Raw genomic sequence first — 288,358 nt, 5'->3', positions numbered from 1 at the left:
ATAAAGAAGCAAAAGTAGTTTTCATATTCAGTCCAATAAAGATTAAGATTAGATTAAGTCAAATAATTTTATTTCCTTTCTGGGAGGAAATTATTTTTGCCTCATCAAAATTGGTTTCATATTGAAGAATACTCTAAAAAAAATTATTCACAATGAAAGTGGGTGGGGCGGGGGAGGGTGGGGGAATACCAAGCTTGAACGACTACTGTTAGAACACCTTCAAGGGAGGACTTGCAATTTATCTGATCAGGTCCTGAACCACTTCTCTGCTCTCAAAGCCTTGGGACCTTCCTGGCACTGGTCTAGTCTCCTTTGCCTACCAATTGCCAACAGTCCCAAGGGGCCATTCCAACAGCCAGGAATTGCCAGGATTTAAACGGTCCCTGGCCGCTCTCCCTCTCCTTGCAGATGCCCTTGTATTAGGTGCCAGGAGGAGAGTGCTGGAGGAGCCAGCATATATGTGTATGCCTAGGTAATGTGAATTCCTCCTTTGTAGACATACGCATTGAGATTGTAGCATCTAGCAATGTTGCTCTTATATTAAAGTGAATGTGATGCCTGTATGCTAAAAGCCTACAGAAAGAGACAGATTGCCAGCCCAATCAATGCAGAGGAAGATGGGGGTTTGTGTGAGTGCGTGCACATGTGCACTCTTCAAAGGGTCATGATTTTCAGCATATTTCTGTAAATACTAATGTTGAACAACAGCAGTGAGTGTAGATGATCCAGATCTTGTTGTATTGGTTAAACAAGACTAGCTGGCTCACAGATTTATTTGATAGGGTGGGCTTTGTTTCCTTTCAAATGTGCATAATTGGTTTAACATAGAACATAAACATTTCAAAAATATTTACATAAAACAAGTTACAAATGTCAGTAATTTTGAGTCAACACTTAAGAAAGGAATTAATCACTTCTGTTTAATAAAACTAAAAGATCAGCAAAAAAATCACAGATTTTATTTTAGCCTCCCAGTAATTCTGCATTTGTATGACAACACCCTGCTCTCCTTACATGACCCAGAGCTCTATATTTTACTCTTTTGAGCAGCTGTACTACTCCTGTGAATCATCTGTCATCTACAGTTCAGTCACTGCATACTGTACAAACACAATTTGTGAGCAAATAGCGGCATAAATCGGTGCTCAGATATATGGGGATGGTCGCTGTCTGAAAAGCAGCATAGGATGGAATGCAGCGTATGTAAGAGAGATTTTATTTTGTATAAAAAGACAGCAAATTTCCAGGTGCTCACAGGATTTTTTCTATGGCTATGTAGGGAGCAAGCATGCCTCCCTATTCACAGAATGTATTACTGTTTATAACTATATATTGCCATCAGGGTTCATGGCATATTATTAACAAGGGAGAGACCATGCATTGCGCGCTGTGGTAATATGAGTTTAGAGTGCTCATTACTTGCTGAATCAGGTCCTTTATTAGCTCATAGAATAGAAACCTCCATGGAACATGAAAGGCTGCCAGGCAGTTTTCTTAGCATCCACATCCATGATTAAGAGACTCCTTTACAATAGATCATTCAGTTCTTCCAGATTCTGCTGAATTCCTACCGTTATCTAACTCAAGTATTACCTTTCCATATCCAGCTGTTCCTGCCAGATCCATAGATGGCTTCATCTCCAGCGATCCTGCCATGCCCTTCCAGTATCTGAGATTAATTATGTTTGCCATTTTCAGACTCATGGCAATCTATATGTCCTTCTCCTAGGGAACATGTTTTACAGTTAAATAATCTACTGGTTTACACATAGTTGGCATATTATTGCTCCTTTTTTAATATTAAGTGTAACATATTATTCCAGAATTTTTTTATATTCAAATATTCCCAAAAATGTATTATTATAATTTCCTACAGTATTTGCTTTTGAACATCTTCAGCACAGCATCATATCTCAGCACCAATTTGTGTAGAGGTAAGAGAGTACAATATAGTTAATCATATAATTTAATATACATTATTTATAGGCTGTCTTTGCCATTTTTCATAGCAGTTTAACTGTTATCCTACCATCTAATTTATACTTCATCTGTCTTATTATTAGTATTGATGGTTTCCGTGCATAGCTGAGTTCTTTAACAAGTTCCTTAAAAAGAACATAAGAATGGCCCTACTGGGTCAGAGCAAAGGTCCATCTAGCCCAGTATTCTGACAGTGGCCAGTGCCAGGTGCCCCAGAGGGAATGAACAGAACAAGTAATCATCAAGTGATCCATCCCCTGTCGCTCATTCCCAGCTTCTGGCAAACAGAGGCTAGGGACACCATTCCTGCCCATCCTGTCTAATAGCCATTGATGGACCTATCCTCCTTGAATTCATCTAGTTCTTTTTTAAACCCTGTTATGGTCTTGGCCTACACAACATCCTCTGGCAAGGAGTTCCACAGGTTGACTGTGCGTTGTGTGAAGAAATACTTCCTTTTCTTTATTTTAAACCTGCTGCCTATTAATTTCATTTGGTGACCCCTAGTTCCTGTATTATGAGAAGTAGTAAACAACACTTCCTTATCTACTTTCTCTACACCAGTCATGATTTTATAGACCTCTATCATATCCCTCCTTAGCTGTCTCTTTTCCAAGCCAAAAATTCCCAATTTTATTAATCTCTCCTCATATGGAAGCCTTTCTACACCCCTAATCATTTTTGTTGCCCTTTTCTGAACCTTTTCCAATTCCAATTTATCTTTTTTGAGATGGGGCGACCACATCTGCACACATATTCAAGATATGAGCGTACCATGGATTTATATAGAGGCAACATGATATTTTCTGTCCTATTATCTATCCCTTTCTTAATTATTCCCAGCATTCTGTTTGCTTTTTTGACTGCCGCTGCACAGTGGATGTTTTCAGAGAACTATCCACAATGACTCCAAGATCTCTTTCTTGAGTGGTAACAGCTAATTTAGACCCCTTCATTTTATATGTATAGTTGGGATTATGCTTTCCAACGTGCATTACTTTGCATTTATCAACATTAAATTTCATCTGACAAGAAAGTATCAAAAGATTTTTAACATGTGGAATAATTCTTAGAACAGATCTTTTAGAAAAAGCATCCAGTCTTGATTTTTATTTTGATCTTGATTGTCAGTGATGGAGAATCCAACATAACCCTTAGTAAATTGCTCCAATTACTCACTGTTAAAAATATTATATCCAATCTGAATTTGTCTAGCTTCAGCTTCCATCATCAGGTCATGATATACCTTTCTCTGAAAGATTGAAGAGCCCATTATTAAATATTTTTCCCCAGGTAGGTACTTATGGACTGTAATCAAGTCAACCCTTAACCTTCTCTTTGTTAAATTAAATAGATTGAGATTCTTGAGTCTATCTATAAGGCTTGTTTTCTAATCCTTTAATCATTCTCGTGGCTCTTCTCTGAACTCTCTCCAATTTATCAACATTCTTCTTGGATTATGAATGCCAGAACGGGACACAGTATTCCAGCTGTGGTCTATTCCTCTCTATTCCCTCTTGAGATTCCCCTTTTTAAGCATCCTAGGATTGCATTAGCACTTTTGGCCACAGCGTCATACTGGGAGCTCATGGTCAGCTGAGTATCCTCCATGACCCCCAGATCTTTTCAGAGTCACTGCTTCCCATGATAGAGTCTCTATCCCATAACTATGGCCTACATTCTTTGTTCCTAGATGTATACATTTACATTTAGACATATTGAAACACACATAGTTTGCTTGCATCCAGGTTACCAAGCGATCTAGATTGCTCTGTTTCTGTGACCTGGCCTCTTCATTCTTTACCATTCCCCATATATATCACTGATCTGGACTTTATTTTGTTTGCACATGATAAATGTGATCATGTTATGATCATATGTTCCTAAATTACCATTAATTTTTAGTGCTATGACCAGTTCCTCATTATCTGTCAAGATGAGATCTAATATAGAATCTTCCCATGTTGGAGGTAACACTTTTTGAGTTAGGAAATTGTCATCCATAATATTTAGAAATTCCAAGTACAAGTTTTAGTACTGTGTAACCTTTGATTTATATTCCCAATTAGTAGGTCAAAAATAAAGGAATAAAACCAAACTGAATTCTTTAAGGTTCAAACCTCCAGGGTGATGACAGCTTGTTTAATTTACTGGGCGATAGCTCAGTGGTTTGAGCATTGACCTGCTAAGCCCAGGGTTGTGAGTTCAATCCTTGAGGGAGCCATTTAAGGATCTGGGATAAAAATTGGGGATTGGTCCTGCTTTGAGCAGGGGGTTGGACTAGATTATCTCCTGAGGTCCCTTCCAACCCTGATATTCTATTATGATTCTTTGAGTGACTCAAGTGATAAAATTAAAGACTTTATTTAATATAAAATAATTAGTTAAGCACACAGGCATTACAATATAACCATACATTGCATTTATGCTCACACTCTAAAATGAAATGATGTATTCAGGAGTGATCACTCCTTCAATGAGAACAATGGGTCTAATCCTTTGTCTAATGGTACCTTGATGGTGGACGGGCTCGCCTAACTAAAATCAGCATACTACTCTTTTTATAATCAATTATATCAAAGCTCCTTAATTAATTAGCATTAAGTCCACCTTTTTACCATAATCACATCATTTCTAATTTCTCATTGGCTGTTTAACATTAAGCATCATTGTAATTAGCATTTGCATAAGTGCCATATCAATAATTATCAATATAGATAGCATTTTCCAAAGTGTTAATATTTATCTTAAACACTTGTAAAAATCAGTTAGGACCAAAACATGTTTACAGCGTGACCTCGGGTCATGTCCTAATTTATCTCTAGCTGCCTCTGAGCTGTCTCACTTTACTTCGTTCATATTATACCAGGCCTCGCTTGGCTATTGTCAAGCCTCTTTTTAGGAAATAGATTTTTGGGTCCATTTAAATTTCAACACATTTCTACATAACATAAGCAAGCATCATCTCTATCAGTGACAACTGGCAGCAGGAGACCTCCAACATAGGTCACTCAAATTGAAGTGCCCCATGATTATGCAGCTTTTTCCCTACACATTATAAACAGGAGTGTAAGGAAGTGATCATCCTGTTCCCTAGTGTGATTTGTTGGTCTGTACCAGACACCAATTAATTCCCTGTCTTGTGCTTTATCTGTTAGAACATTGATCCATAAGCATTCGGGATCATTTGCTTCTTAACTGTGCCTCGAAACCATTTTTGACATGAAGTGCCACTCCTGTTCCAGTTTTGCCCCCTTGATCCTTTCTAAATAGATTATAACCATTGATTTTAACATCCAGTCATGGGAATCATCCCACCAGGTTTCAGAAATACTAAGAGATCAAATTTATGCTCATAAATGAGCAATGCTAATTCTTGTTTGTTACCCAGGTTGCTAACGTTGGTGTTTAGGCAATTAAAGAAGTTTTTTGATTTACTTTTAAGTGCAATAGTTGTTATAATCAAATTAAATGAAATGTAAATAAATGTAAATGTAAATGAAATAAATGAAAGTTTGCAAAGAGAAACTGACATCCTTAATACTCTTCATACACCAAAAACTTGGTTGTGACGCAGTTACACTTGCCCCACACACAACTTATTTGACACAAACCACAAAAGCAAGGAAAGGAAAGGTTCAGCCATCTTACAGCAGGTATCATCTGCTTCCCCAGCCACAAATAGGATTTGAAGATAACCTTGAAAATATGAACAAAGTATGACCAATGCAGTGTTGCTTTCTTGGGTCTACAGATAGCCTGAAACAATAGCTCAGAGATGTGAACTGCCATATTCATTCAAATGGAGTCGGTAATTCTGAACCCAAAGAAGCCAACTTACATGTCAATATGAACCATATCACTATTCGTAAAAAGAAAAAAGAAAAGGAGTACTTGTGGCACCTTAGAGACTAACCAGTTTATTTGAGCATGAGCTTTCGTGAGCTACAGCTCACTTCATCGGATGCATAGCATATCATGGAAACTGCAGAAGACATTATATACACACAGAGACCATGAAACAAAACTTCCTCCCACCCCACTGTCCTGCTGCTAACAGCTTATCTAAAGTGATCATCAAGGAAGGCCATTTCCAGCACAAATCCAGGTTTTCTCACCCTTCCCCCCCCCCCACACAGACACACACACAAACTCACTCTCCTGCTGGTAATAGCCCATCCCTCTTTGAAACCTCTCTTTATAATGCGCATGATAATCAAGGTGGGTCATTTCCAGCACTAATCCAGGTTTTCTCACCACCACCACCCCCCCCCCCACACACACCCCCCTCCAAAAACCACACACACAAACTCACTCTCCTGCTGGCAATAGCTCATCTTACAATGTGCACAGCAATAATCCAAGTTTAACCAGAACGTCTTGGGGGGGGGGTTTGTAGGAAAAAAACAAGGGGAGATAGGCTACCTTGCATAATGACTTAGCCACTCCCAGTCTCTATTCAAGCCCAAATTAATAGTATCCAATTTGCAAATGAATTCCAATTCAGCAGTTTCTCGCTGGAGTCTGGATTTGAAGTTTTTTTGCTTTAAGATAGCGACCCTCATGTCTGTGATTGCGTGACCAGAGAGATTGAAGTGTTCTCCGACTGGTTTATGAATGTTATAATTCTTAACATCTGATTTGTGTCCATTTATTCTTTTACGTAGAGACTGTCCAGTTTGACCAATGTACATGGCAGAGGGGCATTGCTGGCACATGATGGCATATATCACATTGGTGGATGTGCAGGTGAACGAGCCTCTGATAGTGTGGCTGATGTTGTTAGGCCCTGTGATGGTGTTCCCTGAATAGATATGTGGGCACAGTTGGCAACGGGCTTTGTTGCAAGGATAGGTTCCTGGGTTAGTGGTTCTGTTGTGTGGTATGTGGTTGTTGGTGAGTATTCGCTTCAGGTTGGGGGGCTGTCTGTAGGCAAGGACTGGCCTTTCTCCCAAGATTTGTGAGAGTGTTGGGTCATCCTTCAGGATAGGTTGTAGATCCTTAATAATGCGTTGGAGGGGTTTTAGTTGGGGGCTGAAGGTGACGGCTAGTGGCGTTCTGTTATTTTCTTTGTTAGGCCTGTCCTGTAGTAGGTGACTTCTGGGAACTCTTCTGGCTCTATCAATCTGTTTCTTCACTTCCGCAGGTGGGTATTGTAGTTGTAAGAATGCTTGATAGAGATCTTGTAGGTGTTTGTCTCTGTCTGAGGGGTTGGAGCAAATGCGGTTGTATCGCAGAGCTTGGCTGTAGACGATGGATCGTGTGGTGTGGTCAGGGTGAAAGCTGGAGGCATGTAGGTAGGAATAGCGGTCAGTAGGTTTCCGGTATAGGGTGGTGTTGATGTGACCATCGTTTATTAGCACTGTAGTGTCCAGGAAGTGGATCTCATGTGTGGACTGGACCAGGCTGAGGTTGATGGTGGGATGGAAATTGTTGAAATCATGGTGGAATTCCTCAAGGGCTTCTTTTCCATGGGTCCAGATGATGAAGATGTCATCAATATAGCGCAAGTAAAGTAGGGGCGTTAGGGGACGAGAGCTGAGGAAGCGTTGTTCTAAATCAGCCATAAAAATGTTGGCATACTGTGGGGCCATGCGGGTACCCATAGCAGTGCCGCTGATCTGAAGGTATACATTGTCCCCAAATGTAAAATAGTTATGGGTAAGGACAAAGTCACAAAGTTCAGCCACCAGGTTAGCCGTGACATTATCGGGGATAGTGTTCTTGATGGCTTGTAGTCCATCTTTGTGTGGAATGTTGGTGTAGAGGGCTTCTACATCCATAGTGGCCAGGATGGTGTTATCAGGAAGATCACCAATGGATTGTAGTTTCCTCAGGAAGTCAGTGGTGTCTCGAAGGTAGCTGGGAGTGCTGGTAGCGTAGGGCCTGAGGAGTGAGTCTACATAGCCGGACAATCCTGCTGTCAGGGTGCCAATGCCTGAGATGATGGGGCGTCCAGGATTTCCAGGTTTATGGATCTTGGGTAGTAGATAGAATATCCCAGGTCGGGGTTCCAGGGGTGTGTCTGTGCGGATTTGATCTTGCGCTTTTTCAGGAAGTTTCTTGAGCAAATGCTGTAGATGCTTTTGGTAACTCTCAGTGGGATCAGAGGGTAATGGCTTGTAGAAAGTGATGTTGGAGAGCTGCCGAGCAGCCTCTTGTTCATATTCCGACCTATTCATGATGACAACAGCACCTCCTTTGTCAGCCTTTTTGATTATGATGTCAGAGTTGTTTCTGAGGCTGTGGATGGCATTGTGTTCTGCACGGCTGAGGTTATGGGGCAAGTGATGCTGCTTTTCCACAATTTCAGCCCGTGCACGTCGGCGGAAGCACTCTATGTAGAAGTCCAGTCTGCTGTTTCGACCTTCAGGAGGAGTCCACCTAGAATCCTTCTTTTTGTAATGTTGGTAGGCAGGCCTCTGTGGATCATTATGTTGTTCAGAGGTATCTTGGAAATATTCCTTGAGTCGGAGACGTCGAAAATAGGATTCTAGGTCACCACAGAACTGTATCATGTTCGAGGGGGTGGAGGGGCAGAAGGAGAGACCCCGAGATAGGACAGCTGCTTCTGCTGGGCTGAGAGTATAGTTGGATAGGTTAACAATATTGCTGGGTGGGTTGAGGGGACCATTGCTGTGGCCCCTTGTAGCCTGTAGTAGTTTAGAAAGTTTAGTGTCCTTTTTCTTTTGTAGAGAAGTAAAGTGTGCGTTGTAAATGGCTTGTCTAGTTTTAGTAAAATCCAGCCACGAGGAAGTTTGTGTGGAAGGTTGGTTTTTTATGAGAGTATCCATTTTTGAGAGCTCATTCTTAATCTTTCCCTGTTTGCTGTAGAGGATGTTGATCAGGTGATTCCGCAGTTTCTTTGAGAGCGTGTGGCACAAGCTGTCAGCATAGTCTGTGTGGTATGTAGATTGTAATGGATTTTTTACCTTCAGTCCTTTTGGTACGATGTCCATCTGTTTGCATTTGGAAAGGAAGATGATGTCTGTCTGTATCTGTACAAGTTTTTTCATGCAGTTGATAGATTTCCACTCCATGCGGCTAAATGCAGTGCCTTGCATAATGACAGGTTTCAGAGTAACAGCCGTGTTAGTCTGTATTCGTAAAAAGAAAAAAGAAAAAAGCATTCTTACAACTACAATACCCACCTGCGGAAGTGAAGAAACAGATTGATAGAGCCAGAAGAGTTCCCAGAAGTCACCTACTACAGGACAGGCCTAACAAAGAAAATAACAGAATGCCACTAGCCGTCACCTTCAGCCCCCAACTAAAACCCCTCCAACGCATTATTAAGGATCTACAACCTATCCTGAAGGATGACCCAACACTCTCACAAATCTTGGGAGAAAGGCCAGTCCTTGCCTACAGACAGCCCCCCAACCTGAAGCGAATACTCACCAACAACCACATACCACACAACAGAACCACTAACCCAGGAACCTATCCTTGCAACAAAGCCCGTTGCCAACTGTGCCCACATATCTATTCAGGGAACACCATCACAGGGCCTAACAACATCAGCCACACTATCAGAGGCTCGTTCACCTGCACATCCACCAATGTGATATATGCCATCATGTGCCAGCAATGCCCCTCTGCCATGTACATTGGTCAAACTGGACAGTCTCTACGTAAAAGAATAAATGGACACAAATCAGATGTTAAGAATTATAACATTCATAAACCAGTCGGAGAACACTTCAATCTCTCTGGTCACGCAATCACAGACATGAGGGTCGCTATCTTAAAGCAAAAAAACTTCAAATCCAGACTCCAGCGAGAAACTGCTGAATTGGAATTCATTTGCAAATTGGATACTATTAATTTGGGCTTGAATAGAGACTGGGAGTGGCTAAGTCATTATGCAAGGTAGCCTATCTCCCCTTGTTTTTTTCCTACAACCCCCCCCACAAGACGTTCTGGTTAAACTTGGATTATTGCTGTGCACATTGTAAGATGAGCTATTGCCAGCAGGAGAGTGAGTTTGTGTGTGTGGTTTTTGGAGGGGGGTGTGTGTGTGGGGGGGGGGGTGGTGAGAAAACCTGGATTAGTGCTGGAAATGACCCACCTTGATTATCATGCGCATTATAAAGAGAGGTTTCAAAGAGGGATGGGCTATTACCAGCAGGAGAGTGAGTTTGTATGTGTGTCTCTGTGTGTGTGGGGGGGGGAAGGGTGAGAAAACCTGGATTTGTGCTGGAAATGGCCTTCCTTGATGATCACTTTAGATAAGCTGTTAGCAGCAGGACAGTGGGGTGGGAGGAAGTTTTGTTTCATGGTCTCTGTGTGTATATAATGTCTTCTGCAGTTTCCACGATATGCTATGCATCCGATGAAGTGAGCTGTAGGTCACGAAAGCTCATGCTCAAATAAACTGGTTAGTCTCTAAGGTGCCACAAGTACTCCTTTTCTTTTTTCTTTTTACGAATACAGACTAACACGGCTGTTACTCTGAAACATATCACTATTGCTCGTTTGATCAGAACCATTCAAACAGGGCATGGCTGTAGTGGAGAGAGGGACATACCAGCGAGCCAGCGATTCTCAGACACTTGGCCAGAGTGTAAAATTAAAGCTGCAGAGGGACAGCTTCAGTCAGTAAGTATATGCAGCTGGCATAAGAGCTCATCTGCCACAATAGAGCCTCACTCTGCCATGTTCCTTATCCTCCCCTCCCTGACATACTCTCTGCCCTACCTTCCCCATCCTCAGTGTGCTCTACCGTACCCTGAACAAGACTGAATTCCCCTATGCTGGGTAGCAGAGGCAACAAAGCCACCTCTACTAGCTTTGCATCAGCAGAGATTTCAGCTCTGTGGGGAAATTCTCCAATGCAAATCTCCAGCTATCTCTGAAGTTTATTTTGTGTTGTGAAATAGGCAAACTGGAGAATCCAACCTGGTGAAAAGCTGCCTTTTGTGAATACAAAGGATTTTTATCTGTTTTCCCACTCACCATGTTTTGCAGGATGGCTAGATTGACATGATTAATACAATACTAGTGTTCAACTTTGTGAGTTGAGCCGAACTGGAAGAAATGAGAACATCCGCTCAAAGGGCCGCTCTGTGAAATCTTGACTGACAAAACTGTAAACTAATGGTGTCATTTTGTCATTGAGATTAAATGACCTCTCACCGGACATATAATAAATCATCTGTATTATAGCATTTTTATGATAACTTTCCTAGGGGTGAGAAAGTTAGATATAATAATAGAGCGCTTTCCTTTTCTTTTTCTACTGAATTATTCACAAATACATTAAAGCTGTATTATGTAGACATTCTTATAGTATTTAATAGAGAATGATATCTCTACTGCTGAATTCTGTAGGCTAGTTTAAAAAACTGTAGAAAAGAGATTTCTCTATTAAATTCTATAGGTTTTTAGAGTAATTTCTATAGAAACTATTTAAAATTTCTATAGACTCTAATTGTCTTCATCTTTGCTTAAATTCTACACAAAGTTTTAATAAAGAATGCTAGTCTAGACATAATTTTCAGGGTATGACATGCTCTGTCTTTCAGGATCATGAAACCAATAGAGTTTCTATAGGTTTCGGAGTAACAGCCGTGTTAGTCTGTATTCGCAAAAAGAAAAGGAGGACTTGTGGCACGTTAGAGACTAACCAATTTATTTGAGCATGAGCTTTCGTGAGCTACAGCTCACTTCATCGGATGCATACTGTGGAAATTGCAGAAGACATTATATACACAGACACCATGAAACAATACCTCCTCCCACCCCACTCTCCTGCTGGTAATAGCTTATCTAAAGTGATCATCAAGTTGGGCCATTTCCAGCACAAATCCAGGTTTTCTCACCCTCCGCCCCCCCACAGACAAACTCACTCTCTTGCTGGTAATAGCCCATCCAAAGTGACCACTGTCTTCACAAGGAATTAAAAAAAAAGATGCTGTTTACATTTTAAAAAGGCATGGGTGTATGTGTGTCCCTGAGATACTGTAGTGATGGTGGCCATATAAATACATAACTAATATCTGCTATCTGTATACATATCTGCATAAATGTGGGGTGACTGAATTACTCATGAGTGGTGAAGCCAGGAGTTAGTTATGCAGGTTATGTAAAGGTTTTGTTGGAATTCACTTGAGATAACTATATTCTGTATATGCTACACCTTACAGAAAACCCATTTGGGAATCCTTTAAGAGTTTAAAAACCCCAAAACTAATTCTCATATTTGTCAGTTGTCTTAAGTACCAGGCTTCAAACTGAATTGCACTCAGGAAGTGGTTAAAAAACACTAAAAATTGCCTTAAATGCCACTTCTGTAGTTAAAAATGTCATGAATTCAAAGTCTGTTCTATCATGACCTTCCAGAATTAGTAGCAAGAGCTGTAATTTCTACCATCCAATGCTATAAAGTTCCTATTTCTAACCCTACAGGGCCCAAGATAAGAGATTTCACAATCATGATTGATAGATATAATTGTACAAGCTGTCACTGATGTAGGACTGATTTTTTGCCTATCTTGGATTTCAGGCCAAGGTAATTTTAGGAGCAATTTTCTCAATTGAGAAGGGAAGGAGATAAAATTTCTGTGGCGGGCTGATTTAAAAGAAATGTCATCTAATCAACATAGTTTAATCAAGAAGCATCCAACATGATATATTTTGACAAAAGTTTATTATTCAGAGAAACTCACATTTTCTTTGAGAATTACAGTCATTTTCAGAATTGCATTAGCATTGAGCCTAAGAAGAGCTCATTAGAGGAAAAATTTTTACCAAAGGGCTCTATTCAGCACAGAGTACTGTACATTATGTCTGGGCTCAAGCATCTGGAGGATTGTTATTTATTAGTTTAGTTCAGTTTAATTTTTGTGACCTCTCCAATCTTTTTAATGATCTTTAATGACACCTATGTATGCACCAGGACAACATCATAGCTAATTAGGTCACAAAGGGAATAGAATCATGATCTTCTTGTTTAGAAACACTTGAAGTCTCCCCCATAGGTTAAAGCAGTGGTTCTGAACCAGGGGTACACAGAGGTCTTCCAGGGGGTACATCAGCTCATCTAGATATTTGCCTAGTTTTACAACAGGCTACATAAAAAAGCACTAGTGAAGTCAGTACAAACTAAAATTTGACAGAGACAATGACTTGTTTATTCTGTTCTATATGCTATACACTGACATGTAAGTACAATATTTATATTCCAATTGATTTATTTCATAATTATATGGTAAAAATGAGAAAGCAAGCAATTTTTCAGTAATGGTGTGCTGTGACACATTTGTATTTTTATGTCTGATTTTGTAAGCAAATAGTTTGCGAAGTGAAACTTGGGGGTACACAAGACAAATCAGACTCCTGAAAGGGGTACAGTTGTCTGGAAAGGTTGAGAACCACTGGGTTAAAGGATAGTATCTTCTATCCATAAAAAATGTCTTCCTCACGAAAGTGAGATGTAATAACTCTTTATATTATCAGTTTGCTGACAAATTCTACAGAACCAAAGTAAATGAAATAATACAACTCTTGTTTTAATTGTTCTTGTTGTAACCAGTATTTCTAAAATTCCTTCTATTTAACATCCCTTTGACTTTTCTTTCATTATTATTATTATTACTAATAACAAGAACAACAATCTGTATTACAGAAATGCACAAAAACCCCAAACAGGAGTAGGACCCCATTGTGTTGAATACTGTACAAACACAGAGGAATCAATATATCTGGGTCCTTATATGATCCACAGCATCATAATTGCTTTGTGCCTAGGAGAAAGAGTTCCTGACCTGGAGAGCTTACTGTCTAAAAGTAGTGTGGTATCAAATAATTGTGTTTGGAAGTATTTTTAAATTGTATTACATATTTTGGTTAATGTTTCCATAGTTTGCTTTATGTACATGACTTATTGTATTTGCCTTCTATATTTTGTGTACCTTTTAAAGGTTTTTTCTTTCTGCATGTCAGATTTAATAAGATATTAAACTTAGTGTCTGTTTTTAGATGTTTATTAAAGATTAAGGGCCCAAACCTGTGGTATTGCGGATGATACTAAACTGGGAGGAGTGGTAGATACACTGGAGGGGAGGGATAGGATACAGAAGGACCTAGACAAATTGGAGGATTGGGCCAAAAGAAATCTGATGAGGTTCAATAAGGATAAGTGCAGGGTCCTACACTTAGGATGGAAGAATCCAATGCACCGCTACAGACTAGGGACCGAATGGCTAGGCAGCAGTTCTGCGGAAAAGGACCTAGGGGTGACAGTGGACGAGAAGCTGGATATGAGTCAGCAGTGTGCCCTTGTTGCCAAGAAGGCCAATGGCATTTTGGGATGTATAAGTAGGGGCATAGCGAGCAGATCGAGGGACGTGATCGTTCCCCTCTATTCGACACTGGTGAGGCCTCATCTGGAGTACTGTGTCCAGTTTTGGGCCCCACACTACAAGAAGGATGTGGATAAATTGGAGAGAGTCCAGCGAAGGGCAACAAAAATGATTAGGGGTCTAGAGCACATGACTTATGAGGAGAGGCTGAGGGAGCTGGGATTGTTTAGTCTGCAGAAGAGAAGAATGAGGGGGGATTTGATAGCTGCTTTCAACTACCTGAAAGGGGGTTCCAAAGAGGATGGCTCTAGACTGTTCTCAATGGTAGCAGATGACAGAACGAGGAGTAATGGTCTCAAGTTGCAATGGGGGAGGTTTAGATTGGATATTAGGAAAAACTTTTTCACTAAGAGGGTGGTGAAACACTGGAATGCGTTACCTAGGGAGGTGGTAGAATCTCCTTCCTTAGAGGTTTTTAAGGTCAGGCTTGACAAAGCCCTGGCTGGGATGATTTAACTGGGAATTGGTCCTGCTTCGAGCAGGGGGTTGGACTAGATGACCTTCTGGGGTCCCTTCCAACCCTGATATTCTATGATTCTATGATTCTATTCTGGGTACCCTCATTTCTCACAGGGCCAGTGAGAGTTCTACAGAGGACAGACATTTAGACAGGGTCATATCATATTTTATGCGTCCTATGATGGTAATCCTGTAAACTGTTCTTCATGAACAAACCCAATGTTGAGCCAGATTCTGCCATCCTTATTCATGTGGAGTAGTACTGTTGGACCTGACCATGAAGCTTTTTGAACGTGTGGATGCCTGTGTATGTGTGGAGCCACACTGACTTCAGTAGAGCTCCGTACTGGTGCGAGGGGAGAGGGGGGGTTTCACCCATGCAGTCAGCCACAGGTGCAGAGCCCTACTCCACATGTAGTTCAGGTGATTTCAGTGAGATTACTTGTGCACTGAAATGCTACTCAACAACTGTAAGAGTATCAGATACTGGCTCTTTGTATCTTCCCTAGGCCAGATTTTGTCACCTTTGCTCATGTTGAATAGCATCTGACCCTTCAAGAGTTCCCATTGAAATGAGTGGGAGTAAGGTACTACACTGAGTAATAACAAGCTTCATTATATTTTTGTTCTTATTTGTAATTTTTCCTTTTTTAAAAAATATCTGTTTTTTCTTAACAAATCTTTATCAGTTTAAGTATGTTCTTCTTTCCTTTGTTTGTGTTATATATTTGTTTCTGATTTTTCCCGTTCATATTTTTTTTAAAAGACTTCCCTGATCACTATTAATTCTCTGTTTAGACATTTGTGTTTTCTTTTTAGTGTGTTATGGTTTATGGTTTTAAAGTGCTGATTCTTGATCCTTCTCTCGGTTTTCGTTATGATTTCTTACTTCACAGTGTGGTTTTGGTGTCTTTGTTTAGGTATCTTCTCCATCTTCTGATCTTAGGCAGGTTTTTCATATTTGCCTTTTGTCTCTTACTTTTTCACTTCTTAACATTTTACAAGTGCTATACCAAAGTAGATATTTGGTTTATTTAGGCTCAGAAGTGCTGTGCACTCTAACACCCCATCTCTATATCTCAGGAGGAGCCCAAGTTTAGGGTTTCAGGTCACTAAATTTAATCCATTCTTAGGTTCTGCAGGTTTACCATCCCACTACTGCACTGTATTCTACAAATCGCTTATTGATGAGGCTGTGAGAAATTTGTTGGTTTTGCGCTGCAGAAGGTTAGAGGAGCTATCTTAGTTTTGGTTCATGATGGCTCCAACCCATTGAGTTTCACTTTGATTTTCCACCTGAAAAGTCCAAGTGAAAGTCACCTGAAATAATCAGCTATTGCTTGGGTTGTCATCAAACCATAAATCAATCCAGGTTGGATTCAGACTTGGCTCAAGGTGACTGAAACTCAGCCTGTGGTTGCTTGAAACTTGGCTCAGAGTCTCCAAAAGTGCACAGTCTGGACAAACTAGCCTGAGCTTTGGGTTTGTTACAAACCCAAATGTGGGATTTTCTGGTGAAACATTCACAGCTATTCTTTCTTTCTTTCTTTCTTTCTTTCTTTCTTTCTTTCTTTCTTTCTTTCTTTCTTTCTTTCTTTCTTTCTTTCTTTCGCAATAACAAGAATCAATGAGCTTGATTTATTACTGTGCTACTTGACCAGTGAGGGCCTGTTTTTCACCAGGCAGCATCCACTTGTGTGGACATACTCTTTATTGCATCAATACCGAAAAGCACAGGTGATGCAGTAGATTCTATCACTTGAACATTCAGGTGTTAGAGTCAGTCTAACATGCACAAGTACGCATGCACATATGCCTGCGTGCAAATTTTCACATGCATAAGTAAAACTGGTTTTCATTCCTCAATCCTTGATTTTCAGATGTGCTGAGCACTCATGTCCTCGACTGAAGTCATTGGGAACAATGAGTGCTCAATACCTCGAAAACTAACACTGTTGTGTTTAACTTCAGATCTGATCCTGCTGAGATGTAGAATTCATTAATTCTGAAGCCTCAATATAAGAAAAGAAGGCAAATCCCATTTTGAATTGTTCCTTTGTTTTTCTAACTTCCATCACACTTTCCAGTCACTCATTTCAATGGAATTCACCAAATTACTAAAACACAGTTTGAAATGTAACAGGGGACGCAACTACAATCATCGCCATTTATTCAAAAATAACTCATGTTTTAATATGAACTTTAATGCATACCCTTGGGCAGTATCTATTCCATATAATATCTCTTTGGACCATAAACACCTTCTTTAGCCATGCCCTAACAAATATATGCACAAGAATAATGTTTTACCAACCAAAATTTTGGTTTTATAATCTTCTCATTCATCTGCAGAAATTCCTTGTTTCATGGTATGATGATTTTATGTCATGTGTGTTCATTACTGGTCTCTACAATTCTTAAAAAGAGATCTGTTTTGTGAGCTCTGTGCTCCTTGGCTCTGCAAAGTAGTATAATACCACGCAGTGTAAATGAAACTTCTTTAAGGACCATACTAAAGGAATCTATATCGGTCCCTGTGTATAAGCATCTGAGGGTATGTCCACAGTATAATTGAACACCTGCTCATGGGGCTAGGGCTAAGGGGCTGTTTAATTCTGGTGTCAATTTTTGGGCTCGATCCCAGAGCCCAGGCTCCAATTCGAGCCCGAATGTCTACACTGTAATTAAACACCCACTTAGATTGAACCTCATGAGCCTAAGTCAGCTGTCACAGGACAGCTGAGGGTGTTTAGTTGCAGTGTAGACATACCCTTATAAATGTAATATTGTCTCTCTTGCCTATTAGATGCTCAGAGTTGTCCAGTTAATCGTAGAAGTCAAACATGCACTCACAGAACTCACACTTTGGAGCCTGAGGTATGTGTAGAGAATCCTGGCCCTTCTGAGCTGTCAGTACAGTTTTTAGGGAATAAAAAGATTAAACAAACTCCTATCTGGTTTCTTATGAGTTTTGTTGGCGTGACCAGCATGTTCAAACACTAGTCCAGCCCTGCTTTCCTGACAGAAAAGAGAATGGGCGAGAAAGGACAAGACTAGGAGATTACAGATCACATCTTCTCTCCTCTTCCTTTTTGTCAGTTTTTTCTCTCCATTCACTGGCACTTCTTCCATCCACTCCTGAACACCCCTATATACTCATCTTCTTGTTCTTCTTCTATCGTGCTAGCCATGTGGGGGGTGATGTTCACTTTCAGAAGCCCCTTCCAGTAACCTCCATGCTCTGGCTGAAACACTTGGACAGAAAAAACAAACTGGCAAGTTCCTCCCCACTTTAGCCCTCTGAGTCAGGTTGAGATGGAAGCCTTAACAAAGGGATGTAAATGAGCAGTTAGCGGTGTGTTCTTCATCCTTTCTCCTTTTCTGTACCTTCACTTTCCCCTTTAACGTGGTCAGCATATTCCTCTCTCTCTTGCACATATATACATATACATATTGTTTTACATAGAACATGCAGAAAGAACCTGTCTGTAGCTGAGTGGTAGCTGGTGTATTAGTGGTTGTGACATGAGCTAGATTCCTCTTCACTGTTTGTGCTGATCCTTAAGAATGGATGTTTCATGTGTTGGGACCAATAGGGCTGAGGGATGCTTGAGGATCATCACTGGTACATACAGAACCTTGTGTGAAGTACCTGGAACAAAAGATCTTCAGTTCTGTCTGAGACAGCATAATGTGGACTGTTAGGATAGGGAAAGAATAGCTTACAATCTTGTAGAAGGAAAGAAGGGCTTGAGAAAAGGAGAGCAGAAAAAGAGAAGATGCTAGTGTGGGGAAGGCCTGTACACTTGGCTCATTTTTCGAAAGCACATAATGAAGCACATAATGAAGTTTTTAATTTACCAGGAAAACTTTCATTTTAGCTAAAAGTGACTGGCAATGAGCACTTGGTACCTTGGGACATTCTTGTGAAGCACAAAGTCCCTCTGTAAGGTGACAAGTGCCCTCAGTTGCCATTGACTTTAGTGGAACTTGAGGATGCTCATCACCTTCTGGAGGCTCTCAGCACTTCACAGAATTGGACACTACACCTGTCCTGTGATAGCCTTCCATTTGTAACACTCATCTCTAATCAATACACAGTGTAACAGCAACCTGTAAAGGAAATCCCAAGGCAAATATCTTCCTTTAAGGTACTGGTTGCCACAGCTCAACGAGATCTGTAAAACCTGACAAAACAAAACCGAAGCAACCTTGTCAGAGAACAAGAAGCTCTGTGCCTTTAAACATCAGTTTAAAAAAATTATAAAGGAACTCATCTGACTTTGATCCAACCCTTTACAAGCCTTTGAGGACCCCTTAACAAGTCTGATTGTGAGAATAGTAATAAATGACCAACTTTTAAAAGGCATTTTGGGAAGAATTTTTCAGCTTAAAAAGGAAATGTTGAAAATATAAAAAAGAAAATTGTCATTGAATCTAAGGATAATATGGCCAGAGAGAGATCAGAAAGGATTCTGACGAATGCTGGAGCCTGAAGGAAGCCCAGAGGTCAAGGGAAAAGCAGTGGTCTTTCTGACCTAACTTGGAAGCCTGCTGTGTCTTTTAGGTGATGTTTAATAGTCTGCATTTACATTGTCTTGTTCTATGATCTATCAAATCGTGGTGTTTAGATGTTGCTTGTAATTATTAGAATTGGGAGCACTGGCTATTGGGAGTCAGAAAGGACAGGAAACAGGAAGGAGTTGGGAGGAGTTGAAGAGGCTGAGGGAGAGCTATACTGAGAAGCAGAAACAGCTTGGAAAAGAGGTTTCCACTTTAAAAAGTAAAGTCCTGTTGAAGTTTGTTAGTACTTTGCTTGGCTACTAGAACACAAATATTGCCTAGAAATAGGCAAATAAAATACATGGAATTGTTTTACAAATATGTGTGTACACACAGAATATAATATAGGTGGGACTGGTAGTGCTGCCTACTACTAAGGTTGTCTAAATGCCTGACACTTCCCATTATAAGACCCTTCAGTTACTTTTATTATTGCCACATTTTAACCATTTTGGCTGAAATGTTAAATGCCAGGTGTCTGCCTCAGGCTGCATTTTTTTTCCCCTTTGGAAAAAATGATTCAGTTCTTTCTGAGACTCAGGCTATGGAAAAAACATTGCTTTGCTGACTTTTAAAACGTTGTGGTGACCTTTTCTTGGAAAGCTCTAGTACCCCCCATGCTTTGGATCAGGGACTTGAAATGTATCAGGGAATGAGGGGCTTTTTTCCCTCAGGGATGTGCCTTTTGCTATCCCCATGGAAATCTGCCCCAACTTGGCCAAGTTATGAGTCTTTGAAAAATCGCAATTCTCACATGCTCAGGGGAGACTTCTTAGATTTTAACAACTAAAATCTTCCTAGATTTCATCTTCATGGAGCATACTTCAGCCTCTCACACCTGCTGTGTGCCATCCCCAGAGAACAATGGAGCATTGTCCAGCCCAGGGTTACAGGCACTCAGAGGATCTTTCTGTGTAATGTCTTCTTTCAGCTGCTCTGATGGGGGTGGGAGGCAGCACTGGAACTAAGAGCAGGGATCCTGTCTCTTGTGTGTTTTGAATCAACACCCCCCCCCCCCCCGTCTGTTGGCACACAGGCAATGTGGAGGAGGAAATCATCTGACTTGAATGCAAGGGGAGAGAAAAGCCAATCAAGGGGTGGGAAGGAAGGAGATTGGGACAATATGTCTGGTGAGGCTGGAGGGTGTTGGGGGAAGGACTGGTGAGGCTGGAGGGTGTTGGGGGAGGGACTGGGAATGGCAGATGGGAAGCTTGGACTGGGAACTGCTATGTGTGTAGAGGGGGAGGCTGGGACTGATTGGGCAAGGAGATTATGCCTGGGAGGTGGACAGGGGAGAACACTGGGATTGGGAGCCATTAAGGGAAATGGTGTGCTGGGGGATTAGGAGCCAGTTGGCTGCAGGGGAGATGGGGAGGTGGCAGTGAGACTGGACAAAGAGCTGGGGGGAAAGAGGACTGTCTGGACAAGGAAACTCGGACTAGGACCTAGTGGTGGTGGGATCTGGGTGGGCAGACATCTGACAAGGAGCTGGGCTGTGTGGGGAGAACTGGGACTGGTTGGGCAAAGAGACTGGAACAAGGTTTCCGGGAAAGGGTGAGACAGAGAACCAGGAGGATGGTGAAGTAGAGACTGAGATTGGATGAGGAGTTTAGGAGGGAGACTTGTACTGGGAACCAGTAGGGGGAGAGGGGAGCGACAGATCAGATATCAGAGGGGCTGGGAAAGTGCAACTGGGAGTAGCTGAGCAAGGAGACTGAGACCAGGATGAGAAGCCTTAAGGAGTGGAGACTGAGACTGGGAGAAAGAGCTAGGGATGGGAAAGAGACTCCCCCGCCCGTAGGAGGGGACAGGGTACAAGAGGCCAAGCTCGGGGGGAAACAGGCAGAAGAGTCTGTACCCATTAGAGCACATTCACTCCCCACCCCTTGCAATGGAACCCAAGATTCCTGAGTCTCACTATTGCTCTGCTGTCAGAAAATATCGTTGAAACAAAATGTGTATCTTGTCCCTTCTGGTCCTGTTCCTCACAGAGAATGAGTTAGTCCATTAGCTCAAGTGGCAGAGGTCTGTGTGGTGGACCTAAAGGTTCCAAGCCTGCTGGTGTACCATGTGGGTGATGATAATATGATGCCACATGATTAAGGCTGCGTGTCTGTCATGGAGGTCATGGAAGTCATGGATTCCATGACTTTCCATGACTTCTGCAGCGGCCATCAGCAGCAGTTTGCATATGTGGGAGGGAGGGTCAGGGTAGGGGGGCTCCCCGGCTCCCACAGCATGTTCCTGCAGCTCCTAGGCGGAGGGGCCAGAGGGCTCTGTGTGCTGCCCATGCCTGCAGGAAGCCACCCCCCCCTGCAGCTCCCATTGGCTCCAGTTCCTGGCCAGTGGGAGCTGCAGAGCCAGCACTTGTGTCGGGAGCAGCATGCGGCACCCCCCTGGCTGCTCCTGCCCCTAGGAACTGGAGGGAGATGCGGAGCTGGGTAGGGGGCCTGCCAGCCCCGCCAACCCCTCCTCAGCACCAGCGGTGGTCCCAGGCAGTGCGCCACAGCCCAGACCCCCTCCCAGCACCATCAGAGGTCCCAGGCCACCCCCCCCCCACTCCCAGCAACCACGGTGCCCCCGGACCGTCCCCCCAGACCACCCGTGGCCCCCCACCCAAGTTTTAGTTGTGAATATATAGTAAAAGTCATGGACAGGTCACAGGCCATGAATTTTTGTTTACTGCCCATGACCTGTCCATGACTTTTACTAAAAATATCCGTGACTAAACCATAGCCTTACACATGATGAAATATCCATTTTCCTATTCACTTCACTTGCAGCTATGGGTGCTCAGCACGTCTGCAAATCAGGGTGCAAAGCTGGGTACCCAAAAAATGAGGAACACACTGTTGGTGACTGCTTATGAAAAGTTTAAGTGACTTGCCCAGCCTGACATAGGAGCTCCATGGCACAGGGAGGCATAGAATACAGTTCTAAAGGGCAGCATTCAACTGCCTTTGCCTTTAGACCACCCTTTCTCTTCCTGCAATCCCCTGCCTCATTCACTGCACACCTTTCAAGTGCTACAATAAGCGAGGCTGGGTCCTATGAATAGCCCTCTTTCACTACAGAATCCTGACTCAATCCCAGAGCAGTGCACTGAATGAGGCAGTGGTTCCTGTGGAAAAAATAGTATGTGATCATGTAATTAAAGACTGTCACAATGTATACATACAGGCAACTTTAATTCTGGCATTTCCTAACTTCTGAATGCTTGACTTTGCAACCTTGATACTGTTCTTTTACCATCGCTTTTTATATATAAATAAAATGAGAGAGCGAGAGAGCAGCTGGGAATTGTGAGTTCTGAGGCTACTATTCCATTGAGTTTTTCTACAATAGTGAAGCTCGTGTGAATTATGTTGTCACCAGGATGGAATTTTGGAACAGACCCTCAAGTGGTGTAACGAGGTGTAGCCTCACTGACATCAGAGGAACTTCTTTAATCCAGCTGAGGATTTGGCCCTATATAGTTATATTGCATGGATCTGTCTTCTGTGTTCATTCCCTATGTAGGCTTCTCCCCCCTCCTCTCTTTTCTGTTTCTACTATGTAGCATCCTTAACGGGCTTTTCTTGCTGCTTCTCCTTCTTGTATCCTACAGAGGGTTCTTGACTTCTTCTCAGTTCATGTCTGGTGGATCTCTTTAATTTCTACTCATGCCACCATTCCCTTCTGCTCTGGGAAAGACTTTACCACTTCCTTATATCTGGATTTTGCGATGTCTTATAAAATAAAAATGCACAAGGAAGTAGAAAATCAGAGCTTTTCTTGTTGGGTTAACATATACTAATTTAAAGGAAAAAATTATCCCAAAACTAAATATAAGAAAGGAGTCTGAGCCATTAAATTCAGATATTCCCCTAAGTCTATGAGATTTGGAGTCACACTTTTGCTTTGCGCCTATCTCTGCTAAATAGTTAAAGGTTACTGATGTACCATGCCTGAAGTTAGCTATTATGAACTTTCTTCTCCAACTGCTATATGGGTAAAACTCTCTTGTGGGAAGACAAATGGAAAAGGGAAGGGAAAAGGTTGCTGATGTGCCAAGTTGAATGAAGTGCCTTAGAATACCGCTAAAAAGTGGTGCAGGATGGCAGTGCTATCATTAGATCCTGCTGAATTTCCCTTATCTTAATAATAAGATTCTTTTAATGTCACTGCACCTTTGAGCCTTTAATATCTATTGAGGCAGTATGAAGTGGTGGAAGCAGCTACAAGCATGATTGAGAGATCTGTTTGTTTGGAATATCACCACGTTCAATCATCACTGGATTTGCGGTCTGTTCCAGTATAAACCACTATATGGAGGCACATGGCTTTAGAGATTACATCTATGCAATGAAAGAGGCTTTCAGCTAATTGTAGATAATGTTAAAATGTGATAAATAGAAGCCTGAGCACTCATAAAACTTGCAAGTAGGAGAAGAGAAATTGTTTTTCAGTTGGAGGAAGGAAGTTATGAGTCCTGTACGAAGTCAGGACTCCTGGGTTTTATTTGTAGTTCTGAATTGCTACCTGACTTAGCCCATGTGTTAAATGTCAGTTTACTCATCCGCAGAGTGGTTATAATAATACCTAATTAATTTTTGTGCTGTACTTAATATTTGTGAAGTGTGTGAGCTTCTTAGAAGAACAATGCTTTATAAAAACATCATTAATTATGGAAGGACTAATTTATAACAGTGATGTATTTGAAATCTGTTTTAAGTTGCATTTGTTTCTAAGTCCACTGTTTGAAAGAATAACAATACTCTCTACAGTTCAGACAGCAATATGTTTCTTGTCACTTTAAAGGATTTCAAAATGGACAAAATCAAAAATATGTTTATAAATTGCATTTGATTCTCTACAATATTATAATCTCCAGTGGTATTTGAAAAAATGTAAAGGTGATTTACAAAGTGTGTGTGTGGGAGTTTGTGCCCTTTTTAATTGTATATGTTCTGTCAAAGAAGCCTGAAAGCATGTTGAAGGATGTAGGTTTGCTATTTTTCTTTTTTTTTTCTTTCCTTAACCTTAGAAATATCAGGAATATCAAGTGTGATCTACATAGGTGTTGCTGGAGTACTTGGTGGTGGTCTCTCAGCTATCTCAACTATCTTCTGCAAAGATGATGTGTCTTTCAACAATATCTGAATAAAAATCCCATCCTGTAATTAGATTTCACCAATTTAACGACTGTGGTGTCATGATCCTGCAAGTTCTCTAGTAGCCTGTAAAGTCTTTGAAGCTAGACAAAATCTGATTTTCTAAAGGAACACACACACACACACACACACACACAATGCATTTTTTTTTGCCATCTTTATACTTAAGAACATAAGAACGGCCCTACTGGGTCAGACCAAAAGTCCATCAAACCCAGTATCTTGTCCTCTGACTGTGGCAGGTTCCCCAAAGGGAATGAATAGACAGGTTATCATCAAGTGATCCATGCCCTGTCACCCAATCCCAGCTTCTGGCAAACAGAGCCTAGGGGCACCATTACATAACACAGAATCCAAAAGGGGTACAAATGCTCTTTACCTTCTAGATCATCATTCAGGTTTAAAATATACTGAGGCTAAATCAGAGGTGGGGCAATACCAGAGGTATTTATGGTTTTGTAAAATCTCATTGATCTTTTGCAAACTCAAAGCTTCAGATCTGGGCTTCAGTTGCACTAAAGGCACAATGTTCCAGAAGCTTCATGTATGTGGTTCTGGTTTTGGCCCACCCGTGTTTCAGACAAATAGACAAAACTAGGACTGATGGTGATTTTGAAAACTATGGTTGATTTGGGTTTTGTTTTACAAAAACAAGTTCCATTCTATCCCAAATCTTAACCACCCTCTCCCTACTTTGTGTGGTTGGATAACTGTTATTAATTTTGACTACTCTCTAACTGGGGTATTTACAGTCTTAGGGAAGGTTTGGCTGTGTTCCCCATACATAGAAAGAGAGTGAGAGTTTATTCTTGGACTACAACAAGTGACAGTGATGAGTGGAACAGGGAGGGAATCGTGCCTCTGAGAGTGATAAATCCTGTCTATACTAGTAGTAGATTACTTTCCGCAGTACACTGGCTCAGCGGCGCAGTCTGGCAAGTAGGGTCAGGCAGAGACATAGATCTGCACATTCACGGCCTCGCCCACTTCCTGACCATCTAAGCAGGACTGGGAGGAGCTACCCCTGCAGAGACTTCTCTCTTTGCCACACTGTTATTTTTGATATGGGGCTGCACTCTACATCTCACTGCTTCTCTTCATAACTCTGTAAAACGAGAGACAAACTTGCGCTCGGTGAGAAGTCATCAGCACAGTGTTCCTTAACAGCTTTCTCGTGAGATATTCTTGTAATTAAGCTTCTGTATGTTCAAGTGGAAGTAAATCTAATTTTACAAACTTCTTTGTTTTAACACTTATACTTTAAATGAAAATAAATCCACTTTTGGAAGATGCGCCCCCTTAGGTAAATAAAACATACCATCTTTTAAGATTAAACTAAATACGTTTTTTTTTTTGATGTAACACTTTATTTTTTGGATCCAAGTATATTACAAATGGTTCAGAAAGCTTTAATTTGCCACTTTATTGAGGAAAAAAACCCACCAGGTTTTTTTTTTTGAGGTAACACTTTATTTTTTGGATCCAAGTATATTACAAATGGTTCCGAAAGCTTTAATTTGCCACTTTATTGAGGAAAAAAACCCACCAGGAAAGGGAGATCCAAAGATATGTGACTGCTGAAAACTAAATGCTTTAGTGATTTAACTTCGACACAGGCTACTACTCAGGAGTCGAGAGTCAGGTTCACTCTTTTCAGGTTATAATGTGAGTGGGCAATTAAAAGCCCCATGTTGCAGGCTTTTGTTGACAACAATTGGGTCACTCCCTGATACTACCAATCTGTGAAATAATTACTAAAGTTTTGCAACCAGAAATCAAAATGTAGGTTGTAATGGTGAGATATTGTGAGTTATCTCTTCTAATTTTTAAAACTCTTGCACTAAAGGCAAGCATAATTTTTCTTTGTTCAGCATTTAAAGGAAGAGTTTATTCAAATGAATGTATCAAAATATACATACTTAGTGATATTGCAGCTAAAGTGTTCTTTGTTGCCTTACAAACTAAAACACAGAGTAAACTGGACTGGAACATCAAAATCAAGTGATCAACAAAAAACACATTTAATAGAACTCAGGGATGGAAACACAGGAGAGAACACTGAGAACTCTCTGAAAGGGAAAAGCAACGAGGAGTCCTTGTGGCACCGTAGAGACTAACAAATTTATTTGAACATAAGCTTTCAAGGGCTAGAATCCACTTCATCAGATGCATGGAGTGGAAAATACAGGAACAGGTATAAATACATGAAAGGATGGGGGTTGCCTTACCAAGTCTGAGGTCAGTCTGATGAGATAAATCAATTAACAGCAGGATACCAAGAGAGGAAAAATAACTTTTCAAGTGGTAATGAGAGTGACCCGTTACAGACGGTTGACAAGAAGGTGTGAGAAACAGTAGGGGGAAATTAGTATTGGGGAAATTAGGTTTAGGTTTTGTAATAACCCAACCACTCCCAGTTTTTATTCAGGCCCAATCTTGTCTCCAGTTTGCAAATTAATTCCAGTTCTGCAACTTCACATTGGAGTCTGTTTTTGAAGCTTTTTTGTTGAAGAATTGCCACTTTTAGGTCTGTTATTGAGTGACCAGAGAGATTGAAGTGTTCTCCTACTGGTTTTGGAATGTTATGATTCCTGATGTCAGATTTGTGTGCATTTATTCTTTTGCATAGAGACCGTTTGGTTTGGCCAATGTACATGGCAGAGGGGCATTGCTGGCACATGATGGCTTATATCACATTGGCAGATGTGCAGGTGAACGAGGCCCTGATGGTGTGGCTAATGTGTTAGGTCCTATTATGGTGTCCCTTGAATACATATGTGGACAGAGTTGGCAGCAGAGTTTGTTGCAGGGTTTGATTCCTGAGTTGGTGGTTTTGTTGTGTGGTGTGTGGTTGCTGGTGAGTATTTGCTTCAGGTTAGGGGGTTTCTGTAAGCGACCACTGGCCTGTCTCCCAAGGTCTGTGAGAATGACGGATCATCCTGAAAGGGCATACTCAAATTCTATTTTGTTCCTCTTTCAAACATCTCACCTTCCACCTCTCTTTTGAAAATCAGGGCTTGCCTACATTACCCGCAGGATCAACGGGCAGCGATCGATTCAGCAGGGATTGATTTATCATGTCTAGTCTAGACGCGCTAAATCGACTGCGGGGCACTCTCCCGTCAACTTTGCTACTCCACTGGAGTGAGAGGTGCAGGTGGAGTCGACAGGGGAGTGTCAGCTGTCGACTCACCGCAGTGAAGACACCATGGTGAGTAGATCTAAGTATGTCAACTTCAGCTACGTTATTCACGTAGCTGGAGTTGTGTAATTTAGATTGATCCCCCCCCCCAGTGTAGACTAGGCCTCAATCTCTTGTTAGTTCACCCCAGCCCATTCTGTTAAAGGCTGATCTTACCTTCCTTTGTCAGTTTTCTGACTTCTTCTTGCATTCTCTGTTTTCATTCTCACTGCGGGTTTCAATGTGCCTGCTAATGAGCCTCATGACCATCTTTTTACTGACACTCTTAGTCTGTCATCCAGTTGGTCATCTCCCCAAAAAACACTTGCATGATATCATTGGCAACACTTCATCTCTCCTCTCCTCTCCAGTTTCGGATCTTGTCTTCACTTCTTCTCTGTTATGTTTGAGCGCCCTCTCCACCCTCACACTGCTAACAAAATGACCATCTTTTATCACTCTAAAGCACTTTGATCCCACTACACTTCAGCCTCTTTTGCTTATTCTTCCCTCTAAGGTCATGTTCTTGATGTTTACCTTCAGCTTCCCCTTGTCTGAACCTGAATTCTTTCCATATCTTAAATTTTCCTGGTATACTGACCCATTATAAATCATGAAACTTAGCATTTCAAAAAAACAGTGGCTTGTCTCCCAGATCCACTTACCTTCACCATGCACAACCATACCTCTGCTACCAAGATAGCCAAGTGCATGGACAAGAATGCTTCTGGATTTCTTATTGACACTAATCTCTCACATAGCAGAATCTGTGAGTAATGTTTTCTACTGTCTCCAGTTCGCTAGAAGACTACATTCTACCCTGGTGTACAGTGATCTAGACTCAGTTATATATGCCTTCATCACCTCCTAATTGTACCAAAGCAATGTCTGGGGATGTAGCCATCTGGAAGCTGGCAACTCCATCAGCCCATAGGAAATTCCACCTAGTACAGTAGCAGTGCATCTACTCAGCAACATGGAATGCTCCAGGCACTTCAAACCTGTCCTCCATGCTCTGCACTGGTTTCCTAAAGAGTATCTAATGAACTTCAAGGTCTTGGTCTTTATCTTCAAGGTTCTCTAATGGCCTATGCTCAGCATTTCTAAAATACTGCCTAAAGCTCTGGGATGAAGACTGTGGTGACAACTCCTGCCATCAGGCAAAATGGAACTTTCTGCATTAAGGATAAATTCTGTCTGCACAGGAATCAGAGCTTTCTTGGGGACTGGTTTGAAACTGTGGATCAAACTCCCAAAGGAAGTAAAGACCATCCCAAATTCTTCACATTCTGCTCCAGCAACAAGGTGCACTTCTGCAATATTCCCTTGTCTAACATAAATACAGAGCAGTTTGTCCATTACAACAAACAAACAAAATACCCAACAATTCCACTGGACACAATTCTCCCCCTGGGCAGAGGATGAGAGAGAATAAACCACTGAGACAGATGTTAGTCATGTTGCATAATGCACAGCTGGAAGCAGCTTAGATATTTCTGTGCCAAAAGAGTATAAAACCCTATATAGAATAGAATAGCTTTGTGTCTGTTACAAGAGTTGGAAACTTCATCTGCTATGCTGTTGAAGTGCTCTCGCTGTGGCTTAAGAGTTTTAATTTTTACTCCACCCTCATTACCCAAGATTACTTAGGCCTCATTCCCTGTATGTACCACTAATTCTTCATTCCCTGGGGTCTCATTCCCTTCCTTTAAACAAAAACTAGCTCCTCAATCAGCCTGACTGACTCAAAAACACACCCCAAATATTCTCAGTGCATTACAATTCTGAACAAGATTGTGATCCTATTTCACATAATCTAAGCAGTGAAGAAGTAAAATAGAAATGTAAGAATTTTGAAATGGGAAATTGACGGTTTGGTGACTTGTCAAAGCCCACACAAAATAAATGTAATGTTTGATGAAGTACATTCTTTTTTATGTAAAGGTGGAAAAATTAAGGGTTATAGATTTAAAAGCCTCCTGGGAAAGACTTGATCTTGTACTTCATGAGTTCACTCCTCTCAGAGGAGATTCTGACAGATGTTTCAGATGGAAATTGTAAGGTTGTTTGTAGTTATTCCCTAAGGCCTTGTTTAATCTTTACGAATGTTAGGTAAAGAATTAAAAATCATTCAACTGTTGCTGGCTATAATCTCAGTGTAGTTAAATCAGTGTGCTAAGTGGAGTCAAAACCTTCTTTTATCAATAGCTTAGGGCACTCCAAGGTCCTTGTTCTTTCAAGTATCACTTAGATGCTATCATTTAATTGATCCTAGAACACCTATCCTTTTGTGCATTACTCTATCATCTCTAATAATAGACATTTTTGAACAAGATGCCATTGAACAAATCTGAATGTTTTAGATGTCATAACTTTCTATAACTAAAAGAAATCTTATGCACTGATACTGCAGCTGTACTTTGTTGCAATATGGGATTAGTGTTTTACTGAAAAAAAAAAGATTTTTTTTTCTGTAACTAAGTTAGCATATTTTTCATTTACAGTAAAAATTCAATGAACTTTGTATTGCTGGTTTAATAGCATAATGGCTTTGAAGATGAAATAAGGAGCATTCTTTTGTCCATGCTGCATTCATTTCCAGATGTATAGGTATACAAAACTGTAAAAATTATAAAAATATTAAAGAAAATGGTGGGTGGTTATAGTATATGTGAGAATGTTACATAAATCTTGCAAAGTGGCTAATTCTGTTTTATGAAGCACCTAACAACTGTAATCAACACATTTATGCATGAGGGAAAACCCTTAATGATTGATGTTCATTCAATATTTACAAATTTTTATACCTGGGGCATAGAGTAATTATCCAGCGGCTGATTTGAGGTTGGGAAAGAATTTGAATGTGGAATGAATGAGGCAGCCTTGTTGGAAGCTTCTGCATAAGATCATAGAAGTCAGAAATGGAAAGACCTGCTTGGTAGTCCGTTCCCCTGCAAATGCAGGATTGTTCTCATCAGTTCATTTATAGAGCTTTATCAGGTCTAGTTTTCAATGTCTCATGTAATGTGCTTCCACCACTATTCCACAATGAGGAAGTTTGTCCTATGTTTATCTAGGTATTTCCTTGAGCTACCCTCAATATTTCCTTCCCCCTCCGTGGAGTGTACACCCTCAAATACTTGTACACAGCAATAAATTGGTCATCATTTGTTCAAGTTACATGTGTTGAATGAAATTCTGATCTCCTTGAAGTCTCTGAAAAAATTCCCATTGGCTTCAGTGGGATCAAGGTTTATCCAGTTTATAATATTTCTTCATATGTCCAGCCCAGTTCCTTCAGCATTTTGGTGCTCTTCACAGACCTGCCTTCTATTTGTAGCTGGTCCACTTCATGGCAACAAAAAATTGAGGGGACAAGGTTTTGGGCAGTTAAGACATTAGATGCAGACTCAAGTGATCTGGGTTCAGTTCCGTGGTCTGCCACAAGCTTTCTATGTGTATTTGGGTAGGTAACTTAGGGCATGGCTACATTTGCAGATGTAGAGCACTTTGAGTTAAACCAGCCCTTGGAGACCGCAGCAGGGAAAGCGCTGCCCTGTGTACACACTGTCAGCTGCAAGCACAGTGGCATGGCCACATTTGCGGCACTTGAAGCGGCATTGGGAGTGGTGCATTATGGGTAGCTATCCCACAGAGCACCTGTTCCCATTCTGGCACTGTGGCTTCTGGGAAGGGGATGGGGGAGTGCAGGGGCATTCTGGGTCCTATCCCAATGCCCTCTGATGCATCGCTTTGCATCCCAGCAATCCCTATGCTTCCATCCACATTTGGCTCCATCTTTCAAAGTTTTTTGTACTGCGTGCTCTGTCTTCCCTTTCAGTCTGCTGGAATGGATCCTGAACTTGCGAGGAATATGCTGATGGGTCTTGCCAGCACATCACGAATTGCAGTCGAGTTACTCCTTAAGCTACAAACTGACAGTGAGGAGTCCGACGATGATGTTGACTTGCATAACGCATATGACATGAGATTGCTTGTGGCATTCACGGACATGCTCACCATAGTGGAACACTGCTTTTGGGCTCAGGAAACAAGCACTGAGTGGTGGGATTACATTGTCATGAAAGTCTGGGATGACGAGCAGCGGCTGCAGAACTTTCGGATGAGGAAAACCAGTTTCATGGGACTGTGTGCTGAGCTCACCCTCACCCTGCGGTGCAAGGACACAAGATTGAGAGCTGCCCTGCAGGTGGAGAAGTGGGTGGCTATTGCAATCTGGAAGCTGGCAACTCCAGACAGCTACTGATCAGTCGCTAACCAGTTTGGAGTGGGAAAGTCAACTGTTGGAAACGTGTTGATGCAAGTTTGCAAGACCATTAATCACATCCTGCTCAGAAGAACCATGACTCTGGGCAACATGTGTGACATTGTGGCTGGCTTTGCACAAATGGGTTTCCCTAACTGCGGAGGGGCGATAGATGGGATGCATATTCCAATTCTGGCACCAGACCACCTAGCCTCTGAGTACATAAATCGGAAGGGGTATTTCTCTATGGTTGTTCAGGCGCTTGTGGATCACCGTGGGCGTTTCATGGATATTAACGCAGGCTGGTCCAGAGAGGTGCATGACGCATTCATCTTTCAGAACACAGGCCTGTTCAGGAAGCTGCAAGCCGGGACTTTCTTCCCAGACCAGAAGATCACCATAGGAGAAGTCGAAATGCCCATTGTGATCCTTCAATGCCATGGCTCATGAAACCCTACACAGGGAGCCTTGACAGCAGTAAGGAGCAGTTCAACAACAGGCTGAGTCGGTGCAGAATGATTGTTGAGTGTGCTTTTGGCTGTTTAAAGGGCCGCTGGTGCTGTCTATATGGGAAGCTGGACCTGGCGATGACAGCATTCCCACAGTTATAGTCGCGTGCTGTACCCCTCCATAACGTTTGTGAAGGGAAGGGTGAAAGCGTCACTCAGGCATGGACCATGGAGTTTCAACACCTGGAGGCTGAATTTGAACAGCCAGAGACCAGGGCTATTAGAGGGGCCCAGCGTGGGGCTGTAAGGATTAGGATGCCTTGAGGGAGCAATTCGATGCTGAAAGCCACCTTAATGTTTGGTGTCCTGTACGGGAGTGAAGTGCAGTGACTCCAATGCTAGTAGGCATCTGTGTTTGCTATGTATGATGCACTGATTTGCAGTGCCTGTTGCTTTCCTGGGTAAGGTATCTTTTACTTAATGTAATAAAGAATGTTTTCAATGCCAAAAAAAATCATTTATTGAAAAGAAACACAACTGCTGGGGAAACAGAAAGGGTGTGACACATCTGTGCTGTGCTGTGTGGGAGGACGGAAAGGGGCAGAGTGTGGAGTGGGACAATCACAGATTTGCATATGTCCTGTTATCATATTCAGCCTTCCTGCCTGGAGTACCGCACAATGAGTGGTGCACTTCAGGCTGGCTAAAATGCATGGTGATGGGGCTTGAGTACAGTGGGTAAGGATTGTAGTTTGTAGGGCTGGGTGGTGAAGCTACAGGTGTTGGAGGCAGCTTGTGGCGGTAAGAAACCGGATGTTGGGGGAAGTGGGTTGGCGATGACATGGGGGCACAAGGGAAAGAGTTTTGGGACAAGGGCTGTGGGGGGTGGGAGGGGAAGGCGGGCGCGGATCTGCTCTGTCTGCAATGCTATGAGTGCTTGTATCGAGTGCGCTTGGCGCTCCATAATGCATAATGCTTCTGAGCTGCTCCGTGCTTTGGTGCCGGCAATCTGCATTCTGCTGGCGGAGCCTCCTTTCAGTCTCCTGCCACTCCTGTACATTTTGATTTTCAGAAAGGGACTGCTGCATGACTTCATGCAGCATGTCCTCTTTGCTTTTTCGTGGAAGCTTCCTGATTCTTTGGAGTCTTTCGGCCATTGATAACAAGGATGGCTGGGATCTCAAGGTTGCATCTGTAAAACCAAAATGCAACACTTAACAGAGGCAGCATTGTTCACACTAGACAGAGCAATTATTCGGCCTTACTTAAAGGCAAGTACGGTGTACACAATAGCAGAAAGTGCCCGTCCCAAAACGAGTGCATATAACCCACAGGAGCCCCAAAATGGTGAGTAAGCACAGGGGCAAGGGGGACTGATTCTTTCATGGCCATAGTGTCCTTTGGGGTTGGTTCTGTGCTTTGGGGAGAGCCAACAGCTGCAGGGGGCCCCTATACTGAACACTGTTCCCACATTTACCACAGGATGAGTTCGTCCTGGAAGATATCTCGCTGCTGAGGGTGACTTGGGAAGCAGGGGAGGGTCTTCTACTACAATGCAGCTTCTGCCCTGGTCCTTATGCTGCTTGCCTGTGTGCAGCAATGGTCCCCCCGCCCCTCATGGCACAGTGGCGTGGACATGTTAGCCTTACTGGGACAACGAGCACAGTAGCTCTGCCAAGGAACCTGCGCAAGCAGATTGTCCAGCTTCTGCATGAGACCTTTGAAGAGATCACTGAGGCCAATTACTGCGATGTGAGAGAGCACATCAATACCCTATTCTGCATGTTGGCATGCTCGCAGCCCTAACTCTCCTCACCTCAAGAGCCCGCACCAAACAACTTCCTTCCCAGAATAAAAACCACTTACTGGGTACCTCTGCTGCTGTTTGTTCTTCCCCAAGCACCGTCCGCTGCGACTGGCTGCCTTCCTCCTGGTTTGAAAACACCTCTTGGCTGCATGTATCTAGGGATGCTGGGTCGTCCTCTGGCTCTGGGTCCCCCTCCTCCTCACTCCCACTTTCCTCCTCCTGCCTTGTTGAACTCTGTGCTACTACAGCCTGTGAAGTGTCCATGGTGGTCTTCGGAGTGGAGGTGGGGTCGCCCCCAAGTATCGCGTCTGGCTCTTTGTAGAAATGGCAGGTCGTGGGGGCAGCACCGGAGCAGCGGTTTGCCTCCCGCACTTTGTGGTAGGCATTCCGCAGCTCCATCACTTTAACCCTGCACTGCAGTGCATCCCGGTCATGGCCCCTTTCCATCATGGCCCTTGATATCTGCCCGTAGGTATTGTAATTCCTATGGCTGGAGCGCAGCTGGGACTGGAAAGCTTCCTCCCCCCAAACACTGATGAGGTCCAGCACCTCACTATTGCTCGGTATTGGGGATCACCTGGCGCGTGGAGGCATGGTCACCTGGAAAGATGTGCTAAGAGCACTCCATGCCTGGCTGAGCAAACAGGAAGGGGAATTTCAAAATTCTCAGAGAATTTAAAGGGTGGTCTGACGGTTGGTCACCTGAGGGGAGGGCAGTAGAGTTCAAAGTGATGACCAGAGTGGCTAGAACAGGCATTGTGGGACACTTCTGGAGGCCGATCAGAGCACATTAATAGACCAGGGCGTCTGTAACGAGGCTGGTTCTGGCGGCACCCAACTGCCAATTCAGGACAAATTGCTTAAAGCAGGGCAATTACAGCCCAAGGCTGGGGTTTCTATGCACACCAAGGCAAACCAAACCAGCCAAACAGAGAAGACTTTGGTTTTACCCCACTGGCTAACCACAAGTCACACAAGCAATGCCCTTAGACACTCCAGTTTCCCAGTATCATCACTAGTGCCACTCGTTAAGGGGACAAATGGTTATGAAAACCAATACCCCTGTAAAAGAAAAAGGGTTCTCTCGATCCCAAAGGACCTAGCCCCAGACCCAGGTCAATATACAAATCAGATCTTACCCACAAATCACGCTGCTGCCAATCATTTAGAATCTAAAATCTAATAAAGGTTTATTCATAAAAGGAAAAGGATATAGATGAGAGCTAGAATTGGTTAAATGGAATCGATTACATACAGTAATGGCAAAGTTCTTGGTTCAGGCTTGCAGCAGTGATAGAATAAACTGCAGGTTCAAATCAAGTCTCTGGAGTACATCCACAGCTGGGATGGGTCATTCAGTCCTTCATTCAAAGCTTCAGTGTAGCAAAGTTCCTCCAGAGGTAAGAAGCAGGATTGAAGACAAGATGGAGGAGCTGCAGCAGCTTTTTATATTCTCTTGCCATGTGGTCTTTCTTTCTTTGTTCCAAAGACAAGCTGTCCGTCACATGGCCTAGAAAAACCTCAGAATTCTGTCCATAGGCATGTCCCTGCATACCTTGCTGAGTTGCAAGATGTGTCTGCCTTCTCTCAGTGGGTCAGTTGTATAGCTGATGGTCCTTAATGGGCCATCAAGCAGGCTAGGCAGAGCTGACACCAACTTGTCTGGGCTGTCACACAGAAGCATAGCACGAGTTTGAACTACAGACAGTATAGAGCCAATGTTCATAACTTCAACTATAAAAATGATACACACATATAGACAGCTTAATCATAATCAGCAAACCATACCCTTGTCTTAGATACCTCATTTGACCCCCTTTATATAAGATTTGGTGCCACTACAGGACCTTGGTTGCAACGATGATCTATACGGTCCCAGATTATGTCAATAACGTCACAGCGTCCACACTGGCACTGGGGCGCTCCAGCCAGGGCACAGCAAGCTTTATGCTTCTCGTGGAGGTGGATTACCAGGAGTGCTCCAGCCGCGGAGTCCAGGCGCTCTATGCGCCTTTCCAGTGTGGACACCTCAGGAGTTAGGGCGCCCGGGACTGATTTAATGCGCTCTAACTTGCAAGTGTAGACAAGGCCTAAGTATCACAAGTCCTGAGTTCCCCTTCTATAAATGAGGCTAATACTAATATTACCTTTTCTTTTCTTTTCTTTTCTTTTCTTTTCTTTAAGGTCTTCAGGGCAAAGACTGTTTTATTATGTTTATGTACAGTGTATGGTACTGAGGCCTCTATGCTCTATTTTAACCCAAAATAATAATCCGGTGAAGCTTGTATTGGCATCCTATTCTGCAGCTGATTTTAAAAGCTAGTTTTATCACTGAGACCAATTGCAGTATAAGTCCCCTCAGATTGAAGTCCCACTAGTTAGTAGAAAAAGAATTGCTGCCCAAAAAGAAGGAAAGAGAAATAGGAAACTCTCAGTCTGTATCTTTTAAAAATGCCAGGACAATAAATTTTCCCCAGAAGGACCCAAGAGCTGGTTTTATCCTTATGTAAAAAAGGGCTGAACATATAAAATTCACCTTCACCTCACAAACGTCCAATCCACTTGCTCATTAAACTCCCACTTACCTCAAAATCCTGATGGAATGAAACAAAAAATATAAAAACCTTCTGGTCAAATTTTTTCCACCTTGTGTGGCTGAATTTATTTCTGTGGGTGCAGTGAGTGACCAGCCCTTATGAAAATAAGACCGTTTGGTTTAGGAGCCTGACTTAAGGCTCCTATATTTGAAAATTTGGGACACTATTTTGAAAAGAGAGTGTAGAGAGATATTCAGTAAGGAGCAGAGAGAGAAAATGAAAAAAATTATCATGAATTCCAAGAATTATATCATAATGAAAGTCTTCTAATGATTCACATACTGACAAGCTAGCCCAGACGACCAATAGAATCAGGCATTGTCTGCTTCTCACCAATATCAGTGATTCCCTGGTTGTACTGTTGGATTTGTAAACTGGGAATTAACAGTTGTTCATACTTTGAATCAAGCTTCCCCTGGAAATAAAATTTTTATATATGTTACTTAATCGCATATAAAACAGACTAATGGCAATTTTATATTCTAATTCATAAACAAAAAATTTGAGGGAAACATTCTTGTTCAGTTAGCATATCCTTAGCTTGGGTGGGCAAATGGGGTCCAAACTTATTAAAACTGAAATATTATACCTGTGGCGGTACTGGATAGCAATTGAAGTGTAGCAAAGTGTGAAAGAACTATTTGATGAATGTCAGGGACATGAACTAATGTAGTATAATAGCTAATCATAGAGTGAGAATTTACCCCTGTGCAATGGTCACAGCCATGCAAAGCCAATGCTCCACTTCAGTCTGTTTTATGAGCTTCTTTTAGGGTTTAAATGGGGCTGAGCTGGCTTTGTGCTGGTGTAACACTGATAGACTGCAGTCGTTGGTGGGTGGGATCATACCTGGGAGCTCTGGAGCTAAATGCATGAGACTCCACTCTATGAGCTAGAAGCCATATGGCTCTTAGCTAAGGCTGTAGAGCAGACTCATTAATCTCTCTCTCTCTCTCTCTCTCTCTCTCTCTCTCTCTCTCTCTCTAAGTGGTTTCGGTGCCACTAGATGGGACAGAACACCACACCCAGGAGGTATGTGGCTTACACTGGCTCTAATATGGATGAATTTAATCTGTAGTGACCAAAAATCTACACGTGAAGGCTTCAGAGCAAAAATTGGCCTACAGTAATTTGTAATTTTCATTTAATTTCATATTTGGTTCAAATTAAACTGCTGAACTATACAATGTTATGACCAGTGTTTTATAAACTGGCAGCAAATTTCTGTTTCAGTTACATTAGAATAATTCCTTTAAAGTCAATGGAGTTAGAGCAGAAACTGATCATATACCACCACCTGTGAAGGTAGTCTTCTTGGTCTCCCAAAACTGCAGCTCTCCCATCTCAAGCTGTGATCTCATCAACACTAAACAATCAGTCAGTATTGAATGGGAAAGCAACCTCATTCAAAATAAAGGAGATGGGCACGCTGTCTAGAGTGCATTATATTAAGGCTGGTGTCTTATGAACTCCGAGCCAGATTCATGTTTCAGTTACATTGGTATACATCTGGAGAGGAGGAGGAGAAGGAGTCATAAATTGGGGGAGGGGGGCCACCAAGCTTTCTCCAGAGACCATTTGTCACTGTAATGTCAGATAACATAGTCCAAGCACCTCATCTTCAATGGTTGAGGCTATCAGATTTCTCTTTCTTCTGAGAAGATTCTCCACCACATTTGTGGTGAGGGGTGATGAAGATTGGGACTGCCCTCTCCCACTTTCTGTAGAAGGAAATGGAGGAGGGGAAATAGAATTTTCTTAAATCTCAAATAAGTTAGGTTTGGTTGAAGTGATGAATGAAAATGGAGGGAGGGTAACTCAGCACCACTTTCTGGAGCTTCACCAATAAACAAAGGAGACCATCTAATCTGGACTTAACCATTTTTGATGGGGGTAATTTCACAAATAATAAATGACCTGTTAAGCATTTTGGGTCATGGTTATGCTCTTTACTTGAGCTGTGTGGGAACTGGAATTTCTGTCCTGTGGAAAACACTGAATTTCTGAAGCACAAAAACTGCTCCGAATTAGAATGAAAAGTTGCACATGCAAATTTTTCCATGTGAGGGACATAAATTGGAACCAAAATGGAATTTTTCAAAAATGTCTAGTCCAAACTTCCCCATCTCCCAAGCTTCCCATCAGGTGGGTAGCTGAGGAGCTTGAGAGCATCAGAACCTGGGGAGCCCTATTTCTCAAGATCCCCGCCAGGCAGGCTGCCAGGTAGGTGAGCTGGCAGGAAACCAGGCCTGACTGGTTTTGGTTGAAAGTTTCAGTAGATGTCAGCCTGATGCCACATGAATTTATAAGCATGGGAGAATTGGATGGCAAAATCCAATGGACTGTCTCCCCAGATTAAACACGTTTAAGATTGGCGGATATGTATACCTGATTACTTTAACACCTTTATCTTAAGTGCTTGCCCCAATTTCCAAAATACAAAAATTGTGCCTATTTCCATCTCTTTTAAATCAAAGCAACCTGTAAATTGTTTAGATGCTCACAACACTCTCAATCTTCATTCTCTCCCATTTCTTTGATTTAAAATAAACTTGGTTACAAAAATATAGAGTTCCATAACCTGGCAGTTTTAGTTTTTCCATTGAGTGATTTTTTATATCTTTTTGGGAAGTAGAGGTTTAGTGAAATGCTGACCCAACTTTAACTGCACTTATATACTTAAGCTCAAATGCATTTAAGAGTTTTTATTATAGTGCTAGAGAGTTAGTTCTCATTTTGCTGAGTAGTCAGGTATGATTACTGACTTTTGAAAATGTTACTTTCAGGAGAGTACAAGGATAAATTAAGTGGGAAAATATTATATTCTTAATAGCCTGATGTTACATTCCTTCTGCACCCTAAACTCCTGTTTGCACAAAAAAACTGGATCAGGCACTGTGGTGATTTGAAATATTTCTGTACAATTTATGAATTTGGTGTGAGATTATGACCTCTCCATGTCTGTGTCAGGCTGCAAACTCTTCACTATTGCCTCTTTGCTTCCATGTTGGTCTGAAGTCCCAACATGTAGAGATACAGAGCTGACAATAGAAGGTGGTTGACTGTAAGTACCTAGCCACTGGAAACCTATTCACTCTCGACAAAAGACTGGTCCCCTGCCCAGACGAACTGGTTTAGAATGGGGGAGATTGCCTTGGCAATGAAGTCACCTATCAGAAAGTTGTGTTCATGTGGGGAGGTGGGCAAAGGTGCCACCTGGTAGAGGGGGCTAGAAGGTTTTTAAATGGCAGAAGCTGTTCTGCTCTGAGGCCATTTTGTCTCTAACTCAACAGAAGAGAGCATGATCACACAAGCTGTGGAAAGATGCAAATGAATTGGAAAGAGCCCAGAGAAGAGCAATAAAAATGATAAAAGTTTTAGAGAACATTACCTATGAGGAAAGGTTAAAAAACTGGGCAAGTTTAGTCTTGAGAAAAGAAGACTGGGGGGGATGGGGGTGGGGGTGGTGAGGACCTGATAAGTCTTCAAATATGTTAAGGGCTGTTCTAAAGAAGATAGTGATCACTACTACTCCCAGAGCAGTTAAGCTGCTGGATAGCAGTCTTCTGGTCTCAGAAAGGGATGCCAGATGGAAGGTCTGTGCTCTGAGTGTGTGTCTAGGGACCCCCAAGAGTGAGGCAGTGGCAGGATTCCATTCAAGATCTAGGGGCTTAAAACACCTGTGGTATGCAAGGTCCAGAGGTTTGGATTCCCCTGACAGAACTCCTGTGGGTGGCCGAAAGGGGGCACCAAGCTGGATCTGTGATAGGCACTAAATGACCAAACTCAATACAAAAATATGTTGAAATTTAAATCTTTGAGACTGGATTCTCATTTATGCTATGGCCATTTTACATCTCTCTGGCAGTGTAAAGCGACCTTACAATGAGGGCAAATTGTATTTACAAGAGTGGTAGAAAGTGGCCTTAGTGTAAATGAGCATCAGGCCTTTGCTCTAAAATAGTATGACCCTATGAGTCTTGAATAGAAAATATGTCATTATTGCCTGTCAAGCCTTTCACTGTACTTTCCTTTAAAAGGAAAGTTGGCTATACTGATATATTTTTCTAATGAACACCAGAGTAAGAAGTTCAATTGTTGCATCTTTATCCTTATAATTACAGTTTTATGTATATTTTAGATATTTATGAGAGCTCTGTGTGATAGATTGGGTCAAAATTAGCTTCCCTTTCTTTAATCTTTCTAAGAAATGTCATCTACGTTAGAATATTTTGCATGTAAAAGATTACGTTACTTTTGTCTGGTGTCTCCTGTGAAGCTCACCCTCATGAGCATTGTACCCTCAAGAGACCATGGATATGCACCCCTGAGAAGAAAATAATTGACTCGGTTTTATGGCAGCCATGGCTGTGGCTGAAGAGACCCACTCGAGAGAGACAGTCTCTGCTGCATCTGTCGCATTTAAAGGTGGTGTTTCAAACTTCTGGGCTCTGTCTTCTGCGAGCTCTTTTCTCCTCTACTAAGCTGAACTACTTCCTTTCGTAACTCAGGAGACATTTGTTAAACTCTTGTTTCCAAAGGCTGTGGTCCTGAGTGTGATTTTCCCAGCTATCCACATCCATGTCCATTTCTTTGAAGTCTCGCTTGCAGCATCAATTTCTAAACAATTTAAATTTTAATTACAATATTAAGTTTCTAGCCCCAGGGAATGGTGAAGATAATCCTTCAAAGGTTAAAGTGAATGAAAACTGGAGCAATGTGGTTTTTCCTAACTCTGCAGATAGGCAGTGCCTCTGTTGCTGCTCAGAGTTGCCCCAAACATCAGAAAAATGAAATGAACAAGAAACAGGTCAGTTTCAATACAGCTATTCAGAGCTCTACTTAGGAAACTGAAAAATAGCAAAAGCAAGCACTGGAATTGTTTTCTGGGGGAGAAGAATAGGAGAGAATAGGCAAGGGTGCAGTAGAGATAATTAATCTCCTTCCACTCCTGTGCTTGCTACTTCCAGGAACCTCTAGTAGAGCAATGGAAGACTCCCTGCTCCTGTAGCAGTCAGTAAGACAGAAAATTGCTTTTCCCTTCCAGCAGCTAGATGGGGTGGGTTTAAAATTTATCAGACTTCTATTAGCCAGAGGCTGAAATGAAAATGAGAGTCCCTCCAGCAGCAGGCAGGGAGAGCATTGTGGAAGAAATCCTTTCCCTCCCTCTCTCACTCACACCCACAAACTATTCACAGATGGGAAGAGGTCCCCAGGTGGTTGGGTTTCTGACCAAGGCCTGGTTTTTGGACTACACAAGTGGAGCCTCCCTACCCTTGTCTTTCATCTTTATCTCAAAAAAGTAGGTTTACTCATCTGGCCAGTAGGTTTTCCATAAAATTTTAAAAACCCTGACTCTGTACAACTGTGGTGCTATATACATACTAAATAATGTAAAATGGGAATTACAGGTGCGAAACGAGTCATAAACATGAGCTGAAAGTTTAAATTGCTAATTCAAAGCCCCAGATTGTGGATCCAGTTAATAATTTCCACGTGCACTCTGCTGAAAACAACCAGCTTGAGCCTGCATGGATGGATTCAGTAATTCTGCTGTCATAATTATAAAATAAACACAAGGGAGCAGATGAGAGAGTGAGAGAATGAAGTTGTCAGCTGGAAGGCTTAGAAGAATGATGTTCCATGACCTCAGGCACCATTCAACACAATTGAACCTTGTCTATCCTTGGCAATATATTCACAATAAATATAACAGAATGTTTCTCTCTGAATTTTGAGACTATATAGAATTGATCTACTCCATGAAGATAAGACATTCATTACACTGTGGTTAGTGGTTAGGCTACAATGCAGTTTAGAAATAGTTATGTATTTTGCTTGATATCAAGATTTACTTTGAGACGGCCAGAGTGGAAACATATATCCTGTGTCTTCATTGTTCTCTGGAATAGAGACCCACCATTATTCTCCTTTCCATACAGTGTGTTTGAGCCTTATGTGCACACAACTATCAGTGCACTAGTTTCTGTGGTGCTTTCTATTACCCTCAGTCTTCTACATTAGGCTATGTGACATTAAATGTACATATTAGTTATTATTTTCCCAGCAGCCATTACAAAGCACAGCACACTTCCCCAGAGAAAGTTTCCCTTTCAGAGATTTTAAGCCCAGAAGTGACCATCATGATCATCTAGTCTGACCTCGTGCATATCACAGGCCATAGAATCTCACCTACCCCCTCCTGCAATAGCCCTCTGGCTGAGTTACTGAGGTCCTCAAATCACGATGTAAAGACTTCAGGTTTCAGTATGACCCATTGTAGTCTCCTCTTTAATTAGTTGTTTACCCACCTTTGATTTACATATTAATCCCCATCTTCTCCAACATAACTAATAATTTCCCATGTGGAACTGTATCAAATGCTTTACTGAAATTTGGGTAGATTTCCTCTATCTGGAAAATTGGTTGTCTTCTCAAAAAAAGAGACCAGGTTGGTTTGGCACAATCTACTTTTTGTAAGACTAGGTTGTGTTTTATCCCAGTGACTGTTTACATTTGTCTCTAATTACTCTCTCTTTCAAAATTTGTTCCAAGTCCTTGCACACAACTGAGGGCAACAAATCGGCCTGAAGTTTCCCAAATCACTTTTGTTTCCTCTCTTAAACATAAGTAGTATATTTGCAATTCTCCTGTCACAGGGTCTGACCCCTGAGTTTATAGATTCACTAACATTTGACTTGCAATTTCATGTGCCAGTTTCTTTAATATTCTTGGATGGAGATTATCTACAGCCCTGGTTTGGTCCCATTAAGCTTTCTGAGTTTGGCTTCCACCTCAAATGTGGTAATTTCTACTTCCATATCCTCATTCCCATTAGCCACCCTGCCACTCCCTCCAAGCTCCTGATTACCCTTATTAAAAGTTGAGACAAAAAGTATTTTCTTTAGGTGTTGGGACAGACCTAGATTAGTTTTAATCTCCATGCCATCTTCAGTGTTTACCAGTCCCACTTTCTCTTTCCTTGTTTTCTTTTCTTTTTATTTATATGTCTAAAGAACCTTTTAGTTGTTTTAATTTCCTTTGCAAAGTTCAACTCTGCTTAATTTTTGGCAGTTTTCTCTTTTCCCATATGCTTTCTGACTTCCAAGAGGTAGTAGCTTTCCTTGCTGATCCATCCCTTCTTCCATTCCTTATAGACTTTCTGCTTTCTATTAATATCCTGTCTGAGATGCCGATTCATCCAGTTTAGTATACAACCCTTCCCTATGAATTTTTCCTCTTGCTTGGGATGCAAGCTTCAGATAGTTTCTGCAACTTTGACTTAAAGTAATTCCAAGCCTCCTCCACAATCAAATCCTTGAGTTCTTCAGGCAAGTCCACTTCCTGAACTAATTATCTTAAGTTTTAAAGTTTGCCCTTTTCAAATCAAGGACCCCAGTTGCAAACCTAATTTTTGTTTATTCTTCCATTTAGTTTAAACTGAATTAACTCATGATCACTTGAACTAAGATTGTCCTCTACAACCAGTTCTTCTATGAGGTCCTCACTACTTACCAGTACTAAATCTAAAACTACATCTTCGCTTGTTGGTTCAGTGACTATTTGGTGAACAAATCTGTTAGCTATTGCATCCAGGATTGTCTGGGTCCCACCATTATTAGTAGCACTTGTCCTCCAATTTACACATGGGAAATTAAAGTCTCCCATAATCATACAATTCCCAGCAATATTTATTTCATTGTAAATATTAAAGAGGTCTTTATCCATGTCCTAATTGAATCCTGGCGGGTCTGCAGTAGATCCCAAGCACCATCCCAGTGGAGCCTTTGTTACTTTTCTTCCCCAAAGTGCTTTTGAACCACAGATTCCGTTTTATGCATTCCATCACTTCTAATTTCTTTACACTCTACCTCATCGTTAATATACAATGCTACTCCACCACCTGTACCTTTATTTCTGTGTTTCCTGAACAGCACATAATACACTTCAATATCTGTATTTCAGTCATTGCTACTATTCCACCATGTTTCCATTACCCCATAATACCTGGTTTCACTTCCTATATCAATAGTTCTAGTTCCTCTCTTTTGTAACCCAGGCTTCTTGCGCGGGTGTATAGACATCTTAATTGTTTCTTGGCTTCACCCAGATTGCTTGCCTGTTTAGGTACAGTTATTTTATTGCCAGTACCACCTACTTCACTGTTACTGTCAGTGTTCTTGGCACTATCTTTCCTCTTGTTGTCCAGTGTCCTACAGTCTGTTGTTCCTTTGTCCATCGCTATATCCTCGTTTACTTGATTTTCCTCCTGCTCTATGAGAGATGCAACATAGAGATTACATGAGCATCTCCCAACTTTTGCCCCTGAATTGCTAGTTAAAGGTCTTTTAATCAACTGTGCCAACCTCCATCCCAGAAGTTTATTTTCCTTCCTAGTCAGGTAGACGCCTGGTACTTTCATAGTGCCAAACAGGAGAAAGAAATTAGTAAGTAGAAAAAAAGGAGCTTTCAGCATTCAATCTGCTTTTAGCAATTGCAAAATACTGGAAATTTCACACCCAAAGCATAACTGATGAACAAGCCCAAAATGCGTCCATTTTACTTTGGGTGATACAGTTTTCATGTACCTCTAATCATTGTTATTTGCTTGATCTAAATGGAGTCACAGGCACTATGCTCCAACATGGAATACCTAATGCAACACTCTACTGAAAACCAAGGGGGTTGTTTTTTAGAACTGTGATCTCTTGTAAGGTGAAGAAGTACAGGAGGCTCAAAGAGTTGTCATAGCATGACAGTTGTAGAAACTGTTCTTTAAAATTTGATAGGCCCTTTTAAAATGTAGCTTAACTAGATGGGATCCCATATTAAAGGGGAAAAATACTGTTTCCCCTTTTCAACCTGAGCAGCTAACCAAATTTTGGGGTCCTGTGGGTGTTCCAGTTGGAAGTAGAATTTGATGGAGTCTGGTATTTTTTGTTGCAATTTTGTTTGTTTATAAGGAATGTACAGAGTCCTGCTTCTCCGAACACAGGCGGAACCAAGACCAAAAAGGTGTCCAGAGCAATGCATGAACCAGAAGAAAATGGGTATTCCGCCATCTAAGTCACCTGTGGGGCCTGATCTGGTAAGCATGCTCAAAGCTCGCCTACTGGATCGGGTCACTATAGGCGAGCTTATGCAAAACAACCAGGAGGGCAAGGAGAAGGAGTAGCAGGAGGATCTCCCTCATAAGTTTTAGTCCAGTGGTTAGGATACTCACCTGGGATGTGGAAGACCCCCAGTTTAAGTCCCTGCTCTGGCAGAGGATGAGAAGGGATTTGAACAAGGATCGGCCACCTATTTGCAGCATGCTCTAACCCTGGGGCTATGTCAAAGCTGTTCCACTGTATAAATAATAATAATAATTAATAAAAGACTCATTGGCACAGGGGATTGAATCCTGTGCCTCCCATGTAAGTGCTCTGACTACCAGGCTACAGAGTCATTCTCATGCTTGTGTGCTCTTTCTCTCTGGCCCAGTGACTGTTTTCTGTTAAATGTTACCTGCTACCTCACTCCTTAAAAAATGTCAGATGATAGATGTGCATTACTTCCAGTGATCTGTTTGTAACTATGAATACCACAGCTATTGAAACACTCCCTTGAGGCTTGAGAGAGATCCAGTGTTAGGAGTTACTGTAATTGTTGTTACATCCATTGGCAAAATTTTCAGTTTTAGGCAAGGAGACCACAAATTTATTTTTCCTTTTGGACCAGATCTTCATGTTGGGGCAGATGCTACACACCAATGTCTAAATGTCTTTGAAATACCTTAGAGAAATATTCAGTATTAAATGGAGTAAATTTATAACAAATGCCAAGATTCATCAGAGTTCGACAACTTCTAATCTCCAAAGTTGTCCAGAAAAAGAAGTTGGAAATATCTGGGACATGTTAAGAATGAAGCCTGAGTCTACCATGGCAGGTGTGCCACTGGGCAGCTGTAGGAACCTGCAAAAAGGGCAAACCAAAAGAATCCCTCCATGTAACAGTACTCAGAGGGAGAACATTTACGGGACGTAACAACATAGAGGAAAAGCAAAGAACAGCCTCAGATAGACAGTGATGGTGGAGCTCTTTCATGCCCTAAATATTGTCTGACAGTATGGGCTCAGATCCTCAGCTCGTGTAAGTTGTTGTAGCTCCATGTGTACGTTGATGTTGCTCTACTGAACTCAATAGCACTTCACAGATTTATGCTTGATGTTGCATCAGTTTACACTAGATGAGGTTCTGAGTCACGGCTTGTAACTTTCAGGTTCTTTGATTTCTGAGAAATGCTAAGTCCCTCCTTTGCTGGCATACATCTGATTTCGGGATGCCTTTTTTTAAGTTCAGATACTTTTCTGAATCATATCAAGAACTGCAAATTTGGGGTGGAAATCGTGTGAGATTTCAGTTACTGCTTGGATTGGAAAAACCATGACAGCTGTCTTTTTATTGTAATATTTTGTCATTTGTGCCTTCTGGTTCCAATGGAACCAGAAAATGGAGAGGCTGGCAAAAGGGAAACATAATAATTAAAAATTATATGTGAACTTTTTCAACCCTCACAAACCATTCTTGTTTCTCGTTGTGCTTGGTATGAGTTTTTGGTGAATGTATGAATTGGTTCTTTATCCAGTTTATTCAAACCACTTTGTCCATCTGTATTTTAGTGTGCAAAAATTATTTGGCTCATCTACTGTAATTTTAACATCAGAGCTCTACAGAAGAGGGTATTCTCAAGGCACTCCAACTCTCCTAGTTGATGTCAGCCAACAGCCATTTAGGCCAGCCAGAGAGCTGTTTAAAGACGTAAGCAAACAAAAAGGAACAAGGGAAAAAAACAAAACAATAAGAACATCAAGGGCCATGAGCCTTCCAGTGAAAAGGAGAAGATTCCCCAATGAGGAAAAAAAAATCTGAAGTTGTTTTTCAGCATAAAAATTATTATACTGTGATTGCTGAGCCCACTTTCACAGCCACCCACCCTGCCTGAGTTAATGTGGCCTTGGGCTAAAATACCTCTTGCAACCAGAATACTGGTTGCTCAGCCAGTTCAAGCAAATATCCTGGTTCATTCAGTGGATTTGTGGTAAGAAAATAAGTTCATTTAAACCATTTCTCCTCTTCCTAGACTGTTCCACAACTGTGGCTTTAGCAATGAGAGAGATTAAGAGGGAAAAAAAACAAAAAGAGGCCACCTTGTGTACGCTGGCTGTCTTGGCAAATCAGCTGGGCAAGTGCAGAGTCAATTTTGATATTGCTTGTGTCCTTGCACTGTTTCCTACTAGTAGAAGTTAGGTAGTATTTATTGTTGAAGAGGGCACTTGGAGATTATTCTTGAAAAGATCTATTTCTGTGCCACTTTGTTGATTGAAAATCCTATATACCCAGCCTCGAAGAAGGGAGAGGTGTGAATACCCTCCTTCCCATTAAAAATTCAGTGGGGAGAAATAAAGGCAAATTTGAAATCCAGTCTATATTGACTCCTGGTTTCTCCTTCAAAATCTATGACAGTGTATGGCATATACATAGTCTGATTCTGGGGATTGCTAAGTGCCCTCTACTATTGTTGCCATCGCTGCAGGAGTGGAAGTTGTTGAACATCTCAGAGGATTAGATCCGAAGAAGGGGAACAAAATTCTGTGTCATAAAAGGCTGCACTGGCAGCTTAACAGGAGTCTGTGTGTGGTACTTAATTGGCATGTACATTTACCTATAGTAAATCTTGCCCAAGGGCTCTATTCACTGTCCAATGAAGTCAGTAGTGAAGTCCTTTGATTTTTGGATTAGGCCATTAAAAAATAAAGGCAGCCCTCCCATTACGGTAATTTATACTTTAATTTTGTACTTAATTATTGACTTCTGACAATGTATTGAGCATTTTATTAAGCAGAGAGGAAGAGACAGGCTTTATTCTAAGGTCCTGATTCACACAGTGGTCTAATTGACTTCACTGGGATGACTTGCATGAGTAAAATGGTCAAAACTTGGTCCTAAGTATCTGGCTGCCTAGATAATAATAGAAAATGTTTGTTTGCAGGCCTGATTCTAGTACCTTTACTGATTGAAACAGTGGGACTACACAGGGAGTAAGGTTTCAGAGTAACAGCCGTGTTAGTCTGTATTCGCAAAAAGAAAAGGAGTACTTGTGGCACCTTAGAGACTAACCAATTTATTTGAGCATAAGCTTTCGTGAGCTACAGCTCACTTCATCGGATGCATACTGTGGAAAGTGTAGAAGATCTTTTTATACACACAAAGCATGAAAAATACAGGGAGTAAGGTATTATTCAGTGTGAATATGGATAACAGAATCAGGCTTTTCTTGAGTCCATCTAGTTGGTCAGCTTTGTCCTCACTCTGTAGCTACAGGGAAACTCAGGATTACTTTAGATATACTTTTTTGTTTTCTAATTTTACCAGAAAAGAAAATACCTAGAGGGCTAGATCCTCAGCTGATGTATATTGGCCTACCTCATTAGCATAGCTCCAGTTTACACCATCAGGGGATCTGGCGCATTGATCTTTAGTCTGATATTGCTTTTGTAAGCGGGGGAATAGTCCCGCTATTATGGAGAACTTTCCTGGCTTCTGCACTACCCCGGTGAAGTGGGCTAGTGAAAGGTTCTGAGTCCTTGCTCCCACTTCCTTTACCCAGTGGCCTCCCTGCCCTTGAGGACTCCCCTTCCACTCTCCTGTCTGGCAGAGTCCTTGTAACCCCAACAAGGCTGGGCCCAGGATTCCTGGGGGGCTCGACCCCCAACCCTGCTGTGGTCACCTAGGACAGGGCCTAGGGTGTCCCCACTCTGGGGTACTCTCTCTGCACTGGGCACTTCTCTGACCCACTGACCATTATATACAAGTTAAAGCAAATGCAAGTTATTTAATCAACAATTAATTTTAAAAAGAATAAGGAAAAATGGGAAAGGTTAAAGGAAACACATCAACCCACTCTGTGGCAGGGAACATCACAAACAGCATCTCTGGAATGTCAGGGCAGTTCACAGTCTGTTCCTTGTAAGTCCCAGGACTTCTTCTCAGGCTCTGGCTGTGCTGCAGGGATGCTGTGGGCTGGACACTTGCTCTGGTGGTGGCCACACGCTCTCAGGCTCTAAGTGGTAGGACCCTTCTTCCCAGTGTTGCCCCCTCCCTGCTGGGGTTACGATCCAAGCCTGGCCTGCCGAGCCTCTTGGCTGAGGCATCTCCCTGTGCTGGGCCCGCTGCCAAGGGTCCCCCTCGCTCTCCTCAGCTGTTCACCGCACCCAGCTCCGGACTGTTCCAGCCCCAGCTGCACCACTCTGTCTCAGTGCTGCTGCTGCTCTGCCTCTAGCTCCCTGGGCTGCTTCTTTGGCTCCTCTGCCTTTGGTTGCTGCAGCTGTGCTCCCAGGACAGGTCTGCTCTGCAGGCTGCTTCTGTGACTCTGCTCCCAGCACTGACCTGCTTCCTGGGCTGCTTTTCTGGACCCTCTGGCTCTGGTTGCTGCAGGTTTCTTCCCAGGGCAAGTCTGCTCTCTCTGGGCTGTGCCTCTGGCTTTGGGGCTGCAGCTCTGCTCCCAGGACAGAGTCTGCTCTCTCTGGATCTGGCACAGCTCTGCTCCCTTCTCAGCTTGGGCCCCTGCTTTCTCCTTATCTCGGCCCCACTCTGTCTGACCCAGGCAATTCCAGCTCACACAGCGGATGGGACCTCCCTGGCCTCCTGACTCCCTGATTAGCCTGCACGCCCTGTCATTCAGGCTGACCTGGAGCATTGGCCTCTCCCCATTGTTCCTGGGGGCTGTCAGTCTCAGGGTTCTGATTCCCCATCGACCCGTCCCCCTTTTTAGTACTGGGAGCTAGCCAACCAAAACACTCCCACTGAATGTTAGTAAGGGGGCAATAGTCCCCTTACACTTTGACTAACAGTTAAAATGATGTGACTTCCAGAGTTTGGAAAGTCCACTTGCTGAGTGCGGAGTAAAGAAGCTAATTAGTTAGAGAAGAAAAGAACAGCCGTATTGGGTCACACCAATGGTCCATCTAACCCAGTATCCTGTCTCCTGACAGTGGCCAATACCAGGTGCTTTAGAGGAAATGAACATAACAGGGCAATTATCGAGTGATTCATCCCGTCCTCCACTCCCAACTTCTGGAAATCAGAGGCTAGCGACACTCAGAGGATGCGGTTGCATTCCTGACCATCTTGGCTAATAGCCATTGATGGACCTATCATTAACTTATCTAGGTTTTTTTTTAACCCCATTGTAGTTTTGGCCTTAACAACATCCCCTGGTAATGGGTTCCACAGGTTGACTGTGCATTGTGTGAAGAAGTACTTCCTTTTGTTTGTTTGCCTATTAATTTCATTGGGTAACCTGTAACTCCTGTGTTATGTCAAGGGGTAAATAACATTTCCTTCACATCAATTATGATTTTATAGCCCTCTATCATAGCCCATCTTAGTTGTCTCTTTTTCAAGCTGCAAAGTCTCAGTCTTTTAAATCTGTCCTCATACCTTTTCCAATTCTAACATATCTTTTTTGAGATGGGTGACCAGAACTGCACACAGTATTCTAGGTGTGGGTGTATCATAGCTTTATTCAGTGGCATTATGATATTTTCTGTCTTATTATCTATCCCTTTCCTAATGGTTCCTAACATTCTGTTAGCTTTTTTTGACTGCTGCTGCACGTTGAGTGGATTTTTTCAGAGAACTATCCAAAGTCGATTTGTTTGATTGCTTCTAGCACCTTATTTTCTTTCACTCACTCACATGACTATTGCCATATATCTCCAGAGCATACTTTGCTTACAGTCCCCTAATCTGGATGCAAATGCAAGCAATATTGTTTTGGGTTTAAAGGTCTATTCAAGGGTGTTGCTTGAGTCCCACTGATTTTTTATTATGTTATGGCTGATAGTAATAAAGTTAGAGAGACAAGGTGGGGGAGATAACTTCTGTTGGTGAGAGAGCCAACCTTTTGAGTTTACACACTGCTCTTCTTCTGGTCCTATAAAAGATATTACTTCAGCCACCTTGTCTCTCTAATATCATGGGACCAACATGGCAACAGCACTGCATACAGTAATAAAGTTACAATGCTATACAGTTCTGCAATTCTTGCTGATCTATTAACTTTCATTTTTAAAAAAAATACTGCAGGAAATAGTAACTTTATTATTTTGACCCAGATAAAGTTTGTCTGGAGACCTGGAAAACGTTAACATGCAGTTACCAAAATGACGTAGGACACACTGGATAATGAAAATGTCTCTCCATGAATGACAGGAAAGACATTTCAAGATAATAGAGGCAAAACATAAAGTTCCTAGTTTGTCATTTAGCTAAAGATCTTTCAGCTGCTCTATTTGTAAAGAACTATAATGAAAACACATGGCAAAAATTGTGAAAAACAGACATAAACAATACCTAGGTAGGTGACAAATTCAGTAAAACTGATGCAAGGAGGTATGAATGATCTCTCTCTTTCAATTTCTCTACTAACTTTGAACTCCTGGCACTTCAGGAGGAGTTTATTTTTTGGGAGGACGGTTGGTAGTGAGGTTGCTCTTCACGGTTTCCACCTGGGAGAGCTTGACTATGTGCTGGATTAGTTCTATAGCAGTTCTGCTGGTGGAACATGCTGAATCGACACAATCCCCAGGTATTCTGACTAGTCCCATTTCCTGCCAGTGCCACCCATCCTTCCCATTGCAATAGTCCCTTGTGGCCCTGTTGGCATAAACAGGTTGCTTTATGCCCTTAGAATCATAGGACTGGAAGGGACCTCCAGAGGTCATCTAGTTCAGTCCCCTTCACTCATGGCAGGACTAAGTATTATCTTCTAGACCATTCCTGACAGGTGTTTCACTAACCTCCACTTAAAAATCTCCAATGATGGAGATTACACAACCTCTCTAGGCAATTTATTCCAGTGCTTAACCACCCTGACATTTAGGAAGTTTTTCCCTAGTGTCCAGCATAAACTGCCCTTGCTGCAATGTAAGCCAATTGCTTCTTGTACTATCCTCAGGGGTTAAGGAGAACAAATTTTCTCCCTCCTTCTTGTAACAACCGTATATATACTTGAAAACAGTTATCATATCCCCTTTCAGTTTTCTCTTCTCTAGGTCATGTTTTCTACACCTTTAATCATTTTTTGTTGCTCTTTTCTGGACTTTATCCAGTTTGTCCACATCTTTCCTCAAATGTGGTGCCCAGAACTAGACACAATACTCCAGTTAAGGCCTAATCAGTGTAGAGTACAGTGGAAGAATTACTTCTTGTGTCTTGCTTACAACACTCCTGCTAATACATCACAGAATGATGTCTGCTTTTTGGCAACAATGTCGCACTGTTGACTCATATTTAGCTTGTGGTCCACTACGACCACCAGATCCCTTTCTGCAGTATTGTTTCCTAGGCAGTCATTTCCCATTTTGTATGTGTGCAACTGATTGTTCCTTCCTAAGTACTCCTCATACAAATGGAGTACTTTGCATTTGTCCTTATTGAGTTTCATCCTATTTATTTCAGACAATTTTTCCAGTTTGTCCAGATCATTTTGAATCTTAATCCTATCCTCCAAAGCACTTGCAACCCCTCCCAGTTTAGTATTGTCTGCAAACTTTATAAGTATACTCTCTATGCCATTATCCTAATCACTGATGAAGATATTGAACAGAAATGGACCCAGAACTGATTCCTGCAGGACCTCACTTGATATGCCCTTCCAGCTTGACTGTGAACCATTGATAACTACTCTCTGGGAATGTTTTTCCAACCAATTATGCACCCATGTTATAGTAGATCCATCCAGGTTGTTTTTCCTTAATTTGTTTATGAGACAGTCATACGAGACCATATCAAAAGCCTTACTAAAGTCAAAATATACCACTTCTAACACTTCTCTCTTCCCCCCCTCGCCCCATCCACAAGGCTTGTTGTCCTGTAGAAGAAAGCTATTAGGTTGTTTTGACATGATTTAGTCTTGACAAATCCATGCTGCCTGTTACTTATCATCTTATTATCTTCTAGGTATTTGCAAATTGATTGCTTATTTACTCCATTATCTTTCCGGGTACTGAAGTTAAGCCAACTGATCTATAATTCCCCAAGTTGTCCTTATTTCCCTTTTTATAGATTGGCACTATATTTTCTCTTTTCCAGTCCTCTGGAATCTATCCCATCTTCCATGACTTTTCAAAGATAATCACTAATGGCTCAGATACCTGCTCAGTCAGCTCCTTGAGTATTCTAGGATGGATTTCATCAGGCCATTGTGACTTGAAGGCAACTAGCTTGTCTAAATAATTTTTAACTTATTTTTTCATCCTTCTTTCTTCAGTGGTCTTTCTACTAGCAGGGGCTGCCAGTAGAGTTAAAACCACTAAGTGGCTACAGTCCTATGTGTTTAGAATATAATATGAATTATATTCCTCTTGTGTCTAATGATGTCTAACTTATTTGCTTTACAGGTTGCCTTAAATAAAGCAGACCATTTGCTAAGTGTGCTCTATATATTTTAATATAAAACCCAAATATAATTCTTGTCCTACTCCTGCCTTACTTGGATGTACTGTATTATAGGTTATGTGGACTGTAGCTTGCTGTTTTATTGTGAATAGTAGTGAAGTGAAAGAATCCCATTCCTTTGTCCATGTGTGTTCTGCATATCAATTGCTATAGTTTCTATACCAGCCTGAGGATACAGGCAGGTGAATGAGGTGCAGCTGCAATAATAACAATAACCAGCTGTGTCTATTAGTCTTTAACATAACTGTGAACCTGATAACATAACAGATGCAAATAGGTGTGGTGAAAGGCTATTCTATAGCTATTTTAAATGGCCCTATATGGGCTGAACAACTTTCTCTCTGTAATTACAATAGATCTCTGCTGATGAGATGAGGAAGTACAGGATAACACCCATGACTACCTCCATACTTCTGAGCACTGATCCTCTTGCGGATGTTTTCTGCAGTAATAGACACTCAGATAGGTGGCAGTATAAAATTCTGAAATAGACAGATAAGTCAAGAAGGGAGATCTTTTCCACTAGTGCCCAGTAGCTGAATTTAAAATTATTTTTTTTCCAGTAAATGATCATATGTATTTTAATGTAATATCCCTCCTCTGTATCTTTTTCCCTTGAAAGGCTAATGCTGGTGGAACTACAAACTACAGCTTGCCTGCTGGATAAATATGACAGATTATTTAAAATGCCAGTTTCTACATATTTCACTATCAAGAATGAGAAATTGGTCTCCAGGGTAGCTGATGCATGGAGGCAACCAAGCCAAGTGCCATCTAAGTACCAGTTCTCTAGTGAGTTGAAGTTGCCAAATATGCCAACTTTTAATGAACTTTATAAGGCAATTGTGTAACGTGGACACTAAATCTGAAACTCCTCATTTCAGTTCTGGCCACAAAGTGACCTTTCAGTGGAGTGTATGATGTGAAAGGACAATGCTTTACTGAAAAAAACCTTCCACTCCTATTTGTAAGTAATGATATAGCAATCTGGACTTGTTCCTAGAGAAATTCATTTTTCAGCAATACATTATTGGGAAAAACTGTGCAATATGTTTAGACACAGTCTTAGTTTAGTGCCAAATTCTATCCTTAGATAAGAGTGGGATTGTGTGATGGGGGTGCTTGTGATGGTAGGGTTGATAGCCCTTGGGTTCCGTTCTGATTTATGCCTTAGGTTCCTAGAGCTCATGGTTCAGGGGGCATCAGCCAGTCAGCAGAAGGGGTCACGAAGGGATTCCCCTCCCAAATGTAATCTGTGGTTTTGGGGGTTTTTTTGGTCTCCTTCCTCTGAAGCATCAGAGATGGCCATGGCTGGAGGTGGGACACTGGGCATCATGGCTCTGAGATGACACTGAGCATTCCCTTTTTCATGTGCTTAGCTGGCTGGTTTTTGTTCACATGCTCGGGGTCTGAGATATTGCCATATGTGGGCTTGTGAAAGTATTGTCCCCCAAGTCAGATTGGCAGTGACTCCAGGGTTTTTTTTTGCTTTCCTCTGCAACATGGAGCATGGATCACTTGCCAGGATTATCTGGGTATATCTCACCTAATCAGTTCTCTGCTATTGTGGGGCCTTGGGAACTGGTGCATCTCAATTTCTCCTATATTCTGCGTGTGGCACATAATAGTCTAATCTCCTGTGAGCAGTAATACTTTGGTTTCATTTTGGTTTTTGGGTTTAGCATGAGGGTGCTGGGTGGAGCCGGTGGCCTGTGATATAGAGGAGGTCAGCCTAGATGATCTGGTGGTCTTTTCTGTCCTTGAATTCTGACTGTTATTCAGTGGAATTACACAACACTAATATCGGAAATGAAAGCAGACTTTGGCCCATTGATGTCAATCAGATTTGCATGTTGATTTCTGAAGGTAGAATATGGCCTAGAGTTTGCCCCATTGACTTCAGTGGGCTTTTGATCAGATCCTAAAAGACCTTTTGAGTGAAAAGTGGCACTATATATTCAGCCATGACTGTTTAAAGAAGACTGCCTTGGCCACTTTAAAGGGTTTGTTCAAAGTTTCAAAGTTATTAGCAAATAGTTCCACTGAATGTCTTAGCCAAACTCTGACCTCATTATGTAGGGTAAATACAGGGTAACTTCACTTAAGTCAAAGATGTTACTCTGGATTTACACCAGTGTGAGAGCAGAATCCAACCTAATGGGACTAATCATTTGAGTAAAATAAGCAGGAATTGCCTCTTTTAAAGAGATAATCTAGACAAAGGTTTGCTTTAAAGAACTCAAGAACTTTTTATAAGCTTTTATGTGTTATAGAAGTGCATCTGAAACCATTTAAAACCCCCAAACTGTTAACATTAAAACATTTGGTGCAGAAATATTTCTTTCTGCTTTAGGAGCTTAGGGTTTCAAGTTCCAATTAACAAGATTTTTTAAATTCTGCACTTGTGACTAGATATGCACAGACTTGCTTTTCAGTTAATGTGGGGTTGGAGGAACGTTTTCTTTGGTTTTGATCTGCATATGTTCCCCATATCCAGCAGTTCAGAACCTTTGAAAAATCAAACCAGCTATTTAGGCTCCCAAATATGGAATTAGGAGTCTGACTTTCAGTATCCACGCCTTAAAATCATGGCCCATAGGCACAACCTGACAACAGGAGGCAAAGCAGGAGGGAGAAGTTTTGTATTCAGCATAGGAAATGACATAGACTATTTGGCTAGCACAGTAGAGATATTTTGGATTAAAATGAAAGGTACAAAGTGTTAAAGAAAGATCACAGGAAAATATTACAGAGGAACTGGGTCTATGATAAGACAGATCCGGAAATCTGTATTTAGATAAGGGATGCTTTTCAATAGGATGGAACTTCATCATTTTAATCCTCATTAGAAATGGATTTTTAAATCTATGCAACTGGTTTATATAACAAGTGTGAGATTCTTAAGGAACAGCAGGCATTCTGGAACGTACAAGTTGTGCAGATTTGATTTTACACATCATTCACCCGTAAGGCTGCTGTCTTACTTTAATTCCAGAACCCTCCCACATCTTAAACAGAGATCCAGGTAGAAAAGTGAAACACCAATAGGTAAGCCCAGAAGGGACTACTTTGATCTTCTAGTCTGACCTCTGTATAACACAGGCCATAGGACTTACCTGAATTAATTGGTGCTAGAAATAGAACAATCTTTACATTATCTAATATGAGGAAGGACTGTTGTCAGTACAAATAGAGACTGTGCTGGATGAACATATGCCTCAAGAAATTGTGAGCAAGATTTTTAAAGGTATTTAGGTGCCTAAAGATGCAGATAGGCAACTAGTAGGATTTTTAAATGTGCCTAAGCACTTAACTCCCATTGGTAAGTTAGGAGCCAAGGCTTCTATAAAATCCCATGAAGCATTCACCTGCAACTTTAGGCACCTAAATACCTCTTAAGAATCTGGCCTTGTGTGCCCAAGTAACCCACTGGTCAGTGTGTGTTGGGTGTCTCCCTCTGTGCCCAATCTACAGAGGATGTAAGTGTGCCACAGCCCCCACTATGTCATCTGGCTCTTTCGCTCGAACTGTAGCAACTCATGCTTTTAACTCTGGAGGTCTCTGGTTCAGGCCCACATGGGTCAGCCAAGATGACAGCCGTCACAGAAGTGGGGATTAATCTGGGATTCAAATGGCTGTTGTCCTCAGACTTCCAAAGAATATTAGCTTCTTCTTTCCAAAGGATGTAGATAACTGTCAGTGTTCTCTGGTCTGATCCACAGAGAATGTGGGTCTGTTACAGCTCTCAGATGTGTCTACAAACAAGGATGTGGACTGAGTCTCAGGCTGGCTTCTCGAGTGAGGGATATAACGGCTAAACAAAGAATGACTGCCAGGCCTGTATTTTAAGTATGGTCCCTTATTTGGTGTCTAATGGCCTGTGACCCATATCAGGTTAGGAGCCACAAGAAGCATTATGTCATATAAAAAGTGCTACCACAATAATTATGCAAGGAAAAAATCTGTCACCTATCAGGTACCACACAGAAAGACACAAATGTACAGTATGATTTTGTAAGAATGTGGAATTATGTCTATGTGTAGGAGAGCTTTCATTTTTTCATACGTTTGTACTTAATTTCCTTTCAATATAAGTGAATCACCCTAGTCAGGCTCCATAGATAGCCTCTGAGGCTGTGTGTGATCCTGGTTACAGAGCTTAAGTTGTCCTCTTGACTGAGATTACAAATTAATGGTGTCTGGTAGTTTGGTCTCCTATCCCTGCTGTGCTTAGGACCTCGGGGAACGAGGGAGAAATATTCTGAGCCTACTCTTCTGTACCAATGGGTTGGTGGGAACATGGCATGAGATTTGAGGGTTTCTTGGTGCAGTAGTTTGCTAGAGGACTGAAGACCTGTTTTAATCTTAAAATAGGCTGTGCTTAGTTAGACTTTCAGTTTAGGCCTTGTATGATTAGAAATTAGCATCATATGGATATTAAAATGGGGAGGAGGCTAGTGACAAAATACAGGCTGCTGTCACCTGAGTCACTGCTAGGATGTACTCTCCTCACATATTATGTTGTTTAAAGTCACTTCAATAAATTACACATTCTTATTTTTGCTACTGTTTCTTCCCTGCCTCCTATCCCAGCCCACATGTTTGTCTAATTTACCTGTTATCTCTTGTTTTTTAGATTGTAAGTTGTTTGGGGCAGATAATGTCATTTCTATATATTTGTACAGTGCTTAGCATGATAGGACTGTGGTGTGGTTGGTCTGTAGGTGTTACTATAATATAAACATTAAATAATAATAATACATGTATGGTCTTTTGACCATTCTATAAATAAGGATGATGAAAGTCTCAAATAATTTAGTGGCAAAAATATGCGAAAAGAATGCAGTTAATTACAACAATAAACTGGCCCTCAGTAGGGATAGCACTCAGGAAAAATGTATTGTGCACCAAACCAAAACTCATATCCTAATGTATATTATGTAACTTATAACTACAACAGTTATATGTTGAAGGAATGCACCTCTTGCCAGAATAGATTTTCTATTAAAAGTCTGCATTTACCATGTTTGTACTGTCTAAAATAGGTACAGTGTCAGCACAGACTGGTTTCAGAGGGGTAGCCGTGTTAGTTTGTATCAGCAAAAACAACGAGGAGTCCTTATAGTACCTTAGAAACTAACACATTTATTTGGGCATAAGCTTTCATGGGCTAAAAGTAGGCAGGTATAAATATGCAGCACATGAAAAGATGGGAGTTGCCTTACCAGTTGGGGAGTCAGTGCTAACTAAGCCAATTCAATTAGGGTAGATGTGGCCCATTACCAACAGTTGACAAGAAGGTGTGAGTATCAACAGAGGGAAATTATTTTTTGTCGTGATCCAGCCACTCCCAGTCTTTATTCAGGCCTAATTTGATGGTGTCGAGTTTGCAAATTAATTCCAATTCTGTAGTTTCTCACTGAAGTCTGTTTTTGAAGTTTTTTTGTTGAAGAATGGCAACTTTTAAATCTGTTACTGAGTGTCCAGGGGGATTGAAGTGCTCTTCTCCTGGTTTTGAATGTTACAGTTCTTGATGTCTGATTTGTGTCCATTTATTCTTTTGCACAGAGACTGTCTGGTTTGGCCAATGTACAATGCAGAGGTGCATTGCTGGCACATGATGGCATATATCACATTGGTAGATGTGCAGGTGAATGAGCCCCTGATGGTGTGGCTGATGTGATGGTGTCCCTAGAATAGATATGCGGACAGAGTTGGCAACGGGGTTTGTTGCAGGGATTGGTTCCTTGGTTAGTGTTTCTGTTGTGTGGTGTGTGTTTGATGGTGACTGTTTGCTTCAGGTTGGGGGCTGCCTATATGAGGACTGGCCTGTCTCCCAAGGTCTGTGAGAGTGAGGGTTCATCCTTCAGGATAGGTTGTAGATCCTTGATGATGCCCTGGAGAGGTTTTAGTTGGGGGCCGTAGGTGATGGCTAGTGGCGTTCTGTTACTTTCTTTGTTGGGCCTGTCCTGTAGTAGGTTACTTCTGGGTACCCTTCTGGCTCTGCCAGTCTGTGTCTTCACCTTCCCAGATGGGTATTGTAGTTTTACGAATGCTTGATAGATCCAGTAGGTGTTTGTCTCTGTCTGAGGGATTGGAGCATATGCGGTTGTATCTTAGAGCTTGGCTGTAGACAATGGATCGTGTGATGTGGTCTGGATGAAAGCTGGAGGCATGTAGGTAAGTATAGCGGTCAGTAGGTTTCCGGTGTAGGGTGGTGTTTATGTGACCATCACTTATTTGCACTGTAGTGTCCAGGAAGTGGATCTCTTGTGTGGACTGGTCCAGGCTAAGGTTGATGGTGAGGTGGAAATTGTTGAAATCCTGGTGGAATTTCTCAAGGGCCTCCTTCCAATGGGTCCAGATGATGAAGAAGGCAGATTATTATTTTGTATCTGCCATTCCAACTGCAAAAGGTGGGGGGACAAGCCAAGAGTGGAGATGATGTTTCTATGGGTATCAGACAAAAAATTAGAGACCGTGCTATCAACTTTGGCAATGATTATTAAAGAGTTAGGGGATGTGATAGTTGACAAGGCAACAAGCCAAACAATATACGTCCAAGACTGATAAAAGATGTTGGGTAGAAATTGGAGAAGCGTTAGCGATATTTTCACAAGTTTGTTTGGTTCAGACAAGATCCCCAAGGACTGGAACATGGTTAGCATAACCCCGTTATGAAAAAATGGCCATGGGACTGAAATTATACATCAATCCATTTAACCTAATTTGGGAGGAAAGTGTTGCAAGTATTTCAGGAGATCAAACGGAGATAAACTTGGAAAAGCCCACAGCTTGATTGAGACCAGCCACATGTTCTCAGGAAGTGAAGATCATGCTTTAGCTGGTTGGAATTCTTTGACGATATTATTACTGCAGAGGTGCAGAGTGGTTTGCAGGAGTGGCAGACAAAAAACATAAGGTTTGCCTGGTTGTTGTTCAGCATACATATTCAGATCATATAAACACTCCTTAAACTGATATTGGTGAATGTGTAAAGTAAGCCTCTGCCTTAAAGCAGAGCTCATCTGGTGCGCAGAACTTTGTGCACCTCTGAAATTCTTTTGATTATGAGAGATTTCCAGGTTATTATCTGCCTAATCTTGTCAGGCTCTATGAGTCATAGACTTTGTTTGAGGTTTGGATTCTCAGCATCTTGCAGGATTGGGCCTACTGGCAGAGCTAAAGCACATGCCAACATGGCTGTTGGGGGAAAGGGGCGACTGTGGGGATGTTGCCCCCCCTCAAACTGCGCGCCTTGGGCAGGCGTAGAATTTGCCCCTCCCCCGCACAGACCCATTGGCCTGACTGGAACTACCCCACATATAGAAATCAAACTATGCCTATTCATGCAAGTGCTCTCAACCCTCTCTTCACACCTTTCTCCTCTCATCTGACTGCCATCAAAGTATCTTTATACCTTTCTGTCACCTCTCTGGTCAGAATGATTGTCAGTTGATGGGGGAACCAGCCCGCTCTAGGAGATGTCAGAGAGGCACCAAGAAGGCTCTGCTCTTCCCTTGATATCTTTTCCCAAGGCTCCACTGCCCAAAATGGCAGTTGGGGAGCACCAAAATAGCACTGACCCAGAGAAGATGGAAGACAATGCATCTGCCTAAGTTGGAATTTTCTTACTCAGGATATGGAGTAGCCTTTGTGAATGTGGAACCTGGGTACACCTCATTGTCCATGCAGAATCCACAGCATTGAAACTAGGTGCCCAATCCTGGCCCTCCCAGCTTCTAAGTGGTATTTTGATAAGTTTTTGGATGAACTCCTGCACAGAGTAGAAAATGTGACTTCTAATGATTCTCATTTTTTGATTGATTTACTAAATTGTTCCCCAGATTTTTGATTTAGCACCAGACCCATTTTTGGCTTTGGATGTACTAAAACAGTTAAGCTTATTAGATGTAGATATTAGTCCAAATGGAATTGAAACCAGATTTTTGAGGAAGGGAATCTAAAGTAACAAATTATTGACACATTTCATTACTTTCAGTGCAGACTAAAATACTGGACAAATAAGTAGAGTAAACTCACAGTTTAGATGGGTCTTGGAACAAGGGGAGGCCTTGAATTCCTGACAGTCAAACATTAGATCTAATCTCTCAGCTAACACGGCTTTGCTTAAAATTGCAGATGTAATTTTTGGATTAGATTTTAAATCAGGCCTTTTTGATGAGTGAAGTTTTGGATGATTTATTTTGTTATATGAATTAGCCTATGTTATGGTCGGGAGAGAGGGTGCAGGGTGGCTTTAGTTGGCTTTAGTTATTCAGCTTTAATGGTTTAATTGTTATTTAGAACAGAAAATGGCACCGTGTATATATCAAGTCTTCTTCAGAACTGAAACTAATTCCTTGGATACCTGCAGGGATTCATATCTATATTGGATCATATTAGCTACAGTTCTTACAGAGGCCCTTTCTCCTCTTCTCCCCCAACACACCGGCCTCACTCCCTTAGGATAGATTGGCTTGGTATGCAGTCAGTTTACATGGCGTTCTGGGGCTTACACACACTATATTGCCTTATAAACACCTTCTGGATTGGGAGCCTATATTTACGCTCTATATTGTAACAAGTTTAGTGAGGAATCTAGTGTGTGTTGTCTTGACAATACTAAACATTGAAACGTTGTTTATCAGATGAATCCTTTGGTTTCATGGCACAAAGGGGCATTCCTTCAGGAGGCCATAGCGAGATTGTACGCTCCCTGAACAAATCAAATTCCATGCATGTGAGCTTCCTGGCTGGCAGTGCATGGAGGCGGGTGTTTGAAAAGAGGACCAAGACAATAGCAAGAGGGAGGTATCACAAGAAAGTCTGACATTACTTAGCTTAGAGCTGGACAAAAAAAATTGAGAAATAATGTATTCACTGAAAAATGCCAGTTTGGTTGACCTGAAACTGTTCATGAATGTCACAAGAATAGTTTCTGCCATTCACAAAATGGCCAGTGGAAGAGGTGTTGAGGCCTTCATTTAGCCCAATGTTTAGGGCACTCAACTGGGATGTATGGCCTACACCCACGTTTGAATTCCTGATCTGGAACAGGCTTAAAACAGACTCTTTCGATTCACTGAAAATTCAAGAGAATTCCAGATTTGGTTTGACGCAAACCAGTTTTTTTTCCCATTGTCTGAACCTAAAAATCAGTCCTTTGCCCCACTCTAACATAGCCCCTCAGTCTTTCCTACTCCAGCCATTGGCTACAATAGATTTGAAGGATGATACCTCCCCATTTCTCATATATCTCCCAGTAACCAGCCATACCCTGTTATTACAAACCATAGACTGTTACTGAATGAATGTAGGGAAAATATTCATTCTCATAATCTTTTACTTTGTATGTAATAAAAACACACACAATGCAATATTACTGTAGATCTGATATGGACTAGTAATCACACCCCATAATTTTGCACCCCATATAACTGGATGCTTTTTTCTTTGTGATTTTCACAATGTCCTTGTTGTCTTCAGAAAACACTAGGAAAGCCTTGCTGTGCTTAATTCAACACTCCACGTTTACATAATGACAACCAAAATTATGCTGTTGGCCAGTACCCTAATCTTGCAAAGACATTGAGTTCAGAATCCATTGGTTCAAATTCAAGCACTTACTCAACTTTAAGTATGTGAATAGGATTTAAGCGCTAAAGCTGGTTGGAAAAGTATTTTATATTTTACAAACATTTTGAAGGAAAAGAAAATATTTTGTTTGGATTGAAATTTTTGGTGGATTTTTTTTTTTTTTTTTTTGGTGAGGTGAGGGTTTTTTTTTTTTTAAAAAAAAGCAAAATCCCCAAAATAGAAAATGTGTCATAAACTGTGACATTTTGAATTTTGATTGTTGAAAATCGAAACATTTCCTTTTGGGGTTTCTGATTAAAACTCAAAATATTTCAAAATGGAAATTTCCTTGTGGAAAACTTCTGTTGAGTCAAAGACGCATTTTTTACTTAATTTTTTTTCAGTGAACATTTTTCAACCAGCTATAAGAAGTATTTTCCTGAATAGGGACCTTTATAAACAAAATAATGCTGTCTGATGAAAATTATTTTATATAAAAGGCAAGCTAAAAAAACAGGAAGTTGAAACCATATAAGATGTGATAGCATGGACTTGCCCCAAAACAGCATCTTTCTGGATAAAGCTAATCCAAAAAGATTAAAATTCAATGAAAACAAATAAAACTTGGGACAGCTAATTTTAGCTAATGCTGAAATAAAGGATGACCCCCGTCCCCTAAAATACTGGTTAGAATGTTATTTCTAGTTGGGAAATACCTTTGGGACATTGCAGTCATGTTTTATCACGCTTTACAGAGGTTGGTTACCACAAATGTAGCATTTACTAGAATTGAGAAGTCACATATTTTCAAGATAAGCAAAAGTAATCATTGTCTGTTTAGTCCCCCTCTTTGATTACTTTAGTTGTATATGACTATCCTTCAACCAATGAATGACTGAAATTCATGAGGCTGTGGTGTTGCTTTGTCATCTTAAAAATGAGCTGTCCTGCAGCTCATTGGGAGAGTAAGAAAATGTAGTCATACATAACCCCTGCTGAGACAAAATACCAGTGATATTGGCTCAGTCACCTCGGGGTTAGATAAAAGTAATTGTTCTAATGTTATTGTATTTAAAAGTAATAGGTATTTGAAGAATCAAAACAAAACTGTACAGTAGACAGTGGTTATTCATCTAAAAGGGTGAAGGAGTTAAACACAAGCTTCAGATAGAACTGATTTGTTCACCCTTTTCAGAGGTGCCATGTGTCTATTGTCACATATATTTTACACACCTAGAGACATATCTGGACAAGGAGACCGTGAAAATATGTTTTGTATATAGGAGATCATGTCTCTAATATAGTATCATGATTGTAGGCCACCCACAGTAATGGCATATTGAAGTAGCTTGTTGCCACCAGCAATGATTCAGTTAACCTTTGATTAAATGTTGGAATTTAAACTATGAAAAGGTCTGAAATCTGACACAGTCCTTTGACACCATGCTGTCTGTCATTAAATATAATCCTGCAGTAGGTACTGAATTCTGAAAATAGAATTAGACTACTTTGGTTTTCAACCGTAACCTTTCCATATTGTAAACTGACCCCTGCTGTGTTTGGAGATTTCCTGATTTACTGCTTCATCCCCTAACTCTGTGTGTGTGTGTGTGTGTGTGTGTGTGTGAGAGAGAGAGAGAGAGAGAGAGAGAGAGAGCTTCTGTGTGTGTGTGAGAGAGAGAGAGAGAGAGAGCGCTTCCGGGGGTCTACTGAGTACAAACCAGACAACTCAACCCCCAGCCCCGTTAGTATCAGTAACTGGGTCAGGGAGCTTGCCCACAAAGGCCTCGTTGCTTGATCACCCTTAGGATTTTCTCCCTGCTCTAAAATGGTCAGGCCATCAGCCAAACAGTCTCACTGGGTTTTTTTTTTAAATCTTTTCTATTACAGCTTCAATGCTCTGAGGCTCGCCTCACTTTAACCTCCCCTTCACCCACCCTGATGAACCAGAACGCAGTCACCATCATGCTGCTGCATGGGACTCTTTTCACACCATCATTGGCAATCCTTACCAGTTAAATAAGTTGCTTATTAGCTGGTAGCTGCCAAATCCTGCCCCTTATTTTCCATCCCTTCTTATTGAAGGGAGAGTTAGTAAGAAACTCCACAAGGTGAATCTCATGGTGTTGCCTGACCCTTCCATGCCGTATCTCGGAGTTTTGCCATGTTGATTATATTAGACGCTGCTCTGTTTGCAATGGGGAGTACTGAGTCACTGCATCAGTTTGCCGTGTTCCACCTGGGCATATACAAGAAAATGAATTAATTTAAGGAGCACAAGTCAGCAGCAAGTTTCTTTTGGCAAAAAGATTGTGGCTTCCTTGGGAACCAAGATTAAATAATTTGGATCGTTTAATGGTTCAGTGAACTGTGAAATTGCACTGCTACATGATGAGTTGTTTGTCAATTTCAGTTTGGAGCCTCTGGTCCAACTGAGCTGTGCACGGCTCAGGATAAGAGGGGAAAGAGGGAGGGAAAGATAGTTTTATACAATCTTTGTAGCTTCCTGATCTTGGGGCTGGTTGGCCACTGCTGCAATAAGTTGCACCTACTCACCTTTAGCACCAAGGGCTGTAATGAAGCCGATAATGTTCTGACCCTCAACTTCTTAAAATTTAGGCAATGTTTACACTGCACTTTCATCAGTAAAACATTTGTCGGTCAGGGGTGTGAACCCCCCACCCCCCAGACCAACAAAAATTTTACCGACGAAAAGTGCTGCTGTGGACAGTGCTTTGTTGGTGGGAGACGCTCTCCCACCAACAAAGCTACCGCCCCTCATTGTGGGTGGGTTTATTTTGTCAGCAGGAGAACTCTCTTTCCGCAGGCTAACCGTCCATTTATTTTCCATGTGAAGGAATTTTCAGGTCCCATGTGAAGCTAAATTCAGACAGTTTGCAAAATTATTGGGTGAAATTTACCCTGCTATAGGGTTGTGCGTTGGATGCAATATTAATTGCTTTCAAAGGCGGTAGGTTGCTACTTTTAGGATCAGGCCCTAAAAATTTAGTTAAACCGTCCCCGTGCCCAACCCAGCAAAGCTTGAATTTAGTGTAGACAACTATAAACAAGCAAAGACAGTGGTGTTCAAAATGATTCCCTCCAGGATATAGCCTTTTTTAAGGGAGGAGAGTGAAATGTTTAAGTCTTGTCATTGGGGTTCATTTCATAGTACTGTAAAGTGGATGAATTTTGGCAGATTGTTGTTTGAATGAGCATTAGCAACATCTGTTGCATAATCATTGTTTCTGATAACTTGCTGGAGATAAACACTTTGGAATAAATGGCATAACATAATATTTCCTGGTGGGATACTAAGTTTAACCCGTCTGTGACACTAATCTCATAATTCACTGGCTGAGTACTAAAGATCACTTTTACAAATTAGATTTATTTGATAATCCATTCAGTGTTTTGACATATTGGGTATGTTCCAGCTAATATTCCTTCCCATCTGATCTGACAATGCCCGCAAGGGAAGCAGAAGGCTGCAGTCATGAATTTTCTTATTTTCTGTAGTCTGTGCATGATGAGGGAATCAACAGACTGTAAAATCGGCTCTGTAATTAAAGGCGGGGCACGTCGGTGTGATAAATCGCTTTACTTTTGCTATCAGAGGCACTAAAAAGATGCCAAGAAATGAAGTTAACGCCTTCCCCAGGTTCAGGGTGTCCATGTTCGAAACATGGAATTTGATGCTTTGGTTATTTATTATCAGCTTGTATTTTGGTAGTGCTTATTGGCCCCAGCCAAGATCAGGACCCCCATTGTGCTAGGTACTGAACCAACACAGGAGGAGACACTCCATGCCCCAAAGAACTTTGTCCAAATAGACAGAGTATTGAAAGAATGGGAGGAGGTATGTATTATTATCCCTATTTTGACAGAGAACTGAGGCATGGAGCGCTTAGGTGACTGGTCACACAGGAAGTTTGGGGTACAGCTAGGTATTGAATCCAAGCCTCCTGATCCCTGGCTCACTGCTTTAATAAGAAGACGACCCTTCCTCTAAAAGTACTGTCTGTTCTAAAAGCGACATTCTTCCTGGGATACATGGTACATGATTGTCATTTTCTTTACAAATGAGCAATTCAAACTGGGATCTTAGCTGCAGTATACTATGGAGTACCAGGTGCTCACTACTGTATAGATGAAATTGAATAAAGCTGGATGTGCAGCATAGATACCCCAGAGGCAGTGATGAGTAAATTGTGCCCATAGTGCTCACCTGCTGGGTTATAAGACATGAGAATGCGTGATGTGTTTCTGCTTTTGTCTTCATTGCTGTTCATTTTTACTTGTTCAGAGCTTCTAAGTTCATGGCTTTTAAAACTGAAAATGGAAAAAAAAATACTATGAACAACTAGATTTCTTCAGCTCTCTAAATATTGATTCACCACTAGTTCCTTTAAAAAAATAATTGTATGTAGAGTCCCAGTAGAGTCTAAAGGTTATCTATGGTCTTGTGGCCTCTGAATCCTAACCGCTATGCAACTGTGGTTGGTACAGTGGAAAGTGAGAGGTCAAAGAAACTAGATACCTTATGTATAGCAACAGGATTAGCAGCTTTGGCTGTTCTGCAGTTATTAATTTGAACCAGGGCCTTATTGTATAACAAATGTTGCTCAGGTGCCACAAAGAGGAAAAAATGTGTTTTCATTTTGAAAAAAAATTGTATTTTTATATTTCTAATTGATTTATGAATGTTTTCCAGAGTAAATATAGATCTCGGAATAGACAGATCCTTTTTCACTTTGACAGATAGGGATGTATTCTTAGAGTGTTAAACGTTCTCCACAATTCAAAACTGGTATTTCAGTCTGACCTTTGGGCACTGAATGATTCAGGGACCCTGTGGAAGAAACAATTTGGGATTGTGTAATTAAAGACTGTGTCATAATGTATTATACATCAGAGAACTGGACTAAGGGGGAAAGGGCAAGCTGCATTCTTGCATTTTCTGAGTGCTTGACATTGTAATGTGAACATTCCTTTACTGTACTTATTTTTAAAATCTGATTTAATAGTTGTCAAGGTTCCTTCCCCACTCTGAACTCTGGGGTACAGATGTGGGGACCTGCATGAAAGACCCCCTAAGCTTATTCTTACCAGCTTAGGTTAAAACTTCCCCAAGGCACAGATTCCTTTCTTGCCTTGGGATCGCTGCCACCACCAAGTGATTTAACAAACAATCAGGGTCAGGGAAGGGACCACTTGGAGTCCTATTCCCCCAAAATATTACCCCAAGCCTACACCCCCTTTCCTGAGGAAGGCTTGAGCATATATCCTAACCAATTGGTTACAAAATGTTCAAAGACCCAAACCCCTGAGTCTTGGAACAATGGAAAAATCAGTCAGGTTCTTAAAAGAAGGATTTTATTTAAAGAAAAGGTAAAAGAATCACCTCTGTAAAATCAGGATGGTAGATACTTTACAGGGTACTCTGATTCAAAACACAGAGGATTCCCCTCTAGGCAAAACTTTAAGTTACAAAAAGACACAAAAACAGGAATACACATTCCCTCCAGCACAGCAAATTTACAAGCCAAAACAAAGAAAACCTAATGCATTTTCTAGCTAAATTACTTACTAACTTTACAGGAGTTGGAGGGCTTGCATCCTTGATCTGTTCCCGGCAAAGGTATCACACAGTCAGACAAAAGCCTTTCCCCCCCCACTCCAGATTTGAAAGTATCTTGTCCCCTCATTGGTCATTTTGGGTCAGGTGCCAGCGAGGTTACCTTAGCTTCTTAACCCCTTACAGGTGAAAGGATTTTGCCTCTGGCCAGGAGGGATTTTATAGCACCCTTCCCTTTATATTTATGACAATAGTACCTACAAAATATAACATGCCTTTACCATCTTGCCTTTCTCCTTCTGCACCCTACTTAAGCCTCTTCATGTATGTGGCATTTGCTGACTCCAGGTCTGTTCAACGTTTAGTAGATACTACCTGACCTTTTAAAGGTGTTGACTTTCTGCTTTCATGCATATACATGACATTGCTTGTTTGTCTCAAACTCTGAAAGCACAAACTATAGAATAAGGAGATTGCCAGTATCTGCAAAATATTGATTTGTGTGCCTGTCTTTGGCCAGCACCTGTACTTTCTGGAATACACTATACATTTCTCTGTCCTCATCACATCTGTATTCCCGTTTGGGAAAGTCCATACCCTTACAATACCATTTTATTTTTAATACATTTGAAGTAAGATGAAGTCGGTGGGAGCTTAGTATATTTAAAACTGAAAGCACTTATTTAGGTACCTAACTATAGACAACTTTGGGCATTCATGTTTGAAAATCCTGGCCTTATCAGTCCCTTTAGGTTTTTTAGATCAGCATTCCTTCATTCCAGCTCAGCCTCTTTGGTGTTCATGTAAAACCTGAATATTGAACTACAGGTGGCAGCAAATGTCAAAAACATCAAGGATAAGGAATGTAATATATTTCAGAGTGGATTGTGGCTGCTGGGTAACTTAAACTTCTTGTCAACGGAATGCATCCGATGACGTGAGCTGTAGCGCACGAAAGCTTATGCTCAAATAAATTTGTTAGTCTCTAAGGTGCCACAAGTACTCCTTTTTTAAAAACTTCTTGCTTTATCATAAGATGAATTTATATATATATATATATACACACACACACACACACTTCCACCTCCACACCATTATTTAACATGGTTTATTCACTGTGTATTTCAGTTTATTTGAAATGGAAGAAATATCTGTTTCCAAGCATCTCAACTTGTAGAGTGATATGTTGTGGGCTGGCTGAGCTGAACAGTGGTGCAAGTACAACAGTGGTTTAAAATTCATCTTTGTGTTCGCTAGATCTTGGTACTGGCTTTGTGCAGGGTCTGGTCCTCTCTATACTGGGTTACATCAAATGGAATCAGGTTCTGTGGTATAGGTCTTTGGGACAGCTCACAGGTAGCCTGTGATGAGACAGAGGTGTCAGGAGAGATGCCAGTGTAATCTGAGTTTGCCTGTTTCAAACAGTGGGGGAGTAATGGTGCCATACTTCCTGCTACTTATTGATTCTCTTGTAATAAAACTGCAACCATCTGACACACAGAAGTACATTTCTGTCCCTTCATTGTGGCATGATACTTGGCAATACAATGTTCCTTGCTAGCAAACCAAGTTCAACATGATGTCAGCTAATTTTTTTACATATTGTAGGGAATTCATTGTTTTTCCCAAAGCTCCAATGGCAAGAGATCACATTGCCAATTAATAGGCAGATTCTGCAAAAGGCTTGAGGCCAGATGCTCTGTTGGTGTAAATGGTCATGGCTTCCCCTTAGCGTTCAGGAAACTGGCAGTTGCTTTCTATTTTACATATGTACCTATATTTTGATAAAGCAACAAACACAATCCTCCTGTATGGTGTTCTTCAGCTAACAGAGTTGTAACTATTAAATAATTAATAAAATACAGTTGTGCCACCTTAGATCACTGATTCCCAACAGACCTGGCAGACAAAGGGCCAGAGTCGAAGCACCATTAAGGCTGTTTTGAGCTGCTCCAAGGGCACAAAGCCCTAAAGCCAGCTTAGCTGGCAAGTGGACCATTTCCTCCTGTGCAGCAGAATCCACTGCTGGCAAAGGGCCACTCCAGGTGGCTTCTAAACCATATTATTCCCAGACCCTTGTGCCTGGAGCTTTCCCAGGAGCAAGGGGGCATAGCCAGGATGCGTCTATGCTCCTATGGTCCCTAGCCGTTGTAATAGCTTCTGGGGAACACAGGCAGCTAGTACCAAGTAAGTAACCATGAAGCTGATTTGCTTTGGGTGGAGGGTAGCTGGGCCTCAGTTGACCCCAGGGCTGAGGAGCACAAAGATGACTTTAAAACCACATTGAGCTACTCACACCGGAGCTGCTCAAAGTGCAGCTTTGGTATAAAGCAAGTCCTGGAACCGTGTTTGTCTCAGGAGTGAATTTTTATGGCACAATAACCCCCCAGAAGTCAAAATGAAGGGTACAGAAGGGACAATAAGGAATGTGTGGTGGTTTGGTGCTTCCCCCCGCCCCCATGAGAGCTGCAGGCACGAAGGGAGAGCAGCATATTGGAGACAAGAACCACTATATGACTTTGGCTTTGTGTACACTGGACTTTTGTCAGTAAAACTTTTGTCATTCAGGGGTGTGAACCCCCCCCCCCCGAACAACAAAAGTTTTACTGTTGAAAAACACCCGTGTGACATTCTGTCGGTGGGACAGCTCTCAAAAAAGCCAACAAAGCTACTGCCTCTCATGGGCGGGGTGGAATTTTTTTGTTGGCAGGAGAGCTCTCTCCTGCTGACAAAGAGCCGCTACACTGCGTGCTTTTTAGAGGCACGGCTGTAGCGGCACAGCTGTGTTGCTAAATGGTGCGAAGTGTAGACATAGCCCTAGAGGGGAGAATTTTCCCAAAGACTTTACAGCACTAATTGTGTTGGGTGAGGCTCTCAGAAGAGGAATCAAATGATAATCATTGGTGGGTGGAAGGTGAACTCTAAAGCAGAAAATTGTAAATGAAAATAAAGTAAAGAATTTTGCTTCAAAAGCAAAATATTCGCCAGGGAGTTCTGCTCCATTACCCAAAAGAAAATAAACCTGCAGTTCAGTGATGCATCTGAATGGGAACAGATCTGAGATTTGTAGTTTCCTTGAGAGCAGATAGTGATTCTAAATATAAGCATGAGGGGGCTGTGAAGGCGGGGAGATCCTTGTCTTTAGTGGAAGAATAAATATTATCTGAAGCTGATTTATCTGACTGACGGATTCTTGTCTCACGTTAAGAGAATAGACTGTTTCTTATAGACAATATCACCAGTGGTTCCACAAGGCAGGGGCCACTTCTCTGGGCTTTGTTTTATGTTTTGCAAGATGTAAAACACTGTCGGCATCTACTTTGCACTAGAAGTATTAAATAAGAAGAATAAATTAAAAATGCTATTGTGTTGAATTCATACATTGGCTAACTACCCGATAATGATTACAGAAATAAAACAATTGTAATCTAACGGTGCAAAAGGGAAATTATGCAGGCTAAATAGAGGCAGATCCACCAAAACTGCAGGCTCTCCAAACATGCTTATGGGTATGTGAATTTAATTTAATAATATTGGACCAGATCTGCAATCCATATGTAAGCAAGCTGCTTGCATGCCACTATGGGTTTTGGCCCATCATGTGTAACACTATGTTTATTGTATCTTATTGTAATGTTTTGGCACAACACTCTGTATAAAAATAACAGTAATAAAATTGTCTCCCTACTTTTTGTTCCTTGTTCCTTTTCCGTTCCTTTTCTCATTTTCATTGTCTTGAAATATCTTTTCATCCCTCTTCCTTTAATACTATTTTCTCCGTTTTGTCTAGTGTTAAATTTTCAGATTATTTTTTATCCACAACCATTTAATTTAATCTCTTCAAAGACATGCTGATTTTCATCTTCCTACAAATTATTTGCTTTGCTTCCTTCATCTCTCTCTTCATCTTCTTTCCCCTTCTTCTCTTTCTGTTCTTGTGCTCTCACCTGTCTTTCCTATACATTTTTTTTCAGTCTCACTGTCCTTTTCTTTCTTTGCCCATGCCCTCTGAGTCTTCATCTCATCCTTCAATACCCCCAACTACAATATTCTGTCAACTTCTCCTTTTCTTCCCCCCCTCCCCACCCTCTTCCTCTCCTCTCTCTGGAAGAGGTCCACAGGGAGGGGCTCAGTCTGCCTCCCACCTTTCCATCTAACTGAAGGATATCCTTGGAGAGCCTCAGTTTTTTACCCATAGAGCATAGAGGGGTAGCTTCTCTCCAGCTCACTTGCCTGGGCAGCAGTGTGCTTTGGTAGCAGTTTTATTGCTGTTGTGAGGCAGCTCAATGTCCTCAGGTCTTGTAAAAAGAAAAGGAGGACTTGTGGCACCTTAGAGACTAACTAATCTATTTGAGCATAAGCTTTTGTAAGCTACAGCTCACTTCTTCGGACCTTCAGGCCTTGTGGAGCTTGACTCCTGCTGAACGCTGTGAGTAGCTTAGAAGTGAAACAGACCCACCCTTACTGCGATGGCACCCCCATGTCATGATGAGTGGCACAGACTAGGCTCCTGACAAGAGAGAGAAGGAGCATATTTCTGTACATAAAGTTCCCCCTGCCTAGAAATAGAGGCTACGGTTGCCAACTTTCTAATCGCAGAAAACCGAACCCCCTTTCCCCACCCTGTTCACTGCCCCTTCCCCTTTAGCCTGGTCCAGCACTTCACCCAGTTCAGTCTTTGTTCCTCAGGTGTTTCCAGGAGTCTCTTTGGGTGGGAAGTCAGTGAAGGGCCATGATGATGTCACTCCCCTTCCTTAAATAGCCTTTGCATATGGCGGGAATCCTTTGTTTCAAAGCTTGGTTCCCACGCCCCGTCAGTGGAAAAACACTGGTATCCCAAGATGGAGTCCAGCACCAGGTGACCTGGTCACATGTCCTTGTAGTGTCACAGCAACCATGTGTCGGAGGCTGTCTGCAGCATCCTCAGGAAGGCTCCCAAGTGGGAGATAAGCTTCTCGTAAAGCCTATTGTTGTCTCCTAATGGCTCATTAACATGAATGGGCCCTTCCCAGCCAGCCATCTAGACTGAGAGCCTTTTGCCGAGTGAGCATTCCCCAGGTGTAAACACATTTGTAATACAAATATACAGTCAATATTCCTAATTTCAGATACAAAAATGATACATGCATACAAATAGGATAATCATATTCAGTAAATCATAATCTTTCCAATGACACCTCACGTCTTACAATCATAATGTATTTTATGCAAGATGTCATAATCATATCAGAACAATATCGCTGTGAAGAATATGGGGTGCAGTGTCACAAGTGCTATTTTCCACAAAACAGATGCACTGCAGTCAGTGAGAGGATGTTCTGTAGCATGCAAAACTGAAACTTTTAGTTACACATTTTGCATGAAGAATTTTGCTGTTTCCCAACTTCTGTAATTTCATGATAAATAGCATTTTTCATATCCAAACACCATGCATTTTCTCAAGTGGTTGATGTGAAGCCATCTTAGCTTGAAGATAGACAATTATTTGCTCAAAAAAAAAAAAGCAGTCCTTATTGAAATTGTCCATCAGGTTTTTGAGTTAAAAATGCAACTTCCTCCAAAAATAAAACAACTAAAACTGCCTCCATGATATTTGAATTGTTTTTCATTTGGTTTCTGAGCAGGACTGTCATGTCTCCCTCCCAGTTTGCTGCAGTCTTGTCCTAGGAGGCACTCTGTCTGTGACTGATGGTTAGATCAGTCTCCATGACCATTCAGTCCTATGATTTACCAAAAAAGAGCTGGATTAAAAGGGTGTGTTTTGTGACATTCTGTTAGAAACGAGATTGAAACTGCCAACTCATTTCATATAGGCTATTAATTAATACAGACTTGATCAATAGTCATCTGGGCTAGAATCATACTGGTGTCCTAATCGTAAAAGGCTCCATATCTCATTAACAATTTCCTGAACCAGCTACCTCCTCCAGTATCTCCCCAATACCTTGATCTATTATTTGCTTGTTTTTTAAGAAGTAGATGTTCTCCACTATCTGGCTTTTTATGTTGAATCTCTTTTTTAGGAAATGACTGATTTCTCCATATTTTCATCAATTTAAGATATATATTTCTGAATTCTTGAATGCTGGATAATATCAGAAGAAGAGTTGATGTAAGACAACAATCTGGTGATGTGTGAGACAGAATTAGAAATCATTTCAGATTCTACCTGTTGTGAAATACACCTCTCCTAATTTATCTGCTCTCTGTGTATTTGTCACAATAAAAAGGATGAAATCGAGACTAGAAGTGATGTTGCTATTATCACTGATAGGTTTTGAACAAGCAGTCTTCTTACTCATTTTCAAGGTAATTGCTCTTTTGATATAAATCAAAGCCAAATAAAAGCCTTTTCCATTCATTGTGCCTCTTCAGTTGCATACTGCAGCATTTTTAGTTTGAAGGGTAAAATATGGTCTTGTGGATTTATTACATCCTGGGTTTTGTATTGGTTTAGAAAGCTCGGTTGATCTGAATATGTACAATGAACAAGTCTAATTAAGCTGAAGTTCCTGGGAAAATGGGGATAAAATGGACTACAAAGAGAGGTTGAAACTGGTCCCTCAATTGTTGAGAGGCATACAAATGGAACAAGAGGCATTTCTAGGCTAAGAGAATAAAAATCAGTTGAGATTTACCACTGCCAGACATCATAAACCAAAGGGTGATTAAAGAACAAACAGTCAGAAGGGCAAGAGAAACAACCAGTGCACTTTAATTTGTATTTTGGCCAGTGGAATGTGAGAGATTAAACAAAAATTGAAAGCAAGTTGTATTTGTCAGACTAAGAACGTGAAATATAACCTGATTATTTTGACCAAGAAAAATGAGTAAAATAAAACCCAGATACATATATTAAAGGTAAGAAGATATTCATTTATGCACAAAAACTAGTGAGGGTCCCTGCATAAGAGAGGTCTGAACATTTGAACATTATTGAGAGGGAGAGATGTCATTATGTTAAACGACATAGCATTCTGCCACAAAAATGCATGCTCAAAACAAAGCAAAGGACAGAGTCAGCAAATATTTTTAAAATGTTTTATTATAAAGGATAGGAACCCATGTCCCCATTTTTTTTTCAAACCCAGATAAATAAACAGTATATATCATGCTCTGGGGTTTTTTTTTAATGTGTTTTGTCTTTTGCAACAGTATCTACAAAATGGCATTCCTAACTCAGAGACCTGGAAAAAAAAAATCACGTGAGAACACAGAGGAAGGCAGACCACAGTTTTTGCACCCAAATGATGACTGCACACAATGCGAAGACTGCTGGAAACAGAGACAAAGCAGCACTATGGAGAACTGCTGAGCAAAAAATAGTTGGGTAATTTAACCCACAGAACACAACAAATTAATCCCTTGGGCAGGATTATTTTAAAAAACCATACAGATGCATAAAAACAAAGCCCTTCCTACTTGGAAAACTTTGAGCTATCAAAATTACAAAAGAATCCTGTGGTGTTCCTTGTTCTTTCATGTTGCCTTAAAAAAATCTATAAAAAACAAAACTAAACCCCACAACCAATAGATTGTTGTTTTGCCTGATTTCAACAATAGCTTTTTTTTAAAAATAAAACAAAAACAAACAACCCCAGCCACATATGTTGAATGAGTCTGATCTTGTTCCCATTTCAATCAATGGACATTTTACATTTGAGTTCAATTGGAGTAGGATCAGCCTCTTTATTTTTCTCAAAGCAGGAATTGAATGTAGAGACTAATTTCCAAAATTGATTTCCCCATCAGATTATGTCAACGCAGCTTTTTAAATAGAAAGTATAATAGCTTTAAGGTGGGATGCAACCCAACCTCTTTGTTACAAACTTTCTTTTTTCTTATAGGCACCTTAAATATTCCAATATTTGAAATGTGCAGCTCACCCTGCACCCATGCCACATATTTAGTATAAAAGAAATTACTTGATATGACACATTGCTATGGGAAGTAACATGTATAGCACCTTTCTAGAGTTAGTTTAATATTATATCCTGTTGTAGTTTTGCATTCATGTACATTTAATAGGGTCAACACAGCATGTACAAATTAAATGGCCATTATTCTTACTGTAGAGATATACACATGCTATTTACAATTCATAATTATTCCTTTATTTTCTATAATGTTGTGATGAAGAATTTTTATAGTAATAGCTGAAGCAGAGTGTAAAGCTGGCTTGCCTCAGTTATTCACAAAATAGGTGAAATAATATAGTGAAGAAATGAAGATCTAATAACAATTTAAAATAATTAACACTAAAGTGTGCACATGCAAAGATATTTTAAAATGAATCCATCCAGGTAAACTACATGTTTATGCCATTTTTATACACACTAACAGTCTGCTTTCCTGTGTACTCTGAAAGGAAATCGTATATGCAAAAACATATTTCTTCATGATATATTTCACGTTCTTTAAACTTTCCTCCAATTTTTCAGTGTGACATTCACACTGTTTTTAATGCAGGCAAAAGCTGAAGGGGAAAAAACATGGTTACTTTTGTTATCATGCTAAAAATCCTGGCTCAAGGATTATGCCAATTATCTGGATTACCTACACTTACTTTGCCCTAACAGTGCTGAGCAATTGACGATTTTCTGCACATTATCCTTATCATTCTTCATGCACTGTGACTCAGTATGTTTATCAGGAACATGTTTTACATTTGAAAAGGGCTGAATGAAAAATAACTCTAGCATACATTATTTGATTCTGGGTTTAAGAGAAATCCATCCATCTAACTTCAGTTCACTTAAGAAAGACAATGATTGAAGTGGTCATTTTGGATAGTTTAAGATGTGCATTAATAAAAGCTTATCTGTAATACTTTTGCATAGATGTGATGCCATTTCACTGCTGAAAGCTATTCTTCTCAATAGATTATGGTAGATTTGCTTCTGTTCTTCAGTATTATCCAGTATATTTTTGCATTTTTTACACAAAAGAAAAGACATCTGCCAACAGACACTAGATTCAGTCACAGTAACAGGAACACAAAGTTCACTTGTTCTCCTCCACTGGAAAATCATTACAGCCGCTTTCTCATAGGCCAAGCCGTCCCAATGTCATCAGCATATGGGCTGACTTGTGTAGAGTTTTTGCAGGCTATGAAGTGATAGTGTAGCAACTTTGTGTAGCTCCTACTTGTTACTTTCATGAAGCCCCCAGCCTTTTACATCTGAAGGTTACACAAGAAGTTCTTCAGATAAGAGTGATATTGTGTTTTGTTCTTGTGTCCGCTGCTGAGTGCATTTAAAAGTCTAAGGGCCGAATCATCATAGTTGTTGAATGTAAGGAATAGCTGGGGCCTTTGAAGTAGTGCCACTTTATCCCGTTTAGTTTTCCATGGTTTTGTCCAGCAGTATAGAACATTCCGTTCAGATTGGAAGGGCCGCAGGCATCAAACCACCAGCCTGAAACAATTTAAAAAAAGGAATTAAACTGCCAGTTAACAAAGCATTTCCATTTTGTTTTACAGCTTTAACTGATTGGCAATTTGTGGCTCCTGTAAATGTTGTTAGTATGGCAAGCGTTTTGTTTTATCGCTGTGTTGGGTTATTTTGTGTTCAAGAGAATGCACATTGAGTTGTGCACTGAGTATGCATAGTTTGACAGTGGCTGATGTGATGGAACAAAATAACTATGGATAAAATAAATTGGATTACATGTTAATATAGTATTATAATTTCTACCTCCCACAACTGATGTAAGTACAGTAGTCAAATTAATACTTCATAATGTATAATTTCACCTCTTGTGATTTTTTTCTCAGATTTAATCATTTGAAATTATTCAGCAAAACCTTTCATTAATTTGTTAAATCTGTGGTATGCATTTCAAGCTGCGTTGCTTAGTTTTAATTGGTCAAATGAGTCATATGATTCGTTTCTGTTCTCTGATTGGAGAAGTGTAATTCTTTTCAGGTAGATAGTGTGAATGTTTGAATAAACAGAAAGTAAAATTTTACTTTCAAAATGTGGAATGGAAGATTTACAACTAAATGTTCAAAAGAAAGAGGAGTAAGGATTAGTGGATTTTTTTCATTTAAATATCACAAAAATATAACTTCTTGTTCATCAGTTTGTCACAACAAGCAGATTACTGGGTCTGGAAAGACCCAATATAGTGTAATCAACCCAATTTAGGCAATATACTATTACCGTAAAAAATCAAATACTAGAGCCTGCATACATCCTATACAATTGGACTACGGTGTTATTATTTATTTATAGTGTGATAATACACAGAAGCCCATTGTTCTGGGTGATGTAGAAACACAGAGTAAGAGACAGTCTCTCTCCCAAAGAATTTACAGTCTAATTTAAAAGAATATGCAACAGGTAGTGGTTACAAACAGTTGAACGAACAAGCAAGGAATTAGAAGGCTAACACTAGTTGGAAATCCATGGTCACTCATACTAGTTTATATGCACAAGGAGATGGTTCTGAAGTTGTGTTTTTTGTGAATTACAGTATTGCCAGCCTGAGGTTGTTCAAAAATCATGTGTCAGACCCCTCAAAATAATGAGATTGGCTTAAAAATCATGAGAGTTTAAAAAATATAAATTTGGGGTACGTTTTATTTTTCTTCTGTTTTTTTAACCTTAAGGGTGCTCATGTTCCAGCTTTTCACCACAGCCATAGCATTAAAAACTTACTACAACTTTTTTTTAAAAAAATTAAACTGATATTATCATGAGTAGAGGGGCTAGGCCTTAAGAAAAACACCAAATATCACAAGAAATTGGCAACACTGAAAATCCTGGCTCCACTGAAGACAGTGAAAGTTTTGACATTGACTTAGCCAGGATCAGGATTTTGCTTACCAGCCATTTACCTAGGCATTATATAAAGATGCTCAGCTAAGACTGAGGGAGGCGAAGGAATGAATCCTCCCCTTCAGGCTGCAGAGTGCCGAGACCCCCTCTCCATGGCTGTCAAAGCCTAGGTGGCTGGATTCCCTGTTTGTGGAGTGGATGTTGCATACTTAGAACAAAGATCAGCAGCGTTCCTGGGGTGTGAATCCTCCATATAAGTGCACTGACTGCTGCCTTCAGTGCCTTTCATGCCCATGGGGAGTGAGGGTGGGGTGTGGGGCTGAGAGGCAGCATTTGTTCCAAGTCAGATTAGCTCATAAGGTTCCACAGCTAGCCTGATAAAAATAAAACCTGGATCTTTTCCTTTTCAATTGGGTAATCACCTTGTCCCCTTTCTATTTAGACATCATTGATTTCTCAGCTCCTCCACATACACAGAAACGTCTGTGAACCTGTTGCAAGCAGTACCAGCAGTATTCTACCAGGACTAGATAATGATCGAGCAGTGCACATATTTAGCTCAGTGATGTGAGGTTTCTTTGACTCCATGGAACAAGTCCATGTCTTGCAAACAAAGATGGAGCTTTTTAATGTTTAGTGTTCATTGTTCCCAGTCCAATGGGAGTCCCATTCTTGAGCTGGAATTCAAAAACCGAGATTTTTTTTGCAGTGCATTCTTCCTAGATGTTTCCTCCAGTGTCAGCAGATTCTGCTGTTAGAGTTATGTCTGATTATAATAATCCATTGGTTGGTGGGTTTTAAACCACTGGATACAATAGTGACAGTGAGTAGTATACACATCCAATGTTTACTTTGCCCTTTGCATTCAGACCTATGTTATTTATGTTTTTAGTCTTTTTAAATTAATTTCTTAGATTTTGGATACTAAGTGGGTTGTTTTTTTTTCACAAGTAACACTTCATAATCAACTCTTGCGGGGAGGATTTATGCCAGATAAATTCTGGCAAACTTTTATTTTGATATATTTGACCTCTCTTTGATTACAAAGTTATACCTATGGGGCTAATAACCAAAGAAGGAGAAAGCTGTACAACTGATGTTTTACTGTAACTACAGCATAATCTTGTAGAAACTTAAGACAAAGCCGAACAGAGAAAACCTAATGCTCATGTTTCAAAGTTGGAACACAGATGCAGCTGGATTCTGTTTACTGTCTCACAATATAGACATGGCAAGCTGCATTAGTTACCATTTCATTTTACAGGAACAAGAACAGCAGGAAGGTAGGACTTGATCTGGGGTTTTTGCATTCAGTGGTGTCCTACAAATGCTGCCCAAAGAAAATAAAATTCTGAAATGGTACTAATAGAAAAAGCACTCAGAGGCGTCATAGGGGGGAGTTGTGAAACATTCCATCAAAGTTTTCTTAAGACTAATTTCCCCCTTTAATATTTTTAGTAGTACTCTTTATCATGCCACATGCTTCCAAGTATGATTATATATATATGGGCTTTTTTAGAGAGAGGTTTCCCATTAGTACGGTAACGTGTTTTTATTTTCCCTCTTTTCGTTTTTTTAATTTCTTTCCCTCCCTGTTCACAGTTTTTGAGAAGCCTCTTCCCATATCCCTCTACAAGCCCCCGCAAGTGTCCCAAAAGCCTCTAACATCAGAGTTCTCTACTTTGAATTCAGCAGAGGCGATGCTGGGACACCAACCGGTTTTCAGCATGGTTGTGTGTTGGGGTAGAGGGTGGAATGGCGAGAGTGGCTTTTTTGAAGAGTTGTGAGGGAAGAAGGGAAGGAAGAGTGAAGTGCAGACTTCCCATATAGCTGCAAAAGAATATAGGAAGTGCCATGCTGGGTCAGACGAATGGTCCAGCTCATCTAATAGCCTGTCTACACCAATGCCAGACGTTTCAGAGGAAGAAACCCTGCAGGTATGGGATAGACTGACCCAGGTCAATCTTCCTCTTAATCCCCAATAGTTAGAGGTTGGCTTATGCCTGAAGCTTGAAAGATTTTGTTTATTTTTAATACACTACAACAACACTGGATATTCTTGTTATCCATTTAAATATTGAATCTCTCTTTGAATTCCAGGAAACATTTGGCCTCATGGATATCATGTGGCAATGAGTTTCACAGACTACTTGTGTAGGAATTTAATTTCCTTTTATCACTTTTAAATTGGCTACCTTTCAATTTCATTGACTGTTCCCTTGTTCTTGTGTTATGAGATGGGTGAACAATAGTGCCCGATCTACCTTCTTTATACTATTCATTATTCATCTTAGTAATCTCCTCTCATAGGTCAACAGTCCCAATCATTTCTGTCTCTCGCCTTTGAAAGCTTTTCCATGCTCCCATGCATTTTCATCATCCATCTGTGAACTGTCCCTCTCCTGCTATATTCTTTTTGAGATAGGGGGATCCATATTCCTGGTGAGGGCATAGTATTGGTTTATATTATGGCATTATGATATGTTTATGTTATTCATTATCCCATGGATTCTAACATTTTGTTTGATTTTTTTATGGCTACTGCACACTGAGCAGAGATTTTCACTGTACTGTCTACAGTGATATCTGGGTCCTTCAGGTCAGCCATTGGAGTGCGTTGTGAAAAGAAGTAGGCAAAAAGGTAGGAAAAGCAAGCCTCTTGTGCACTAGAAGGGAGGAGGCTCTGAGAAGGTTAAAAAAGGTTGTGTTCAAAATTATAGATAGTTTGTACATGTTTCTGTAAGTATCAAGACTTGTAGTTGCTTATGTCAACTGAAAAGAGCTTCCTAATTTTTTGAGGTTAAACGATCTCTAATAATTACGTTTGTATGGAAATGTCAAGCAACTTTACATCATACAGTATACTGTCTAAACAAAAGATGATTTAGATTCCATATCACTACATTATTTTAAAACCATCTAAAGAAATAAACATTGATCCCCACTGTGGGCATTGATCCCCACTGTGGGCAGCTGCTCTTCTGCAATATGTTTTGTGGCCTGTGTTTTTTAAATGATGCCGTTACTTCTAGTGAAAAGCTGTGAAATTTGACCAACTAATTTTCATTAAAAGAAATTAAATCTATTTGAATACTTCAGACACATTTACCCTTGTATGGGAGATTTCTACTGTTCTACTGCCTTACCTGTGTTCTGAATGTCTGTGGGTGAGTGAAAGATCATCACTAAACATTCTTGTAAAAATATCCTAAAAATATAACAGCTGCCCGTGTGAACACTGGGATGACTGTCTTATTGGTCACATTTCTCTGAACTCACACTCACAAATTTTGTATGTGTAAAATCTGCGGTCGTGAAAGCAAACAAAACAAAACAAGAAAACCCCCCAAAGGGGTGATGGTGGCAGCATTTGCATGTAGTTGCTGGGGAAATGGCCTTCCTAATTATCTGTTTTGTATGCACAAATGCAGGCTTTCCATGCACATGTGCGTAAATGTATAGGAATGTTGAGGCCTGTTTGAAACTGTGGCCCAAACCTCTTGTCCATTCGCTACCGCCCCTCAATTCACCAGATATACTGTAATTCTGTAGTATATTGGGTGTTTATCATGGCCATTAATTTCCAGAATGGGGGCTTCTCTTGGCTGCTTTATTCTTCACAGACTCTGGGAATGGCTTTCTGGAGTGTGGGCACTTGGTGACCAGACACTTTATCCCTCTTCTGCTTCCTGAATCCTGAGAATGCAAGCTCATGTCCATCAAACACAACATGCAGCATTCAAGTCTGATCTGACAGACTCAAAATGTGGCTTATTTGGGGAGAGTATGTGGGTGGCCTTGTTGGATGAAAGGTTCCTTTGAAAATCCAGTGTCTCTTTCTGGTCCCTTGTATGTCGTGTTTGCGCCCATAGAATTTGTGCTCAGCAGCAGAGCACCTACAGGAGAGTGAAACCCTAACCTAAATTATTGAACTGTATTTTATTTATCATTTGAAAGACAGCCACTAAACTTACTCTTATACCAGATTTGGACCTTTCTGTTATATTGGACCTTAGAGGAGCAGGATGGTTTTTATAATTTCAGTAAAGCACAGTATCAGCAAGACTATAACGTAGGATATGGATAAAAGTGTATAAAGTATGAACATTTCTGTGACTGTACAGAAGAAATTTGTTGTAGGAAATGAAATCAAACAGCATGTGCTTCCCATGAGTTTTTCACATTATCTGGATTGCAGGGCCCTTTTGAATAATGTTAATGGGCCACAAGGTGAAATTAACAAGGAGCATGTTCAGGGACAGTCGTGCTCTGACTTTTCTATTAAATGTATTAGAAGATTATTTAAGTCAGTCACCATTTTGTTGTTATTCAAATACGTTATGTGCTATTGTCCATCCTTCTATATGTCATTGTTAAGCATTGTAACATACAACTGACTTTTGTTAATAATATTTTTCATATTCCCCCTTTTTAAAGAAAAATGTCATCATATGCCAATCATTTTGTATCTGAATGATAAATACATTGATAATCGCTTTATACAATACTTCATGAGTGTCCACTTCATATAGATCTATGTGAGAAAGAGAGATGAATTAAACAAATTCACCCAGAAATTTTAAACCTTTTAAACACAGATATTTGGATACAAGGGTTCAAAGGCAGGGTTGCAAGGGTTTAAGGATCATTCTTCTCTAACTGGTAGACACTGCCATTTTGAATGTTGTCATTCCAAACAAAGGGATAGAAAAGACCTGCAGCCTTATTTGACTACTTATGAAACATCAACCTACATACTATGGCAATAACTGCTTTATAAATGTTTTAGAAACAAATAATATTGTTTTAGATATGTGTAACCTTCAATAAGTGTAAAACACTTGCATCTTTTATACCTTCCAAAAGACTCAGGGAGATTTTCAAAGGGACAAAGGGTAGTTAGGCATCCATGGGGTAGAACCACAAAGGGAACTTAGGCTGAGCATTGTGACGCCTGACTTTAGGCACCCTGCCACCTACTAGCATTGACAGCCTTGAGTTAGGTGCACAGGCTTTCTGTATAATGCACAGGAAGAGTGAGGTGCCTACGAATGGGATTCACAAAAGCCAGCATGCTGAGTGGAGAGCTGCCTAAGCTAGCCAGTAGGAAGTGCTGAGGAGACGGGTGTGGCCTAAGCTTAGGTGCCTGTCTCCATTCACAGCCATGAACCCGCTACTGGAGTTAAGCGACAAAGCCAGGTCAGTCCTTTCTCACACATAAAAAAGACATTGAGAGCGCCATGCTCAGAATGCCACACAGCCCAGGGGCTAGGGCATTCACTTGGGAGGTGGGAGACCCTGGGTTCAAGTCCTTGCTCCAGGTAAAATGGGGATTTGAACTGAAGGCGCCCACATCCTGAGTGAGCGCTAACCACTGGGCTATAGAGCATAAGAGGGCAATAGTACCTCTTCCAGCTGTGTTGTGTGAGGGGACCTGACCCAGCATATGTGATCTAAGATAGCTTCTGAATATATGTACTTGCAGGCATGACAGGAAGAGGAGCACCTAGTTTGAGGATCCTGCCAAGGCTTAGGTACAAGCTAGGCGCCAGGGCTTAGGTAGCTGTGTGCATGCACATGGCCAGACATTTAGGTGCCTAGGAGACTTTATCAGTGGAAAATTAGGAGCCTAAGGGCTTTAGGTGCCTACAAGGTTAGGGGGCATCTGAGTGAGGGTATGAGGATCTAAATTTTGGACTTGGGCTCTTAAATAAATCCCTCTATGGAACTGGCCCCACCTGTCTATTTAAATTAATGGGAGTTGGGTACCTAACTCCAATTTGTGCCTCTGAACACTTCCCCCCAAGGTCAACCTGAAGTAGAGTCAACAAACATAACCCAGCCCCTAAGAGCATGTGACATCTAAATTAATTCTTCTGATGAGGCTGCTGCACAGTATTTAATCTTTTTTGGGATAACACTTGATGTGGACCAGATGGGAGGTGGCAGCTAATGAGATCATTGGGAGAGCCACATGGGCATTCTTTAAATCTTTATTTTCAGCCCTGACTATAACCATCTCATAAACTTTGTCTGCAGTTTATTTCAGTCTTTATTCCTGACACAAATATATTGGGTTCATCTCACAGAGGTTACAGGATCTCCAAAGCTCTCAAGATAGTCAGAAACCTGATTGTAGATTTCATATAATGCATAATTAAAGTGCTGTCTGGGGGGCTGCCACAAGCAACAGAGGGCTTGACAATATTTGGTATAGTTCAATACCCAGTTTTTGACAGAGGACTTTTTAACAAACTATCATCACGGTCACTTTTCTTACTCTGCCCTTTTGTTGTGACATAAGATTGGAATCAATCTATTGAACGTTCCTGTTTTGAAAGATTTAATTGATTTCTCAGGGAGTGAGAAAATCAATGTCATTGGGAAAATGCAGTCGAATGTGTGAGGAGAAATTTAACAGGGTGAAATGTTTAGAGATTAAGGGAAAAAACAATTAGCGATTTTGAGGTCTTGACTCTTTTATAAAACAAATTACTCAAACAATCTTACTTGTAAAACTGATTAAATTATCCATGAAGACTAATTGCATTTACTTGCTTTTTTCCTATTTGAACTTTACTCTGAGTTTGGCAGTTCACCTCTTTCCCGCTCCCTCCTTTCATTTGCCTCTCCAGTATATTTAGCCCTGGTCTTCACAACAGAGGTAGATTGATGTAAGGCAGCATACATCGACCTAACTCTGTAAGTGTCCACACTAAAATGTAGCTCCAACCAATAGAACGACTACTGCTGCCTTTCAGAAGCCATCCCACAATATGCCACACTGACAGTTAAGTCGCTCATGGTGAGGACACACTGCTGACACAAGGAGCGTAATGTGGACATTCAAAAGTATCTTTAATTTAAGTACTGCAGTGGCTGTATATTAGCATAACTTAGGTCAACTTAATTTTGTAGTACCCTTAGACGATAGAGAGATTTTTCTGTTAATTTACAGACCTGATGCAGTGGAAAATACCTGTGTCTTTCAGAGCTCTGTGGAATGATAGCTCTACAGCAGACTAAGGCTATGTCTACACACTGGACCTTACAGCGGCACAGCTGTACCGCTGCAGCTGCCCTGCCGTAGGGCCCCCCGTCTAGCCGCTCTATGCCAAGGGGAGAGAGCTTTCTTGTCGGCATAATTAAACCACCCCCAACGAGCGGTGGCACCTATGTCAGTGGGAGAGCATCTCCCGCCAACATAGCACTGTCCATCCTGGCACTTTTGTCAGTGAAACGTATGATGGTCATGGGGTTTGTTTTTTCACATGCTTGAGCAATAAAAGGTTTACTGACAAAAGTGCCAGGGTGGACATAGCCTATGCTTAGCAGGGATGACTGACCTAGGTCCCCAAAGGCAGCTGCTTCAGAAAGGAGAGCATTCCTCCAGCATTGCCCCAAATTCTATATACCAGTATAAATATTCCTGTATGGGAAGGAGAATAAGCTATAGCAGTTTGTCACCTCTATACCACTATGATTGTGTCCCTACTAGGGGTTGTATCAGTATCACCATTTAAGTTAAAAAAATCACACCTCTAAAGTGAAACAGGTATACCAATACAAAAACTGGGGGTAAACCAGGCCTTAATAACTTGATAGGCTTTTCTTCCAGCATTTTTCTTTTCTCCTGTTTCCCTCCATCCCCTCGCTTGCCTGAACTGTTCTGCCTCTCATCTCTAAAAAGCCCTCTCTCCCTCCCATTTCTGATCTCTCTCCTTCCCCACACCCTTAACCTCTTCCTTCTGTTCTTCCTTTCACAAACTCTCACCTCACCTCCTTCACCCTCTCTCTCATTTTCCTTCCTCCTTTCCCCTCTGTCGTTTGCCACCACTTGTTGCAGCTTGTTTCAAATTAGACTGTAAACTTTTGGGGTGCCAGAGCTCTTGTGTTTCTACAGCACCTGACAGGGACCTGGGGGCACAACCACAATGCCCATAATAACCTCACAAGGAGTTTCACACAGCACTGCACATCAACTTTCCCTCTCTCCAAAGTTGCTTCATCATGGTCAGTTTAGAAATACACAGCAGATTAAAATTTATAGAATGCCTTTGTGGGACTGTGCTTACCTCCTGTTAGCATAAGGGCACATTTGCACATGCAGTTGTCATTATCGGCATCTTTAGTACTGAAATCAGCGCCATGTAAGATCAGGCTACTCTGCTTTCCTGCTGTTCCTGTGTGTCCTTTTAGATATAGCCTGAAATAGTCAAAGGAAACAGTCATATCACCAAAGGTAATGGTAAAAGCTCCAGATCTTCATGCTGGGATTGGCTTCTTCTGTGATGTACACACGGAAGATTACAGAAACCTCATAAATGTCTTGAGTTTTGGCTCAATCCATTTGTTGTTTCAGAGGTAAGATGAAGAAATCCAGAGTGTTTCAACATATCTTCACTAAGGTATAAGTTCTGTCGCTGACCAAAACTCATTACAAATGATCTAAACTGGAAAAAAGAGGAGAGTGGAGAGAGAGATGGAGAGGAGAGGGGGAAAGGGACAGAAAGATGAGTGAAGGGAGACAGCAAGGGAAAAAGAAGGTATGGATTCATATGGTGGCATTTTTCATACCGGGCCGAATTTTATCCCTTTCTCTTATTCATGCTGACTGGTACCTTAAGCTGCAAATTTTCCCAGTAATTTCAATAGGACTAATTGCAGAGTGAGGTACAATTCATTGTGACTCAGTGAACTGTAAGAATTGTGATTGTTTGCAGAATAAGGTACTACTCAGTATACCTAGAGTTGGGTGTATATTTTAGCATGACACAGGAATTTTGCTACACACTTAGCTTTATATTAATGTTAATGGATGTGGTGCTGCTAATCCCCAGGCACTGCACTGAACACTTTACCCCTTCATGGTTTGAAATAGTTCAAAATTTTTTAGAAGGGACAGATGATCCAATGGTTAACGAACTAGCCAGACACCGCGCTCTGCCACAGAAAAATGATAAAAGACAAAAACGCTGTATCATCCATCGGCAAACACTTTCACAAAGTGCTCTCACAAGATCTGATCTTTCAATACTTGTCCTAAAAAGAAACCTGCTAAATACCTTCAAAAGGTGAGCCTGGGAACTTAAATTCATTATTCTGCTAGACAGCAAAAACTATGGGCTTAACAGGGACTTTAGCTTTATGGCTCATTACAACAATTTGTAACACACCACACTGCCTGCTATCCTTAATTGCTAACATCAAGCATAACAATCTAACCCCCAATTGCCCACTTCATTTCAAGTGATCACCTCCAACAAGCATTACCCCTTTTGCTCAACAATTTGTCCCAACTTGTATTTAGCTCAGAATCTCTGCTTTCTTTCCCAGGCCTGAAGGAGAGCTCTGTGTAGCTCGAAAGCTTGTATCTTCCATTAACTGAAGTTGGTCCAATAAAAGATATTACCTCACCTACCTTGTCTCTCTCATACCTTGGTACCAACATTGGAAAAAACTGAGGAAAGACTAAAACATCATACAAAATTTAAAATATACCTAATGTCAGAGAAACAGAAACGTCAATGCCTTGTGCCTTGTTCAATCACCGTATCAGTTAGCTGATTTTCCTTTAGCATATTACTTCACCTAGGGATATCTGAGCTTTGGGGCAATTTAGTCTAAGTGCTGGCTTTGCTCACATTCATTTCTTTGTTTCATATCAACAACCAAAAGGCTGGAATTAGTGCTGTCTGCATTCACTAGGCTGGACGCTGATTAGTTGTGCTTAATTGTTTGCAGAACAAAATAAATTTCGCTGAGGTTGTGTTGATAGAAAAATTATTCCAGTGCATGATGTCTATGAGCTTACTTTCAACAGCCACCCACCATCAGTGCAGCAGCAGCACCGAGCTCACAGACGGGTTATGTCAGTTAAAAAAGACAGTGAATGCTGTTTTCCTCAATCAGTAGAGACAGTGCTGGCCAGATCATTTTATTAACAAACCACACCATAAAACCCACTTAGTCCCAATAAAATAATACATATACTACAAATCACTGAGCAACAGGAGCTATCTGTGGTTTGCTTTTCCTTGGAGAAGCAGGATATTAGGGTTATTTACAAGCTTATGCTCCTATGCTGATATTTTATAAGCATCCTACTGAGCAAGATTTAGACCTCAGCATTGTGATCTGACTTTTCCATGGCTCCATTTGTTTAGTAGCAAGAGGAGGGTAAAGCTTAACTATAAAACTGAAGTGAGCAGATGTGACAGGCTGGGGTGTCATATTCAGTACTACAGATTCAGTAGATTCAGTACTACGTTCCACGGTTGTGCGACACCTCAACACCACTTGCCTTAGTGTAAGGAAGTCTTGTGCATGCCTGCTATGGATCAGCTCCCTGGCAACACAAGCTCTGCCTTCTAGGTCTTGGCAGACCTTGCTCTCTCGGTACAGGTTAGCGAAAGGCACACACCAACCCCCAAGTCCTCCGCGTGTCCCTCTGGGGTGCTCAGACCTGTTCCATGGAACACTCTCAGACCTCTTAGATCCACTATCCCCAAAGGAATAGTACACATAGCAGCTTGTAAGAGTCAGCTCAGGATCATCATTTTACTCAGCATACAGCACTTAGATGTAGTTATAGTGCAAACAAGAATAAGTTTATTATCAAAGAACAGAGATTCCAGTGAAAGAGAGTGAGACCATTGGAAACAAATGATTAAAACAAAATTATAACGCGCTTTCTAGAGGCTAAACTTAATTAACAAGGGATTCCCCTATCTCCTATATGATAGCTAAGGCCCTACCAATTCACAGCCATGAAAAATGTATCATGGACCATGAAATCTGGTTTCTCCCTGTGCAATCTGGTCTTTTTACCCAATACTATACAGATTTCACAGGGGAGACCAGTGTTTCTCAAACTGAGGGTCCTGACCCAAAAGGGAGTTGCAGGGGGGTCACAAGGTTATTTTAGGGGGGGGTCTATATATTGCCACCCTTACTTCTGCACTGCCTTCAGAGCTGAGCTACCGGAAAGCAGCAGCTGTTGGCCAGGCGCCCAGCACTGAAGGCAGCGCCCCTCCAGCAGCAGTGCAGAATTGAGGGTGGCAATACCATACCATGCCACCCCTACTTCTGCACTGATGTCTTCAGAGCTGGGCGACTGGAGAGTGGCGGCTGCTGACTGAGGGCCCAGCTCTGCAGGCATCAGCACAGAAGTAAAGGTGGCAATACCATACCAGGCCATCCTGACTTCTGTGCTGATGCTGGTGGCGGCTCTGCCTTGAGAGACGGGCTCCCACCAGCAGCCACCCTTCTCCAGCTTCCCAGCCAGCAGCAGCACAGACGTAAGCGTAGCAGTACTGCAACCCCTCCCTACAATAACCTTGTGACTCCCCCCCCGCCCGCCCAAACTCCTTTTTTGGTCAGGTTCCCTACAATTGCAACACCGAGAAATTTCAGATTTACATAGGTGAAATAATGAAATTTACAATTTTAAAAATCCTACAACCATCAAATTGACCAAAATGGACCGTGAATTTGGTAGGGCCGTAATGATACCCTACCCCCAAGTTCTTTCCCCAGTGTTTTCAGCCACTTTGGTTGTGATCCCTTCTCATAAGATCAAGCCTTCTGACAGCTTGTTCTCACAGACTGAAAGAGTAAATGGGGATTCATCTGCACCCCTTAGAAATAGTCCCCCCACCAGTGTTTTAGTTTTAGTTGCAAACAGGATACCCATCCCACAACATATACAACCTCCATGCCTTGTTTTTTCCTGTGTGCTTTCATGTTGTTTTCACATCCCACTATTAGCATTTGACTCCATCGTAAAGCTTACAATACTTAATTTGCACATAGCCGGAGATGTAAAGGTTGGTACTTTCTCACTGGTGGAACGATTCTAAGGCATGTCACTTTACATACATTAAGAACATAATTTTTGTACAGATACAGAACTCCTTAAATATCACCTGTACATATATCTTACAATGATTAAGAGACCAATATGAAACAAGCTTTTGTTAGAGACCTTACATGACATTCTTTGGTGAACGAAAATGCAAATACCAGACCCAAGGAATCTCTGCAGCACTTATGTCCTCTGCCAGTTAGCACCAAGTGGTCCCTGGGTCACAACACAGGAGCAACAGGAGTAAAATACTATTCAGTATGAACTGGGATATCAGAATCTTCCCCTAAATGGTTAGTTCTCCTATCTCTGGGTTACATTTGGAACCATTTTAAAGTTAGCATTAATTCCCAAAACCATAAAGACACTGATCAGCCAGCTCCATGAATAATACATTTCCTACAGATTACATTTAAAAAGATAGCTAGTTAAATACTAGGGGGGAATTAGCATTTCTTGACAGTACATAACTGAAGTAATACAATATCAAATAACACTGATAACATTACAAGATGGGATTTTCAAAAGCACCCAAGTGATTCAGGTGTACAAGTCCCATTGACTTCTGCTGAAAAATAATGGAGGTGCTTTGGAAAACCCCACCCAGGCTCTCTAGTTCTTATCACTTCTACAACCATTTCCATCTGCTAAAGAACTGTAAACCTCACCAGTGAGACAGTGTGACTTTGGGACAAGACACCTAACCATGCCGTATTTCAATATCCCCAGCTGTAAAACAGGGATGATGAAATGTATACCCACCGTAATAAAGAGTTTCAAAGTCCTTGGACAAAACTGCTAGGAGCTAGATTGAATTTTTAAGCTCCATTCTAAAGTAACAGGCATGACCTGACTGCTTTGCCCCAGGGCAGAATGAACTCAGTGTTAAAGTCCCTGCTCTCTTACTCTGGGGTACAGGGGAACAGGGGAGGAATTAAAAGGGTGCCTCCACACCTGCCCAGCCACAGTGTGGATGGCAGACCCAGGACTACTCCTGCTCCCTGCCCATTTCCTCACATTAGGGGAGTTTCTAGAGAATAAAGGCTGCATACCACACTGGCGTCAGACCCAAGATGTGGGCAGGGTTAGAGTGGGTGAAGCCTTACTCCATGCTTAGCTAAGAGAAGAACACCTCTAGCCTAATGTGAGTGTGCAGTATGAAAATAACAACAAATATACTATTAGGGATGGCAGTGAACCAGCAGGAAGAGAAAACATGCTTGTGTAATATAATAAACCTCTAGGTTAACTGTTTCTATGTGGCTTTCATATTAAATTCTAAGACCATCATGAAGAAGACAGCTGGCTACCAGCATTCACTTAGAGAATCCACTACAAGAATTTAATATCAGTCTTCATTCTCATATACAAAATTCTGCAACTGTTACCTTTTATCTGGAATTACGTAGAAATCGCAGCATTTTTTCCACATGATTTTGTGCATTGGCAGCTTTTGGTCTATATAAACAGACCCGATAGTAAGAAGCAACCTCCTAAGCATGTTTTGCTTTTCATCATTCCTACTGTGTGACACAACTTGATTATCTTCAAGTACTTAAAACCAAAACAAAGAATATTGTGTGGAAAGCACAGATCTGAAGAGTTACTCAAACATCTGCAGAGTAGTCTGAAAAGCCAGTTCAAATTTACACCACAAATGTTGCCTTTTGAAGTGATTAGATCACCTCAAATTCTTCTCCCAAACATACACAAGTTAGCCGCAGCCACAGTGTGTTTGATGAGTTTAACATGCCTCCACCACAGGAGAAAAGCATGGACCATGCTGTGGTGATTTTCTGTACTGGGCTGGCAGCGTCCTGTGACTCTGAACTCCTTTTGCCTTGAGGTGGTGAGCACTGAAGTTGGCAGTCCTGTCCATAGACTGTAGTATTGGATGCACAGGTGACCCACCTTCATCCTGTTTCTGTGTTAGGAGGTGGACTCTGGCCACAAACTAACCAAAATTGCTCTGGGCAAAACACTTCCGCTCAGGCTTTGCGAGGGATGCAGGGATTGTCCTAGTGTAGGTAAACCTAAAACAAAACCCCACAATTTTTTTTCAAAACCAGATGTGGAAGCAGCAAGGGATTTACTGAGAGAGGGGCATTCATTCTGGAAGGGCAACTATGATAGCCATGCACATCACAGAAAGGAGAAAGATATCAGAGTGAAGCAGAAAAGAAACTGGAAGATCAGGTGAAAGTTGTCAAAAGCCATTTCTGATAACACTGCTCTCTGAAAATCTTGAGGCTTTCCTAATTTGTTTACCATCTTTGAATTATGAAAATATCTCAGTACCTCTCCTGCTGTTCTTGCTAGAGTCATTAAACTGAAGATGCCATCCAGCTGAAGGACAGAAGAGAGTCACTGTTGGTTGCCGGTTTGAGAAAACCAGTAATATTACTTAATAACATCAAGTGACACTGAATTCTGCCCATTTCCTATATTGCTCCAACCTCAAGCAACAGTTTTCATGGTAGTTCAGAAGAATGTTTATTTAACTTTAATTTATTCCTGTTGTACTCTAGACCTACAAACAGTAGGCAATCTTAGGTTTGTAAACATTAAAATATCTGAGCAATAACATCTTAGGTACTGACAGGTTGAACAGATTTTTATTTGGGCACTGAACGTTCTTGCTGCAGTATATGGAACTAATTTTTCTTTCTCACAGTTATTTAAAGAAAATTCAAAATGACCACCATGCTTCTCTCTGCTGCTTGGTTCAGTTTGACATAATTCTTTGACATTAGTACAGCTCCATGCACATACCCTTATGCATGTTAATACAAGCAAAATTTACCAGCATCAATAAATATATATCAATCTATAGCCTTTAATATACTGAGTCACAAAATGGATATGTCATCTGTAAAAGCAAAATGATAATATAATGCCTGCAGATGGAAGGCAATGCATGCCTGCAATGTGCAGCAGTGAAATTATATTAATGACTTGAGAAGGTATTTTTGTTTTGTTTTTTAGGGCATGTTGTATATTGGGCATCCAGGAAAAGGATCTGAATGGCCTGTTATGGATACAGAAGTAGCTATATCACCGCTTATACAAAAATGATGTTTATTCTGGCCAGAGAAGAAGCAAGCACATACAGCTTCTACTAATTGTACTAAAGACTACAGTACAGATGTTCCAGAACTGTTCACTGCAATACACAACGTTGGTAGATTCAGAGATGATCTCACTATCACAGGGCTAGAAGAGAAGCATTCTTCAGTGCTGATGTTCCAAGGTTAATTAGAACAGCCCCTATCTAAAGAACTGTAACAATCACATTTGTTTGGAGAACAGAACTATCTGCTCACAGTCTAGCCTCTCAGCCATCACAAAGGCTGGAAGACTTGAGCTAATGCACAGGACTGGACAAAAACAAAATTCTGGTGAAACTGTTTTTTGACAGAAAATTGGATAACAAAATGGATCTACTCTTTTTGTGGAAAATTTCACTTTTTTGTTCAAAGCCCCAAAGGTTTTGATTGAAAATCTGAAATTTTCCATGGAAAGAAAATCCTGTATTTTTCTGACCACCTCTACTCATCAGTGCTGACCGTAGCCAAGGACTTCCTGTTCTGCAGGAACTATAGCTTTTGCACTAATGCATTACTGTGTACTGTGGGCCGAACTAATTTCCAAAGTAAGGGATCTGTCCAAATTCCAGCCTTCAGGAAACTGTAGATGAGCAGTAACCTAAGCAGAGACATAAACACATACATAAACTAAGATGATGCCAATTGTTTTGATAGTACTAGAGATGGATGAACGAGTTAAAAAAAATACCTGACCTGAACATTTGCCCAGAACTCAAACAAAGCCAAGTTGAAGAAGTTTGGTTAATTTAATATAATAATATTTCCCCCCTGCCCCTCTACACTTCTTGGTTTTGGCTGGAGCCAGAAGGAGAAATGCCAAAATATGTTCTCATGGGATTTTCAACACAAAAACACAGGGAACCTCAAAAGAAAACCTACTCTTGAAAAGGTTCCAAGGTTTGGATAAGTAGCCAGACATTCTGATGCTTATCTTTACTGAACTGCTGAACTTTTTGAGGTTTGCTTATTATTCTTATTAATAGCTGAAGTCCACTCACTAAGGGTCCCATCCTACTTCCATTGGTTTCAATGGGCATGGGATTGGGCTCTTATTTTACTTGTATGTGGCCTAATCCTGCTTCATCTGACTTCAGTAAATCAGGATTAGGCTGAGACACAAACAACTGTTCGAAAAAGATTCACAAAGCTAGTTTGCTAACACTTATACAGATATATTGTAACTATGGTGGAGATAATGTGATGTCCACTCCAGTTATAGTTTTGCATACCGTAGCAGCCAATTGTCCCCTGTTGTCAATGTTTGCCAAACATTATCACAGTCACCTACTTTAAGTACAGTGAAACTACTGGCAAGTTCAGATATCACCAGGTGGTAGATGTTAGCAAATGCTAACTTTTACAATGGTGACAACTTCCCAGATACTTACCACAAAAGCCTGTTTATCAACTAGCTCTCTAGTTACCCTGCTGTAACAATGTGCATGAAAAATAATGTCACTGTAGCTACAGGTTTCAGAGTAACAGCCGTGTTAGTCTGTATTCGCAAAAAGAAAAGGAGTACTTGTGGCACCTTAGAGACTAACCAATTTATTTGAGCATAAGCTTTCGTGAACTACAGCTCACTTCATCGGATGCATACTGTGGAAAATACAGAAGATGTTTTTATACACACAGACCATGAAAAAAATGGGTGTTTATCACTACAAAAGGTTTTCTCTCCTCCCACCCCACTCTCCTGTTGGTAATAGCTTATCTAAAGTGATCACTCTCCTTACAATGTGTATGATAATCAAGGTGGGCCATTTCCAGCACAAATCCAGGGTTTAACAAGAACGTCTGAGGAAGAGTGGGGGGGGGGGAAGGAATAAACAAGGGGAAATAGGTTATTTTTTATAATGAATCAACCATTCCCAGTCTCTATTTAAGCCTAAGTTAATTGTATCCAATTTGCAAATTAATTCCAATTCAGCAGTCTCACGTTGAAGTCTGTTTTCGAAGTTTTTTTGTTGAAGGATAGTCACTTTGAGATCAGAAATCGAGTGACCAGAGAGACTGAAGTGTTCTCCGACTGGTTTATGAATGTTATAATTCTTGACATCTGATTTGTGTCCATTTATTCTTTTACGTAGAGACTGTCCAGTTTTCCCAATGTACATGGCAGAGGGGCATTGCTGGCACATGAGGGCATATATCACATTGGTAGATGTGCAGGTGAACGAGCCTCTGATAGTATGGCTGATGTGATTAGGCCCTGTGATGGTGTCCCCTGAATAGATATGTGGGCACAGTTGGCAACGGGCTTTGTTGCAAGGATAGGTTCCTGGGTTAGTGGTTCTGTTGTGTGGTATGTGGTTGCTGGTGAGTATTGTAAGGAGAGTGATCACTTTAGATAAGCTATTACCAGCAGGAGAGTGGGGTAGGGGGAGAGAAAACCTTTTGTAGTGATAAACACCCATTTTTTTCATGGTCTGTGTGTATAAAAACATCTTCTGTATTTTCCACAGTATGCATCCGATGAAGTGAGCTGTAGCTCACGAAAGCTTATGCTCAAATAAATTGGTTAGTTTCTAAGGTGCCACAAGTACTGTAGCTACAGTTACAATAAAAGTACTTATCTCACTATCGCAGGCTTCTAATTTTATTGACATAATTGGGCCAATAATATGCGTTTCTTAATAGTTATCGTGTATTGGTATGTATTTAGTAATTAAATTACATCTTTTTTTCTGTGTATAATCAGTATATGTTATTTCACTGTAACGTGCTACATGAAATTTGCTGAAATGTTAGTGACTAGAAGGAAATTTGCTTACATCATCATATAAAGTAGGACTTCAATCATTTACACTTTGGTATGTGTGAAAACTATGGCATGTGGGATAACAAAGTGGTGGACTGTCCACTTCTCAGAAAAGATTTAATAGCAGAATCCTATAGTGATGTATCATAATAATTATTACTTCTAACAAAACGTACTACAGAACATTTAGTTGTATTGTATAAAGCATTATCATAAATAATTTGACTTAAAAATTCATACATGCTGATCAGATAAATGAAATACAGTGCATTTTGGGATGTGTCATCTTCTATTTTTATTATATTTGTTAACTCGTGCATTTATGGCATTCAGTCATTCAATCATACATAGTGGAAAGTAGTGAGGTTCTCCCGTGTATCAGTACATTACTACCCACGTACAAAGAGAGCTGCAAGAAAAAAATATAGTTTAATATACAACATCTCAGTACATCCTATTTTATGTTGTCTATTAATACTGATTATAATTAATAAATCTCATACTGGAAAATAAACTCTTGAAGACTTAAGCCTTAGTTCTGAGAGAAAAAAGTCACTACAGATACTTTCATCACCTACACATTCTGATTAACATTTACACACTGTTACTAAAGTACTGTGGTCACTATTAACAAACTGAGCAATTTACTCAGTGCCAATAAGAAACATAGCTTTCCATATACTTAGAATAGGGCATGACTGTGGTAATACTATGGTGTCTGATGGGAAATACTGCCTTTTTAGTTGTGACCAGGGTACACGGTAAACCCTACAATTTAAATTTCTGTGGAAAAACTAGTATGTGGTCATGTAATTAAAGATGGTATCATAATGAATAAAACATAAGAAGAACAGTCATACTGAGTCAGGCCAATGGCTCATCTAGCCCAGCATCCTGTCTTCCAATTGTGGCCAGTGCCAAAAGCTTGAGAGGGAGTGAACAGAACAGGGCACTTTATGGAATGATGCATCCCCTGTGATCCAGTCATCACTTCCTTCAGTCAGAGATTTAGGGACATGCAGAGCTTGGGGTTGGGTGCCTGACCATCTTGGCAAGTAGCCGTTGATGGACCTATCCTCCATGACCTTATCTAATTTTTTTTAACACAGTTATACTTTTGGACTTCAGAACATCCCTTGACAATGAGTTCCACAGGTTGACACTGTTGTGTGAAGAGGCCTTTCCTTTTGTGTGTATTAAACCTGCTGCCCATTAACTTCATTGGGTGACTTCATGTGTGTGTTGTATTATGTGAAGGGGTAAATAACACTTTCCACACCATTTATGATTTTATACACCTCTGTCATACCCACACTCAGTCATCTCTTTTCTAAGCTGAATAGTCCCAGTCATTTTAATCTCTCCTCATATGGAAGCTGTCCCATCCCCCTGATCATTTTTTGTTGACCTTCTCCTTACTTTTTCCAATTCTAGTATTTTAGAGGTGGGGCAACCAGAACTCCATGGTGTTCAAGGTGTGGGCATAAACTTAGACAATATGGTATTATCATGTTTTCTGTCTTCTCATCTATTGATTTCCCAATGATTCCTAATATTCTGTTAGTGCTTTTGTCTGCTGCTACATGTTGAGTGGATGTTTTCAGAGAACTATCCACGATGACTCCAGATCTCTTTCTTGATTGGTAATAGCTAATTTAGATTCCATCACTTTGTAAGTATAGCTGGGATAATATTTCCAATGTGCATTACTTTGCACTTATCAACATTGAATTTCAGCTGCCATTTTGTTGCCCAGCACCCAGTTTAGTGAGAGCCCTTTGTAAGTCTTTGAAGTCAGTTTGCGATTTTTGAATAATTTTGAATCGTCTGTAAATCTTGACAATTCACTATTCACCACCTTTTCCAGATCATTTATGAATGTGTTGAACAGCACAGGTTCCAGTACAGTTCCTGGGGGGACCCTGCTATTTACCACTTTCCATTGTGAAAACTGGCCATTTATTCCCACCCTTTGTTTCCTATCTTTTAATCAGTTACTGATTCATCAGAGGCCCTTCCCTCTCAGCCCATGACTCCTTATTTTGCTTGAGAGCCTTTGGTGAGGGGCCTTGTCAAAGGCTTTCTGAATGTCCAAGTACACTATGTCAACTGGCTCACCCTTATCAACATATTTATTGACAATGCGCCACCCCACCCCCAAGAATTCAAATATATTGGCGAGGCATGATTTCCCTTTACAAAACCCCCCACCATAATCATGTTCATCTATGGGTCTGATAGTTCTGTTCTTTACTAGGGTTTCAAACAGTTTGCCTGGTATTGAAGTTAGACTTACTGGCCTGTAATTGCAAGGATTGCCTCTGGAGCCTTTTCAAAAACTCAGCATTACATTAGCTATTTGCCATTTATGTGGTGGAGAGGCTAGTTAGTAGTTATTGAATTTCATATTTGAGTTCCTTCAGAACTCTTGGGTGAATACAGTCTGGTCCTGTTGACTTATTATTGCTTAATTTATCAATTTGTTCCAAAACCTCAAGGTTTTGGTACACATAATGGGAGCAAATTAATTTTGCAGAGGCAACCTTAATTCTGGCATTTCCTAACTTTGGAGTGCTTGACTTTGCAACCTTAATAATGTTCTTTTAATGTAGGTTTTTAGTGTATAATTTCTGAGGGTTTTAAAAAAGCAAACTAGGGGAAAAAAACCCACACCATTCAATCACATGGCATCATATACTGACACCCAGATGGTCATCCCTAGAGCTGGAACCTTTCGAACCACTGCACAGACTTCTACCACTTGAACTAATGGAGTAACTGATAGCAATAGCAGATTGTCATCCTCTATATGGACCAGCACTAGAAGTGACAAGACACACACACACTTTGTCAATGGATTTCACAGATATTTGCTGACAGCAGAGGAATGTGCTGTAGTGTGCACAGACTCTTTGGCCTCTTCCCTCTGAGCTTGATGCCTTCTGCCCTGCTCCCGCCAACCTGTCTCTGTCCCAGTCCTGTCTCTTTCCCACACCTGGATCCTGTCCCAGGCCCATCTCCTTTCGTACCCAGTCCTAGTCTCCACTCCTCAGGCTTCTCTTTCCAGTCTTCTTGACCAGCCAGTTCTAGTTTCTCCCTTTAGAATCATTGTTTGAGTCCCAGTTTTTCCCCTCCTAGTCTCTTCCTCACACTCAGCCGCAGTCTCCTTGCCTATCCAGTCCCAGTTTACCCTTCCCAGCTCCTTGTCTGATATTTCTTCCTTTCCTGCCACAGGCTCCTAGTTCTAGTTTCCCTCCCTTGGGTCTTGAACCAACCTGAGTTTCCCTCCCCACAATCTTCCCACATTCTTTCCCCAGTCTCCCCCTCCCTGGCTCCTTGTTCCAGTCTTCTTGTCCATCCAGTCCCCCCACATTCCAGCTCCTTGTCAGGTCTGCTTCTCTTTTCACCCACCCCAGTCCTCTCAGTGGCATCTAGTCATGGTCTCCTTAGTCATCCAGTCCCACTCTCCTCCTCCCTCTAGCTCCTTATCCAATGTGCATGTTCCCCCCTAAATGACTCCCAGTCATTCCCCCTCCCATTTCCCTTACTGGCTACTAGTTGCAGTCTCCCAGTCTCATCAGAGTCCTTGACCCAATCTACTTCTTTCCCTCCTCCTAGTGGGTTTAGCTTTTGTCCCCTCCGCATAAGATCAGAGTGCTCCTTGTCCTAGGTGCCAGCAGGGGGTCAGAGAGACACAAAGAGAGGCTTTCTGCTCTCAGTTCCAGTGTGTGGCCTGGAAGAGCTGAGAGCAGCCATTACAGGGAAAGTCCTTCTGAGCTTCTGTAGCCCTGGGCTGGAGATTGGTCAGTTGCTCTGTGGGGACGGCCTATGCACATTCTGGTCAGCACGAGGAGCTGTGATAGGCTCGAGCATGCTCAGCAGAGATGGAATCTTGGGAGATTTTTAGCTGCTAAAATCAAAGAAATTGGTACTGAAAATCTACAAAGGTTTATTATTTGGTCAAATTTGGGTGGATTTGCCCAGGGATGAAAAAAGGCACATCCCTGACACAAAGGCTATCCCTCCCTCCCCCGGGCCAAATTTCAAATCCTTGCTGCAGGGCATGGGGGAACTACAACTGTTAAAAAAATGTTGTCTGAGTTTTTGAATTTGGGCAAAACCTTTTTGGAAACAGCTAAATTATAATTTCCCCAAATAATTCAACCTGGGGCAGATGCCCGGCATGGAAAATTTTAGCCTGAATGACTAAAGTTTGGCAAAATTATAAGCAACTGAAAACAGGGTCTTAAGTGTCAGGCAACTTAATAATAGACAGTACTACAAGCCCCACCTCGAATACAGTTGGGTGCAAAAACAGGGAAAGTGTAAAATGAAAAATCACCCTACCTTTTTTTGCCTAACTTTTTAAATTGAAAAGCACTGACCTGCTCTATATTTGGTTGCAAAATGCAGGGGTGTGTGTGTGTGTTTGTGTGTGTGTGTGTGTGTGGCGAGAGACTTTTAGCTATTTCTTTTTTCTGTTTTTTTCCATTTAATTTCAGTGGAAATTGAAAAATGAAAATGTTCATGAAAAGCTTGAAATTTGAAAAATGTTTACCTGCTTTAATTCTAAGCAATGTAACTACAGTAAAGTTAAGTCATGCACATTGCAACAATAATATAAATACAATTTAATTAATGTATCATGTTTTCAAGTAAGTATGTGTGTGCGCGTAAAAACCTAACTACATTATGAGTATTATGAAGCTTTGTGTGTTTGAATTAGAATCTGAATTGGAATCTAACACTGGATGCTGCACAATGGGCCTGATTCAAAGTTTATTAAAAGCAGTGGAAAGACTGCCATTGACTTAACAATGAGTGCCCAACGTGTGCAATAGTTGAATGGGTTCAACAGCTAAAATCTCTTCTCTTAACTCAAGATAAAAATATTCTGTAGCTAGTGTCAGTGTTTTTTCTCACATGTTTAGTGGAACACTAAATCCTATTGCTTGAAAGATTCAATAAAACTTTGAATCAGCACAGCAGAAACCTGCACACTGGCTGCAAATAAATCATTATCCTTGGGCTTTTCCCTATCTTGTGGGGAATTTTACACTATGGAAACTGAAACAAAGTTTTAATTGATTCTGGCCCCCTTAATATTAGATCACTTCTGTGAAGTTACATGATCGTGATAGCATCTCAGCTCACAAATCAGACTGCAGGATGTCTAATCCTCAGACAAGCCTGCCTGCTGAAAATGGTGTTGAGGAGTATAGAGGGGTTCAGAGTTATTTTAGTTTATCATGAGAGCCAGTTGTGAGAAGCAGATGTGAGAGGCTGGACAGAGATACCAATGCAAAAGACCAGGTGGCGGCATGGAATAATACTGTAGATTATATTGCTTTTTAAGATTCCTAAGGCTCTGGATAAAACATGTGGCAATCCCCAATCCTGCAAGATACTGATCATCTCCTGTAAGGTGTTGCGCAACCTCAATTCCATTGAGTTTGATTCTTCATTGGCTTTCATCTTGTGCAGTCATTTATACCTGTTCAACGTAGGTGTAAAGTGCTGTCTTTCTGATCTGGGAGAGATGTTCACCCATTTTACACAGGTGTAAATGACTATATGGGCTGCAAGGCAGTGAAGAATTAGGTCCATTGACTTCAGTGGGAGTTAAGGAGGCACACCAGATCACAGAATCAATCCTTAAATGTGGATTAAATGTTTTTTTTCCTACATGTAGTGGTGAGTGTCATCTGTAGTCATTGTTAGGAAATCATTTCCCCAAATTTCCATTGACTCAATAGCTAATTGAAGCTATGTCTAAGGCAGCTCTAAAACATTTGTGTTTCTTGCCTATAAAAAACATGAATGTAAAGAAATGAACTATTATCAAGCAACTTGAAAATGACCTAAAATTAAATTTTCATTAATCTCTTTTGGATTGTTTATAGTTCAGAATTCTTCTGCTCTAATAGTGTAATTTTGTTTTACAATTATGATCCTTTGGGCATTTGCAGATTCTGTTTTTGAAATTTATCCAGTGTTAATGACCTAATGGCCTTTTCAAATCATACTACAGCATTGCTATAATGTGGCTGGATTGGAATGAGTTTGTGGCTGCCAACAGACTAAGACTTAAAGAAATAGCTTAATGAATAACACATTAAAATAAATATTTTGGGTTCTCCATGAGATTTTCAAGATTTATGGTGGGATCTGTGTCAGGAGATTTGTGCTTTCCACCGGGTACATCTCAAAGGAAAACACAGAGCCATTTTTTCAGACTATTGTTTCCAAAATTATATCTTCATTTGGGATTTTCTTTCAGAAACCAAATCTTAGACTCACAATCTGGATGAGAAAGCCTCTTCAGAGTTTATGACTTTATAGTAGCTTGGCCAGTGGGCTAGTCTTTGATTACTGTATGCTCAGACTAATGACAAAAATAAGCTTTTAATAAAGGGATGTTAAAGAACCACTTCACCGAGCTGGTGGGAAATGACGAAGCTGCTGAAATGTAAGTGTTCAGATCAATATAAGTGTGTCATAATCTCATTCTGGCCAGAGCTGCTGCTCTTGTTGTTATTATTTTGATGTGAAGTTAGCCTGGAGAGAGAGAGAGAGAGATTTAACCCCTCCCCCCCAATCTCTCATATGACAGACAAAAATGTCTATGGCCCTGATTCAGCAAAGTATGTAAAGTACATGCTTAAAATTAAGTGCCTAAGTGTACTTGTTTTCAAGCATCAAATACTGATTATGTGTGTCTTACTTACATGAGTAGGCCTTACTCATATGAGCCATTCAGTTGGCATCAAAATGACTATTTGTGTGACTAAGGCTACAGGATAAAGCCCTATGACACTGTGAGGACAGGAAAGGATAGAGTGAAAAGCCTTAATTAAACACCTTAGCATTTGCCCTCCCGCCAATGAATTTGAGGGATTAAGAGGAAGAGCTGATGCTCAGCTGACTCTTAACTACAGGTTTGAATTCTCTGTGTGCTGAAAACATGTGCCCAAGAGAAAGTAGAAGGGGAAGAAGTGTGGTTTGAGCCCATAGACAGTCATTAGCGCCTCAATCCTGTGAGATGCTGAGTACCTCCACTGGCATCTCCTTTCTGTTGTTCTACAGAGGGCACGCTTTAATTCAAATGCCAGCTATCTAGAATAAGGTAACAATTATTGTAAAATTGACAGAAATATGCAGGGCATTTCTGTGACATGTTTACAGTCATTTGAAAAAATAAATACTGGCTTCAGTGTTTTCTTGGGTTTCTAAATGAAAAATTTAGTTTAAAAAAATGCCAGAATGAGTTATGTGACACTAAGACCTCTGTAGAAAAATACAGACAGACTGTTAAACATATTTCAACTCCCTCAGCGTCATTTGTGGCTGATAAACAGTCACATAGGAGTGAAAGGTTCACTGACTGTCACCCATTTATGGTCCAAGCTCTGCTGGTGCCACTCTGGCAAGGCCAACAGGGTTCAGCTTGAGCTTTTCATGCTATTTTTTCCCGAAAAACTCAGGTCATGACCTTGTAAAAGCTGTGACTCAGAATTCTGACTTATTTCACCAGTTTAAATAGCATCGTGATAGGCACAAAGAGGTTTTATTTTAGTGCTACCACAATATCAATATTAAATAATGATAACTAGTAAAGAAATTGTCTCATTTTGTACAAGCATGGAACTGCAGTATTGTGAACCTTGCCTGTGATGTAATCACAAGCACATCACCTTATGCTATCAGACTAAATAATTGTTTCTGCTAAAGGAGAATGGATGATTTATGGTACAAGACAGTTATTCCTTTCATTTGTGGGTAGCCCTTAAATATTCAATGCCTCTTTATTCTATGAGTCGTTCACTCATCAGGAACCCTAGTTCAGTTATTAGGATTATTTTACTCTAATTAAACAAATTAAAAGATGTTGCATCTTCCACATGCTGTTTCCCCAGTATATTATCTGTTTAGATTGTTTATGTTGATTTGGAGCTCCCTTAGGCAGGTTGTTTGCCTTCTCTTTGTATTGTAAATCATCAGCCACCCTGCTGCTGTGGAAGAAACAATGAATAATATTTGTATCATCGTTATGTCAGAGAGGAAACCACCAAACTCAGCTATGTTCCCCTTTGGTAGCCAACAGCTAATTTTCATGAGTTCTTTCCAAATCATTACAGTTCTAAACAGACCTGAGATAAATCTGTTCCCAAATACTGAACCTGCTAGCTTAGTGACCCACGAAAGAATTGAGCTCACAGAAAATGTCACATCGCAATGCAGGCTTGATCTGGAAAAATGCTGAATTGGCTTCAATGGGAGCTGCAGGTGCTCTCATAGTCAGGCCATATATGCAGAGGCCAATAGAGCTGATGATAGTAATAAAGGAAATGGTTCATGGCTGGTTGGCTCAGGAGTTTGATGATGGAGCCTTTAACTACTGAAGTACTAGATTAAAGAGGGGAGAACCTGACATCACTCTTGCATGTGTCTTCTTTGCTGGAGGTGAGGCTGCTGCAAGATCAAAGTAAAGGAGGGGGGTGGTTAGAAAAGGATGAAAAATGGGAAGATATCAGAAAATCTGCCAAAAAGGGCTGAATTTTTACATGGAGGTTTCATCACTGATGTTAATTAAACTCCCTAGAGACTCCTCAATGCTAAGTGGTTCAGTTTGTTTTCAGTGAAAATTTGCTCAACAAGGGAAAAAGCAAAGGATGTTGTTTTGCTGAGTAGAGACTGGAGCCAAGCCACAATCTTTGTATCTGAATTTCAACCTTCCCGCCTTCAAAATTTGAAGGTGTTGGTATTCTTGGTTTTGATTTAACTCATTATAGAACTGGGCCCGAGTTTGGTTTCCAGAAAGCATTACCCCTGCTTCCTTCCCGCCCCTTCCACCCCCAATGTGCATGTGTGATCCTCTCAAGGGTTTTTCTTTGGTCCATTACACAGCTGTCAAATTTGCATCAAGGCAGCTCCCACCTATATTTGTCTCTTGGAGTGTGAGCTAGGTCCATTTCTAATTCTGCATTTCAGTTTTGAATCAATCCCCCATAGTTAATGGAAGCCCCTTTGAGACCTATTCCTTTACTATGCTCACTATCTTGTCATGCTAAATGATCATTGATATTATGGGAAGTTATTGATTGGTGATTAGAGAACTGGACTGGTAGTCTGGAACTCTGGATTCTAATCTCATCTCTGCCACTGACTTGTAATGTATCCTGGGACAAATTACTTAACCTTTTTGACGCAATTTCCTTGTATTACCTATAATACCTCACAGGAGTGTTGTGAGCATTATTAATGTTTGTAAAGAGTTTCCAGCATTTAAAGCATTATATGATTATTCCACAAAATTAAACTCATTATTTTATTCTCATACAAACTCTCTTTTTGGGACATAGTATTAAATTATTATAAACAAAATTATTTAATTTCTCAAATAGATAAATGAACATTATACTTAAAAGCAATGTGCGTTATAAGCCAAAGACTATTAAGTGCAATATCCCCAACATTGTATGTAGTTGCTGGAATTGTATGATTATATTTCTGAATGAACTATACAAATAAACCAAATCAATTTGTGCTAAACAAATGTTAAAAATTCTACAATGGGAATTCTCAACTGATGACTGAGAAGCCTTTTGGGACAGTTTAAAATGCACTATTTTGCTTTGTTTCTTTGTTTAATATACTTTAAATATCTAAGTAATTTGATTTGTGAACATGTGTTTAAAGTTACTGATTCCATGGAAATGTTAAAAGTCCAGTAAATTGATGAGTACCAGTTTTATTTCTTCCCTTAAATGATTAGTAACTTGAAATACTAAATTTACTTTATTGTAGGTAATCCCTATGGACAAATGACTCAATTAGATTTTTACCCATAAATTTCCTTTTTCAGAACAAATAGAATCCAGGAGCTTGGAAGACGCATAGACTCATAGACTTTAAAGCCAGAAGGGACCATCATGATCATCTAGTCAGACCTCCTGTACATTGCAGACCACAGAACCTCACCCACCCACTCCTGTAATAGACCCCTAACCTATTGGTAAAGACATGCCACTGAGTCCCGTGGATAAAGCTCTGCTGGAAGATTTTGGAATGCAGGTTTCCATGCAGATTTGTGGATTAACTATCCAACAGCCCCAAGGGTAAGTTTCCAAAAATTACAAAAAAAGAACAATACCAATCATAAATTGAACCTTCAGTTATTCCAAGCTCTGTGCCAACTGCATACCAAAAGGAGAAGAGGCCCTAAGGCTAATTTATTCTGCAGTTACAGGAATGCAAATGTTTAGGTAAGAACAGAACCAGTTAATTCTAACACATAAGAATCCATCAGCCCAGAGGAGGAGACGACTGAAAATTAGTCAGCAGCAGAAAAAAAATGGGAAGGACAGAGAAATTAAGGGTCAAAGGCACCTTGAAGGACCTAATTACCAAAGGCAGATGTCTTTATATTCAGCTTATAGTGGTGTGCTGCTTGAAAAATCTTGTAATGAAATGCTCTGGGACAGTTCACTCCAGCCCAGTTGATTTGAACCATTCTGGTATTGCAAAGAAGCTGCACACCCAACTGTGTATGTTTTGCTTCTCTGGAGCAAAACAAAGCAGCCAAAGAGTACAGTGGATTTGGTCCTGTCATAGATCTGGTAGAGTGTACCCTGATACCTGAAGAGAGGGTTCTGCCAGAGACATCTCTGATCATGACTCTGATGTACCTAGACATTGTCACTTTAGATACTATGTGGAATTGCTATGGCCTGAAGAATAGACAAAAAGATAACTTATTTTTCAAAACAGGTTTTGTTTGACCTAATGTTGCGTTTTAGGGCCCATCTTACATCTAGGGAATGTAATTTGTACTTATTGGGGCATGCAGGTTTAGAACTTAAAGATGGAAGGGAGATGTGGAAAGCCAAGATACCCCTGCTACCCAAATTGGGGTGGAATTTCTGGGCTGTGTGGAGTGCTGCTTTATTGGACAGAAAATGGTTCCTTTACTGCCAGGGCATGAAGCCTAGTAGCAAAATTTAATTTTGATGGGAGAATTTAAGATTAACTAACTTTATTGAAGTAAACAGTGCAAATGCTTGATACCACAAGAGGAAATTATTAATCTGCTATGGTCTAAAGTCCTTTTTCCAGAGGGTTAAATGAGTTCATGTAAACCAACAAATTCTTTGATATAATCCTAAACTACAATTTTGGAACTTCTTGTTTTTAAGGAAAATTTGGTTATAAGGCAGAAAAAGTGATCTTCTATGTCTCTTTGTTGTATATTAGCTAATTAAACTAGTACAAAGGAGTTTATCTCAGACCACTTATGAGCCCATGTAGCACAACCTGTGTTGAAAGATCTGTTACTGTACTGCACGCATGCAGAAACAGGATTCTGTGGCACTGAATGCCCACATATTTCATGCCAGGATAAGGTCCATTTCTGCTGTGACAATAACAACTTTCCCTACTCAAACAAGGCAGATAATGAGTCTGTTATACTCATTTTTACCGCACTGCCAATTATAATATCTCAGATTTCATATGCAGGATGACAGGGACAGGTGTTTTACTCTGTAATGGGCCTCCTGGTGAACCCATAGTGCTGAGATGCGCACATTCCCCTGGGTTACTGAGCTCACCTGCCTCTCAAAGAAAGCACAAGTGATCCACACCTTGTTGCCTGCAACATCTGTAAAGTGAGCACGCACCAGGGAGAAGCAGCCCTCTCAATCTGAAACAACCTCCTCCCCATTCCTTCTCCTCCTTCTGTCTTTCTGCCTTATCCTCTTTTGCTCGTCCCTTCTCTTCAGTTAGTCAAGCAGACCTTCACTGTTCCCAGTTAATAAATATTCATGTTCTATACTTTCTAGACTGAGAAAGCTATTGTCTAATCATGGAACATATTTCTACTGCCACAGTCATGGACATTATATGGTGAACTACACATAAGCTTTAGCAAGTAAGAGGTGGAAGAGAAATGTTTATTGAATCATCATGTCTAGTTGTTGACATATTGTGAAAATTGAGATTTGAGTGCATTAAGTTAGGTTTGATTATTCATAAGCCATACAAGTATATTTGCATCAACTTTAAGTGAGTCAAACAAAATGTTATATTTCAAATTCTACTTACACTTGGAGATAGCTCATGCATTTCCAGTGAGGGCTAGTCGTTGAAATGATATTGCATGTTGGCATGGTTCCCAAAAGACCTCTGGTTAACGGGCATCAGGTTGAATTACTACACTTTTAGCATTTAGATTTTATAGAATTTGATTTGACAGTCTTAAATGAATAAAGTTAAGCAAGCCAAACATATCTGCATTCTTTTAATAGAAGTTAAATATTTGTTTTATGTCTCGTTTTATATTTGTTATAATATCTATCTTGTAACATTGGTCAAAATGTACTTCCACAGGATGAACTTTCAAAGCATGGAAATGGTGCAAATCATATTGTTGACAGGATTTTGCACTGATATTTCCTTAGAATGGATTGAAAAATGTACCTCATAAAGTAAAACCGCAAATTGAATTTTAAGCTTCCAAAGAAAAGTAAATTAGTGCGGAGGCACATTTTTTGCACAATATTGTGTTTTTCTTGGGTCACAATATAGGTCTCCCACTTGGCAGGAATCATGTTGTGGGTTGGGTACAGGACTGGGAGCCAGGAGATTTACGTTCAATTCCTGGCTCTGCCACAGACATCCTGTGTGCCCTTACTTAATCCCTCTGTGGCTCAGTTCCCCATCTGTAAATGAATAATAATAATACTTCCTTCCTTCCATGCTTTGTCTGTCTTGTTTGTTTTTCAAATTCTAAGCTTTTCATAGCAGGCACTGCGTCTTGTTACATGAATGTAAAGGACTCAGCAAAATAAGGCCCTAACTGTGGTTGGGACCATTAGGGGCTACTGTAATAAAAGCAGTAATAGTGGAAAGGCTGGATGGAGACCCAGCAACACTGTCAAGTGGGAGTCACTCCCCTGTTACATCAAAACCATGGAGTGGCAAAAAAGCAACGACACTGACTGCAGCAAGTGCGTTACCTCCTAATCTCAATGATAGCAAAGTAACATAACCACTCCTCAAAATACAGTTTCACAATGGTGATGAGCACAGCAATGCCCTTTTGTCCACTATTTCATGAGACCATGTGACAACAACAGTTTAAGGAAAATGTTTGTTAAATCATATACCTTTGAATAATAATAATAGTACTTCCCACTTACTAATCAATAACATTTTCATCTGTAAAAGTCAAAATCCTTTACAAAAGTAAGTATTATCTACATTTTGCAAGGAGGAAAATGGGATGTTTTTGTAACAGAATAATTAAAAAATTAGTTAAAACAATATTAATTTAAAAATCAATAGATTTCACCCTAAAAATCAGAGTTAAACATTACACCAAACCTCCAGCCTATTTCTCTACCTTAGTGGCCTAAGAAAACAGATGGATTTTAAACTGTACCCTGAAGGTAAATATACTCAATCTCTTTTGGCCCAAGCAGATTACAAAACTCAGTTCACTGTACTGAGAATTCCCAGCTGCCAGCTCCCAGACAGTCCAAGGATTGTTAGCTCAAACACAACTGTTGATCTGAACTGCCACTGCATAACATGGGAAGAGAGACAGTTGCTCAGGTAGTTAGGACTTGAATCACGTAGGATTTTATAAACCAGAAGACCATGTGAATCCTCTCTTTGAATCATTGCAATGGCTCCCCTTCTCCATTACATCAAGTTTAAATTTCTTCTCCTTGCCTTTAAGGGTCTATATAACTCCATCCTTCCCTATTTATCTGATGCAATAACTTATTAAAATTGTCCTTGCCCATCTGCCAATGATGTCATCCTACATACCCTATTTGCCCATTTCGCCACAAAAGTCTCCATTCCCTTTTCTCATACCAGCCCCTATACAAGAAATGCCCACTCTACTCTGATCCACCAAACCATCATCGTCACCTTATACGCATTATTCATTCATGAAAACTCAGGATTCTACCTTCCAGCCCCAATGCTAAGATACAGGCCTTGTCTCATGCCACTGACTTCAATGGAGGTAGGCACAAATTTGGTCTGAATATCCACATTGTTTTCCCACAAGAAATATCTCAGTATGAGTCATGAAGGACATTAGCTTGAACAGCTATCTATGAGATCTAGTTTTGATGCTCTTACGCAAAGTAAGCTGCCACAGGATAAAAGGGAAGGTGCTCTCATGGATTGGTAACTAGTTAAAAGATAGGAAACAAAGGGTAGGTATAAATTGTCAGTTTTCAGAATGGAGAGAGGTAAATAGTGGTATCCACCAGGGGTCTGTTCTGGGACCAGGACTATTCAACATATTCATAAATGATCTGGAAAAAGGGGTAAACAGTGAGGTGGCAAAATTTGCAGATGATACAAAATTACTAAAGATAGTTAAGACCCAGGCAGACTACAAAGAGCTACAAAAGGATCTCTCAATACTCAGGACTTGGCAACAAAATGGCAGATGAAATTTAATGTTGATAAATGCAAAGTAATGCACATTGGAAAGCATAATCCCAACTGTACATATAAAATGATGGGGTCTAACGTAGCTGTTACCACTCAAGAAAGAGATCTTGGAGTCATTGTGGATAGTTCTCTGAAAACATCCACTCAATGTGCAGTGGCAGTTAAAAAGCGAACAGAATGCTGGGAATAATTAAGAAAGGGATAGATAGTAGGACAGAAAATATCATATTGCCTCTATATAAATCCATGGTACGCCCACATCGTGAATACTGTGTGCAGATGTGGTCATCCTATCTCAAAAAAGATATTTTGGAATTGGAAAAGGTTCAGAAAAGAGCAACAAAAATGATTAGAGGTATGGAACAGCTTCCGTATGAGGAGAGATTGATAAGACCGGGACTTTTCAGATTGGAAAAAAGATGACTCGGGGCAGGGGGAATATGATAGAAGTCTATAAAATCATGACTGGTGTGGTGAAAGTAAATAAGGAAGTGTTGCCCCTTCTCATAACACAGGAACTAGGGGTCACCAAATAAAATTAATAGGTAGCTGGTTTAAAACAAACAAAAAGGAAGTATTTTTTTCACAGAATCATACAGTCATAGAATATCAGGGTTGGAAGGGACCTCAGGAGGTCATCTAGTCCAACCCCCTGCTCAAAGCAGGACCAATCCCCAATTTTTGCCCCCGATCCCTAAATGGTCCCCTCAAGAATGCACAGTCAACTTGTGGAACTCCTTGCCAGAGGATGTTGTGAAAGCCAAGACTATAACAGGGTTCAAAAAAGAACTAGATAAAATCATGGAGGATAGGTCCATCAATGACTATTAGCTGAGGTGGGCAGGAAAGGTGTCCCTGGCCTCTGTTAGCCAGAAGCTGGGAATGAGCAACAGGAGAGGGATCATTTGATGATTACTTGTTCTGTTCATTCCCTCTGAGGCACCTGGCACTGGCCACCATTGGAAGACAGGATACTGGGATAGAAGGACCTCTGGTCTGACCCAGTAGGGCCATTCTTATATTCTTATGTTCTCTTTAAAGGTAGCTCTGGTTTTAATAATTTTGTATTTAAAAAAATGTAAAGTAGTACCATAGGTACTGCAGATGAAGTGAATGGTTCAATATGCGGGAAGTACCTAAAAATTCAACATTGATTAGCATGTCTTTTTCATAGATTCATAGATATTTAGGTCAGAAGGGACCATTATGATCATCGAGTCTGACCTCCTGCACAACGCAGGCCACAGAATTTCACCCATCACTCCTGCGAAAAACCTCTCACCTATGTCTGAGCTTTTGAAGTCCTCAAATCGTGGTTTAAAGACTTCAAGGAGCAGAGAATCTTCCAGCAAGTGACCCGTGCCCCGTGCTACAGAGGAAGGTGAAAAACCTCCAGGGCCTCTTTCAATCTGCCCTAGAGGAAAATTCCTTCCCGACCCCAAATATGGCGATCAGCTAAACCCTGAGCATATGGGCAAGATTCACCAGCCAGATATTACAGAAAATTCTTTCCTGGGTAACTCAGATCCCACCCCATCTAATATCCCATCACAGGCCATTGGGCCTATTTAACATGAATATTTAATTACCAAAACCATGTTATCCCATCATACCATCTCCTCCATAAACTTATCCAGTTTAATCTTAAAGCCAGATAGATCTTTTGCCCCCACTGCTTCCCTTGGAAGGCTATTCCAAAACTTCACTCCTCTGATGGTTAGGAACCTTCGTCTAATTTCAAGTCTAAACTTCCCAATGACCAGTTTATATCCATTTGTTCTTGTGTCCACATTGGTACTGAGCTTAAATAATTCCTCCCCCTCTCCGGTATTTATCCCTCTGATATATTTATAGAGAGCAATCATATCTCCCCTCAACCTTCTTTTAGTTAAGCTAAACAAGCCAAGCTCCTTGAGTCTTCTTTCATAAGACAAGTTTTCCATTCCTCAGATCATCCTAATAGCCCTTCTCTGTACCTGTTCCAGTTTGAATTCATCCTTCTTAAACACGGGAGACCAGAACTGCACACAATATTCCAGGTGAGGTCTCACCAGTGCCTTGTATAACGATACTAAAACCTCCTTATCCCTACTGGAAATACCTCTCCTGATGCATCCCAAGACCGCATTAGCTTTTTTCACGGCCACATCACATTGGCGGCTCATAGTCATCCTATGATCAACCAATATTCCAAGGTCCTTCTCTTCCTCCGTTACTTCTAATTGATGCGTCCCCAGTTTATAACTAAAATTCTTGTTATTAATCCCTAAATGCATAACCTTACACTTCTCACTATTAAATTTCATCCTCTTACTATTACTCCAGTTTACAAGGTCATCCAGATCCTCCTGTAGGATATCCCTGTCCTTCTCTAAATTGGCAATACCTCCCAGCTTTGTATCATCCGCAAACTTTATTAGCACACTCCCACTTTTTGTGCCAAGGTCAGTAATAAAAAGATTAAATAAGATTGGTCCCCAAACCGATCCTTGAGGAATTCCACTGGTAATCTCTCTCCAGCCTGACAGTTCACCTTTCAGTAGGACCCGTTGTAGTCTCCCCTTTAACCAATTCCTTATCCACCTTTCAATTTTCATATTGATCCCCAAACAATTTAACTAATAATTCCCCATGTGGCACGGTATCAAACGCCTTACTGAAATCTAGGTAAATTAGATCCACTGCGTTTCCTTTGTCTAAAAAATCTGTTACTTTCTCAAAGAAGGAGATCAGGTTGGTTTGACACGATCTACCTTTTGTAAAACCAGGTTGTATTTTGTCCCATTTACCATTGACTTCAATGTCCTTAACTACCTTCTCCTTCAAAATTTTTTCCAAGACCTTGCATGCTACAGATGTCAAACTAACAGGCCTATAGCTACCCGGATCACTTTTTTTCTCTTTCTTAAAAATAGGAACTATGTTAGCAATTCTCCAATCATATGGTACAACCCCTGAGTTTACAGATTCATTAAAAATTCTTGCTAATGGGCTTGCAATTTCATGTGCCAATTCCTTTAATATTCTTGGATGAAGATTATCTGGGCCCCCCAATTTAGTCGCATTAAGCTCTTTGAGTTTCGCTTCTACCTCAGATATGGTAATATCTACCTCCATATACTCATTCCCATTTGTCATGCTACCATTATCCCTAAGATCCTCTTTAGTCTTATTAAAGACTGAGGCAAAGTATTTGTTGAGATATTGGGCCATGCCTAGATTATCCTTGACCTCCACTCCATCCTCAGTGTTTAGCGGTCCCACTTCTTCTTTCTTTGTTTTCTTCTTATTTATATGGCTATAGACCCTTTTACTATTGGTTTTAATTCCCTTTGCAAGGTCCAGCTCTACTTGACTTTTAGCCTGTCTCACTTTATCCCTACATGTTCTGATCTCAATAAGGTAGCTTTCCTTGCTGATCCCTCCCTTCTTCCACTCCCTGTTGCTTTCTGATTTTTCTTAATCACCTCTCTGAGATGCTTGCTCATCCAGCTTGGTCTACAATTCCTGCCTATGAATTTTTCCCCTTTCTTGGGATGCAGGCGTCCTATAGCTTCTGCAGCTTTGATTTAAAATAATCCCAGGCCTCCTCTACCTTTAGATCCATAAGTTCTTCAGTCCAATCCACTTCCCTAACTAATTTCCTTAATTTTTGAAAGTCAGCCCTTTTGAAATCAAAAACCCTAGTTGCAGATTTATTTTTGTTAATCCTTCCGTTCAGTTTGAACTGAATTAGCTCATGATCACTTGAGCCAAGATTATCCCCTACAACCATTTCTTCTATGAGGTCCTCACTACTCACCAAAACAAAATCTAAAATGGCATCCCCTCTAGTCGGTTCAGCAACTACTTGATGAAGGAATCCATCAGCTATCGCATCTAGTAAAATCTGAGCCCTATTATTATTACTAGCACTCGTCCTCCAGTCTATATCTGGGAAGTTAAAGTCTCCCATGATCACGCAGTTTCCATTAGTATTTACTTTATTAAAAACATTATAAAGGGCTCTATCCATATCCAAATTAGATCCCGGCGGTCTATAGCACACCCCAAGCACTATCCCAGGGGAGGCTCTAATAGTTTTCTTCCCCAATGTAATTTTTGCCCAGACAGACTCTGTCTTATCCATTCCATCGCTTCTTATTTCTTTACATTCTACCTCTTCATTGATATACAATGCTACTCCACCACCTTTACCTTTATTTCGGTCTTTCCTAAACAGCACATACCCTTCAATACCTGTAGTCCAGTCATGACTACTATTCCACCATGTTTCTGTTATTCCTATAATATCTGCAAAAAGAAAAGGAGTACTTGTGGCACCTTAGAGACTAACCAATTTATTTGAGCATAAGCTTTCATGAGCTACAGCTCACTTCACTCCTTTTCTTTTTGCGAATACAGACTAACACGGCTGTTACTCTGAAACCTATAATATCTGGTTTCACTTCCTGCACCAGTAGCTCTAGTTCCTCCATTTTGTTACCTAGGCTCCTCGCATTGGTGTACAAACATCTTCACTTTTGCTGTTTGGCCTCACTCACATTCTGTACCCTATTAGGCACAGTCATTCTACAGCCAGTATAACCTATTAGACTGGTATCCACACTGCCCTTCCTCCTTATATACATTCTCCTACCCACGTCTGTATCCTTTCTTACTTCGTTTTCTTCCCTCTCAATGCTAAAATCTGGCGTGGAGATTACCTGGACATCTCCCAACCATCTCCCCGAAATTCCTAGTTTAAAGCTCTCTTAATCAGTTGTGCCAGCCTCCATCCGAGAAGTCTATTTCCTTCCCTACTTAGATGAAGTCCATCCTGAGAGAACTGTCCTCTGTCCATGAATGCCTCCCAGTGGCCATACATCTCAAAGCCCTCCTTATAGCACCACTGCCTAAGCCATCTGTTGATAGTCATAATCTTGTCACACCTTTGTTGCCCTTCTCTAGGAACAGGCAGAATCCCACTAAAGATCACCTGAGCCTCGATTTCCTTAAGCGTCTTCCCCAGCCTAGCATAGTCTCCCTTAATACTTTCCAGCGAGAATCTAGCCGTATCATTTGTTCCCACATGAAGGATAATTAGGGGATTCTTTCCTGCTCCCTTTAGGACCCTTTTCAACCTCAGGTCTACATCCTGTATCTTAGCACCTGGAAGACAGCACACCCTCCTATTCTTTGGATCAGCTCTGGTTACAGGCCTGTCTATTCTTCTCAGTAAAGAGTCCCTGATCACATAGACCTGCCTTTTCCTGGTGACGGTGCTATTGTCCAGTCTATCCCCTGTTCCCCCTGACTGCAAGTTCTTTCCATTCCTATTCTCCTTTGTAATCCTCTTCAACCCATCCTGTATCCTCCTGGGGCTCATATTTGGTGTAGTCTCCATTAACTCTTCCCCTTTTCCTGTAGGACTAGCCGCTCTTCTCTTCTTCCTTGCCCTTCCACCTTCAGTGACTACCTGCTGAGCCCCTTCTTCATTTCCAACTTCATTTTCCAACTCTGCAAACCTGTTCTTGAGCTCTAGTTCTCCTTCATTAGCCCATCTTTTCCTCTGCCTGGTTCTTTTAGTCACATGCTTCCACTGACCACTTTCCTCACCCAGTCTCCCCTCAGAATTCCCCAGTCCTGCTTCCATCTGCAAGTCTGAGCTTTTCCCTTCAGATACCTTATGTCTTTGCTCCATAATCTGCTCAAACCCCTTCCTAAACTCAACCAGACTTTCCACCTGCATCTCCAAACTTCGGATCTTTTCCTCCATCAGCTCTATCAGACGGCATTTCTTGCAGACAAAACTCTTACCAGGTGCCCCCTCCAGGATCATGTACATACCGCAGCTTCCACATCCAGTCATCTTCATTGTGTCTTCCACTACATGGGTCACTCCCACTGCTGCCTCTGTACCTGTCATAGCCTTCCCACCTAAATCCTGTTAATCTGGGAAACACAAACCACACTAAACCACCACCCACAGCAAAAACAAACCCCAAACAAGCACCACAAGACAAACTCCCCTGTTTACAGCTCTGTTTGCTGGCCCCTGTGCCACTGCAGCCGTCTGTGCCACTGCCTGACTGGCTGGCTACCTTTTAGGACCCCTAGTCAGAGAAGCCCCGCCCCCTAATGAGGGCTCAGCTTCTCTCCCAGCACAAAGCCCCTACACATACAAATATTACCAATACAAAACCAAATACAAATACCTTCTCCTCCAGCAGAGCTCCCACTCAAACTCCCCTGTTTACAGCTCTGTTTGCTGGCCCCTGTGCCGCTGCAGCTGTTCTTCTTCTTCCTTGTGTCAATCCCATCAAATTGGATACACCCTGAGTCCTCTCCCTCCAATGTGCTCTGTTCATTACCATATCCGCTGTCACACTATATGCAACATGTCTTCCTTTATGACATCCCACCACTTCTTCTTGGGTTGGCCTCCCTGTCCTTTTCTCCAGTCTTGATCTGCTGGAGTCTTGCACCCACGTGGTTGTCATGACTGCACTTTACATGACCAATTTATCTCAGCCTGCACTCCCTCATTTTTTGGTTTATGGGTGTTACTTTGAGCGTGTTTCTAACATGCACATTCCTCACATGGTTTTTCTTGCTTATACCACTCATCCATCTCAACATTTGCATTTCAGTGGAGCAAATCATTTGCTTATATTTCTTTGTTGCCCAACACTCATTAAAATTAAACAGGCCACTGTTTTATAGACATTCCCTTTTAATTGGAAGTGGTATCTTCCTGTCACATACTACATCTCCACTTGACTGAGGCATTTATTATCCTCTTTTTCTATCTTCCATTTTCCAAGATTCTGGAACCAGATATTTGAATCTTTGCATTTTCGGTATTGTCTACCCATCTAGTTTCAAGATTAATTCTTGAGAGTTAACATTATTGAAATTAGATACCATCTACTCTGTTTTTCCTCTGCTTATTTTGAGCCCATATCTCTCCAACACATCTCTCCATTTATCAAGCTCCACTTCTAGACTATTTTCTTACTATGTAGAATGATATCTTCTGCAAATAGCATGCACCCCTTCTGTATGTTTCTTGGGAGTATACACAGGACAAGGAGAAACAAGAAAAGTCTCAGTGCTGATCCCTGATGCCCTCCCACCTTTACCAATAGTTCTTCTGGTTCACCACTAGAAGATCTGATATTGACATTACACCTACATGCATGGTTCGAGAAGTGGCACAAAAAGTTCTGGTACCATTTTCTCCTCATGCACTGCCAGATAAATTCTCCTGAAAGTCGATCAAAGGCCTTTTTCAAATAAACGAACACCATCTGAATATTTTTCCTTTATTCTCTACATTTTTCCACTCGCTGCCTCAGTGCCAAAACAGTATCTACTGTCGATCTTCCTGGCATGGAGCCACACTGATTGATGCTAATTATCTACTTCACTTCTCAGTCTCTTATCAGTGACTGTCTTCCACAGTTTCATTGTATGACTCATCAACTTGTACCACATGCAGCTGCCAGCGACACCTTTTCCACCTATATATAGGCACCAAAATACTTTTCTTCCACTCATTTGGTATCTTTTCCCATCTCATGATTGAATTGAACAGGGGTATCAGCAGATAGATTCCTTCTATTCCCAGCTTTTTTTCTATGCCTCAATAGGAATTCCATATGGGCATAGGGTCTTATTATTTCTTATTTATTTTACAGCATTTGCTGTTTTATCTGGTATGATAGGCTTCCACTATAACAAAGTTCATAATTTTGAAGTCACATTGCTCTCTTAGGATTTCTTCATTGAAAAGCTGTTCAGAATACCTTTTCCGTTGATCCTTTACGTGTCTTCCACCAGTCAACACCATATCTGTTTCATCTTTGATTAAACTCACTTCCTCTATATCAGGGGTGGGCAAACTTTTTGGCCTGAGGGCCACATCTGGGAATAGAAATTGTATGGTGGGCCATGAATGCTCACAAAATTGGGGTTGGGGTGTCGGAGGGGGTGAGGGCTCTGGCTGGGGGTGTGGGCTCTGGGGTGGGGCTGGGAATGAGGAGTTTGGGGTGTAGGAGGGTGCTCTGCGCTGGGACCAAGGGGTTCGGAGGGTGGGAGGGGGATCAGGGCTGGGGCAGGGGCGCAGGAAGGGGTGCAGATTCCAGCTGGGGATGCGGGCTCTGGGGTGGGGCTGGGGATGAGAGGTTTGGGGTGCAGGAGGGTGCTCCGGGCTGGGACTGAGGGGTTGGAGGGTGGCAGGGGGATCAGGACTGGGGCAGGAGGTTGGGGTATGTGGAGAGGCTCGGGGTGCAGGTTCCGAGCGGTGCCTCAAGTGGCTCCCAGAAGCAGTGGCAGCCCAGCTGGATCACCGGAGCGGGGCCACACCGCGGCTTCCAGGAGCTGCATGGGGCAGCCCCTGACCCTGCGCCCCAGCAGGAGTGCCGGAGTGGGGCCATACCACGTGGTGCTGCCCCCAACCCTGTGCACCAGCTGGAGATCTGGAGCGGGCCAGAACCGCTTGGTGTGGCTCCTGACCCTGCACCCTGGCTGGAGTGCCAGAGTGGGGCCATGCGGCTGCTTCCAGGAGCCGCATGGTGCGGCCCCCAATCCTGCGCCCCGTCTGAAGCGCCAGAGCAGAGCCCTGTCACGGCTTCCAGGAGCTGAGTGGGGTGGCCCCCAACTCTGTGCCCCGGCTGGAGTGCCAGAGTGGGACCGAGCCACGTGGTGCAGCCCTCAACCCTGCGCCATGGCCGGAGCGCCAGAGTGGGGCCATACCGCGTGGTGTGGCCCCTGACCCAGAGCCCTGGCTGGAGCACCAGAGCAGGGCAAGCTCCAGACCCCACTTTCCAGCAGGAGCTCGCGGGCTGGCTTAAAATGGCTCGCAGGCCGGATCCAGCCCACGGGCCGTAGTTTGCCCACCCCTGCTGTATATCTTTGGTACTTCTGTCCCATGCTTTCGCCAGTCTATACACACTTCCCCACCCCTCCATTGTTCCAAGTCCTGTATAAAGTTCCTCAAAGACCTTTGCTTTTGTTTTTGCAACTATATTCCTGGCCAATTTCTTTATACTCATTGTATTCCTCCAGGTCTTGTTTGCTCCTACTCCTTTGCCAGAGTTCAAGCTTTTTTCTCTTATCTTTTATCACCTCTTGTACTTCGTTCTACCGCCAAGTTTCTTTTTGAATAATTGATTACCACATGTAAGTTATTATTTAACATAATATGTTTACAGCTAGATACCTATATTCTAATCTCTTTCTTTTCTTCTTTATAGTCATCATCTGGGATATTTACATATATTCTATTTTGCCTGCCCAGAAACTCTCTTGGAGCTGTATCATTTTGAAATGGAAACAAAGGGAAACAAATATATTTTTCACATACATATGCTGAGCATTATCCTTTTTTCAATCATATATTCTTTGACTAATAAAAAGAAGTAGAAAGAATACAAATAGCTGAGAGAAAAAACAGAGCTCTTCTGAAAACACCAAATGGGAGCAATTCAGGCTGACTCAAACTTTGCCTAATGTTGAAGCTGGATTTTAGAAAAAACACATGAAAAATTATTTTCCATATTTTCTTGGACACAATTCATCACTTCGTGGTATTTGTATTCTTACATAACTTACTACATTCAATTGCTGGACCTGGAACCTTATTATTTTTTGCCCTCCTCCTGCCTGTAAAAGGTATTACTGCAACATTAACAAAAGATGTTCCACCTCTTGAGTTTTTCCCATACTTTCATTATCCTTTTTCTATTTTAGGTTTCCTTGATCTAATGCCCAGACCAACTTGGAAGCTAATTTATTTCTGGTTATTATTTCAGACTGCATGGGTGTTATTTGAAAGTAAGCAAGTTAGAATGTAGCTGGCCTATGTTTGCTTACATTTACAGTGCTGAATAAGCAGAGAGAGTAATGTGGTCATCATCAGGAATTCCTAATGGCTCACAAACAAAACAGCTAATTTGCTTGGCAGAATGACTGCAGATTAATAGTTACTGAAGTTATGGAAAGGTAGACTGCTCCTTGTTTGATGTTTTGAGAGGGAACATGACAAATGTCTCACAACTGTGAAGGAAAGGAATTGTGTGAGAGAGGCTGAGAACTGTGCTTTTCAACTTTATATAGGCATCATTTAACTCAGTAAAGGCAGGTTTCTCAGATTAAGGGACAAAACCATTCTGCAATGGGTGGCCAGCTATTTAGGATTCAATAATGAAGCTTTCACTTGGCTTGGATTCGGGACTGCTTTTATAACCATCAGAGACTGTGATGCTGGCAAAGAAAATAAGAGTGTTTCTATGTTTTTGGAAGCTTTGCAAGTTGAGTTCCTATAATAACCTCTCAAAGAGACCAACACATTGTTTTGTTTTATAAAATGGTTGTAGACATATATTTGTATGGAGTAGGCACTCAAGCAAATTTGTCAAATATGAATAGCCACTGAGATTTGCATATCACTGGCACTTCATTATTTCAATCGCTGTCAGCTTCCCACTAGTTGACTTTTGTTAAGTATTCAGATACATGTGAGGAAAAATGGATGAGCTGGTTTGAAACTTCATGAACCAATGTGGAAGGATATGGCCCTATTTCCTCTCCATGCTTTCTTTCCTCTTTTGGAGCACTGCATGCTCCCTGAGAGTGGGGATAGAACTATCCCTGTGTTCCCCTGAGCATAGGGACTTCAATGTATTGGCTCTTAAACAGGCCACAAATAGGGACTAGTAGGACTTGTGCACCTTCCTGTCTCCTCATGCTCCTGCATGATGGCCACGCACAAACTACTCCTAAATTGGGATGTTGGGTAAACTAGGACGCAGTCCTGCAGCCCTTACTCAAGTCACTGATTTCAATGAGAGTTTAGCTTGAGTTAAGAACTGCAAAATTCAGCCCTGGCTGCCTAGTTCTTTACCTTCTGAGTGAAAAGATGCAGCCCACACTCTATTTTTAATATCACTGCTGCATTTTTGAAACATGGCCCTTTTGTTTTTCATGTGCAGCAAGAGGATTTTTCATGGATCAAATTTAACAATTGTTGTTATGTTGGTGCAACCCGGTTCAGGTTTCCAAAAGAGCTCCTTTTTTTTTTTTAAATGAAAGCAGGGGTACTTTCCTAAAATTTTCCATGTTACTTTAACCCTGGAGACCTAGAATCATTTTGGAAGGTTTTCCTATTCTACTCTCCAGTCCATCAACTGCATATCAAACTTCATATATTAAAAAAAATCTCCAATCTCTCTTTCTCTCCACATCTACAGAATGCGTGTATATATATACACACACACAGAGAGAGTATGTGTATTTCCAGAGTCAAATTAAAAAGTTTGTTAAACCAGAGCTAAGGTTGAAAGTAGTTTGCAGGACTTAGGCAGTTTTGTGCATACCTACTGTCAGCAACTCAGGTGCCTAGGTGACTTTTCCTAGATGCCTGAATTTCTGCTGGTCATTTAGGCACCTCCAGGTTTAGGTGGCTGCTGAGTAGAGGTTTTCAGAATCTCACTGTCACCAAATGTTGTACTTAGGTGCCTAAAGTGGAAGTTAGATGCCTAAGTCCCTTTGTGGATCTAGCCTGTTATGCTGGTGGGCCGTTTCATCAGCTGGGAAGGGAAGCAAATGCCATGCCCACTCCTTTAAAGCCCCTTTCCTCAGGGCACACTTTACTATTTGAAACAAAGGATTTAAACAATTCTAAATAAATAAAACAACTCAACTGAAATGTGCAGGTCCCAATCCCCAAAGGCTTTTTGCTGCCTCAGCCACCCAGGGGTAATGAGGACACACTTTCTCTGCCACATCCTGTACCTACCTTCCTCCTCTTTATATACTTCACTCAGCCATGTGATAGGCAGGGATCTTTCAACCCTTTCCAGGCTGCTGTTTTACCTTGTCACAGACAGAGTCTGGCTCTTTATAACATTCTCTGTGTGGTTCTGTCATCACACAAGATAAGTGAACACAGAGTTATCAAGAGCTGTTGGTCTGTCAGTAGCTCTCTGCAAAATCTCACCCAACACAGATGTAAATGAAATTTAAATGAACATTTGCAGTCTGCCTCTAAGCTCCCAGAAACACACATTGCACCCCTTCAGTTTATATAAAATGCAGCCACACAGCCATCTTTCTTGCCTGTTGATTTGATCATGTTACTCCTCCCTTCGAATCCCTCTGCTCCCCAGCTGCCATCTCATCAAATCTACACTTCTTGACAGTACTTTCAAAGCTCTATAGCCCAGATCCTCAAAGGTATTAGGTATTAGGCACCTGACTCGCTTTGATTTCAAATTTCAAATCTTTGAGGATCTCAGCCTGTGTAACTCTGCCCTTTCCTGCTTATCCTCACCTGGCAAGGATTCATCCCCACCTTTTCCCCCTGTTTGTGAGCATGTCACACAATTCATAGAATCCAAGGCCAGAAGGGACCATTGTGATCATCTAGTCTGATCTCCTGTATAACAACAAGCCATAGAACTTCCCCACAATAATTCCTAGAGCAGATCTTTTAGAGAAATATCCAGTCAAGATTGAAAAATTATCAGTGATGGAGAATCCACCTTGGCCCTTGGTAAATTGTTCCAATGGTTTATTACTCCCCCTGTTAAATATGTATGCCTTCTTTCCAGTCTGAATTTGTCTAGCTTCAACTTCCAGCCATTGGATCATGTTATACCTTTCTCTGCTAGACTGAAGAGCCCATTTTTAAATATTTTCTCCCATGTAGATACTTAACCTTCCCTTTGTTAAGCTAAATAGGTTGAGCTCTTTGCCCAGCCCCTATACAAACCTCTCTTAAAGACTCACTTCTGCTGTGCTCCCCTACAATGAATCCAGACAACTTGTACAAAAATTACCAATCCCTATTTATTGATCCTCTCTTTACTTGTCTGTCTACATCCTGACAGGAAGAGTTCCTCAGAGCGGGAGACTGCCTCTTCTCGAATGTCTGGGAAGTGCTTAGCACATCGTGAGTGTTACCATAAACAATAATAATTAAAGGAATGCGGGAGGGTGTTTCATTTCACAAGTGGCAGAATTCATTGAAAGGTGCAAAGTACTGGGAGCTGAATAGTACAGACATTTTCAGGATAAAAAGGAATGTCTGGGATCACCCCTCCTTTTGAGGCAATAGTTGTACCACAAGTACTTTCCCTTTCCAATTACTTGTCCAACTCTTTTTAAAACTGTTTTTATTGGTTGCTCCCATTGCTGCTCTTTTTAAATGTATTTGATCTGTTATCTCAGTTAAAGAAATTTCACTTGAATTCTTTTGGTGCCCATCCCTCCTCCTAAATTCATACCTTCTAGTTCTTCTGTTTGACAGTAGTTCACCCAGTCTTGAAGCCTCTGTCATTCGTATTCCATTAGACACTATACATTATTATTATTTATTATACCTTAATGAGGTCCACTAACCACTCTTTCTGATAAAATAAAAGAGCAAATTATCTAGATCATGAATAACAGTCTTGATTCCCTGTAGCTGTCCTTTGAGATTTCAGTAGCATCCTTTTCTCCACACAGGGACTAATTTTACATAGGAGAATTGTAAATGAAACGTCCGGTCCTTGATACAATATGTCAACTGACATATTCAAAGGGGCAGGTAAGGCTTCATGTACCACTTAGATGCAGAATTCTATCAGGAGAAAGTGCAAAGTAGATGCAACTTCTCCATCACTGGAAGTTCAAAGAGAATTGTGGTGTCCCAGCACTTCTGAAGCTTAGGCTACTTTCATTTAGGCAACTGAATATGGATTGAGGAGTCTAACTTTAGATACCCAAATGTGAACCCTTTGGACAACAATTTAAGAACATTATGCATCATTTCTCTCAGATCTTTCACTTGCTGGATGTTTTGCCTTTTATAATTCAGGATATATTTCAAACGCATTTCCCTTCTTTTTGGCTTTACTCTCTGCCCAAAGAAAGTAGTCTTTTTATTACTAAATTGTTTTAAACCACGTAAGTCATATATGTTACTATTCTCTCTAAGCGATTCTGAATTTTAGTGTGTTCTTTCTTTTTTACTGATCTCCCCTTCTCAGTGCTATTGGAAGTCCTGATAGAAAAGTGGAGGAGTTGCAACTATGTATAATAAACTCATAGCTTTTTCAAGGTATAATAACTCGTAGTATTACTACATTAATATGTTCAATATTCTTATCAAGGCCTAGCCATTGGTTTATAGAACTATTATTTCATCTGCATTGAAATCCTTTGCAATATAATCTAGCTTCTGTCTATCCTCCTCACTTGCAGCTGCACCTTGGGTTGAAAGTTTGAGAGATTTTAGTAAAATTTATAGTCTTCAATGTTATTTTCTGCGGTAGAACTTTATCAGTTCTTTGAAGGACCTGTATCCTTTTTTGCTTAATCAAGCAGTAAAATCCTCAAAATGTTAAGATAGACCGTGGTTCATGGATGCATACAATTAAAAAAAATACATGTGAGGATAGTGTAAACTGTCTATGGCTCTGTCTATACTACCCTGCAGTTCAGACTACAGGGCATGACTAGCAGTGCACACCAAAGCGCTGCTCTGTAACTTCCCCATGTGGACACTGTGGGAACAAACTAAAAGGTTCCTAGTTTGCATTAATGTAGTTGAGTGTGAAGAGGACTTCGTTAAAGCAAACTAGGAACCTTTCATTTTGTGTGCACCTGGGGGACAGCAGACCACATTGGCGTGCACTGATATTCACATGCCCATAGTCCGAACTTTGGGGCAGTGTAGCCAACCCATATGGAGACCATGGTAGGAATGGGGTTCTTCAAATACCCCAGGGTTTTAGGAGAGGAGCTTATATTAAAGAGGAAGGGAACTGTGTGACAGAGCATGACAAATCACCTGTTGCTGAGCACAGGAACTCCTAAGGTGCCCAGTATCTCATTGAATTTGCTAAGAAACAGTATACTAACTCTTCCATTGGTTGCTGAGGGTTAAGATACCATAACACTTAAGTACCAACATTCCCAGAGAAATAAAGATCTTGGCTTGGTCTGCAGACATTTTAGGCTTAGAAAAGATGTGAGGGATGGATATGAAATCATTGGGACCAGCACGGTCTAGATTAAGTTGTGCAGGCACAGCTGATTTTGGATATGCTAAAAAATGTGGTAAGTTTTAAATGGATCTGTTGGATGGTGAAATCAGGATCTCATCTTAGTTTGGTTCCTCCCTTTCAGGAATACTGAAGCAAAATTGAAGCTTGAAGTCTTAGAAATAAATTACAAGAATGGACAGGGTCCTGGGAGCTATAGTCCTGCTTAGACAGACGGTGGAAAAGTCCACACTGTTAATACGAGTTGGAAAATGAGCCTTACAGACTAAGGGCCACACAAACTGGAACCTGAAAGGTCTGTTCACAGTGGTGGGCAATGAATGGTTGCCAATTTATTTAGAAGTTCAAGTAACAAAACCTCAATGCCTTCCCCTCCCAGGAACCTCCAGAGTCCAGAAACCCCTAACTATATCTTTGCAGACTTCTGGGGTAGAGGCAAGGGCCTAACACCTACCAACAGTAGACCCTCTCCCCAGAGTCCTCAAGGGGTGCTGGCTGGTTGTTCTCCTTAGCAAGATTTTCAGGGTGGGGTAGTAGGCTACCAGATAAGGGCCATTGCTCACCAAATGCTAACAAATTTCAGAGTGTCCTGACCCTTGTGCCATACAGTTTGTTGTCACACGTAATACTTTCTCTCTCAACTTCTATCTCTGGAAAATTGCATTTTTGGTTTATATTTTTACTCTTAATTTAAAAGTTGGATGCAACTTAATACTGCATTATTATCCTTTCACTTATTTCACTTGCAAACAGTGAACAAGATCTAATACCCAATGGCAACAGAACATCAATACGTGCTTACCTGAAATTCTGCTTTTCATTTCCTATATGAAATCTGTCATATTGTGAATATGCCCGATTTCCTTCCCAGTCCATTAACTCAATTCTTAGAGAATACTGCCGCTGACTGGTTATTGCAAAGATAAACTCATTTCCCAGCCAATGTTCACCAGATGGGCTACCAAAACCCTAGAAAAAAGTTGGTAAAATAACTGAATTTAATTATTTTTCTTAATGTTGGTGTAATATTTGTACTGTTATAAAATTATCATTACATTTTTCTTATATACTCTAAGGGCAAGTTAATTAACCTTCCTATGCCTCAGTTTGCCCATCTGTATAATGGATCTATTAATACATACCTTGCAAGGACATTGTGTGGTTTAAAATTAGTTCATGTTTTCAGGTGCAAAATCACTTTAAAGGACAAAGTAGTATGTTATTTCCTTTGTCTACTACTGAAATATTAGACAACTATTATATGCTCTGCATCGGCCTCCACCTTGGGATCATTCAGACACTGAAGACGGCAGATATTTTGCAGCCCATTAAGTGCTGCTGTGGGACTACATGCACCTAAATTTGGCACTGGCTACCAATTAACTTGAGGTTGGAATTCATGCAGTTGCTTTGAATTTAAAAGCCTTCAATGGTTTGAGATCTAGATTGTCTCTTTTGCCATAACATATTGCTTCAACTAAGAACAACAGAGGAGCTCGAGCTGGAGCCTTCCCATATAAATGAAGGACAGGTGCTGGGCAGGATGTTCTCTGAGCTGGTCCTTGGTTTTGGTACTCACCCATATCACCCTTGGCCTACCAGAGTCCAGATTTGTTAACTTCTGAACCTAAATAACAGGCCATCTTTTCTCAGACTACTGAGGTGGGGTTAAGATGTGGGTTCAGGTGGCTATATTCCTCAACAGTCCTTTGGTATTACTTTGTGTTTCAACCTAAAGGTCGATGCTCAGACCACAACATGTGGGGCTATAAATTTATTTTATAAATATGAAGAAATGACTAATAAATAAGAGGTGGTTGCGTGTGCTATTCACCTTCCATATATTCAGATTATCTTATTTCTTTCTAACTAAACTGAATAACCATACAAAATATAGTAAAAGGGAGAATAAAATGAAGAGTATAGCTAATTTCCCCCAATGAATTGTGGTTTAAGTATTATGTGTAGTATTTCTGTGCCACATGTTACTCTGTTCTTTGATATTTGACACCATTCCATGACTTCCAATGTTATTTAAGTTAGGCAACAGTTTGTAATTAATTGTGTACATTTGAGATCTCTCAGTTTCACCATTTTACCCTTAAAACAATAAAAGTGGTGTACAGTACCACAGTTCTGTTCAGCCAGTGAGGAACAAACCTGAGACGGTTTTGTGTTCAGGTTCAGTTCAGATAATCACAGGCTTGTCTCATGCTTGTCCAAACTTCTTGAGTTGGGAAAACAGAAATGGAACCCTAATGGCTCTCTCACAATGATATGCCAGGAAGGGCTTATGAAAGACCCTGGTTAAAATTCCTCCACCAAATAGAATGAAGGACTGGATGATTTTCTTGCCTCTGACAAAGTTCACCCCCTATTGCTGAATTGTCCCTGCCAGAGATTACAACCCTGGGCTCATAACCACACTTCTGAAGCACACCGTTTTGTTTCTGGAATGGACCAGACAGCATCAAATCTCAGGTATTTTCACAGACCGTTTTTCAAAGGAAGTTATTCTCCCCTTAGCCCATAGGCCTTCAACCCCTCTCCCCTCCCCGAGTCTCAGACGATGAATTGAACAATATGCTCTGCTATCAACAGCCTCAGTATACTTCTCCAGAAAGTGCATTTATTGCAAAATGAGGAACCATGAATAGATTTCCCTGATACTGGGGAGTTATAATTGACTAAATGGGGAACAATTTTGTAAGGGATTTTTTTCTGCAAGATTGGCAGCAAATCATTGTGCGCTGAGTGATATTTTAGTTACTCCTGCTTCTGATCCTAGAAAGAAATACTGCGAGAGCAGCCTCTTTCTCTGTACTGCGACAGTCTGGTTCCAGGCCTGGCTGATGTCTCGGGGGGAAATTCCGGCTCCGCTGAGGTCAGTGGCAAAACTCCCATGGACTCCAATGGAGCTAAGATTTCACTCGGGAAGTGCAAAGATGTTCCAAAACCAAACTCCTAAAGAAAAATAAAACCTATCTGAATAGTTCAGCAGCTATTGGGGGGAGGGATCGCTCAGTCGTTTGAGCATTGGCCTGCTAAACCCAGGGTTGTGAGTTCAGTCCTTGAGGGAGCCATTGAGAGATCTGGGGCAAAAAAAACTGGGGATTGATCCCGCTTTGAGCAGGGGGTTGGACTAGATGATCTCCTGAGGTTCCTTCCAACCCTGATATTCTGTGATTCTAAGCTTAAAAGGATTGAGATGGGGTCTAAAAGATATGTCAATGTTCTGGGAATGCAGGGAGGGATTTCTGATTATTCCCAAACTGGATCACCTATCAATAATTACAGCATGTTATAAAACACTTTCAGCAACACTCACTTTCTTTTAAAATCTACCAGTACCCACTTGCTATTTGAGCAGAAGACTGAGCCAACTGGTATTATAGGCTAATTGAGACTGGCTCAGGAGTATCAGGAAGAAATTTGCTCAGGTTGAACTTTGGGATTCTGAACTCTTGCCTCAGTGGAGATCAAGTGAATCATGGGGATGAAGTGCTTAGTCTTTAAGAAACAAAGTCGAGTAGTCTACAGTCAGTCTTACAGATGGAATAAGTGGAATGACATGGTGATCTTAAAGGAGACCGTTCTCTCTCTCTCTCTCCTCTACCACCCCATATATCATCTCTCAGAAAGTCCTCCCCTTTAATCATTCCAAAATCTGTCTCTTTCCCACATTCCTCATTGCTTGCCTTGATTACTGTAATCTTCTACTTACTACTGCCCAACCTTCTGGCCTCTCTCCTCCCAATACTCAAGCCTGACCTTAGTGCCTGTCCTTAACTACTGCTTCAACCACACTATTGGCACGTATATTTTACCAAATAAAATACAAGCTTCTTCCCCTTATTTGCATAATTGCATCCCCACCTATCTCTGTCATGTTCTCCTTTATGTTGCTCTTAATCCTCTCTCCTTATTTCTCTTTCCTACCCTCCTTCTCACAGTCTTGGCTTTTTCCTTTCTAGCTCCTACACCTGGGACAATATCCCAGTTCTAGGAACTCAGGAGTTGCCATACAGAATCAGACTAGTGGTTCTTCTTCATTAGTGTCTTGTCTCAACAGTGGCCAGCACCACCTGCTTCAGAGGGAGGTGCAGTAAACTCTGCAGTGCACAGTTATGGAGCAGCCTTCCCACAAGCAATGTTTCTTTCTAACCCCACTAGTTAGTGATTGATTTATGCCTTGCAACATTAGGGTTTATCCAAAACATTTGTATTTTTGTTTCTTTGTTATCCTTGCTATTGTTCACTGAGCACACACTATCCTCCTTCTGAGCTCTCTTTGGAACAGACCTCTTCAGGAAATCCCTTCTCCCTTTTGCTCATAATTAATAACCACAAGGCATGATCTGTTCTGAACAGTTGCTCTATTTTGTAACTTATGTTTGTGTATCTTGTCTTATCTTATTTAGGTTGTAGCCTTTTCAGGACATGGAACATATCCCTTTTTTATATTCTGGATCTGTGTAAACTCAAGGCACCATAAAGTTGTTTTTTAATAATAATACAGTAGAACCTCAGAGTTATGAACACCAGAGTTATGAACTGACCGGTCAACCATACACCTCATTTGGAACTGGAAGTACCCAATCTTGCAGCAGCGGAGACACACACACACACACAAATATAGTACGGTACTGTGTAAAACCTAAACTACTAAAAGAATAAAGGGGAAGTTTAAAAAAAGTGTTGACAAGCTAAGGGAACTGTTTCTATGCTTGTCTCATTTAAATTAAGATGTTAAATGAAGCATTTTCCTTCTGTTCTGTGTAGTAAAGCTTAAAAGCTGTATTAAGTCAATGTACTTTTGAAAGAACAGCCATAACATTTTGTTCAGAGTTACGAACATTTCAGAGTTAAGAACAACCTCCATTCCCAAGGTGTTCAAATGCTGAGGTTCTACTGTAATTCTTCACATTCACAGTAGGAAAGGATTTACACGTCCTTCTCTCCTCTCACGTTAGACATCATATTGGAATGAAAATCTATTGCTCAGTGGTTTGCTCTCCTGACTGGAGGAAATTAAGTTGCAATAGAAGCTAATGGAAGGGCAAAAGAAGAAAAAAGAGAAGAAAGAGGTGGTCGTATTAGTTTTCAGAAGCTGAATCCTATTAGAAAGACATATAGTAATGTATTACCAAAAGTTAGATTAGAAATCTCAGGATCATTTAAATGATCAATTGTGTTACTGAGCCTGACCTGCTTAATATTTTTGATCTATTAGAGAAGGTCTTCTTGAAGCCATGCTGAATAAGATATGTTCACTTCATACAAGACATTTCTCTCGGTAATTTAAATAATCCATAAATCCTAACTAATTAAACCATCATAATAAATACTGGGTGTGATGGATGGGGTTTTCTTGGGAATTAAACTGTCTGCTGTTTTGCATTTCTTTTGTACAGCAAAGCATTACACAGCTAGGGACACAAATAGAAGACAAAGATTCCCTTCGGAAGCATGACATGCATATGGCTAAAGATGTAGGTTTAGAAATCTTGCATGGCGCATTTGAAAACCTAGGACTTTGGTGCGTGGAGCAAAAATGTGGTATTGCCAAGTCCAAGCATTTAAAAACCACAAGTCAGGCCCCCAAAACCATGGGATTGGCCTAAAAAATCACAAGACTTTAACTAAATAGTAAATGTCAGATTCTTTTTATTTGCCTACTAAGTTCTGAGTTTTCAGAGTGCACTCAGGTCACATTTTCTAGTTATTCTCTGCAATCATGAGAAATTATTACTTATTTTTTTAGATGAAAACTGAGACTCACCTAATAAAATAACTCCAGGGAATGTGGAAACACACCAAAAATCATGTGAGTTGGCAACACTGCAAGTTGCTGTGAAATACAGAGTAACAATAGTACTTGAATTGCTCTTTACCATTTTAAGTGCCGATGAGCCATCTAATTGATTGAAGTATAAACATTACTTATCCATATAAATTAACATAGAGATCTTTAAGTCACAGGTTAGAAATTTGGCAGTGCCCACCTGTCCCACACCGTTGTTTATTATTTCAGCATCAGTGAATCTGTATTTCTGGTGCTGAAATGTCACGTATGGAAGCTTTACATGTGAGAAAAGATTGTATTTTAGGAAAAGTTACTCCCAGTTCAGTGAAAGAAAAGGGCTCATGAGTAAGTGCCAGTGAGTTTATGTTTGTCTCTATAGCATAGAAATGACATGATGTAATACTCCCTGTAATTATTTGCACACCATTGCATACATTTGATTAAAAAAATGTTTGTGACTACTGTCCTATATCAAAGCAAATACTATAGATTCTGATATACTGCACAACTGCTTTGTAAAAAGCAATAATAGTAATAATCGTAATAATAATCATAATAATTCACTGCAGCACTGATCCATAAAGCAATTTTACTAGGAATCAGAGGTGATATTATAATATTTTATAATATTTACACCAGTTAACAAATACCACCCAAGGTCTGCCTTGCTTCACCTCTGATTGCACTGTGATTACCAGAGTCAAAATAACAAAAGCAGTCAGGAGTACAAAGAAACTGAATTCAAGAAAACTTTTAAAAGTGACCTTCAGAATTCACAAAGTTGACGTTTATTCAAAAATAATAAGTATGGTGCAAAAGAGTTTTATTAGCTTTGGCAAAATCTGTAGGCGTATTCTACTTGAATCATGTTACTCCAAGTTCATTAAACAATTATCTCTCTTACTTTATTTATTTTGTCTGATAATGCTCATAGGAAGCTTTGACTTTTTATAGACAAAACAAAAATTGAAACCAGACACAGTCAGTATATCCTGTGGGTTCATCTCCTGTCAGACAACTCACTGAAGAAAACATCTAATAATTCAGTGTTTTACAGCGGGGATGTCTTCCCAGAAGCCATAAAGAATAATCAGCTCCGGGTGCCTTAGCTGAGAATACGGAATGGACTTTGAATGTTTGTGAAAATTATTTTAGGATAAGGTCAGTAGACTTCTCCATTTCGAACACATTGGGTTATGCACAACGTTCTTCTGATTGAAAATTATGTTCTGGTCTGTAGTTGTATCTTTAATGTCCTTCACAGCACCAAAGATAAGATATTTTGATAAAACAGTTTGTTAAAGTAATACTGTGATATATTTTTTTGGGTGTTCAGAGTTAAACGTTGTAATTTACCTTCTAGAATGACTAAAATGAGACTGGAAAGTCAGTTTCATCTCGCAGTGCAGAACTGAATACCGCGAGTTAAGCCCGGGGGTTTGAACCCTGGGGGCCCACACTCTTGGTCACGTGTGCAGCATTTGCTAGGTAGCAACAACTTTTTATTTTAAGTGGATTAATCAAAACTTAAATTCCCCACTTCCCATACAAAGCCTGGGAAAACAAAATTTATGCAGGGGTCATAAGGACAGAAATCCAGATTTGAAGTACAGATCTTCAACAACTGCTACTTCTGCCTAGTTGGAATATTAGCCGCTGACCCTCCGAGATCCCTATGTGACATCTACTGACCCTTCCCCAGGCCTGCATTAAATGCTACCTTCCATACTGCTTAACTGGAATGGACACAGAGCTCACTTCCTACAGAAGGCTACTCTGTTCATACTCTTTCCCAGATACTACTGGATTTCTGTAGAAGGGAGAGCTCTGTATGGGCTCTCTGTAAGTTTGTGTGGCGTGTGAAAAAAAGGCAAACTGGGCTTGTTACTTTGTTGTCAGAAAATAGTTTAGTTGTAAAATAACATTATGATCTGTTGTTTAACCTTTTTTTTTAAACCAACCAAAAAGTAATCCAATCAATATCTGCAGTGCTCCAGTGAAGAGCGGGAGCTACAGTAAGGTGAGGTATGAATCATTATGTCATTAAACAAAATTTATTAGATGCATAACATGTAAGGAATACATAATCGTTTGCTTTATTCAACAGCTAACACTTTTTTTGTATAAATGAACTTTTCCTGTTCTTTCTGATTTGAAAAGACCACCACATGGGTGTTGTTAACATACATTAATAGTGTCATATTGAAATATTGTAGGCAAAGTAGACACATGAATATATAGCCACATATCAACACAATTCCTGAAACAGATGTTATCCAGTAAAATTTGTGCAGGGAGGACAGTGCTAGATAGGATTTTAAAGCATAATTAAAGCATGACTGAATTCAAACAAAAGAATATATTTAACTTTCCATTCAGTAGCAAAAATATACTATAAATTAAGGAAACAAATGTATTTTGCTTCCAGTGTGGCAGAAATCTCCCTTTGTACTTGATTCAAAAGATATGAATCTGTGATATCTGCCAGCTAGGGCGCTTTGGGCCTGATCCAAAGCCTAGTGAAGTCAAATAGGCTTTGAATCTGTCCTTTAGCTCAAGCTATAAAAAGTTATACTTTAATTCCAGCGGTCCCAGGTTCAAATTCTGGTGATAACTAAGTTAACAATCACCATACAAAGCATCATATTAATACATATCCACCATAACTCTCATCCACTTACTTTCATACCATACCTACTATCACTGAGCACTACAAATCCTACTAGATTCTCTCCTCAGGACGAGAAATGAGAACATGCGAACACGCTTTCTCTTTCTATAACACCCACTGAATGCGACAAGTATCTGAGTAATCATTTCAGTTAAAAAGACAAATGTTTATTTAGTAAAGTGGTATGTCACACAATTCTTTATCAAGGAGGGGTTTATTTCCATAAAAGGCTATGCTCAGAGAATATCTGATCCACATTCCAGGAACTAAAACTCATTTCCTAAAACCCAAGTTTTTTAGTAAATACTTGAAAGAAGTGGATCACTTTTACGTCTTATACCCCACTTGCTGAACATAAATAAATTTTCCAACACATAAGCGATTTATAATGCCTCCAGCATGAGAAATTTGAGCACATATATTAATATACTACTTATAAAGTTGCAGCATACTGTTTTCCCCTCATTTATCCTTAGCTCACTACCATCATCTTATTGATTTTAACATAGTTTGCAAAAACCCTGCCTCATTTACTTCAAGTACAGAACCAAGACTGTTCTGCCCTCAAATCCCAGTCTCATCTCTGCAAGAACCTCCCCTTCCCTCAGACTCCAATCTCACCCTCAAACCCCTTACTTTGCAGGCAGGATGCAGGCTAAATCACTCAAGTGCTGCTAGCCTTTCAATGCCCTTCCCACAAATCCTCCACAAATGACAGACAAGTTCTCCCATAATTTATTAGGAAAACAATCCCAGCCGTCTCAGCACATAGACCAATGGGCTAAGCCTCCAGACATATGCAGGTGAGAGCAGAAACGGTGAGGACACAGCAAAGTGGGTATGGCTTTGCCGTGGGAATGCTCGCCCCTGGCTTGGCTAACCTGGGTGCTGAGACCTGGATGCCAGGTTAACTGTGCAATGTAGATTTAGCTTCAGTGTCTCCTCAAGTGGCACTTCCCCAGTCACTTCCCCCTTCTCCAAATCCTTCCATCTTCTTTCCCCTCTTCTCAAATTCCCTTCACAGTGGCCTCCCTGTGCCTGGTGGTTCCCACGTGTCCTGGACAGGCCCCTACTGCTCTGCAGACTTTCAGAGCCTACAGGGCTGGGGTTCAGTCTGGGAAGGACCCAAGCCAGATGTAGGTAGGAGCCACAGCTATATCAGACTGGGCCCCTGCTGGTAGGAAGTGTCAATTTCAACTTCTTTCTTTGTTAGCTAAATAGAATTGGCAATGGCAGCCTCAGACTGTCCTCCCTGCTGGACCATCACACCCAGCCAAAATTTGGCAGGAGGATGGCTGTGTTGTCCTATCCCAGGCTGAAAGTTGTCCCTCTCAGCTATAATAATGCCAATGCTGGCCATATTATAGGAGAAGTGCAATATCACAATTGTAAAATGCAGAGTTTTTGAGTATTGCTTGAGAATACTGCAGTGTATCTTTATAAGGGACACAAGGGCAGGGAGGGCTGTTGTACAGGGGAGATGTGCCCTCCTTGTGACTGTGGCACCAGTCGATATACCCAGATCTGGGGATTATATTTGGGCACACATGCATAAAATTTTGTCAACAATTTGCATCTTTTGGATGTACCTGCTACTTCCTCTAGCTCATTTTTTGGGGAAAGAGAGAAAATATAGTAACTCAAACCAAATCAAATGGAAATATCTCTGATTTTCATAAAATGGTAAGGTTAACGGATGGCTGTAAAGTTCATTCTCCAGCTGTCCTGTAGGTGTGTGTGTGTCTGTGTCCCATACACAAAGTATATTAGGCTCTCTAACTTCAGACTCCTATCAGAATTAAGGGTCTGATCCTGCAAAGTGCTGAGTGCAACTCCCATTGACATCAACAGCATCAGCCTGTGACTCCATAATAACAGTTACTCCTGGTGTAGACAAAGCTTCCTGGACTTCCGTATAGCCTAAGACATCAGTGCTCCAAGATCTACACTGGCTGTCCATTGGTTTCCAGATGGAATTTAAGGTGTTGGCTATGACTAGCCTCTGACTAGCCTACCTGAGGGGCTGCCTCTCTCCTGGCCAAACTGGCACATTTGTAGTCAATACTGGCACTCAAGCTAGATCACCCTCATTATAAAAAAGAGGGGGCTGCTGGTGTGTCTTCTCCATGAGGGCTCAAGAACTCTGGAAATTGCTCTGCCCCCCCGGGTATGAAATAGGCAGAAATGGGTGACTTTCCAGGCATGCTACAAAACACATTTGTTTGACAGGGCTTTGGGAGAAGGCTGAGGATGTGATCTTTGAACCTGGAAGGGGGTGGAAAGAAGCTCTTTGTAGATGGCAGGCCAGCAAATTCCTATTAAAACAGCCATACTGGGTCAGACCAATGGTCCATCTAGCCCAGTGTCTTGCCTTCTGACAGTGGCCAATTCCAGATGCTTCAGAAGGAATGAACACAACCGGGCAATTTTGAATGGTCCATCCCCTGTTGTCCAGTATCAGCTTCTAGCAATTGAAGGTTTTGGGGCACCCAGGGCATGGGGTTGTGTCCCTGACCATTGTGGCTAATAGCCATTGATAGACCTGTCCTCCGTGAACTTATCTAATTCTTTTTTTAACCCAATTTTTTGGCCTTCACAACATCCCATGACAACAAGTTCCACAGGTTGACAGTGCATTGTGTGAAGAAGTACTTCCTTTTGTTTGTTTTAAACCTGCAGCCTATTAATTTCATTCTTAGTTCTTATGTTATGTGAAGGGGTAAACAACACTTCCCTATTCAGTTTTTCCACACCATTTGTAATGTTATGACCTCTATCATATTCCCCCTCAGTTGTCTCTTTTCTAAGCTGAACAGTTCTAGTCTTTTAAATCTCTCCTCATATGGAAGCCGTTTCATACCCCTAATTATTTTTGTTGCTATTTTCTGAACCTTTTCCAATTCCAATATATCTTTTTTGAGATGTGCTGACTAGAACTGCATGCTCGTGTGAGCCTCCTCCAAGCACTTAGGGCAGTGGCAGTGAGAGTCACGATCAGGCATTGCCTTACAACAGAAGTAGCAGAATTTGAAACCCAGAGAGCGTGGCATATCTCCAGTACCGGTACCCTGACTGGGTGCCAGACCCACACAAAAAACAACAGTACACATTTTTACCTCTCTGCATTGTGAAAACTGAACATAAGAACAGCCATACTGGGTCAGATCAAAGGTCCATCTAGCCCAGTATCCTGTCTTCTGACAGTGGCCAGTGCCAGGTGTCTCAGAGGGAATAAACAGAACAAGTAATCACCAAGTGACCCATCCTCTTTTGCCCATTCCCCACTTCTGGCAAACAACTGATTAATTATCCCTACTGTTTGTATCCTATCTTTTAGCTAGGTTTCAGAGTAACAGCCGTGTTAGTCTGTATTCGTAAAAAGAAAAAAGAAAAGGAGTACTTGTGGCACCTTAGAGACTAACCAGTTTATTTGAGCATGAGCTTTCGTGAGCTACAGCTCACTTCATCGGATGCATAGCATATCGTGGAAACTGCAGAAGACATTATATACACACAGAGACCATGAAACAAAACTTCCTCCCACCCCACTCTCCAGCAGGAGAGTGGGGTGGGAGGAAGTTTTGTTTCATGGTCTCTGTGTGTATATAATGTCTTCTGCAGTTTCCACGATATGCTATGCATCCGATGAAGTGAGCTGTAGCTCACGAAAGCTCATGCTCAAATAAACTGGTTAGTCTCTAAGGTGCCACAAGTACTCCTTTTCTTTTTTCTTTTTATCTTTTAGCTAGTTACTGATCCATGAAAGGACCTTCCCTCTTATTCCACAGCTGCTTACTTTTCTTATGAGCTTTTGGTGGGGACATTCTCAAAGGCTTTCTCCAAGTCCAATACACTATACTGACTAGGACACCCTTGTCCATATGCTTGTGGACACCCTTGTCCATATGCTTGTGGATTTTCCTTTACAAAAGCTGTGTTGACTCTTCCCCAACAAATTGTATTCATCTATGTGTGTGATAATTCTGTTCTTTATTACAGTTTCACCCAATTTGCTGTTACTAAAGTTAGGTTTTCCAAAGTGTAATTGCCAGGATTGCCTCTGGAGCCTTTTTCAAAAATTGGCATTACATTGGCTATCCTCCAGTCATCTGGTACAGAGGCTGATTTAAGCAATAGGTTACATACCGCAGTTAGAGCGGAAAAGAGTCCTGTGGCACCTTATAGACTAACAGACGTATTGAAGCATAAGCTTTCATGGGTGAATACACACTTCGTTGGATGCATGTCCGAAGTGGGTCTTCATCCACAAAAGCTTATGCTCCAATACATCTGTTAGTCTATATGGTGCCACAGGACTCTTTGCCCCTTTTACAGATCCAGACTAACACGGCTACCCCTCTGATACTTGATACCACAGTTAGTAGTTCTGCAGTTTCATACATGAGTTCCTTCAGAACTCTTGTGTGAATACCCCCTGGTCCTACTGTCATATTACTGCTTAATTTATCAATTTGTTCCAAAACCTCCTGTATTGACACCTCAATATGGGACAGTTCCTACAATTTGTCACCTAAAAAGAATGGCTTGGGTTTGGGGATCTCCCCTGCAAAGAATGCATTTAGATTCTTCACAAGGTCCCTCACCAAAGACTCTTAAGCAAAGTAAGCTGTCATGGGATAAGAGGGAAGGTCCTCTAATGGATTGGTAACTGGTTAAAAGATAGGAAACAAGTGGTAGGAATAAATGGGCAGTTTTCAGAATGGAGAGAGGTAAATAGTGGTGTCCCGCTGGGGTCTGTACTGGGACCAGTTCTATTCAACATATTCATAAAAGATCTGGGAAAAGGGGTAAACAAAAAGGTGGCAAAATTTGCAGATGATACAAAACTATTCAAGATAGTTAAGTCCCAAGCAGACTGCAAAGAGCTACAAAAGAATCTCACAAAACCGGATGACTAGGCAACAAAATGGCAGATGAAATTCAATGTTGATAAATGCAAAGTAATGCACCCTGGAAAACATAATCCCAACTATACATATAAAATGATGGAGTCTAAATTAGCTGTTACCACTCAAGAAAGAGACCTTGGAGTCATCGTGGCTACTTCTCTGAAAACATCCACTCAATGTGCAGCAGCAGTCAAAAAAGGTAATAAAATATTAGGAATCATTAAGAAAGGGATAGATAATGAGACAGAAAATATCATATTGCCTCTATATAAATCCATGGTATGCCCACATCTTGAATACTTTGTGCAGATGTGGTCATCCCATCTCAAAAAAGATATATTGGAATTGGAAAAGGTTCAGAAAAGGGCAACAAAAATTATTAGGGATATGGAACAGCTGCCATATGAGGAGAGATTAATGAGACCGGGACTTTTCAGATTGGAAAAAAGATGACTCAGGGGGCAGGGGGAATATGATTGTAGTCTATAAAATCATGACTGGTGTGGTGAAAGTAAATAAGGAAGTGTTATTTGCTCCGTCTCATAACACAAAATTAGGGGTCACCAAATTAAATTAATAGGTAGCCGGTTTAAAAAAAAAACAAAAAGGAAGTATTTTTTTCACAGAATACACAGTCAACCTGTGGAACTCCTTGCCAGAGGATGTTGTGAAGGCCAAGACTATAACAGGGTTCCAAAAAGAGCTAAATAACTTCATGGAGGATAGGTCCATCAATGGCTATTAGCCAGAATGGTGTCTCTAGGCTCTGTTTGCGAGAAGCTGGAAATGGGTGACGGGATGGATCGGTTGATAACTATCTGTGCTGTTCTTTTCCTCTGGGGCTCCTGGGATTGGCCACTGTCAAAAGACAGAATACTGGGCTAGATGGACCCAGTATGGCTGTTCTTATGTTCACAATAGTCTTGTTTTCCTTGAGTGCTCTGTCAATACTTTGATCATCCAGTGGCCCCACTTAATTTTTTGCTCTAAGTTTTTGTGTCTTGTGTTGCTCTTTTCTTTCTTGGCCTGCCTTCTTATACTTTTATACTTGGTTTGCTGGAGTTTATGCTCCTTTCTATTTTCTTCACTAGGATTTGACTTCCGATTTTTAAAGGGTGACTTTTTGCCTTTAACTGTCTCTTTTACTCTGCTGTTTAGCCACGGTAGCATTTTTTAATGATCCTCTTACTGTTTTGTTTTTTTTAATTTCGGGTAAACATTTAGTTTGAGCCTCTATTAAGGTGTTTCTAAATAGTCTCCATGCAGTTTTCAGGAATTTCAGCCTTGTGACTGTTCCTTTTAATGACCTTCCTCATTTTAGTATAGTTCCCCTTTTTGAAGTTAAAATACTACTTTGGTAGGTTTCTTTGTCATTTCCCTCTCTCACGGATGTTAAATTTAATTACAATGTGGTTGCTATTATCACGCAGTTCAGCTCACCTCTTGGACCAGATCCTGTGCTCCACTTAGGACTAAATGAAGAATTGCCTCTCCCCTTGAGGGTTCCAGGAGAAGCTGCTCCAAGAAGAAGTCATTTAATGTGTCTAGAAATTTTCTCTCTGCATCCTGTCCTGAGGTTACATTTACCCAGTCAATATACCTGATTACTTAATGCTGCCAGGGTTATACTGTAATTTTAATTGAGTGTTAGTGCACGTAGAGCTTAAAATCTAATGGTTCAAGGGATTACTTTTCTAACTTTACTGTAAATTCTTCACCCTTACCATTTTGTATTCTTTCCAGTTTTTTTGAAAATCCAGACTCCCATCTTCTCGGTGTTGTATAACTGTCCATCCTCCTCCTGTGATCTCCATATTACAAAAGACCTAGGTAATAATGAAAATAATGATACTAGTTTTAAAATTATGTCCACTCAAAAAAAGACAACTTTCCTTAATAGTCTTCCAACATTAGTACTTTTTCAGTTGATCAAGTATTACCTAGTCCCTGTAGCAGTGTTACACAGGATAGGAAGAAATTATCATAAATTCTTGCCGGAAAATGAGATACAGTGAAGCCAAAATGTAGAAAAGATGATACATTATTTATAGGGGCTTGTATTTCTTATTTAAATCCGGGTTGTACCCACAATATACTGGGCAGTATCCCAACACAGATAGGGACATAATCATTGCCCCAAAGAGTTTGCAATCTAAGAAGACAAGCAACATATAAAAGGTATAGATAAAGTGGAGAAACTACGGATGGGGCCATGTGGGACTATCCCTGGAGAGTGTATGACCAGTACTGAAATTGCAGACCAGCATCCTACCATGATTTCACAATAAAGCTCTCATTAAGTTCCATATTTACATATAGATAGCAATGTGGTCCTTAAATATAACAAGACAATGCACATAATAATCACAACAGATATTTTATGTTTTATGTGTATACAGTAGTGCTTATAAATGACACAACTTTCACAAAGAATGCATCCTATTGTGCAGCCTTTCATTTTTCTTGTGATACTGCAAGGAAAGGTTAAAACTGTCATTTATTATGATTTCTTCTTTTCTGTTCCATCATTTTAACACTATTACTTGAAGCAATTTCCCCATTATTTTCATTATCAGATACATTTTCCCTATTGGCACTGTGATTGTTCCAGGCTTTCATTTCTGTGCTTTTTAATAAAGCTACATTTGCCTTTGAAATAAGGTGTGCATTTATACAGAGAGTTGAAGAATTCTGATCAATCAGCCTAGTATTTTGTGATCACATCCATTAGCATGGACAATGTTGGCCAGTAATTTAATGTTTTTCTTTGCTCTATCAATTGATGGTCATTATCCACTTCCTTTAAATAAAAATTCTTATACATCAGTCAACAAAAGAACAATAGTTCATCCTCAGACAAATCAGTTCCATGCTTTTCACTCTAAGATTTATTGTTCATGTTGATGCTCTGTGATTGCTTCATTGTTTGAATTTGCTAGGTCCCCTTGCACATGTAGGAGGAAAGGAGAATGCTGACCACTGCAGACAAGTAAACCAGATTCAGAATAACAATTAAAGAAACATGATTTGTTAGACAAACATTTTGGCTCTAGTCCTCCTTCAGCAAAGACACTGCAAGTCAAACCATTTATCTACAGGATTTAGTTTTCTTAGTCTTAGTCTGATTTTCAGTGAACATTTCTAACTGATGGATGTACCTTATTTAAAATTCAAGTCTAGAACCCAGGAATCCAGTGTTCATTTTTCTAATGCATTAAGCCCTTCTCATGTCTTGAGTGTTAATATTTTAATATGGAAAAGGAACATAATATAAAATTTTCCTGTAATAAAAAGCCTTATAAAACAAGTTTTCATGTTCTTTGAGAGGTGTAGCAAATTACAGCACCTAATTATGCATTAGCCAGCATTGCGTGGTCTGGCACTTTCCATGGGGGTGGATGTGAACACCTGCCATACTAAAAGGAGTATCAAGTTGATTATCAATATTAGCTTCGCATAATTCTAGCCAACAAAAGCCTGGAACTGGCTCCTGTCCCAGATAAGGTCAAGACATTCAGCCATTAAACACCTTTTAACATGTTTTGAGGTTTAATCCTGAATAAAAAAGAGGTGATAATTTTAATAACTATTTTTATGCATCTGTGGGTGCTGGACTTCTTATGATGAGTGGTGGGTGGTGGACTTTATTATTTTTCTGCGGATTCAGATGAAGAGGACTCCAAATGCACTAAGTATTTGCCTCTGCTTAGATGCAGGATGAAAAAACTACTAATTCATAACACAGATCCATTTAATTAGACTCATTTTAGATTTATGGATTAAACAAATTTTTAGCATTAAAACAGCCTTTTGGAGACAAACACAGATTTTTTTTTAAAAAGATGATAATATACTGCTGTCCTTAAATGTGTTTATGAAGAATAAGAACATAAGAATGGCCATACTGGGTCAGACCAATGGTTCATCTAGCCCAGTATCTTGTCTTCCGACAGTGGCCAGTGCCAGGTGCTTCAGAGGGAATGAACAGAACAGGTAATCATCAAGTGATCCATCCTCTGTCGTCCATTCCCAGCTTCTGGCAAACAGGCTAGGAGACCATCCCCGCTCATCTCGGCTAATAGTCATTGATGGACCTATCCTCCATGATTTTATCTAGTTCTTTTTTGAACCCTGTTATAGTCCTGGCCTTCGCAACATTCTCTGGCAAAGAGTTCCACAGGTTGACTGTGTGTTGTGGGAAGAAATACTTCCTTTTGTTTGTTTTCAACCCATTGCCTATTAATTTCATTTGGTAACTCCTCGCTCTTGTGTTATGTTAAGGAGCAAATAACACTTCCTTATTTACTTTCTCCACACCAGTTATGATTTTATGGACCTCTGTAATATCCTTCCTTAGTCATCTCTTTCCAGGCTGAAAAATCCCAGTCTTATTAATCTTATTAATCTGTTCCATACCCTTAATCATTTCATAGCCCATTTCTGTACTTTTTTCAATTCCCATATATCTTTTTTAAGATGGGGTGACCACAGCTGCACACAGTATTCAAGATGTGGGTGTACCATAGATTTATATAGAGGCAGTATGATATTTTCTCTCTTATTATCTATCCCTTTCTTAATGATTCTTAAAATTGTTAGCTTTTTTGGACTGCTGCTGCACATTGTGTGGATGTTTTCAGAGATGCTTTCCGCAATGACTCCAAGATCTTTTTCTTGAGTGGTAACAGCTAATTTAGACCCCATCATTTTATATGTATAGTTGGGATTATGTTTTCCAGTGTGCACTACTTTGCATTTATCAACATTGAATTTCATCTGCCATTTTTGTAGCCCAGTCACCCAGTTTTGTAAGATCCTTTTGTAACTCTTTGCAGTCTGCTTGGGACTTAACTATCTTGAGTAGTTTTATATCATCTGCAATTTTTGCCACATTTTTGTTTACCCCTTTTCCCACATCATTTATGAATATGTTGAATAGGACTGGTCCTAGTACTGACCCCTGTGGGACACCACTATTCACCTCTCTCCATTCTGAAAACTGATCATTTATTTCTACCCTTTGTTTCCCATATAATAACCAGTTACTGGTCCATGAGAGCCATCTATCAAGTAAAACACTTCACGGCTCCAATACAGTGCCCACTAAAATCAGTGACTTCAGTGGCCATTGGATCAGGAACTAAAATAGTATGGTATAAAGACTAACTAAGTAGCCTCAATAATTTAAAAGTAAGCAGTTTTTAAATGTATAATATTATGCACAACTCAGAATAAAGGCTTAGAATACTGTTGCACTTCTAATTATTTCAACACCTTAAATATATCTACACATTTAAGAGGAAAAATTAAAATAATTAAATAAATACAACTTGCAAAATGATGACTATCAAAAGGGTGGGAATGGGGGTTTGAGCAGGACTGATAATCATCTGTAAATATCTGAAGGTTGTAAATGGCAAAGAGGAAGAGAAATTGACAGTAATGTTGGGATGAAACTAAGCAAAGAAAACGACTAGAAAATTATAAAATGTATTAGCCCACTTAGTGCCTGATCCCACGTCCCTTAGGACAATAGGAATTTTCCCACTGTCTTCAGTGGACATTGTATCAGGCCCTTGCTACCAGAGGTAGACAGACACAGGAGCCAGCAGAATATATATATACTTTTCTTGCTGAAACAGAAAGAAAACTAAAATGCAGCCTCTCTGAAAAACCAAATGGAATAGTTTCTGGGCTGACTCTCCTGATTGCATTGGATAGCTCTTCCAATCAGGGATACCAGAGAAATAAAACATGACTTCCACAATGTGACTTTCCCTATTTTACCTATCCCAGTGCTAGTCTCAAACTAAACACACCAAGATCAGTAACCTAGTAAACCTTGTGGATATTCAGATACAATTTAAAAGTTTGTAACAAAGCTTCCATGGACAGCTTGTGAACTTGAACAAAACTAATGCAAGTGCAACTCACTGTCAATTTGCCAGTTATTTTCAAGTCCTTTACAATTCCAGTTTAACAGTTTCAACACCTCTATTCAGGTCTCTCTAATCCTGCTTGATAACATCTAAGAAGATTTTCCATATTTCATTATAGACATCTCAATTATCTTCTGTATTCACCTTTCATATATCACTATATCAATATTTGCTTTAACAGTATTCTTCTAGTGTTGGTTTATCCTTTTCCCCATTTCTCATCCTGAACAATATTTCTTGAATGAAATGGGAACTATTTATCAGTGATTAATTACAAACGGATGATTGTTTTTTGACAGTGGATCATTAATTAATAAAATATGATCTCTTGGGTATCCCTGATTCTCTCCTTAATCTTCAGAGACATGTATTTCTGACAGAACTGCTGGCCAGGTGTCTGACTCAACTGTAGAGACTAGGCATTTGCTGAGGGGTAGAAGACAGATCATGTTTTGGGGGTGTATGCTCAGATTTAGGGAGGATCCTCAGTCAGTGGAGAAAAAGGATGGGTTGGGACTCACTCCAGGCAAGATACTCTATTTACTTCACCTTCCAGTATTTTTCTAAGGGTGAAGATGGACTAAGTGATTTATATTAATACAGCACTTTGCCAATGTAAAGATTCCATAACCATGCAGAATGCTCCCTCACGCCAAGAGCAACATCTACATCAACAAGCAAAAACAAACACAAATACATATATTTGTTACCTTTTTAGGCTCTGATACATTATTAATATAAATAGTGTAGACCCCGCTTTTGTTAAAGCCAGCTTGGTACACATCTGCACAGTCTCTGAATGGCTTGTCCTCCTCTCTTTTTGCATTCTTTAGTAAAACTGCAAAACAGAAAATACGATAATGCAGGTTACAATAGCAACCTTAGGAATTACTATACCAAAGCGGCTTTATTTCTTATTAGCTTTTCCACATCATTCTAGGCACTTAAGTATTATACCTGTTATACCTACATAATACCTCAGTATTAGACATAACACCTAAATATTAGTCCTTACATGTCCACCGCATTTTACAAACCGCAAATACTTAATAATTAACATGTCCCTTTGAGGAAGGTAACAAATTATTATTATCCCTATTTTAACGATAGGAGTACTGAGGTAAAGAGGCAAAGGCCCAAATCCTCAAATGTTTTTAGGCAGAACACCCATTGATTTAAATGGGAGTTAAGTGCCTAAATACCTTTCGGGATCTGAGGCAAAGGGACTTTCTCAAGGCCACGGAGTCAATCATCATTGGCAAAGCCAGGAATAGAACCTATGACCCCTTGATTCTCCAATCTCCTCCCTTTCCCCAGACCATATTGCTTTTTAAATAGCATAAATCACTGCAAACAATAGTGTAAAAACCCAAAATTTCCCACCTACAAATTGTTATTAAAAGCAACTTGTAAAAAATGGATGCTACCTTAATAAATAGTTTTAATGGTGGGTTTTAATTTCTTGGTTTATTTCACTTTGTGAAAACAAAGCAAAAGAATTAATATTCCAGCTACAGCATAGCACTTGATTCTGCACATCACAGGGTACGAAGTATTGTGCATGAGTGTGAGATTAAGAGATGAGGAGAACAGGGTATGCTGGCAATCCCAATCCTGCAGTAATGAGCGCACTGCTAAATTGGCCAGGATGTAACTCCTCCCTAACAGAACGAGTAAGACCTAAGAGGGGAACCTGTAGCTCTCCAAACAACAGGGGCTTGATCCTGCACTATGGACCCAATCCAGGAACACACGCTTTAAGCACTTGAGTAGTCCCATTGAAATCTATGAGACTACTCATATGCGTAAAGTTAAGCATGTGCTTAAGTGCTTTGCAGGATCCAGGCCAGAGTTCTCAGCACCTTGCAGTATTAAGCTCCATAGTGATGAGGACTACATAAATACATATGCAAATTGCATTGAAGCTCTCTATAGACATGCCCATTGTCTGTCTGCAATCCACCTCTTTTTCACTTTGGGCACAGGAAAGTAAAGAGTGGGTGCAAAAGGGGATAGCGACTTACTCCCTCTCAATGAGGAAGATGGCACTGTGTACCTAGGACACAGTGGTGTGCCTCCACGTCCACTAGAGAGTAGCAACCTTGCACAGCTGTTGCACACCCCACAAGGACTTGCAGGTTCAAGGCTGTATGTTAAATAGATAATGACACAAACACTTCACACCTATATATGCCACCTTCCATTTGAGCATTTTCATGAACCTTATGGGCAATAATTCTAGCATCACAAATTCCTGTGAGATAGGCTGTAGCTGTTATTATTCCCATTTCCCAGATGAAGAAACAGATGGCTAGAGTGGTTAAGTGATTTGCCCAACATCACACAGGAAGTCCTGGGGAGAGGCAGAAATAGAACCCAAGATTTCTAACGCCCAATCAGTTGCTTTAACCATAAGACCATCCTTCCTCCCCACATAGAGAATGTATACTGCATTTCACAAAACTACTCTCATAGCACAGCATTTGCATTTTGTCTTGAATAAAACAGATGTAATTTGCTGTGTTTTTTTCTTTTAAAATTTGAATTTTACAACAAAAAGGTGGATTTATTTTTCTTTTGAGTGAATTTATGCATCATCTCTTTTCTCTCTTCTTCCATAGCGTCCATAAAAGTAACTCCTGGCTCACATACTCTAGTTGGAAAAGAAACTTCTTGGAGGCTTAGCCCTATTAGGAATTAGGAAAAGAAAAGTGGTGTTTGTGACTCAGTAGGTGACACACTTCCCTTTGAGTCAGTGCTGAATTAGGCCCTCAGCATGGTATTAAGTAACAATGCACTCTTGCAGGTGCCATTTTTCAGATGAGACATAAAACTCGGCCCTGGCAATTTGTGTTAATTAAAGATTCAGTGGTATTTTTTGTAAGTAGAGGAGTATTAGCTTCAATGGCCAAATTCCAACTTGAGTAATTACTTGGGATCTGAGCCAAAGGCCACTGAAGTCAAAGGAAAGATTCCCATTGACTTCAGTGGACTTCAGATCAAGTCCATCTTGCCTACCCTGAGTTTTTCAAATGAGAGAAGTTAGCTTTCCTTGCTGAGTGAGAATCACTACTGCTTCCATGCTAAAAGTGACAACATTTCAACGTACATCTATGTAATACACACACGGAGATCAGCTTACCTGCCTCTCTTCCCACACACACAATCTGCAAAATATTTTGAAGTCACTGGAATTGCTGTAGATTTACATCGGTGTTACTGAGATCAGAAACTAGTTCCGTTATTTTTTAACTGAATGTTATGCAATTTTTTTCAGGAGGCAGCCCTGGCTCTTTAAGCTATTTTTAGCTGGACTGATACATAAATATCTTTTTTGAACAAGACAGCAGGAGATCATATATGGTTACATGGCCAACATGCTATCATATAAACCATCATATTATAACATAAGCAATCCTGATTTATTTATACACTGTATGTATCTACAGGGTTTGGGTTTAGAGTGAGCAGTAAAACTTAAACAGAAATAGCATTAATATCCTTGGATGTCATAACTAAGGGACATGAAATTTGTATACAGGTATCTCAATAGCCAATAACAAAATAATTGTTTTTACAACAAATGAAATAAAATCAGTCCATTCAGTAAAGCACTTGACATTTCAATCACCAAAGAACCTCACAGGAATATTCAGATTGTATATTTAGTAAAATGCACATATAGTTCATCTGTCTGAGGTGGGTAAAAAACAAACAAAAGGCAATAGCTCTCCTTAGACAAGAACGCTCTAAATCTTTGTGATTCTTTAGGCTTTCTTTAGGGTTTTAATCTCCGATGGGAGCCACTCAGAGTTTCATCTCTGAAAAGAATTGCTTGGTGCATGGGCATGCAGGCACAGTAGCTGCTTTTTGAGATGTAATGGCTGGGCACAACATTATTCCCTGTGTTCAGGGTGTGGAAGAGATTCAAAGGGCTGGTACCACTGTAGTGTTAGCCTCTGGAAGGCTAACAGGAAAGTGGCAGTGCCTTGGCTATGCCCTCTACCTCCCCCATGTCTTCACCAGTCAGCAGATCTACCCAAGCCCAGAGAGGAGCGGATGCTGCATAGCGGTTCCATTCCCTCTGGGAATCACAATAGCTCCTGGAGCTCCCAATCTGTCAGTGAGACTCTACAGCATCCCTAGGCTAAGGTACTGCCTTGAAGGTATAAAGAATCCTCGTATTAATGCCTGATATAAACGTTTAGATTATAAAACTATGAATGCTGGAGAATTAATTATACATTCTGATGATAACCTTCCTTCACTGACACCAGGCGATTCTCCCATTATATTCCAAGGAACTATAAAGAACAAGCCCTAAGTTATCAGAAAATTAATCCCTGTGAACTTTATTGCTGATGTTCTTTTACAGTAAGGTAACAGGGAATTCTTCCCATTTTGTTCATATTTGAAACCCATGATGTTTCTAAACTTTTTCCACATTCCACAGTTCCTGACTGGGTATTTTCTATTGAACATTACACAAACCATGAACTCCTGTACATCAGTTGAAGTTCCTGAATAGACTGGCATACTGTCAGTGTGTAAATAATTTTTAAAAAAACCCCAACCCTAAATAGAACCCAAAGGGAATGATTAGTTCTCATAGACTTATATCACAGGCTACAGAATCCCCCTGTCCACTTCTGTAATAGCTCATAATCTCTGGTTGAGTTACTGACATCCACAGATTTTGAGTTAAAGACTTCACGTTACAAAAAGTCCACCATTTATTCTATTTCAAACCAGCAAGTGACCTGTGTCCCATGTTGCAGAGGAAGACAAAACAACAACAACAACAACCCAGAATCTCAGCCAATCTGACTGCGGGAAATTCCTTCCCCATCCCAAATATGGTGATCAGTTGGATCCTAAGCATGTGGGCAAGATCCACCAGCCAGACACTTGGGAAATAATTCTCTATAGTAACTCAGAGCCCTCCCCATCTAGTGTCCCACCTCCGGCTGTTGGAGAAATTTGCTAATAACAGTCCTGGATGGGCCACAGACATCATGTGTAACTATTACCCTTTCTTTGACTATCTAAATGCCTAAAGTTAGTTCAGATATTTTTAAATACATGATCATACCAATATATTATGTAGCTGAGGTTGCTGACAAAAGTCTGTGTCAAGCAAAATAAATTAATTTTGATGTATTTGGTGCTATGAACAAAAATATATTAGACACATATTTGCCCTTTTCTAATTTGATCCAAATTAACTGATCTCAGCACTATGGAAAATATAATTATCTTAAAATTAATATATTTCAGTGTTTATTGTCATTTCTAATTAGGCTTTGAGAAAATGAAATATGTGTGCCTGTTACTCCAGCAACCTAAAATGGACATTCCTTAATTACACCCTGATGTTCAATAGTGCTTACAGGCAAAGACAATTGATTATGTTGCCTAAATTCATGGAGTCACATTCATACTTCCCGTAGTACCAAACATCTGGACTGATGCATTCATAAGTTCCGCAAAGACTAAATGAGTTAATCCCACAGGTGCTAATTATGTCTTCATATGACAATGCCAATAAATGACAGATGAAAGGAAGCTGTATGTTTTTTGTACAATGGTGATATAAATGAACAGAAATGTAGAGATTTCCGCAATGAATCTTTATATTTTCATACTCTTAATAATGTCCTACATGTTTTGTATTTAATCTACTTTTAATGTCCAACAATTAATCCATAGCAAAAGAAAATTCCTAAATGATCTTCATGAGAGTGGAAGTCCAAAAGGAGAAAACCTTATTCACTATATGTTCAGGAAATATTCATTGGCCAGATTCTGGCTGCCATATATACGCAGGTGCCCATAAAAAACAATGTGGGCAGAAGAAGTCTCAGGTTAGAAATCTCCCTACCTAGTTTTGGTGTTTCCAAGAATTTGAGGGGAGGGTTGTCTGTAGATCCACCGCTACCTGTAACGGAAGTCAGAGGGTCTAGAAGCAGGGTCAGGGTCTAGAGCAGAGGTTCTCAATTTATGGGCCGCACCTGCCTGGGAAGGTGTGGGCATGTGCCAGTTGCCTGTCTTTTGGGCAGGCGTATAGTGCTGCCAGATGATATCCAGAGCACTGCTTAGCCTGGAGGTGGGCAGAAGGAGCCAGGGGACGGGTTGGATGGGGCCAGCCATGTGGGTTTGCACACTAGGGGAAGCAGCTTTCAGGGCCTCCCCTGCTCCACCCCCAGCTCTCCTCCCCAGCTCTGCCCTACCCACTGTAGCACAGGGGTTCTCCTACTTTAGCTTTCCCCAGCATCACAGGGCCTCCTGGGCCCTCCATCTACTCCCTATGTTCTGCTCTCCAGCTCAGCCAGGGCTACTCCATTTCCTGCTGTGCTCTCTTCTTTGGCTGAAGCACCCCTTACAGTATCCCACAGGCTCCCCGCCATCCCCATGCACCTCCACATTGCAACCCTGTCTGCAGTACCCTGGGGCTTCTCTTGGTTCCCATTCACCGATCCCAGCCCTGCACTGCAATATCCCAGAGACTCCCCTCCATTCTCTTCACCTCATCTCAGACCTGCCCTACAGAATTCCAGTGACTCCCCTCCTTCCCCATCCCCCCAGCCCTGCCTTGCCCCCAGGGCTCCCGTATAGCTCCATGCCCCCACCTTGCGCCAGCCTGGCCCTGAGCCCAGGGTTCTCTCCATACCCCCGTCCTGCCCCAGCCCTGACCTTGGGGCTCCCCTCCTTCCCCATCCCCACACCTTGACCCAGCCCTGCCCTGGCCCTGGGGCTCCACTCCATCCTCATTGCCCCACCCCACCCCAGCCGTGCCCCACCCCTGGGGCTCCCATATAGCCCCATCCCTCCACCATGACCCACCCCTGGCCTGTTCCCAGGGCTTCCCTCTATCCGCATCACCCCATCCCAATTTAGCCCTGTCCCGTCCCTGGGGCTCCCTTCATACCCCCACCCTGACCCTGTCCAGCCCTGCCCTCTCCCCAGGGATCCTCTCCATCTCCATCTCCCCACTATATCCCTGCCCTGCTCTATCCCAGGGTTCCCCTCTACCCCATGCATCCCCAGATCTCAACCCTGCCTTGCAATGGTATTGGGGCTCTCCTTTATCTCCATGGCTCCAAGGTTGTGACCACTGATGAGCTTCTGAACCATAGACAGATGCAGTCTGTTATACCAATGGCCTACTCTTGTATATATCAACCTTCATTTGGGACCCAGCATGGTGATGAAGAACTTAACCTCAGTGACCAGTAGCATGCCACTGAAACACACTCTGTTGCTATCTGTTTTTGACAATATTTTTCTTACTGCAAGCAGAAAAGTGGAAAACTGAGCAGCAAAAGTGGAAAACCTGGGAAGTGTGTGGCAAAATGTATAGTACATTGAACTACAATACAAAACATGCTACAGATATCACACACTGAACACAAGCAGGGACACGAAACCGTGAGGTCATTCCAACTGAGCTGAACCCTCAAGATAAAAACATCTTTGGACTATGGAAACAGAGAAAGAAGCAACTCACATACAGCAAAATTATCAGTTAAAGCTCCATCTGTTCTCTCTTGTTTGACATTTATATTGCAAGCGCTTTTGAGCAGGGTCCTGCTTTTTGTTCTGTAATTCTGCAGGACCGTAGCAGAGTGGGAGCCTATCTCATGACTAGGGTTCCTAAGTGCTACACTAATTAATAAATAGTAAGAGTGAAAATAGCTAAACACAACAGAGGACATAGCCAGTGCTACCACTTTAAAGTTGTAAAACTATAAAATACTACTTTTAAGTGAGGAAATAGTTAATCAGTTGCCTACATACTAAAATGATGGGCACTTTAGAAATGTGATAGTCACAGAAGTCACGGATTCTGTGACTTTCCGTGACTTCTGCAGGGGCCCATGTCGCTGGCCCAGGAGCCCCCGAGCAACTTAGGCAGCCCCTGGGCAGTCACACCAGCTGCTGCTGGGGCAGTCTTGGGCCCCCCTACCCTCCCCCCCCCCCCCAGCACCAGCTGGTGTGACTGCCCAGGGGCTGCCTAAGTTGCTCGGGGGCTCCTGGGCCAGCGACATGGGCCCCTGCAGAAGTCACGGAAAGTCACAGAATCCGTGACTTCTGTGACTATCACATTTCTAAAGTGCCCATCATTTTAGTATGTAGGCAACTGATTAACTATTTCCTCACTTAAAAGTAGTATTTTATAGTTTTACAACTTTAAAGTGGTAGCACTGGCTATGTCCTCTGTTGTGTTTAGCTACAAAACCTCTGAAGGGTTTTGTATTTCTGAATGGGAACCTTTCAGATTTGATCATAATTTCCATAGCTGACTTTGCTATGTTAAGACTATTAAATTTACTATTACAATGACATGTTGAGATTTCTCCTACTTATGTAACCCACTTGTCAATGTGTCTTACAAGTCCTCCCCTGTGCTAATCCACAAAAGAGATGAGTTGTTACACCCCACAGCTACGGAACATTGGCTCTTTAGCTCTAACAGCTCCTGCTTTCAGCTCTGGAGGCTCCCCGTTCAATTCACTGTGTGCCAGCTAATATGGTAGCCATCACATAAGTCAGGGCTTGTCTGGGATTCATGGATTGCTGTAGGACAAGCTTTTTGTTGAGCAGCAGAATTATGTAACCCACTGGTGAGCATGCGTTACAAGGTCCCCCCTGTGCTAGTCCATGGAGTTTACGAGGTGATATATCTGGAACCAAAGCTCTTTAGCTGGGGACTGAATTAACTCATGTCTTCTGTGGATCTGAACAAAGGAGGTCCTGTATTGCACACACACCACTAGTGGGTTACTCTTAATTTATACAATTTATACTGGGACTTAAATTTCTGTCCCGGGATGTCAAAGTTTAAAAAAATCATTGTTTATGGTTTTGGTTTATTACTGATCAACGATTACTTAGCTTTTTGTAACATATCTATATATTTTAGGGATTTAAACTGCCACCCATCACCATAGTATCAGAGCATCTTCCACTTGTAATCAATAGCAATAGCAAAGACCCTAACAGGCTACATGGAGTCTTTTGTGTTTGTTAGTGATTCAGAAGTAGGAAGCGGTGTTGGTGTTGTGTCATTCTTACAGTGGAAAGGCTTCATGTGATAATGATTTTCCCTGCGTGGTATTCTACTGCCATATACCCGCAAACAGATCTCCCATTAATATGACAGTAGAATACAATTCACATTAATTAAATTAGGCTAGCAAAAGGTTAATATAAGAGGTATATCAGGAAATGATGATGAAATTAGACCATGCAATTATTTTCCAAAGGAAGCAGATGGGAGCCCCATCACATGAGGAGTTTAAAACTGGACTAGATAAAGTACTACAGCCCAGGGCTCAAGCCCCGTGAATAGGTCTGTGATGCAGGGCCAGAAAGGGTCACACAACTAGCAGGCTAACTGACCCAGATTCAACCTTTAGAGACACATTAGTAGGTAATGATTGTGGGTTTACATATATATTGCTAGACGTTAGACAATGTAACCAAACAGTTCCTGTCTCTCCTCCGGCCGTTTAGCTTGGGTTAGCCCTAGAAGACAGAGAGAGTTTGCACATTACAGCAGTTTCTACTACTTTTTGAAACCTAAAGCTTTCTCTCATTTGTGTGTGTATGTTTACCTGATTTCACCTGGTAAATAACACTCATTTCTTTTTCCTAGTTAATACACCTTTATTGTAGGATTGGTTACAAGCCCTGCCTTTGGTGAAAGACCTAGGATGCACTCGACCTGGGCGGAATGATTGTGACTGGGAGTAACCTGAATATTATTGTGATTTTTGGTACAAAGGAAAGATTGCCTAGGTGGCAAGGTAGATCAGGGCACTCAAGGGGGCTATCTGTGGCTCCATGTTAAGGCTTTTATAGTGCTTGAGGAGTTCACACTTGATACTTGGTTGGTCAAATCTAATTGTAGAACACACAACCAATTTGGGGTTTGTGCCATGTTTCTTAACAGTATGCCCTGAGCTTGGCACTCCTGGGTCATGAGCCATTCCAGCCAGCCTGACAAAGTCAATGGAAGTTTTATCAGAGTACATCTTGAGTTAAAACTGCAGGATTTGGCCTTGAAGTGAGACAGGTATTTAAAATTTGGGGGAAAGTAGAACACAGTGTGAATTTAGGGCCAAATTCTATAATACTTAGTCAGATACAAGCAGCTGCTGAATCAGTGAGAGCTTCGAAAGAATAGGACTGCAAGATTTGGCCCTAAATTTAATCATTCAGAGCACACGAGCAGTTAAGGTATTATATGCTATAAAAAAAAATCCATGGCCTGATTGTGATAGGTGCTGAACACATTGGCCTGATTCTCAGCTGGTGGAAATTGGCCTAGCGCCATTAAAGTCAAAGGAGCTATGCTGATCTCCTCCAGCTAAGTATTCAGTTCAATACTGGTTTCAGTAGGAGTTGAGCATGTTCCTCACATCTCAGAATTTGAGACCCATATTCATTTAAGAGAAAGAAAGAAAGAAAGAAAGAAAGAAAGAAAGAAAGAAAGAAAGAAAGAAAGAAAGAAAGAAAGAAAGAAAGAAAGAAAGAAAGAAAGAAAGAAAGAAAGAAAGAAAGAAAGGTTTCACTGATTACTTTCTTGAAATGAACATTTATAAAAGAGTTTTAGCAGCTGAAGAGAAAACCACATTCATTACCCCTCCCTCCCCCACCACCATTGAAGTGAGAAAAACAAACAAGGTCATAAAAAGAACACTCAGCTGTCCAACCACCTATCAACTATACCATATATAACAATATGCCCCTTCTTTCTTCGCAGAAATTGACTTGGTCTTGTAAAACTATTTTAACACACTCAGCTTTCACCCTCTTTGGACCATAATTATTTGCTACCTAATAAATTGTCAACAGTTATCAAGTTTGTTTTCCAATACATTTAGCCTTGATGACTGCTAAAAACAATAATACTTAAATTCGCAGTGCATTTGAAAGAGATCACTTAGGAATATCATGAAGTGGTCCTCATTAAAGAGTTTAAATAGAATGCCTTATGGTCCAGTTACAAAGATATAAAGACACTTAATTATCCAGCTGCAATATAATTCTGTAAGTTTCTGCCTGAGACAGCAAATTTGTGAGTAACCAGTCGTTCACTGAGAACTGAAAATTGAAGGATACTTTTACAAGCTGCTACAAGAGAGATAAAGGCACAGGCTTTAATATCTTGTGTCCCTATTTCTTTAATTCATTTAAATTTTTTCCACACAGACACCCTCATGTTCATTTAATTTTTCTGACTGAACCATGATATTTACACAAAATAATAAAAAAAAAAAAAAAAGGAGTACTTGTGGCACCTTAGAGACTAACCAGTTTATTTGAGCATGAGCTTTCGTGAGCTACAGCTCACTTCATCGGATGCATAGCATATCGTGGAAACTGCAGAAGACATTATATACACACAGAGACCATGAAACAAAACTTCCTCCCACCCCACTGTCCTGCTGCTAACAGCTTATCTAAAGTGATCATCAAGTGATCATCAAGGAAGGCCATTTCCAGCACAAATCAAGGTTTTCTCACTCTTCCCCCCCCACACACACACAGACACACATACAAACTCACTCTCCTGCTGGTAATAGCCCATCCCTCTTTGAAACCTCTCTTTATAATGCGCATGATAATCAAGGTGGGTCATTTCCAGCACTAATCCAGGTTTTCTCACCCCCCCCCCCACACACACACCCCCTCCAAAAACCACACACACAAACTCACTCTCCTGCTGGCAATAGCTCATCTTACAATGTGCACAGCAATAATCCAAGTTTAACCAGAACGTCTTGGGGGGGGGGTTTGTAGGAAAAAAACAAGGGGAGATAGGCTACCTTGCATAATGACTTAGCCACTCCCAGTCTCTATTCAAGCCCAAATTAATAGTATCCAATTTGCAAATGAATTCCAATTCAGCAGTTTCTCGCTGGAGTCTGGATTTGAAGTTTTTTTGCTTTAAGATAGCGACCCTCATGTCTGTGATTGCGTGACCAGAGAGATTGAAGTGTTCTCCGACTGGTTTATGAATGTTATAATTCTTAACATCTGATTTGTGTCCATTTATTCTTTTACGTAGAGACTGTCCAGTTTGACCAATGTACATGGCAGAGGGGCATTGCTGGCACATGATGGCATATATCACATTGGTGGATGTGCAGGTGAACGAGCCTCTGATAGTGTGGCTGATGTTGTTAGGCCCTGTGATGGTGTTCTCTGAATAGATATGTGGGAACTGTGCCCACATATCTATTCAGAGATATTCAGAGATTAGTGCTGGAAATGACCCACCTTGATTATCATGCGCATTATAAAGAGAGGTTTCAAAGAGGGATGGGCTATTACCAGCAGGAGAGTGAGTTTGTATGTGTGTCTGTGTGTGTGGGGGGGGGGAAGAGTGAGAAAACCTTGATTTGTGCTGGAAATGGCCTTCCTTGATGATCACTTGATGATCACTTTAGATAAGCTGTTAGCAGCAGGACAGTGGGGTGGGAGGAAGTTTTGTTTCATGGTCTCTGTGTGTATATAATGTCTTCTGCAGTTTCCACGATATGCTATGCATCCGATGAAGTGAGCTGTAGCTCACGAAAGCTCATGCTCAAATAAACTGGTTAGTCTCTAAGGTGCCACAAGTACTCCTTTTCTTTTTTCTTTTTACGAATACAGACTAACACGGCTGTTACTCTGAAACCACACAAAATAATGTTTCACTAACAAGGCAATGAGTGACATTGTCAATGTTGTTAGTTATTTCATGTATGTTAATATTCCATGTAATGTCTTCAGCATGAGTGAATAATACTGTTTTCACAAGACAGATCTGAGAGAGATTGGTTGTTATGTTCTCTGAGACTGGGTGGGCAATTGATTTCAGAATTAGCAGTTAACTGAAATGAGGAAAAGATAAAACTATTAAGCCATTTCTGCTCCAACACTAATAAATATTGACCACTAGCTGTCACCATATGCAAGTTAGCACAGGTACAGCAGCTGAATCCTGGCTTGTCAAGTGAGACACTGACAGAAATACTAGATACTGTACATTTTAGCTGCTTTATTTAATTACTGTTTCTTTACTAACCTGCAGTCTGAACAGATCGCGATACTTAACTACTCTGCTTTGTCATATTTGTTATATAGGTCATAATTTGGGAAGAAAATTTGCCCGTGCCTGAGAGGCTGTGAAGTTTTTATTTGTAGCTATTATTAATCATCATTTATATTGGTTTTTTTAACATACAAAACCAGAGGTACTTATCAGAGCCCTCTAGGCAGCTCTTACAAATACCAATACAATAAATCAAAAAAGAAACAGCAGTCCTATATCATCCGATACCAGATAACTAGGAAACACACACACACAAGTGCTGATGGTGCCCATAGTGCTGTACATAGCTAAATTGCACCTATGCAGTCCTGACCCAGACTGTGTGATCATGTAATACACTTCGTGCGGGCTGACCCCTACATCCCCATGGAACTCATCCAAGTCAGTGGGGCTGCACACAGGCAGAGGAGTCTACCTGAATATGAATGGCTCTCATTGTGATATCTAGGCCTACATTTTTGCACAGCTTTCAGACTCGGAATACTCTAAGCTTTGGGAAGTCTATGTGAAAAAATCATTAAAACTTATTCAGAAGGTGATATTTTTATTTCTCTTTTTTTAACCAAAGGCTACTTTTATTTTTGTAAGCATCAGATTCCAATACACACATTTTCTCTTTGGGGAATGTATTTTTTAAAAATGTTAATGCTTCAGGTGTTGCTTCTTTGGCCCCTTTGACATCCATTGACTATTTTTTTTAACAGTATAACCAGTTATCTATAGATTACGAACCCCTAAAAGAGTGGAATCTCCGTCATTAGAGCTTTTTAAGAACGGGTTAGACAATGGCCTTTCGAGGTCCCTTCCAGTCCTACGCTTTTATGACTTTATGAAAGTAGAGCAGAGGGCACCTTTTATGCTCCTTACACACACACACTCGGCATCCAAAAGTAATTTGCTTCTAATTGTGGGGAATCAATGTCAGGTTTAAAGATAAAAGAGCTAATGTGGCAGGCAGAATGGCTTGGACACAGGAAATGAAGTCAGAAGACATGGGTACTGTTCCTAGCTCTGGCACTGTGTGACTTTGGCAAGTCACTTAATTTCTCTGTTCTTTCCCCATCTGTATACAAAAAAAGAATGAGATGGGGAAAAGTAATTAAACTTATCATTTTATAAGGTGTTTTGATATTTATGGATGAAGAGTGCCAAGTTTTATTAATAATTGCAAAGTGTTATTTATTATTAGCAATAACATTTACGTCAATTTGTTTCCAGCACTGCTAATGTACCTCATAGCTGCAATCAAATATAATATAATCTTGTAGATGTCAGTGAAGCAGGAAAGAAATGTATTTGTTTCTTCCAAAAAAGAATGATGTCTCTGGATGAACGCTGTGCTACAGGTCCCTGTCTAGCTGGCAAAGCTCCAGCTGTGCCACAAAACAAAACGAAACAAACAAAAAACTTTTGGCTCAGTGGTATTAAGGTTGGGCTGGGCAGTGGAGTCAACAGTTTAATGAGAGGAAACAAATAAGTAGGAAAATGGTGCGAGCCAGAGAAGAAAGTAATTAAATCTATCGTCATTTTAAAAAGGGGTTTCAGAAGAATACAAATGTTCTTGTCTATGTCATTCAGTCTATTTCCTTTTCCATTCTGACCATATTAACCACAACAACTCTCAGTTAATTCTATTCCAGAGACACTGGCATCAATTTACTATAACAAATTTGCCTTTATAAACATAGCTTTGATACTAGGATTGAAAATAACCTCTTGGGTCACCTAAATCCAACTAACTCTTCTGATTGGGATCTTTCTATACCACTGGCTCATGTTATCTATGTTCTTTTTGAAGTCCCATAGAAAACTGGGCCAACATCTCTGTTGGTGTAACTCTACTGATGTCAACGGAGTTATGCCAGCCAAAACTTTGGCCCTGTGTCTGTGGTAACCTTTAGGTCACTTCCTTGACGTTTCAGTTCATTTCCCACAGTCTTAAGCTTACGCTAAAGTTACATCACAGCTACTGAAGGCAGAGAAAAAAGAATAACTATTTACCGTTTAGGGGTTTGAATACATAAATAATTTGTCTTTTTTAACATGTATCCTGTTAAAACAAAGATTTGCCCCTACTTCATTTTCTTGCGTAATTTGGTAAGATATGAAAACTACTCATAACCCAGGAGACTTGTGATTTTCAGAAACCTAAATATCTCACCCACTCACTGAATGATTTAGTTTGTGAACTCAGTAGGTACTTCTAGGGAGGTAAATTCCTAGCATATGTGTGTATTGTTTTGAGACTTAAGCCAAACTTCTTGTCAGCATTCAAGAGGAAGCTAATGCCTCATTTCTCTCGTTAGGAGGCCACAAAACCAGACATCAGTGAACAAACTTTCTTTCCTATTGCATTAGTCCTCTGAAACACACAGCATTAGACCTAACATTTTAACAACTATGTTATTATGTAGTCTGACACACAAAAGAAAAAACAACAACAGGAAAAATGAATAACCACATTGATAAAGAACCCAACCAGTCCTTTGGGGTTTTTTAGACTCCCTTTTAAGTGGGGGAGGGGAAAGGGGTAGGCCACCTATCATATTATTTAAATTTGTTTATAATATGCAAAGTAAATTTAATATTATAGGCACAATACAATAATAGGCTATTTTTTGCTAGGCAAGGATTTTCTATTGCTTTCTGTTGGGACAAATTCTACAATCTACTAGTCAGTCACTGGCTTCCCCTCTCCATATGGGCAATACCTCCTTTGAAGCTGATCTTGCTGGCATTAATTCATGTATGAATTTCATCAGAAATCCACCAGATCCTCAAACCATGTCATGTACAACCACTGCTCCAACTCCTCCCCATCTCTGCATGTGGAAGGGGCTTCTGCAGTCGTGGGGATGCATCTTTGTCACCAGTAGATTTGGGGGCCTTTGGCCCTACTTTCCTGTTCCTTTGCTCCTCTCTGCATTGTGGATGGGAGGGAAGCCTCTGGCCCTTATCTATGACTGGATTTGAAAATGATTTAATCCTAAACAAGTTCCCTTAAAATTCCATAATGCACACCAGTCTTTTAACAGGAAGGCTAGTTTTTGAAAGATCTGTTATTTTAGAAATGAGTTGGTGCCAAGATTCCCACTGCCACATTAAAAAAAAAAAAAGTTTAAACAAACTATATGACAACTCTGTTAGCAATAAATATGGACAAACTCGAGATGTCTGGGGCCCTGTGATATCATGTATATTTGTCCTATCCATAGGTTTTCTGATCTAGTGGAGAATATATTTTTACAGATCAGCATAAACTAAAGCCATAGAATTGATCACACTGGCAACACTGAGTGGTTGGTTTTGGAATCCAGACTGAGAATTGGTTGAAAATTTTACAGGTGGCCCCTGTCTCAAATGTAGTCCGTACCAAACCCAGAGATGTAAACACACCAGGTATTTGGGGAATTTGAAATTCAGATCTAGATCCAAATTTTGCAACTTAGGTTCACCTCTACTTTTTTACGTGATTAGCTGTGTGACCTTTACTCCCATTCTCTCATTTGCCTTTATACACTGAGAACTTTCAAAAATTCCTTCCCTTGGCCTAGCAATAGTGAAAATACTGCTGTAGACCAACTGTAAGAATTGTTATCACCATGTCATCTAACCTGGCTCATGTCATCTGACCTTGACAAAAGCCAAACAGGCAGGCAGTATCAGAGCTTATTCTCTTAGGGCCGTATTTTCAAAGGTATTTTGGCATCTAGAGAAGCAGATAGGTACGTAGTGGGATTTTCAAAAGCACCCAAAGAAGTTAGACACTTTTGAAAATCTCATTAGGCACCTATTGCATCTTTGGGCACCGATATGTGGGCACTTTGAAAATCTGGCCCTCTGTGCCTTGTTTAATCAAATAGGCATGCTGCCTCTGAAAATATTAAACTACTCCCCTCCCTCCCCACCCGGTGTGCAGAGTTTATGCTAGCTGCTCAGCAGAGTGGCTGACTCAGATGGCTGGGGTGAATTTGCAGTGGTCCTAGCACCATCAGCATCAGTATGGACAGCACTGTCCCTCCAGTGGGAATAGGTTCACATCAATTCACATTTACAATACTATTGTTATAAGGCAAAAGACTAGAAACTATTCTTTTTAAATGAAAGCTGAGATTGTCTTTTGCATTCTTAGGTCTGTCAAATTAAAGGGATTCTGTGACTGAAACTTTTTGGGACTACGAAGGCTGGCTCTGTTCAGAGGAAAGTGTGATCTGCCTATAATCGTTTATGGAATAACATGTCCATTGGGTAAATTTCAACCCAGTCCCAAGAATGGATAGTTAGTTAATTCTTGTCCTGAAGTTTGAAGATTTATATCCCTTGTCAATTCTCACCCTACCTAATTTGAGTGTAGATATTGTTGTTATTCACATAACTGTCTAATCATTTTAAAATTCTACTGAGCTCTTTGTTTCAATAATATCAAGCAGCAATGAGTTCCACAGGTTAATTATTTTCTTTTATCAGTGAAAAAAATTGCCTTTTCATTTGATTAGATACTCCTGTGTTTGTGTTTTATAATAAGAGGTAAGAAGGGAGTGTCCAATTGCTCTTCTTTCTACCATTCATTATTTTATATACCTATATCATGTCAACGTATTCCTCTCACTTTTGACAAAATAGTCCTATATTTATACTCTCTCCTCAAATAGAAGTCTTTCCATGTCTCTAATAATTTTCATTGCCCTATTCTGGAGCATTTCCATTTCTTCAATATCTTTTATGAGATCAGATAACCAGAACTGAGCACAGTATAAAAGATATGGGCATACCATTAATTTATAAATAATATTTTAATTGTTATTATCTATCACTCAAAAAATCTTACCCTAACTCTATGTTTTGAATGCTAGTACACAGATAGCAGTTATTTGTGTTTAACTAACTAAAGGGTACTTTACATATTTTCCCTGAGTGGTTATGGCTAAATTACAGTAGTTCCAATTGTTTTTCCCAGCATGCATACCTTGTACTTGACACAGGCTTCAGTATGTATAATAATTATTTTCACAAATTGATGCTGGTAATAATTTTTAAAAAATCAGCGTATGTGTCCAAGATTTCTTTAAAATGGTCTGGTGTTCTATGTTAATGTTGTTATTTTAACAAAAGCTTTTCTGTGGCTTTTTTTAATTCTGAGAAACAATTTATTTCCTAAAACTTGTACGTCATATAGATTTAAATATATAGCAAACAGGTATTTCTGTGAAAGTGCTCTATCTCTATGTAAACTGATCTAGGTATTTACAATATGCCAATCAACATAGTATCCAAGCATGAATCTGAGTCAGCTACTAAATACAAAGAGATATGGGGAATGAGATGGAGGTGTCTAAACTTAGGCTACCAAGTCTACATTTAGACATGTAAATAGCTTGAGTTTCAAAAGCACTGAGCACATAGTAGCTTTCATTGAATTCAATGGGAGTTGTTTGGTGCTGAGCACTTCTGAAAATTCACTTATCCGGGTACCTATATTTGGACCAAGTAGCCTAAGTTCTGATTTTTTTGAAAATCCTGGTTCAAAGTCTTTATAAGAACCAATTGATGTCTGAAATCTCCATAATTAAGGGGAAAAATATTTTATTTGAATCTAATTCAAGATGGCTAGAAAATCTGTTTTCAGTCTTTACAACAGCTTGCAGTTCATCTCTGTATGAAAATAATATCTCTCTCACATTGATATTAATTTCAAAATGCTCCTGAGCTCTGTTAAAACAGGCTGAGCAAAACTCTGCCAATTTCCTTGCCAGAAGACCATAAAATACATTAGAGGATTTGAATTGCTTCACAATGCTGAACTATTGGTATGAGAGCATACTGTTTAAAAAAGATTTTATTTAATTTAAGGTGCTGAAGAACTGTTTAGCATGGAATAAGTCAAAGCAACAGAGAAAGGGAAGATTTAGAATGGACATGAGAAAAAAGCATGCCATCAATAAGATTGGAATGTGAAAAAAATCTTCCAAGGGAAGAAGATGGAATCCTAGTCACTGGAACTATTCAGATACAAGCATCACAAGGGGCATGGGAATGTTCTCAAGGGAACAAACTAGATTGGATCATCTATTAGATCTTTTTGACTCTTAGTTCTATCAGACTACAATGATGCAGGTGCCAGTTTTTTTTTACCTGCACATCTTTATGCATCTACTTGCACTGGTACAGGAATCAGTTATATAATCACAAGTCACATATGCTCTGGACTTTCTCTCTAGAATGTCATCCCTCAGCCTCACTTGCCTGTTCAGCTATTGGCCCATCTTCTTTCTTCCCTTCATCTCTAAACTCTCTGAATGTGCCATTTGCTGCCTTTGCCTTGTGTGCCTCTCCTCCAACTTGCTCCTGGATTTTCTTGACAGGGTTTTTGATGACCTCTTCCTAGCCAAATCACATATCTTTAATTTCAACCTCCGCTTTGACCTCCCTGACATCCACAATATCTCCTCAACAGTCCATATAGAACACATCGACAAAGATCATCTCCCTTACTCATTGTTCTGATCATGTCATCTTCCCCTTGAATTCTCGCTGGAATTTCTCTTTGAATCCATCTCCGCCTCCTCAGCAACTCTTGTCCTTGTGCTGCAAGACTCAGCTTAGCCTATCTTCTTCTGAGCCCTTTTCACACTCTGCCGCCACCTCCTCATCTCATGATGCCACCCTTTGACAAACTGTTTGTCCTTTTCTCCTACAACAACTCTATGTTTTCTTCCATGCTACTTTTGATGCATGGAATGCCTCTCCTGAGTTGGTCTGCAAGGCCTGAGAATTAAAGGTCTGAGAATTAAAATCACTCCGGAAGAAGAATTTTTTCGTGATACTACAGGAATGTGTTGACTAATAATTGCAAGCATGTTAAGCAACTAGAGATTGCCCCTCAAGAGCTAGACATCTAATAATAATACATTTTAAAATGCTTTATTAAGATGTAACCAATGATAACCCTGATGACTGGCCATATAGTCTACCCATTGCCTCTGCCATTTTTGTCTGCCTGGGTTTGGATTGTAATGTCTTCAAGGCAGCACCTTTTCCATCTTCCATGTTTGTTCAGTACTTACCACACTATGGGTGCAACTGGAAACAAAGAAATAATAAAAAAAATAGAAAAACAAAGAGAAACGTAATATTCAGAAAATATCTGAAAAACAACAAGTCATAAGGAGTCAGATCCTCCATGGCTATAATTTGGTATCACTAAGTCAGTGGAGCCAATTTACATCAACTGAAGATTTGGCACAAGAGCTTATTCAACCAAAAAGTCAAACATACTTGTTGGCATCAGGTTCACTCTCAGCAATATCTCAAGAACTATCCATGTTCAAATGTTCTCCTAAGCTACTTTGTCCTTGATTACCTCAGAATGTCAGAGTCTCTTTTCTTTTTCGACCTATACAAGTAAATTTGACCCTCCCCCTGCCAATGTGTCACTCTAGTGCCGTGGTTCCCAAACTTATTCCGCCGCTGGTGCAGGGGAATCCCCTGGCGGACCGGGCCAGTTTGTTTACCTGCCTGCGGGCTGAGGGACATACTGGCCGCTGCTTCCAGCAGCTCCCATTGGCCTGGAGCAGCGAACCGTGGCCACTGGGAGCCGTGATCGGCTGAACCTGCGGACATGGCAAGTAAACAAACCGGCCCAGCCCGCCAAGGGCTTTCCCTGCACAGGTGGTGGAACAAGTTTGGGAACCACTGCTCTAGTAAGAAATTTCTGAGACTTTTAAAGATGTTACTCTCTTACCTCCTTCTTTGGAACAAAGACTGACCAGACTGTGAACCGTGTCCATCAATTCCAGCTGTTGTTTCTGCAGGACACTGTTGTTGTTAGTTGCCTTGTTTAACTGCTTCTCTAGCTCCTGGATTATGTAACTTTGGCGTGAGACTAAGCCTTGAAGGTTCTCTTTTTCCTCCTTCAAAGTATCCAACTCTTCTTTATGCCTTTCTTCCATTTCTAATATTTTATGCTCAAGTAAACTTTAAAAAAAAACAGCAGACATTAATTAGTATTAATATACATTGATACAGAAGCTGGTGTTGATTTTATCATTTGTTTGTATGCAGAGTTCAGCACATGAATTACTCATGTTTAAAAAAGGCAATAAACTCATGGCCATAACTTTACTTTAAAACGTTAGCCAAGGGGTTGGTATATTCCTTCTAGCATCTAAACGTGATTGACATCTAGGATCTCGCTTTCTAAACAGTGCAAAGTATGTTACATGTGCAAAAGTACATGTGATTGCATTCCTAATTTGTACACTCACCTTAGGGAACTGCATGCACAAGAGGCTGGTTATGTACCTAGCTGGCAATTTGTACATGTAGTTATCCACTTTGGGCAGATAGTTAAGCATCCAAATAAGGCATGCAGTTCCAACTATATTTTTTGCATGTGCAAAAAAGTTGTAGAGTCAGGAGAGGGAGAAAAGATGAACAGGGCATGGAAGTTGTTGGTGGAGTGGATGGGGCAATGTGATAAGAGATGGGCTCAGTGGGGTAGGCTGGAGCAGCATTGTGTAGAGCTGTGAGCACAAGAAGGTAAAAACTTGGGAACAATGGGGAACCAGCCAAGGGATATGGAGCCAATACTAAAAAAATCTAAACAATAGTCTAATGGATTCAAGAAAGCATTTTTGAAAGAATATAAGAGAAACACAGAATAATCCCCAGACTACTTGCATCTATTTTTATCATATGGTCTCATATGGAATCCTCCCGTAAGCTTTGGCTTATTAGCAGTGCATTACATTTGCAGAGCAGGAGGCTCCTAAATTGCAATCTAAGGCCTTGATCCTACAAAGACTAATGCACGCCTTGTTAGGACCCGTGCCTAAAACTGTAACTTTGTTCCCTCGTGCCATTGTCTTATGTTTTCCTCTCAAAGACTCCTGTGAACTCTTCTAATTGCTTCACATGAGACTGATATGCTAAAATATTGGGAGAAACAAAGAAATGTAGCCTGCAGTCTGTCTGATATGAAAGACACTGTCTCTTATAATAATTAAATGGAAAATTAGAGTTACAGCTGACAAATTTACACACCTTTGTAGTGAAGAAAATGATGCTGAAAATGTACTGAAAAAGAGATAGTTTAACTGGTTTGTGTCTAGGCATGCTAACAAGGTATAGACATCTTATATAACCTTGGAATAATCAATCCAGTGCAAATAACTTCCAGATCATTAGAATGTAATGCATTATAGGACAACTTTAGTTAAAAATAACCCAATAATCAATTCAGTACTTTGTGTAAACTTTTGTATAATTTTAATAAAATGTTGTCTCATGTCATAATCGTGATTCTCAACTTGTAGGGTCCTAGGAGATTTTAAGTGGCTTGTGAAGATGGGAAAGGAAAATTTGCACAGGTGAGCGGTACCCACTTCCATATTGCAAAGGAGTTTCTTTTCCCAAAAGGTAAATCAGGAAGTCGGATTCTTAATGTGGGATCCCTATTTTGTCAAAATCCCTCATAAGGAACTTTCCTTGCACAACAAAAAATGAAGATGATGACTCATACGGTAACTCAGAGGCATTCTGAATTCTCATCGTTTATATCTCCTCAGCCAGGAAAATCTTGAGTACAACTGTAGAAAAATAACTGACTTGCTTTCATCAAATGTTATGGCTAATTTTAGAATAAATGTATGCAAACACTTTCCCCCTCCTTGTATTCCTTCCTCTTCCCCCCGCCCCATGTTCATTTTATAAAGATCAAAAGGAGTTGTGGATGCAACAGGACAGCTAGGATATATGTAACTACCATCCTATAATCTTGTCAGTGCCGACACTTTGGCATTATTGTAGGAGTTCAGCAAATCAAGGTTTTTATTAATATTAGATAAAGAAATGAAAACCTCCCAACTGCTGAACTTCTGATCAGTGATTCTACTGTATATGCCAAAGGAGGTGTTTCTCATATCATGAACCCAACCATTGATCTCAAACTTACCAATAGGCCACTTCCTATCCAAGTTAATCCTAGATTTTATTTATTTTCTCTTTCCCCGCACCTTGGTTTTTACTGCTGGGTAATAGATGAGTGGCAAAATGCCTATTTTATTTCAGGTCATTTAAGCTAACGGAGAAATGTAATAAAATCCTTATGGAGTTGTTTCTATTAAATATCATGGGGTCTTAATGTGAGTTGTTACAAATGATAACAGTGTAAAGATTAAACTCAGACCCTGGATTTGCTGTACACACTAGAGTAATATAAAGCTTAAAGCTAAAACAAAACAAACCCCTAAGTAAATCCAATAGCAAATCTCTTTTCCCCAGACGTTATGAATTTTGCCCTTAACAGGACACTCAAGGAAATATATTGTGCAAGCTTGTCCCATCCCTTTCCGTGAAAGCCAGGCAGAGCTACATAAGCAGAGTACCACTTTCTTGGCATCATCCTTGCCCCCAGCTGGAAGGGAGAAGTTGACTAATACTCAAGGCTCTTTAATCTCATTGACAAATATATAAAAAGATACAGTATATTGGAAGTTAAAGCTAGAAATATTCAAAATGAAAACAATGTGCACATTTTTAACTGTGAAGGTAGTAAACTATTTTAATACATTGCCAAAGGATGTGGTTAATTCTCCATCACTACAAGTTAAACAACACTGAATGTAGGTCTAAAAGATGGGTGCTCTAGCTCAGCTACAGCTTATTCAGGAATCACTTGGTGATATTCTATGCCTCATGTTATGTACTAAGTCTGACTAGATGATTTTAAAGGTCTCTTCTAGCCAGGGCTCATCAAAAATTTTAAGACTGAACAGTTTTCTGTCAGAAAATGATGATGCAACAAAACTTAACATTTGGCAGGAACTTGTAAATTCCATCAAAATCTTCATGGGAAATTATCAAAATAGTTCATTGCAATATGGCCGAAATGTTTCATTTTGACTTTCTCATTTCAACTTTTATGGTATATTATGTTATAATTTGTAATAATGTAACTAGTTTGAAAACGAGAATCATGCACCCTGTCTGGAACACATGTCTGTTAGGGCCATGCTGTGCGGGACAGGGGAGTAGCTGGTAGCATTCTCAAGGTTGCTAGGTTGGAATTTTTCTGGGCGGCTGAAGGGTAAGGGAAGATTAGATGCTCTCTAAATTCCCATCAGGCCACCCAGGCAGTATAGGACAGAATTTAGTTCTAACCATACAACATTTTACATCTGTGTCTATGTCTTAATGTTTTCACAGAAAAGAAGGGTTGACTGCCACAACATGGATTGCTGCATTGTTTGTTTTACATCATACGTTTCTTAACATAACAGTAAATGAATCCATGGCGATGACAGTTCACTGTGTCTTATTTATAGTAACGTTGCCCATGTCAGGCAAGGAAGAATAAGATGACAATGCATAGAGCTTCCCTGTTTGGAGTCTATGCAGAGAGGCAGCCTGCAGATGTTTTATTGCTTTAGCAATAACACATCTTTATATTTATGAGGATAGTGTCAACAACATGTGGTGCAAAGATGGGGTGACATAGTGCCTGGTTACTTTATGCTTTGCTATGTAGATGAAAATAGTATTATATACTGCAAAACTAGTAAATTGTTAAGGAATGTGTATGTAGTGACCTGTATCTCTACAATGTTTTTTTCCCTAGATATAAAAGCCTCAAAGATATGAAGGACAAGAATATGCTCTGAGGACAGGTGAACTCCCTGTGACACATTCACCAATGATGTAAGCCCACAGAATTTGGTTCAGTTTTGTTAAGAACCAGGGAGAACCATCTCTCAAAACTGGGCAAAACTCAAAACTTTATTTAGACTGGAGGCTTCTGCGCTGACTGGTCTGAAAGGACAGAATTACCTAAATAGCATGAGAAAGGTTGCTGTCATGACCTTTCACTCCAGTGGGGCCAGAGTTTCACCCATGATTTTACAGCAAGGAAGTTCTAGAAATTGCTCACAAAAATCCTGTTTGGGGTTTTTTTAGGCTGGTGTTGAGACCAAACGATTTCAAAGAAATTCAGATAAGTTTGAAGGTTTATCAGATCCAACCTAACTCCACAAATCTTCAGAAGTTCATTCACCATTAACAGGTTACCCTCATGGAAGGTCTGTGAACAAAGAGTTTACCAAGTTTTCAATCATCGCTGTATTTTAAAGGGGCACTAACAAAAATATTGTGGTTAAAATGAAACCAACATCAATGATTTATTATTGGTTAAGTAAAAGCCTTGTGCGCTGCAAGACAAAAAGGGGATATATAGTCTTTGTTCTAATGGACTTTACCATCCAAATGATCTATAATTGTCTACTGCAGTAATTATGCAGTACTATTCCTTGATAATGCTTTCAATCAAAATGCCATAGCTGTAACTTGAATGACTCTCTGCTCCTTTTTTTGTGTGTGAGTAGACAGAGAATATGACTTCCCTGTACATTTTTAAACCCTGTCTACTCATTAGAATGGAATAGTCTCGGGAAGTACAGCTAGTGCACAACACTGATAAAAATAAACCTGTAAGGTTACCCTGTGAGCAAGCTGATTTTTTTACATGTTGCAGCCTTCAGCTAGGAGCTCAAATAGTCTTTCTGGTATCAGAATAATAGTATAAAGAAAAGGATATTATTGTTATTGTAGGTTACATATTGGGCCTGACCATGTTGACAGGGACTCTTTAGAGTTGTTCAGTACAATGCAGGAAAAAGCCAACTTCAATTTGCCTTACATTTTAAGCATACTTCTGTATATTGTCTATTCTATTGGTATTAGTGTAGCCAGTAATCTATTTTCTACCATACAAATGATGTGTTACATTTGTCAGGATGTAAGCCAGCAGGATAACTCAGCATGACTGCATCATGTATAACATTATTCATAAACCTTCCTGATAATTCTAGCGAGGTTAGCAGGCCACTACCGAAGCCAACACACAGACTTCCAGTGAGGGCCAATGTCATTTTGAAAGGTGATGAAGTAGAACATGGAGACAGCACTCTTGAAACCCTCCTGGGAAGAAGGAAAGCTTTATTTAGGCAAACTGCATTGCAAGGTACACAGTGTTTTTACTAATCCAATCCATACCATAGCATCTTAAAGGGGATTTTTACTTATATTTTGAGATGCCTCAGTTTAGATGTGCTTGGGAACAGGGTATGAATTAGGTCAGGGAGAGGGGAATCTCTTGCATCAAAAGTTATCTTAACCGCTTGCATTAAAAGTAATCTTTAAAAAGTCTGGACATTTTAACCATAGACAGTGTGATTTACTTTGCCTTTGATCTATTCAACAGGTAAAGACAAGTATTATCATTGTACTAAGAAAAGTCTGGCCAAATATATAATCACATCCATATACACAGAGAGAGAGAGAGAGAGAGAGAAATGGGATTTAAAATCCTTATTCTCCAGCTGTATTCTTCTAGCTGTGAGAGGTTAGAGAGAAATTTCCCCTGTGGGACAGGTTATTCTATAGTTGTCCACTACAAGTTTTCTTGAAACTTCCTGTCTAGTATCAAGCACTGGACATTGCCAGTGAAGTAGATGGAGCACTGGTCTGGTCTGGTATTACCTATATTCCCATATTTCTTTAAATCCAGTAAAATGCTGGGGCCTCATTCTCCACGTCATTTCATCTGTTGAAGTCAATGGAATTACAGTAAGGCATAGGAAATAAAGCTAGTATAATGGAGTAGAAAAATCAAGCTCTTCACTGAAACCAAAAAGTGTGTCTAAAACTCCATCCTGTGGCACTGTGTTTCTCATTACTTCTGGCACACAAGAATGGAGGTAGTGTCCAATAAAAGTATTCCTGGAGAAATTATCATAATCTTCCTCGTATATGGTATGACTGTTCTTGTGCTGAATCTGCTAACACTTGTGTGCTTAAACACTTGTCTGCTTAAACAAACTTCACTTGGTTTACCTATTCCTGTGTAATGCCTAGACTGGCAAGTCTGCTATGTCTGTACTCATTTCTCTGATTCTCCTTTTTCCTCCGGCAGTTGCATACTAAATGAGATAGCAGGCAATCAATTATGGGCATCGGTAACCCTGCATCCCCCTCAAAAAAGTTTAAAGTGAAAGCACTGAAAGCAAGGAACAATCTCAAAATGTAACACATTATTTTAAAATGTCTTGTGGAAGAATAAGTTGCACTGACGTAAACAATCATTTATATTTACAGTTATTGGGAAACCACAATATTAAGGACTTGTCTATACAATGAGTTAGTGCGTGGACACTGCTGTGCTATAGGTTCACACCCTAGCTTGCTGTATACTAACTCACCATGTAGATGAGCCTTCAGTTATTACATTTCACAAGATCATCCAATATGTACTATAAGATTGTGGGACAAATTGCAGTGGGTGCTGTATATGTACATAGTAAGAGACTCTCCCTGTTCAAAAGAGCTTAGAATCTAAAAAGACAAGATAGATAAAGGAAGGAGAGGTTACTTTGTACAGTGACTGGAGTTCTTGGAGATATTTATCCGTATAGGTACTCCACTTCTATGGTTGCCAATTTTGGTTGGACGTATTCCTGGAGTTTTCATCACATGACATAATCTTTAATTAAACATTGATCTTTAATTCCTGGAGACTCCAGGGCAATCCTGGAGGGTTGGCAACCTATCCACTTTGGACATGCATTCACTCCATGCACCTTTGATCAGAGATTTTTTGTTTCAGTGCCCATTTGGTTTGCTAATATGCTCTTGACACCCTTGTGCCATACCAAGGGTATATAGAGCAGCATGGATGAACTTTCCTCATTTCCTTATCTACTGCAAAGTCCCATGACCCACGACTCCGAGGCAGAGGGGAAGGAGGGCTAGTAGTGGAGCACACATAGGGACAAACATCTTGAAAACTTCCAGTTACTGTACAAGGTAAGTAAACTCTTTGTAACATTACCCAGGGTATAATCTGGACTGCTGAACAGCTGTTTCCCCTCAGTTCTCCAGCCTTTTACACTGCTTTGCTGTGAGAGCAACCACTCCTGATCTGCTCCACAAACAGCCTCTAGCATGTAAATTACTCCCAGCTGAATTATATGAATGCTCTAGTCAGACACTGCTGAATTATATTGCAGAGTGACAACAGAAAATTCCAAGTCACAGGCTTGTCACCAGAAATGTAAATCTTGCAGTACACAGCTCTTTTCTTTTGGATAATACAAGCTCATAGAAAGTCTGTCATTTCATTAATAAAAGATGATATGCACAAACCCTGATATCTCAAATGGAGGTTCCCAAACATTTGAATTCAAACACACTGGTTTAGATAAAACAATTAAACAAGTTTATTAACTAAAGAAAGATAAATTTTAAGTGATTACAGGTAATGAGGCATAAAAGTCTGAATTGGTGACAAAGAAAATAAAAGGTAAAACACAACTAACATGTAATTTAACAAGCTAAGTGAATTCAAAGTGAAATGTCTCTCTCACCACATGCTTTTGCAGTCTCGCTGGTTGGAATCCTTTCAACCAAGACTGTCTCTTTGCCTTTCATGTATTGTGGCTGTTGTGAGCAGAGAGAAAGGTAGGAGTATTTTGGGGCCTCTCTTCCCATTTCTCATAGTTCTCTTTTCCCTTTGAAGATCATCTTCAGCTGGGGATCAGGAGACAGGTTGTCTGAGAGATGGGAAACTGCAGCTGTTTTCTTTGCCAATATGTAAATTTCTTGCTCACATCCTTCTTCCTGCCAAAGAATGGCCACTTAACCAAGGGATAGTCCATTTGATTTTGTTGACATCTGGCTGAGGTGTTGGCTAGCTTTTTGTCTCTAGGGAACTGGTCTGAAGCTGTTTCTCCAGACTTGGAACATATCTTATACAGCAGAATTTTACAACTTTCTGTACAATGTTACCACACATCTTTTACCAGGACAATAATGTTCAGCAGATTATGAGTTTTCAAATGATACCTCACAAGGCATACTTTATACAAAAAGTATCATAGGCTTGTAAAAAGGGTGAACATAGGAGTAAAGACTGTCACACTCTCCTTTTTTATGCAAGGCCCCTATAGGTGCTCCACTTCAAGTGATTCATGAGCAGTACTCTCTGAAAGAGATGGGAGCTTTGAAGCCAGATCTAAGAGTGACAACAGAACTGCAGTACCAAAAGCAGCATCTGCCTTAGAAGCATGCACTAAAACATAGTGTTTGGGAAGATGTGAATGGAAGCCCAAGTGGCACCTCTGCAAATTTCTGCAATTGGTATGTCTTTTAACAGTGCCATGAATGTAGACTGACATCTGGTAGAATAGGCTATTATTGTAGGAGGGTGCTGAACTTTAACAGTCTCATAGCAAGAGAAGATGCATCCCAAATCCCACTTTGATAGTCTTTGGATGAAAATTGTGGATCCTTTAGTTCTGTCCACAAAAGCAACAGTCTGAGAGACTTTCTAATTGGTTTGTTTCTGTCCAAATAGAAGGCTAATGCCCTTCTAACATCTCAGTTATGGAGGGTGGCTTCCTCCTTGTTTTGATGTGGGTTAGGGAAGAAAGATGACCTGACTGATATGGAATTCTGAGGATATTTTAGGTACAAACTTGGGATGTGGCTAAAGGAAATCTTTCCACTTGTAGAAACTTGTAAAGGGGGGAATGTGCCACTAATGGCCCTGGTTCTTCAATTCATTGGGCAGAGGTTACAGCCACTAAAAAGGCCATCTTCATAAGCAAGTGTAGATAGGAGCACTTGGCTAGTGGCTCAAAGTTTGGTTTCATGAAACAATTGTGGACCAAATTTAAATCCCACATTGTGGTGGGCTTTCTGTTTTGTGGGAAAAGGTTAATCAACCCTTTAATGAACTTGGAAGTCTTGGAGTGGGCAAATGCTGAAAACTCCTCCACGGAGGATGGAAGACTATGATAACCACTAAATGAACCTTAATGGAATTTAGAGGAAATCTAGGCTTCTTCAAATTCAACAGGTAATCTACATTAGCTCAGAGGGAAGAATAGACAGGAAAGACTTGTTGTTGTTGTATACACCAATGCCAAAATCTCTTCCATTTTTGCAGATAAGTCTTCATGGTAGAGTCCTTTCTGCTGTTTAACAAAACCTGTGGCACTTCTGTGGAACAGAAAACTTCTGTCCCAGAGGACCATTAGGAAAAAAACCTCTGAGCTGCAGAATGTTCACATCAGGGTAGAGAACCCTACCTGAGTCCTGATTTAACAAGTAGGGAATAATTGGAAGTTGTAATGCTAGGTAAGAAGTGAGATGAATCAAGCCAAGGGTTGATTCAGAGCTGTTTGACAGTACCAAGCCTGGGATCCCGTGGCAGCAATCCTGAACTCATGGGTGAGTAGCGTTTACAACCAAAGAGATCTAGACATTTCATCTTTATCATGATGTTGCTTTAGAATGATGTTGCCTGCCACACTTGTTGATGGCATCAGCAACCAAAAAGTTTGAATTTTTATTTACACACCCTCCACCAGAGTAGTTAGCTGGAACATAAGAGCTTTTGGTTGTCTCTTTTACATGCTGGGAGTATGGTGGCTGGGGTTTGCCAGATAGCTTTGGCAGGTTCAAGCACGGCTTTGTTCATATATATGGCCACTCTTCTTGAACCTTCTCTAAAAGGATCTGAAGTGATTTGGTGATCCTTTTCATAAGCTCCTGAAATTGTATAAAAATCATCTGCACAACAACTGAGGGAAGGGGGCATCACAGTCTCATCTGGTAAGTATAAGGAGATATGAGTTTGTGGTGTTACTTCTTTATCAGCTCTCACCTCTTGTCCCTTGAAAGACTCATCTTGGTTTGAGATTGTTGATGAACAGGTCTAGCAGGAGACTGTTTCCTGTGGTGATCCCCATATGTAGTTGGGAGCTCTACAAAACTGTTGAAAATAAGCACCCTATGGGCCCCAGTATGGCCACTGAGGGGTCCATAAGGAATGGGAGGGGAAACCAGTGTTGCTCATACCAGGACAGATAATCAAGATCATGAGTCTGTCTGGGTCTAGAAATCTCTCAGAAAAAATGTCTGAAGAGATGGCTGTAGGCTGATAACAAGGTGATCCCTGTACTGAAATATGAGAGTCAAAGAGATGTCCTCAGCCTAGTCCCAGGGGGAAGCAGACAGAGGTGGCATTGATTGTCTGTCCCTTTTTGACAATACTGGTGAGAAAGGAAGTACCAGAGAATGGAATAGTTTAATGGCCTAGAACTTTCTGGTACCAATAGACTTTTTCTGGATCTACTCTTGAACGTTGAACAGATTTTGCACTTAAATGGGATGTGCATATCTCCCAAACAATGGATGCAACAAGAATAGGTTGTCACAGACCAGAATAGGTTCTCGAGAAGGGAAGCAGCAGTTGAATCCAAAGGTCCCAGGCATATTCTGGGGAAACAACTCCTGAGAGGAGGACCTGTCACACAAATGGTAAGATGGGGATGGGAGGAGTAACAGGGTTGTCTAACTAAATAAAAACCCCTTGAAAAAATAAAATGAAGAATATTAAAAATAAAACTACAACTATAGTAGACTAAAACCAAAACAAACAGTAGAAGTAAGCTATGCATGGAGAAATCTAGAAACGGGCACCATAATATACTCTGTTTCAGGCCAAGGTGGTCAAGAAAGAACTGAAGGAGGTTTATTTGTGCTGATCTATGTTCCATTGCTAAGGGGAATGAGGGTATCAAGGGTATATGTGCAGAGCAAATGGGCACGACCACTGAAAATTCCTGATCAAAGGTGTACGGGGCATATACGCACCTGAAATGGAGCACCCACTGGAACATTACTCGAAAAAGTAGTATTATACCCATTTTATTGATGGGGAATGGAGGCACAGAAAAATTAAGTGGGACTAGTCATGTACTGAAATAAAAACTTGTGCATAAGTGATTGCAGGATCGGGACCTAAATGACTTGTCCAGTGTCACACAAGTGACAGAACTAGAAATTAAACCCAGATCTCCTGAGTCCCAATCCAGGGCCTTAACTACATAGAGCCATGAGAATGATTAGAGGACTAGAAAACATGCTTTATAGTGATAGACTCAAGGAACTCAATCTGTTTAGGATAACAAAGAGAAGGTTAAAAGGTGACTTGATCAGAGTCTGTAAGTACCTACCTAAGGAACAGAAATTTAATAATGGACTCCTCACTCTAGCAGACTGGAAGTTGAAGCTAGACACATTCAGACTGGAAATAGGGTGCACATTTTTAACAGTGAAAGTAATTAACTATTGGAACAATTTAGTCAGTGTCACGGTGGACTCTCTGTCCCTGGCAATTTTTAAATCAAGATTGGATGTTTTTCTAAAAGATCTGCCATAGTTCAAACAGGAATTAATTCAGGGCAGTTCTATGGCTTCTGTTATACAGAAGGCCGGACTGAATGAGCACAGTGGCCCTTCTGGCTTTAGAATCTATGAACCACAACACCATCCTTCCTTTCAGCTACTAAAAGAGTCGGTGACAGAACCCAGAAGTCCTCACTCCAGGTCCCCGCTTTAATCACTAGACCACATTCCTTCCTATTTTTCTGTTTGCCCCATACAGCAATGTTTCTAAAGGGAGACAATACAATTTAAATGTTGCTTTTCAACACATTCTTTATTTCCATATACAAACTCAGACTATTTCATCATGTCACAGACCATTTCATCATGAATGTCAGTGTAGCCACCCAAAGGTCAAGTCAAGTCAAGTTTATTTACTGCCACACATGCCTTGCACCCTGACACATTGTTAAGATACATAAATAAAGAAAGAACATTAAATACACAAGACATCACATAAATGACTCTGTCCCTTGCACATTCTAAATAAATACTTGCAGCTAAGCAGATAATGGCAATACAATTATTTGTTCAGTCAATTAAAAGTGAAATTAAAACATACATATTTCCAATTTTATAAATCTATGAAACTCATTTAGTCAATGCTCAATTCAATTCAACTTCTTCTAAATCAAAAATGTATGCACAAATAATTATTAGATTTGATAAATTGCCAAGATTCACAACAAATACTATTGACAATGAATTATTTGACCATTTCTGCAAAGGCATCAAAATTAGCAATCATTTCTTTATAATAATGCACTCTCAGGGGCATCATTTCCTTTCTCCACCATCATCAGTTTCCTCTCCTTCTACCTTCCAATAGTTTGTTGCCATTGCTCATTATGTGATCCATCTAATTTTGTAGATTCATAGATTTTAAGGCTGGAAGGGACCATTGTGATAATCTAATCTGAACTCATGTATAACACAGATCATAGGACTTCCCTGAATTAAGCCTGCTTCAAGTCCAATCGTTGTGGTTGAACTTCAGCATATCTACTAGAAAAACATCCAATCTTGATTTAAGGATTTTCAGTAACACAGAATCCACCACAACCCTTGGTGGTGGTGGTAAATTGGTAAATTGGTAAATTGGTAAATTGTCCCAATGGTTAATACTCCTCACTGTTAAAAATGTGCACCGTTATTTCTAATCTGAATTTGTCTAGCTTCAGCTTCAGCCATTGGATCTTGTTATACCTTTGTCTGTTAGATTAAAGAGCCCTCATTTCTGTTCCCCTTGTAGGTACTTGCAGACTGTGATCAAGTCACCCCTTAAGATAAACTAAAGAAATTGAGCTACTGGAGTGTCTCAGTATAAGGAATTTTTCCAATCCTTTAATCATTCTTGTGTCTCTACTCCAGTTTTCAGCATCCTTCTTGAATTGTGGACACCAAAAATGGACACAGTATTTCAACAGTGGTTGCACCAGTGTCAAATACAGAGATATAAGAACCTCCACACTGCTAGTGAATATTCCTCTGTTTATTTATACAAGGATTGCTCAGCTCTTTTGACCACAGCATCTCACTGAGCGCTCATATTCAGCTGATTATATCTGAGGACAGCCAAGTCCTTTTCAGAGTCGCTTTTTCCCAGAGAGAGTCTCCCATCCAGTAAGTATGCCTGCATTCTTTGCTCCTAAATGTACACCCTGACATTTGGCAGCATCAAAACACATATTGTTTGATTATGCCCAGCTTACCTATCATACCAGATCACTCTGTTTCAGTGACCTTTCCTCCTCATTATTTACCGCTTCCCCCAATCTTTGTGTCATCCACAACCTATATCAGTAACAAATTTATGTTTTCTGCCCAGTCATCGATAAAAATGTTAAACAGTGTTGTGCCAAGAACTGATCGATGCGTGACCCAACTAGAAACATCCATTCAATGATTATTCCCTATATACAGTTACATTTTGAGATCTATCAGTTAGCCAATTTTTAATTTATTTAATGTGTGACATATTTATTTTGCATTGTTCTTGTTTTATAATTAAAATATAATGCAATACCAAGAAAAATGCCTTACAGGAGTCTAAGTATACTACATCAGTGCTTTCAATCAATCTTGTAATCTTATCCAAAAATGATATCAAATTAGTTTGATAAAATCTAATTCCCATAAACCCATATTGATTGACATTAATTATATGACCTCTTTTAATACTTTATTAATTGAGTCCCATATCAGCTGTTCCATTATTTTGCCCAAGGTTGATGGGCCTATAAGTTACCCTGGTCATCCGACTTACCCTTTTAAAATATTGGCATAACATTAGATTTCTTCCAGTCATCTGGAACTTCTCTGGTGTTCAAGACTTATCGAAAATCAACATTAATAGTACAGAGAGCTCCTCAACCAACTTTTTAAAAACTCTTGGGTGCAAGTTATCTGCTGATTTAAAAATTTCTAAGTTTAATAGCTACTATTTAAAACCATCCTTAGCTACTATTGAAATGGTAAGTATTTAATCATCACCATCATCATCATCTCTTTTTCCCAAAAATAGATAATAGAACTATTTATTGAACACATCTACTTTTTTCTGCATTATTATGGACAATTCTACCATTTCCATCTAGTAATGGACCAGTACCATTGTTAAGATTTCTTTTGTTCCTGACATACTTTAAAAACTCCTTCTTGTTGTCAATTTAGATTTTAGGCTCTTCAGGGCAGGAACCTTTTATTTTATTTTTCTGTGAAATGTCACTCATGCCTCTGGTGCCAGACACATAATAAACTCTAACCCTATTGTGACATCCCTGCACAAACCTTAGTTCATTTTTGACTACATGAACCCAGATGGCTGCTATGACGTGGAGTTCTTCTTGCATGTAACCCCAAAGTTATATTATTTCTTTCACCCCCAAATTTAGAGGACTAGCTACTGTCTCCCTATTGCTTTATAGCGTTAAAGAGGGGGCAAAATTCTCCTCAGCTTCTGGACTACAGTCAGATCTCCAATGTACATCCTTCAGTCATTACATATGTAGTGTCCCATTGCTGTAAGTAGGAGTTCGGCCTACAGAACAAGTACTAACTAAATTGGAGTGCAGCACTAAGGATTGAAGAGAAAAATTTAGCCCATAACATGGTAGTTCTTCCACTTCAATATTATAAATGTACTTCAGAAGACTTCTCTTTTCCTTATGCCTTTTCACCCAGTTATGTATATTTAATTGTTTGAAAACTTAAGGGACTACCACACCTTAGTACCATATAGAATTGGTTTTGCTGATTTGCTGATATTTCCTTATGCTTCCCAGTATCTGTCAATCTAGATTTTACTTAGACTTTCCATCTACATGTTTTTGTTTATTCAAGGCTCAGAACAACCATTTGCCCCAGCGGTTTAAAGGAGTAGAATTGGAAAGTATTTGTGGTAAACAGAGAAAGCATTTAAGGGGTTAATAACTTTCTCTCACCTGTTTTTCTCATGAATTTTCAGTATTTCATGTGTCTGCTGCAGAAGTTGTTTTTCCAGCTTGTAAGTAGATAATGAATTTTCCAGCAGCTGAATTTCAAGACGGGATGTTTGATTTAGTACCTTAAGGATAAATAAAAGCGTTAAAACTTGCAATGTTCTAGTATTACCATTCTGAAGACTTGAACAATGAGTTACATGTTTATTCTACGTTATGTCAGCTTGCATGATGTCTAATTGAAATGGTCAGTTCATGGTTTAAAATATGTTTTAAACATGGGGCCAGATCCTGACCTGGTGTAAACTGAAGTCAGTGGAGCTGTGCTGGTAAACACAGGCTGAAGTGCTGGCCCCATATTTGTTGCAGAATAATAATATGCCATTAAAAGGAGGGAAACTGTATACAAAACCTCAGATTAAAGATATACAACACATAAATAGATCATAAGAGTACTTGGACAGCATTTGAACACATGCCAAACTGTTGCATATGATGTTTTGTAACTAGAGCTTCTATGACAGAATTCCCTCAAGATTTCTCTTTTTGCAATGTTGGCATGCACTCAGTATCTGCATACGTCAGGGTGGACAAACTACGACCCGCGGGCCACTTCCGTACCATCAGATGTTTTAATTTGGCTCTTGAGCTCCCGCCGGGAAGTGGGATCTGGGGTTTGCCCCGCTCTGCGCAGCTCCCAGAAGCAGCAGCATGTCCCCTCTCCGACTCCTATGCATAGGGGCAGCCAGGGGACTCCACACGCTGTCCCCGCTCCAAGCGCCACACCCGCAGGTCCCATTGGCTGGGAATCGCAGCCAATGGGAGCTGTAGGGGCGGCTCCTGCAGATGGGGCACGTGCAGAGCTGCATGACCGCGCCTCCGTGTAGGAGCCGGAGGGGAACATGCTGCTGCTTCTGGGAGCTGCTTGAGGTAAGCACCACCCAGAGCCTGCACCCCTGACCCCCTCTCACACTCCAACCCCCTCCCAGCCTCCGAATCCCTTGGTCCCAGCCTGGAGCACCCTCCTATACCCCAAACCCCTCATCCCTGGCCCCACCCCCTCAGAGCCCCTACCCCCAGCCAGAGCCCTCATCCCACCACCCCCCATCCCAATCCCTTGCCCCAGCCCTGATCCCTCTTCTGCACCCCAAACCTCTCATCCACAGCCCCACCCCAGAGCCCTCACCCCCAGCTGGAGACCTCACTCCCTCCCACACCCCAACCCCAATTTTGTGAGCATTCATGGCCCACCATACAATTTCCATGTCTAGATGTGGCCCTTGGGCCAAAAAGTTTGCCCACCCCGGCTTATGTCAACTCCACTGCATCGTTACACAGATTGTGTAAATAATAGAGGCCCTGATCCTGCAAGTTGTTCCATGCAGTTGTCTTTGATTTCACTGGGGCTCTGTGCAGGGTCAAGGATCTGCCCTCATGGAACAATTTACAGATTCAGGCCCTAATGGGTATAATTGAAATGGCAATGACATTTTTAAATGGAAAGTAACAGATTTTAGCAACTCAAGTATATTTTTGCATCTCAAAAATTAAATGAAAAAGGAAATATTCAGTCAGAATGACAGTAATAATTTCTTACATTGATGTGGCAACTTCCATCCCACCAGGTTCTAAAGCATGTTATCTACAAGAGTACATATAAGAAAGGGAAGACCACTGCTGAAATTCAAGCACTCAAATGAATGCAGTGTCAATTTAAAAGTGCACAATAACACTATAAAAAAGAATTTTAGATGGGTAATTGTCAATATCATCATGTGATTCTATGGCAATGCTTCCCCACAGAATCTACCTTACGTGAGAAAGCACAAAGCAGAAGACTCAGTCTAATAATGTCTCCATTTATTTGAAAATTTTAAGACCCATTCTGAGATGCCTTTTCTGTCTTAGTTGGGAGGTATGCCATGGAGAAGTGAAGGTAGGACAAGAAGTCATGGGCTTAATCAACAGCAAGGGAGAGTTAGGTTAGATATTATGAAAAAAATCTAACTATAAGGGTAGCTAAACTGTGGAACAGCTTCCAAGGGAGGTTGTGGAATCCCCCCTCATTGGAGGTTTTTAAGAACAGGTTGGACAAACACCAGTCAGGGATGGGATATGTTTACTTGGTCCTGCCTCTGAGCAGGGGGCTGGACTTATTGCCCTCACAAGGTGTCTTCCAGCCCTATATTTCTAAGATTCTATTATTCTAAGTGGGGCAGAGCCAAGGCTCCACTACTCCCTGCCCTTCCCCACCCATCTGCGTCAGGAGGGAGTAAATGGGCACATAGCACCCACTGCACCCTGAGCAGACCCAAAGTCTAGGTAGCGCAGGCAGAGGCATAAGGAAGCATTTCTACACCCCATTGTTCCCCTGCAGGGCATGTAGTCCAAAGTCAAAATCTAGACTTGTATTGTTGCAGTTCGATACGAGACTGCTATGTGTAACGCTATGTGCTACAGAACAGATTTGCTCCAACATTTTCATGAATCTATACTCCGTTACATAAAAGCTAAGGTCATTTGAGAAGGTGACTTTTATTAACCAATGTACGAAAAAAATAAGCAGCTGAGTAAGACTGTTTTGTCATCACCATGTGCATATCATCTCTAGCTAGAGTAAATTAAGTGTCCTCCCTTTGGTAATTGCTATTGTTCTTTTTATATTGTAATGTGATTATGTAATAATTTGGGAATGATATTGTAAACTTGGGTCAGGACTTGAGTGCAAACAGTATGATCTATCTCAAACAGTTTGCTACAACAAACCAAATAAATACAACACATGAATACATTTGTTTTAAATAAACAGTTTGAATGCATTGCAACTGTCAAAGATACCACAGACTACAAATTGCAAGGGGAAGTCCTTGGAGAAAGAAAAAATAATGTAATGTGAACTGTAAACTGATAGAAAAGTCAAAAGAAAAGAATTAGTATATACGGCCCTATGATAAGCATTAGACCTCAGCTGATATGGTATTCTGGATAAATTGCTGGTTATAAGAACAGCACGTTTGTCCACTAGTTTGCATTGAAGTTATTAATACTCAATACCATGGGGGGGTGGGGGGAGCCCTCTGTAAACTATGTCCTTTGAAATGGTCTTATATTCATGCCACATTGTAAAACTTTGTAGAATAACAAATTGTACAACTGCATAGCACTTGACAAATGAATGAATGTTTGTCCCTCTCTCTTGGACCTGTAAAAAACTCCACATGTACAATACTTTTCAAATGTCTGGAAACATGTCAGAGAAAATAAATAACATTTCTCAAAATAAAGTGGCAAGTAATAATGTAGATCAAAGGAGGTATTTTAACCTAAAATTATTTATTTAGCTTGACACTTGTATCATTCACTGTTGGTAGCTGGGCTGTTTATTTGAAATCAAATGCTTGTTAGTTTTTTGGTCAATCCAGCCTGACAAACACATAAAAAAGCTAAATATACCAACCAATCCTCATTAAGTATAAAGAAAAATACATAACGAGAATCAGTCATCATTGCTGTTGCTACCAATAAACAGAAAGTGTTGAAATCTACTTTGTGATGATGTGGTAAAAGGAGGTGGTGGGGAAGGTGGTCCACCATAAATTCTTAGAATATGGCCCTCGGGACTGACCTGGGTTTCAACATCTGTGAGTTTTCTCGTCTGCTCTGCTGTCTGACTTAGGAGACTGGTTCCTATCTCAAGCATGGTGGCTGTGTGGTTCTGAACTGCACTCTGCTGTATCTGGGCCATCTCCGACTTCATATTTTCCACAATGTAGTTCTCGAGCTGTGAAAGAGAAAAGGTAACAACAAGGGCATTTTACGGAAAAGGTATCAGTTGTGCACACTTGTAATGATTAGCTAGAAATGCTATTGTAAGAAGAAGTTTCAGATCTCTCACCGAGGCCATCCCTTCCCATCATTCTGTGCATGGCACTTCTTCTGAAGTCAATGGGAGATAAAATCTGTAACATAATAGGGCCAGTTGTCATTGTGTTCATGGCCTGAAAGGACAACTAGATCATCTAGTCTGGCCTCCTCCATACCACGGACTCTAAACCACACCCAGTTACCCCTGTGTTGAGCCCATCTATCACCTCACTAGAGTGGTTCTTTAGGGTTCAATCCTTCCTTTACAGAAACAGGAGTTTGTTGCAATTTGCCTTGCAAACAATCACACACAACTTGCAAAGTGACAAAGACCGTGTTAATTCATATGCAAAAACCAGATAGTGTGAATAAGCTCCTATCTTTTTCTAATCTTTTTTTAATAGCCTACATATTGCCTCAATGACTACCGATGCTACCACATGTTCTTCTTGCAATATAACACGTAACAATATTATTATCATTTACATAGTGCCAAAAGTATGTGAAACTCTAGACAACATGGTCCCTGTCCTGAAAAGCTCACAGTCTAAATAGATAATGACTGGAAACAGGATCAGGAGAGTAGGGCACTATGAAAAGTAATTGAGCAGTGACATTCAGCATGTGTTTGGTTAGCTCCAGGATTTTTAAAATGTGCATGTGCATCTGTTTTGTTAACACATCTTTGACAGAAAGACTAGGGTTTAGAGGGTTCAGGGCAGGAGAGTGTTTTAAGGGGGAACTTCAAAGAGCAGAGGATGGCGATAGGAGACAATGGAGTCAAGGAGTGATCAGAGAAGCAGGGAGCCTTGTGGATTACTTCAATACACTTTCACTGTCGCTCAAGGCCTCCCAAATAAAAATGAATTATTTTAGAGTTGTCCGCATGTTAAATGAAGACATGCTGATAATTAACACCACATTTGATTGAAGACTGACAATTGCTGAAGTTAATAAGAGATTAATATTAGTGATTCATAAAGTACATGTGAATGCTACATTTATAGGTGACCAATCTAATGATTTTATGAGCTGTTGCAAAACAATTGTTTGTTACAAACAATAGCCACAGAGTATTAACAGCTATTGCGGATGTGCATCTCTTGTGCAACCTTTAATAGATTAATTTATTTTTTAGAATCTATTGTAATTGTATAGATATGCAACAACACCTAACCGGATCTAAATGACAGTACATCAGGACTTTAAAGCACTGCACGTTTCTTACCTATGCATGGGAGAAGGGACTTGGTTGTCGTCCCCTCTTTGAGCCACTTTATGTCTCGCAAGAAGTATAAAAGCACTGAAGTCTGGTCCAGTGCCTAGATGAGAATTTCCCTATCATGAGGGAGCTCTCAGTTCTTAGCTCTCAGTTCTTCCCCTGATCCCAGCAGAGGGGGCATATTATAGGGGGAAAGAGGCATGCAGAGTATGCAGTTCTAGTCTCCCAATTCTCAGCTGGCCTACCATCCCTTAGGTGCCATAATTAACTGGAATAAGAGAAAGCAGCCCCTAAATTGCTCTAAGTTATGCTGATGCTGGAGCAGCTGTGGTGGAGAGGCAGCGGCTGTAACTGGCTCCAAAATGGCCCCTGCCCTGAACAGAGCTCACTACAGGGGAGAAATCAAGCCCTGTACATGTATAGAAGTGCATATGTTGCTCAAAATCTCCTGGAAGGGATGCTGCTTGGTCCCAGGCCCCAAGCCAGTCAGCAATGTGGTTTCACTGGGTTAAATCCCAGCTGAGGATCTCAAAGTCTCAGTGGGGAAAGCAGCTGACTCTAGCCAGGCTCATAAGCTTAAAAAAGGAGCTGGGCCATGTTAATGAGAGAGAAACGTGGGCATTGTTGACCAGAACCCAGAACAGGGGTTTTTGAAGACATGGGCCACTTCATTGTTACTGTCTGTTGTTGTTGCTTTGATATTGTTTGTGAACAGTTTACAGCCTGTTGAACTGAATGAAGGGGATGTGGCTAGAGTTGTTGCTGGATGTGTAATATGTTTGAACAAGGACCGTCTAAATAAACTGGAAACCCCAAAGACTGGTTGGTTTGGTTTTGTTTGTTATTTTTAGTCCGGCCTGGATTGTTCTTTCTAGCTGCTTAGGCCCGGGCCCTGCCATAACACACAACAAAGACAGTGCCACACTAGAAAATGCTGACTTTATTTCTGACTTATATAGGCATTGTACTAACATCTTGTTTAATGTCTTCTATAGAGTATTAACATGAAAATGCACTGGCCTGGATGCAGCTGGTATAGATAGATGCATCTCCATTGAAGTCAATGGAACCATGACAATTGAACCCGTTGGGGTTTCTTTTACACCCATCAGTGATTTTTTCTATAACTGATCATATTTATGGTTAGCTGATGCCCAGATCTTAGTCACAACTATTTGACTCAGTAATTCATTTTTAATCAAATTGGACCTGCTTCCGTAGCAGTGAGCATGTTTCATTGTGAAAGGTAAGCTGCACAGCTAAGCTGTAAGAACCAGATGTAGTTGATTTAGAGACTGAGGAAGGGAGCAGGAGTCAAACATACAATGTGTGATTAATAAGCAGGGCTGCTTTCATCTTATCTATAAACATTCCTGTGGAGATGGATAACTGTTAAACACATTCTGATGAGCTACATCAGCTGAGCTCAGAAAAGATTTGCAACAAATTTGATTGTCCACATACATCTCCTACTGATCTTAACATGTTTACAGAAAAAGATTGCTACCTCAAGGTTAAATATTTTATGAGTAAGAATGATTAAGATCTGATTTTTCAGCCTGGAAAAGTGCTGAGCACTCAGCCTGACAGAGTTATAAAGTAGATGTCTGAGAATCCCAGCCCACAAAAATGTTTCCCTGAGCTGCCAAGTTGCCCCTTTGATTTGGGTATTAATAGAGCGTTTGAGTGTAATGGTCAAAATATTTATAGTTTTAACACTGAATAATCTGATAAGTGATTAATAACAGAGGCACAATTCGTGTGTGTGTGTTCGCAATGGAAGGTTCCAGGTATCCATTACCAGAATGAGTTTGTTCTCGTCACAACTAGGACACTGTAGAGGCTAAAGATTTTGAGCTAGTCCAAAGATGGTTTTAGTGGGCCATGATGATTTTACACAGAGCTTTATGTTCAGAAATATTTTGAAGGTACATCTTATGCAGCACATGAGCCAGGGCCATTGTGTTTTTAGCCAGGCTCTTGCTCCTGTTTGGCTTTCTTTAACCAGTACATTTACTTCTCTCCAACCTGTCCCCTGACAGAATGGTTATAAATATTCCACATGAAAATGCCACTGGAATGAGATGCATCTGAAACACTGGGTCCCTAAATAGGATGTCCAACTTCCTTCCTTTCCTCCACTTCCTGACTGAAAGGGAGGATTCTCAGGTGATGAGTTCTAAAGCAGGGAAGTTACAGTACAAGTTATGATGGGATGCTACCACAACAGAAATTTCCTTCTGTGTTGACCTCCTCCAAGAGGCCAAGTTGGGAGACCAGGTTTCTACAGCTGCTGGGAGAGCAGAGCTGGAACTAGGCATCTAAAATTGTTGTGAGGGTCACAGTCCAATGAACAGGGAAGATGGAAAAGCTGTTGTGAGGAAAAAAATCTTTGAAACCCTGTGAAGGGGGTGGGGAAAGGGTTGTTTAAATGAAGAATTCTTCAGTACATCACAGAATCTTTATTTGACAGTCACTATAAACAAGAACAGGCTGAACAGAACGTTCATTGGTTGCTCCCTGCATTCATTAAACTGTGTATAGTTTATACACTATTGCTCACCCTATGTATTCAAAAAATCCAGAGTCAGGCCACACAAACACACACAAATCAGAAGTTTGGCTTAAAATCAGGGTTAAAAAAATAAATAAATGCAGTATTCTTTTTAATCTGTCTTCTGGTTTCTGAATTTTTATGGCTTTTTAGGGTCATGTTTTCAAGCTCTTCTCCACATTCTGATGGTGAGAATTTTTTTTAAATGGAAGCAGAGAGTATCATATATTCATCTGACTCCAGGAGACAGGACTTTGAGAAAAACATCAACTGTGGCAATACAAGGCAAAATCATGAGAGTTGGCAGCACTGTTTATATTGCTGAATAAATAGACTGTTTGCACAAACTATATGAAGAGCTAAACTTGAAATGGGGAACTTGGCCCTTATGGGAGTGAAAATTGACTACAGCCAGGTAAATTATTGCAGCAACGACATATTGAATGTATACAGCTGTTTTTCCTGTTCAGAAATTAGCCACAAAAAGACTTCATCTTTTAAAAAATGTTTGTTATTCAAGACAACTCAACAGTAGTTTTGTGAACATATCTCAGCCCTTGGATTGTTAGGAACTGTTTGCTGAGAGTAGGAAAGGAGGAATCTAGGATTACAGTAATTTGGTCATAAAATGAATCAGCCTGCCCTGAAGATTAATTCCCGTCCCACTTTCTCCCATTTCTTTTAGCTTGCTGATTAACTACAATCCTGGTCCCACTGAAATCACTGGCATAACTCCCATTGACTTCAAAAGGGCCAGGATTTCACCCATTATTTTTATTACTGAAAACCAGAATTAATTAGATTTATTCACGTCAAACACTATGGGCCTGATCCAATGCCCACTGAAGTTGTTTTGTTGTCTTTGGGAATTTTGGATCGGACCATGTATCTATTATTGACTAAGAGGAATAGCAGCTATTAGTTAGCAGCTGATTAAAGGGATACTTACACGAAACACCATCTGAATGGATTTATAGCAAGCGACACACAAAATCACATTCAGAAAAGCAAACAAACTTCAACCATTTGGGGTTTAATACTCTTCAAGAACTACTTAATCACACATTTATCTTAACAGCATTCTCCATAAAGATTCTCCATTAAGCTTCAAATACATGAATAACACATGCATGAAAGAATCATTTTAGCAGGTCAAGATACTTTATGCGCTCTTTATTTCTCTAATATTTCCTTGTTTGCACACTACCGCTTTACACTCTTTATTTAAGTTGTCCTGTGTCTTAAAAAATAAATGCAGCTTTTTTTCTTTTTTTGCTATATCCTTCTTTCCTGGAATATCTCTTTATAACCAGAATGGTTACTCTTTCTATTAATTCAGCTGCATCTGCTTTCAGTACTACTCACTAAATTGTTATAGGAATTTTCAGCAATGTGGGATTACTCACTTGGATGCATAATAAGGTTGTAACTTTCTCAGAAATAAAACTGTCAGGAAGTTCAGCATAATTGTTTAATAAAAATTCCAGAGGATTTTGCATTAGGACTATCTAACTTTTACTGAATGATGTTTATTGAATAGTCTTCATAGAAACCATCCAAATACTAATAGGAATATTAAAATGGAAACAGTAACTTCGGACATAAGTAAACGATCATAACTTCTGGCAGATGACATAAATAAAAAGAGATTTTTCTCTTGCTTTGATCATGGGACTATTTATTGTAGTTTACTCATACTAATTATATTGTAAGGACTGCTGTGGTATCCCAATGATGTTATATTCACACAGTGCCTGTGTATGAGAATGCAGGTTAATGTAACAAATTACTGCCACTAACCAGGCACCACACAGAATTTCAGAGAGTGTAATGAAGAACATGCATTAATGATAAGCTTACAATCACTACCCTGCTTATCTGGGTCACCTCAAAAGTGAGATGGGAGAACATGAAAGGTAAAATTTAGAGACCTGTAGAATTTAATGGGCTGAAGTATTCAAAGCTTTTTTAGAACTGTACGGGTTGGGGAAGGAATTTAAAACAGAAATGGAACCTTGGTCATATGTATATCAGAAAGGCAGGGATGGCAGTTACCATGTGCCAAAGTCAGGAAAGTGCCCTGAGGTTTCCAATGCATTTCTTTGCAAAGTATCCCCTCAAGAGTAAGAGGTTTGGAGTTCACTGGCGATGAGACTATCCAGTGTGGCAGATCCACATGTGTTGGATCATATTAAAGAAGTTCTGTATTAAAATCACAAATGAATTTGATTCCCCATAGTTTAAATTCCAGGGTATTACTAATTAAGAGGTCTCTTGGTTTTTGGAACTGTTTCTCTCCCTCTATGCGTGAAACTTGCAAGCTGCTAATTGTGTTAGTACATTCTAAGGCAGAGTCTGTTCTCAAAGCAATTCACACAGAGAGACTCAAAGCAATACTCTGTAACAACAGAAACAGCACCCAGAGACTCCCCGCCCTTTTGTTGTATTAACAATTGTGATTAAAATAGAGATAGAGGATGTATGTGGATGGATGCTTGGTGTGGATAATAACTGAATGATCAGGGAGGTGCCAGCCTAAGAATCCAGTGTCCATCGGCTGAAGAAGGTGTCAAGTGGAAATAACCAGTGGACCCCCGGAGGGCAGACTGGAATCCACCCAACAGCCTCAAGAATGGGAGAACCAAAGAACAAGATAACATCTAGCAGCACGGAGCCGTCAGGAATGTGCTATCTGCTGATTGATTCAGCAACAGCATGATGAAGCAATTCCCATAGACTGGCATAGGAAGAAATTCCTATAGAAATAGACTCTAAAAAGTGAGAACTTTGGGGTCTGATTCTGCAAACCAACTTCCAGGAGCATCAGATGAGCATCTGACAAGGCCCTGCTCCCTCCTCATGTCCAGGCCACCTGGCCAGTGGCTTGGCATGAGCAACTCCAAGGCTGGTAACTATGATAACAACCTTGCAGAACCTGTGTGTGTGTGTATGAATGAATGTGTGAATAAATATGAGATTGAATGGAATGTTATAGCTGTAACTAACTGCTTACTATGATTCTTTCTGTATTCACAATAAATGTGGTATTTTGCCTTTTTCCCTTTAATAAGATCCTGCTGGTTTTTTATTTATTGGTATAACACATGGAAGGGACCAGCTTGATGCATAGAGCAGAACCCATCCTGCTATTCATTCCATTCCACTGCAGGTGCTCCATGGAGGGCATATAAAGACAGTTAATGATCCTTCATGCACCACTGTCTCCTTCTGAGGTATCCGCTGTGGGGTCAGCAAGTGATGGGAAATCTGTGGGGTCAGCAAGTAATGATCACAGAGAACAATTAGTTCTCATTCTTTTCCTATGCGCCCCCTCCTGGACTCACTGGGGTGTCCATTGAGGGGATGCAGATGAAGCAGGGAAAGTTCCATATGAGGAAGAAAGCATTTGACGATCAGGCCCCAGTTTAAAGTGCAAGAAGGAGATGCACACTAACTATACTCCAATGTATTTATTGCTGTTGGGACTAAATTATGAATGGACTAATATGCACATTAGACTCTAAGAAAGGACGACTGGGATATACAGTGTGCATAGTACTAGAAAGGAATGGTTGATTATGAAACATTACCTAAGCGTTTGTGGTTTTGAGTTCCAGGATTTCAGAAAAAGAACTACTCCAATCAATCAGTAGCTCTAACTATAGCCAAACTCCTGCTTTGGGAGAGGTTTGGCTATAGAAACTCTATTTACTTTTGACTTCTATTGACTGTAATATACCCAGAGTTCAAAGTCTTTATTAAGGTAATAATAAAAGTAAGCCTTGTTGGATTGTGTGAGTTATTCTTTCATGATATTAGATTATTCTTAAAGTACTCAAGCCATGTATTATTTTGCATTGCTATTCGCTCTAATACCTTAATAAATATGTGTAATACTGTTGAGAGAACCATCACTTCAAATTACCTCACTTTTGTGCATTTAAAAACGTAACCCTAGTCTACAATAATGTAGTTTTCCAAATGATATTCTATGAGAAAAAAATGAACAAATGACATTTACCTATTCAAATAAATGGATTCGCTACTTCAGCCAATGTAAATTATGTCACTACCTTGCCTTTAGTGGAGCATGGTATACACCAGCTGAGCATCTGGCCCAGTGTGGCTACATCTTTATGTTAAGATTTAAATAAATGCATGAAGTGTGCTTGAATGTCCATGCCACTGCAAATTTAAATCAATACACTTCTGAATGGAACCATTCATAACTTTTTTCAGAGTAACAGCCGTGTTAGTCTGTATTCGCAAAAAGAAAAGGAGTACTTGCGGCACCTTAGAGACTAACCAATTTATTTGAGCATAAGCTTTCGTGAGCTTCGTCGGATGCATACTGTGGAAACTGCAGAAGACATCATATACACAGAGACCATGAAACAATACCTCCTCCCACCCCACTCTCCTGCTGGTAATAGCTTATCTAAAGTGATCACTCTCCTTACAATGTGTATGATAATCAAGTTGGGCCATTTCCAGCACAAATCCAGGTTTTCTCACCCTCCGCCCCCCCCCACACAAACTCACTCTCCTGCTGGTAATAGCCCATCCAAAGTGACCACTCTCTTTACAATGTGTATGATAATCAAGTTGGGTTATTTCTAAGCCTAGTGTCTTCAGATGTATCAAGGGCACTTGCTCCTAGGAAGGACTAAGTCCTTGGCATTATGTATGTTTAAAATCACACTCATACTATTGCATTAATGTAGAATTACAATTAGTTTACCAAAAAAAGAGTGGTGCTTCATCACACGTTTGATTTGTATCTCTAATGTGAGATTTAAATAAACCCACTGAGTGCATTTGTCTGAATATTTTCATATGTATATGGGATCACATGTACAAATAATCACTTTGTGTTTATTTTAATAAGTAATCACTGCAATAAACACAGCTGCATTTGCAATATGTGATTTTCAAACACATATTGCTTTGTTATTTCTGAGCCAGATGACTTCTAATATATTAAAGGCACTTGTCCTCATGGAGAACTAACTTAAATCCATAGTAAGTTTGAATTAAGTAAAACTTTTGTTATGAAAGAAAAAAAATCATGCAAAACAATCCATTTTTTTAAGGCCCAGATAAATAGCTCTGTTTGGTCATTTTTGATTTATTTCAGTCCAAAGTTCAGAGTGTCAAAGTTCAAAACCAAAATTTCCACAATAAAACCATCTTTAGACTAAGAACAAATCTGGTAAATTTGACACCAAAAGTATTTTGCTCCCAAAAATTGCCATGGGGAAGACAATAAGGAGCCTTTATTTACTCTCTTGTATGTAATACAAGAAGAGAACTCTCAATGCACTGAAAACACAACAAATATTAAGTGGATAAAAGGATACTGTTTTATACAATACACAAGACTAATGGGTAAAACTTTCTGCGGCAGAATGTTATTGATCCAATGCATTGGGGTCAGATCATGATAACTTTACTCACACCAAAGAGTACCCCACTGAAGTCAGTATTCATGGGTAAAAGTACTACTCAAAGCGAGTAAAAGTATTGTAATATGACCCTTTGTGCTTTTTATTTAATCATTAGACTTCAATGTCTTAACAGCACCTCTAGTAACGCTAGCCAGGATAAAGTTATGAGGGAATATCAATCCTCTTGTTTCAGGATATGAGCAGATCCCCAGCTTGGTTCACCCTATGGTATAATAATTGGATACTTTATGGGTTTGGGTAGGTTGAGTTTCACTTCCTCTCAAAGCATCTGGCACATCCAAGGACAGGCCACTGAACTAGATGGAGTATTGGTCTGTACCAGTTTGATGATTCAATCTTATCTTTTCTGTGTAAGTCTCGAAGGAATTTGGACATCTTCGGTAGGTACCCAATTATTCAGGCCCTGTATTGGAGAAGGGAAATACACCCAGAAAGCCTCCTTGCTTTTGGGCTAATACCTAGAAAACTGGGAGACTTCCTGCTATTTCTAAATTATGATTAACAGCGGTTATTACAAGCAGCATATGAAACCTAAAAGGGCCAGTTTCAATGACCTTTATTAGAATATTGCATCTCTTATTTATTTATCATTAAAATGTAATAAAATCAATGAGCAGCATAATTGAGAATCATGTCAGACGTGATGAAATGATCCCGTATGGGAGCCATTTATTAAAAAAAGAAACCAGAACAACATGTTCATATTTATCCTGCCATTAGTGAATTTATGGTTTAAAGAAATTTCCAGTTTAATATTAACCTTTACAAATTCTGCTAGAGGGCCAACTGTATTTTTCTTCATCTAACGTTCCAAACCACTTAATTATATAAACACAACTCATCTCTGATTATACAGTTGGCTGCAAGTATGACCCATCACTAGTGTACGATGAAGTGGGAGGCATTAAGTGTAGATGAGGCAACATGCCTAACATCTCACCCTGAATAAATAAGAAGAACAGTTGTTTTATTTCACACAGTATTTATCCACTACAACAAAGAACCAGTTCCCTTTGGCAAAGATATTCAAAATATATGGCAAGAATAGTTTTTTGAAAGTGACTTATTCTGGAATGAATTCCACATAAATGAATATTGAATACCTTAGGTCCTGATCCTGCAAATGCTTGCTACTGAATGTAGTGCTTCCCACCAGGTTAGTCCAGATGAAATCGCCTCCTTGCTTCACTGTGTGAGGCCTGTGAAGTATGCAGTCCCAAGGTGCGTATGTTGTTTTGGCTGCCATACAGCACTATTAACTTATATCTAAACTTCCATTGAACCAGGGAGAATTTTAGCATAGATTGGACTACCATATGTAACTTTTGGTTGATGGTAGTTTATGTTGTACTCGCTAACATAGCATTACCAGTTTTTGCTGCTGCTGTTTTTTATTCTGTTCCGGTTCTTATGCCATGCCGATTACCATGGCATCTAAGTGCCTTGTTGACATCCAAAGGGATGTTTGCAAACACTTTCAGAGGCTATGTTTACACTCTGAGCTAGGGGTTTGATTTCCCTGCTCGTGTACACACACTCCTGCTAGCTGTACATAGTAGACACGGTAGCAGAGGTAGTGAGAGCAAAGGTTCGGCTGCGCTGTGCCGAGTACATACTCCTCACGTGGTTTCAGGTAGGTTTGTGCTCAGCACAGATCAGCCGTGCCTCCACGGCCACTACCTGTGCTACTGTGGCTACTTATACTTGTGCTAGCTCAATGAGAGCTATCATGACTTTGTGTACACGAGCAGGGGATTCACATGCCTAGCTCATAGCATAGACATAGCCAAAGGAGGCTAGCCTGTAAGTAAGGCACTGTACTAAAATTCAGATTTGGGTTCAATTCCTGGCTCTGCCACAGTCTTCCTATGTGATGGGCAAGTCACTTTGGGCCTGATCCAAACTCTACTGAAGCCAATGGGAGTTTTTACATTGTCTTCAATGGACTTTGGATCAGGCTCTGAAATAATCTGTGCTTGAGATCCCCGTCTATAGAATGGAGAGAATAATGCTCCCTTTCTGCTACCCTTTTGCCTCTTTTGACTATTTAGACTGCAACCTCCTTCGGACAAAGATTTGTCTTCCTGTACATTTGTACAGTGCCTTGCACAACAGGACCCCAAACTCAGCTGGGGCCCCTAGACATTACCACAATACCAATAATAAGTGGTGATGAGCACCAGCAGACTACAGCCTCAGTTTTGAGTACTTGCTGAAGTATAAATAAGAAAGAAGCTTAATTGCACAAGTCCCACCTTACAAATACTGGAACGCTAGTGTAATGTAGGAATGTGTGAACAGAATGCACCCCAACCAGACACAGCCCCATCTACATGCCATAGTTACAGCCTATAGTTCACTCTTGAATGTGTTTCTATGATTAATCATTTGTAATTTTCAAAGCAAAAGTAATGTTGGTTCATACCATTCACCACAGTACACGAACAAATTCAGTTCACTAATGCCACTGGGTTGCCAGAGATGGAGTTCTGATCCTTACTATGGAGCCATGCAGGTGTGTGACATCCCCACTGGTCCACAATGATCTGAAAAGCGTCAAAACATTTTGGGGTTGTGTCCCCTGCCAACCCAAACGTGTCAGGCAGGACAGCAGAGCTGGCATATCAGGGGAAGTTATCTTTGCCAGGCATAGTGTTGGTACAGATAACTTTTTTTTCACATAGGAAATGGGGGAACAGAGTGTGATTCAGAGTCACAATGTGATTCATAGTCTGCTCCTGGGGCAGCACACCATGTTTCTGCTTCCCTGTGGCAAAGCCCTAAACAAGCTAGGAAATATCACAGCAGCCAAAGTATTTGTAGGCAACTGAGCTCTCCTCTGCTCAGTAAGTGTGGGTTGGTTGGTAGGCTCCAGAATCTAATGCCCAGGAAAAAACTTTCTATTTATAGTGCATGAGAGAAAGAGGCCTTTAATAAAGAGGCCTGCTCATTCATGCTCCTTGTCCTTGCATAATGCTCACCAGTTTAATTTTATGGTAAGCAAGTCTCTTTCTCACTCAACACTTGCTTGAATTTCACTTAGCATTGAAGACTGATCTTCTTTTGTCTGTTAGCACCTAATATGGCAATGGGTAGAGGCTGCATAGATTGTAAAATTCTTGCCTCTGTTCAATCCCTGGAGGTACATAGGTAGTTTGCTGAACTACTTCAGATCATCAGCAATGAACATTTAGGCAAAGGATTATTTATTCTCACATACAGTATTTATGTGCACACATAATTTCATGAATTTATACATAACACACCTTAATTATAGTTTCTTAAAATTGGTGGATAGTAAAATTTGTTGGTGTCCTGTAAAGCCTGCACATATTAATGGTTCTCAACTTTTGATACAACAATTTGAAGCACGAATCGTTTAATGACGAACATCCTAGATACATGTTAATGTTTACATCAGTTCTATGAGAAATATTTGAAAATGGTATCAAATTCAATACACCTCTGCTGGAATCACTTTATAAATGTAAGGCACAAATAAACTAAACACTTCCAGAAATGACTATGGCAGTAAACTAGTAATTTCAGCTTTCCACAGAACGATAAAAAAAGTTAAATACTTGTGGCAATCACAGTACTTTTTCTTCTCAGTCTCAAAAATTCTACATTTTTATATTAGCCTCTAAGTGCCAGACCTGGCTTCATTTACTTTTAATGAAAACTGTATGTGTAACTCTTTGCCCAGTGTTATAACACACAGTACCGTAGAAACAACGTTGTTTTTTTTTTGTGGAGTCAATTTCCTAAGTCTGTGACAATTGATGAGTTAAGAGAATTTCATTGTAATTATACAGCCAAATATAATTTATAACTATTAGAATGAGAAACATGCATATAAATCTCAAAGTGCTGAAATCAATATAGTGAATTCAGCTTATTCTACCTGCTGGACTTGCTGGGTCAGATTTGCAGATTTGTATAAAATAAGCAAGCGCACACTTGCATCAATGGGTATAGGCTGATGGATTGGAGAATCCCTGTGCAATCAGGAGGTATAGACCTGACGTTTGCTGAGCTACACAATCAGAATATCAAGCACCCAATTCTTGTAGGGAAAAGGCTACAGAATTTAATAAGGATGAAACCAGTCGGATTCCATAGAACTGGTAGAGTTTAATAGAAAATGACAACCCTCCAATAGGTTTAAAAAGCTCTCATCTCAATTAAATTCTATATGATGGTTCAAAAAGGCAAAGAAAGTTGTATTATGCTGAAAGGTGCTAATGGCCCTGTGTCTGGGCTCCGTGGGCTCTCCATTAAGCTTGTGAGAGAGCGGAGGTTTTCATCTATGCCCAACTCTTAGCACAGACTTTCTTTTAACTAGGAGAAATCTGGTTTGGCAGTTTTCATTCCTTCCTGCCTTCCTTCTTGCCTTTTAGTAAGGTCTATGAATTCACGTAAGTTCTGCAAACTCAAAATATAATTGGAGAGGCACACAAACCTCCTATGTACCTCAGGACTGTACCAGGGGAATCCTGTGAGCAGTGGCTGAAGTGCAGGAGAAGGAAGGAGAGGTCACCTCCTCCTCTCCCTGGCTCAGGAGAACAGCACTCTCTCAACATCTTCCCCTTTCCCTTGACTGTTGGGGATGAGAACTCCCCCCCCAAATTTCAACCCACTTTAACAATTGGTCCAGAAGCCTTAAAATTTTACCTGGAACTCCTGTTATTCTGTGGAATTCACCTTGCATCACATGGAATCCCATGCTAGAGAGCCAGAGCTTTTAGGCTTCAATACCATATCTGGTCTCCCACTGCTAATGGTCTTTTCCTCCCCTCATTGATACCAATGTGTGGTTCCTGTTACTATTGTGAACATCAATACAGAGTTTCACAAAGATATAGATTCTCTCTCTCTCTCTCTCTCTCTCCCTCTCACACACACACACACACACACACACACACACACACACACTTGTGGCATGTAACCGTTGGAAAACATCTGGTTTTATCAGGAAAAATAAAAAGATTGATTCCAGTCTCTCATTTACCAGATCTGTGCACAGCAAGAAAAGGTGGAAGATAATCATCTGTAAATAAACTCAAATTGAGACATGACTCCAGAAAACATGAATACATTCTAATTAAATGTACAGCAGATTGGCTTCTAAAATAGCAATCAGACCATTACTCACCATAAGAAATAAGGAGATTTGTTGGGTAACAGCTGTATAAACCTACTTGAGATCTATGATAGTCACTGGCTATGTGTTGCTGCAGTAAGAGGAGACTATGGGCATCCAGCTGTCAGCTCTTTAGTGAAATCTATTCCAAATATCATTCTAAATGTGAGCATCTTCCCACTGAACAAAGAAATAGGTTCACAGTTTTGCTGTCATCAACCATCTTCCTACTGTTCCTAGGTAAGCAGGAAGGCGAGTCATCAAAACTCACTCAACCAATTATTTAGATGCTACACGTTTGTTTTTTGAATCCTCACAACATTTCCAATGATCTCTCAGTGATAATGAGGATGCCTTTATTATTTGTATTCCAGTAAGTTCAGGGTCCCATTGTGCCACACAGTTTACAAATATAGAATAAAAGAGTCCCTGTGACATTATTAATGTGACAACATCTTGACAGAGCTAAAAGTTAAAGATGATACAGGTCACTAATATTTCAATTCAGTCCCTTCACTTGGATCTTGTATAAACATCTAGCTTTTATAATTGGCTTCACTTTCCTGGACCCTTCTCCTACAGTCTGTTTCAATTTTACTATACACCAAAACTAGATAGTGTGTAATAATAAAACTATTTTATACTGCCAAGTAAAACCTCATCCAGACGATCCATTTTGTAATCACTCAGAACCATTTACAATGTAATCGGAAATACATAAAACACTGTTTCAAGATAATAGGACTGTTACATAAAAAGAAAACATTCAAAGCCCTTGGAGCTCACTGTTACACTTCAGAATCAGAGATGCCCTGAGTAGCAAAGTTCAGAATCACATCCAGATATTCTTACAGTTCTAGGTATTTGGATGCAGGACTGTGGCTCTGCCTCATTTCTATAACAATAGCCATGTTGCACTGAGCTTCTTTATGAGTAACAGCTGCTAGTTTTGATTTCATTGAATCTGTGAATGCAGTACATAAATGCAAATGTCATGGTCATCAGCTAAACCACACACATTCAACACCAGGGCTAGGAATTAGGACGAAAATTCTTATGGCTACAGCCATGTCAGCTAAACAAGAATCTCTATTTCTACTGCTCACTAGTATTGGGTTTAAAACCATTTGTGTCTTCTTTCTTGGCTAAACAAAAAACAAACAAGCAAACAAAAAGAGAGAGAATGTGATCATGAATCCTAATGAAAGCAGTAGTTTGCATATTCACTAATATTTATGCATACTGCCCATTAGGTGGCAGTAATATGCATGCCCATTAGTTAGAACTTTAAGGCGTGCTAACCCCTTCACTGCTGATACATAAAATCTCTTGAAGGAATATTGTCTCAGTACTTTCTGTCCCCTCTGAGGTACCCCAGGCAAGCTGTATATTAGTTTTTCTTTTGTTTTTGCAAACCACGTATTGTTGATGACCCTAAGCAGCAAAGTGTTTCAGAAAAGGCCCATAAACTGTGGAAAAGGAAACCATGTCTCCTTCATCACGTTCCCTCTTGCTTCCAGACTCAGTAGAAGACCCTGAGTATGAGATCCACAGGGTTCTGAGAGACTAAAGGTGGTATTCCAGGGACAGGGATTAGCTGCTGGACACAGCATGCTCCACTCTACAGAGAATACTTTTTCCAGCAAAAATCTACATTGGTGTCATTGCTGATGGAACTAGCATTAACTCGCCTTTACGCCTGCAGCACCTCTTGGAGGAGAACATGGAGTGCATGTACCAGAGCCAAGGGAGCCATGCTTTAAGGAGAGAATTGGAGAGCATGGCCCTAAATGGACATAGGCCAGGGACATATGGTTCCGTGGTTCCTTTTCTGTGCTGGCTCAAAGTCCTCTGCATTAAGGGGAAGGTGTGATTTCAGCTCTGTGTGTTCTAAATTTGGGGAGCCTGCTTACATTAGTTATGAATGTATCTGTGGAAAGAAAACAAGTGGCCCCTGTATCAGAGCAAGACATGAAAGATAGACAAGGAGTGAAATCTTAGCCCCATGGAAGTCACTAGGAATTTTGCCACTGACTTCAGTAAGGTCAGGACTTCATTCTTCATGCTTTACGCTATTTGCATTTTAGTTTTCTGTTCTAAACCTGGCCCAAATAGTTTCTCAAAGCTTATCAGAATGCCATTGTTTTAATATACAGTGAACCTCTGCAATTCCCATCTTCCCTGGTACAGTATAATGTATTTGGTAATGAGTTTTCTCATCCTACTGTAAATCTATTACCGTGTTATCCAGGATTATTTTCTCCTACACTGGATGCTGTTAACATTAGTGCAAATGTTTGCAGAGGGATTTTTAACCATTATTACATTTGGAATAAACATAAAAAGGAAGCTAGACAGTAAGTGCTTCTGTTCCAGCTGAAGTAAGTCCTTCCATGAATTCCCAGCTGTGAGGAGAGGGGAAAGGCAAATTTCTGCATGCCGTGCAAAATGGTTCATGACTTTCACCATCATGAAGACGAAGGTGGCAGGAATGTTTATGGAATGTTACCCTGATCCAAATCTGCGGCAAATCATGCTACCAAGCAGGATTCTTTAATTTATTCACAGACTGGAGGGTCCACCATTCAGGGGGTTTCTTTAAAAGGGAAGACTATAGAGATGATTATATAGAGATGAGCCGGAGCTGCAAAGTTCCAGACTGTATCTGAACTTCCCCCAAAGTTCAGTGGTGTTTGGATCCTGGGTCGGGGTTAAGGCCGGTCTCTAGACACTCTGCAGCTCTCTTGGCAGCCCTTTAACACAGCTGGCAGCAGGAATTACCCGCCTTTTTTTTTCTCTCAGCCAAAACAGGGTCCGTTCCAACAGCAGCCACCACATCTACCGAGCAGCGGGACAAGAAATTGACATTTTTTTTTTTCTTTCTAACCATTATGCTGATAACATACTGTTAGCTGAAGAAGCAGTGAAGCAAGAAGAAAACGTAAGGTCAGCCAATCAGATCCTCATTTCTAGGGAGGACTCTATCGCATGGCCACAGACAGACAGATAACAAACCTCAAGATGTAACAAAAATATGTTCCCAAACTTGAAGCTCCTTATCTAGGCCTACAGCCCTGGGATCAGAGGACGTGGCATTTCTTTCTTTCTGTTCTGCTGCTGTTATGAGCACTTGTGTGAGCCTGCATGACCAGGAACAGGGCAGGGCCTCCTCCCCATGTCACACAGACATTTTTGAGGAACCACTCAGCCGGCATTTGTGAAAGCCGAAATTCAAGCGCTGTAGAAGGAAAAGGCCTCACAGATCCTATCCAGATTCCCTCCAGATTTCAATTGGCCCTCTTTGAGAGAGGAGAGTGAGAAGCATCCAGCCACTCTTCCCCTAGCCCTTATAGGATTCCTGACACCCATTCCAGAGACCTGTTAATGAGTATTCAAGTTAGCAGCTTACCAAATTAAATACAATTAATTCATAATCATAGTGGTCTTTTTGCAAGACTGTAATGCATTGTTGGGGTTCAGGATCTCTGGGTTCTATTCCTGGCTGTGGGAGGGGAGTGTAGTTTGGTGGTTAGAGCTGTGATTACACATGAGCTAACCAAGCACATAGATTTGGCACATTCCATGTGAATGGCAAGATGACTGAGTGGAAGAGACTTGATTCTGTTATATTAGACAGTTCGACTTCTATTTCCAGCCCTACCAGAAATGAGTTTGTGCAATAGCTCTGTCTCTGTATTTGTAAAATGGAGCGGGGAAGCTCATACTGATACCTGGCCACCTCCTAAATTGGGCCTTGCGTACTAAGAAGGGCTGTGAAGTGCACGGAAATATAAGCAGCACTTTGAAGAATAGGTGAGATTTGAACCCTTGGCTCCTAGCCCTGTCACTGTGAACTTTTCTCATGCCTAAAAGTTAGCTTGATGAAGAGCCTGGCTCTGTTTCTCTTGTGGAACAGGAACCTGGAACATCCCACAAATTGTAGTACACCTGAGAGCTCTGATTTCCTTTTTCAAAATATAGGGTAAAAGCCGACTTCCTAATGATCAACACTGTGTGGAGTGACACATACACAAACAATCACACAACCTGAGTAACATGCCACATAAGTGGTGATAGGAGACTAGATATTTGTTACTTAGCCATATATTGTTTTGGCATGGTTTGCAAATAGTCTCAAACATGAATTTAATGTCTCAGTACTTTGTTTTTGGTTCAGATATAAAATCAGACCCTTTAAATATTATTTCCCATCTTAATGACAATGAAGCCAGCAGTGGCAAATGTGAAGTATGGCTAAATTCTAGGATACATTTGATTTATGCTTTTAACAAAGCCACAGACTTGGCTCAAATCATACGGTAGATCAGCCGAACCAGCACAAAGAAGAATGTTCAAATCCTTTACTGCAAAGGCTCTTGCTAATCTCCATCTTTTAACACATGGTTTGGAGAGCAAGAGTAGTAAAAAAGGATTTTTAATATAAACTGTCTCTGAAATGTTAATAAGTTTGGCATTTCATGTTATTTCCCTTTTATTTAAAGTCTATTGAATTCTTGCATATGCTGTACAGCTTTTATTGGGAAAGGAGCAAGATGAATGTTAGAAAATAAATGTACAGTATATAATTGGCTCCAGTGGAGTTGGCAATTTGGGAATATACTAAAGGGAATAATCCTGCATTGGCAGGGGATGAACTAATGACCTAATAGGTCTAGTCCATGTCTAATTTCTAGGATACTATGAATAGTTGCTTTTTAGTACATCAACAAAAGGAATACTTAAAATGCTTGATTTAAGGAAGTACTGTTAATTGAAAAAGAATTCAAAAAAATTAGTTTTATATAAAATGTGACCAAAGAATGACACAAATTTTACCTTCTCTTGCTTGGACACCTTAGCTAATTTTAAATAATTACAAAGTTATTTTAAGAAAAAACATGGAAAAGAAAATGAGTCCTAAATATTATATTATAAATTATAACAACTTTCTAATGATTCTAGAACTGGATAGAAAATCATATGTAAATATGTAAAATGCAAAGGGGAGGTCATTGTTTCTAACTGAAACAAGATATTTCTATTTTTAAAATACTATCACAGAAGACCACAGTTGCTGCTGAAGACTTGCCTGCCACTCTACTTCAATATGCCCAAACCGGGATCAAATAAACTATGAAAATTGGTACCTTAAAATTTGTTTAAAATCGCATTTGTTCCCACAAGTTCAGTAAAAACATCAAGATCCTACTGTAACTAAGGGAAATGAAATCTGTTCATGAAAATAACTTAAAGAAGATTAAATGTGTACAGTTTATCCAACATAAATAAATAACCCAATATTTTCATTCAGAAAATATGATCACCAATGAACAGAACTGAACATTTTGTAGGAATTTAAGTCCATATTTTGCCATCACCTTAGAAATCATAGTTTTGTTTGGAAATTTTTTTTAAACTTACTGTCCTTAGTAGGTTAAAACACCAAAGACTGGATATATGTGAAAGAGAAGAGGGGAAAATTGCAGCATTTTCATTTTGTTTACTTTACATGCTTGGGCATTATGTATCTACTCCATGTCAGTGTGCCTCAGATATGCCACACTTAATCCTAAATTGGCAGCATCAGACTCTATGCCCTTTCTGTACTTGCTATTTCTATTCACACTGCCAACAAGGGTACAAATTACTGTCATGTATGATGGTTATTTTCCCCTATGGGCCCAATCTGCAATGAACTCCATGTATGTGTGTGAATGCACATGCACATATGCAGGGCCCACCCCTGCATATCTCATCACAGGACCGTGCTCTGTGAACTGAAGTTAGACCACCAATTCATTGCATTAAAGCCATCGGATAACTACTAGATGGAAAAGACTTTTGACCACTACTGACCTGGCTTGGATTTTACCTGGAGAGCTAGATTGTGAAAGGATCTCTAGCCCATTAATAATCTCCTTGAGTCATGAAGTTATGCATTGCTTTCTTTTTTCTTATTTCTCTGCATAAAAGGTCTAATTCTGGTCCCACTGAAGACAATGGCAAAATCCCACCAATCTAAACAGAGCAAGTGATTTGTTCTTTACTAGTCATCTTCATTTTTTACAAGGCAGTTTTATACAACTTTTCTGACTCTAGATAGCCATAGAAAAAGAGTTATTAAAAAAGACCAAGTAGAACTTCACTAATTTATATTTATTGGGAAAAAACAGCATCTGCTAGTCAGCCTTGATGAGAGGTGGGGAGAGACAGCTTCTTACTTGTGTGTCAATTGATGGTGGAGGCGGTTGCATTATTAAGTATGAATAAGTAAGAACCTCTAAATCTATAAAGATGTAATCTAATATTCAGACAGAAACATTTGCAATAAGCTTGGGGCGGGGAGGAGAATATTATGTTTCTCTCAAATTAGGAAAGAGCAAAAAGTAATTAATAACCATGGGTATATTTAGTTTACTGTTTTCAATGCTAGCAACTGGAAAATTATAAATTATTAAGCCAAATTCTAATGTAGACTAAGGCCGCTTTACATCTTTCTAGCAGTGTAAAGCATCCATGAAGTGACTGTAAATGTTGTTTTATCCACTTTAAGGCTACTTTATACTCCAGAATGGTGTAAAGTGGCATTAGTATAAATGGGAATCAGGCCAACTAAGATTTTAATCACAGTTGTGTGAACAGTCCTACCTACTCCAGCTAGGTTGCATGAACTATTATTCAAACTGCAAGTAGAGGCAAAGGCCAGCCAAGTCATAACTTCAGCCAGTAACAAATGTGGAGATGACCACAAGCCATAAAACTGAATCCAGATCCAAACTTTCCCAAAGTTCAGGGATGTTTGGATCTAGAGGGGAGGATGGAGATTCTACCATTGCTAAACAAAACAGAGGAATGTCAAGGGCACCATACTCAAGATCTCCACACAAAGGACCCCGCCAGCATGGATCTACCCTCATCTGTGTAGAAAGGGGGCCCTAATACTAGTAAGGCCTGAGTCTCCTTGGCCAGCCAGGACCCATGGAGGGAAGGGCATTGAGTACGAGGAATCCAGGGTGGCAGAAGGGAGGGAATTGCACATTGTCCTCTCTCTGGCCCATGAAAATATTAATACAATTCAAAATTTTCTCATCTATCTACCTTGGAAACCTGAGAAGCTAGTTAGTGAATCCCTCATAGTATGGGTCCACTGGCGTCATGGAGCCGTGGGGTTTGGAGGAGCCACCGTATTTTGGTGTGGCTTCTCTTTGTGTTTCAGGGGGTGGACTTCATTTACTAATTCAAAAGTCCCCTCCTATGGTAAAATCCATGAGATAATCTGGACTCAGGTCTTGGGCCTGTTTCTGATCTCACTCTCACCACTATAATTCCAGAGTAACTCCATTAAGTGGAGTTACACCAGGATTTTGTGGATTTAAATGAGAGCAGAATTAGGTATCTAGATATGATCCTGCTAGGTGCTGAACATTCTGGTCCTGATCTAGCAAAGCACGTAAGCACATGCTTAACTTTAAGCATATGAGTAGTCCCACTGAAATCAATGGGACTATTTATGTACTTAAAGGTGAGCATGGGATTAAGCGATTTGCTGGATCAGGGCCAGAGCATTCAGCACCTTTGCAGGATTGAGCCCTATCTCCTTATCCTATACAATCCCTTAACTTCATACTTGCACCTGATATATTTGATATTCTGTGGCTCTTTCCTCCACTTATCTTCAGTCTGAATAATTTTTCCAGAGTTTCACTATTAATTTGGAAAGCTCAAAGTTTAGAGCTTTGCTTTGATGTAAGATGTCAGAACATAAACAACAGATGCAAATACTTCTTTGGTGACCACAAATCTGTCTGCTTCTTTTGAATCACAGCTAAAAATAATTAAATGTTGTGTTATTTGGCATAAGACATCTTTTCTATCTTACATCCTGGAAACCCACTGAAAACGATCGGTAACTTTCAGCATCTGTCATGATTTCAAAATGTGTCAGAACTAGTTTAATCATCATGTAATTAATGCTAAAGTACACTTGGGACCAAATTCTACTCTGTTCTGCTGATGCTATGCAAGAGGGCAACAGAGGGTAGAGTTTTGCCCATGCTGTTTGCTTTTCTAAACAGAGAAATGATGTGAGTCATTATGATAAATTTGGTCATAATCATCTCTCTTAATTCACCTCCTTTGCAAGGATATTCATTTAAATTACTGTTTTTTAATGTTTAATTAATTTGTTCAACTATTTCCTTCCCCCTCTTTTTATTGGACCTACTCAGTAGTGGTATGATCCTCACACTGGTACACACTGATGGGCACAGACAGTAGTAGCAATGATTGGATTACTTGCTTCAGAGACAATTGTTGAAATCCTGTAGTGATACAGTTGCTGGGCTAAAGCTGGAAAACTATTGTTGGATAGTGAGTTATGTTGTAAAAATAAATTTCCAGATACAGACATATATTATAGCAGCAAGCTAAATTGCACTGATTATAGAATACATGACCTTTTTGCCAAAGAACAGGCTTCTACTGCTTAACTTAAAGGAAAGTCTCCATTATCTGTCATTAGAATGAATGAAATATTCCACTTTCGCGCAAAAGATATTCTAATCAGTACATCTTTTCACAAACAAGAAGCAACTTGCTAAAAAAATGGTCACATCTTTTACATAGAATGCAAAAGGATAATTAGCAAGAAAAAGGATAAGCTTTTAGGTGCAAGTTTCCAAAAGAGCTAAATTCCTCATTAGGCACCAGAAGAAGTGGATAGATTATGAGAAGAGGACCCCAAACATGTATTTTTGCTGATTAATTTAGCAAAATTCAAACTTCAGCTTGCAATTTTGTGATCTCAAGTTCTCACATTCAACATATGCATTCCAGTCATTTTTGACAATACCGTTTCATGGAGATATCCGGGATGAATAGGGCAACAAACAAACAGTCACAAACATATTTATTATTGTGGCTGGAATTTTCAAAGGAGCCTAATGAAGTTAGCCAGAGAGATTCAAATGGAGTTGGGCACACAACTCCTACAGGTTCCTTTGAAATATCAGCCTATCTATACTCCCACCCATATTCAGACCAGGAGAACCAGCATCAGAAATGTCCACCTTCCAAGATATACAGCATTCTGTACTGAGTCACGCACGTATCAGTTGAAGAGATCCAGCATCTATTTTTACTAAAATATAGTTTCTCTGTACAAAAGGGGCATTGAAAGGGTAGGCTAGATATGGCCAGTACAAACAGATTTCAGATGAACTGCCCTTTATCAGTTAACATTTTATGAAAAAGAGCTGCAGGCTTTCTTTTTTCCAAATAGTGTAATTCCTGGTGTGGGATCTTTTATAAAGTTATGTTATCAACATAAGACTACTCTGTGGAAACCAAACTGACATCAGTGTCTAGATTTCATATGTAAAAGATTTCACTATGATTCAAAATATCCATGTAATTTTTTTAAGACATTCAGTAGTCAATGTGTAGGGGGGCTTTTGTTTCCTGTGATTCAGATACTGAATGTGGAGGAAAATAACTCTGAGCAGACTACCAGACTGTAGCTAAATCATTCAACTTCAGCATGATGGCAGGATTACTGCTGAACAAGTTATCAAAGGGCTGGTTTGTGAAATTATTGATAGAGCCAGATCCTCTGCTGGTGTAAATCTTTGTAGTGCCATTGAATTCTGTGGATCTAAGCCAATTTACACTAGTGTAGGATGTGGCTCAGATGAGAGATGTGATCTTCTCTACATACAGAACAATCCATAAACTCATTATACACTTCTACTACCCATTAGCAAATACTGTACATGGAAATGCAGATTTTCTCCAGAACTGGAAGTAACTTTAAAAGTTTGCCCACTGTACCAAATAAAGGGGCCAAAGTGCATCAAGGATACATCAGCTCAGCATTTGCCCATAATATGGATTAGGAATTTACCAGTTGGAATGAAAACTATCAAAACCTTTTTCCTGGCACAATAATAATTTATTTGACCTGAAAAAAAGAAAGTGTCTAATTCGAAGCCATCTCTAATAATACTGTAAAATGTTTCAGGCTGTATCAGTAATACATTTTGCAGCTTGTTGATGGCACAAAGCCTAAAGCCCATAGGAATTTCCCATTGGAGCACAAAACACAGACATTTTCAACAACTGTCTTTCTAACAGCTTTTCTGGATAATACACAGTTTTTCTTCTGCTTATTTTTTTTCTTGTATTTCTGTATAATTCATATATATCAGATGATTATCTGTCATTAAAGCAAATGTGGAACATGCATTTTCCTCAACATTCCTTTACCCTGCACTAAATGTAAAACAGGCCTGAACTTTTCTTTCCATCCCCTTCCCTTCCAAATAAAAATACTCTCAGGACCACTAGAAATTAATGGCTTCTTTCAGCTATCAAAGCAGTACTGTAAAAATATTGACTGTTCTTTCATAGCAAAAAGGCAATTTTTAAGAAACACTGCACAATAGTTGGTAGCTTATGCAAAAGGTGACACGCCGCTGAAAGTTAATTATGGCATAAGTTTAAATCCCCAAATTGGATTACAAAATGTAGGTCAAAATCTTTAGTGGATTGCAGCACTGTAATCCGCAGATCAGGACATCGTAGGTTACTCTGTCATTCAACGTCAATGTCTTTGACATAAGATTCCTATGCACTGGACCTTGATCTGTTGTCCATCATGCGGCTTTATGCTATAGTCCCTTATTATATTAAATATATTTTCATTACAGAAAGGAGATTCTAGATATGTTGGATTTCTGCATGGTGCTCCCACCCCCAAAAGGTGTAAAGTCCCTGCATGGTTTCAAAGGTACAAGAAGAAATACAGCATAGGCACTTAGGCTCCAAAGTGTCTTGGGAGATTTTGAAAAATTTATCCTAAGACCCTAGCAGCCATGAGCAGATGTTCTCCATGGAGACAGAGTTATTGGGTCGTTGCTGATTCTTCAGACCTCACAGAATTGCAGGTAAAGCCCGTTCCTAAGAATTAGATAGCATCACACCTTCAGTGCCAAAAAGAGGATGAATTCACATGGAGACCTGAGTTCTCATGACTGGTTCAGTGATTTCCATGGGCTGCAGGCCTTGAGTAGGCATTGGACAAGCTGGAGGACTTGATTAGGCCTTGGGATGATGTGTTCAGGGTTTGGGTTTGAGCAGGCTAGTTGAACCTACGAGGTTTTAGTTTGAATTTTGAAAGAAGGCTGTGCCAAACTGGGTGGGCATGTGTGCTGTTTTCCCCTGTTCTTGGCTGCCAGGACAGTTGCATTTAGAAGATATACTGATTGAATTTAAAGCATGAATTTACTGGCATTTGACTCAAGAGATCATTGGTCCCCTGCTATTTATAATGTCTCTAATGAAATTAACAATTATTGTTTTAGATTCCTTTCTTTAAGACAAGCGTCTCTCTCTAGTTTCCCCCTTACATTCTGTCCTTGGTTATCTCTCCAGTTATCTATCCAAATTTGTGTGTTTAAACAAAAATGTTTCCCACTATCTTCCAACACATCATTATCTCTCTTTATGTAGGGATCTCATTGTCACTTCTTAGTGAAAGCACAATTTGTTATCTTGAAAACTAATTTATTGTAATGGTGTGAGAACAAGACAGAAATTGTATTCAATGGAAAAATGTACTGAGAATGAAAAGCTTTTGTTTAAGTGCATAATCATGGAATATGTTGCCTTTACTGTATCTCTGAATACCAAATACTTTATTCACTCTTGTCAATTTCTTATTCTGCCTCCTAGGGGACATTTGGATTCGGGTTATTTAATGCTATTTGAATTAAATATCCAAACAAAAGAATCTACTCTCCAATCATGGCATGGGGATTTACAGAGCAAATCCCATTAATGCCAATAAGAGTTACATAGTTAGCATCCTGCAACCACATGCAGAATTCCCACTGATGTCAACGGGAGCACCCTCCTTGTATGGACGGAGGCCAACCTATGGCCCTTCAATTCTAAAAAAACAGAGCCCAAAGATTCTATTACAAGAGCAAAGGGAGACTAAAGGCCTAATTCTGCTCCCATTAAAATCAATGGGAGTTTGACAATTAAGTTACTATAATGGTGCAAGAACAAGAGAGAGATTGTATTTAATGGTAGAAGAAGTGGGGCCTAAGAAATTTAACAAATAGTGTGTAGTGTAGACATACACAAGGGTACCTAAATCCAGGCTCTGGCTCAGGTTTGAGCCAAAGCCCCCCTTCCATCTACACACAACTCAGCTTGACTCAGGTGAGCAAGCACTCAGGATCCAGATCCTGAGTGGCTCAGGACACTGCTGGGGATGGAGAGGTCAAAGCCTGACTCCCGCTGAGACTGGCTTCCAAACATTGTCATTTTGCAGCACTGATACAGGTCAAGCCACAGACTCAAGTCAGAAGATCTGCACAGTGCAGTGTGGATATGTTGGCACCTCTGAGAGACCCAGAGCCAACAATTGTAAACCCAGGTTTACAATGCACTGTGGACACTCAGGCAAGAGCTTGGAAACACCGAGTCCACAAACCAGGGTCCCACAGACCTGGGCTTAGTGTGCAGCGTAGACATACCCTTAGGTGCTCACCCTAAAATTCTCCAACTGGTGTTTTCATGCTAATAATTTTACTCTTTAATTTTGTAATCTATTGTACATTTTTGTAAAATTTAAAAATATTTGTAACATTTACTCACCCAAGTATTCTCCCACCTTTGAAAGTTATGGAGTGCCATGAAAAAACTGGAAACTATTTGATGATTAAAATTTTAGTGGTATAAATCTGCATAGCTCAGCTGAAGTCAATGGAGCTATGTTGATTTGCAGAAGCTAAGGATCTACCCCTTGAATTACAGCCAGTAGCAGCCTTTTGACTTAAACATGTGATTTCATTCTTTTCACTGAGTAGAGGGTGGGCAATGTACAGAGACCTTAGACAAACTTCCCTGTTATGGGCAAATTTAATGTTTAATAATATAACAAAATATTTGATTCCTTTAAACGCGGAAGCATTTCTTCTGACTAAACTGTTGCCTCAGAATAGAAACGTGTTTACTGCTGATGACAGCACTTTTTCAGCAAGATGGCTGCTGCCACCACTCAGACTCAAAAGTGACAGCCTGGGAAGCTGGGAAGCTTTAAAAAACAGACAGATGTTTAGTAAGATTCTCTGTTACATCATTGCTTTGGGGAAAAGCCAGTAGGGCAAAGGAGAACCTAAAGAAAAAAACTCACCGTGGAAGTTTAGCATTGGCAACAACACAAATATTTTCTTAAGAAATAAAGGAATAAATAAATAAAAACACAAATATAATAATAAGTAATAAAAAGCTAGAACAGAAGATTTCAGGCCTGATCTTAAAAAAATCTGCTTGCAGCCTAATAGGTTGGAGGAATTTTATTCTAGAAGAGTTTATGCTCATGAAATGCTGTCAAGATCAACACAATTGCAATTGTGTTGCGTCTGCAATGGCCAGATTGTGACTCCTAACTCTCATGAGTACTGCCACTGGCTTCATTTGAAAAAGAAATCAGATGGATAACTGCTCACCCATGTGATTAAGGGACTCACAGCCTGGCACTATGTAAACAGCTGCAAAAAATTACAGCTGTTTGGGGTGAAACATTCTAAAAAACCTTTGCAAATAGGGTGACGAGATAGCAAGGGTGAAAAATTGGGACCGGGATGAATGGTAATAGACGCCTAAATAAAACGAAGCTCCCAATATTGGGACTTCTGGTCACCCCATTTGCAAACGTTATGCAATTTGCTTTTGTAAGATTTCTGGTGCCTCCCTATGAACTGCTCAGGTCCAATAATTTATTCAGGTATTACACGCAAGCATGGTTCCCAGGGTTACTTTACTGCTGCTGCTTCTAGCACTTCAACTGAAACTGTCTTCTGCTCAGAATAAATTCCAATCCACAAATATCCGTAAAATAGAACCAGACTACTGCACTGGGCAGCACAGCATGGGGAGTAGGTGGCCAGCCCTCTGCGGAGAAAGAAGTGGTTCAGGACTATTTAGAAAAGCTGGATGAGCACAAGTCCATGGGGCCGATTGCGCTGCATCCAAGGGTGCTAAAAGAGTTGGCAGATATGATTGCAGAGCCATTGGCCATTAGCTTTGAAAACTCATGGCAACTGGGGGAGGTCCTGGTGACTGGAAAAAGGCGAATGTAGTGCTCATCTTTAAAAAAGGGAAGGAGGAGGATCCGGGGAACTACAGGCCAGTCAGCCTCACCTCAGTCCCTGGAAAAATCATGGAACAGGTCCTCAAGGAATCAGTTCTGAAGCACTTAGAGGAGAGGAAAGTGATCGGGAACAGACAACATGAATTCACCAAGAGCAAGTCATGCCTGACTAACCTAATTGCCTTCTATGATGAGATAACTGGCTCTGTGGATGAGGGGAAAGCAGTGGATGGGTTATTCCTTGACTTTAGCAAAGCTTTTGATACCGTCTCCCACAGTATTCTTGCCAGCAAGTTAAAGAAGTATGGGCTGGACGCATGGACTATAAGGTGGATAGAAAGCTGGCTAGATCGTTGGGCTCAATGGGTAGTGATCAATGGCTCCATGTCTAGTTGGCAGCCGGTATCAACTGGAGTGCCCCAAGGGTCGGTCCTGGGACTGGTTTTGTTCAATATCTTCATTAATGATCTGGAGGATGGCGTGGATTGCACCCTCAGCAAGTTTGCAGTGACACTAAACTGGGAGGAGTGTAGATACGCTAGAGGGTAGGGATAGGATACAGAGGGACCTAGACAAATTAGAGGGTTGGACCAAAAGAAATCTGATGAGGTTCAACAAGGACAAGTACAGAGTCCTGCACTTAGGACAGAAGAATCCCATGCACCGCTACAGACTAGGGACCGAGTGGCTAGGTAGCAGCTCTGCAGAAAAGGATGTAGAGGTTACAGTGGATGAGAAGCTAGATATGAGTCAACAGCGTGCCCTTGTTGCCAAGAAGGCTAATGGCATTTTGGGTTGTATAAGTAGGGGCATTGCCAGCAGATCGAGGGATGTGATCTTTCCCCTTTATTCGGCATTGGTGAGGCCTCATCTGGAGTACTGTGTCCAGTTTTGGGCCCCACACTACAAGAAGGATGTGGAAAAATTGGAAAGTGTCCAGCAGAGGGCAACAAAAATTATTAGGGGACTGGAACACATGATTTATGAAGAGTGGCTGAGGGAACTGGGATTATTTAGTCTGCAGAAGAGAAGAATGAGGGGGGATTTGATAGCTGCTTTCAACTACCTGAAAGGGGGTTCCAAAGAGGATGGATCTAGACTGTTCTCAGTGGTAGCAGATGACAGAACAAGGACTAATGGTCTCAAGTTGCAGTGGGGGAGGCTTAGGTTGGATATTAGGAAAAACTTTTTCACTAGGAGGGTGGTGAAGCACTGGAATGTGTTATCTAGGGAGGTGGTGGAATCTCCTTCCTTAGAGGTTTTTAAGGTCAGGCTTAACAAAGCCCTGGCTGGGATGATTTAGTTGGGGATTGGTCCTGCTCTGAGCAGGGGGTTGGACTAGATGACCTCCTGAGGTCCCTTCCAACCCTGATATTCTATGATTCTATGATATATAATATCACCACTATATGCAGTTACAGATTTAACTATTTTTGCTACAGTGTATGAGGTTGTTCTCTTGTTACTGTTCAAATACATTAGGTCATTCATAAATTAAAACTTCTTGACGTCCCCAGAGGGGGGCAGGAATGAGTTAGAAATCCCTATGTCCCCTCCCTACCCTGCCCTGAGGACAGGCATTGCTATTGTGGGAGGTGCTTGCAATGCTGCTTAGAGGGGGTGCTGATCTTGATCACGACTCTGTAACCATGCAGAGGTCACTCCAAATCTGGCCCAGAGGGTTTAGCTGACAATGTTCAATAAGGAGAGGAGGTCTACACAGCTGTAATGTGTCTTGGAGCCTTGTCAGCATTCTCTCTTCGTTTTTGGACATCTGTAGCTCATAACAAGTGCCAGATGTGCATCCAGCGCAATCAGAAATTCAAGTGGCTAAATATATCCTGATATCATGGCAATTTGATGGGATAGTCCCATTGTAAACTTTTCTCTATTGAAATACACGAACAGGCAACATAGACCTTAACGGCAGATCAGAAGAGAGCCTCCAGTGCAGTAAGTAGCATGTTTTCCCACACTACTGTCTGTCCTTTTTGAAGTAGTCACATAATGAACCAAAAAAATCCATGTGTTTTAGTACAATAAATATACATGGGAGACTTTGATTTTACTTAATTTCCACTCACAAATGTGTGACTTGGTAAGTGGACAGCAGTAGCCTAACACTCACAAGGGTGCTTGTAAAGCAGTACTTCTCTTCAAGCCATTCTTCTCTACGTTTCTCCTAGTGAGCATGGGAGAAATCACAAAGATGCTTGATTGTAAATGGAACATGGACAATGGAGGCTGGCATCCTGGGCTGAACAGAGGTGGGAACTGACCTTTTGATACTGGATGTGAGATGACAGGTGGGATGGGAATAGACTGAGAAGGGCCTTGAAAGTGAAGACAGGTAACTTATGTTTCAGGTTTTAGAGATGAGGGAGCCAGGGGAGGGATGCAAAGAGAGAGTTGTCATGAGGTTAAAGCAACAGGCTAGGAAAATGATCTTTATGATATGGATATGGGCAGAGCAAGACTGCATTTCTCAAGGCCAGAGAGAAGGATGTTGCAGTAATCAGAACTCAAGATAATGAGAGTCTGGAGGAGAGCTTTCTCTAGGTGGATGGACAGCAAAGACTCTATCTTCATTATGTAACGTGGAAAGATTCCAAATCGAAGACTCCCATGATTGGAGGGGATGCAAAACTGACATCTGATTACTTGCCTTCATTAAAGATCTGATGGCACTTTTCACAAGTGTATGAATGTGTTAACTCTGCTGTCCTTGTAAATTTCATTTGGGTAATTACATTCTGCTTTCCTAAATCCCTCTATGTTTACACACAGATATGCTGTTAGTCATCTCCTGTGTTAACCTGTTGTGTAATGTTATCATGTGTTATTAATTGTTGCTGCGTGTGTCACCAGAGATATCTGCATGGATGGAGGAAGAGGGGGAGTAGGAATCCTTGCGTATAGTTTGTTAAAATTGTGATTTTTTGAGATGGAAAGGCATTATAGAAACGCAAATTATATCTTTACCTAGCGGGGAGCAGCAGTATGGTCTAGTGGTTGCAGCACAGGTCAGAATCTCCTGAGTTCTAAACCAGACTTTGCTACTGTCTCCCTATGTGGTCTTAAGCTACTCACTTAGCTTTTCCTCCATTTCCCATCTGAAACAATAAAGATTAACTGGTTAACATTTGGATCAGCCATCTGAAAATGTAAGACTGAGGGCGAGTGCTAAGCACAATTAAAACGCTCTTATTAAATCTTGTTATTCAGAACTGGGCATTTCTCTGATGTAGCTAGTGGCAATGAAATGACTACGAAGTTTAGCAACCTTTTAAAAATTAATTTGATCCTGAATAAGAACTTGGGGGACCAAAGCTCCCAAAACAAACCAGATCCGTTTAAAAAAAAAAACAACTTTAAAATGTTTTAATTGGCCCTTGCAAATAGCTTTAAGTGCCAACATCAATGTACAGTAGAGTTTCAGACACTGAAGATTTCCTCCTAAAGTATATCAAAAGGTATGTTTAGACTTAAAACACTTGAGCTTTTAAAGACACTTAGGATACGTCTAAACAGCCAGCAGCAGCCCGTGGCAGCAGGTCAGAGGGTATGTCTACGTTGCAGTTAAAAACCCACAGCTGGCCCATGCCAGCTGACTGGGGCTCATGGGGCTCAGAGTAAGAGGCTGTTTAACTGCCACATAGTCATTCAGGCTTGGGCTGGAACCTAGGCTCTAGGATCTTGCAAGGTGGGAAGGTCCCAGATCTCGGACTGCACCCCAAGTCCAAACCCCTACACCTCAATTAAATAACCCCTTAGCCCAAGCCCCATGAGCCCGAGTCAGCTGGCATGGGCCAAACGTGGGTGATTAATTGCACTGTAGACATACCCACTGTAGACATAACCAGGGAGACAGGGTCAACAGGTTTGCAGGGCTCGTGGTCCGGTGCTGAAAGCCCACTTCTGTCCATAGGCTTTAGAGCTCGAGCTCCAGCGCAAGCCACAATGTCTACACAGCCCTGAGAGCTTGTGTCTGTCCAGCTGGGCTCTGAGACTCATTCTGAGAGCTGTATAGGCATATCCTGATAGCCCTGGAGAACCAGTAACAACTCTAAAGCATTTTCTTTTTTAACCCCTGGATATTAATTTTCTCTACGCTGTCTGGATCATTTAGTCTGCATAGAAAATAAGAATTAGTGATTGACATAATCCCATTTATGTCCAAACTCTAGTGAGCACTCTATTCCCCACTTAGGGCACTCACCTGGGATGTGGGAGACCCACAGATGAATCCTCATTCTGAAGCAGGGACTTACACCTACTTCTCTCCCCATCGGGTTAGCATCCTAACCATCAGTCGATAGGGTATTCTGGGGTGACTGTTTCTCAATCTCTCCTGTTCCACTTTGTAAAAAATACTTGAGTCATTGGGCCAGAGAAAGATAGCAAGAATGACTCAAGTCTTGTAGTTAGGGCACACACCTTGTAGAAGGGACACCAAGATGCCTAAGAGGTCTCCTACATCCTAGGTGAATGGCCTAATCACTGGGCTATTCAGCGTAAGGGTAGTGGCAGCATCACCACCTCCTCTGGTTTTTATAATGATGCCTAAATCCTCTTGTGAATCTAGCTGAAATAAAAATATTATGTTTTGATAATTGTCAAAAAAAACCCAAAATTTCCAAAACTTTTTCTTTCTTTCTTTTTTTTGTTTCAGCTGAAACGAATTGTCAAAACTGACCCAGATTCATTAAATGTTTCAATCAACCCACATCTGCATTTTTTGGTGAAAAGAAGTTTTGCCCCAAAACTTTCAACATTTGCCAAATCATTCAGACTATTGTAGAGTTTTGTAAAGCGTCCATTGCCATACTATCTAAATAGATGTTTTGAAGTATATGTAATTTATTATTAATATTACTACAGAACACTTCATATCAAAATTGAAATAAGGTAAATAATTTTTCAGTACTTCTTTTGGTCAAGATTACTATATTTCACAAAGGACACATAAAACTTGCAAAAGTGGCTGCATCTTTGCCACTTTTATTGCACTATAAATAAATGTGCAGCTTCACTGTACTCTCCAAATATCCAAGAGTAGGGAATAGGTTTTATATTTTCTAGATGAGAGTAGTATTTCATGGAATGACATCTTAGCCTAATGAAATATTGCATTAAACGTCAGAATATATCTTTAATCTTTTAGTGACCATACTCCAATTTTCCCTAATAGAGATTTGTATGTTGCATGATGACTGAGTTCAAAAACTTTTTGAAACCCTCCTTAAAAATACTTGGCTTTATCCATTAAAAATCCACTTACAATGCAGATCATGGGTTCCTTGTCTAAATCTGTAGCTGAAGTCTGATAATAACCACACTCTGCTTCACTTTTTGGTAATAATGTCACAAATGTTGTTCACTTCACATTGTGTTCCATTTGTCATGGCATGTCATCATTTGGTGGGAAGCAATTTAACAAATATGCAATACAATGAAACCCAAAGGCATGTAAAGTGAACCATCAAAAAAACAGTTCCACATTTCACAACTGCATCAGTTTCCATGACTAGCCTGTCATTTAACTATTTGTTTTATGAGCTGGGACTCAAGAGACTTGGGATTAGTTCCCAGCTCAGACATCTTTCTGTGTAACCTTGGGCAACTAACCCTACCCTGTATTTCCATCCCCCAGCTTTCAAACTGGGATAGTACTTCCCTACCTCAGAGGGATGAGCGAGGATAAAAATCCATGAGTGATTACGAGGTCCTCAGATGCTATGATGACAAGGGCCATGCAAGTATGCAGATAGGATAACTCTGCACTTTTCATATCAGAAAATGAAAGGAAGTCAAAGAACGAATATCTGGAGACGAGGAATTTTAGATCCAAAGTGTGGCTCTGCATACATACAGACCAATCCTGCAACCCCCAACGTCCCTCAGACACAGCAAACTCCACGTTTCTACTGCGAAGGAGGAAGAATGGACTGTGCAATAGAGAACGCTATTGCATGGAGCACAGCAGGGGGCATATTGAGAGTCTGTTAAAGTCATACCCAGTACATGCAACCAGACCTATATCAGTGCATGCTGTGAGCTGTGCCTGCTTCTTCACTCCATTCCCTATGTAAGCAGGGGAATGATCCTGCTACTTTGGGGAACTTTCCTGGCTTCTGCACTAGCCCGGTGAGGTGGGCTAGCGAAAGCATCTGAGTCCTCGCTCCCACTTCCTTTACCCAGAGGCCTCCCTGCCCTTGAGGACTCCCCTTCCACTCTCCTGTCTGGCAGAGTCCTCATAACCCCAACAAGGCTGGGCCCAGGATTCCTGGAGGGCTCGACCCCCAACCCTGCTGTGGTCACCAAGGACTTGTGGCACCTTAGAGACTAATCAATTTATTTGAGCATAAGCTTTCGTGAGCTACAGTTCACTTCATCGGATGTGAGACATATTCCCCCAACCCTGCTGTGGTCACCAAGGACTTGTGGCACCTTAGAGACTAATCAATTTATTTGAGCATAAGCTTTCCTGAGCTACAGCTCACTTCATCGGATGTGAGACATATTCCTCCCCTAAGAACAGGGGATCGACTCTGTAGTAAATAACACCAATGTGATTGCAGCTATATATATTTTCACAGAATTTGGATCCACTGTATTGTTCTGCAAATATAATTAGCAAGGGACCAAACATTTGGACTCCAAATCCCAGAATGGAGCAGATTTACTAGCATTTTGCAATAACATTCAAACTATTCTGACCGTTAAAACTATATGTTGTCAAAATCAAACTGGCATGGCACTAAAATGTAGGCAATTCCACACACAACACCCAAAAAAACTGAAAGTTAGGGAGGCTTCCATTTATAGGTATGCTCTACATCTCAGCAAAACACATTTATAACTTGCAGCCAGAGATACAAACTAAGTTAACTGAGGCAGACAAAACGTATAACAAGCCATTTCTAACTCTGACATGAGTGCATTATGCTTGGATGAGTTTCATTTCTTCTCCACACCAGTATATTTGAACTGTTGGAGTGCTGAAACACCATGAAGTAATCACCCAAGTGGGTTCTTAAACTGAACGTAAAAGTCTGTGGAACAAGCTTGAACGGCAATTCTGGAACACGGTTTTTGTAACAAAATGAACACTGATCATGAAAAATCTTTCACTTTAATTGTGTCAATTTCTCAACAATCTGCCAATAGTAATTAGCACATATTTAAAGTGACAAACTATAGAAATTAGTTTGGAGACAAATATTTCTCCTGTCTCATTGTTAAACCAACCTAAAAGGAATAGTGCCCAATAAGCTCCCTAGCTAAGATTTGTAATATGGGCATTTTTTAATAGTTGTACAATACAAACTTTAGAACACCAGAGTCTGAATGAGCTCTCCCCTGACATCTAGTGAAGACCTTGGGGAAATGACTTCAGGAACACACTGTTTCCATACATGCGCCTACCCTGCCTAGGTGTGCAGCAGATGGAGCTGCTTTGCCAGAATGATCCATTTTGGCTGGTTTGGGGTTACAAATCACTCTAGTATTTGAATGCAGGGGTAATGAAATGGTTTTATTCTTACTGTAGGAGTAAAAGGCAGCAGAAGTGTGCTTAGCATGCCTGATGGAGGGGGTAAGCAGGGAGTAGGGATATCAGACCCTCAGTGAAGAGGAGAGAGGGTGGGAACAGATGTTCTGAACTGGTGGTGGGACTCTCCTAAAGAGACACTATTTGACCTCTTCCTCGCCAGTGTTTAATGGCAGAGGAAGAGTAGACTCAATTAAGGATCCCTCTTTTCAGTAGGTTTCAGAGTAGCAGCCGTGTTAGTCTGTATTCGCAAAAAGAAAAGGAGGACTTGTGGCACCTTAGAGACTAACCAATTTATTAGAGCATAAAGCTTTCGTGAGCTTCATTGGATGAAGTGAGCTGTGGCTCATGAAAGCTTATGCTCAGATAAATTTGTTAGTCTCTAAGGTGTCACATGCCCTCCTTTTCTCTTTTCAGTAGGTGATTCCTACAGCTGTTGTCACTGCTGAGCAAGTCTTGGGGCTCAGCCTTAGACCTTGTGTGGGAACAGTGAAAGGCAAGACAGAAACTGGACTGGCAGTGAGGTTCCCCACTACCTGCTGGAATCACTGAGAGCTATAGGTGGTGGAATCTCAGAATGTGATGTCACAGCAGCAGCAGAGCCATTGCTCAGTTCCCCCCTCTAGGGGTCAGACACGAACCCTGTGAATGCACCTCTGAACTCAGAGTGTTTGCTAACCACAGCCAGCCAACTGTGAGTGGGCTGCAGTGGAGGAAGAGGGGAGTGATGCGTTAGAGGGACAGTTGTTTGTCAGGCTCTCCCATCGCAGGTGGGAAACTGAGGCAAGGGACACTGCCTAATGTGTTGTGAGGTCAGCTTTGCTTATGGTCATATGATTTTGAAAGTGGCTGTGGTGTTCTCCCAAATAAATGCTTGGCTCCTTTTCCCTTTTCATAAAAGTTCTCGATTGTTATACACAGACTCTGAGCTTGTGAGATGGGACGTTTTGCCTCTGAGAGGAGCACTGGGGTCGTGGTAAGTTGTCCCCAAGTACTGGCTGGGGGCTCAAGCTGGTTCTGTTTTGTATTGTTAAGAGGAACCCTGGCCCTTGCTGCTGCTGCGTCCACCTGGCAGAAGGGCTCTATAGAAACGATGATAAGCTGCGACTGTTTAAAACTACATTTTCCTTTTCTTTTTTAAAGTGTAACGGAGTTTCTTTTTGTTAAATAATAAAAGTTCTTCTGAATTGTAATAAATGCAAAAACAAACCACCCAAGACAGACGTTAGTACAATGTACTGGAATATTTGAACCTACACCAGCCTCATTTCCTTTCCCGGTTCCTAATGGGTGCGAAGAGGGTGGAACACCCACGATTTACCCAAACACTGGCATGGTGCCAGCAAGTAGCTTGAACGCCAGGATATAAACGCTGTGGGCCCAGCCTGCCACATCCTGCTCGGGTAAATTTCCCTGACCCTGCCAATTAGCAGTTTTGTCTGAATAAGAACTGGCAACACGAGCAGTGTCTCAATAATGGGACACCTTCTCAGCCGTAAAAATCATTTCGATAAAATCTAAAACTGGCTCTGAAAAACCCTGCCGCAGGACTGCATGGTCCCTGTAAGGCACCTGCATTGTGTGGGGCAGACTCAGCAAGAGATGCAGGAGGCACTGTACCTTTGGGAGCTCCCGAGCACGCAAGAGAAGTGCACACACTGCTACGCATTGTAGGAACCATACAGCACATGCTTCTGTTCCTGGGTAACTACCCCAGGAACAAAAAATGGGGTGGAGCCAAGAGTCCTGACTACTCTACTTCCATTGCAGGGTAAGTAGTGTGCACGGGGACTCAGGGGGCGTAAGGACTGCAGCTGTGCTCTTGTGCAGGGAAAGGAGAAACTCACAGAACACAAGAATCATCCAATGAAATTAACAGGCAGCAGGTTTAAAACAAACAAAAGGAAGGACTTCTTCACACAATGCACAGGCACCCTGTGGAACTTGTTGCCAGGGGATGATGTGAAGGCCAAAAGTATAACTGGGTTAAAAAAAGAACTAGATAAGTTCATGGAGGATAGATCCATCAATGGCTACTAGCCAGGATGGGCAGGGATGCAAAACCATGCTCTGAAATGTCCTTAGGTTCTCTTTGCTAGAAGCTGATAATGAGCAACATGGGATGGATCACCTCTTCTGTTCATTCCCTCTGGGGCACCTGGCATTGGCCACTGTTGGAAGACAGGATACTGGGCTAGATGGACCATAGGTCTGATCCAGTACAGCCATTCTTCATGTCCTTACTATTGCTCACATGTATAGAAACTGCCACAGCCTAGCCCCTAAGAATACAATTCTCCCACAGGAATGTAAAGAAGAGATCATAAATTCATCAGAATCATTTTTTTATTTGCATGTATACCTGTCCTATCTACTCTCCCAAAATAAAGTGTCTGATCCTCCACTGCTTTACTTAGGGCAAAATTCCCATTGTTTTCAATGGTGATTGATGAAACCAGTCCCTACATAGTCACACTAAGGAGCAAATTCAGCTTCTCCAGTGGCACATGGCCCCTTGTAGCTGAAGTGATGCAGTTCCATTGGGCAAGAGGAAAAGGTCTGGGTGGGGATATGGAATGCACAAGGGTGCACAGCCCCTACAGGATTAGGAACTCTGTTCCATGTAAAATCCCTAAGCAGAGGCATGCATGGAAGTGGAAGGGAATGAGTCTGGAAGTGGGGATCTACTATTGTGCAAATCCTGTTTCCCCATCCTTTCCTCCAGGTGCAGGAATGTATTAGCCTTAATCTAGCAGCTGTAGCGCTGCTCTGTGGCCTAGGAGCTGAGATTCCCCACCTGCATTTATCTGTCCAGGGTCCAAACCAGTTACTAGGGTTGGGCACTGAGTAGATGATCAGTCAGCACACGTCCTGGAACTAGGAGTGCTGCCGCACCCTGTGGCTTGAACTGGACTTCATTATACACAGGATTTACAGCACCCCCACTATACAAATTGTTCCAGCACCTGTCAGTCAGAATGCCCCATTGATTTCAGTGGGAGTTTTGCCTAGGTAAAGATTACATGGCTAGGCCATAAAAAGGTAAATCAAATGGGAAAAGCAGTATGGACACTTTGGCATTCATTTTAGTACATTCATTTGAGATAACGACCTGCCCTGGGGGTTTGCCTAGGTGATCGTTTTGATTGTAAATGCTAAATTCTGTCCACTCGGATTTGATATTTCCCAGTCTCCATAGCAACGTGCCACAGAATAAAAGGTGGAATGGCTGGTATGAATATGTTAATTATTTACTTTTTCAGTCCATTGATGCCATTTTGCATATTCTTCCATTCAACCCATTAAAAATGTCCTGTTGTTGCTATGCAATCACTGGACTGTGTGGAAAGGTAAACACTGAAGTCTTTATTCTTCTGGTAGCTGACAGCTTCTCTCATTTGGGAATGAAAATGATTGTCTTCCCCCCCCCCCCCCTTTTCTCCTTGTCAAACAACAATGGAGGCTGCATTAGTCACAGGAGGCATTGCTCTCTGCCAGGAAAGGAAAGCAATGCTTCTGTAGAAAACCTAATAAAAATGTCCGCTAGGCTTTGAAACTGACCCTTACCACCAGCCAAACCAGAATGAAACTGGCAAAATGGGAAAAAAAGCAGTCTCACTTTGCTTCACAACTTTCAAAGAGCCTACAAACCGTGTTAAAATGTAGCAGCCGTGGCAAGTCCAGAGTCTTTGCCAAAACCCTCCAGCAACATACTCCAAAAAGTCTGACCGAGAACAGTCTCGCATTGAAACAGCCTCGCCGGTAAGGTTAGCTTCTGTCAATATCTCCCTTAGTACAAACAGAAAAATTATCTTTGACTTGTTTTCTTACTGAGATATCCTGTTGGATTTATTTCATCTGCAGTCCATAGGATCAGATCTTGCGATCCTTTATTCAGACAAAATCCAGATGAAATCAATGGGGGTTTTGCTTGAGTGAGGAAAACAGGAACGGGACTTCCAGGACCCTGTTGTGTTTTAGTTGTCACAAAAATGTTTTACTTACACCAACTATTATTCTGCTTATAATTTATTATAATATAATTAAGGGACAAATTCTATCCTCAGTTAAACCCAAGCACAATCACTGAGGCTGATTCTTCACTGCCTTGCATCTTGTATAGTTATTTGTGCCTGTACAAAGTAAGTGCAAAATGTCACCATTATGATTTATGCCAATGCATGGATCTAATCCTTCTCCCAATGAAGCCAATGTCAAGAGATGTGGATTCTCCATCACATGAAGTGTTTAAATCAGGATGAGGAGTCAGATGGTGGCTACTTTGAAGTCAAGGGGAGCCCGGATGTCTTTCTAAGAATATGTTCTAGCTTACTCATAAGATATGGGCTTGATGCAGGAATTCCTGGCCTGCATTGGGCAAACGGTCAGAATGATGATCACAATGCTCTCTTTGTGCCTTAAAAAAAACCTATGACTCTATGAGAAACTCAGTGTTGCAGGATCAGGACTTAAGTGATCAAAAAAAAAAATCTACTCCTGCTTCTTTACAGAGCAACAGAAAATAATGCTAACTTGCAAAATTATGCTCAAACTGGAACAATTCTTTTTTATGGCTGATTGAGAAAAAACATTTTTTTTTAACTATCTTTCATGGTGACAGAGTAGCAAATAGATTTTGCTTGGGCTGGCAAATCTTCATGATAATATTGCAAGCCTGACAGTTATTTTTCGTAGGCAAATACTGAGGCTCTGCGATGTGATTGAAGCCAATGGAATACTTGGAGGGTATGGTCTCTAGAATTGGGCTCCTCATTTTGTAACAGAGATATCTTATTTTCCCCTGAATCTTTTTATTTGTGCTGGCCCTTATTCATCATTTGTCCTGCTCTCTTTGTGGACCATGACTGCAGAATTTTAATGAGCTCCATGCAGAGCTCCTTTCTGAAGTTGTTTTTCAAAGAGACTTGTCACACAGAGAAATTCCTTGTGTGCCACTGCTTTATTGTTTTTACGCAAGTTTAAGTCAGTCTTGATTTCACTCCATAAATTTGATCCTACTGTACAGATTCACCGTCCACACCAACCACTAAAAAAGCTCAGCGTGGTATTTATTCATGCTCACCTGCCTCTCTATCTCCTTGGGGCTCCATCATGCAGTGCTTAGTCAGGCAAAACTCCCATTGAAGCCAATGGAAACTTTTGCCTGAGTAAAGACTTCAGAACGGAGCTGCTATTGTGTCAGTCTATGGAACACTTAGCAATTCCCAGACATTGCTGGGCAACTCAGAGTAGTTGAAGAGTTTTTTCCCTGTTTATGATTCCATAATAGTTGGCTAAATACATGGCAGATCATGAGTGGCTTTTGTGTGGGTGTTTAAAAGTAGGGAAGGGTACAAGGAGTTTTCTCTGCCCCTGTGCCCCACACAATAGCTGCTTATCTCTGCAATCCCTATCACTGTTGTGGATACACACTGCCAGTTCAGCTGGGGCTCAGCAGGAGGTTGGCATGACCTGAGCACCTGATCTCGCACAGCAGGGAATTTGGAGAAGGATCAAGTCTCCTGGAGGTGCTACATATTAAGATCTCCCTCCTGGTTTAAATTACAATGAAGTGTAAAATTAAACTGAAAAATGGCAATCATATGATGATGAGGTCAATCAAAATGATATCGTTGTCAGTGATCCCTTGAGGTTGAAGATGATCTCTTTCACAGGTTTTATTTTTCATGGGTCCTTTGGTGACTGAGGAGTCTGATCCTTGAGCCACAAGCTCATTGGCAGACATTGCAGATAGTATTGGAGGTGGGCCGCAATTGCTGCATGACAGTTGTCTTTGCTTTCTTTTCTGGCGTTCTTCTGTGAACGAGGCAAGGCGATTTTCCTCAAAAGTGGATGTTCCCTCTCTGACAAGTCTTCGCTAGTTATCCCTATCCTGGGCTGCTGTCTCCCAGTGTGTGGTGTTGCTGCCACATCTCTTGATGTTTATCTTGATGGTGTCTTTAAAGCGTTTATTTTGGCCTCATTGTTTCCTTTCTTCTTCGGTGAGTTGGGCATACAGCGGTTGTTTTGGTAAGCATATATAAGGCATGTCCACACAGTGCCCGCTCCACCTCAGCTGGTGCTGGATAATCAGGGTCTCAACACTGAAGATGTTGGCCTCTGTGAGGACACTGACATTAGTGCAACGATCCTCCCACTTTATGTTGAGCATCTTCCGAAGAAAGTGCTAATGCTGGTGTTCCAGGTTTTTCAGGTGTTTTCTGTAGGTCACCCAAAGTCTCGCAGCCATAGAGGAGAGTTGGGATTACCACCGCTTTATGAATCTAGTATGTGTTCTGATGTTGTGATTGTTGAACATCTAATGAGAAAGTCTGCCAAAGGCAAGGCTGGCATAGTGAATTCTGTGCTGAATCTTGACGTCTATGTCTGCCCTCTGTGAGAGATGGCTGCCAAGATAGGCAAAGTATTCTACACTTTCCTGTTCTTCTTTGTCGATGTAGATCTTCCTTGCTGGGTCTGATGTTTGACTGGGGACTGGCTGGTGGAGAACTTTTGTTTTGCCCATGTTCAGAGTTAGCCCTAGCCTTTTGTAAGCTTCAGAGAAACAATTAAAGGTCGTTTGTAGATCCTCCTTTGAGTGTGCAACTGCAGCACAATCATCTGCATACTGGAATTCGGTTATTGTTGCCAATATTTCTTTAGTTCTGGCATGGAGACGAGAAAGGTTGAAGAGGTTGCTATCAGTCCGACATTGGATGTCAATGCCCAGTGGTAAATGGTCTGGGGTTAGTGTTTTCATAGCTACTAAGAAAATGGAGAAAAGGGTGGGTGCCAGTACACAGCCTTGTTTTACGCCAGTTCGGATGACAAAGGGCTCAGAGGCAGAGCCACTGCAGAGGACAGAGGCAGTCATCTGGTCATGGAAGAGTCTTATAATGATGATAAATTTGCTTCGGCAGCCAAATTTTGACATAATTTTCCACGGAGTCTCAAGGCTGACAGAGTCTAAGGCTTTGGTCAGATCGATAAAGGCCATATACAGCTCCTGGTGTATATGATATACAGAGAGCATAAAAGTACAGGAGATTAGGAATAGTAAGATTCTCTTACTAAAAGGAACCGTAGGGATGTCCAAATCATGAGGACAACATCCATAGATGAGCAAATCACTTCTCATCAAAGAAATAACTGACTTGAACCTTCACCCCCAATTCAAACCAAGCCATTTTGGAGATTTGTGCAAGCATTCCTGCTATTATTTGTATTTTCTTGTTCCCCTCCATTCCTGCTGGGCTCTGAGATGGAACTGCCAGATATCTTCCCTGTTCTCATGAGATTTCCAGTCCAATATTTAAGAACAGTGCAGCCACTTTCTCAAACTTGCTGAAGTTTGGCCAATAAATAATTGGCCTGATTTTCAGAGACACAAAAACACTATTTGAAGTCAGTGGGAGCCCCTTTAAAAATCAGATAGCCATATGTAGGCACTTAAATAGGTGAAGTGGTTAAGAAACATCCAAACTTTGAACATAATATCCAACCGTTCTGAAGTTTGCCCAGACTTCTGGAAAGATCTAGTTTACATTAGGCATGTTCAGATGCTGAACAATCACGGGTATAGTCAGTCTTGTACTAAGAATCTACCATCTTATTTTGCAAAGTCAATCTAACTTTACAGGAAAGTTAACTATTTGAACTTCTAAGTAGCAGATTTGAGGGAGCTGAGTAATAGGAAAGATATTGGATCTGCTTCAGTTAACTTGTGTCCTGATCTAACAAACACATATCACTTTAGGCATGTGACTAGTCCCATTGACTTTAAAGTTAAACATTTAAATAAGGGCTTGTCTACATGAACATTTAGTTCATGGCAAGTTAGGGTGTGACTCTACCCTGCACTAGGCTGATGTGGACTAACTGTGTGGACCTTTATGTCATGCATTACCAGTTTGTTAATGCGCTTTGATTTAGTCCTTTTGGAAATGGGACTAGTCAAAGCACATTAACAAACTGTTGATGCACATCAGCAGGGTCCATATGGACAGTTAGTCCATGGCAGCCTAGTGCAGGATAGACTCATACCCCATATTGCTGCAAACTAACAGTTTGTGTAAACAAGCCCTAAGTGTTTGAAGAATCAAGTACCAAATAACTTACCAAAAGTTTCAATCACATGATGGATATAGGGTAGAAGTCTCTAAATAGATTAGGAAATCTTGCATATTGTGGGCATTGTGAATAAGGACTAAAAACTGCCCTTGATCAGTGGAAGTTCTGCGAGCAGATGATATTGTTATTGTTCCCCCAGTTCTGTATTTTCATTGGGCCATTTTAGTTTGGTCATGTACCTGCCTGTAACCACAACAAATACTGCCATCCTCCACTTCCCTCTTCTGGCCACTGACTCCTTCATGGGACTCAACAAGTCTACTCTGCTTTGGCTGGAGTCATATAGAGCAGTGGTTCTCAAAGCCGGTCCACCACTTGTTCAGGGAAAGCCCCTGGTGGGCCGGACTGGTTTGTTTACCTGCCGTGTCCGCAGGTTCGGCCAATCGCAGCTCCCACTGGCTGCGGTTCGCCGCTCCAGGCCCATGGGGGCTGCGGGAAGGGCAGCCAGCATGTCCCTTGGCCCACGCCGCTTCCCGCAGCCCCCATGGGCCTGGAGCAGCAAACCGCGGCCAGTGGGAGCTGCGATCGGCCAAACCTGCAGACGCGGCAGGTAAACAAACTGTCCGGCCCGCCAGGGACTTTCCCTGAACAAGCGGCGGACCAGCTTTGAGAACCACTGATATAGAGTATTTATTCAAATAACAAAGGTTAAAATTTGCAGGGTTTAGGTGAGAATTGCATAACTCATTGCAGAGAATTCCCAAACCAGGGCAGATTTGAATAAAACAACTTGCCAAACACAATAGAAAGAGCAGAGAACATTCAGAGATTCTAACTTCAGAAGGACCATTCTGATCATCTAGTCTGACCTCCTGTACCACACAGGGTATACAATTTCCCAAAAATAATTCCTAGAGCAGATCTTTTAGAAAAATATCCATTCTTGATTTTAAAGTTGTCCATCATGGAAAATCCCCCATGACTCTCGGAAAATTGTTCCAATGGCTAATTACCCTCATTTCCAGTTTGACTTTGTCTATTTCAACTTCCAGTCATTAGATCATGTTATATCTTACTTTGCTAGATTGAAGAGTCCATTATTAACTATTTGTTCCCCATGCAGATACTTATAAATTAATCAATTTACCCCAAAAGCTAGACCATTACAGGTAAAGAGCACATTTCAGTCTATATAGAGAAATTAGAAGTTGGGATGCCTGTTCAGGATTTGAAAGAGGTATTTCCTAAATAAAGAGTTGGGGATTGTCTTAATTTAAAGGAAATACTTGATACTCAGAATTGCTTGTTTTGTCCTTGGTACACTTCTTCAAACTCTGATCACTAGATGTGAGTAAGGGGTCAGAACATCAGTTGAGATACAATATTATACAGTATATAAAAATGTTTTAGTTTTGCTTGTTTTACTCTTTTCCAAATTTCAGCTATATTGAATACATCTATAGCGTCATGTCTTTAATGCATACACTAAGACAAGTTATATAGCTAGATGACCAAAAGAAAAAAATAGCAATTCAAAAATGCTTAGATAAATCTGAAGTTGCTCAGCTCAGCTAAGCTAATTACAGTTATTTATTAAGTACACAGCCGAGTTATTCTTTAGTTCAGATATTCAGGAACCAGATGGCTCCTATCAACAGAGTTAAAAATAAACGAAGACCTTCTTCTGAAGCGTCTGGTACTGGCAACTGTCAGAAACAGTGCCAAGCTACAACATTCAAATCCAGATCTGAATTTTGAGTGCTTCTGTCCCAAAACTTTGGGCTTAGAAAGTACCTTTTATTCTACTTTAGAATTTGGATTTTGGACTTGGGTTCAGATTCCAAACCCAGATTGCAAACCCTAAGAAGTGCGTCGGTGTTGAGATCTAGAACTTTGGTTTGGGTCCCTTACCACTGAAGATTTTTTAAATTCCAAAGGGAAGCTAAAAAAAATCAGCTAAGTTAGACTTCAATTTGTTATTTGAATTAATTAGATTTTGGATTTTATACAGTATCTCTGTATTGACATCTCTCCATTAAAGGTCTAAAACGCATGTTTGACGATTTTATGAACCTGACGTTATTAATCCCTGCTGTCCTCTCTCTCCTCTTAGTTAGTACCTGGTGCAGCTCTTGATATGAAATGGATAGACTCCCATTCATGTCACTGGGATTTGAATTAGTCTCTGGTTCTTTTTATTGAGAAAATATCCTTCAAAGTGTTATTTTCAGTGTTTTGGTGTACAGTGTTAACCTTCTATTTTGACTCTCAATGAGGCACTCAAGTTGGCTTGACACTTTAGTATTCAGAATATCATCAAGATTTAATACACTCCAATTAATTAGACAATCTCCAATTGGATGAGTAGCTGAGCTTTTTTAAAAAAAGGACTACTGGTCATCAACGAGCGGTATGGGGAAACGGTGGACTCCACTGATGGTAAAACTCAGTTTATAGAATGAAAGTCTGGAATTGTTTCAGTGTACTACATTAAACTGTAATGTTTGTTCTCATATTGAGCCACCACTTAAGAAAGACAAGTTCTGGCAGGTGCTGAACATAAGATAACCTGTGCACCGATGAGGAATTATAGAGAAGTTACCACCTTTCTCATCACGATTCTTCCAAAGTCTACGGAGAGATCACTTTGCAGGCCTTTGCACTAGGAGCAGCCAAGAGAGAGAATTCTGGGGCAGCTGTGAGGGATCAGGTATGATCTGTATTTGCCTATTCTCTGAACAGAATATCCATGCTTCTGGCAGGAATTATATGCACAGAATTTTGGAACAATATAAAGATGTGTCTGCAATGTACACAGTGGTTGCCATTAAAAGTTAATGTTTAGCAAAATTTACTACATGATAGTGCCTGAAATACCAAAACATTTCCCCATACTCAGAATAAGAAAATACTATGGTATCTGAGATATACTGTGCAGGAAATACAGAATTTTAATGGTACCCTCTGCAGCATTCCTCACCACAATGGTTCAGAAATTGAGAGTCTATTCTCCAAAAATCATGAGATAAAAACTGAAAATTGATTGTTATTTTTCAATTTGCCCTTCTGTATTTTAGGGTTTAGAGTACCCAGAGGTCACTTTTTCATGCTTTTCTCCGCAACATGACGGTCAGATAACTTACTTTTAAATTTGTAGATGAAAGAATCAGCTTTCATTGTCATAGGACACTAGGAGTGGAGGCTTTGAGAAAAATCATCAAAACCTGGGAGGCTTGCAATAAAATCATGAGAGTTGGGAACACTGCTTCTGTATGTGTTCGACTTCACTTTTTGACCATGAGTTTGTTCCATATGTAGTGAGGTTGTACTGTGGATACAATGATTTGCCAATTAATTAGTTTTAGAAAGTTCAGGGATGTGATGGAGAGAGAATGTACTGACTCTCAGTGTCATCTCAAATCTCCTGGGCACTGCAGACAAGGATTAATCATTTTAGTACTTTGCTGCAGTTCTTAAGAAAAACAAAAAACAAAACAAAAACTAATCACCACTTTCTGCTGTATTAAACCACTGCAGCCAACCAAGAACTAATTAGCTGCCGTAGTATTATAAAAATACAACATTACATTTCACAGATTATAAATCAGAACAAAAATTCAATAGCTGGTCAGCAAAAGGGGTTCAAGTTGTACTAACCTTGTCCCAGAAAAAGAAACTGGAGAAACTGCTATTGTGTCTCATTTGTTCTCTGTTAATTTAGTTTATCTGGACAGGCTGTATCTTCTTGTCTCCTACTATCCAGAACTAAATAATTAATCAAAATAACTAGTAAATTAAAACATCTTAAACTTTTATCTAATCATGGCTACAGGGTCTGAGCTGAATTTGAAACCAGAAGTTCTCCAGGCAGTTTTGGATTCAGGTGTTTTATAAGTAATAAATATTTGATTGTTCACAGTGAGCCTAAACAGAGCATATTGTGTATCTTCTGTGTCACTCAACTCCACATTGCATGCCAGATGGTGAATCTCAAAAAGCTTCGGCTTTCATCAGGGCTGCAAGACTTCCAGGGCTTGCTTCTCTGCTTCTTTTCCCAGTGTACTCAGATACACTTGAGCAAAGTAGATGTAGAATGCTACCATTCTGATTGATTCTGGGTCCAATAGGATTTTTGTTAATCACCACAGTCGATCAGAAACCAATCTGATATTTCATCTGAAAGCAGGCACATTCTGCAGCAGAGTCCATGAAAACCATGCTATGACCTTGTTCATATGCTGTCTCATGAGAAAGAGTGACATCTGTTGAATCCCTGACACCATTTTCTGTAGAGCCCTTGTTTTTTTCCTTTAAGTTTCCTATCCAAGCATCCCACCGAGCCCTGCTTGGGAATAAACTGTGTACGGAAATTGGAAACCCTGCAAGTTTCAACTCATGGGGTGGGCTTTGAATTCTTTCAGTCAGGAAGGTCTGATCAAGGCTGACGCTTGGTGGTCTTGTGGTTAAAATCACTGAACTGAGAGTCAGGAGATTTAGATTCCATCTCCTGCTTTACCATTGACTTCCTGTGTGACCTTGGGCAAGGAACTTAATCTCTCAGTGCCTTGGTTTCCCCATAGGAAAAATAACATTGCCGCACCTCACTGGGGTGACATAAGGACAATGTCACTCCTATTTATGAGGAACTCAGATACTATAGGGCAGTGGGCCATGTAAGTCGGTAGAAAAGTGGGATTTTGTTGAACTCAGAAAAATGACACACAGAACACACAGACTTCACCCAGTGCTCAAAGCCATCTGAAAAAGAATTTTCATAACCTGTACATCTGCTTGTCCATCAACCCCAAAGTCATCCAGTCCCCCAATCCCCACATTCACTCTGCTTCTACATTTGTTCAGCCCCCCAGCCTCCTATCAAATCTTCCCCCTTCAATTCTGCTCCGACATCAGTCCTGCAGCTGCCCCCCACAGCCTCACTTCTGATCCTTCTGCAGCTCCTAGGGTTCCCCACCCCATCTCCAAGGCCTGGAGGTGGGGCTGCAGTGGAGTCCATTTCTCATCCTTTCCAGGCTGGGTGTTGCAGGGAAGGAAAGGGGAGTATCAAAGGAGCTGTCCCACTGCTTGCAAGATGGGAGGAGCAAGCGAAGCTGCTGGGTTTTTTCTGCTCCTTCCTCTCCGGGGCCCCTCCTGTGTGAATGGGGTCATCTCCTGAGGGCAGCAGAGAGTGCTGTCTGCTTCCTGCAGCAGCCTTCTTTGGCTGCTTTTCCCCAGAAACTGGGCAAGCAGGGAAAGAAGGCAGTCAGAAAGGTTTCCTCCAGACAGTAAGAAAAACGTGCAACCCTCAGTGACCTGACTTGCTACTTAGAAATTGTATTTCCTGGGTCTGCGACCTGTTGTGACCCTGCACGCTTAAAAGCACTGTCTGTACCATGTTAGCACATTCTCATCGTAACTCAAAGTAGGCCTTTCCTGTTAAGCAGAATGAGAAGATAGGGAGCAGCACTGTGACCATTCATAAAGGAAGTGGCTTGATTACAGTATTTGTATTAAGCAAGAAGTGGGCATTTTGGATTAATCTTATTGGCTCTACACTGTCGTATACTACATTGCCCAGCTAAACACATGCTGCTTATATTTATAATAAACACAAGCCACTTATTACTGGGGCACTTGTACAATAAAATTAAAATACATGAAAATTGTATTTGTGGCTGTCTGTTGATAGTTAAAATAATAGTGACATCTATTTAATAACTTTCACCCAAGGAACTCAAGTATTTTAAACACTATCAGGGGGAGGGAGGAGAGAGCAGATCTTTAGGGCAATTTTGCATCTTTCTACCTCAAAGAAGGTTGCTCTAACTTGCACTTGAGAACCAGTCTGGCCCAGAGTCAAGCTGCTGCTGCTTGGCTGGACACTGTGACAAGTTCTGTCCTGAGGTCTGCTTCAACCTGCATTCCTTGAATGCCCAAAATTCCCACTGAAATGTAACAATTTGACTTCAAAGGGAAATTTGGGCACAGTCAAAGTCTCTCCATCCTCGGTTTCAAGTTAGGGCTTTTGGCCCAACACAAAGAATTCAGGGTTGAGTCCCAGACTTTGTTCCATCGGGGACTGCTGTAGTTTCAGATTTAGGGCTGAGTCCTGAAACCATCTGTATACTTTTCTCATTAACAATACAACTGAATTCCATGGGAATATTTACATGGGACAAAATTAATCATGTGTTTGCAGGCTCAGGCCCTTAGTATCTAGCTGCTTGTTACAGCTGATTACATATAAGTATGAATCACACACAGGTTTCCACTTTTAATCACTTCTTTTAAAGTTCTAATTTGTACTTTAGGTAGATAATACTATGCTTCATATGTTTGCATGCAAGGTAGGAAACAGCAAATAAAATATGTAAATCGCAATCTGTAAACACTGTAACAAAGCCTTGCTCAATTCAGGTAACTGGTATTGCCTTGTGCCTCTGTCAAGGTTCCTTCCCCACTCTGAACTCTAGAGTACAGATGTGGGGACCTGATGAAAACCCCCTAAGCTTATTTTTACCAGCTTAGGTTAAAACTTCCCCAAGGTACAAACTATTTTCCTTTTTCCCTTGAACTTTATTGCTGCCACCACCAAGCGTTTAACAGCTATATAACCGGAAAAGAGCCCGCTTGGAAACGTCTTTCCCCCCAAAATCCTCCCCAAACCCTACACCCCCTTTCCTGGGGAAGGCTTGATAAAAATCCTCACCAATTTGCATAGGTGAACACAGACCCAAACCCTTGGATCTTAAGAACAATGAAAAAGCAATCAGGTTCTTAAAAGAAGAATTTTAATAGAAGAAAAAGTAAAAGAATCACCTCTGTAAAATCAGGATGGTAAATACCTTACAGGGTAATTAGATTCAAAACATAGAGAATCCCTCTAGGCAAAACCTTAAGTTACAAAAAGACACAAAAACAGGAATATCCATTCCATTCAGCACAGCTAATTTATCAGCCATTTAAACAAAACAGAATCTAACGCATATCTAGCTAGATTACTTACTAAGTTCTAAGACTCCATTCCTGTTCTGTTCCCGGCAAAAGCATCACACAGACAGAGAGAACGTTTGTTTCTCCCCCGCCCCCTCCAGCTTTGAAAGTATCTTGTCTCCTCATTGGTCATTTTAGTCAGGTGCCAGTAAGGTTATCCTAGCTTCTTAACCCTTTACAGGTGAAAGGGTTTTTCCTCTGGCCAGGAGGGATTTTAAACATGTTTACCCTTCCCTTTATATTTATGACAGCCTCACACTGTTTTTTGCCAGCTATTTAGTGGCATCATTCATGATAGCAGATAGAAGACTCCATTCCCTATGAGTTTGTCTCCAAGCAATTGCCTCACTCATCTCTCCCTCCTTTGAGTTCAAAGATAAATATTTTTTCTCCAGTGTTCCCCAAGAACTATTATTCCCAGCGTGACAATTGTGTTTATTTCCATGTCCAATTCCGGAGCTCTTAGCTAAAAGCATATTTGGGTGTGACTTCCAGTAAGTTTGTAGGTGCCCATTTATTTCCAAACAGATGTAGGCCTACACGCATGTGCACACACATTCCCCGTTTGTGCACACACTTGGCTGGATAAATATCTATCTAACCCTGACTTCACCAAATCAATGATTTACATGTGCACATCTGGTAGTGCTTATGCAACGCAGGAGTGCATCTGCATGAATACAAAGGCAACTACTGCAAATACAGACTACTGTAAGAATTCCCACTGACCATGTCTAAAGCATGTTTGGGGAAGTCATTGCTCATTGTATGCTGGGCCTGCATTCCAAATAATAGGACAGTTATATTAGTCAGAGATAATATAGGACACTAGCCATGGGACTGGTTTAAATATACAATAACTTCTGGCAAATACAAAAACAAAGTGTCAGGGAAAAAAGCCTTCTATTTCATGTGCTTTTACCCATTTGCTTAATTGTAGTACAAATACCTCTATCCAATTGTTACCATTATATTTTGTTAGCAGAAGGAAGCATTGTGTTCGTTAAGGACAACTGAAAGCATTGCAATTGATTCTTTTAATTAAAAAGCACGTACATGTTGTATCTTGCAATTTCACAGCTCTGCAATGAAACAATGCATCTGCTTTTTTAAAAAAAAGCACAAAGAAGAAAGAGTATGAGACTAGTAGTCACAGAGTGAAAGAAATTGGTGAAGTGCAGTGAATGGAGGCTTTGGCAATCACAGTTGCATTGCTTAACAGGTCAGTTAACAAATTTTTACAAAAAGCAACTGAAAACTGCCTCTCTAATTATCCTGTTCCATGCAGCTTAAAGTTTCAAGGACCTTTATCAAGAGAATGAGTGTCACTAATCAATGAGGACAGTGAATGAGAAGCTCCTAAAGAAGGTTTTTCTGTATATGTAACATAGGCACAGCAGGAAGGGGCTGTAGTGAAATGTTTTTTAATACACAGTTAATTATTTCTCTTCTATTTGTACTTATCTTTTGGAAAGGAATTGGGACCCTGAGCAAAAGTAAGATGGTCTACCCCGGAATCTGGAAACCTGCTCCCTGTGCTGGATCCCTAATCAGTGTGTCAGGTTTCAGAGTAGCAGCCGTGTTAGTCTGTATTCGCAAAAAGAAAAGGAGTACTTGTGGCACCTTAGAGACTAACCAATTTATTTGAGCATAAGCTTTCGTGAGCTACACAAAATCAGTGTGTGATTTCCTTTGTCTTTATGAATGCTAAGTCATGGAGTCGTCATTGCTTTTAAACCCCACAGCACCTGCTTGTAGGTCAATATTATTTTCATTGAGTGGATTTTTGCAAATATTTGGAAATGTAGAGTATTCTAACACTACACTGATTCACTGGGTTAAATTCAGAGGTAATGATAAATGATGGTGTAAGGTACACATCAGTAATTCAGTGTAACCTGAACATGAGGGACTAACAAGAGGGTGCAGCAGCAGCAGCAACTACCAGGAGGACATTTAAAGATGTGTGATATACTCTCTTGCTGTAAGACAAAGTCAAGACAATCCCACACTGAATTTTTTGCTTAGTTTCTTCTGGGTTTTGTGTGTGGTGACGAGTTTCAGGTCTCGCTGGTGGTAGGACTGTTTAAGTTAGTGTAATTTACAAGCCAAGGTGGGGGTTGGGGGGAAGGAGGGTAGAAGAGGAGCTGGTAAAGCAGGAGAAGCAGCTAACAGCAGGTTGAAAGAAGGTGAAAGATAGAATGAGTCATCTTTATATCCTCTTCTTTTATCTTAGGCTGTCTTAAATTAACTTGTCAATGGCTTTTGCTGCAAAACAGCTCTCCCCACCTCTACTGCCTTGGACTGCAAATTACACAAGGTGTGACAGAGTTAAATTCATGAGTAAGAAACTGGACACTGAAAACAAAACCAGAAACAAAAACATAGAGTTGGTCAACAGCAGTCAATTTCACATTTACATTTTTGTTTGTACAGACTTCTAGGACAAGAGTTGATGTATTATTTAGTGAACCTGGGTCTAGATTCTTGGCTTAGATGGTTAATGGGCCAGCTGAGGATTTCCCCAGCCTAAGGAATCCATAGACACTAACTTCTCCTCCCTAATCCCCCATCATGGGAAAGGCATGACTGGAGAGAAGGTAGAGTGCTCTGGCAAAATGGCCCCACGAAGGCTGTTACCAAGCAGACCAAGTTAGAGCAGTCCTGAGGCATCAATGCTTCTTAACATAGATTCTGTGAAAGAAGGAAGCGTATAACTTGGTCACTTTAGCTAATGTCCTCCTGGTTTTTAATAATTCTCTCCATTCCACTCCATACACTCTCTCTCTTATGTCTCCATCTAAAACTGCACACAAGTAGCCATTTGCAGTGCACAACAAATAGTTTTACTGATTCTACAAACCCCAGAAACTAGACTACATGTGCTTGAATGCCATCCACTGGCACCTGATCTATTAACTAACTACTTATGTATATGCAGACATGTTTAATTTGCAGAGCATTCTCGTAACACACTCTAGATATGTATATTGTGCCCATTTCTATATTTATGTTCTGCCCATTTCTATTGGCTCTCTATTTCCCTGTATACTCTCTACTTGTATCTCAACATTTTGTGGACTAGAGAGATTACAACTCTGGATAATGGATATCTTAGCAGTGACAAAGAATGGGAAGAGTGGGACAGTTTTGGGAGGGGAAGATGAGAAATTCAGTCTCACATGATAGTAGAATACTGAGTCATCCATGCAGATATGCCAGAGAGGCATTTAGCTACAACTGCTAAATTTAGAAAAGCTCTAAGTCTGCAGGCAAATTTCTACAAAATGTGGTGGGTGCTCAACCCTGGAGTTTTGATTTGGGTCCATCTTTCCTGGATACATAGGCTTCCATAGATGGGATGAAGTTGGTCCACAGATCCTCAGTGTCAGAGATTCTACCACTGTTCCAGAGACTAATTCAGAGAGTCTCACTAGACAGAGTAACATGATTTTAACGTGGCCCATAGGCAAACTCTACAAAATTAGCGCTATGTACTACACTTCTTCCACAGCAGATTTCCCCAATGATAAAAATAGGAGGTCTGTACAAAGTTAAAAGGTAGGAAATGGTCCTTATAAATTACCTGACATTAAGGGCCAGAGTAAAGTGGAGCATGCTTTTCAGAAAGTGCTGAGCACCTACCTTTCAGAAATCAGGTCTCTAACATGTCTGCAGTTGGTCATTCCAAAAATCAAGGCATAAAATCATTAGTCACTTTTGAAAATCTTGGCCAAAAGTCTCTGTTACAGTCTTCGAGACACCACTGACTTCCTGAGGAAACTACAATCCATCGGTGATCTTCCTGAAAACAACATCCTAGCCACTATGGATGTAGAAGCCCTCTATACCAACATTCCACACAAAGATGGACTACAAGCCGTCAGGAACAGTATCCCCGATAATGTCACGGCAAACCTGGTGGCTGAACTTTGTGACTTTGTCCTCACCCATAACAATTTCACATTTGGGGACAATGTATACCTTCAAGTCAGCGACACTCCTACGGGTACCCGCATGGCCCCACAGTATGCCAACATTTTTATAGCTGACTTAGAACAACGCTTCCTCAGCTCTTATCCCCTAATGCCCCTACTCTCCTTGTGCTACATTGATGACATCTTCATCATCTGGACCCATGGAAAAGAAGCCCTTGAGGAATTCCACCATGATTTCAACAATTTCCATCCCACCATCAACCTCAGCCTGGACCAGTCCACACAAGAGATCCACTTCCTGGACACTACAGTGCTAATAAGCGATGGTCACATAAAAAACACCATATACTGGAAACCTACTGACCGCTATACTTACCTACATGCCTCCAGCTTTCATCCAGACCACACCACACGATCCATTGTCTACAGCCAAGCTCTATGATACAACCGCATTTGCTCCAACCCCTCAGACAGAGACAAACACCTGTAAGATCTCTATCAAGCGTTCTTACAAATACAATACCCACCTGCTGAAGTGAAGAAACAGTCTGACAGAGCCAGAAGTTATCTACTACAGGACAGGCCCAACAAAGAAAATAACAGAATGCCACTAGCCATCACCTTCAGCCCCCAACCAAAACCTCTCCAGCGCATCATCAAGGATCTACAACCTATCCTGAAGGACGACCCCTCACCCTAACAGATCTTGGGAGACAGGCCAATCCTTGCTTACAGACAACCCCCCAACCTGAAGCAAATACTCACTCTCCAGCAACCACACACCACACAACAAAAACACTAACCCAGGAACCTATCCTTGCAACAAAGCCCATTGCCAACTGTGTCCACATATCTATTCAGGGGACACCATCATAGGGCCTAATCACATCAGCCACACTATCAGAGGCTCGTTCACCTGCACATCTACCAATGTGATATATGCCATCATGTGCCAGCAATGCCCCTCTGCCATGTACATTGGCCAAATCGGACAGTCTCTATGCAAAAGAATAAATGGACACAAATCAGACGTCAAGAATTATAACATTCAAAAAACAGTCGGAGAACACTTCAGTCCCTCTGGTCACTCAATTGGAGACCTAAAAGTGGCAATTCTTCAACAAAAAAACTTCAGAAACAGACTCCAATGAGAGACTGCTGAATTGGAATTAATTTGCAAACTGGACACCATTAAATTAGGCTTGAATAAAGACTGGGAGTGGATGGATAATTACACAAAGTAAAGCTATTTCCCCATGTTTACGCCCCCCCCACACACACACACTGTTCCTCACACATTCTCATATTCTCGTCAACTGCTGGTAACGGCCCACCTTGATTATCACTACAAAAGGTTTCCCCCCCATCCCCTGTCTCTCCTTCTGGTAATAGCTCACCTTACCTGATAACTCTCATTATAGCGTGTATGGTAACACCCATTGTTTCATGTTCTCTGTGTATATAAAATCTCCCCACTGTATTTTCCACTGAATGCATCCGATGAAGTGAGCTGTAGCTCACGAAAACTTATGCTCAAATAAATTTGTTAGTCTCTAAGGTGCCACAAGTACTCCTTTTCTTTTATTGTAAAAAGTGGCTCCTTGGTTTACGTGCTATATATACACACCAATGCATCTATAGCTTAATATATCATTCTCTTTTGGGTGTCATATTATTACTTTGCAAGCTCATTTCTACTTTGTTTTTTCATATCACATTTAGTGCTTTCTTGGCATTTCTGATTTTCAAGTATCTCCTTCTATACTTTCCACAGTATGCATCCGATGAAGTGAGCTGTAGCTCACGAAAGCTTTTGCTCAAATAAATTGGTTAGTCTCTAAGGTGCAACAAGTACTCCTTTTCTTTTTCCTTCTCACTGTATTTCAGTGCTTCCAGCTATGCTCCTCCCTGCCCAATTTATGATCTTACATTGTTCCAGGTTTAATCTCATTTACTGCATTATGCCAGTGTCTCTAATTAACTAAGGCGTCTCTTTTCATTTTTTTTTTGTTTACAGCTCCTTCTACTTGAGCATCTGCAAAGTTAATTGAAATGTTTTTTACAGTTCATTGATGCATTTACAAAACAAATAGGACCCATCATTGTATCTTGTGGACATATACTGTTTAGCACAAATACCCAGAGTTACCATCATAATTAATTATGAAAAAATTTTGGAAGGAATTTTAAACCTCATGCTTTAGGGCTTCAGCCAGTCAAACTATTAAGGATCAGGATGAGATCCAATATCCAGGGCAGATTATCCCACATCTGCGAGCTGCGAGGTTCTTATACCTTCCTCTGAAGCATCTGGTACTGGCTAGGCTCAGGGACAGGAGACTGGACTAAATGAACCTTGGGGCTGATCCAATATGTCAGTACCTAAGTACCATATGTAAGCCATGCCTAGGTCCCAGGTTCAATCCCTGCTGCTGCTGACCCACTCAGGGGTGTTGGTGTTACAAGTGGTGGCCTGTAGGAGGAGTTGAACTGGGATGCCTCTGTAGCTTGGGATGTGCATCCCCAGCCAGGTGATGTATGTAAGTCACGCCTGGTACTGTGGCACTCTGTTTCCTTCTAGTGCTGGCTAGGGAAGTAGAGACCGAAGAGCCTGCTACAGGCATGGCTAACAAAGCTGGGTGTTTTAGCTCAGGTCGTAGAAGCTCCTGAATTAAGAACAAGAAATCCCAGGTTCAGTTCCTGCTGTCAACAACCCACCCAGGAGGCTGGCATTACACATAATATACATTAGCTAAACTAAACTACCATTCATAATTATTGTTGCCTTAAGGTCCATCAGTGTGTTTTCAATCTATTTAACAGTGTCCTCGTCCAAAGCCATCTGATCTATTTTTTCAAGTGAAAGTTTGTGTGACACAGTATCAAATGCTTTACACTAACATCTAAATATATCAAAGTGTTACCCACAACTACTAGGTCTGTTAAATTCCCAACCAGTTCACATACTAATTACAGACCTTTTTATTAAAGGGTCTGAACAACAACTTTTTCATTCACCTGTCAGATTTAAAACTTCATTTAAGATGCTAATAATTACCACCACCACCCCGCAAGTGACTGAATTCTAGAATTGTTTCTTAATTACTATTAAAGTCCCAGTAGGTCAGATGATTAGATTATCACACATATACACACACACCAAGACTCCTCTGCATTGCCAGGATGCTGTAATGCAAATGAGAATTAGGCTAATATTTAGCTATATTACTTCAAGGGCATGAAATATTCTGCATAAGCAGCTTTCTACTTTGTGTATCCTCATATATCAAAGAAAATTAACCATGAAACTTCTCAATGAGATATTTTTAAATATGATGACCCAATTGTCAATATCACTGTGGGCTGTCTGACTCCTAACAGGTGGAAAGCCTCCAGAAAGGGACAATCTTGAAAGAGACCAATAGGAAAAATTATGCCTTGACTTCTTGGTGCTATATTTTTAACTGAGCCCTGTAGCCCTAAGAGTGATAGATACGTGTGATTATTTCACATTCTTACCTTGGAAATATATTTTCTGGGCTAACAAAAATTAATCTCACAGCACTCTGGTATTGTATCACCAATCATCCCAAGAGATACTCTTTGAAACAAATTCTGGGTATTATATAAACTAGAAGAACAAATATTCCAAAAATGTAAACATTCTACAGTATTTGAGACTGACTATGATTTCAAGACATTTACAGTGAGTACACAAATCTGGTTTTGATGCTTCAGACATGCTTAGGACATGGTAAAGTGCTAAATGTGCAAGTAATTATGAACTTGGCACAGTAGCAGTATTTATTTTAAGCTCTACTTTTGCTGCTTTCGTGGAGGATGTTTATTTAACCAGACTCTATTAAACATGCTGAAGAGTATCACTGAAGACTTTGTACTCAAAAACATTTTTAAATTGATGAAACACAGAAGCAATCAATCATCACAAATGGTAAAGAAAGGCAGATAGGCACCGGCAGACACAGAAGAAGACCTGTAGGTGTCTTTACATATTTTTTTCCCTTTAAAAGATAAAAAAAACACACAACCCTATTTGTGCTGCTGAATTAAGCGTTTGTGAAAAGAGAAGGCTTGATAGTAGTGGAAACTGAAATCTTCTACTAATTTAGAAGTGGGGCACAGTGGTGGGAACTCCTGCATGGTCTCTTGCCTTTCCGATCCAACCTCTGACCTAACAGACCTGATGTGCTTATCCTCTCTTGTAACAGGAAAAATCCATGCTGCGCATACAACCTATGGGTCTCACTTAACTAAATAATGATGAATAACGATGCTCTTCATGCACCATTTGTACACATATGAAAACCATTGCTCTGGCTTGCATTCCTGCTTTGGGAAGCAAATTCAATATCTCCTCCAGCACCAATCAGATAATGGAAAGAACAGACATAGATGTTTCTTCAACCACCTTACTCTCAAATTGCCATTGTCCAAAGTTTCCAGATGTTCATTTCTAAATGATTTAGTCATAAATGTGTTTTTTTACTTATAATTTTACAAACCAATAAATGGATAAGCTAAAATATTGGATTATTTACAGGACACAGACCTTCTGCTTTGAAAATTAAACTCCAGGAATTTTTGCATGTCTGCTTGACAGCATGCTTGATCCTGAAACCCTTGGTTAGGCAAAAGTCCTGCTGATTTCAGTAGGAGTTTTGCCTGAGTGAGACTTGCAGTATTGTGTCCAAATGCTAATAATGGTATGAAATTCTTAACTAGCTGAGTCACACTACTGGCTGCAGTTGCCAAGGTTGTGTATGTGTTGTTGTGGGTTTTTTTAAACACTACTGTCGTCTGTACTTTTTATAAGGAGTGAATTTGAAATGGCATCTATGTATTGCTTTAGAGACTAACCAATTTATTTGAGCATAAGCTTTCGTGAGCTACAGCTCACTTCATCGGATGCATTCAGTGGAAAATACAGTGAGGAGATTTATATACACACAGAACATGAAAAAATGGGTGTTATCATACACACTGTAAGGAGAGTGATCACTTAAGATGAGCTATTACCAGCAGGAGAGCAGGGGGGTGGTGGGGGAGAAGAAAACTTTTTGTAGTGATAATCAAGGTGGGCCATTTCCAGCAGTTAACAGGAACGTCTGAGGAACAGTGGGGGGTCACCTTCAGCCCCCAACTAAAACCTCTCCAACGCATCATCAAGGATCTACAACCTATCCTGAAGGACGACCCATCACTCTCACAAATCTTGGGAGATAGGCCAGTCCTTGCCTACAGACAGCCCCCCAACCTGAAGCAAATACTCACCAGCAACCACACACCAGAACCACTAACCCAGGAACCTATCTTTGCAACAAAGCCCGTTGCCAACTGTGTCCACATATCTATTCAGGGGACACCATCATAGGGCCTAATCACATCAGCCACACTATCAGAGGCTCGTTCACCTGCACATCTACCAATGTGATATATGCCATCATGTGCCAGCAATGCTCCTCTGCCATGTACATTGGTCAAACTGGACAGTCTCTACGTAAAAGAATAAATGGACACAAATCAGACATCAACAATTATAACATTCATAAACCAGTCGGAGAACACTTCAATCTCTCTGGTCACTCGATTACAGACCTAAAGGTCGCAATATTACAACAAAAAGACTTCAAAAACAGACTCCAAAGAGAGACTGCTGAATTGGTATTAATTTGCAAACTGGATACAATTAACTTAGGCTTGAATAGAGACTGGGAGTGGATGGATAATTACACAAAGTAAAACTATTTCCCCATGTTTGTTCCCCCCCCCACACACACACACTGTTCCTCAGACATTCCTGTTAACTGCTGGAAATGGCCCACCTTGTTTATCACTACAAAAAGTTTTCTTTCCCTCCCCCACCCCTGCTCTCCTGCTAGTAATAGCTCATCTTAAGTGATCACTCTCCTTACAGTGTGTATGATAACACCCATTTTTTCATGTTCTCTATGTATATAAATCTCCTCACTGTATTTTCCACTGAATGCATCTGATGAAGTGAGCTGTAGCTCATGAAAGCTTATGCTCAAATAAATTGGTTAGTCTCTAAGGTGCCACAAGTACTCCTTTTCTTTTTGCGAATACAGACTAACACCGCTGCTACTCTGAAACCTATGTATTGCTTTGACTCTAATAAGTGTTTGGAACTTTTGTATGTGTGTGGTTTTGTATAAACCTATTCACTGTAACTAAATGGACAAAAAGCCTTTTTTGGACAGAATATATAGATGCCAAAAAGTAGTAAATATTAGTATTTTTCCTACTCAGCATTTTTTATTTTAAACACAACATACAGTAAATTAAGTCTGTTTTTTCAAATGTGAGTGGATCTTGGCAGTGTTTCTATTATTTATAGAGCATGATACATGTACTGATATTGGGTTTTGTTCATTTGCTGTAGCTTTCACATTTGCTTTTTTTATTAATATTTCTTTGCAATTAAGATATGCTTTTATTGCATTCATAGAAAAACATGGTGCCCTCTGCTGTTTAACAAGTCTAAATTTGCAGTAAATTCACTAACTGCTGCATAGCCTAAGTGAATCAAAATCCTGTCAGGACTATATTTTTAATCAAAATCCCTTATTGGGGGGTGTTGGGGGTGGAGGTGAGTGGAGTGGGGTAGGGGAGATGTTGTTCCCATGTGATATTGGATGACTTAAAACTCATTATTTGGGTCTCAATCCTGTATCTGTGAATATATATATATATATATATATATATATATATATATATATATACACACACACACACACACGTATGCATAGTACTAATATATTACTAATATATGTGAAATCCTATATATGTGCATAGTACTAATTTTTGCCTTCTTTTCTGTTTGTACAATGTCTAAGAACAGATTTGAATTCTCATATATAAACATTATTTAAAAACATTCAATAATTTTTTTTCAGGAAATTAGTTTACACGATGGAAATTTGTTTACACTGTGGGTTGCTGTTTTAAAATTATAATCTGAGAGGCATTGCTTATTTGTGATTTGGCTAATAAGTCACATGATATTATTTCTGTTTCCTGATTGGATGAGAACAGTTCACATAATCAGGTTTATAGGATGAATGTTCATGGAAACTCAGTTTAAACTTTCCTTTTCAGGAGTATTCAAACGTATTCATATTTCATGAGCATTCATGACAGAAAATCCCCATTGCATAAATGATCACATAAAGTAAATTAAAATTCAACCAAAGCTAATTAATTGAAGTGTGAATGAATATTGGCAGTATGTTTTAAAAATTATTTTCCTACCCCTAATAGCATGAAGTCTTGTTGAAATCAGTAGGACTATTCTCAGGAACCTGGGCTGCAGGATTATCTTCAGCAACAAAAGAAACTGATGAAAATAGTTTAACCCTTTTCTAAACATAGTAAACTAAGTCTGAATCTAATAAAATTGCCCACCTACTTACAGATGGACAGATTCTGATACCTTTGTGCATGTTGAGCAGCACCTTACTCCATGAGTGGTCTCACTGATTTGTTAGTCTCTAAGGTGCCACAAGTACTCCTTTTCTTTTTGCGAATACAGACTAACACGGCTGCTACTCTGAAAACTGATTTCAGTGGATCTACTTAGCAAGTAAGATACCCTTAGTTATACGGAATAGTATCAGATTGATTCAGAAATTGTAATCTAATGTGCTTGAACTATATAACTCCAAGACAAAATATTTCACCTCTTTACTAATTAAATCCTTTATGTACATATAACATCATATCTACATTTCATTACAATCACAGGTCCATAAAGATGTACTTAAAGTACATTCGGTAGCACTGAAAGTTAATTAACTTCATTTTTGGCATTGTTAATAAGTTGCTTTCAGTTTTATGAGGCTACTGTGCAGTATGTGGGTGTTCCCTGGAGGTGAATTTATGTGAAAACTTGTGGCTTCCCTTAACTGAAGAATGTAAGTAGCCCAGTGGATACTGTAGTTGACTTTGTTAGAGAAGCTTGTGAGTTGAGCATATAAGCTCTTGGGGACAAGTTCCTTTTAACAGACCTAATTTATGCATTTTACTTTGTCTAATACGATGACTATGCTCTCATCAAGAAGTGGGATCTGACCTAACATACTCAATACTCATGAATACAACCATGTGAAGAAAAAGAATACTTTGCATTTCTTTGGCACCTTCATTGGCTAAGGTCTCTAAGCACTTGATAGGGATCAATTAATTTAGTATCACAATAACCTCTCTAATGGAGTAGGAGTCTACTGCAGATCCAGGCAAAGATCCAAGGCATCTTGACTCTCAGTCCCATAGCCTAGTCACAAGAACATCCGGCATTTTTCCAGATAGTGCCAGGGGCTGGGATGTGGGAGGTCACTCCTAGTGGTTGGAGCACCAGTTGATAGATAGGAATAGAAGCCCACGGTCAGAGTCAGAGCTGAAGTCAGACAGCAGAGCCAAGTGTCAGAGCCAGAGGTCAGGAGTCAGAGGCAAGTGCCAGAGCCAGGTCACCTGGAGTGAGGCAAGGCTGAGTCCCAGGCAAAAGCAGGGCTGAAATGGGACTGGAGCAAGGCTGGGAACAAGCAGGCTCAGGAGCAATCACAGCCATGGGCAAATGTTTTGAGCAGCCACCAAACAACTGCTGCTGCTGTGCTTTATTGCTGGTCTGCTGACTCTTCCCACCAATCAAGTGCTGCAGCCAATCAGGCAGCCTTCTACAGGCTAGCTGCACTCATTAGGTTGCCTGGAGACTGGCTTTGCTGCAGGCCCTGCTTCCTGACAGATAGACACAGAACAAATGGATCCAAAAATAACTTTCCTAAATCTTTCAACATATTGGACTGTTATCAGACACACCAAGAAATACTTTTTTTTTTTCTTATGTCTTAGAGTAGCCAGTCACTTGCAGTACATTTGTGATCACCTTTTATATTCCACACCCACAACTGTGTTAAGGTTGCACATCATGACTCAAACATGAGAGTAAGCACCCCAAAATCAGGAAGGTCAATACTACAATTACACATGCCTCCGTGTGAATATACACTGTGGTTATATGATCACATATAAAATCACATATCCATTACTGATCACTATTTCATCTAAAATAATAAAATATAACGTCTTTTTTTTTCTAAAATGAACATGCATAAGTATCATGTATCCCTGCATAATACTCTGTGTAGGCCAGACAGTGAAGAGCAATTCAAAGCAAATGGTTGTAATGGAAAATATTATGAATCTTAAACTGTAGCAGGTCAAGATTAGTAGCCCTTTATAATTAGTTTGAACTTGGAAGTTAAGTCAAAATGTTATACTCTCCCATTATATCATTTAAAATGTGTTTCCTATATTCAAATCCTGCAAGACCAATAAAAAGTTAAAAAAAGAAAAAGTTTGCTATTTAAAGATATGCTAATTATTGTATGAATAGCCAAATAAGAGAAGGATTGACTTTCTAAATGGCTATGTCAAGAAAGATTCAGCTAGAACTAACCTGTTCCCCTCCTTTAGTGGTTTCATAGCCACAGATGGGAAGTATGGAAGCATGTTAACGCTGTGTCTTATTTAAAGTGGACATTTATTATTGTTACTTAAGTGGCATCCCATATACAGCTTCCTCAATTTTTTCTAGTAATCATATCTCTTCATGGCTAGTGATTTCCTAGTGACTCGGCTGTTTATGTGCCATACACATTAAATGATTTCAGTCCCAGTCAATGAGAGCATGGCAAACCAAAGCATTTGTTCAATCCACTTTTAAAAAAAAAAAATTTAATTGACCTAATATTAGTGTACAAAGATTTTGGTCATAGTCTAGAAACTTTTAAAGGAATTGCCATTAATTAACATGCTCACAATACTGAAAATGAACTGGAGGGAGGATGTTTTCCTGCTGTTTATTTGAACTGACAGAAACCAGAGTGCAAATATTGTAAATAATGCAAGGAATTCTTAAGGTCCTCCTAAACAGTAATCTTTTTTCTAAAACCCAAAATAATAGCAATCAAACAAAAAATGACATATCCATTAATGTAGGCATCCAGCACAAAGCACACTTCAAAGAATATTTGGGGGATTGCTACTTTGTTTGTATAATGTTTGGTCAATTATGTACTTGGCAACAGTATGTTAAACAGGAGGAAATGCTACACAAAAGAAAAAGTCTGATACATTTTGACAAGGTGCAACAAATCAAAAGAAGTTTTTGCACAGACTTCTAAATATTCGAAAAGCCATCATTATCCCAATGCTAGGTCACTCCTACGTCTTTGTCACTGCTCTTTTCTATTTTTTATAATCCAGCCCGTAATTCCTAGACCCTTTTCTAATTCCTTGCTCACCTGTGTGGATAAGAAGGTACGCTGCTAATTTAGGCCCTGTTCCTGAAAGGATCTCCACATAGATAAATCCCTTCATCTGCACTAAACCCCACTGACTTCCGGGCTGTTTTAATGCTACTAGTACCCCACAATTTCTATTTTTTTAACTACTCAAAGAGCACTGCCTTAGAGTTCACCATCTTGCTCCACTCATCAAGATCTGGAAATGTGCTCTTTGGGGATAGAGCCTCCTGCCAGAGTAATCTGTAGGGGTTAGAAAAACACTGCAGCATTTGGTCTGAAACCAATTCAGAGGAATCTAATCCTTTAAATATAAACAATTTCCCTTGAGTGTTTAGAAAATATCACGGTATTATTTCCAGCAATGCTGGGGAATGGCTGCAGATTGCTTTAATACAGTGAAGTGATGTGGGGGCAGACTCTCTCCTCCCAAACCAGCTCCAGAAGCTGGAATCTGGTCATAGTTGGCCATCGGAATGCATCCAGAAGGGGAGTCCCAGCAGGCTTACTTGGCCCCATAGTGTAGGCCTTGTGTTCAGAAACAGGAGGAGGCATGTTGGAAGGTGGGGATGGAGCACACCCAAGCTCCACTATTTCTCATCTGGTGGCTGATCCCTCAGGATCCATATCCCAGCTGGTTCTAGGCTGTTCTCATACAGAGATTGGAGCAGATGAGCCCACAAAGAGAGCCTTTACTAGCTTTCTTAACATCCTGTATCTTGGTTGTTGGCACAGGAAAGAATCTAGCCCTTTGTGTCTAAATCAGCCTTAAAATATCCCTTGATGTTTAAGGGCCTGATTCTTCACCACTGATTAACACCAGTTTTTAACCACAGGAGGAGTTATATCAACAAAAAAAAACCAAACAAACAAACAAACAAAAAAAAAACCTGGAGTAATGTAGTGATGGATCAAGACCTAAGAGTCTAACACACCATTGTGATCTTTTGTCTTTATACACACACATCTAAGAGTTTTGTGCTCATTTTCTGCTTGTGTATTCTACCTGCTATTTTGCCATTGTGTGGGTTAAAGGGCATAGATGTGTGCTAAGTATTTGGAATGCTATATACTGCCTTTTCAGACTTGTTTCTCAATAGATAGATTTCTACATTTTTCCATGATGCAGCCGCAGGTCTTTCAGAATGTCCATCTGCATACTGGACAATATTACCACTGACATCCTTGCTTATGCAGGTTGAGCTCAATGCTAAAGTAGGGCCATATGGATCTGCATGGAGAGGAAAATTATGTCCTAAGTGCCTAAGGCACTGTCACTGGTTCTATGCTTTTATAGGTAGTATCATAACAGTAATTAATCAAATGTTACAGTCCTTTCTCAAGTAAAACTCTTTTAAGCCAATGAGAGATTCGATAAGTAATCAGTGTAGAAAATTAAGAAGTGCGTGTGCTGGCTCATTAATACAAATAATGGTAGTAATTTCTGGTGTCCTGCATCATTCTTCCAGGTTTTTGTTTGTTTGTTTTTGGTCTTAAAAAACCCATCCCCCAGACCACAGTATTTTTGATGATTTCCATGGAGTAAACTGGAAGAGATTACAACGGATTCCAAACTTAATTTTGCATTGAATTATTTTCATCCTTAATTAGAAGCATACAGTGCTCCATTAAAGTCAGGACAATGGGAATTTGTTTAACAGGAAGAGGATATATTCTTAGGTTTTTATACCGACACCAGGATGAAATCTTGGCTCCACTGAAGTCAATTGGAGCTTTACCACTAACTTCAATGATTTCACCCCACATATCAATCTGTATTTAAATCAGACCCTACTGTGGCAATTCTAAAATTTACAACCGATATTCATTTGAACCCCAGTTCATCAAATCCCTCAAGCACATGACATTGACTTGAACGGGACTTAAGCACATGCTAAATGTTACACTTGTACTTAAAGACTTTACTGACCTGGGGCCTTAGAAACAAAGATGAAAATGATGCAATTGGCACTGGACTTGTGGCTTATCCAAGACACTTTGTTTAGTTAATTCCATTTTCCTTGCTTTTGCACAAAATGTACATTCCCTGCACTTTGTTTTAATATCCATCTTAGTAATCACATTCTGCCACAGGTAATTCTGGGGGCCTCTTCTAAGCTACAATTATCCCTCTGTTCCTCAGGGCTCCATATATGGGCTTACATTGCTTGCTTGGACAGCCTGAACATTTGCTCTAGGTACTCATGCTACATCACACTCCCCCCCCCCCCCAAAAAAAAAAAAAAAAGTCCTATGAGGTCTCTGAACAGGTTTTCAGTGCCTCCCAAGGACTTTAGTTGGTTCCCCAGTTGCTGATTTTTAAACAAATGTCCAAGAAAACCTTTTTATTTGTATTAAAACTGCTTATAAAGATTGTTTGCCTGTGAACAGTCAGATCCCAAGTAGTACTATTTTAATTGATGGTGATCTGTTTGCTAAATACAATTCTTAGCTGAGCTTGATTGAAATGCCTGTGTTTGAGATCACAAGTGGCATTTGATCACAAGAAGATGTTCCTGGAGGGGACACTACTCACACAGATCTATCCTTGACTAACTCTTGCTGCTGTAGACTGGATGCACGGAGAGAGGTGGAGCAGGCGAGCACACGTTGTCTCTGCCTGGGAATACACGGGTAGTATTAACTTTCCTGTGAAGACTCCCTCCAGCCTGAAGGGAACTCCTGGAAGCTGGAGATAGCTGTAGGATGCCAGAGGCATGGTCTTGGAGCACAAGGCCCTGCGCTGGCAGATACCACTATTCTGTTGACCCCCCTCAAAGAATTCCCAGATCAGAAAGGCACAAATTATCTTTACTGAAGCTGGGTTTGTTTGCCCCAATCAGATCATATTCCCTGGTTTCTGGCAAGGACTGGTAAGAGCGCTGAAATACAGCAAGGAAGTCTGCTCTCATGAGGGTTTCTGGCTGCTGGGAAAAGGCTTTTCTCATGAGAGTCACAGCCCAGTTTTCACAGACTCAAGAGGTTTAGATAGCTCAGATACAGTATGCATCCAAATGTTTGGATATTCATCCAAACTGAAGTTGAACTCTGATCCTATCCCGAAGAGTGACTGGCCCATGTGTAATTATAGCAATTCAATTTCATGAAAAGAAAACATTCTCTCCCTTCCCTATTTAAAAAAAGAGTACTTATTCAAGTGATTGGTACATTAACAACCCCACCACTTCCATTTTCAAGCTCTGTGTCCTATTTTATTTATATCTGTACATTTATACAAAGCAGACTCCATATTTAAACAGCAGCAAAACCATACAATCACAATGAAAAGAAGTGCTTGTCACTTCAAAATAATGGTCTGTTCATTTCTGAATTAAAGTCCAACCCTGTTACAATTGAAATCCATTGCTAAATTACTGTTGACTTCAGTGGGAGCAGGATTGGCACCTTTATGTGGAATCCTTACATAAATACTTATTACACACAAATAGACTATGTTAAAAGAACATTATTAAGGTTGCAAAATCAAGCACTCAAATGTTAGGATATGCCAGAATTAAGGTTGCCTGTACAACCTTAATTCAGCCCCTTGTGTGTGAGCATTCTCATACAACTAGTGCCCGTTGGAATTTCTTCAGCGGAACAATTTTCCACCAGAGAATGCTGATTCATTCAAACTGAAATGTTTCCTGGAGATGGTTCCATTTTGGCAAAGTTGTGATGATACTCAGGCCGGGTTCTGAGAGAACCTCCTTGGTTTCCTGCCATGCTAGGCAGGCTGCTGAGGAGCTGGGAGCCTGACTGTTCTGGGGGCAGTGGCTCCCACACTCATGCAACTCAGCAGCATGGATTCCCAGGGTATGTCTACACTGCAGCTGTGAGGGAGCTTCCCAGCCCAGGTAGACAGACTCGCACTACCTGGGCTCAAGGTGCATACTGAAAATAGCAAGGTGAATGTTGTGATTCAGGCTGCAGCTCACGTTCTTAAGCCCACCAGGCCCTCGGCTGCTGGGAAAAGGCTTTTTTCATGATTTTACAGCCCAAGTTTCACAGACTCAAGAGATTTAGATCGCTCAGATACAGTATGCTAGCATGCTAGGTTGAGCCCAGTTAGTACGAGTCTGTCGACCTGGGCTGGGAGGCTCATTCCCAGCTGAAGCGTAGACATCTCTCCAGGATCTATGGCTCCAGGGCAACCCACCAGACGGACCACTTCTGAACCTGAGATCCTAGGGGTTACTGGATCTGTGGCTGTGTTCCTGTTCATGGAGAATTTTGAAATTTTTTGTTTTCATTCCAAATCGGAACAAAGCCCAATTTCAAAATCCTCCATAACATGGAATGACCTTTCTCTGCACAGCTCTTGATATGGTCTTTAATTACATGATCACACACTATTTTTTCCACAGGACCCCAGCCTCGTTCAGTGCTCAGAATGGACAGTGCTCAGTTAATGAGCAGCTACTCTGTATTTTGTTTTATGTTCATTGTTCAATGTGTAGCCTTAGGCTTTACTTACTGTAGACTATTCCAACCTTTTTCTGAATACCAAATTATTAATTTCCTCATGGACTTTTCTGTGGCACTCATCACTGTAGTATCTGAGTGCTTCACAAACATTAATTCATTTATCTCCACCACATCCCTGTGAGGTGAGGGGGTGGTATTATCCCTATTTTAAAAAATGGGGAACTGAGTCACAGAGAGATTGGGGTCAAAAGCATCCACTAATTTTGGGTGACCAATTTGAGACACCTCAGACCTCATTTTTTCAAAATACTTAGCACTTTGTAGCCCGTCATATGTTCAAAGCCCCACTGCATTTGACTTCAGATGAAGCTGTGAATGCCCAGCTTCCATGTAAATCTGACCCCAAAGTCTCTGGGGTCTCATCCCTGAGCAGGTCCATTCTATGCAGTGAATAAGAGAGGGGTCCCATGGAAAAAATGTTGAAATACTATGGAATCATTTAATTAACAACTGAATCATAACTCATACACACAAGGGGATGGAATTGTGATTGCCCAGGCAATTCTGGAATTTCCTAACATCCGAGTGCTTGATTTTGCAAACTTAAAAATATTCGTTGAACATAGTATTTTCATATATAATTTCCTAAGGTTTTCCTAAAAAGGTAACTGAAAAAACAGTATTACAGCTCTCAATTTTAAGTGTAACAACTAAAACAAATTATTCACTTCTAATAAACTAGTCAGAAAGCAGAGATTTGCATATACTTTCTGATTAATTTAGAGTTAAATACCAGTTTTCATTGAAATCAGCTGTAATTAAGAGATACACCTTCATCTCTGTGACATGATTGGTTAACATTACTCCAAGCATCAATATTGGTAAAAACTAGACATGCTCAGACTCAAACCTGACATTTTTCATGCAGTCATGACCCAGGTTTTCTTCTTGTAGGTAAATGCACATGTTAATAGTTACATATTGAAAATTTTTCCTTAATCTAGAATTCTAGACATTTATCTTCAGTCTGAATAGTCTCCTTACACCATGTGCATACATTCCCAGGTTTGGTATATAATTTCTTGCCCATGACCCCATAGAAAGCATGCACATCTAACATACTATAATTTGGATATTTCTGATGCACTGGTCCAAAATGAAAAATGTTCCCTACATTTAAAATATCTCCTTAAAACTGGGAGCTCCTTGGGTATACCAGAGCTCTGCTTAGCACATCTTGGTAGGATGGGGATTGAAAATTGATGTTATACCATATTTACACGGACACACATGCCCTGGTCCTGTGGGCAGCTGGGGATCAGTTTAGCCCCAGAGAAAGTTAGAGCAGCCCCCAAGCTGCTTTAATGTAGTTTGTAATAACTTTAATGCTAGTTTGTAATAGCGCTCTAGGGGCTGTTATACTAGTGAGGATTGCCAAATCAAACATGCCTGGATATAAAGCTGGCTAATTTATTGGGCTCAACAGGTAGTGATCAAGATCTTGATGTCTAGTTGGCAGCTGGTATCAAGCAGAGTGCCCCAGTGGTTGGTCCTGGGGCTGGTTTTGTTAACATCTTTATTAATGATCTGGAGGATGGGATGAATTGTACCCTCAGCAAATTCACAGATGACAGTAAGCTGGGGGAAGAGGTAGATAAGCTGGAGGGCAGGGATAGGGTCCAGACTGACCTAGAAAAATTGGAGGATTGGGCCTAAAGAAATCTGATGAGGTTCAACAAGGACAAGTGCAGAGTCCAGCACTTAGGAGGGAAGAATCCCATGCACTGCTACAGGCTGGGGACTAACTGGCTAAGCAGCAGTTCTGCAGAAAAGGACCTGAAGATTACAGTGGACGAGAAGCTGGATATGAGTCAGCAGTGTGCCCTTGTTGCCAAGAAGGTCAACGGCAAATTGGGCTATATTAGTAGGAGCATTGCCAGCAGATTGAGTGAAGTGATTATTCCCCTCTATTCGGCACTGGTGAGGCCACACCTGGAGTACTGCATCCAGTTTTGGTCCCCCCACTACAGAAAGGATGTGGACAAATTGGAGAGAGTCCAGCGGAGGGCAACAAAAATTATTAGGGGCTGGGGGCACATGACTTTATGAGGAGAGGCTGAGGGAACTGGGGTTCTTTAGTCTGCAAAAGAGAAGAGTGAGGGGGGGAATTTGATAGCAGCCTTCAACTACCTGAAGGGGGATTCCAAAGAGGATGAAGCTAGGCTGTTCTCAGTGGTGGCAGATGACAGAACAAGAAGCAATGGTCTCAAGTTGCAGTGGGGGAGGTCTAGGTTGGATATTCGGAAACAGTATTTCACTAGGAGGGTGGTGAAGTACTGGAATGCGTTACCTGGGGACGTGGCCAGAATCTCCATCCTTAGAGGTTTTTAAGGTCCGGCTTGACAAAGCCCTGGCTGGGATGATTTAGTTGGGGTTGGTTCTGCTTTGAGCAGTGGGTTGGACTAGATGACCTCCTGAGGTCCTTTCCAACCCTGATATTCTATGATCTCTCCATCACCCTCAGTATTCTCCCCTATGATAGAAGAACTGTGCTGTTTCTACACCAGCTGGGGGTGCCTCTATTCAATGGAATTCACCAGATGCCCCTTTGTGGTCATTTTCAGTCCCCTGGATGCTGCTAAATGCAGGCATAGGTATAAGTATTTGCTAGGTAGGATGCAGGCGGGGTGAAAGTAAAGCGGTACAGGCCGGTAGGGCATACCAGTAAAGAGTGGCCGCCAGTACCAGCCTGTACCCAGCTGACTTTAAAGCACTGCTGTGGCAGTGCTTTAACATCGCTGCCCCTTTTGCACCCTCCTGTTGGCGGCCCTGCTGGTAGGACCCGGCAGGGCCGCCGACGGGGGCGGGGGCAAAAGGAGCAGATGCCCCAGGGCCAGACCCCCCAGCCCCGCCCCTTCCACCTGAGGCCCCATCCTCTTCTGGGGGCCGGAGCCGGCCCCCGTACCGGTAAGTCTTTGGCTTTACTTACACCCCTGGGTGCAGGTGTGAGTTAAGGCAGTCAGACAAAAAGCCTACAGGTCTTAAAGCTTGTAGGACAATAAGTTAACCAAACTAATTGAAGCATAAGGCCTAAAAGGAGCATAAGCAACTAACCAAGAGTGGCCCACATCACAAGATGTCACAAGATAGAATGTTGTAACAAACAAGTATGGTTAAACTGCTGATAGGTAACCCCAAAATATCAGTTGATGCTAGTTTTGTATCTTTTAAGATAAGAACATCAGTAGATGTTCAACTGAAAAAATGCTATTGTAACCAATTGACACATATGCTAATAAGCTTCAGGTAAATGACATAATAAAGTATGACAGGAGAACATCCCAGTATTGTTAGGGTGAGGAAGCTTAGACATGGATAGTGGGGCAGCCATATAAGCCTATAAAAGGGCTAGCCATGGCCTAACCCAAAGGGATTTTCCTGGCATGCCAAAGATAGGACAAATCAATCACCTGTCTCACCGGTTTTAGGTCCGCCCAAAGGAGGGTGGGGGACATTTGCATTATATCAGTCTACTTTGCTGGTTTGTAATGTTTGTGATATTGCTAACTGTGCTAATAAAACCAATATAAAATCAGGTGGTCTTTCCTAAGTGTGAGCGACTTTCCTGGGTGCAGTGGAATCCTCATCCCAGTAATAGCTCTGGGCCTGATCTCAAGGCATGAGAATCCTGCCAAATCACAGAATGTTAAATTGGACACACTGATTCATGGGTAACATGGAGCAGGGTCATTGCAAATAGTAAATTGTGAAAAAAAAAAACCAAAAAACTGATTTTAGTGACAATTTAAACCAATACAAAGCATACTTCTGCTCTTACTGTGAAATTATTCACAATGACATTGAGCAGGCAAAATGAACATGGATATTGAATAATAGGGACAGATTCAGGACTCTCTCTACAGAAAACCTTGAGACATGGAAGAAAAAGACTAAAATTTGTACTGATGGCTGAAAAGTTTTTAACATTTCTTTGGACTGAGAAAAACATAGATAAACAAGTTCCAAATAGCATTCTCTTTGTTAGGATCAGTTTGACATGTTTTCTACACATCAGTTGGGCCATGTCTTTTCCAAGGGTCTGCTGAAGCTCAGTACAGTTTTAGCATCGTGTTCTGGAGTTGAGGTAATTTGCTTTTACACAGTTCATTTGCTTTCATGGCATGTGACAATGTGTTGGCCTAGTGAAGTAAACTTCTTTTTCCCCCCAAACCAGAAATCACTGTGAAAATATTGTAAATTGAGCTTTAGTTCGTTGGAGACATTGTCTTCATTAAAACACTTATGTACTTGCTATAATAGAATACATATGGACACATTTGAAGTATGTGCTGAAACTGAGCATGATATAATAAACGTGTTTAATTTAGAAAGATGTACACAGTAACTGTACAGAAATACATAGTTTCCCCTTAAGTGTCTAAAAACTCACTAAATATGATGCATTTAATGGGGACCTTGGAGGAATTTCTGCCCTCCTCAGATACCCTTACAAATGAAACAAAGTTAGATTAAATTTCCACACTATTATAGATTTTCTTTTCCTTTCCTGGAACAAAATTAATTTTTGTTTTTATTAATCAGGCAATAGTGTTTAAATAGAATAATGTTGAGGAATTTGGGCCACAGCGTGGCTGGAGTTAAGTCCCATAAAAGATTTTTGTCTCTTTAAAACATTATGTACCAGATTCATCCCTGGTGTAACTCTGAGGACTTCATAAGAATTGCACCAGGATGCATTTGGTCCAAATAATCCAATTTGGTTATGTTTTATTTTTTGTGGAAAATCCCCATGAGTTCACCTCTCCTCTTCAGCTCATGAGTTGAGAAGAGCAGAAGTAGGAGTAACTGAGGCAGAGAGCATGTAATGGAGGGCAGCTTCTCTGCAGCATGCTCTCTCCTTGACCCTGAGTCCACAGAGGTCTCTCCTTTTGGGGACTACAGGTTAAGATGGGGTATGCAGGGGTATGGCCAGGGAAGCAGCTACTCTCCAAGGCAGCTCCCCTGGGGACCAGGTAAATAGCAGATCATATATTCATGGGGAGTTACTGTAGCTTCAAGCCATAGTAATGGTCTCTGCATGCCTGTACCTTTCAGGGCGGGAACCTTTGGGCAAGGATGATCAGGGACGGTAATGGCAAAATGGTTCCCATACCGTAGGAAGAGAATCATAGAAGTGCAGGACTGGATGGAACCTCAATAGGTCCTGTAGTCCATTCCCCTGCACTCAAGGCAGGACTAAGTAATAGCTAGACCATTCCTGATAGGTGTTTGTACAACCTATTCTTAAAAACTTCCTGTAATGGAGATTCCACACCCTCTCTAGGCAATTTGTTCCAGGACTTAACCACCCACAGTTAGGATTTTTTTCCTAATGTCCCACCTCAACTTTCCTTGCTGCAATTTAAGCCCATTGCTTCTTGTCCTATCCTCAGAGGGTAAGGAGAAAAAAATTTCACCCTCCTTCTGGTAACAATATTTTATGTACTTAAAAACTGTCCCCTCTCAGTCTTCTCTTCTCCCGACTACATAAAACCCAGTTTTTTTCACTCTTTCCTCCTAGGTTATGTTTTCTAGACCCTTATTCATTTTTGTTGCTTTTCTCTGGACTTTCTCCAGTTTGAGAAGTGGAGGACCAGGGAGTATCTCCTGATGCTAGACTCTATGACCAGAGAGATTTGTCCGTAGATCCACAGACTGTGCAAAGTTTACAGTCCCTGCCCAGTGCTTGCTTCAATCCCCTTACCATAGATGGGAAGCCGGCAAAAGACAATGTGTGAATTCAGTCTTGTGGAGGCTTTGGGGTAGCCACCATTGTGCTCTATGAAAACTTCCTGGCCCAGTCTCCACAATTAGGCTGTTTGCTGCCCCACTCTGCTCTGTGCAGTAGAGGGAGTATAGATCTTGACAATTATGTCCAGCATTAATTTTTAAAACAGTTTTTCATACACATGTATACATTTTTTTAAAATTGAGAACCAAGCAATAAAACTAACAGGTATAAGTAAACCCACCCAGTTGCAAGATTTGCATGATGGTCTAAGGTTTCAAAAGGGAATTGTGATTTTGAGTGCCTTTGCTTTTGGGTACCCAACCTGAGAATTCTTCAAGGGCCTTATTTTCAGAAACTGCTCACACCTACCTTCTGATGGTCAGCCTCCTTTAAACCATTTAAGGTAGGACATGCATAAATCACTAGTAATATTTAAAAATTGAAGCCTATGTTCCTGATTTTCAGAAATGCAGAACACCCAACAAATTTCAGTTGAAGTCACAGAAACTTCTCTGAAAATCATGCTCTATATTGTTTTTTACCTCACAGATTTCATGCTTTTTGACCTGATGGGATCTTCTTTAAATAGTCCCAAACCAAAACCAGTACAAATTAAAAAGAAAAAATTAAAAGTTGCTTTAAAAATGCAGCTGAACTGTGTAATTTTCCTAGAGTTGATTAAATAGAGCTACACTATACATATTTTAGGTTACATTACAGTGAGTCTCTTAATTTTATGAATCATTTTGAGAAGTTGTGTGATTTGTGTGAGGCTGCAAATACTCTATATTTTATCTGTCACCACATTTAACCACTGTTGAGAATAATTTCATTGCTTATAATAAATTATACAGCATATTGTAAAGTATTGTCAACAAGTTCCAGGTTTTGCCTTTCATTTTAAAAGCTTAAGGATTAATCCTGATGGAGGTGATTCTGAATGTACTACACAGTGATACTAAGCAATGAGTTGTTATACAATACAATATTTTCAGCGTAGGCAAAGATTTTAAATGCTAAAAGTGACAGAAAATGCACTTTACAGTTAAGGTCCCAAAAGTGGACTCCAATGATCTAAATTTTATTCCTGGCTGCACCATGGATTGTGTGTATGACTTGGACAAGTCAGCTAACCTCTCTATGCCGCTGTTTTTCTGGCTGGAAAATGGGGAGTAATAAAATACCTACTTGACAGGGGGAATGTGAAACTTAATTCATTCATGTTTGTAGTGTGTGGAGATCCTCAATGGCAAAATGCTCTATATAAGTGTAAAATATTGTGGCTATTATAAAAATCATAAACTGAATATAGGACAATAAGGATAAAATTTCAATGTGAGTTCAGAACTTCCATTAAAATTAACAAGAATTGCATCATACACATGCACTGAGAGTGGGGCATAAGCATTACTTCTTTTTAAAAGCCTGGAATTAAATTGGCAAACCCTAAGATGAAATCCTGACCTCACTGAAGTCATTGGGAGTTTTGCCACTGATTTCTTTGGGAGGAATATTTCACCTCTTGTATTTTAATAAATTAGAAAATATGAGTAAATTGTTTTTTTAATCTGAGACACAATCAGTCTAACCTTTTTCCTATCATATTTAACTTCAAAATGTGGCTATTTAACTATACTTTGTACTAGGATAAAATCCTTAAAATTGTTATTGCGATTTCAAATCACCAGGATAAGCAGGAGAGGTGTTCATGCCTCCCACATGTTGTATTTAAGGTACATTATTTAATTGTTCTGAATTGTCGTGTGTAAAAGGTAATTCTGACCTTGCATGGTGTCAAAATCAAGTAAATAGGAAAATAGTTACTTGCTTCAAGGGACCAGATTATTTTAAGGGGTTATTATCTCAACTGGGCAACCATTTTACTAAAGGAAGGTATTAATGGATAGGCTTTGTTTGGCAGATGCCGCTTTTGCCAAGCAGTCATTCTGCAAAAAGCCATTATGTCCATTAGAGAATCTCAGAAGCTATTGGAAAGTGTCTGCATTCCCTTTCCTGTGAGCAAGGATACACAAGATGAAAAACAAGAATAATAATCTGAGTGCTAAAAGGGATAGTTAGTTGGGAGAATCATTCTGCACAAGTGATTCTTTTCATCTTTATGATTGTATCTGGCTTGAAAGCCTCCCCCACATTAGGTTCTTTTGTCAACATTTTTGCAGTGGGGAAACAGAGAGGCAAAACATGCATGGCTTTGTGATTGGAATGAAGCATTAAAAGGGACATGTTCATAAGAAAAAGATGCCAGAAAGATGATATTCATTGCTTCTGGTCCTGGAGTTTCCACACTGCATCTGTTCCAATCTGAATTATACTGGTGTAAACACAGAGGATCTCTACTCAAATTAATGAGTTTTCCAGATTTATACGATGCAATTTTGTTCAGAATATGGCCCTTCATTTTCAGATTTTCTCCAACAAGTCCAAGTATGCATTTTCAGAACAGCATTGAACAGAGCTGCGACATATTACTGCACACTCATCATTCATCTACTTGTTTATTTCTCCACACAGTTAGGGGAGGCTTTTCTTAGGCAGTCTGGTGCATTTCTCCCTTTAACATGAGCTAAATAAGCTAAAGAATATTTTTCTTAATTAAAACAAGAACCAGGGCAGTGGATGAAAAGTTACAAATAGTTCTCTCTGAACTGGATGCCTTTAGTTCAATAGGGATAGTTTGCATAATCTTTTCTATATCAACAACATTCCATATGCATATTTCTCTCTAAAAAGAGCTACAAAGAGGCAAACACTCCCAGCTAAAAGGCAGGAAAGTGAGCCCAAGTATAGAGCAGTGCAGTGCATCCCTCTTTAAAATCTCAGTTATTGGCCTAGTACTATAGAGTCTAGAGAGTCATAGTTCACTGAAGTCCAAGTCTGTTATTGTCCATTCATCCACATGGGCATGAAATAGGGCTGGTCAAAAATTTTCTGTTGAAACATTTTTTTGTTTAGGGAAAATTGGGTTTTCAACAAAATGAAAATTCCCATGAAAGATGTCTGCTTTTGACTCTTTCTCAAAAAAAACAAAACCTGACAACTGTAAAGTTTTAGTTGAAAACCCTAAAATTTCTTATTGAGAATGTTGTCCTGGTGCCTCATGGGAACTGCAATTTGAATGCCTCGTGTCTCCATTCTCTACGTGTGAGGCTTCCTGGCAAGACTACATCTCTCATGCTGCTGAAAATATTCAGTCAGCATTTACTGGGAAAAATTTCAATGATAACAAATGTTTTAGAATATTCTAGAAGGAAAAAAACAAACATTTTTCCGACTAGCTTTAGCATGAGAGGCCAAACAAGCCCAGGTACAATCAGAACCAACATAAATATTCTCTAAAATTTCAAAGAAAATGGTATCCAAAAGGTTTTTCACATTGAAAAGATTCTGGTTTATTTTGTTTATGTGCATATGTGAAGATGTGGGGGATCTGTCTGTATCAATTATTAATTCTGAATGAGATTATGAACTCCCTGTATGTACCTTTGTCAAGCTACAGACACCATTTTGACCATGCAGCCCTTTTGCCTTCTCTATTGGCTGAGCTCCATTCAGGTTCCAGATGTCTGAAGCGTTTGGGGATCCATCAGAAAGGGAGCCTTCACTGCAATCTAGTGGATGGCTAGCGGTATGGGTCACTTCCGGAACAGGATTATAATATGCACCTCAGATCCGCCGGGGTTTTCTGGGTTAGGAAACAGAAATACTGAAAAAGATCACAAGCAAAGTTGCTTTTATGGTATTTCTGATGTGACTAAAATGAGGAAATACTGAAAATCTCTAAAGAAAGATTGTTTTCATAAGAAAATGCAGCCCATTTTCAAGACCAAGAAGGTTTAGGAGAAGCATGGACGTTTTGGATGGTTATCTGAATTAAACCTCCCAATGGTCTGATGTTCACAGAACACATAAGCTATCACTGTATGCACAAGCCTTTGTTTCCTAAGTCAAGAAAAAGCTGCATTATTATCTGTGTACTTTTGCATTTAACAGATAGGGCTTGATTCTCCTTTCAGCTTCACCAGTTCGACACTGCGGTCACTCCACTGAAGTCAGTGAAGTTACGTCTAATTTACTGTGATGTAAGTGTCAGAAACAATCCAGTGTTCAGTAGACAGGTGTCCATGTTATAAAACTGACACTGCAACTGTCATTAACTGGAAACCTTGTGGGCATTTTTGGGAGAGAACTGAACAGGGATGGAGACTGAACTATCCTCTCTCCCTCTGCGATGGCCTCAATAGAGTATTATTAAAACACACCGGTGCAGCTGTAGAGAAGACTGTGGGAACACATACGCTGGTGGTGTCCAGGCAGTACTGTTCTGTGGATGGACTTCAGAATCCATAACTGTCGGACTAGCATCCTGCCATATTCAGTCTTGGCCCTTTAAAATTCCTCCTTACTACCAGGGGATTTCCTGTCCTACCGATTAATTTGAACGGCACTGAGTTCAAATAACAAGACATTCCTTTACTGTAGGACACAGGGATATTAAAGGGTCTGGGTTTAAAGGGACAGCACTTGAAAAAAAGTAGGATTGGAACTACTTGCCATCCCATGATACACTCCAGAAAGCAGTGCAGGTGGGATCATCTTCATTAAAGGTCCGCAATTTTGGAATGCTTCCTTCTCTATGGTCCAGACCCAGCTGAAGCCAACAGGAGTTTTGCCGCAGATTCATTGTGAGCAGGATCAGGTCTTAAATACACCAGGGTTTGCCAGTGCCATCCTTCTTGGTGAGACTTAAGACATTTTTATTTCCTTTTCAGTTTGTGAGTTTGTCAGGGGGTTATTTAAGGATGACGAGTTAATGATTTTTAGATTGGCTCTAAGATTTGGTTTGGACCATATTGCTAAAGGAAATTCTTTTTTTTCCCCCCTAGTTGTACTTTTTTATTAAGGTTCTCAGAAGCTTTCCTAGTAGGAACACCTTATAAAGTACCAACTCTATTAAAAGTTTTAGAAAAAATCCAAAAGCAGCTACCTTTCTGTTATGCATGCATAAAAATCATTCTGATTTATGGTGGAAAGTGGTCTGTAAAATAGAAAGCTTATAAGGCAATGCATATAATATTCTAAAAATAGTGTCACTGCAACTTTCTTGTACCCTTTCAGAATTACTTTATAGTGGGAGTGAAAACATGACAACATTCAAAACCACACTGCCATATCTAAGACTGAGGAAATCCAGTTTGGAGCTTAGCAAGAATTTAAAATAGGATATTTGTTCTAAAACATATTTCTAATTTCTCAGCATGTTAACTTACTGGTCAGAGATAAAGAACAAAGAAAACTTTAGTGACTCAGGACAAGAGATTTTTGTTCATAAATTTCATATCTTCAGCATGATTTTTGGCAACAATATAGTGAATGACAATGGTAAAGTGCCCTTTGAAATCTACAAAAAAATGTACCATACTTCACATAATTTCTAAAACATGCATGTCATGTTGTTATATTTGTACCACAGTGACAAAGACATTTTCAGTCTTTCTCAATTCTGTTTTTGTGAAATACCCCAGAGGGTCAGAGGGCTAAGTTACTAAATGTTTCCAAGATGCGTGGGAGTGCAAAGTGTTTATTTGCAATACTGAATCTAGCAACATGCTTTCTCATTCTAGAGATCACAATACAGTTTTTTTTAATTTGGGGAAGGGAGGGTTGCAGTGAAAGGGCAAAAACGCTTAAAGTCTCCAAAAAGTTTATAAAGGTAAGAGCTGCTGCTTTTTTGAGGTGTCTGGTTAATACTAAAATGAATGCAATAAAGCTAGCTGTAAAGGTTTGGATTTCACAGCAATTCCTTCATTTCTCTCAGTGTTAAATTTTACAGCTCTTTTTTTCTTGGCACATGTGGATGTGTTTTAAAAAGTATCCACTGGATGTGTAGAAAACAAACCGCCTTTAAAACTGTTCTTAGAGGCAAAGCGGTAAGAACAGTATGTACCAACATGGTTGGAACGCATTAGGAGTATAGATATTTGGGTCAAGTTATCTCCGATGTGAATTATGTAAGAAACTGAAATTCCATGGATTTTGACTCATTGAAATATTTGGCTTTATTCCGTTGGGAGTATGTCACCATGTCCTGCTACAGAACTTGGGTTGGGTACAACCCGCTAAGCACATTAATGTCATTAATCTAAACACCAGATACTTGTGGAACCCTCCATTTCCTCTCAGTTCAACCCTAATAAAAACTCAGCAATACTGAAATGTCTCTCATAGCTGATGATACTGAACAATTTGCAGTCTTGTTATTGTGAGGCACAGTTGTTATCACATACAAGTACTGTGAGCAATCTGTTATATATAGACCAAGCCTGTTGTGAAGTGCTAAGCATCCTCCACTCAATAGGAGGCACCTGGCACCCTTGAACATTGAACCCCTATATATTGGTGAAAACAAACAAACTGAAGGAGCCCTATTCAGCCCAAATGCACCTCCTACAGCTGCTGGCCTTCTTAGTCTCCACGAACTCTGGAAGGTCATTGCTAAATTATCTGCTTGTAAATTATGTGCTTTTTTAGAATTATCTGCTTGTAAAAAACCCAGAATTGAATTTTGACTCTTCTAGATACCATTAGTTTAACCAGAAGTGGATAGGGAAGCAATATCACATGGGGCAGTGACATGCTCGGTTAGCAGAAATAAACATATTAACAGTCCACGAACTATGTGCTATCACAAATGGTGTTCTTTATCCTGACAAGGGGAACACTAGAGCTGTACAAAAGCAGTGAACTTTTTTCAAGTTATTAAATGTGAATTTCATTTCATTCTGAGGGATTTTGCTCCTCTGAATTTCTGGCTTTTCCAGAAATTTGGAAAAATGGCCACTGTTCTCATTGTAAACATGCAAATACATATCTGTATATTTTCGCTGCAAAGATTACTTTGCCCCCAAATATTTTCACCTGGAAACACTCTTTCTGCTGAAAAACTGGTCTATTTTTATTCAAAATGGTTCTATTTTTGAGAAAAAAATTCCCCAAAGTTCCTAATTTTCTTTTTAAATAGACTATAGTCTTGCTCAGATTTGGAGCTACTAGAGCATTTGTAAAATGACTCAGCCCATAAATGGGCTCTATCTGTATTTCTGCAAGAACAGAGTGAGACAGGCACTGGGATTGTTCTGTTACACACCTGAATATTTTGCTCCGACTCTTCTGTCACTGCACTCGGAGTTCTTTTACCACACCTCAGATCTACTCTGTGCCTAATTTATTTCCTTATACCTTAAACAGGGTATTTAGTAGGGCAGAAAACAAATATAGTAAATAAATCACAACAACTTTCACCAGTTCTAAATCCTTCCATTAGCTCCCCCTCTTCCACCATCAACTTCAAGCTCCTTGTCCTTACTTTGAAGCCCTCCATAGGTTAGTCCCTTCCTATCAATCCAACCTATTATCTTATCACAAGGTCGTCTCCTGCTTTCTCTCTGCCAGTGATGCCAGCCTAGGTTACCTGATTCTCCACATCTCTGACAAACATTTGCGCAATTTCTTCCATGCTGCCCTTTACAAGTGGGAAAAGCTCCCTGTCAAAACCACCACTTTATTCTCATTCAAGTCATTCTTCAAACTCACCTGTGCCATGATACATATAGTAATGTACATTCTGATAAAGGCTAGGCACGTGGGGAGCTACCTCTGACTAGCTCAGAATTCCGTACATCCTATTATATCTACTTGTTGTCCACTGGAACAACTTACCAATGGTCATTTTGGAGTCTCCATCACTGTCAATTTTTAAATCAAGACTGGATGTTTTTCTAAAAGACATGTAGCTCTAGGAATTATTTTTGGGGAAGTTCTATGGTCTGTGTTATACAGGGGGTCAGACTAGATGAGTCCCTTCTGGCCTTGGCATCTCTGAATCTCCACAAACCAGCTCCGGCCACTCTGTGTTCTTCATCTGCTTCCTACATCTTGTCCTTTAGACTGTAAACTCTTTCGGGCAGAGACTATGATTTATTATATGTTTGTACAGTGTCTAGCACACTGGGACAATAGTTGGTTGAGGTCTTTAGGTGCTACCTCAATATGTTAAAAAATAATAATACCTTGAAGGATCCTAAAAAAGACAGGTCATTCATCATGTGCTCCAGTGGTATGGATGGTTAGATATTGCTTGTCCTTGTGCTCCAGGCAAACACAAGATCATCTGAGAAAGTGGTGTTGATGTCAAGTACATACTTCATTGTGTCTCAGTTTTGGAATATATTATCTTTCATAGCTGGTGGAATTAGGAAATACCAAATTGGGAAGGCCGACTCTTTTGATTTATTTTCTCAGAGAGCATGGCATGAATATCTCTAGCTGGAAACTTGAGCCACACTTAATTGAATATTGTTATGTCACCTGTGTCTAACCTTTGTTATTGTCTGCAAGACCGGACAGATTGGTACAAGTTACAAATTGGACAAATTACAGGCTAATTTTTGCATTTGTAATGAAATGCAAGAAAATCCTCAAGCCATGAAAATGTATCAAGTGACACTGTGAACGTTTCACACATCTCTCTGGGTAATTAGTAGCAGCCATGTGATGCTTGAAATGGTGTTACACAGTACCTTATTACTGTCCTCTACTGGCATCATTGGAATGACATCAGGGAACTTATTACATATGTTCAGCAAGTCTGCCAAAATTCCCAATATGGGAAATACCCCCTCCTCCCCTCGCCCGGCAGGCTGTCTGTATGTATCATTCAGAGAATAAATCTGAAGGGCTACAGCCTGAATTAAGATCTCCCTGGCTGATAGTTGTAGAGCTGACAGCCAGACTGATGAAGAAGATTGGCCACTGGGAAGCCTCTTTAGCAGATCATTGATGGAGGAAACACCTTTTCTATTAGCAGCAGACCAGTGATGTGGGAATGTCTCTTTCCGATTCCCCTCCACACTGGTAAGCCACACAGAGAATGATGATCCCAGGGCTGCAGAAAATCCTGTGGGATTTACAGTTCCTGCACAAGGAACATAGAGGAATGGCTTTAAAATAGAGAGGATGAGGTCATTTCTTTGAGCTCTCTTCCCTTCCAAGTAGCTCCTCAACTTCCTGCTGGAGGCATTGTGTGCAGGGGTTTGCCCTTTAATGGGCTGGCCAGCTGAGGCTTGTGTGGCCCAGCAGGCCACAGGAATTTCCTGTTGAATTGGCACAGTAACGTGCAGTATTTGACTATCCCCCTCATAAATGGACTCAGCACTTAACAGATAATAGTAGAAAAATTCTTTACAAAAAGCCAACATTTTCAAACCTGTCTAAATCCACTCATAGGTATCAACACAAAGGTAAAAGTAGCTTGATTTTTTTCAAAGGCAACTCCAGCTCCCATGGCCTTTGATAGCTGCCTAACTCTTACGAAAATCAGGCCACTTTTATTTAGGTGTTGAAATAAAGCCATGATTTTTAACAGCCATTAGTGATTTTGCATGCTTAAACTGAGACACCGTAGAGGGCCTCATTTTCAAAAAGAATAGCACCCGCCCTCTCAAAAATCAGACCCCTTTAAAATGTCCCAAATTGGGCACTCAGAAATTGACACACTCAGAACCACTATTCACTTTTGAAATTCTTACTTATGAAGAGCCTAAGTCTGGGCTGCTAGGTTTAAAACTTTTGGCCAAAAGCAAATGATACATTGCTGGAAAACTTCGGCTTGGTATATCTATTAATTTAACTCATCTCCTTTCACTGTTACCCAAGTACTGAGCTGGTGAGAAATTTAAAACAACTAACTGATTTGTAAGGCAGCTTTTTTTTCCCTTTGCAAAAGTCCTTTGCATGAGAGTTAACTTATAAGAGAAAAGTTTGTTGCTATAGCTACCTAGAGCTATCCACATAGGAAACTAAAAATCAACATTTAAACAGAGGAGATTATTGATTTAACCTAACCCGAAGTTTCCTCCAATCGCAGGAAAACCCATTCAAGGACAGATACATTTTTTAATACTATAGAATCACAATTTAACAGCAATTACTTTGATTTTTCCCCACTTTATATCTCCACTTCGAAAAAGAATAGTCTCCTAGTAAATGAAAGCCTTTCACTATATTGGAATGTAATCAATGCCCTCATTCAAGAGGCTCCATTTCTACATTGTGAAGAGTGAACTGATATCCACAGACAACTGCTCTCTACTACTACTTTGGGTAAGGCAGTATTTAATGATGACATGGTATCTCAGGAAAGAAGATAACTTTTCTACACGTTGGCTGACAATTTTAGAGCATTCATAAATAACATGAACCAAAGGGGAAACAGGTACCTCACCTCCCCTCGCTACCTACCCAAAGGGCAAATTAAAAAGCTGGTTTGGAGATTGCACAAAGTTATTCCTATGACATTTTAGGTTGTTAAAATGTGTTCCATGGATCTGGAATATCCTAAAGGTCAAGACTTAAAGTACATCTCAAAATAATCAAATAAATTTACCCATTTAGGGCAAGCACCAGTTCCACTTTGAAGACCATGGGCCCTCAATCCAGTGCCATTTTGTAGACTCTGGGCCCTAAATCATGTAATTGGCCATTATGCCCCGAATGGGTGAGTAGAGGCTTTGAAATGGCATCAGCACTGTTCTCCTGACGCTCATGGAAGTTCCCTCTGCAGGTTCAGGACTATGATGTGGGCAGAAGGAGGCTCTGTGAGAAGAATGGCCATCCTACAATGTTATCCCCCTCAGGCCCTGTGAAAATACATCTCCTACCATAATGCTGATAATATCTTACAAGAAAAAACCCTTTCACACAGGAAACCCTTGATCAGGGCTTAATTTGTGTCAGGGCTTACTAGGGCTGATCCCCGGCACTTCTAGGCTTGGCAGTTCATAGCCCCAGCACTTCTGGGTTTGCTGCATCAGTTATGCCACAGCACCTAATTGCTTGAGCCCTGGCACCTCTTTCATTACAAATTAAACACTGGCTTTGTTGGAGGTTTGGCAATGGGGTCCCATAACAACACACAGCACATAGAAGTGTTGTTGCTGGGCCCAATTTTCCAAATTGTTTAGTACTCAGCTAAATTGGCTCCCATCTGGCTGCCAGTGTTGAAATCTTAAAGAAAATGTGCTATCAGGAAGGACCAAAATATCCTGGTCAGTTTTTCTCCCCATTAGCCTTCCATTGTACTTCCACAGTGCCATAGATTTGCTGTTATGACCTGGGGAGCACACAGTGACAGATTTTTAAAGATATTTTGGCACCTCATTCCCACTGATTTAGGCATCAATAACTTTACAGATCTGGCCCATAGTGCTTATCCTCATTCTGCAAGTCCTCCTGAGGCCATGTCCCCTCTTCAATCCACAGTAAGAAATTTTTAACCAAGACCTTTAGATGGAATGTCTGATCAGATGGCAATTCTGTGAGTGGAAACTCAAGAATTTTCATCCCCCTCCATGGGTTTGGCCTGCAGAAGGTATGCCTGGGTCATTATTTGTAAACAGTCAGACAATCTGACAAATGACAAAATCTGATTCCAACAACTAAAAAGCAAATACCGAAAAATATTTAAAAGTATTTTATGCCAAGTACCCTCAGGAAACACATACACATTTGCATTAACTTGAGCTCCATTCTGTAAAGAAGATGTGAATCACAAAAGTTGTACACAACATCTAGTTCATTTGGGACATGTCCACAGCTTTATATGCACAACCGCATACCAAGGAATGGAGAGCACAAGGTTTCAGTATTTTTTCCATAAAGAATTAGAGTATCTGCACCCATTTGTAATATGAAATGGGCTACATGAAAGGCATGCTTTTAATTTATAGGCAGTATAGAAAGAGAACTAGAACAGATAGGATTAATGCATATTCTAAATGCAAAGGTCTCATCTTACTAACAACTCTTCCGTTACATTTTTGAGCCAAAGAACCAATGCCAAGATGACAAGTGATTAATAGCAGTCAAGCCTGCATAAAAAGTAGAATTGGAGCTAAGCCACAAAGTTTAGAAGCAGATTTTCGCCGCAAAGCTCAGGTGTGTGTGGGAAGGGTTGTGTTGAGGGGTATGTGAGGGGGAATGCTCTTCCAGAGTTTTGCTTTGACCTGTTATTTAAACAGGGGTTAGTCGCAGAGCTTGGATCTAAGTCAGAACTTCTTCCAAGTTCAAGTATGGTCAGATTTGGAAGTTTGGTTTATTTTTGGCCCTTAAAAGAAAGGGAGAGGGGTATGAAATTGTTATGAAGAGGTGAAATTGTTACAGGCCTTCAAAGTGACTCACCAAAACACTCATCTCCCACTTACACAAATCCACAGCGTTTTCTAACGCTGCCCCCTTTTGTCCATGGGGTGTCTTGCATTTCTTACCCTTTCACCTTGTCACAAGCCCACAAGCAATGTGTTTCAATTACGTACCTCCAAAGCTTTGAATATTGGTACTCCTCGCTACTTTCATTTGCAGAGCAGAGTGAATAATGGATTTTTCTGTTTGGTGGAAATTTCACAAAGTTTGATATCAAGCATTTTAAAATGTTTTTTTTTAATGTTCAAAAATAAAATGAAAGGAAATTTGTAAACAAAAAGTCATTTTAAACCCCCCCAAAATTGTTTTTTTTAAATATAAAAAAAAATTAGCAAAATGTTTCAGTGTTGCTGAACCTGCATTTTTTGATGAACAAGGTTTCAATTAAAAAAATTTCTCTAGCTCTATTTGTAAAATTCTCATAGGCCAACAGTTTTCAGGAAGCAAAATATATTTAAATAAATGCGCAATAATGCGGCTTGTGCATCTTTCCCCACTGACCCCAATCTTGGGTTTTGTGTGCACAAGAAAATTGCACCAGTTCAATTTAAATCAGTTGCTAAACTAGATTAGTTAAACCAGTGCATCCCCCTGGGTAGATACTCTCATTTCAATTTAGGAGTGGCTGATTTTGGTTTGACTTAAAGTGATTCCCAATTGACTTAAGATAAACCAGAAGAATGTCTGGTTTAAACCAGAATAAGTTTCTACACAGCCTTTTGTACCAGTTTAACTTTTTAAAATCAATTTAAAATCACACCTTTAGTTAAACCAGCACAACTTTCTCATATAGACAGCCCTCTGATTGGGGGTCTCTAGACAGTACTGTCATATAAACAATGAATACAAATAAAATGTTGACATGAGATTTGACACTGCAACACATGTTAAGAGCAATTTCTCATAAATACAGTTAAAATTAAATATCTACCCAGATTATTCAGGATATTGCTACCTTTAATGGACTGAAGCGTTCAGAAGAGACTTCGTTAATGGCACAATTATATATTTTACAATATATATTTTGTGTAGTAGCCCTCTTTGTTCCCTTTTTTAAAATATGAGTTGTTTTGAAAAGACTAACATTATCTTAGCAAAGTTTGATCCTTATGCAATAACAATAATGAAAAATGGTACAGCAGTGTAAATGTACATTTGTCTATGGCATTTTATTTCTAATGAATCTGTCACCCTTGTATATAAGCCACCCTGATGTTTCATAATACTTCCTAAATTATGTACATCAGGTTACAGAAGAAAAACCTTGTTTTAAAATAACAAGATGTTTCATAAGAAAAACCTCCTAAGAAATGTGATACTATTTCAATTTCCTTTTCCTGATCAACTCTTAACCTTTTGAACAAGAGTGAAAACCTCATCCCACTGGGAAGGCTTTCAATCCAAAATGCCTATTTCAGATTAAGCTGTTGCTCCTGAGGATCAGGTTCATGACATTGCTAAAGACTGTGATGTTATTTTTAAAAGTTTCTATCAGTTTTTATTTACTAGCATCTTACTTTGGTTGATGATATTTCAAGCACAGAAAAATACATCGAGCCATGCTGGATTGTAGATTTCGTGGCTAATAACAAGCTGATCTAAATGTGCTTCAGGATTTACTCTTTGATAAAGTATATAGGTGAATCCCAGTTATCTGAAGATTTTAAAGTACATTGAAAACTTTCAGAGTAGCAGGTTGGAGAACTTGGAAGTTCCAGATCTGTGGAGCACCTAAACTTTGCAAGGCTAAACTATGTTTCTGTTCCCCTCCCACAACACATACATGCTGTACAGGAAGGAGCAGGCAACGGCTCTCCTGGGGTTAGGTCTCCAGAGGGCTGAAGATTACTCCTGCAGACATAGGTGCTGTGGGTACTGCCGCACCCCCTATCTTGATGTGGTTTCCATCGTAAACAGCGTTTACAGTTTGGATCATTGGCTCTTAGCACCCGCAATATACAAATTGTTTCAGCACCCCTGCCTACAGAGACAGCAGGGACACATTAACCAGAGGCCATTTAATCAAGCTTTACCTGTAGAACATATTGATAATCTAATTCAGTGTTACAGAATCAGCCACAGATTTTAATTCTTATTTGTTTGCAGTGAACATAATTTTAATTATTTTCCCCTCCAAAAAATTCCTAATCTCAAATGATCATTTTCAGTAAACACTAGACACGTCTTTCTAATAAGTAATACTGCTAATAGTGCTATAATCTCAAAAGTCCTTACAAATATTCATGAATTAAGTCTCCTATCACCCTTAGAAAGTAGGGAAGTATCATTATATCCATTTTACAGGTGGGGAAACATGAAGAGGTTACAGACCGTGACTTGCCTAAGGTCACCAGGAATGGAAACTAAATCTGCTGACACCCAGTCCTATCCTTTTCTCACATGGACTAGCCCTTTTTCCGAGGCACACAAGCCTGTCAAAGGTACAGCCTGCCTGCAGCAGGTACTAAAGTCAATGGCAACTGTGAATGCTCAGAGCATCTGAACTATCATGTGGCCTTATGTTATATCGCTATATGATTTTTAAAATATACCAGTGCTCTTAAACAGGCGAGATCTACCAAAGGGAAAGTTGGTGGGACATTTTTAAGGATGACCAATACTTTTAATGCTTTATTATTACCAAAGTTCCTAACTACGGCTGCTATTAATGAAAATACACACATTTAGGTTACATTGCACAGTGTGATACAGCTTTCTATCAAAGCCGGGGAACTATTTTAAAAAGTCATTTGCTAGAAAAATGTGGCAAAAAAGAGAGACTGGCTTGAACTTTACTATTCTGTTTGTTTGTTTTTTAATATTGCTAAATATATAACTCCCCAATACTTAGCAGTTCTCAGACATTTCCATGCTTGAGGTCCCATGTCTTTCTTGTGGGTACCTCCATGCATCTCTAGGGGTTACAGGAATTTGAGTGTATAAAGCTCTTAACAAAATGCAGGCATATGAATGCAAGAAAAATATATTTTTTAAAGTGTAAAAAAGCCAGTTTTATTTTTGGACACAAATAGAACAGATTTGTTTCCAGATAGTTGTCGTTGCTCTTTAATGGCCAGATTCCTAAATCCCTACTTCCACTGCATAGAACCTTACTATGAAAGTAATCCTATTGATTTCAATGGAACTAAAGGTGAAATCCTGACTTCACTGAAGTCAATTGACTTCAATTGGCCCAGGACTTCACCCTATGGGCCTATTAACACAATACTAAGGGTGAGAGAATCTGTCCATGAAGGGCCTGCTCTGCTCCTGTGAAAATTAGTAGTTGAGTCACTTCACCAGGGATGATGCACATTCAGAACTGTTAAGGGATGATCCTATAAACATTTAGGCACATGAATAACTGAAGCAGAACCCACTACTCACATGAGTAAAATGTACATTTTTGCAGGATACAGCTTTACTTTTTGCACATAAACAGGTTACCATTTAAAAGTTCCACATTAAAACAAACAAACATCAGAAGGGTGCTGAAAAATCTCATAAGTAAATGTCTTCCCAAAACATAGAAATCTCGTTTAAGAGGAATACTTTTTATTGTATCAAATGCCTGAAGCATATGCAAGTACACTTTTATAGCATTTAAATTGCAAAATGAAAGAACCACATTGTTTACTTGCCCAAGACTTCAGCTAAGGCAAACCCCAGGGATCTCAGGAATCTTTGTGGATACCTGGGAAAATGGGATTCATAGGTAAGTCACAACAGTAGCCATGACTCGCATTTCTGTCCTTATACTTCAGATAGCCATTGCACGGTAGTACACTTTTTCTCAGTCAATTACACCAGCTTTTAAGACATTGTGCTCCTAGTGTTAGATGTTGATTGGCCCTTGAATGTCTGCACTGCAGGGTCAGTGTATAAGGAGCCTCCTCCGCTTTTGAGTACCCCATAGGCAGGCCAAACGGAATTCCAGCTGGTGCATTCAGGGAAGTGCAGGGTTACTAACACATTACTGACAGTGCACAATGCCCCAAAGAGAGCAGAGAGGGACAGAGAGCATATGGAGCCATAACTCCACCTTTCCATGATGGAAAGTGGACCTTGACGGCCACGGTGTATGGGCATGGGGACAGAGGAGAGCATGCTGCATTTATGGTTGCCACCTCTGAGGTACAAAAAAACAGGACAGATTTCTCAGGACAGCTACCACAAAAAAGTTACCTGGGAAAACAGGACAGGTGGCAACCTTAGCTGAGCCCTTTAAAGGTAATCTGGCTACATGTAAACTGCAAATAAGGCCACTTTCTCAAAAGTCAGCCTCCTCTACTTGTCCTATAAGGCCACACCTAAAAGCCAGCCTCTTTTCACACTGTAGGAAAGGCACTTACAATCTGAGCACATTGCTCAGAAGCTGTTGGAAAATGTTATGATGAACTGTGAGGATAGCAATTGCCTTGTACAAATAACTGGCCAGACATACAGTAAGGATAGTCTTTAAATAAATAGAGTAGATTTTAAATAAATACATACTAAGATAATATAGTTGCAGATTCTTTCTTCTGCTACTTACTTGCCAGGGCCCAAGTTCAGCATGCCTCCACTACAGCTGATGACAGCACTAATAAATGAGAGAAATGAAAGAAGAAGTTCCCTGCATCTGCTTTAGGTGGGGTTAATCAACAGTTGCAAGAGAAAGACAAAATCATGAATTTGGGTCTTGGCAGGTTAGAAAGATTTTGATTGACCTTTAAATCCAAGGCTATAATTTGGCATTAGAATTTTATAATGTATAATGATCAAATATGCCGTTTCAACATACTATAAAATAGTTTAAGTGAGAGAACAAAGAAGATATATAGACTGTTTATGATGCCAAGCTTCACCCACTCAAAGTGATTACCACTGTTATGCACAGTGACTGCTAAATGGATTCCATACACGTAAATCTGCAGCCATTCTGAATGTATTCTTATCCCATCAATACCATAAATTCACACTAGTTGACTACGAAAAATATTTCCTGAGTAGATTACCAAGATAAAATTTCACGTGACTCCTTTGAGAATATTTAAATACCATCATTAAGTACTGAACAGTTCAATACCAAGCATGCCAGCCAGTTACTGTCAGAAAAAAAAATGACATGCACTGTCTGTTTTCAACTATTAAAATAAACATATCGCAGAAATGAAACCCAAGCTTACACAATGAGGAACATTATCCAGTATTCAAATAAACAGTTCTAAGAAAACCTCTGAAAATGTTTACCAAGCTATCTTCTTGGTAATTTCTATGGAGAGCATTTTGCTGCATCCTTGGATTGCCAATGAGTCACAGTAACGCTAACAATACATATGTAAATTCCATTGGACAATGCTGAAACTTAATTGCCTGTAGTTAGCTCTCCAGGCAAGGGCATTTTCAGCTAGATTTGGACTGGCGGTTCATTGCAAGAAAGTTTTTCTAAGATTTATTTTGTTTTCAGAAATCTGCTAATTTAAAAAAAAAAAGATAAAAATACATTTATTCTTGATTAGATAAACTAAAAGCACCCACTTACTAATTAAACAATGTATACTGAATTCTTTTTATACTAAACGTTGCTAGCAATCTGTCTTCCAAAATGACCAAGTTAGTGTTTTGTATATATTCTATTACAAATACAGTGTTCTGGCAAACATTGCCTATACACAGTTTAATGAATGTTATATATTACTTTGTAGAGTAATGAACACATTTCTTTTACATAAGTCAAGATATAAATGCTCAGTTCTACATATATTTTCTAATGATTATAATTGCATGATTTGGGTCATAGCCATATAACTACTACTATTTCTCATTTACCATGTTCATGGCAGGTGCATTAGAAAACATTGGACAAATAGTATATTAACTACATCTTACATTACAAATTCAGGGGAAAATCATTAGGGGAGATAGAACTGAGGTGTTTTTTTATATGTTCCTTGTTTTGAAAGGGAGATGAGTTATTGCTGAAATGCCCTGCAATGGCAGCAGCAACAAAGCAAATTCAATATTCAGAGTTGTAATAATGTAGTCAGGTCAGATTCATTTGCCTTCACAATGAGAAACAGGCCCTTTCATTCTAGTGGAAAACTGACACATGCAGATAAGTGCTCACTGCTGCATGTATCATGTAAACTGTGGCAAAGGTTTCACCTGCAGCCCAAGTTCTGATCACTGACAAAGTGCACAGACCTCAAATGTAACATTTACACTGACTATCTACCTGTTAATCCATCTCTCCCTAAAGTGTGAATACTAGCTCTAATTCAGACTTTAAAACTCTAGAGACTCATTTTTCTTCTTGACAGGTTTCAGAGTAGCAGCAGTGTTAGTCTGTATCTGCAAAAAGAACAGGAGTACTTGTGGCACCTTAGAGACTAACAAATTTATTAGAGAATAAGCTTTAGTGGGCGACAGCCCACTTCACCAGTGCATCCGATGAAGTGGTATGTAACCCACGAAAGCTTATACTCTAATAGATTTTTCTTCTTGTTCAAGGCACAAGTGAAACAGTGATCTTAGTTCAGTCCCTAGTGGACAAATGCAGAATAAGTAACAATCTCATAAGCATGATTCAGCAGGCAGTTGCTCAAGTAAAATCATGCGTGCGGGAACACAGACGACATTTCTCCTTTCCATAGCGTTTGCTTTGAAAGGTAGAGTGATAACTGAATGAGAAATCTTACACTCTAGAAAGAGACAAGCCTCCAGTTCTAATCTTTCATCTTTCTAAAGAATTCCATGTACAGTTTAAAGAAAGAAAGACTGAAATAAAAAGTGAAAGATACATAACTGGGTTTATCTTATTATGTATATTTTCTTTTACACACGAGTTTACTGCACATAATCATCCTTATATCGTTAGCACCAAACACATAGTAACTACAGTTCAATCGATAAGAAAATAAGCACACTAACTACAGAACTGTAAACAAAAGGCATTAAATCTTTTCTGCAGTGGCTGACAGGGATTTGAATTGTAAATGATACAGCTGTCAACAATTACACTAATATGCATTTTATTGCATATCCAGTATTTGTTCTAAATGTGAACTCTTATTACAACTGAAACATGTAACTCATGGAATACAAAAGATGTAGACAATTTTGTTAGTGCAGTCTTAGCTGATTAAACATTTCACCAATTGTTTAAGTGGCTTGCAGAGTCTTGGCAAAGTAACATTAAGCAGGTCTTAGGGACAGCAGTAATATCTGTGTGTCCACCAATACAGTGAAAAATTTTTGATAGAAATTATCAGCTGTGCAGGATCATAACTCACTGCCAATTCTCATTCCCAAGCTGTGGGCTTGATCCTGCAAAGATTTCCACAGGTGACTTTACTCCCATGAGTAGTTCTATTGAAGTCAGTGGGATTACCCATATGAGTAAAGTTATTCACCTGCATCAGTCTTTGCAGGACCAAAGCCCCAAATCATATTTTAACTACAAAAAAGTTCATTTGAGAGTTTACACTTTGAGCACAAATTACTAAAAAGAATTTATTTTTGTATTACTCAGAAAAGCTCCTGATATTCCTTCAGTACTATTTTATATAGACTATTTTATGTCCAATGTAATCCATACATTTTAAAAAGTCATACTTGATTTTTAAAAAATATTATATTGTTGCTTTTTACTAATTAGCTGACTGCGGTAGTACAACTGAATATGTTTTGGGGAGAATAATAATATTCTTATTACATTGCCTTCAAATTATTAATCACATTTAGGCAGTCATGTTAGTATTTCTTTAAAAGTGCACACATTTGCGGTGGGTACCAGGTATCCTTCATGACATCTGATCTGAAGCCCAGAACTATAAATAGAGGTTATGAGAATACTTAATGAAAAGTGTTCCATCATTAGAAGTCTCTGAAGGATTATTATACACTGTGGCTTTCAAAACATTCTCAGTCCCCTGGGATCACGCTTTAAAAAAGATGCATATCCCAGCAATGTGAAGAAAGTTTTGCTCCCAAAAGCAAGCCCAAAGAAGAAAGGGTGAGTTCTAGCTGCAACATTTCTCACCATGTATAATGTGGAAATAGACAAATCCACATTATCTCAGTTCTCAGAGAAAGACATGCAAACTGTGAACAACACAGGGAAGCACGATAAATAATCAGTTCAATGAGAATTTGAAAGGGAAACTCTTACTTTTTGCAGCCACTGTGTGTAATTTTCCATCACATGTTCCAGATGTTGCAGTTTCTGGGAAGAGAAATCCTGTTCCACGTGAGGAGCATCTCTCTGAAGAGCATTTGTGTTGTATTGGTCTGTCGTGCTTTCACGACAGTTCCCGTCTTGTTCTGGAAGAATGAAAGTATAGGTGCACTGCCCATGCTGAATCCGGTTGTATCTTCTACCAGTGGTTTCTGGACCCCGGCGCTGGTTACTGCATCCTATGTGAGCCAGAAGAGCAGCCAGGAAAGCAAAAGAAAGAAAAATTGTCATGTTATTACTACTTTCCTTTCCTGCTCTTATAGAAACTTTTACCTCCTCTGTCTTTTAATTTGCTCTTTATTTTATAGAAAAAAAAATCTTTGGAAAGAGAATTGGAGAAGAGTATTTAAATATCAGCTTTGGCTAAAATGGTTTTTATTTCACTATAATGATAGCTTCCTTAGTTAAAATTAGAAATATTTATTGCATAGTAGCTAAGATTTATTGTTTCCTCCCTGTTACAGTCCAGCATGTAGCCTTCCTTAGTTAGCTGCATATGCATGTCCCAGTCTCTTTCCCCTACACTATCTGCTGCAGAACTGCTATTTTCTCCCAGACCTCAGAGAGTTTTATTAAGGTTGCACATTCAAGCCAAGCTGGAAGCAGGCTGCCTTTCACAAGATGACTTGACAGGAATGTGTGTATGAGTGCGCCCCTATGCTAAGGACGGTTGATGGCTCAGTACAGAGGGATCATCTTACAAACTGGCTAGATGCATGACTTCAATCACGTATCGCTGTCAGGTCCCTACTGCATATAACTGCTTTTGACGGATTCACATAAGTTTAATAAGTGGGGCAGTCCACCTTAATATACTTCCTATGTTCCCACTGACCTATTAAAATGTAGATAAAGTGTAGAAGTTTGTTGTAATCCCTCAGTAAATATACAGAGCAGTGAAAATAAAAAATATTCAGTACTAGATATTGGCTTGTTTCCGTTAGCGAATGCTAAGGCAGAAGACTGACACTTCTGGAAAATATTAATATTTAACTGCCCCTCCCCAGGCTTCTTTTTTTACAATGACATTTCTGAGCAGAATTTACAGAGATTCTCTGTACAAGACAGAGCTTGAAATCAGAACTGCCAAACAGCATTCAGAATGTGCTCCGCAGAAGAGTGTCTACATGTTCCATGAATAGAATAATATGGATAATTAAAAAAATAATAGTTGGATGTGCGAGCCAGCATATATAAGGGTGTTATTTGGTACAGGGTGCGTTCAGTGGTCTCATGGAAAATATTTCTACCAGTCAAAGTTTGCATGAGTTATACTGGCATTCCTCATTATATGTTTTATTATTTTGTGTATGTTACATCATATGATATATTATTATGTATTCCTTCCTTGACTGCACTAGATGACCTGTTGAGGTCCCTTCCAGTCCTACACGTCTATAATTCTGTGATTCTAGGTAGCATTTCCTCATAGCACCTCCTTAGTAAAAACATTGTGATAACTATTTAGAATAATATCCTAAGCCTTTAATAATGCCTTTGGAGATGGGTCCAGGACACAAAATTTGGAAACAATCTAAAAATTCCTAAACTTCAGGGAAGTTTGGATCCAGGTTCCAGTTACATCTCTAGTATATGGTGTAATTATATAAATCACAGTTAACTCCTTTGGAACCCACTGCTGCAAACTTTACTCATGGAAGTAGGTCTTACTAACATTAGTAATGTTATTGGTGATAACAAGACAGAATACATGAGGAAAAAGACTATTTGCATCAGTAAAGGCTGCAAGATTTCACCTTTGGGGCTTGTGTGGATGTCACAAGCATTTCTATAGGAATTCCACTTAGATCCAACAAAGCTTCAGGAGCTGTTCGCCAGAATTCTTTGCTGTTCCTGAAGAAGCTACTGCCACTCAGAGCCAAGGACTTAGTCTTTTTGCTCAGTTCAGCCTCACCTTTCATCATTAGCCTGAAAAGGAGCCAATGCATTTGAACTAGGAGGAAATTTAAATTTCTTCTGAGAGAGAACACAAGGGAACATTCAGAGCAAGATAACACCTTCCTGATCTGAGGGGGAGGGGGGGGAGAGAGAGAGAGAGAGAGAACCATGAAGCAGGACTATTCAGAATTTAGAAAAGAAAAAGGAAAGAGGAGCACTAAAACTACAATTCATTTTGGCAAAATAAGAACTTCCCTCTATTCCCAGAACTAGCCAGCCTTTACTTCACCTTTCTTTTTTCTGCTTATGTACCTATTTTAAAAATTCACTTTATAGGGCCCATGGTACTGGAAGCACTTTTCACACTGCTCCAACATCACCAGGTCTACTTCTACAGTAGTTATATAGAGTAACTAGGTCTCTGCTTCACATGGATAGTAAAGTCAGAGCATTGATCAGAAGAAATACTGCTGGAGCAGACACAGCAATGAGAGATCAGCATGAATAAGATCCACCCCATGAGGCTGAGAAGGAGAATATGACAAAGCACAAGCATGATAACAATAAACAAATCTGAAAAGTATGTTTCACCTTTTATCTGAAGATCTCAACGCAGTTTTCAAAGGAGGGTAAGTACTGGAGGTGGGTGAACACTGCAGGAAGCTTCCCAGAAGCATCAGCTCAAATTTTAAAATGCTATAGCTATGCTCACACCATCTTTGCATTCACTTTCTGCAGATATTTCAGCCATCAAGTTTTACTCGCTCGAATGCTTGCAGGTAACAAGTGCAAAAGCTTGCAGGTTCACTCTGGAAGTGATACCTTTTAGATGGGAAAGGACTCTGCTTCACACAGCAAGGGGCCCAATTCATCCTTGTTCTGTGGCCCCTTTGCATTAGCTGGAAGGCATAGGGTCTTCCCCCGGAGATAGTACTGACATGGGGCCTCTGTACTAAGTGCAAAGCTGGCTGTGCAAAGCTCTGCCCCACTTCTGCAAGGGTCCCGTGGCTCAGGATCGTTGGCCAGAGCAGAGTTATTTCAGAGGAATGCAGAGTGTATGGGGTGGACCTGCACTCCGATAATGGTCCATTGGGACCACTGAAACAGAAGCACAATTTAGAGTGGCTTTGGGAGCTGATCTAGCCTACACAGACCCCTAGAGCCCCTGAATAGGGGAAACACAAGCAAACTCCCTTCTCTAACCTGCCTCAGTGCCTGGGATGAACTTGCCCCAGAGTTCCCCAATTCCCTTAGCAGAGACCTGGCACAGAGGAAATTGAACCAGCAAGTCCAGGATCTGCTCACAGCCCTTATGAACACAATTGTGGCCACGTATGCGCACATACAATACAGGTATAATCTTACTGTACATTTTTTCTAGGCATGATGCCTTGTATAAGGCCAGTGGGACCGGACAGTAAAAGGTTTAACATTTTTAAAGTTCACTATTCCTACCTACAGTATCTGCTACCCCTCTCTATACTGCTACCCTTCTCTGAGAATTTCAGGGACCACTGAGATCTCCAAGTCCTCCTCCTGATTACAAGAGTACATTCATCCAATCAGCAAACAACAATACCTTGTGACTTATGTGACCAACTCCAATTAACCAACGTGGCTCAGATTTTGAATATAAAGGATTTAATACGGTCACCCAACACTTTGTGATTTCAGTCCAGAGAGGACAAGAAAAAGCCCCCAAAATGTGTTGAGTAATTGTGACTAACAAATACATTTGAATGAACTCTCCATCTGCCGACTGACATTCCACAAGGAAAAAAAGGAACTAAATTGAGTACAAAGAACAGGAGTACTTGTGGCACCTTAGAGATTAACAAATTTATTAGAGCATAAGCTTTCGTGGGCTACAGCCCACTTCATCGGATGCATAGAATGGAACATATAGTAAGAAGATTATATATATCTAATACACATACAGAGAAGATGGAAGTTGCCATACAAACTGTAAGAGACTAATTAATTAAGATGAGCTATTATCAGCAGGAGAAAAAAACTCTTGTAGTGATAATCAAGATCGCCCATTTAGACAGTTGAGTAAGTCGTTCATCCACAATCACTTACTCAGCTCTCCTAAGTATAAATGATCCCTGTTTTACAGATTCAGAGACAGACAGAGACTAAGTGACTTGTCCAAGCTTACATAGGAAGTCAGTGGCAGAGCTAAGAATGGACCCCAGGTATGAATGTACTTTCAAAACTCTAATGCATTCCCAAAAACACTTCCTCAATGGCTGTCTTCTTCATTCCCCTTGCAATTTCCCTGTTACAAAATCCTTGAATGGGGTTGGGATGGCCCTAGAAGTTTCCCTCCCCAGCCCACTTTTTTATTTAGTTGTCACTTGAAATTCAGCAGTTGACCAGGTAATCCATCCTAAAGACAAAAAACATGAGGATTTTTGTCCAGATCAAGGTTACACTCACACATTTATGGTACTGAATACGCATATAAATAATTTGATGCCTTTTGTCATAGAACGATATTTATGCACAGAGTTTACATACACAATGAACAAAATCAATGTGATTTCTTTACATTTCTATTGCAATGTGTGTTAGATTAAGTTGCAGCATGTCATACAATGTAACTGGATTTGCTCCAGCCCAACTTCCTCTTCATCTTCACAACAGAAAACCTATAGAAACTAACTAGGTTCTGCCAGATACCAAGTGCAGGATTTACAGTGAATTACTGTTATGCTGCACAGGATCTTTTATAAGAGAGAAGGCAAATACGCCATATTTATTGAGAATACAACAGTTAGCATATGCTTTTCAGTCACATACACAGTCCTGCCAGTTGATATTTTTATAGTTACCAGTCTGGAGCCTGGATCAATTTAGTGGCTAGCCAGATTGGTCGCAGAGGGAAGCTGGGCTTTGTCGGTCGCGATCCGATGCTCCTGGAGTAGTGGCAAGACGAACCCAAAATCCCATGGCAAAGCACCCTGTTCTTATAGTTCTTTTTCTCTATTGAAGTCTATGGATTTTGCTGTGTCAGTTTGTGACAAGTTACTCCTTAATTGGTGTATCTTTTATGTAAACATTCTAATACACCTCCAAGAGGGTTATCCAGTCCTGGTCCGATTTAATCAATTGTCCTGTCTTTAGGGGTGTCAGCCTTCACCTCAGGGTTGTCAATTTGCCCTTCCTTCATTATGGATGTGCGCTGATGATTTTCTGGTGTCGTTAGGTCTCCTTACTCCTTTTTCCTTGACCATCTGGCTATAACAATGGCCTTCACACCTTATCTTTTCCTGATGCATACACTCCTCATTCACACAAAGTCTTTTTACAGAGACCTTTGAGAATACAAACAGTGTCAGTTTATTTTGAATCTCCTTAACATAGACACAATACAAGATCCTGTCTTTTACTTACTAAACCTTAAAAACAATGAAATGTATATTTAACTAGAGTGCCTAATTTGTAACACATATAGGAAACCATAGTAGACATTATAACTTATCCTAAAACAAAAGGGTGACCATAATCAATCATAAAGATTGTTCTGCTCTGTCCTTGCCTTAACATCATAGAATCATAGAATATCAGGGTTGGAAGGGACCTCAGGTGGTCATCTAGTCCAACCCCCTGCTCAAAGCAGGACCAATCCCCAATCAAACCATCCCAGCCAGGGCTTTGTCAAGCCTGACCTTAAAAACTTCTAAGGAAGGAGATTCTACCACCTCCCTAGGTAACGCATTCCAGTGTTTCACCACCCTCCTAGTGAAAAAGTTTTTCCTAATATCCAACCTAAACCTCC

The 288,358-nt window shown here is 40.4% G+C and overlaps 1 protein-coding gene across 2 annotated transcripts; it reads right to left on the bottom strand.

Annotated features, from left to right (window-relative positions):
- Positions 1 to 76,556: 76,556 nt before the first annotated feature.
- On the bottom strand, positions 76,557 to 283,229 carry ANGPT1 (angiopoietin 1). 2 transcript variants are annotated; one of them, XM_074943948.1, is made up of 10 exons: positions 282,610 to 283,229; positions 186,286 to 186,441; positions 182,664 to 182,785; positions 167,678 to 167,910; positions 147,542 to 147,669; positions 142,617 to 142,718; positions 128,308 to 128,474; positions 118,300 to 118,404; positions 88,337 to 88,467; positions 76,557 to 78,896 (listed from the first exon to the last, which is right to left on the bottom strand). In XM_074943948.1, exons 1-10 carry the CDS (start codon positions 282,904 to 282,906, stop codon positions 78,736 to 78,738), a joined length of 1,602 nt encoding a protein of 533 aa, XP_074800049.1. In that variant the 5' UTR covers positions 282,907 to 283,229; the 3' UTR covers positions 76,557 to 78,735. The 2 variants fall into 2 exon arrangements, with proteins under 2 accessions (XP_074800049.1, XP_074800050.1); XM_074943949.1 differs by lacking the exon at positions 118,300 to 118,404 and having other exon boundaries at positions 76,560 to 78,896; positions 282,610 to 283,227.
- Positions 283,230 to 288,358: the final 5,129 nt, after the last annotated feature.

This window comes from Natator depressus, chromosome 2 (genome assembly GCF_965152275.1).
Source record: "Natator depressus isolate rNatDep1 chromosome 2, rNatDep2.hap1, whole genome shotgun sequence".
NCBI lineage: Eukaryota > Metazoa > Chordata > Testudines > Cheloniidae > Natator > Natator depressus.
Note: the sequence above shows the minus strand (reverse complement) of the source record. Positions and strands in the feature narration are given on the sequence as shown.

What these genes read in the sequence shown, in the direction of transcription:
- ANGPT1 (XM_074943948.1), bottom strand. Translation starts at nt 282,906, where the DNA reads ATGACAATTTTTCTTTCTTTTGCTTTCCTGGCTGCTCTTCTGGCTCAC. An exon ending in TCTTTGTTCCAAAGAAGGAG is followed by an intron (nt 147,670 to 167,677) that starts GTAAGAGAGTAA and finishes TCTGTTTTGCAG; the next exon opens with TTTTACTAAAGAATGCAAAA. An exon ending in GACTGGATGTGGAAGCTGCG is followed by an intron (nt 88,468 to 118,299) that starts GTATGTACATGA and finishes TGACTATTTCAG; the next exon opens with GCTATATCTAAAAGGACACA.